The sequence below is a fragment of the Mustela nivalis genome (assembly GCF_964662115.1).
Source record: "Mustela nivalis genome assembly, chromosome: 10".
In the NCBI taxonomy this organism is placed as follows: Eukaryota; Metazoa; Chordata; class Mammalia; order Carnivora; family Mustelidae; genus Mustela; species Mustela nivalis.
Window position 1 is genome coordinate 12,227,200 of NC_139029.1, and position 271,741 is coordinate 12,498,940.

Here is a 271,741-nt window from a genome sequence, read left to right on the forward strand (position 1 = left end):
CGCGGGGTGACAGACGGTATTGATCAGCTCCGCCGCAGAGTGTCAGGCCGGAGAGAGGAGTCATTTAGGCGGTGTTCTCCTTTTCCCGAGCGCGGAGGGTACTCTGGGAGCCGAAAGTGAGTTGTATTTACTATGACGGCAAATGAAAGGCAGCCGCAGCCACCCCGCATTGTCCTGGCCGATACCTAATTGCTGGACCAAAAACTGCTGGAGAGCTGGGGCTGGGGCTGGGGGGAGCGGGGGGAAAAGTTAATCTAGCCCAGAATCAATAGTGAAAGCTTTCACAGTGTCAGGCACAATAAATGGAGCTGAACTGGAAGCTACAGAAAATTAGCCTCCAGGCTGACTTTGGTTTGCAAGCTGAAATCTGGTAACTACAGAAACAGAAGGCGGTTCTCACCCCTCCCCCGGGCCCCCGCCCCTCCCCACCCTCCCCGCTGCTTCTCTCCACATGTTTGCTAATGGCAAGCAGAGCCCCGGTACCAGCTCAGAGTCCACGGGCTTGACTCAGCGTGAATCAGACAGGCCCTAAATGTGGCCCCCTTGGGAAGTGCTCGAGGCATGGGAAGCCCGTGATGGCCCAGGACCTCGACCAGTCTCGCCAGCTCACGGAGCTTCTGGTCCCTCATCTGCGGATCCTTCGGATGGAGCACCTGCTCCGTGGTGGGGGGCGGGGAGGGGTAGACGTGAAGACCAGGGTTTGAATCCCAGGTAGGCCATGTCCTGGCTGTGGGACATTCAACAAGTGAGTTACCTTCCTCTAGAAAAGAGGGATTCTGGTCCCCAGCTATGGTAGGCTGAGAAATGAACCCTTAAAGGATTTCCACATCCCAACCCCCAGAAGCTGCGAATGCCATCTTATGTGGTCAAACAGAAAAGGGTCTTTGCCAGTGGGATTGAGCGAAGGATTTTGAGATGGGCTGTGGGTGGGTGGCCCCAAATGCCATCACATGTATCCTCCTAAGAGCAAGCCGGAGGGAGGTCTGACACACAGGCGGAAGAGCTGGCCTGGGAGCCATGTGGCCACAAGCCAAGGAATGCCAACCAGCCCTGGAGCTGGGAGATTCTCCCCTGGAGCCTCTGGAGGCAGCACACCCCTGCTGACCCCCAGGATTTGGGGCTAAGGATACAGATTTTGCACCTCAGCCTCCACAACCGTGCGTGATTCGTTGCTGCGGTTTAAGCCACCCAACTGTGGTGACTCCACCACGGGAAACTAATGCATTGGCTTTGCCAAGTTGGAAAAGTGAGAAATATTTATTAAAACACCTGCCATATAACAGACTTCAGAGTGCCAGCGCCACAAGCCTCCAACACCCAGCAGCAGCCGTGTTAGAGCTAGGAGCCCCATGTGAAAGGAAGGTCTTGCATTTGTTTCTTTTTTTTTTTTTTTAAGATTTTATTTATTTATTTGACAGAGACAGAAACCACAAGTAGGCAGTGAGGCAAGCAGAGTGGGGGAGAAGCAGTCTCCCTGCTGAGCAGAGAGCCCGATGCGGGGCTGAATCCCAGGACCCTGAGATCATGACCCGAGTTCAAGGCAGTGGCTTAACCTACTGAGCCACCCAGGTGCCCAGGTCTTGCATTTCTATGCAAAGCATGTGGAATTTCTCCAACAGATTAATGGGGCAAATTATGCATTTCTGTTTCCTTTGGGGGTAAGTCCCGTGGGGGCTGGTTTCCTTATTTTGTTCCCTGAGGCATGCAGGTGCCTAGGATGGTGCCTAGCACATAGTAAGTGCTCAGTAAACAATTGTGGAGTGACAATCAGATAAGAACAACAGACCCACCTCAGAAGGTGTTCGAAAGACAGCAGTGGTGGTACTATTATTAACAGAAGACTCTTGAGCGGTATCCCCGCTCTCCGGACCTCTGATTCCTAGTCCGGGAATTAGGACAATCAGGCTGTCAGGCTAGCGACGCTCCCGGGGAATGGCTGTACCATAAACATCCAGTGAAGGTGGGGAGTGACCTCACATGAGACTCACCCCTCATCCCCTCGCCTCCCAGCCCCCAAGACCCTGAGAATGTCCTTCGGTTGCTTTCAGCGTCCGAGAAACCCCTTAGGTGCTTGTGGCCTGGTCAATTTCCCTGGTTAAAAGTTCAATCATTTTTGGATTCTCGAAGCACGTCTATAACCTTAAAAAAAAAAAAAATGTATCATCTTTGGGACAATCCACCTCCCACATGTCCAGTTGTGGCCAGCCCCAGAGGCCAACACAGGCAGTGCCCCAAGACCAGACGCTCTGGGAGATGTGGTACAAATACTGGCTTTCCTGAGCCAGGAGTGTGGGGTCGGACACAGGAGAAGGGGAAGGGAGGGTGGGGTGGGGTGCTGGCTCGGAGCACCAGAGGGCCGGGGAGAAGCGTTGGGGTGTGCAGGAGATGGCCCACACCTGCTCCCAAGAGTTGCTGATGTACATCTCCCGGGGTTCTGTAGTAGCTTGAGGCCAGCCCTGACAGATGTTAATGCAATGCAAATCAGCAAATGCTACAAATCGGTTTGTCTTTGGTTCTTTCCTGAAAAGCTGGTCATTAAACATCTTCCCAGCACTCTACTAGAAGAGCCCCACCTCGGAGAGAAGCTATGCCTTCCAGATCTTTGCAAGGGAGCCCCCACAGGTGTCCCCATGCAGGAGGCCTGGCTCCGACATTCAATCTGTGAATATTTACCAGGACTCTGCTCAGGCAGCTCTGACACCTGCTGGGCCCAGAATGGAGAGGATGTCCCCCCACACCCCGTCATCTTTCCTGAGGGGCCTTGGTCACTGCACTACCTCTGCAGAGGGTCCGTGGGACCCCCCCCCAGGGACCAGGGGGACTCAGGCGGGCAGAACCCCCCAGCACACAGAGATGCTGCCTCTAGTACATCTGGATCCGCCTCGTTCCATGTGCCCATGGGGCCAGATTTCACTTCCCTCGACTCCTCTGAGTGTGTGCATCCTAGCCCCCAAAGTCAGAGGTCAGATGGGAGGGGGGTACAAGAAGTCCTTGCCTTGCCAGTCACCTCCCCTCCATCTCCCCTTACTTTATCCTGGCATTGGAGGTGGCACCTGTGCGAATTCAATAAGATAATGTCAAGTTCGTTGAGCGTCTTCTACACACCAGGAACTTGACAGGTGGCACTGCAATTCTCCCTCCTGACAACAACTCAGGAGGCGGGCACTAGCCCCACCGACCCCTTTTCCGGATGAGGAGACTGAGGCATGCATCAGGCAAATGTCATGTTCAGAGCCACACCGCGCGGAGCTCTGCCTGGTTCCAGGGCCTCTGCCATCACCTGACTCCCAACACAGAGGTTGGCCTGGCAGCTGTGGTTTCCAGCACCCACACCTGACCCCCAAACACCCATAAACTCTCGCTGTAGAAACCATCCGCCTGATACCAGTATACCAGCGGTCTCTCTTCTTTCCCTGGGAAATTCACTGGCCCCAGGTCATTTGCTGGCCGAAGAACAGGGGGGAAGGCCTGGGGTAGATGTTCGGGCCCAGCCTCAGCCAATATGCACAACAGCGTGGCCTCCCCGGGTGGAGGTGGGGAGAGCGGGCCACTGCCTCTCTGTGGGCTGGCTGGCAGCAGGTCCCACATCTGCCCTCCAACTCGCTAATTGGCACTCCCTCATTAAAGCCATTCCAGGAGATGAAAAATATATGTGTGTATGTATGTGGTAGGGACCGGCCAGGAAGGCTGAAATACCAAATTAATGGTGCCAGCTCCTGCAAAGAGCTCCAAAGACGGAAAACCGTGAGCGGGGAGGAGGCAAGAAGGGAAGATGCTGAGGTCTCGGCCGTGTTGGTCTGGTCAAGCGCATGCCCTCCAGCTGCAGATGGGTCTCAATGAGAAATTCACAAAGGATTAACAAACAGAGATTTTTGCTAAAGCAGGTGCCTATAGCATCCACAGAGCCTTGATTGCAGGAGATGCAGGCCAGTGTCTTCTTGGGGTACCGGCAGCCTACATCACACAAGTTGTCTTCCAGGAGCCAGAGGAAGCTCCTGACTTCTCCTGGCTATAAATAGGCAGTAGCAGGTTCCAGCATCTTCTCTGAGAGAAGACTGTCATCTTGGAAGGTGGGGACCCCTGGCTTTGGCCACCTAAGCAATTCAGCATCAGACACCAAGAGGGAGAAGAGAGAGTGGATACCAACCATCCATCCATCCATCCAGTAAGCACTGGGTTCTAATCTCTTCAGGGCCCTTGCAATAATGTTCCCACTGGCTGGAACACTTCCCTCCACATGCCCACATGAAGGGCTCCCCTCATTACTCAGGTTCCCCCTCAGATGCTACCCTTCTGTACCTGCAGGTTTAATGGTGCTTGCTTTCTGCCCAAAATCATCTTGTGAATTTGTTTTATGGCTTGTTTATTGCAGACACCTCCTTTTGCCAGTAGAAAGCAGGCATCATAGTTATGGCTGCATTCCCAAAGCCTCAAACACTGTGGGCTGCAAGAGAAGGTCTGAGGGCCGGTGGGCGAGTGAGAGAACCACTGGCTGAACCCCGAGGGCCAGACCCTGGGCCAAGAATCCCTAGAGAAAACCAGAATAACTTAGTCCCTGTGTCCTCTAGCTCACAGGCCAGTAGTACTGGTCTGCTGGGCCCCTAGTTTTAAGTGCTATAACAGAGGTGTGAACATAGCTCTCAGAGGGCCCACGGACATCAAAGGAGGCTGTCCATAGGGAGGGGCATCTGAGCTGCGTTTTGAGCAGGGAATAAGAATTTCCCAGGCAGGCATGGGATAAACCCCATGCGATTTTATCCCAGCCATGGGATTCGGGGAGAGGCACTAGCTGATTCGGAGTGTTTGGAGAACAAGTTGCTTGGTGAGTTTTGAGGGCAGAAGGGAGTGATGACCTTCCAGAAAGACCTCCCTGCAGAGCCAGCGGGGGCCCGTGTGGATGGGAGGGGGTCCACTGGTGGAGAGAACAGTCAGGTTGCAGCTGTGGCGGGAGGCAGGGAGAGAGGAAGGATGGACATGAGAGTTATTAGGGGTAGAAGCGAAAGGCTTGGGGGTGGGGAAAAGAAGAGCCCAGGATGAGAGCCAGCGGTTCTCTTCTGGGCACCTGGATGGGTCCTTGGCCCCACTGAGTGAGGGAAGCCTGAGGCAGGGGCCCGTGGGAGGAGGAATTCTGTTCTGGGCCTGCTGAGCTTGAAATGGCTGTGGAACCACCCCAGTCCGCTCCTCTGAGCACTACCACACTACAGAAAGGACGTTGGCTTGGAGGGCGTGGAGATTCCAAAATGAAGCAGGGTCCCCAGGGTTGGTGAGAACAACACCCCCCCCCTCGTTCTCTTTGGGATGGAGGGACCCTGGAGGAGATCGACCTTGCAGATGAGGAAACTGAGGTCCTGAGCCAGGAAGCAATTCTCTGCATCAGGCAGGAGAAGCTCTGTTCGCTGCATTAACAGACAATCCCCAAATGTCGGGATTCAGGCCACGACACTCAGTTCTCATTTCTTACCTATTTAATTTGTTTATGGCGGGTCCTCTGGGGGTCTGCCCTTTGTCCTCCTTCTTTTCTAAATCCCAGGCTGCTTGAGTCATCCTAGCAAAGGGCGAAAAGTCCTGGGAAACTCACAGGGACAGTCATGATACCCAGGTCCCTCCCCAACTCCCTGGCTGGACGCAGTCCAGGACTACACCCAACCATGATGGGTTGGACACGCAGTCCTACACGTGCCCAGAAGGGGGCGCTGGGAGTGTTTCCGGATGGCATGGATGCGCTTCCAGCCCAGGCTGCTCCTTACAGAACCGACTTGGTGCTGGGTAGCAGGCGACTTCCTGCGCACCACCCACGGATCCTCATGCCCTCCAAAAAAAGCCCCACATTGGACCCAACAGACAGACAAGGGCACCATGGCTCAGAGAGGCAATGTGTCTTGGCAGAGACCACACACCGGTAAGAGGTGGAGCTGGGGTTTGAACCCAGGGTTTCCCCCTTGGGGGACCAGCAAAGAGGCTGGGGTCCCCAGAGGAGGAATTCAGGGAACAGCAACCCCAAGCACACTCTTGCTGGTCTTCTCTGTCTTCTCTGTCTGTCTTCCTGGATGCAGCAGCCACTTCCATCCTCAGCTCCCAGGGGAGTCAATGGTGAAATCTGATCTTAAAAACTGTCAAATCATGTGCGCAGTGAGAAGAAAAGTGTCATACACTTTCCAGGTGTTTTTATTGGAAGAGAAATGTGCAAAGTCCAGAGTCACGCTGTCCTCGTAAGTGGGACGAGGCCAGCCAGCTGGAAAAGTGACAGCTCTAACCCAGCTCTCGGTGTTAATTGCATCACAGCCGATACCCCCGGCTGGAGAAACACAGATGCAATTAACATGGAGCCCTGACCCCCAAGTGCCTGATCTGTCATCACATTTGTCCACGGAATTAACACGACCCCACGGCCACCATTCCTCCCCGGATGGACTCCCATCCTCTGAAGAAGATGCTGTGCTGAGCTCTGCCTGTGTCGTCCTGGTTACCTTCCTGGATACCTGCCACGTCTGTTTTGCTCACCTTGTTCTCCGGTGCACCTGGCCGCACACGAGACCTGTACTAGGCGTGCAATAGATGTCCGGGAAGGAATGAATGGTGCTGCCAAGCCTTCCAGCTTTATGGATTTGCCTGTCCTTTCGTATTCAAATCAAGGGACTCCAGCCACAGGCGAACACTTCCTCTCGCTCTGAGTCCCCAAGATGGGAAAATCTCCGTCTTGCCCAAGTGTCCTCTCACGTGGTCCTTCCCTCGTGTGCCAGCCCAAGGTGGGGGGGGACATGGTGCCTCCCTTGCCTTGGCTCCTCCTCAGCTCTTCTGGGACAAGACACCTGTGGGTACCGATGGGCTGAAAGCTTGGGGAGTGGTAATGGGGGACCACTGCACTGCCCTAAAATGAAAAATAAGGCAGCTCTGTTGTGAAGTCCTTCTGGAGTGCCAATTGTCCCCGACAACCCTCCCACCAGCTTCTCTGCCTCTCCCCCTTCTCCCCCCTCTTATTCACTGGCCTCCATGTCCCTGGAGTCACCTGCCTGAGTCTCTTTCCAGCCTTTCCCAGAATTCCCTCAGGCCTGCCTTACATACCCCAGATCTCACTCAAGCACACTGCTCAGCACCCGCCCTCTCACACCTACCTCCACCACCACCTCCACCACCAGTTTTCACCCTCAGCAGCCCAGAGCCCCAGGAGAAATGGTTGTTTCTCCTTGGACTTGGAATTCTTGGCTTGGCTCCTGGCCTGCTGGTTCCATAAAGGGAAAGCTTCAAAAAAAAAAAAAAAAAAAAAAAAGATTTATTCTCCCCAGACATGAACTGTGCCCCGTCCTTCCCTAGAGAAAGCAAAAGTAGCTACAGCTGGCTTCAGGGGTGTAAGAGGCAACCTTAGTTTTCCCTCCCTGCTTCGAATCCCTACAAGAATCACCTGAGCTGGTGAGACAGCCGGAAACGGAAAGGCTCTGTACAAACCTGCTTTTTGCTCCTTTTCCTGCTTCTCTGCACACTACAACCTTCACCTGCAGTGGACATGTGCCTCAGAACATAAATAGTGTGTGTCCTCTTTGCGAGGGACAAGGAGTTTATAATTTCTCTAGAACAGGTAACACCTAAAGGAGGGACCAGTGAAAACAACGGGACAAAGCCATCACACTGCGGGTCGCCAGGACTGCACATCTCGACCTCAAGGCTCCAAGCAATGACACCTGAGCCCTCATCTTTGTTCTAACCGGTTCCTGGATGCCTGTGAGGTCATGGACACCAGACCACCGTCTTCAGTAGACACCCCCTGACCCTGAGCGAAGAGGAGGCTTTCTCCTTTCCTTTCTGGGTCTCCTGGACACGCTGCACCTGCTCCCTCTGCACACCTTCAGTAAAGTCTGCTCTCACCTCCTGCTGGCTCACATTTGATTTCCATCCTGTGTGCAGCCAGGGACCCTCTTGACTGGTCATGCGGGAACCCTCTGGGTCCTCGGACCCGGCCAGCTGGCATCAGTACTGTGATTCTTGTCCTTTTACAGACAGGCACTGAGGTCCATAGAAGCTCACACAGCTTGTAAGCAATCAAGCTGAGAACCAAAGTCTGTTGGGCTCCAAAGCCCACGCTGCATGTGTCCATCACGGCATGGTCGCCAAGAGGCACCCATCTCAGAGCAAGGTGTGGAGAGAGGCAGTCGCATCCTTATCACGGCTAATTCAGCCGATGGACTCTCCTCCTAGCCCTGTTCCCGTACTACGCTCTGTGGAGGGAGTCTGGAGGACAGAAAATGCCAGGCAACTGGTCTACCCACTCTGTCTCCACTTCTGTGGGCAGCCAACGTGAGGCTGTTGTCCACCTGCACAGTCCACCCTTGGTGTCCTCTCCCGGCCATCTGTCCCAACAGACTGCTCTAGCACGAGCTCCGTGCCCCGCTGTGCTGGGATAGAAGTGAAAACTTGGTCTCATCTACCTGGCACAGGCTTTTGAGTCAGTCCAGGCTTCAGTCCAGATTCTGAGGAACAACTTAAGATAGCAAATGTGTGACTCCCAAGTAGAGAACCAAAACACAATGTTGTGGTGGAAGCTTCCACACACACACACACAATCATATGGTCCAGGCTTCTATCTCTGCTTTCATAATATGGTCCCCATTTCACAGACAAGGAAATCAAGGTCCAGAGCTCTGCCCCAGCACATGGTCCGCACCTCCACCAGAGGGCTTCGTGCCAGGTCCAAGGGAGCCCCAGACCTCCCAGGGGTGTGCAAGGGTCACCCCGAGGAAGGGGCCAAGTCTGGCTGGCAGCTTCCACCACCAGAACGCCCTACTTCTATCAGCCCCTCTGTTGAGGCTCCAAGTCAGGTTTATTTAAAGACGCTTAAATGCAAGGTTTGCTGCTTAGGGAAAAAATCTGAAAGCCAAGGCGTGGCTGCTCCAGGCACAGGTCAAGTTGGTCTTTGCGGGATGAGAGGGTCAGCATGGTAGTGGCACGCCCCAGGAAATCAAGTACCCCCAAAACGCGCACCTTATTTCAACTATGGGATGCCTCCTCCTCCCCAAAGACCTTTCCTATTTTCTGTTCTCCATCTTCTGCTCAGCTTGCTCTCCCTGCCCGCTGCCAGCTGGTGGCCTTGCCCCTTATGCCAGAAAAATAGAAGCATCGGATCCAAACTCCGCATCTTTTCTCCACCAGTCCTTCTCTGGCCAGGGCATTTCCCCTGCTCCAAACCCTCCTGCGAATGAGAAAGCACCCCCACACCTACACACCTACACACCTACACACACACACACACACACACACTCACACTCACACTCTGCAGGCCATTATCTCATTGGGACCCTGTGTCCCTCAGGGACCCCCTCTGTGCCGCACCCCATGACTCTCCCACATCTCAAGTCTCTGACTTTCCCAGATCTCTCCTGTTTGCGTTCAGGAATATTCTACTCTCTCTCTCTCTGTCCACAGAACACCTGCCCGGGGCCGCTGCAGCCCTTCCCCCAGCCCCTCCTGTAATCAGCTCTTGCCTTCTGCCCCCAAAATCCCAACAAGCAACTCCTGCCATGTCTGAGTGCCCCCCACATTGCCAAGTCCAGTAGGCTCCCTGGTGCGTCCATCGTCCCCAGCAGAGTCCAGAGCTCCCTTCCCTGAGACACTCTTCTCTGAGCTTCCATGCCAGGAGGGTCCTTTGCCTTCAGGACCAAGTCAGGAATGTCTTCTGAGCTACATTTTCTCCTTAGGTGATTTCACCCCCACACATGGCTTTATGCCACCTGCTTACTGATGACTCCAGGCTTCTGTCCCTGCCTGCTGCCTCTTCTGAACCACATGCTCTATGCCCACAACCTTCTTCGTTGGCTTGGATGCCATGGAGATCTGGACTGGTGCACAGTCTTCTCCTCCCCCACCTTCAGCTTCTCCGCCCTGAGGATGACTTCTGCCACTCAGCACTCTGTCCAGAGACCTGGGATTGTGCTCAATGTCCCTGTGTCCTTTGCATGTGCTGCCCAAGCTCCCAATTGGCCCTGCCACCTCCACCTCAGAAGGTTCTAGAACCACCTGTCTGCCCAAGCCACCATCAGCAGTCGCTCAGACACTGCAAAGACTCCTCCACCCCAACTCCTCACCCTGCTTCCCCTCCTGTCCCCATCCCAACACATTCTCCGTGAGCAGTCAAAGGAGTGTGATGGAAACAAAATCTATTCATGCTCCTTCCCAGGTCAAGAGGTCCCTGAATCCCCTAATATGGTTTCCGAGACCCCATGGAGAAGGTCAGCATCCCTTTCCCAAGCTCATCCGGAGTCACTCCCCCACTTGCTGTCTATACATGGAACTCCCTTCAGCCAGGCTTTCTCTTGCCTCAGGACCTTTGCACATGCTAATCCCCCAGCTCTTCTCACTGGCTCACTGCCTTTGATCCTTGGTGGGGAGTGGGAGTAGGGATGCATCACAGCCAAGACTAAGTTAAATGGGTCTGTCTTGCAGCTGCTCCCAAGCCTCCTCCCCCTGGAACTAATCCAAGTTACGCCTGCCCTCCTCCCTGGACTGAGAACTCCATGAGGTCAAAAACTCCATCTGTCTTCTCAACACAGTACCCAGGAGCCAGCACTGCACCTAGCACCAAGCACACAATGGGCCCACAATAAATCCTTGTTGGGTGAACGATTGAGCTAGATCAACCCTCAGAGCTCTCTAGGGGATGCCCAGGAGTAACCTACACAGCCACGTGAAGAAGCTCAGTCAGAATGATCTGGGGGAAACTGAGGCCCAAAGAGGTGTAGTGACTTGCCCTTGGGGACTCAACTAGGACGAAACAGGCCCAGAGCCCCGGGTGCTGCACCAGGCTGCCCAGAGTGGACAATAGCCTAGTGACACACCTCCTCCCTGACTTCGGTAATGGGCTCCAACGACAGTGGCAACATCAGCAGCGATAGATCCACAATTGGTTATAGATTTAATTACACAAACCATGTCCTAAACCATCTCTGGTGTAATTGGCCGCATAAGACACATCTTCCTTTTCGTTCAGCTACAACTTAATTTGCCAGGTCAGCTATTCTGCCTAAAGTCACAGCAGGCAGCCCGGCTCTGAATACCAACCGATTCTCCCAGCACCCCTTGGTGGATGGAGCCCGTCAGCCCTTCCCAGGGCAGGGAGCTTGGCAGAGAAGGAAACTGAGGACCAAGAGGAGCTGGCACCTGCTCCAAGCCACAGGGCCAATGGGCGCTGAGCTGGAACTCGAACCCAGTGTGCGCCCCCTCTGACCTCACACCCCATGCCTTTCCTCCTGCCCCACGCTCTCTGGGACTCGTGGTTTCGTTGGTGTTTTCTTTTTCTTTCTTTCTTTTTTTTTTTTTAAAGATCTATTTATTTACTGTAGAGAGCGAGCGTGCACATACGCAAGAGAGGCAGAGGGAGAGGGACAGAGAGACTCCCAAGCAGACTCCACACTGGGCACGAAGCCCAATGCGGGGCTCGATTCCATGACCCTGAGACCGTGACCTGAGCCAAAACCTAAAGTCGGATGCTCAGTCCAAAATACCACCCAGGCGGCCCTGGGGTTTTGTTTTTCTTAACAAACATGTAAAGCTTCTCTGAAACCTACCACCTCCCCCCACCCCAGTTCCAGAATATGAGCTTCTCTTTGTCCAAAAGGAGGTCGAATTTCTTGCTCATGGGCTGTTCAGAGTTGTTGGCATCTGTTCCCCGCTCCTGTGCACCCTGCCTCCCAGCATGGGTTCCAGGGGATCCGGGGCAGCGTCTACACTGATATCGGAGGTTCCCTGTATGAGCCTGGACCAGAAGAAGCCAGTCATCCAAGAGCACTACCCGGATGGAGTTCATCACTTTATGAGCATAGCCTTATGCATTATTAACAAGGAGAGTGCTGAAATATTTATGAATGAATAAAGGGATGCTTGAGATTTGGTTTAAATGAATAAGGGACAGGAGTGGATGGGGTGTGGGTGGAGCAGGACAGGTTAGGGGTTGGTGGTGCGTGGGGACTGGGGGCTGGGGGCTAGGGGCTGGGTCCCCAGAGGGTCCTTGGACAGCCTGTCCATTTCCATGAAATTGCAAAATTCTCCCTAATCAAAAAACAATGTTAGGGACGCCTGGGTGGCTCAGTGGGATAAAGCCTCTGCTTTCGACTCAGGTCACGATCTCAGGGTCCTGGGATCGAGCCCCGTGTGGGGCTCTCTGCTCAGCGGCGAGCCTGCTTCCCCCTCTCTCTCTGCCTGCCTCTCTGTGTACTTGTGATCTCTCTCTCTCTGTGTCAAATAAATAAAATCTTTAAAAAAAACAATTTTAAAGTAAATCTCCTTCTGCAAATGCTGATGTAGGTAACAGTGGCAGCTGAGAGTGAAGGTAAAAATGATCTTTTATTGATCACTTATTATGTACCGGCATGTGCCAAGTAGTTCTCGCATCACTTCATTGGGTCTTCATGCTATGCCAATGAAACAGCGTGTGTACTTATACCCGGGAAGCAGGGGTTCAGAGATGGACCTAGAAACGTGGACCCAGGCCTGTCGGGGACCGCCACGTCACGCGTCCCAGTGATGTTGGCAGAGCCTAGGACACGCCAGTCTGTATTTTAGGGGCAGCCCAAGGGACTAGCACCTTGTTCCTTCACGGTCCCATATCCCCATTCTCCAGGAAGTGTGACGCCGATTTTCAGAGCCATCCGAGAGTCATTTGGAGCTAAAAATCTCCTGGCCCGGGAGGGCTGGCAAGTTGGGAAAAGCCACCTTGGGTCAGAATGAGCTGCAGCTGTGGAAAACGTGCCCCTGGTCCTCCCGGGTGCCCAGGGTTCCCACCAACGTCCTTCTTCCTAGTTTTGAAGTTTGTCCCATTACCCTGCTCACCTGCCTCCCACCTGTCCCCAGTCTCATTTGACCTCTCCACAGTCACCAGCTTAGACGCCAGGCCTGAGGGACCCTCTCCCTTTCCACAGGCTTCTCCCTTAGCATGGACTTCAAGGTAGTGGGTGACCTACCGGCTCCCCACCCTGTCACTCCTAATGCCCCAGCCTCATGGATCTCACTCTCCCCCACCCCCACTCGCTGCCTTTCCCTCCCCACCCTGGCCAGATGGACCCATTCTCAGGCAATAAAGGCAAACGAAAGCCCCACATTCTTGTTTCTGGATGACTTTGCCCTTTCTGTTGCTCCGTGTAGCTTGGAGACTACCTCACTCTTCAGCCACTACCTCCTCAACATGGCAAATTCCTACGCATCACTGAAGACTCTGCTCAGGTGTCACCTCCTCCGGGAAGCCCTCGCTGATGCCCCAGACTGGGCTGTGTGTCCCCGTGGGGGCACTATGCATGTCTCCAGCTTAGCACACAGCCCATGGGGTTATTCGTGTCTAGTGATCTGTGTTCCCCACAGCCAGGAAAGTTCTCCAAGGCAGGGGGCCTTCCTTCTCTGTGCCCTGACTTGAATACATGGCAGGTACTAAATAGACCCTGGGTGTTTGCTCATGGGCTGGTCCTCTAGTTTCCTCATCTGTAAAGTGGGGTTAATTGTCCAACCACGTAAAGACACTCACTCATTCAACAAATATTTATTGAGCCTCGATTGTGCAGTAGACCCAAGTCAACTCTAGCCCTGGGTTTAGAGCTGAGAACAAAGTCAGCTAAACTCTCATGGAGCTCACTTTCCAGCAGGAAAAGACGGACAAGACATAAAATAAATAAGCTTGATGTAGAGGATGTGACGTGGTAATGATGAATGAAAACAGGGGCGATCGGGGCGCCTGGGTGGCTCTGTCGGTTAAGGGTCTGCCTTCGGCTCAGGTCTTGATCTCAGAGTCCTGGGATCGAGCCCCACATTGGGTTCTCTGCTCAGCAGAGAGTCTGCTTCTCCCTCTCTCTCTGACCCTCCTCCCCACTTGTTCATTCTCTCTGTCTCTCAAAAAAAATTTTTTTTGAAAAAAAAAAAAAGGAAAGGAAACAGGGATGATCACTACAGATTGTGGGCTGGGAGGAGAGGCCAAGCAGCAATTTTATCGAGTTTGGTCAGAAAAGTCTTCACTGCAAAGGTGATAACCTCCTGATGGAGGGGAGGAAGTAAACCATGGGGGTGTCTTGGAGAACTGCAGTCTGGGCAGCAGGAAGAGCATAAGCAAAGGCCCTGAGGTGGGAACACGAGAGGATAGAGGGAACACATGGAAGCACAATGCTGAGTCTTTTACCCAGAGATCAGTGGGAAACCATTCTAAATAGTCCAGCAGCGTGACCCGAATGCCAAGCACAGTGCCTGGCTTCCAGAAATCACTTCAGAAACGTCGGCTGTGGCTCCCATCATGGTAAGCACCATGATCGCCATCGTCCTGATTGCTAAGGCCTGAATGTTGTCTGCTTCTGATAGCAGTTTCCAGAAATGCTCTGCACACAGGAGGCTTCTCTTGAAAGAACACTGAGGCCCTCAGAGGGCCCTTCTTTGAAGGACAACCGTGTTTCCTGAGCCAGGAGCCGTGCAGCACCTCCTTAAAATGACACAAAAGTCTCTTTACCTTGCACAAAGGCTCTGTGGGATGACTGGGGAGCCGTGCCCAGGAGGTATTTACCTGCTGGCTGGGGACAAGGCAGTTTGTGGGGGAGGGGGAGCAGGGCAGGGAGTCTCAAGGGGTCGTAGCTACTGGGGCTGATTTCACCCAGGGCGAACCAGGCTCCACCAGCGCCTAGAAGGGCTGGGCGGGGTGGAGGGTGGGGGAGGCACGGACAAGGACAGCCAGGCCCCCCCCACACCTGGCCTTCCTGTGCAGACAGGCTGCAGAGGTTCATGCCAAGCAGACAGCTGGACCCTCATGTGCCCAGGACTGGCCTTCACTCAGGACAGCAGGGAATGGCTCCCAGAAGGAAGGACAGAGAAAAGGAGAAGAAAAAAGAAGGGGAGGAAAAGAAGGAAGGAATAGCTTCTACTGCAGCCCCGGCAGTGGGGAGCCCCCAGTCTGATGGGGGAGGCACAGCCTGCCCTGAAGTGTTCCTAGTCTGATGGGGGAGGCACACCACCACCACCCCCACCCCCACCACCACCACCACCACCCCCCACCTCTCTGCCTCTGCCCGCCTTCCGGAGAGAATCCCAGGAAACTTCCAGAGTGGGGAGAACCTCCCACAAGGAACAGCCAAGATGACAGATCTTTCAGAAATCGAGGCCAAGGGGCGCCTGAGTGGCTCAGTGGGTTAAGCCACTGCCTTCGGCTCAGGTCATGATCTCAGGGTCCTGGGATCAAGTCCCGCATCGGGCTTTCTGCTCGGCGGGGAGCCTGCTTCCCTCTCTCTCTGCCTGCCTCTCCATCTACTTGTGATTTCTCTCTGTCAAATAAATACATAAAATCTTTAAAAAAAAAAAAAAAAGAAATCGAGGCCAAGAAGGGAAGCCAAAGCGGAAGGTAGCTGCTGGTTGCTGACTTCTGTGGAAATTTCTCCTAAGGGGGTGATCAGGGTTTGTTTTAAAATTTTGAGCAGAAGCATGCATGGGAGCAGAACTAAACGAGCCTCAGCCAAAGCCGGAGTGAGGTTGGTCAGACTTACAGCCGAGCTGTGTCTGCGTCGGCCTCGGCCTTCTTTCTAATCACGAAACTCAGACACACGCCTTCCGAAGTCCAGAAACGAGATAACGAAGAAAGGGGGTGAACCCTGGAACCTTCCGGACCTTTCCTCCCTGTCTTCACTCCCTGCGTTTTTCCTGCCTGAGTCCCAGTGTGCAATCTTCTACCACCTCATTTGTTAGCGGCCTATGAAGGTTGTCTGAGCCAGGCTCCGTTCTGGGGACAGGGGTGTCACAGCGACCAGAACAATGGACCCCTTGCCTCCGGGGAGCCGAGGGTCTGTCGAAGAAGACGAGCCGGATATAAGTGATTACAGATATAAAACATTCCCAACAGGGCGGAGGGGGGCAGTGCTCCAAAAAAAATAAAGTAGGGGGGTGGCAGAGGGATTGAGGGGCATGGGGCCATCGTGACGAGGTGACCAGCGACAGCCCGGTTGGGGGATAGTGGGGGGGAGCTTGGCCACAAAAAGGGCCAACCCAAGACCTAGCAGGGAGAGAGCACAGCGCTGACCCACACTTGGCCCCTTCAAAGAACGGAGCATGTGCCAAAGAAGGAGGCAGGTCCCTGTGTCATCCAAATCCCCCAAACTTCTCAGACATCGAAGCCAGGATTCAGGGGGAGGGGGCTGGGGGTTTTGTCTTTGAGGAGAGAGAGCTTGGAAACTCTTGGCTCAAGAGTTTGATTCCCAAGGCGAAGGTACCCAACCGTGTCATAGCAGCTGCTGAAAGCCGACTCAACCTCAGGCACTGGTTCAGCGCCTTGAAGACCGGAACCCGTTTCATCCACACCGCAGCCCCCTGATGGGGGCACTGCTCTTCTCCCATTTCCTGGTCAAGGACACTGAGGCTCCGAGCAGAGAACTGCCTTGTCTAGGAAGAGCCAGCCGTGGAGTAGCAGGCTGTGTGGTCCCCGAGTCCTCTCATAACTAGTGACCGCTGACAGAGCCAGAGGATAAAGAATGACACTTCTTCCCGGAGCTTCCATTTTGCTTGATGATTTGGGGGAATAGATGCTAAGTCGTTTAGCTGATAAGTTCTCGGGCACATTATTACATGGACACAAACATGGATTGATGACAGAGCGCAAGGCAGGACTTTTTGAGAGAAAATGCAAGACTTTAAGAAAAATGGGGGGCTTTTCTGATTGTCTGACAGCAATAGACTTTTATAGATGAGCACACTGAGGCCTGCAGAGTAGAGAAGACTTGTCCCCAGGGCTCTATCCCCAGGCGGGAGGCTGGTCCCTGAGACCCCGAGACCCAATGACCCAGTGACCCACGGACCCGAAGAGTTTACGGGAAGTCTGAAGGTCACTGGCAGATGCACCAGCCAAGTGCACATGACCTGCGGGTTGACTCCCAGAGCACACCTGGGACGGGCCCAGAGAGGAGAGAACTCTGCCGCCTGCTCAGCCAGAACCAGGGGCTCCGAACCTAGCATTGTAAGGTCGGTGCGGGGTCCCTCCCAGAGGGCAGAAGAGGCAAGCCCTGAGCCCAGTGTCCCCAGCCCACCCTACACCGGGGGAAAGGGTGCAGTACAGCTGTGAGAAGAAGTAGACATGATGGACCTAGGTTTGGGGAGACAAGCAGGATAGACAGACAGACAGACAGAGGCCAAACGGGTAGACTTCAAACTGGGAGCTGAGCATTATAATAGACACTCTATCAGAGAGCCGTCGGAGCTCCAGCGGAGAGAGAGAATAAATTATATACCTTTATAAATGGACCTGTTTGTATTTCACACACATCAGTGTGTTTTCGAGCTACACAGAGTACAGCCTTCGGGTAGGCGGCTAAGCATCGTGGGAACTCGGAGCCAGCTCATACCAGCTGGAAGGAGCCAATTATACACATTTCTCCCGAATTCTGTGTTCGGTGACACGTCAGTTACTTGAAATCAGAGTTAGCGGGAATATTTACGCCATGTAAATACACACTAGATATCAGATCTCATTTTTTTTTCCAGAGAGCCAGTTTACCAGCACACTACTTGTAATGCAGGGTTTATAGCAAGCTGACTAGCTGGCTATAACCTCAGATAGATTTTATATCCATATTTTATATTATATATATATTTGCACATATAAAATGCATGTATACACACATACACGCATAAGGGAGATTCCATGTGCAAGGTAGATGGCATATGTTTATTTAATAAGTAGACAAACATATATATATCTATATACATCTCTAATTTATGTTTGGCTAAGCCTTACAAAATTGCTGTTATTCAGTTGTTTTTGGTCTACCAAGAAAAGGCAGTTTCATATGGTTAATCCAATAGACAAGTGATACAAGCATGTGGGGGGTTGGGTGTGGGTGTATATGTGTGTGTGTGATCACTAGAAAGCACACAGATGAAGAGTCAAAAAGGAGACAGAGAGACCCAGGCTCCAGGAGCAACCCCCTCACGTATTAGCTGTGTGACCCCAGGCAAACGGCTTGCCATCTCTGAGCCTCTGTTTCTTGCTGCAAATGTGAGGGCACTGAGACATGCCTGCAGGGCTGCTGAAGGGACTGCTAGAGGGGACAGCCCAGAGCCAAGCCCAGCGGAGGCCTCCGAAGAACCTTTCAGACCTGTGCCGGCCCCACCAGCACGTCTCCGCTTCCGGGCAACCCCGCTGGGTCTCCAGAGGACTTCGCCGGCAGAAACAGACACTTGGTGTGGGGGAGGCACCACCTTTCCTGATCGTCACCCCTTTCCCACGCTTCCCAGTTCCAAGAGTGACTTGGCACCAGCTGACAGATGTCCCAGGCCCGGCGCCGCAGAATGACTGCCCTCAGCCATCAATCAACAGGGCAGTGACCAGCGCTCGTCCCCAAGAGAATCCATCATGGGTTCCCTCCTCACCCACCTGCTCCAGCAAACTCTCCCCGGAGGAAGGGAGCCCTTCTGTACGACGGAGGAAGCTTTTGGCACAGAGAAGCTCTGGGTCCCAGCACCGCCAGGGTCCTAGGGCAGGCCCACTCCTCCTCTGGGCTCCTTGGCTGGTCTTTACATTTTGCCTCGAGGTGTTAAAAACCAACCCCCCCCCAAAAAAAAAAAAAAGAAAAAGAAAAGAAAAGAAAACCTGCCAGCCAAAGACAGCGGCCTCTGGGTGCATCCGGCCCCGGCAGGACAGCGTGCACTCTGCCCTGCTCAGAACTCAGCTGGGGGCATTCTTACCTTCGGTGCTGGTGTCAAGGAACAAACACAGATTCGGACCCCAGGCCTGTGACTCCCCAGCTGTGCAACTCTACACAAGCTACCGACCCGCTCTTAACCTATTTCCTCATCCATAAAATGAGAGGAATAACGCCTGCCCCACGGGGCTCTCGGGAGATTTCTAAAACCCTATGAAAATGACACCTGCCATCTCTGTCGTGGAGTTTCTATGTTATCCCTCTTCTATCTTCAATAATGCTGTGAAGCAGGTACCATTATTCTGCCCACTTTCCAGAGGAGGAGATTGAGGCCTTAGGAGGTAAAGTGATTTGCCCAAGGCACATGGCTAGCCAGCAGCAAAGTCAGGATTTGAACCCAAGATTCAGAGGCTACGGGCTCCCCCGTGGTGCCACCCGACGGTGTGTGTAAGACCCCGGACATGTAGCAGGTGTTCCGTCCACATCTGTTATCAGGGTTATCATCGTTAAGTTTTAATTCTTCCCTTCCTTGGCTAAAGGACCTTCTGAACGGGGACATTTCCTCCAGGGCTACGCCTTGGGGCTTTGGATCAAAACCGTGAAGGGAAAGCAGCTCAGCTACCTCTGTTGAAGCACATCAAAGCCTAGATCAGAGACAGTCTTGCTGTCCTTCTGACCCGCTTGTCCTGAGCCAAGTATAGCTTACCCGCCCTCACTGTGCTGGGGATGTTTCAGGCTGTGCAGAGACACAGGGAAGGAAGCAGGTGGGGGGGAGGGCAACAGGTAAACCCAGTGTGCAGCGCCTCCCTCTGGTGTCCTGCCCCCTCCCAGAGGGGAGAACAGGGGCAAGCTGAGCAGGCAGCCATCCGAGAGAATGGGGATCCAATCGGGGCTCTCCATTCGGCCAGCTGTGTGACCTTGGACTGTTGAGCTGACCTCTCTGGGCTTCTGCTTCATCCCTAGTAAAATGGGGATATTGATGCCCACCTTGCAAGGTTGCAATGCACAAAAGGGCCTGGTACATAATAAATGCTCAGTAAACAGTAGCCGTCATAATTTATTACTTAATTCAGGCAAGCTGCTGTTTCCGAGCCGGTTACCATCAGCCTGCTTCAGACCCAGCCGCTGGTGGCCAAAATCTGGCTGGCTGGTTTCAACACACCCAGAAGTTTGAATTCAAAGTCTTTGTTGGGGGGGTTGGTTAAGCTTCACTGTGAGTTATTTGCAAAGTGTCCAGAGGCTCTGACCCAGCCCTAGCGGCTGGTTCTTCCAGGGACCAGTGTCTGGACTGAAGAATGCAGGCTGTGTGCTGGAGAGCTCGCTGCTCCTGGATTATTGACGAACAGCCAGGGAGGGAATGGGATTCTAGCCCTTCTTTTTTAAAACAAAGGTCTGTGGCTGCAGTGGAAAACCAAGCCTGACTTGGCCACCTAGGCAGCTCAAATGGCACTTCAGCCTGCAATGCAGAAAGGCCAGGTTTGGGCAGCCCAGGACTCTGTTCCAAGCCTGTCACTATAAAGGAGCCCTCAGCTACCTGAGCTGCCCCCTTGCTGTAGAATGTTCCAGTTGGGGTGATTGCATGTGGGATGCGGCTGGACTCTGTAATTGGTGTCAGAATCGTCCTCGGGAGGTAGGCAGGGCATCGTGGGACATGGCCAGAGAAGGGTCACATCTCTGCTCCGAGCAGACCCCCACCCCACCTGGATGAGCCCCAAATTCTGGCCATCAATTGAAAGCGAGAACGGAGCCAGAGACCTTGGAGAGGAGACAGAGAGGAGGAGGAGGAGGCCAGTGTGTTTAGGGCTTTATCGGGGGGCCTGGGAGTGACCTGTGCTACTGACAGAGGGACAGAGCTATATGGTTTTTCTTTCCACCTTTGCTGTGTAACCTTGGGTACGCAGTTTGCCCTCTCTGGGCCTTTTCTGCCTACTCAGGGAAAGTGAGAGAGTTAGCTTGACGATGAGCTGTGTACGATGACAAGTGGGTTTTTCCACGGCTATCCCCACAGCACCCGGCTCAGTGACTGGCACGGTAGACACCCCTGTAAATAATTACTGAATGATGATGCCCCCCTCATCCCTTCTCCATGCAATTTTCCCAAAGGCAAGCTTTTGATTAGAGAATCATTCTATGTCGGTACAACCTGTTCCTGACGCAAGAAACAGTCAGTATGTATCTGATTTTAAAAAGCATTGATCTGGCCTGTTTGGATCCTAATGAGGCAGAGACAGGGAGAGGCGCCTTCATTCCTCCATCTCTCTCTGAAACTGCTTTTCCGCCATAGTGAAACTGACGGCTACAGCAACCCGTGCCGCCACCTCAGGCCCCAAAGCCAGGACTGCAAGCACCTCCAGGACGGGGCAGGTAACAGGAGCGAGTGGGGCCGGGGGAGGTCACGGTGAACTGGACAGTGACTTTCCCACCCACAGGGCAGTGCCCACCAGCACCCGCCCATCCCTGCCGAACTAAGTACAGCCTGGTCCAGCCAGCTCACAACATTTTTTTTTAGAGATGAAAATCTAGATTTTTTTAAATGTGAAATCACCTGATTTTAAAGGGTTGACAACTAACTCAACAATTAAAAGGGGAAAACGACTGGCTGAGGGAGAGCTTTCTGCAGGCTGGATTCGATCTGTCCCCTGAGGTCTAGGGGGTCTTGGATGGGAAGATAGTCCAAGGGAGAAACTCAGCCCCTCCCCAGGGGACCCATCAGTCAGATGGTAGAGACACAGCTCTGCCTTTGGAAATCCCCCAGTTCTAGGGGGGAGACTCAAAAAGAGACAAGATACTTCTAGATACTTCTAGAGCAGATGGATTTCTGTTGACTTAAGACAGCAGTCCCTAGGAAGCCACTGGATGGAGGGTCCACCCGGACAAACTGAAGGTGAGCTAGGGCAATAGCTCGCCTACCTTCCTGCAAACGCTTGCAGAAAAGGCCGGATGTGGGTTGATAGGGGAGGTGGTCCCTGGCCAGGGAGTGCAGCCAATGCAGAAACCCAGAGACAGGGCAGAGCAAGGCCCTGGGGTGGAAGGCAGGAACACCTACCTGGCAGTTGAACCCGGCGGAAAGGCATCTTGGAGAAGTCTGAGCCCAAAAGCCTCCCAGGGATCACTCCGCCCCATGGTTCCAATACACAGAGGGGAAAATAGAAGTTGAAATAAGGGAGAAACCTGCCCAAGGCCATGCAGTGAGCTGGTGACGCAGACAGGACAGGAATGAAATTGCAGGAGACCAGGCTGGGGATGGGAAGGGGGCCACGGATCACACCGAAGGGGACAGCTGCTCAGCAGTTTACACGGACAAGGAGCCTGCGGCTGATGACCTCACCCCTACTCCCTTCCTGATCTGTGAGCTGGAGCCAAGTAGAGGGCACCATCTCCAGCCACGGCTGCCCTTTGAATTAACCTTTAGACTGCGCAGATTAAGAGTTCTATCCATCTCCTACACAACAGGCTCCAGAAGTCTGGACCCGGTGAGGAGTGGGGGAGTGACTGTGGTCCAGAAGGGCTGGAGACTCCCTGAGAACTGGGAAGTTGGCCTGCCAGAGCTCAGGGCCCTGGGCTGGAGGGCAGGAGGGAAGCTGCACTGGGGCCACAGGTTTCATAGACATCATGTCCTGGATCCTCCTCAGCAAGCCTGGGAGGCCAGAACTCTTGAGATCCATTTCACAGATGAGGGAACAGGGACTTGCCCCAGGCCCGTCCCAGACGTGGGAACCAGAAGAGGCTACTCTGTGATTCTGCTCTTTCAGAAAGGGAAGCCCAGTGGGGTCACACCCCTGCTTGGAGCCTTTCCGTGAGCCCTGGGTTCGTGAAGTCAGATCCCACATCACGTCATTCAAAAAAGTTCTCAACTGAAGTATAAAACGCATCCAGGTGTGGAACTTAAGTAAACAGCTGCATCAACGTCTCACTGAGCTGTAGCCACGAAAGGTCCACTCACACCCAGGCACAGGCCGTTTCCAGCACCCAGAAGCTTCCCCGTGTGTCTGTTCCCAGCCAACACTACCTCCCCAAGGAGGTAACACGACTCTGACTTCTGTCACTATCCACCCATTTTGCCTTTTCTGGACTTTCCTAGAAATGGGATCCCCAAGGATGGGGCCAGGGGCAGAGAGCATTTTCCAGAGATGGAAAAATCTCTCCCGTTCCTCATGCTCTTCTGGCCAGGGGAGGTCAACTCTCCTCCAGCAGAGCAGTGCGGTCTGTGTTCCCTCCCCTGGAATCTGAATGGACCTTTATGACGGCCTCAGTGAACAGGGCACACTGTAAGGGATGCTGAGTGATTTGTGAGACGATCACGACAATGGCACACACTCACCAGGCTTTCTCGGGGCACCTGCTCTCGGATCCCAGCCAGGAGTGGCCGGGGGACGACTCCAGAGCCTGCTGGTCATGTGAAAGATGATGAAAGCAGATACTCCATCCTTAGCTGAGCCACCTGCTGATGTCCTGCTGAGCAGAGACAGGCCAACCCGCCCCCCCCCCCCGCACGTCCTGCCTAAATAGCATCTTACAAGCAAAATAAGTGATTGTGTTGTTTTATGCCACTCAGCGTGTTGTGTATTTACACAGCAACTGATACCTGAAGCGTGGTCCCTAAAAAGATTTTCAGCAGAACAGCGGTGTTGATGTGAAGTCTTTTACCCTTGTCTATAATGAAAGGCTGAACTCGAACTGGCTTAAGGGGGAAAAAAGGAAGAAGGATATATTGGTTCTCATAAGTAATCTGCTCAAAGGGGGTCTTGCATTCCTTTGCTCCGGCTGCTCTAACAAAGTACTGCCTGTTCCTTGGGGCTGAAACAATAGGGCTGTATTTTCTGACAGTTCTGGGGGCCTGAGGTCCAAGTTCAAAGTGCTAGTGGGGTTGGTCCCCCTGAGGCCTGGTCTGGACCTCTCTCCTTGGCTTATAGAGGAACTTCTTCAACCTGTGTCTTCATGGGTCTTTCTTCTGTGTGTGCCCATCTCCCAACGTCTCTCTCTCTCTCTCGTTTTTGAGTTGTTTTTATTTTTAAGTAACCTCGACACCCAACATGGGGCTGGAACTCACAAAGCCGAGATCAAGAGTCCTGCGATTGACCAACAGAGACAGCCAGGCACCCCCTTAATGTCCCTCTTTAATAAGGACCCCAGTCACGTTGGATGGATTAAGTATGACCTCAACTAATTGTATCTGCAACCACCCCACCTCCAAAATAGGGTCCCATTCTGAGGCTCTGGGGCTTAGAATTTCAACGTATGAATGGGGGGAGGGGCACATTCCAACCTATGACAGGGCTGACTTCAGGTCCAGGCTCTTCACCTCTCCGCTTTGCTTTCCCATGTTTGGGTCATTCTCTGGTCCCCTGTGGTGGCCCAAAGCTCCAGGCTCTCAGCTCTGGGTCTCGGGGACCAGCAGAAAAGAGAACGAACTCTCTGCACAGCCTAGTCCCCTCCTGTCTCATAGCCTCTGATCAAGGGATTGGGCCATGGAACCACACTGAGACCCGTCACTGCAGGCAAGGAAAGCCATGCTTTCAGTGGTCAGCCTGATTTTCCCTGCAGACTCCTGGAGCCCAGGGAGGGGTGAGCATCACAAGTGCAATCCCCAGGAGAAAAGAGCCACACAAGAGGCGTCCGGCACGGAGAGAGGTCTGCTTGGACACGTGGCCCTGGCCAGGAAACAGAAAAGAGCAGGGGAGTGTGGAAGGCTCTGTGCCAATGTTCCCACAGCCAGGAGCCAGTCCTGCAATCCCCGGCCCCCTGGGTCACATTCCCGTCCAGAGAGCAGCAAGCTCCAAACCCAGCCCTGAAATTATGAGAAAAAATAATATTTAAAGGCACTTATTAAAGATACTCAGAAGGCCCTTCGAATGTCAAACAGCTGTGAGCAAACCCTAATTTGATGATCTACGTGTTAATGAATCCCAGACATGCAGATTAAATTCTCTTTAAATCGCACGTGGTTTTAAAAATGTATTTCTCTCCGGCGTGTCTGGTTCGAAACAAGGTTAGCCAAACACCTGTAAGGCAGGTTGGCTGAGCGGGGGATGGATCTAGCAGGAGCTGAGGACAGGCCTGGCTCCGGGCCTCCGGGAGCTGGCGAGGCAGAGGAAGGCAGAGATCCACAGAGAGACACATTAGCGCCAACCTGGGCCTGCACAAGCCGGGGCCTGCTCTGAGGGTAGCTGGCTGTGCACGCTTCTCCCACTTCGCAAATATTTACTGAGCCCTGATGGTGCACCAGGCCCCACCCAGAGGGCTGGGGAGCCGGGGGCGAAGAGGAAGCCACAGACCCCACCTCCCAAAAACATCCAGGTAAAGGGGACAGACTATGAAGAGGGAAGGAGGTGACATCAAGCTGGTTTCCTACTACGACAGAGCTATTAAGGGAAGGCACGCAGCAGTGTGATGGGAGAAGCAGGTGGGGAGCAGAGAGATGGGGGACAGGAGGTTGTCCAAGGAAAGGAGTGAGACACAGAAAGGCTGAGAAACCAGGGGCAAAGGGACCAGTGTCGGAACCGGACAGATCCATTCAGGAATGGAAGCAGGCGGAGACCTGCAGGAAAGGAGCCCATAGCAGGTGCACACAGCGGAGGCGTGGTGGCCGAACAGCCGCACACTGCCCCTGACGCCCTCGGTGCCAGGAGACCCAGGCGAGAGTCAGAAAAAGAGATCTGTCAAACATACACGCGCACCCTGGGAGAGGGCAAGGCGGGGGTCCCCTTCTGGAAAAGTCCTCAAGCCGTACGCCCAGGGTCCCTGCCCCTTCCTGTAGGTACGTTATTCCTCAACAGGATGCCTACCCAAATTAGAAACTTACCCGCCCAGGAAGCAGCCGTGCATCCGTGGCAAAAAGGCGGACCAACCAACACACAGAACGCCATCCGTCGCCGTGGCCGGGCGGGAGGGATGAGGACGAGCCCCTCGGTAACAAATCTTCCGGAAGTGGCCACGATGGCCAGTGACTTAGGTGTATTAAGTCCCGTATCTGACATTCCCAGCAACCCCGCAATCTCGGTAAAACACGCAAGCGCGGGAGACGGGCCCTGTTGTCCCTCCGATAAGGAGTAAGCAGACGTGCGAGCGCGTGAGCGAGTGCCCCGGTGCCTCGGAGTGGTGGCAGCTGAGCAGGGACAACGTCGCCAATAGAAGCTTCAAAGGCCCGGCCAGTGTGTTTTCTAGACCCGCAGGTAGGACTCTGCGCCCTCCCGGACGCCCCACCCCCTTCTGGTCAAGGTGAGAGCTGGCCCCCATCACTTCCACAAGCTGCGCGTGGCCAGGAACAGGTGCCCACACCCTGGTGACCGCAGGACAGATCAGGAGCTCCGCGGAGCCAGCCGTGGGAATGACAGAGGAAGGTGACTATGACTCTCCCGGTCTCCCATCTGTTTTTATTTCTCTCTGAACCTTGAAAGACAAGGGTTCCAGCAAGTGGCTCCTGCTTGCTGGTGGTGACTTGAAGGGACCCCAGTTGCTTCTGAATGCCCTGGTCCTGAGTTGCTGGCAGCTGGACTGCGCTGGGAGAGGCTTGAGTGGGGAGGAGCTCTTGCAGGGGTACAGGGGAGGCTGGGGAGGGGAGGTTCCCAGGCTTTCTCACATGCGGGCACTGATGTCACTGGCTAGCCCTGAGACCCCAGCAGGCCCTGGGCCCTCAGTTCCCCTACCTCTTGTTTCCCTTATCCCCTATTCCCTTGAGACCCTAATAGATGGGGTCTCCCAGCCCCCATCACTGGGATTCGGGGAGAACTGGCTGCAGATAATGTCTGGCCCACCTCCCAATCTGATACCCTGAGACGGAGGTGCTCTAGGCGTCCTCATGCCATTCCAGCGCTGTCACTCTCTGGCCTCTTGCAGTCACAGGGTCCCCGCTGTGTCGAGGGCATACTCTCCACCTTTGGGATAAGGCCAGGCCGGAGCTAAATCCCAGCACCTCCATTCTCCAGCTGCCTGACTGGGACAGGTCGTTTCTCCCTTCTGGGCCTCAGTTTCTTCATCTGCGCAACGGGGACAGGAGAGCCCCACTGCTGGCCTCTCTAGGGAGAGGCTGAGAGCACCCCCTGGCATCTGAGTTTACCTTACTGAGACATCAGGTGAATAGTTAATTGTCTGTAGCACCCCCTCCCTAGCATGTAAGTTCTGTGACAGCAGGGCCGAGGGCCCACCAAGGGCCTAGACCTGCACCTGCCTTCGGGTAAACACTGAAATAAACATTTGCCGAACGAGAGTGTCCCTCCCGTGAAGGAGGTAGATGTTCTTTCCATATGCTGACAAGGCATCCGGAGCTCAGAGGAAGAGCATTGGAACTGGGGTTGGGAACTGCAAACCCTGTGCTGTTCTGCCTCCATTCCAGGCTCGCCCTCGGGCGGAGGAGATTGCACCTGAGAAAGGACAGTGCACGGTGAACCGTGCACGCACGTTACAATCCAGTATCACTGGGGATGGCTTCCACACTGTCCCAGAGGCTCTGAGGGATCTCTGGGACATGGCTGTTGGAAGCTCTGCTGCATGCTGGTCCCTGGGGAGGAAGCTGGAGGGCAGGCGGGGAGACCCCCGGAGGAGGCAAGGGCAGGCCAGGTTATGACCTTGGCTGGGGAAGCCTTCAGCACGGCAGGGGCAGGGCTCCCGGGGACATAAGGGAGCTTGTTTGGGAGTTCCACACACCCCAAAAGTGGGGGTCACCACCCTGCCTTGTGTCAACAGCCTCTGAGACTAACACAGGAGTTAACACATGGTCCTGGGAGGTGAACCTATCACCTCCCAGGACCATGGGGAAACTGAGCTCCAGGAGGCCTGGGGAGGGATGATGTACCCAAGGTCACACAGAGGCAGGACTAGCACTCTCTTGACCCACCTTCAGGGACACCGACGGCACCCCATAATAGGGGGAAGCAACATCAGGCTCTGCAGGAATGGCTGGGAACATGCACCCTGCAAACCCAGGGCCAGCCCTGCGAGTCAGGTGCCCTGGACCTGGAGACCCAGCTGTGCCCAGGCCTTTGGCTCTGCTGCCCCCTGGTGGTCACTGGCTTGCATCTCCCTCTCGCATCCCTGGCGTGGATCTGGGCTGTTCCTGGGCCAAGGGAACAGACGGGATATAGGGAAAGGGGGGGCCAGGGAGGGAGACACTGGTAAGAGGGAGGTGAGAGAGTGACAGGGAGAGATAGAGGCTTGGCCTTCTCCCTTTATCCCACCCATCTCCAGACGGAAAGAGATCCTGGCAGGGAGAAGGGACACCAGTCAGCGTAGGGGACAGGAGACCATAGGACTCCAGTCCCAGATGGGTTTTTTGTTGTGTTTTGTTTTGTTTAAAGATTTATTTACTTATTTGAGAAAGAGAGAGAGAGAGAGAGAGAGAGGCAAAGGCAGAGGGAGAGGGGAAAGCAGGCTCCGGACAGAGCAGAGAGCCCGACACAGGGCTAGATCGCAGGACCCTGGGATCATGACCTGAGCCGAAGGCAGACACTTAACCAAAAGAGCCACCCAGGTGTCCCCTTCTGGGGTGGATTGTAAATGACAGCAAATCCCCGGCATTCCTGCTACCGACGAAGAGTCTGGTTCTCTCCCCTCAACTAGGCGTCCTGGACTCATTTTGACCAGTAGACAGCAGCAGAAGTATGTCTCCAGGGTGAGTACTGAAAGGTCTGCAGCTTCGCCTTTACACTCCTTGGATCCCAGCCACCTTGTGACCTGGCAAAGAGGTGTTCCTACAGACAGCCTAGCTAGTCCTCAGCCAAAATTGGCATAGATGGCTGCCATGCAAGTGGGCCACCTGGGACACTCCCACCCCAGCAGGATCATGGCTGCAGTGAGGGCCAGACCCCTGAGTGGAGTGGAACCCCACCAAGCCCAGTCAACCCACAATCACAAGAGATAACAAATGACATAGTTATTTTAAGCCACTACATTCTGTTGTCTTATTATACAGATAGAGACAACCAAACAGCTTCACCCCTAGCAATTGTGTGACCTTGGGCTTGTCACTTGGCTTCACATAGTTTCAGACCCTTCATGCAGTAACAATGCCTAAGAATAGGTATGGGATTAAATGGGATGGTGTGTGCAGAGCACTGAGTACCCAGAACCTAGTAATATCTGACAGGGACTGAACATTTCCCAAGAGCCTGGCCAGGTGCTCAGCTCTTGGTGCTCACCATCTGATTAAACCCTGCGGCAGCCGTCTGAGGTGCTCACTTTCACAGAGGGGGAAGCAGGTTTCCCTGGTAAAGACTCCCAATTCACAATAAGGAAAACAAAGTGTGGAGAGATAAGTAACTTGCCCAAAGTCCTCATTTGGTAAAGAGAGCCAGAATTCAAATTCACATAACTGGCACAAAATACAAAAGCCATCATCATCTCCATCATCTTCATCATCTCCATCATCATCATCTCCATCATCTTCATCATCTCCATCATCTTCATCATCTCCTTCACCATCATCTCCATCATCTCCCTCACCCTCACCATCAGCTCCATCATCATCTCCATCATCTTCATCATCTCCATCACGATCATCTCCATCATCTTTCTCACCCTCACCATCAGCTCCATCACTATCATCTCCATCATCCCTCACCCTCACCATAAGCTCCATCATCTTCATCATCTCCTTCACCATCATCTCCATCATCTCCCTCATCCTCACCATCAGCTCCATCATCATCTCCATCATCTTCATCATCTCCATCACCATCATCCCCATCATCTTTCTCACCCTCACCATCATCTCCATCACCATCATCTCCATCATCCCTCATCCTCACCATCAGCTCCATCGTCATCTCCATCATCATCATCTCCATCACCATCATCTCCATTATCTCCTCCACCCTCACCATCAGCTCCATCATCATCTCCATCATCAGCTCCATCACCATCATCTCCCTCACCCTCACCATAAGTTCCATCATCATCTCCATCATCTCCATCATCTCCATCTTCTTTCTCACCCTCACCATCATCTCCATCATCCCTCATCCTCACCATCAGCTCCATCATCATCTCCATCACCATCATCTCCATTATCTCCTCCACCATCACCATCAGCTCCATCAACATCTCCACCATTTCCATCACCTCCATCATATCATCATCTCCATTATCATCACCATCATCTCCAACATCATCAGCATCTTCACTATTATCTCCATCACTATCATTGTCAGCATCACTATCATCATCACCATCACCATCAATGTAGTTACTACTCACAGCAGCATACTGCTGTGTGTCTCCAGGAAACTGGTGGGACCTCTCACAGCCAGGAAAAGCTGCACCTTCTGAAGTGGGCTGTGCACTCAGTGGAGGGGATGAGGGATGCAGAGCTGTATCCTTGCTCTCTCTAGCTCCCTTCACAAGGACCAGCAAATATGTGTGAGTCTTCACCCAACACATACCTCACTTCTGGGCAAAGCTTCCTGAACAGATGGGGACAGAAGCCAGGCTCCCCTCTCCTGGGCTTCCCTTCCCCCTTCTCAGCTAACCAGAGCCCGTGGGCCTCCAAAAGGTGTCTATGGCCCCTTGACCCCACCTGTCTCCCTGACAGGCCCTGGACAAAAGGGAAGCCACATGTGACCAGCCCATATTCTCCAGTTCTTGGTCCTTCACACATATTTCAGGAATGCCCCAGGGGCCATGTACTGGGCTGATTCTCACACTTATATGAACAAGTAGGTAAGAACAACCTTAAGAATCAGACAAGCCTGGAAGAAAGTAGCACCCTCTAATTCCCAGGCATGTGCCTACGGGCAAGTCACCTAGCCACTCTGTGACCCATATAATGGCTATATCCCCAAGTGTACATAGCCCCTTCTGAGGATCCTCCTCCACACCCCTGTACACCAGCATCCAAGAATGAGTCTAGTGTGGACTGAACAGTGGGGCTGGTCCCAGGACTCCGTGAACTCAGGCAGCCTGTCCTCCAGCTCCAAGGCTTATAGGCTGGGTCTGATGCCCTCAGCCACGCATGAGCCTCTCAAATTCTCTGGACCCTGCTTTCCCCGCTCTGTTCCCAACTCTGAGCTCCTTCCAGGCTACGGAGAAGGGGTGGTCAGTCATTCAGGGACCACTGGGAAATGGACCTCTCTTCTGATCACTGGGAAGTGGGTTTTGATCTTCACTGCCCCCCTCGCCTGATGGCCCCCTGCACAGGTACCTGTCATCGTGGGCACACGACCTCAGAGAATCGGGCTCCACAGCTTCACTCAAAATCATTTCATCTCCTGGGACTTAAAATGACAACTGCCACCACTCGTGTCTCGGACACAGTGCTAGGGACTTGCCGTGTGTGTTCACCAAGTGTTTCTCAAGCACCTACTATGTGTTGAGCACTTCGCTGAGCACTAGGGAGAGAGGGGTGACAAAAACAAAGATCCTTGGCCTTGTGGAGCTAATTTTCAAAGAAGGAAATTGAGATAATAATAATAGAACAAATAATAATAACAATATAGTTATAGTAAGAAATAAATACTATATACAATAGGTGGTAAGTCCTATGGAAAAAATGAAAACCAAGTGGGGAAAGATGATGGATATTGTTAGGAGAATTTCCATTTTTTTTTTTTAAAGATTTTTATTTGACAGAGAGAGGTTACAAGTAGGCAGAGAGGCAGGCAGAGAGAGAGAGGAGGAAGCAGGCTCCCTGCTGAGCAGAGATCCCGATGCGGGACTCGATCCCAGGACCCTGAGATCATGACCTGAGCCGAAGGCAGCGGCTTAACCCACCGAGCCACCCAGGTGCCTGAGAATTTCCATTTTTAATAAAGCAGTCAGGGTGGGCCTTATGGAAAGGTGACACTTAGCAAAGACTTAGAGGCAGTCAGGGGATGAACGAAGCAGATATATGGAGAAGGTGTGACCCATGCAAAGGTCCTGAGGCAGGAAGGAGCTGCCACGTTTCAGAAGAGCGAAAAAGCCAGAATGCCTGGGACAGGGAGAAAGCAACAGGAAACAGGGCCTTGTAAGGGCTTTGGCTTCAGGCTGGGGCCACTGCAGGGTGCTGAGCAGAGTTGTACCAGGATGTGACTCACTTTTCAAAAAGGTCCTTCTGGCTGCTGCGTGGAGAGTAGACTTGGAGGGTGGAAGCGGGGAGAGCAATGTGAGGAGGCTGCCCAGCAATGCAGGCAGCGAGACGATGGCAGCAGAGACCAGGTGGGGAGAGGCGTTGGGAAGGTAGGGCACTGACCCGACTCCCCGGCAGATGGAGCACTGCTTGATTCCAGCTCCATTGCTCCTCTGAAGGGGGGCACGATTATTCCCATTTTAGAGTTGACTCAACTGAGACTGAAAACTCAGAGACCTGGCAGCCCCACGTCGCTTCACAGCAAGTGGCGCTGCTGGTGTCCGGACACCACGAGAGATGAGCACGGGGCCTTGGGTGCAGGGTGGTTAAGGGGGCCGACACCTGGCTGCCCAGCACCCCATAAAGCGAGCTGGAGCATGAATTGATGGCCCATTAATGGCCCAGAGCTCAGAGCAGCCATGTCCTCCGCAGTTTATAAACTCATAAAAACGCCGTGGTCACGGCCACACGTCCCTGCCTCCTTTAGCTCAGAATGAATGGGTTTTCCTGGGGGAAGAGGCAACAGGCTGTGGGGGGGGGGGGGGTGCGCCTGATCTGGGTCAGGACCGGACTCCTGTCTCCTGTGCCTCTTCCCTCTTTGTCGCCTGCCCCGCCCCCACTTCCCCTCCCTGCCTCCCTGCCCCAGGAAGCCTCTAGCTGGGGAGGACCAGGGAAGGAAATCTATGCCTGGCGACACCCACAAGGGGCCCAGAGCGACCTGGGAGCATCACGGCATCCCCAGAAGGTTAGAATCACAGCCCCCGTGTGATGCCGCTGAATGGACAAACTAACGGTCAGACACTGAAGGGCCTCACCCTACGAACCCAAGCTGGCGTCCCCACCTCTGCCCTCAGAGCCACACGCAGTCCCCAACCCTGGCTGCACCGATGAAAAGGGAGAAACATGCAGCACGATGTGTGTGTGCCAAGGCAGGCCCCCCAGATGCAACCCCACCCTGACAACACCCCGTCACACATTCATTCGGCAAATGCTCCCCGTGCACCCAGACGTGGCTGAGGGCTTTCTGCACGTCAGGCATGGTGCCAAGCCCCCGTCAGGTCACTTAATCTGCCCGGCGATTTTATGAGCGGTACACTGTATTCTTTTCCCTGACTTACAGGTGAGGAAAGCAAAGCACAGAAAGGTTAAGTAACTTGCCCAAGGTCACACAGCTGATAAGTGGCAGAGCCGGACTTCAGCCTCCCACATTTCCAACCACACCCCACTACATCCCACTGCAGGCTTCCCTTCTTACCCTGTCTGGGCTGCTCATCCCCGCAAGGCTCCCACTCCCTCCCAAGCACGGGACTCTCCGTCTAGGCCCCAATGGAGGAAAACAGGGGGATGCCTGCCATGCTGGAGACCAGGTGGCTGGGGCCATCCCCACCCATACCCCCCAGGGTCTGGTAAGGCTCTGCTCCCACCCCAGGTAGCCCCAGGGGGGGCAGTGGAACCCCCTCCCCTAGAGGGACTTCCTCAGGGACACACATATCGAGGGCCTAAGAAGACAAGAGTCAGCCCACACCTGCGACAGGTGGGGTCTTGGCGCCCCCTTGTGTCCTTTCGCAGCCCTGTCGCTGGCCACACAAGCAGGATAGGACATGGCTGGGCTTCTAAACCCAGACTCAGATGTTTCCACGCTGCCTTCAGTCTTTGCTACATGTGCCTGCCACCCAAACTCTTACTAACTCCGTACATTTTTCCTTAAATCAACGCACTGTTTTACTTGGTTTCATCCTAGGCAAAAATTCCTAGGAAATCCCGAGTCTGACGTGATATTGTATTTTTGCATAATACAATTTATCTTTTTTTTTTTTTTAAGATTTATTTATTTATTTGAGAGACAGAGAGAGTGAGCTGGGAGAAGGGGCAGAGAGAGAGAGGCTGAGCAGGAAGCCCAAGACCCCGACATCATGACCTGAGCTGAAATCAACAGTCAGACGCTTTCCCGACCGAGCCACCCGGGCACCCCTCTTAATGCAGGAATACACAAAATTTCCAAACTTATTTGCATGCCTTGTAAAATTGCCCCCCCCAACTTGAATTTTAGGCAGCCACTGCTCGTTCAAGAGCCGATCGCCTCCTTTAGTGGGTTAGGCAGTGAGGGTGGTGTGGCTCCCGTAAGCCGAGGAAGTCGGACATTGCCCCTGTCCTCACCAAACTCACGGCCAAGTGACAGAGCCAAACATCAATGGAAGAAATGCAAAAATAGTTTAAAAATTATAACAACAATGTTATTAAATTACAAAACTGGCTTGCTGGAAGGAAGTAGGACACACTAGAAATACTAGAAAGCCCACAATAAGAGGATTTGGCCTGGGAGGAGAAGTCAGAGAGGGCTTCCTGGAGGAGGTGGTGATTGAGCTGAGATCTGAAGGAAGAACAAAAGTCAACTAGGGGAAGAGGGAAGAAAGGAGTGTCCTGAGCAGAATGACCAGCATTGACAAGACCCCTGAGCCTCTCCCATGAGTTCCTAGACCCCACCTTGGAACCTGGCTCACTGCTCATAGGCGTGGCGGGATTTCTGCCTGTGTAGACTCCCTTCCTTTGTCGTCCTTGCCTCCAGCTCCAGCCTCTCTTCCGCCCACATCCCCAGCACTGTCCAGACATTTGGTCTCTTTCCTTTTCATCCCTGTACTCTGAAGTCTGGTTCTCAGGACCTCTTCCCCATTTCCAAATCAGAGAAATAATTTCATAGATGTCAAGTTATTTTTTCCAAAGTCGCACAGCTTGGCAAAGTCAGGATTTGCACCTGGACTCCGAGGCTGTGCGCTCTTACTACATCAGGCTGCCCTTCAACAGTCTCCCAACCCTCACTCCTGTGGAGCTCCCATCGGGATACCTGCAAGCAACGCTTGACTTGCTGAGCCGATGTGGGCAGGTTACTGCCCCTCTCTGAGCCCCAGTCTCTCCATGTACAATAATACTGCTAACATGTATTATTCCCCACATTGACTCTTCGAAGTCCCCACTAGCGTTACTCCCATCCTATAGAGGAGGAAACAAGCTCAGAGATATTTACTGACTTGTCCAAAGTCACACAACTGGCAAGTAGCAGAACATCATAGAACTTTCGCAGAGGTCCTTTCCCATAATAATGTTCTCAGTCTGACTCTCCCAGGGAATCCCAGCTTGTCCCTGGAATGTCAACCCACATCTGGACCCCCAAAACTGCCCAAACATGCTGCCCACACTAGTCTACACCCTGCTGTCTGTGACCATGATGTTTTTCTCTCCAAAGAGGCAGAGGCCCAGGATGCTGCCTACCCCCCAACTGCCAAGTCCATGGTGAGCTGAGCAGGGGCCCTGGGGTCTTGGAAGCCCACCGCTGCTCCCCAGGCCACCAGTGCAGCTTCCCCACAGCCCTGCCTCCCAGAGATATACTGACCCATTTAGAGACCCTGGGGAGAGCATTTTCTCTTCCTGAGCGGTCTCATTCTCCTGGCCTTCAGTCAATACAGGGTTTGTTTCTGGCATTGGAAAACATTTAATTGCTGTCTCCATGGCCTTCTGTCAAATCTGCCTTCACTCCCAGGCTCTGCCGGGGTCCCTTTGGGAGCCCTGAGGCAGCTGGGCTGAGCTGCTTTGGCCGAAGGCGGAGCCAAGACATGAGTGCAGTTCCAGTCAGGGTCTCCTCTGCAGCCCCAGGACATTGATGCAGGAAGAGAATATGCAAACCCTCTGACCAACACCAGGAACGGGCCTGGGCCAAGTATGCTGGCATGGCCCCTTTTCAGCGAGAGCCCCCAGTCCGATGGGAAGGACCGAGCCTCTGCCTTCAGGGAGCCCCAGTTAGATGCAAGAAACAAAGCTTCTGCATTTACCAGACTCAGCCTCGAAGGAAACGGGACACCAAGATGAAAATCGCATTAAAAACAAAGCTACAGGGTGCCTGGGTGGCTCAGTGGGTTAAAGCCTCTGCCTTCAGCTCAGGTCACGATCCCAGGGTCCTGGGATCGAACCCCACATCAGGCTCTCTGCTCAGCAGGGAGCCTGCTTCCTTCTCTCTCTGCCTGCCTCTCTGCCTAGTTGTGATTTCTCTCTGTCAAATAAATAAAATATTTAAAAAAAAATGCTACAGAGAGAGAAACCAAATAAAGGTCCAGGAAACAGAATCTGGGCCATGAGAGGTCAGGTTTAGACAAGAGTTTGGGATGAATCACAGTTGGCTGCGTGTAGGACGTGAACATTGTGGCTGTATTTTGAGCAAGGGATTGGCCAAGAGTAGAGGGGAGCTTCTGGAAGGGGACTACCCTGCCCAAAAGCCCAAGCTTGGGATGAACTGGGTAGCTGGGCCGTTGGGGCTCAATCTTAGACTGTTGAGGAAGAGCTAGGTTTTACTGAGCACTTACTATGTGCCGGCTCTGTTCTAAGGGCTCCACGGGCATCATTTCTCATGGTTCTCATGGCAACCCTGCGAGCCAGGTGCGACCATATCGTCACCGCCACGTTCAGGCGGAAAACGAAGGCAAGAGAGGTCAAGTGACTTGCCCAAGGTCACAGCTGGTAAGTGGCAAAGTAAGGAAGTTTCCAAGGAATGACCCAACATAATCTGTCTGTGTCCCAAGTGGCCCCTAAAGCCCAGAGAGGGACGGCAACTTGTTTGGTGTCACATAGATACCTAGTGTCTGAGAGGTAGAGCCAGAATGTGAGCCAAGGTCGGAGCATCCTGGAGTGCAAGGCTGGGAAGGAAGATCCGGAGCGTGGAGACCAACCCTCTCTGTCCCTCATGGATCCACAGAGCGGGTCGAGGCGGGGTGGGTAGGCAAAAGCAATGCAGAAGCCTCGTGGCCAGCAGGGAGCGAAGTGGCCACATTGTTGGTGAAGTCTCCGTTCTCCCGGCAGCCATCTGCCTAGGGTCAAAAATAGCATAGAATTAAATTTTCAGCACAGGCAAAAGATGAAAACAAGACACTTTGCCAAAGAAGATATTCCAATGGCAAACTAGCACAAGGCAAGAGGTTCAACATCCTGTGTCGTTAGAAGGACACCGGTGAAAACCACAGAGAGATGTCCCCGGGTGCCTGTCTGAATGAGCCCGACTTTAAAAAGCTGAGCAGATCTGGTGCTGGGGAGGAGGTGGAGGACCCCGCACCCTCGTGCCCTGCCGCTGGGAGGGCAAAATGGAACAGCCACTTTGTAAAGGTCTGGCAGTTTCTTTAAAGTTAAATTTACACCTACGATATGACCCAGCCATTCCGTTCTTGCGTATTTACCCAAGAGAAATGAAAGCCAATGTCCACACACACACACTTGTGCGGGCATGCACGTCCAAGCTTTATTTAACCAGCCCCAAACTGGAAGGAGCCCCCACACCCATCCGCAGGTGAATGGAAGAGAGGAACTGCGGCGCACCCAGCAGATGGCCACAGAGGGTCGTCAGCGACAAAAAGGAACAAACTATTCATAGACCGTGGATGAATTTCCAAACGATTATGCTACCAAGGGAAGCGAGACAAAATGAGCACAAACCGTACCATCCCCTTTATATAAAACATAGAAAATGCAAGCTCATCTCTAGTGACGGAAACCGAGCCGCGGTGGCCAGGAGACCGCTGGAGGGGCACAGGAAAACTTTTACGGCCGATGAGTGTGATTTTGGTGATGATTCTGACAATGTCATATTTATCAGAATTTATCAAATGGTACGCTTTAAATATGTGCAGTTTACTGTGTATCAATTATATCCCAATAAAGCTGTTGAAAAGAACACACCAGGAGACGCCTGGGTGGTGGAGCATCTGCCTTCAGCTCCGGTCCTGGGATTGAACCCCGCATCGGGCTCCCTGCTCCAGAGGGAAGCCTGCTTCTCCCTCTGCCTGCTGCTCCCCCAGCTTGTGCTCCTTCTCTTCTCGGTCAAATAAATAAATAAAATAAATAAAGTTATAAATTAATCAAATAAATAAATAAAATTCTCTTCTCGGTCAAATAAATAAATAAAATCTTTTTTAAATTTTTAAAAATAAAAAACAAATAAATTTTAAAACCCAGCCCCGAGCTACAGAGAGATGACCCTCAATTAGAGAGGACTGAAGAGAGGGCACCCTCTTCAGATCCTCACGGACTCCCCAGGTCCCACATGACCCCAACCTCCACCACAGAGCCCAGGATTTCCGAGGGGGGCTTACAGGTTAATCAGTGCAACCCCTTTGGGCAGAAATCCACTGCACCATCACGGTTCCCAGACTCAGCCCATGGGGAAGTGGCAGCCCACAGGGCATCCCTGCCCGGCCGGGCCAGAACTATGGTCGTTGTTGCTAAAGCACTCCATGGCCCAGAGCTGGATGTCCACCTGGTCCAGGCCCGCTCAGGTGACCAACAGGCCTGGGTTGTTCTGTCTTCCATTCTCTGGCTGTAAATGAGTGATAATGTCAGATGTTTTCTGAAAATGCTTTCGAGAAACTCAGCTCAATCGGATTTCAAACCACAAAGGGAATTCATTGGCTCACATAGCTGTGAAGCCTGGTATTAGGTCGGGTCAGGCCAGGTTTGATCCAGCAGCAACTCAGGGGTATGATCAAGACACTAGTTTCTTTCCACCTTTGCTCTCTGCCTTTTGAAGTAAGGCCTTCTCCCTAAAGTTGGCAACCCCCGTGATCCCCGATGGAGGCCAGCCGTGGGTCAGCTGTTATAGATGTCCTTGCTCATTCCTTGCGTGAACCAGAGGGCGTCTCCGCCCCGCCCCCACCCCCACCATATCCCCAGCCAAGCGAGTGTGTAAGCATCCGCCAGGGGGGCAGCATCATTGCCTAGACAGGTGCAGGTATGAAACGTCCACATCCCACAGGAACTAAAACAAAGGGCATATTCTGGGGATCCCGGCAGAGGAAGGAGATGGGGGGGGGTCTGAGGGATCGTGGGAGGGAGGCAGAAGCAGCGGCCAGAACTGACCACAGCCAAGTCTCTGGCCAATCCAACAAGGATCCTGGGAGCATATGGAGCTTTCCAATGTGTGGGAAGACGGTAGCTGAGTTAGACAGGAACTACGCTCAGGACTTGGATTTTTAAACGTGTCGGGAAGGGTGTCTCTGAGAACAGAGACGCGTATCTGAAGCATCACGTGCGTCCCTGGGCAGTTTTATGGTAAATTTCATTTCATCTTAATTTTTGAATCACTAATACATTCGCAGGCTTCAAAAACCAAAAGGCAATAAAAACGCATATAGTATACAGTTCTCCCTACACCCCCGTCCCTCAACAGCCCGTCCCCAGCACCCCTCCCCTGCAGGGGACCTCTGTTCACTGTCTCTCGTGTGGCTCTCCCCAGCATTTCTTCTGCATACCCATGCCAATGAGAACATAGCTTGTTGGCCGTGCCCCTTTTGGCACAAAATGTAAAATATTGAAAATGCTGTCTTTCCTCTTAATTTTTTTTTTTTCTCTTGACGGTGGCATTCCATTGTATGCATGGGCCATAGTTTAACGAGTCTGTCTCTTGTACCTGGGCATGACTGTTTCCAGTTTGCTGTTATAAACAAAGCAGTGGTTTGATGATAGAACAACCATGTCATGTGTGTGCAGGTTAATTCTTCAAAGGTGGAGGTCAAAGAGGGAGAGGAAGAGAGAGAGAGAGAGAATCTTAAGCAGGCTCCATGCCCAGCACATGAGCTCGAGGCAGGGCTCGATCTCATGACCCTGAACTCACGACCTGAGCCAAAATCAAGAGTCCAACGCTGAGCTGACTGAGCCATCATCCAGGCGCCCCCCCCCACCTTTTTTTTTAAGATTGTATTGGTTTATTGGACAGGGAGAGAGAGCACAAGCAGGGGGAGCAGAAGAGGAAGAGGGAGAAGCAGGCTCCCCACTGAGCTGGGATCCTGACGTGGGGCTCCATCCCAGGACCCCGGGATCATGACCTGAGCTGAAGGCAGACTCTTCATCGACCAAGCCACCCAGGTGCCCCTGAGTCAATCTTTTAATAGCTTCTAGACTTTTGAGTTCTAATTAGAAAGTCCCCGCACTTGGAAGTCATAAAGGAATCCTTCCATGTTTGTTTCTAAGACATGCATGGCTTCATTTTCACATTCCTGTGTAATTTGTTTTACTATAAAATAGGAATCCAGAATTTTTTTTTTCTAGTTGTCCCACACCATTTGTTGAATAACTTGGCTTTTCTTCCCTGGTTCAGGGTTCTGACTCTATCAAATACTAAACACCCATCTGAATCTAGGTCGTTTTCTGGCTTTTCAGTTTTCTTTCATTGGCCCATTTGAGAATTCATGAGTCAAAACCACATTGTTTTGATGATTGTTTGATGTCCTTTCCATACATCCTCTCTTTTTTCTGGAGTTTTTCTTGCTGTGCTTACTGGTTAATGTTTTATAGAAACATCAAGATAGACATACCTAGTTCAGCAAAAATTGTCGATATGTTTCCCAGGATCAAAGTAGGTTTATCAATGAGCTGAGAGAGAATTAACCTTTCATGAGGTCGCTTTCCCTACCTGAGACATGATGTATCTTTCCACTTGTACACATCTTTTTGTCTTCTAGTAATTTTGTTCATTAAAGGGCTTACTGAAATAGAACACGTATTCAGAAAAGTCACCAATCATTAAGGGTACAGCTCGATGACTTTTCTCGAAGCAAACAGCCCCGTGAAGTTTCCTCCCAGACTGAGAAGGAAAAAACACCCTGTGCCCCAGAAGCCCCCACCCCGCTCCTTCCTCCACACCCACCCTCCCCTAAGGAGCTACTTTCCTCACTTTGGCCATCATGAGCATTTCCAGGCTTCAAGTGTCATCATTTAAATCACACCGTACCAGGCACCTGGGTGGCTCAGTGGGTTAAGCCTCTGCCTTTGGCTCAGGTCATGATCTCAGGGTCCTGGGATCGAGCCCCGCATTGGGCTCTCTGCTCAACAGGGAGCCTGCTTCTCCCCGTCTCTCTCTGCCTGTCTCTCTGCCTACATGTGATCTCTGTCTGTCAAATAAATAAATTAAATGGTTAAAGAATAAATAAATAAATAAATCGCGCTGTGCTACTCTTTGGTGTCTGGCTTCCTTCCACACCGTGCTGGTGGGCTCTGTTCACGCTGTCACTTGGTTCATGTTCCTGACCATATAGTTTGTCATCACATGAGTATGTGATAAGGTGCACAAGCTTCCTGCGTCTGATGGCTCTCTGGGTTGTTTCCAGTTTAAGACCAGCAGAGACAGTGCTGCTATGAACCTTCTAGCCCACGTCTCTTGGTGCAAACATGAGTTCATTTCCGTTGGGCTCTCCTGGGGGTAGCATGGCTGGGTCATGGAGTAAGTATGTATGAGCTTGCCAGCATACCACCAAATAGTTTCCAAGGCGCTGGTGCCCATGTCCACTCCACCAGCTGTCTGCTCCAATCCGTTCTTGCCTTCCTCCTGGGCACACGGCAAGATGACTTCCCCCAGCATCCCTTGCGACTGGATTAGGTCACGTGATGCCATGTGCTCACCTATGGCTTTTTTTTTTTTTAATGTGATGTTAGTCACTATACAATATATCATTAGTTTTTTATGTCGTGTTCCATGTTTCATTGCATATAACACCCAGTGCTCCATGCATACGTGTCCTTCTTGATAACCACCACCAGGCTCACCCATATCCCAAGCCGCTCCCCTCTAAAATCTTCAGTTTGATTCCTGGAGTCCATGGTCTCTCATGGTTCATCTGTCCCTCCGATTTCCCCCCAATTCACTTTTCCTTTCCTTCTCCTAATGTCCTCCATGCTACTCCTCATGCTCCACAAGTGAAACCATATGATACTTGACTCTCTCTGCTTGACTTATTTCACTCAGCGTAATCTCCTCTAGTCCCGCCCATGTTGATACAAAAGTTGGGTATTCGTCCTTTCTGATGGAGGCATCATACTCCATTGTATCCATGGACCACATCTTCCTTAGCCATTCGTCTGTTGAAGGGCTTCTGGGCTCTTTACACAGTTTGGCGATTGTGGCCATGGCTGCTATGAACATCGGGGTGCATATGGCCCTACTTCTCACCAAAGGCCCTTGTTGGGGGCCCATGTGTCCTTCCATGTTCACAGAGGGAGGCTTCTTCCACTCCCTTCCCCTCCCCTCTCTTTAGAACCCACAGCGACCCAGGTCACCCATTCAAACAATGACAGTGCTCTACGAGGCATAATCATACTAGCAGGGATCTATCTTCTAGAAACCCCCACCAACGAAGCAGTTCACCTCACAGTGCCTACAGGTGAGGCAGGTAGACTCCTACCCTCCAAGTCAGCTTACGGGGGGGTCTTCTTGTTATGAGTTGGATGTATTATTCTGTAACCTCAACAATACAGGAATTGCCACCAGAAGAGGCGTACCAGTACGGGACACTGTCATTACCATCAAGCAGTAGATGAGTGATTCACGGGCCTGCAAAGATTCTCTGTACCTTTTACCTGCCGTAATCAGGAAAGAGAACAGAGGTGTGTTCCTCCGTGAATTTCATGAAAATTCCCTACCGCAGACACACCCACCAAGCTACCCAGAGCCTCGCTGTCCCTCCCTCCTTTCCCCTCCACTGTGGCTCACACACTCGTTTATTCCAAAGTGCCCTGCTTTGTCTCCTTAAGTACTTTTCTGGGCTGGACCCCACACTGTCTACCACGATGGAGAGAGATGCTTATCTGCATTTGCCTGGGACACCTCTGTTCGGCTTCACTTTCATTTGGCTCGGGAATCCAATCTGATGGCATTTCTTCATCTTTTTTTTTTTTAAAGATTTTATTTATTTATTTGACACTCAGAGATCACAAGTAGGCAGAGAGGCAGGCAGAGAGAGAGGAGGAAGCAGGCTCCCTGTGGGACTCGATTCCACGACCCTGAGATCATGACCTGAGCCGAAGGCAGCGGCTTAACCCACTAAGCCACCCAGGCGCCCTGGCATTTCTTCATCTTGGCAAAGAAACCCACATATGCATATTGACGGATGTAGCAGTCTTTTCTGTTCTTAGGGAGTTTTTAAAATCTCTGGTAGGGGCGCCTGGGTGGCTTAGTGGGTTAAGCCTCTCCTTCGGCTCAGGTCATGGTCTCGGGGTCCTGGGATGGAGTCCCGCATCGGGCTCTCTGCTCAGCGGGGAGCCTGCTTCCCCCTCTCCCTCTGCCTGCCTCTCTGCCTACTTGTGATCTCTCTGTCATATAAATAAATAAAATCTTTTTAAAAAAGTAAAATAAAATAAAATCTCTGGTAACGCAGTTTGTTCTCTTTGCTTTTCTACGCCATTCCTCCTCCACAAGGAGTTTTGCACTTTCATTTGTCTGTAACTTTGTATAATATTCTTGGTCCACCGTGTCTTAGGAGATGAGAAGATAATCGTGCTTCCTCTTGTTTCTTCCCCCACTGTCCTACTTTTGGGCACTAATGTTTCCTTTCTCGGTGATTTCCTGGGTTCTGTTCCATGGTTTTAGACTTCCGTTTTGATTTGTCAAATTTGAATGGCATTCCTGGGTCCCCAGCCAGGACGGATGAGGTGCTCAGCAAACACACTCTTCTCTGTCTCATCCTGACACGTCTTCTTGGATGCATCAGTTTTGCTTTGTCTCTTTTTTATGGTAAACTCTACACCCAACACGGGGCTCAAACTCATGACCCCAAGGTCCAGAGTCTCGTGCCTCACCAACCAAACCAGCCAGGCACCCCGATGCGTCGACTCCAACATCACCAAGACAACTGTCATTGACATTGTCGAAACACCTCTCTCTGTCCCTCCAACCCCCACTCTCGTGTCAGCCTCTGTTCCAAACTTAACAGCAGTCAGGACACCCCAGTCCTCTGCCAGTCGTGCATGAGCGGCTGAAGCTCATCTTCAGTATGAGTTTCCTACAGACGAACTCCGTGGGGACCCACAACACTCGCTGAACTCCGCGACGGTCCAAATGGCCCCTGGGGTGCCGTGATACCTGAAGGAGCATCCAGCTGCATGTAAATCCGGCGTCCCACTGTCTTGCCTCTGTTAGATCTCATAGGCAGACTCTCCTGTCTTATGATACCTTAACATTGCTGCTGTCCTGGTCCCTTTAGACTACAGACCGGGCAAGAGTCAGGTGCTGGAGTCTGGATATTTGTACACGACTCCTTCTGCCCTCGTAGGATCTGAGACATAGAGATGTTATCACATTCAAGGTAAGCCCCTTGCTGACAGGAATTATGAGACCTCTAGTGGTTGAACAATCTTGCTGTCGATAGCCTCTTGCATTATTTCTGTGACCCCTCTCCCCATATGGCTTTTATACCAATTGTAGCTACTTTGGACAAACATTGTACATTATTTTTGAGTCTGTGTTTTCTGAATTCTAGTTTGGCCAAGCATGGTGTTTGTGGGGACCTTTTCTTTTTAAGATTTTATTTATTTATTTGACACACAGAGAGAGAGCACAAGTAGACAGAGAGGCAGGCAGAGGGGGGGGGGAAGCAGGCTCCCTGCTGAGCAGAGAACCCGATGCGGGACTCGATCCCAGGACCCCGAGACCATGACCTGAGCCAAAGGAGAAGCTTAACCCACTGAGCCACCCAGGCGCCCCTGTGGGGACCTTTAAATCACCTCTCCTAGGAGATCAGTAAGGAGAGCACGAATATTGCTGTCTCATGCTGACAAGCTCATGGCAACATTCTGTTGAGTCATCCCAGCAGCTGCCGCTGCTTCCTGAGACCTACACTCCAGGTGCCATGTACAGGGGTTACCCCTCCCACCAACAAGGTAGCCCCAGAGATACCGGTCTGAGTAAGAGACCTCCTAAGGCAGAAGGTGCATCCTCCGTCTTAGAGGACCTGAGTGATGTCTCCCCCTTCAGACCTAAAAACTTCTGAAGGTAGAAGCTACGTCTTCTCCCACTGTCCTATATACACATACAAATTTATAATATATTCTGAGTCCTGGGAAGAAAGTAAGGTAGGAAAGAGGAAAGAAAAGTCTTGGAGGCTACTAGTTTCCTTAGGGCAGACTTCTCTGTGCAAGCGATATTTAAGCAGAGAACTCAATAATAAAAGAAATGTGAGGGGCAGGTCATGTGGGGAAGAGCATGCTGTGCAGAGGGAACAGCATGTGCAAAGGCCCTGGGACAGAGGCATGACTGTTTAATGAATGGCAAGGGGGCCCATCAGTTTGGCTGGAGTGGAATGGGCAAGGGGCAGATGAGGTCTGAGAGGTGAGTCATCATGGCCCATGACACTGGTTTTGGCTTTACTATAAGTGGAGTGGGAGCCACTGTAGGATTTTGAGCGGAACAGAGACCTAATCTGACTTACTTTTGAAAGCATCACTCTGAAGCTCGGTAAAGAATGGACTGTAGGAAGACAGGAAGCAGAAAAAGGGTCAGACTCACACGAACGAGTTTCTTGCCTTTGACAGTGACAGGCATTCAGCAGCTGAGGCTCAGAGGATGCCTAAGAGCCTCCAACAGCAACTTTGCAGGTGACTTTGGAAGACACATTCTGGCTCAGCTCTGCTTCCCGCAGAGAAGGGAATGGAATAACCACTAGGTGGCAGCATTGCTCCGTTGAGAAATCAGCACGGGACTAAGAGGCGGGACCTCTCTGCCCTAAAGAGAAGGGAGCCCACCTGCCCTCTGCAACTGGGCTCCTTGGAGCCCTTCCCTGATGGGGATGACGGCAGTCAGTGCGGTGACGGTTCCAGGGGCTTCTGGAACAAGAAACACCGTTCATATCGGTTGACTCCTATGACGGTCACCGCAGATACTGTGAGAGCATCCTACTGGAACCTAGTAGCCCATTTTACAGGTGGGAACAGGGACCAAGGAGGGGACTGAGGCTCTGGCCCCAAATCCTTCAATGGCAGAGCCCAGGACCTCCTCTCTTATCTTTCCGCTCCTCCTGAACCTGGAACAGTGGTGGGAAGAGCAGCAAAGTAGGAAGGGGAGGTGGAGGTTGCCTTTGCCTGTGCCGGTGCAGGGGTCCAAGAGGATGAGGAGCGGAGCATGCGTGGAATGTGCATACAGCCTGGAGAGTTGACAGGAACATACATCCTTGGGGACTCTTTCTGGTGGCTACCAAAACCCCATTGTATCAGCTGGTAGAGGGGTATCTAAAGTCAATTCAAATAAAATAAAAACCAGATCCAAAGTGATGGCAGGGGGCGTCTGGTGGCTCAGTCATTAAGCTTCTGCCTTCAGCTCAGGTCATAATCCCAAGGTCCTGGGATCGAGCCCTGCATTGGGCTCCCTGCTTGGCAGAAAGCCTGCTCCTCCCTCTCCCTCTGCCCCTGCTTGTGTTCCCGTGCTCTCTGTGTCTTTCTCTGTCAAATAAAAATATATATATACTTTTTTAAAAAGGGAGAGGGAAAGGGGCTGTCTTCATAAGCACTCAGTGAATGGCATTATTCTTAATCATTATCACTCAAAAAAAGAGAGAGTGACTCCCCATATGTGTCTCCCCACAGACCAAGTCAAGCCCCTGTATAGAACACACCAAGTATCTCTCCTTTAGCCCAGATCTTAAGATCTAAAAGATCTATTTTTTTTTAATTCCATTTATTTGTTTTTAAGGAAACTCTACACCCAATGCGGGGCTTGAACTCACAACCCCAAGATCAAGTCACATGCTCCACCGACTGAGTCATCAAGACACCCCTAAAAGAAGACCTTAAGTAACTATTAGATTATTCTCTCTGTCCCCCACCAGACTGTTAGTGCCAAGAACAGGAACTGGCTTCTTTGGGTTGCAAATGGTATCTTCAGCTCCCAGCAGTGGAGCGAGACACACAGAAGGTGCTCCGGAAACATGAAACATGAATGAACGGACGCGTGCAGGAATGAATCAGCACACGCATGAATGTCTTGCCCTAATCCCGTGGCCTCCACAGGGTCCGTCCTGCCCCGGAGCTCTGCGCAGCCCACAGAGGGAAGCGGTCTTTTGCTGTTTCAGGGGCAACTGCATCCCAGGGACCCGTAACTGAAGTAGATGGGCAGACAGAATAGAATGGGAGGTGACCCGGGGAAGCCGGTTGCAGCCCCACTCCGGTTCCCCCCAGCTCCTTCCCGGGCTGCAGGATGGAGAAGCCAGGAGAGCCCCGCTCATAAATTACATTTCAGGCAGTCTGCTGGGAAGATTAGCATCACACTGGTCTGGAGCCAGAGTTTTCCAGCATCTCCCTACAGGAAAATCAGTTCGGGATAAACAGACTCAGCAGTGAAAGGGAAGGAAGGAAGGAGCATATAGGAAGAGGGAGGGATGGGAGGGGGCAGGGAGAGAAGGGAGAGAGAAGAAGGCAGAGAGAGAAAAGACAACCAGAGAGACGAAGACCAGGAATCAGAGAGAAGGACCAGGAGACAGAGATGTAGACAGACAGACAGCTGAGAGCTACCTATAAGAGGCACATCATGGAACACAGCCCCGACTGCCTCTCCCATCTAAGTTCTGGATCCTAGGTGTGAGGCACACGCAAAAAAGCTTTCTCTAGAGGATGAGACTGATGGCCTTGATGGTCCCGAGTCCCAAGGAGGGGAAGATCCCTGTTTGTATTCGTTGCTCCATGCATCCCGTGTCTCACCTTCGAGACCCCTCACCGTTTCCCCTCCGTACGGGAGTGCCTCGTACAGAATGAACTCGTGCCTCCAGAAAGATATGCTTAAATTCAATTCCAAGCCGTTACATCGTGGAGGGGAAAAGTCTGTAGGACTGGGGATTCGGGACACCTGGCTTTTGACCCCTGTCCGCTAGGAACTCACTGTGTGGCCTTGAGGAAGCCATATGGCACCTCCGGGCCTTGTTTTCCAGGCAAAAGAGGGCACTGGAATGGTGGGTCCCAAAAGAGTCTTCCTAAGACTCCGTAACAGCCTGCACACTACTTTGCGAGCGAGCACTGGACCAGGAGTCCGGCATGCCCCGCCCCCGGCAGACTGAGCTCACACCTCACCTGGTAGGTTCCTTCGGTGCCAGCAGCTCTGGTTAAAATACAAGCCTGTCTTCCACCTGCGACGGCATCTGAGCCACCCTGTGGGTCAGGCTTTGTGAGGGGGCCCATTACACAGAGACAAACTGAGGCCAGACCCAAGATGACTCAGCTCAGAAGCAGCAGAGCCGGAGTCACAGGGATGTGAGTGCACCCAACTCCGCAGCCGGGCTCACACGCACCGTGGAGGGCCTGAACCCAGAGATGAAAACCTCCGAGGAGGCACGGGGAAGAAAACGGTCACGCGTGCCCCGAGGCCTCACCGGCTCATCCATTTTTAGGTACGGGAGATCCCAGGGCCCGTTTCCTTCCTAACCTCTATTATGAAGAAAGATTTCTTGGACAGACAGGGAAACCAAGGCTCGGAGGGGCTTCCACAGCAAGGCAGGCCTGATAGGATACAGGATACAGGACACAGGACAATATCTGGGACACCTTCGTGCTAAAAATTAAAAAAAATACTATGTATTGTTAATCTGAAATTCAAACTTGACTGGTGGTCCTGCATTTCAATTAGCTGAACCTGGCTACCCTACATGGGACACGCCCCTCTCCCCACTCCGCAACACCCCTTAGGGCTAGAATGACTGGGGGAACCCACTCTCCCTTTCCAGCACGAGCCACGCTCACCCACAGTCCTGGGTCCTGCCATGAGCAAACACTGAACAAACACGGGGGAAACAATTCTGTTCCACGAAGTGGTGCGGCCCTGCTGTCGCTAACCGCCCCCAGCAATCTGGGGTTGCCCAGGGAGGGAGGCTTTAAAAGTGCCCCCCCACCCACCCAAGACTCTGCACACTGTTGGCCTCTTCAGAATCTGTCAATTCCCAAATCGCTCTCTGGGCCTCAGTTTCCACATCTGTGAAATGGGAGCCTGTTCCTCTTTCCCAGAGGCCCTGGCCCACAGGACTGCTGCTACAGAAGTCTCATCCCTCCCCCTCACTGTGTGCCTCCAGGGGCCCAGGCTCTGGTAAAGGCTTTGGGTCCCTCCTTCCAGGGTACGGGCTGCTTCTGCCCCACATGCTGTGGGGCAGCACAGAGCAGGTGGGCTCTACTGGCCCCCTGTCCCAGCCCCATGCATGCCCAGCTGTGCATGTCCTATGGCCCCAGCCCCAGGATAGTACGCAGCACACCGGAGTCCCCTCTCATGCTAGGTAAACAGAGTCCCGCCCCGAGACCCACGGGAAGCCGACTGTGTGGATCGTCTGGTCTAATCCCCGCTACCACCGTACACACCCCTGAGTGTGCTCTTCACCCAGTGGCCCTAGATTTACCTGCCGTGTGTTATCTGCCTGGCCGGCCCCATCACATGAGCTCTGCCCATCCCGTCTGCTGCATTCGCTGCTGGATCCCAGGCTGGCCAGCCGGGCCAGGCTCGGAGGAGCTGGGCCGGATGAATGAGCAACACTATATGTGGTGAGCGTTCCCGGCCCGTTACAGAGGAGGACACCTGTGGCTCGGAGAGAGGAGGGAAGTGGCCCAAGACACAGATGAAGTGTGTTTTGAGCCCAGGCAGCCTGCCTCCGGAGCCTGCCCTATTACCTTCCATCCTACTGAGTGAGCACAGAAAAAACAACCACAGGTAAGAATGAATAAACACACAAACGCGTTTGCCGCCCTCCTCCCCTTACCCCGTTCCCACAGGGCCCGGTGGCTCCCTAACAGTGGGCGGCAAAGCAACCCCTTCGAATGTGGAATCAATCACTCAACCTAAGATCTTGACACTTGACCCTGAAGCATCATCTCATGGGATCTTGCTCAGAGACGAGGAGCCGCAGCCCTGAGTCACACAGCACCTTGGGAGGAGACAGGTGCACAACCCCCTAGGCCCAGGCCCTTGACCCCACCCCCTGCTCCCCACTGAGCCCGCCCTGTCCTGATAGCAGAGCCACAGCTGTCCAGTCCAGCCCTGCTCCTGCCTCGCTGTGTGACCTTCCGGGAGTCTCTGAGTCTCTCCTGCTCTCAAGGGAACCCACAGGGCTGTCGTGAACATCAGGAAGTGAAAGCTGGACCAACAGCTCAGCTGGAGAGAGCAGAGCTCCAAAGACCCCACCAGCCCCCTCCTGGCCAGAGGCCTCCACTCTGCAAGCACTGACTGGGGCCCGACAAACCCCAGAGCCGACCTGACAACTCTGTGAAGTCTGAATCAAGGAAATAATTGAGGTTAATTCCTCAGCATCTCCACCCTACCACCCACCTCTCCTCCCAGCAGGCCGGGGAGGATTTATGAGTTAATGGCGGCATTGTCATGTAAAGGGCTTTGAGATCCTCCGAGAGAGCCCTGGGGACTGGGAAGTATGAAATGGGAGGCATAATAGTATTAGCACCCAATTACTCCGGGATGATCACTCAGACTCCCCCAAGCCATAACCGGAGAGCCATCCTATCCCTGCCACCCCCTCCACACGCCCCTGCGAGGACCAGGCTGGGCCAGGCAGGGGCCACTTCCAGCTTGCTGTGTGGTCTTAGGAAGTGCACACACCCTCTCTGGGTATCTTGCTTCACTGGTGTCCCGAGGGTCCCTACGAACAGATCGATAATGCGCCGTGCCGACCCCTCCAGCCCCGTGTGTGGCCCTACAGCTCTGCATCAAGGGACACGGGGACCAGAAAGCCAGGGATCTAGCTCCCAGCCCAAGCTCCTTCCTGAACACTGAGCCCACCTACCCCAACGCAGGGCACAGAGTCCAGTGGGAATCAGGCCCTTTGATAAGAGTGGCTGTCACTTCACACACTGGGGTGGGTCAGCTTCCATACAGCACACCCAGCCCTCACCAGAGCTCCATCACGAAGCTACTGTAATTGTCCCCAGTCTACAGATGGGGAAACTGAGGCCAGGCGGCAGGTCCTTGCCCAAGGTCCCCCGGCCGGGAAGCAGCGAGCCAGGCTTCAAATCCAGGGGGCTCCAACTCCACTCGTTCTTCCTATGTGCTCAATAGAAGCTTGAAGGAGCCGCCCCAACTTTCTCCATGTTCCCAGTGGGGACCTCTGCCACCTTTCCGCTGCCCACTCCCCTCCGCCCCCGCCCCCGGCAGGTAGCAGAGCCTGATCAAAGCTTTATTGAGCCTTTACTGCACGCCAGGCTCTATGCTGAGCGCTAGGCCTTCATATCTAACCCACCTCCTGGGAAAGGCGGTGTTTCCATCCCGTTTAACAGCGGAAGAACTCGGCCTCGTGCGCCACCTGATTTCATATTCTTTACAACGCTTTTTGCTTGCCTAGCTGTTCTTCTCAAGCGTCTGTGTCCAGGAAGGTGCCTCTCCAGCTCGCCTTGACTTTGCAGGCTCGTCGGGCCCTCCTATGCCGGACTGGGGACCCCGCGCTTGGAAGGGTGCCAGGCACGGAGAATCATAAATACGGGCTGGAAGACAGCGTCTTGTAGGCCCCGGAGCCCTCTGCACAGGGGTGCGAGGCTCGCACGTAAAGGCAGCCTGAGAGAGGCCCGGATGGGGTGGAGGCCACTCACAGGAGGATCCGCTGAGGCGTCAGGCCAAAGCTCCGTCCGGCCCAAAGCCGCGTGATTTCTGGGACCGACACGCAGCCCAGCCCGTCTGGCACAGTCGGCACCCGCGGAGAGAGAACTCAGATCCCCTCTCTGGGGCAACAAGGGGTCTCTGGGGTCCCAAAGCAGCTCGGGGTTCCATAGGTGCTGGTGACCCACCCGTTTTTCCCATGCACAGGGGCCCATCGTTTCTGGATAAACCCAAGGCAGCCCCCTCCCTCCTCAGAGGCTACCTGCAATCTCCTTGTCTTTGCCGGGCTCCTCCTCGTCTTCCTCCCGAACCCCCACCCCTCCACGGTCTCCCCCACCCACCCGAAGTTAATTCCTCGGAAACTTTCCTTGGGAGCAATTTCCACTTCTTATTATGCCCGCTGCGCCGGCCTAGCTTCGTGCTATCAGGCTCCCTACAGCAGGGAAGACAGCTGACACTTGCCTGGAATAGCAGAGGTGAAGCGTGGAGGGGGCGACTCCCGGGATTATGATAAGGGCTCACAGGCCGTTTGGTATGCCGGCCCAGGCCACACGCTTTACCTTCCATATTGGGGTGATAAAGATGATTTTCCATGCTGGTCCCTATCTCCTATCAAGACCAAACATTCAAATGCGGCCCTTCATTCTCAACCCCCTCCCCCTGCAAGAGGCTCCCTCCTCCAAAGGAAATTGAACCTCACGATTTGAACGCGGGAAAAAAAATTAATTGAAGTAGCCAGGTCATTCCCTCCCTAGGACTCTCGGATTTAATGAAAAAAATGGAGGTGATTTTGAAGCCAGGCGTGTTCGTGGGGTGCAGAGAAAGAAGGGACTAGAAGGTTTTTCTCGGGGGAGGGCACTCCAAGGAGGCCCCCACTCCATCAGGAGGGCTCAGGACCAGGGCACCAAGTCCCACCCCACTCGCGCGGGCTGGGCTGACCGCAAAATTGTCACATCGGAGAGGAGCCTACAAGCAGGAGGGAAATACTGACCCAAAAGAGAGGTACTGGGGGGGGGGGGCAGCCGGGGCGGGAGCGTGACTTCACTCCTCATCTCAATAAAATTTTACCAAAGGAGAAAGAGGCTTCAGGAAGGTGTGGGTTCCTTTTCTTGATTATTATTTTTTTTTTAGGGTTTTGGAATTGTTTCCTGGGTTTGGAGTCTGTCAGCAGAATATTTATTGTACTTTATGGTACATTAGTAACGAGATTGTCTTCCCTCTCCACAGCCGACTTCAAACTCCCCCCCACCCCCAATCTGGAAGGAGAGTGTATTAAGTAGGAGGATTTCTTTTTTGCCAAAGTCAGCAGCTGTGGCAGAGACGCCCCAAGTCCCGGAACTCCGGCTTCGGTGGCATCGCCCACGGGGCCTCGGGGAGGGGGGAGGCGCCTCGGCTGGGCCCGGCACCCATTGCAGTCCTCATTCCTCATTCCTCCAGCCCTGCCCACACCGACCCCCCCACAGCACCCCCACCGAGCACCTCCCAGGTTCTTCCCAGGTTCTTCAGAGAGCCACTGGGAACCCCAGCACCCCTGGGCAGGGCACCGCAGCCCATGATGGTCTCAGCACCCGTCACAAGTTACAGCCCAGACAAGAAGATGACCAGCCGGTAGGAAAGGGCCCAGAGGTGGGGAGGGCTGGGGTGGGGAGGCAGCCCATCCAACCCCCTCCCGCAGGAGCAGAGGGACAAAGGGGCTCGAACAGAGAGGCTGGCCGCCCAGCCAGCTGCCCGGCCCTCAGAGGCTTCCCATACAGGTTTTACAGGTCTGCCTCGGAGGCGGGGAGCAACTGGCCACAAGCCATTAATTACAAATTGGTTCGGGGAGGGGAAGACCGGAGGAGACATTTCCACATCCCGGCTCCGATCTCTGGTGGAAATTCCTGCTCCGTCCAGGATGGGCCCCAGAACAAGCCCGGGGCCTGGAGAGAACCCGGCACCTGCCCGCGTCTGCTGGGGAGGCCACTCAGAGGGCTGCCTCTTGAGGCCTCACTTTCCCCATCTGTCAGCCCAGGGGTTGGATCAGGTCATCTTGAGGGACATTCCTGATTCCGATCGTCACAATCATGATGGCAACAAGGACTAATGCACCAGGTGCCACGCTTGCAATGTCACTGAGCCCTCCCAGCAACAACGCAGCTGGCACTGTGACCCTCAGGGGGCAGCGTGGGGCCGGAGAAAGAGCAGCGAGTGCCATGGCTCCCGGGGGCCGTGGAAGCCTCATCATGGGCAGGGAGGCACAGGGCCCAGACCCCGTCCTGCTGGGCTCCCCCTACCCCGTAACTCCACACCGCTACTTTGGACAGTTCCATAGGCCTCGGATTACCCATTTATCTTCCAACTTTTCCTCATCGACTAAAAAGAAAGAAAGAAATGTGTCTGGAATCTTAAAGACTCCTGGAAGAGCTCCCATGCTGCGGTAGCTCTCTCCCGGGCCCGTGCAGATGCCGGCTAAAACGGGGGAAATCCAAGTCTGGGTCTTTATTCCAGGGGGTGGACAGGGCCACCAAGCCCGGATCGTAGAAGCACCACCTGCCGCAGACCCTGGGCTGGCACTCAGCATCTCTCCTCTTTGACCAGAACCCCTAGGCCTCTGGGCTCCTCTCCTCCAGCAGAACCCCCCACCCACCCCTGCAGGCCCCAGTGCAGGGCTTCTCAGGCTCACCACTGACGTAGGGCTCCCATAACTGTGGGGTGGGGCCCTCCTGTGCACTGTGGGCTGTTGACCAGGCTCCTTGGCCTCTGTCCTCTGTAGATGCCAGCAGCTCCCCGCCCAGCTGCTGTAACCACCACAAATATTTCCAGGTGGTGCCTAGGATTCTCAGGGGGACAAAATTATCCCCCAGTGCAGATCCCCTGCTCTAGCAGTGAAAGGTACAGGGACGAGGCTACCTTGGGACAAACGCCCCTTTCGGTCCCTTAGTTGTGCCTTCAGCATGCCGCTCGACTTCCCACGGCTCAGTCTCCACACCTGAAAAACGCAGGTGATAATGATATGCAAAGATATGACCTAGAGGTTCCATGAGGCACGTGTGAGGGGGCTCAGTCCAGTATCTGACAAGTGTGTGCAACCAAAGGAAATGATTGTGAGTGGGGGGAACAGATAGTGTCACCCAGACAAGACAAACACCGAGGATGGCAGTCACTGGGGCTGGGGCCGATGTCTTCGTGAGCTGAGCATGTCACAGGTTAAAATTTATCTTTGGGGTTTGAGACCTGATCCTGAAAGCCCTGGTGGTCCCATTGTCCAGTCCTTGATCTGAAGACTCCACTTCAAGGTTTGTGTCCTTTTATTAGGTCACCAGTCCTCAACCCTGGGATAGTTTTCACCGCTAGAGGACATTTGCAATGTCCAGACACATTTTATAATTATTATTATTATTATTATTACTACTACTACTATTATTATTCAGATAAAGAGAGAGTGCGGGGAGAAGAAGAGGAAGAGAGAGCGAGAGAATCTCAAGCAGACTCTGTGCTGAGCCTGGAGCCCGATGTGGGGCTTGATCTCACGACCCTGAGATCATGACCTGAGCTGAAATCAACATTTGGATGCTTAACTGATGAGCCACCCAGGCATTCCTGGAGATATCTTTGTCATAGCTGGGTGGAGGGCAGGTGCTTTGGGGCAGGTTAAACATCTTACATTGTATGGGACAATGCTCTGTGACAAAGAATTATGCAACCAAACATATCAGTGGTACCTAGCCTGAGACACCCTGCACCAGACAGATCAAACCCACTTGCTTTCCCTTTTTGCCTTGGCCACTGGGAAGCTCAGAGCAAAATTTTATATTCAACTGCCATAGCTTCTCTTGGCCAAGGTTTCTGACTCAACTCTTAGCCCCCCTCCCATTTTTAATTAAATCTTTTTTTTAACCTTCCCCAAATAGGCCTATAGAATGTTTATCTCATTTTGATCATGTTTTATTGTTATTGGAAATGGGCAAATAAACCAAACCAAAGCTAATTCCTGTTGGGGTTTCTTAAAGGGATTTTTTTTTTTTAAAGATTTTTATGGCTCGCAGTTTCTCTCCTAAGTTATACCATCCTCTCGACAGCCATGAAAGGCGAGTGGGAGAGGAAGCAGGTTCAGGCAAGTGTCTCTGTGAGTAAGTGAAACTGGAACTTCCCCATGAATTCAAAGAAATGTCAGCAACTGAATGAATCCTATCGATGTGCTTGGAGAGGGAAGAGCAATAACTATAAATACATTGACCAATTAATCCCCATGGCAACTCTTTCAAAAATGACACTATTTCCTTTTAAAGAAGAGAAATCTAACATTCCCGACCAGTGTGGATGACTCACTTTGTATCCACATCCAGAAGCCAATTCGGTTAATTCTGTGTCTACACAGACTATGTTCCCCAGACGGCTGGCACATTTGGGGCTAACTACCCACTCGCAGCCGGCCTCATCACCCCAGCGCCCCCTGCCCTCTGCTGCCCCAGACTGCCTGATGGAACGCTCAGCTCAAAACAGCAAAAGTGGTACAACCCAACAGTGGAATGCTAGTCCACCATAAAAAAGAGCGAAATCCTGAGTCACGGTACAACATGGAGGAACCAAGAAAATGTCATGCAGAGTCAAAGAAGCCAAACACCAACGGACACCTATTGTAGGAGTCCATTTATAGGATCTAAATACTCAAGAGAGGCAGATCTAAAGAGACAGGAGGTAAATTCGTAGTTGCTTAGGACAGGAGTCAAGGGCAGGAATGGGGGGTGGTCGCCGACGGGGGCTGCTCTCCTTCTGGATGGGCAAGAATGTGCTAGAAGTGGATAGTGGTGACGGGTGCACATTGCGAGACTATCAGATGTCACTATGTTGTACACATAAGATGGTAAAACAGGGTCTATTTCATGCATGTGATTTCTGCCACCGTTTTTTAAAAAGTATAAAGATTAATGAGAGAAAATAAGAAAAGGGGGAGGGAGGAAGGGAAAGAGGAAGGGGGGTAGGGGGGAGAAGCGCATAACCAGCCTGACTCCCTTGGGCTAAGAGTGTGTGCCCATCTTTTCATCTCTAATATTGGAATATTGTTTGCACAACAAGCCAGCCAAAAAGAAAACAAAAAGAAGAAGAAATACACAAAACCCAGACCGCTGGGACAGCTGAGTCTTGCTACCGTTGTGGAGAATCAGCAGGTCAAAAAGGTGATCTGATCGGTGTGTCAAAGGGTTATTTTGTCTACACAACACGGCACAGCTGGTTCGAAGTTTGGGGTTTTGTTTTCTTTTCCCTCGCTTTGACTGGCTGCCTTCACTTGGCGAATAAGCAATTTGAGAATGACTGGGGAAAAATAATATTTTTACTCAAGCCTGGGTTTCCAAATTGTCCAATTAATCGAAGGGGGAAAGTCCTTTCTTTGAAGGGTCTGGCCTCGGGCACTTGGAGCCCAAGTGAGGTTTGGTCAGTCTCCAAGCCATGGGGAAATGGCTCAGGGAGCCTACTGGGCTGAGAGGGGAGGCTTTTCTTCCACAGGTGGCTGGAGTCTCATCCCAGCACTATTTACCCCAGAAAAGCAACCTCACCCCAGGCTCAATTGAGAGTCCGAAGGAGGTGCCAATAGCACCTTCCAAGCAGCTATTACATATGCTTGTCTTCAAGCAAACAAACAAAAAACTAAGGACACGAAGACACATTTTCACACAAATTTGAGTAAAACAGCCCTTGAACCCATGGCATTATTGCAAATGGGAAATATTGGCAGCAAACACTTGAAAACGCAAGGAAAATTTTGTGATGAGCAGTTTTGATTTTGTTCTGATACTTTGCAAAGAACGAGTGTTGCTTTTATCATATAAAACTTTTTTTCTTTTTTTCAAATGTTTGCAGGGAATATCAAGGACCAGCGTTCCCTTTGAAATGGCTTCCAGCTTGCAAATGGTCTGCACTCCTCTTTGCTCTCTGGCTGTCACGGCAGCTGCGGTGGGAGAAATTCAGATCACAGGCAAAAAAGCTTCTGGAGGCTGCTCCTGGCTGCGTCCCAAAGATGCAGCCTCGGCACAGAGCGATAGAGAAACCTAGCCTGAGCGAGGCAATGGGGCTTCGGGGGACACACAGCCTCCCCCGCCCCCAGGAATGTTTCTCTCCACCCCCACCCCCCCCACCCCCGTTCCTTCTGGGATAGACTTCTTTCTCAGAGAAGGTGGTGTGTGTCCTCTTAGATCCAAGTGAAGGGGCTTCCCTCTACTCCTACCTCTCCACTTAACTGGTTGTGTGTCCTTGGGCAAGTCATTGGAATCTCTCACCAGGAAAAATAAATGCTTGTTCCCATGAGGTTCAAATGAACAAGCCCAACTTTAACCCTGTGTTCAGGCCCCTCAGATCTGTGCATGACCCTCTGAATCCGTGTCAACTCTACCAATGAGGAAACAGAAGCCCAGAGTCACACAGCTGGAAAATGGAAAGCCAGGATTCGAACCCAGATCCCTGGCTGCTGGGCCCAAGCTCTTTTGAATGGTTTCTCTCTCTCTCTCTCTCTTTTTTTTTTTAAGATCTATTTATTTATCTGAGAGAAAGAGAGAGAGCACAAGCACAGGGAGGGTCAGCAGGAGGGGGCTGAGGGTCAGAGGGGGAAGGAGAAGCAGACGCCCTGCTGAGCAGGGAGCCCGATGCGGGACTGGCTGTGGGGCTCGATCCCAGGACCCTGAGATCATGAACTGAGCCAAAGGCAGAGGCTTAACCCACTGAGCCACCCAGGCAGCCCACTGGTTTCTCATTCTTGTGTCCGTGTTATCCCTCAGACTACAGCTTGAGGACGGACACTGTATCTGGTTCAGCAAACATTTGTGAAGAATTTAAATAATACTTCATTGTGCGACTCCCAACTCTGAGCTGCTGTGCTACGTGCTGTCCACGCATTAGCTCCTTTCATCCGTCAACAGTCCCTGAGAGGGAAGCCTTGTTCGTCTCCCCATTACACAGATGAAGAGATGAAGGCACACAGACGTAAACGGACTCACCCAGTATCTCTGAGCTGGGAAATCAGGGAATCTAAACCCAAGAACGTCTGCAGGGCTGAAGATTAAAATTATTGGCTCTGTGGCGTGGGTACTACAACAGGTATCTCTATAGGACCTGGGGTAATGGATTCCAAATGGAAGGTTTGCCGAGAGCGGGCTCAGCCTACAAGGCTGCTGGAAATCTTGACCTTGGCTCCGACTTACAGCTGGGCAGCGACGCTCCGGACCTGGAGCTGGTACATGGAGACTCCCAGGATGAGGCAAAGACGGTGGGAGCGTGAACCAGCTGTGGACATTACCCAGCTGCTGGAGACAAGCTAAGATGTTCTTTTCCTTCTGGACCTTGGATGTGACTCGCTGAGAAAATAGAGGTGATTCCTTTCCAACCTCTTACACATATAACACGCACAGAAACGGATCCTAGTAGGGATAAATAGATGAGACCAAAAACGTGCAGCCAGGGACAGCTGGCTCAGGCCCTCACACCCCTGCACTCCCACCCCAGGTTTGGGCGGGGAGGGTGCAAAGCTCGGGACACCAAGTGGGAGGCATGGTTCGGGAGTATTCCTCACTACCTTCTCCTCCAGGAGAGGAGAAATAAAGAAAAGGAAGGGAAAATAAAGAAAATTCTTCTAAAGGATTTTGAAAGGACCCCCATAGGCACCTGGGTGATTCAGTGGGTTAAGCCTCTGCCTTCGGCTCAGGTCATGATCCCAGGGTCCTGGGATCGAGCCCCGTATCGGGCTCTCTGCTCAACTGTGAGCCTGCTTCTCTCTCTCTCTCTGCCTGCCTCGCTGCCTACTTGTGATCTCTCTCTCTGTCAAATAAATAAATAAAAATCCTTAAGAAATAATAATAATAAAAATTTTTAAAAATTGAAAGGACCCCCAGCTCATTCCAAGGAAGCTCGGCTTTATGCAAATTCCCATATTTAACGTAAAACCACTTGTGTTCATGAGTACTTGAAAATATGTTTGACCTGATGGCACATTTGAATGGTCTATATTTTGCAATCACAGCAACCCAGTATTAGTCAACACTTCTTGAACATGTCTTTCAGGGAATAAAGAAAACTGAAACCTGCGCTTTTTATCTGTGTCCATAGGTATATTCCTTCCTGTGGACTTCAGCCCACATCAGTGTTTTGAGCACGGATACACACACGTACACACACTCTTTACAACCCCATGGGTTTCTTTCCTAAAATTAATCAATATGTGAGACATACTTCCATGAAACTTCTCGATAATGCCCAGCTCTGGACATTCAGGACAGAAGAAAATTTCTAGGTTTAAACCATGAATGCAAGCATAGGGACCCTCTGACCCCATAATTAAACGGAGAAGCACATTGAGACCCAGAGGGTAAGTGACTTGCCCAAGGTCATACAGTAAATCTGTGCTGGAGCCCAAGTGGGTACCCAGGCCCCCTGGCTCCTAGTCCAGCACTGCCCAGAGAGGAACAAGAATAGAAGTCATTGTCTAAATTCAAAGGACACAAATACCACTTCTCCATCCCTGAGGAGAGCCAATGGAGGGAGTCTTTGCAGACACAATTGCCACAAAAAGTTTTCAAAGCCTTTCCTAACCTAATATATGTAAAGAAATCTTTGGAGAGTCATTCCCCATTAATCAGCTGTCAGCAGCATTCTGAGGGAGGGGAGGGCAGTGGAGAATGGAGAAGACGAACTCATTTTCCAGAGCCTGTCTCCAGGATTTCAAAAACGAGTTTAGCAGAACCAGTCACTTTGGGGGCATCTGAGAAAATGAGAAACGGCTCTCACACCCTCGTGTGCTCTAAACCTGCACCATGATCCTTCTGATTTAGTGACTCACACTTTAGCATACCTCAGAACCTTCTGGAAGGCTTGAGAAAGCACAGATGGCTGTCCTCACCCCACCCCCCACCCCCTACACCTGCCACCCCAAATACCGCAGGTCTGATGTGGGGTCTGAGAAGTCGCATTTCTAACCAGCTTCCCCGTGATGCCCATGCTGCTGGTCCGGGGACCACACTGAGAATCAGTGCTCTGGGGGCCACTGAAGCTCTTCGTATGACCCAGACAAAAGGGTGGGGAAAAAAAATAAAACAACTTTATTCACCTGGGGGCAGAATAGTGCGGCAATCAGGCAGGAGACTCAGAGCTGGGCAGAGGGGACTGGCGGCAAGCTCTGCACAGACTCCAGGGGCACAGGACCATCTCGGCTGTTCATCAGAGCCTGGTCCCAGGGCCGGCACATCAGGATGCCAGAGGGACACGTGCTTCCGGACGCTCTCTTTGTTGTTGGGTGGAGGCAAATCACACCGGTCCCTGCCCACTCCCCAAGCCGAAAGGAAGGGAGAGATGGCCAGGGTCTGGGGGAACATGGAGAGTGACCCATGAGACTCGTTTCTTTGCCTTGATACTAGGTTGGGGGTAATTGGGTGCTGAGGCATGAACATGACCCCCAAATCTGTTTCTTTTCATTGTAATAACTTCCATGCGGATGACTTCATTATTTAAAGCTATAATCCTCATTACAGAAAATTTAGAAAATGCCTGGAGGCAAAGAGAAGAGAATCAGTATCTCCCAGAATCATACCCCATGGTAGCACTCAGCATTTGGCTATACCCCTTTCTGGGATTTTTTCTCTGCATATACATATCTTTTTTTTTTTTTTCTTTTTAAGTAAGATCATGCTGGGACCCCTGGGTGGCTCAGTCGGTTAAGTGTCTGCTTTCAGGTCAGGGCATGATCTCAGGGTCCTGGGATTGAGTCCCACATCGTGCTCCCTGCTCAGAGGGGAACCTGCATCTCTCTCTCTCTCCCTCTGCCCCTCTCCTTGCTTGTACGCTCTCTCTCTCTGTGTCAAATAAATAAATAAAAATCTTTTTAAGAAAATAAAGTAGGACCCTGATGATTTGGAAGCTTCTTCTTTTTTTTTTTTTTTTCCCCACTCCATTTTCATGAACATTTTGCTGGATGATTAAAAATTCTGAGAGGTAGTACACGTCACCCCAACTCCTACCCAGCACAGCGTTCTGCAGAGACAAAAAACGGGGCCATTCAAGATGCACCTGCACCTTTCCAAAATCATCTATTCACTCAGTTAAGAACAATAGACCTTAAAGGTGCCTGGCTGGCTCAGTCGGTTAAGCGTCCAACTCTTGATTTTGGCTCAGGTCATCATCTCAGGATTGTGAGATCAAGCCCCCTATCAGGCTCTGTGCTGAGCATGGAACCTGCTTAATATTCTCTCTCTCCCTCCCTCTCTTTTTCTCTCTCTCTCCCTCTCCCCTTTCCCCTGCTCCTAATCTCTTTCTTAAAAAAAAAAAAAAAAAAAAAAACTTAAAAATAAAATAATTTTTTTCTTTTTTTTTCATATTTTATTTATTTATTTGACAGAACGAGATCACAAGTAGGCAGAGCAGCAGGTAGAGAGAGAGGAGGAAGCAGGTTCCTCGCCAAGCAGTGAACCCGGAGACAGGGCTCGATCCAGGACCCTGGGATCATGACCTGAGCCGAAGGCAAAGGCTTTAACCCACTGAGCCACTCAGGTGCCCCCGAAAAATAAAAAATAAAAATAAAATTAAAAAAAACCCACACAGACCCTACAACTAGATTGTCTGAGTTCACACTGTATGTACCACTGACCAGGTAGGGGACCAAGGACAAGCCTCCTGACCTATCACTGGCTCACTTTCTTAGCCAATACAATAGAGGTGGTAATCTTAGTACAGATCTCAAACAGTAGTGAGGACTGAATGAGCTAAGATGGTTGCTAGCACGAAGTTAAAGAAACATTACACAAGTGCCAGCTTTTACGATGTGTCCTTACGATGGCTCTGGAGGATTCCTTTATATGCGTGTTTCATGATCTATTTGTCAATGTTATACTGTTTGAGATTTCTCCCCCATTTTCCCTATTATAAAAAAAATTATGACAAATATACTTATATCTTTGCACATGTGCGTGATAAGTTCCTAGAAGTACAAAGTGATATCCCAAGGATGGTTCTAAGTATTTCTAGAGCTTTTAAAACACTCTGCAAGTTGCCCTTCAGAAAGCTGGTACTAATTTACTCTGTCACAAATAGTATAGGAGAACCCCAGCTTCCAGAACTCTCAGCAACCCTGGGTAGGATAGCTTTTCCCCCTCACAACTGCCACTTTAATGGGTGAACATGGCATCTCATTGTCTTCATTTGTTTTGCTTAGGTATCTCGTAAAATGGATAGTTTTTCATATGCTTCTAGCCCTTGTGTATTAAAGATGTAGGTCTTTAATCAATTGCCTGCCTGTGTGTTTCTGCCTAAAGATGGTGTGTCATCCTTATTGATTTGTGAGAGCTCTTTATATAGCAAAGACACTGAAGTACTGAAAGTATTTTCTCTGATCTGTCATTTTCATGATTTTATTTTCGGTGGGTTTTTTCCCTTGCGTGTTACTTTGTTCCCCTCAGATCCACTTGTTAACTAACCAGAGGTGCCCTCACTCTCCCCCTCATCAGTATCCTTCCAGCCGGGTTCCATCAGCCTGGGGCCCTTTTAAGTTTGTAGCCTGGGGCCATCCCTTTGATTTACTGCCCCCTACATAATGAAAAACCCAATTGGAAAGTGGTCTATCAGGTCTGTCCAGAAGTCCTAGATGACCCCAAGTCTGCTTGGCTCCTACCCCTGCTGGCAGCCCAGGTCATAGGTCATCACGCCCCAATGACCCCCCAAAAGGAATAAATCAAACCCCCTGGTGATAACAGTTGATGCCAGCCAACTGGTTTGGCTGCTTGCTTTTCTAAATTTCCCTGATAATTTCTGGTAGAATGTAAGATACAGCCCAGGGCCTCAAGAGGAAAAATAATACTCAACAGCAGATAAACCCTAAAAACCGCCCCTTCGTGAGCCCTGCTAAGTGCCAGCGCTGTGCGCACATCTCTCCAGCAATCCTCCACAAGCTGAGTGTTACTGCGCCCATTTCCTAAATGAGGAAACGGAAGTTCAGAGAGGTGAAGTCACTTGCCCTAGGAAACCCAGCTGGTGAGGACAGAAACCAAGATTAAAACGGAGCTCATCGGGTTTCAAAGCCTGTGCCGGGTTACAGAGCCCCACTCGCTGGACCCACCTGGGTTAACCCCCACTGTGCCCCCTGCTCACTCCAGAACACCAGGAAAACCACTTTACCACCCTAATCCCTTTTTCCTTCATCTGGGGATGACCACACCCTTCCCCTGTACCACACAATATGGAAGCCAGAATCGAGTTTTTAAAAAATGGACATGAAGGGGCACCTGGGTGGCTCAGTCGGTTAAGCATCAGACTTCAGCTCAGGTCATGATCTTGGGGTCCTGGGATTGAGGTCCACGTCGGGCTCCCCGCTCGGTCCTCTGCCTCTGTCCCTCCACTGCTCTCACACACACACACTCTCTCTCTCTTTCAAATAAATAAATAAAATCTTTTTTTTTTTAGATTTTATTTATTTATTCGACGGAGAGAGATCACAAGTAGGCAGAGAGGCAGGCAGAGAGAGGAGGAAGCAGGCTTCCCACCAAGGAGAGAACCTGATGCGGGGCTCGATCCCAGGACCCCGGGATCATGACTTGAGCCGAAGGCAGAGGCTTTAACCCTCTGAGCCACCCAGGCGCCCCAATAAAATCTTTTAAAAACTAAACGAATAAGCCAAAAATACTGATGGCATTAAGGATAAATCTCAAAAACACTGTGTGAAGCTTCAGAATGGTACACAGGGCGTACATTAAATAAACTGTAAAAAGTACAGATTTTCAGATAAATATGGAGTAAACTCATAAAAGCGTGTGTATGAATTTCCTAGGGCCCCTGTAACAAACAACTTCAAACTTGGTGACTTAAAACTACAGAAACTTACTCTCTCATGGTCCCAGAGGCCAGAAGATGCCCTGTCACTCTAACGCGTGGCCAAAACCAAGGTGTCCCAGGACTCACTTTTGCCAGAGGCTCTGTGGTCAATCCCTTCCTTCTTGCTTCTGCTGGCCGCCAGCATGCCTGGGCTTATAGCCACATCCCTCTAATCTCTGTCTCTTCGACCACAGCACCTTCTTCTCCTCTGTGTCAACTCTCCCCTTTCCTCCTCTCTTATAGTGACACGTGTCATGGCATTTCAGGCCCCCTGGATCACCGAGAATCATCTCTCCATCTCAGGGTCCTCAGTCTGGTCCTATTTGCAAGGACCAGACTGAGGTCTGGTCCTTTACACTGTAAGGTAACATTTACAGGCTCCAGGAACTAGGACGCAATATCTTTGGGAGGCGTGATTCAGCCTATGACAGCATGCATAGAAATGCAATGTGCCATATTCGTGCCTGTGCTTGCTTCCGGAAGAAAAGAAAGGGAATGGGGGAGGGGACAGGTGCATTAAGGGGCCAACTGCATCTGGAAGGACCCATCCTATAATACTGTCTGTGTGAAATATTTAATAAGTTATTTAAAAAACAAAAACGCAAAAACAAAAACCTTAAGCCCTACCAGCTCCTAACTGTGTGACCCTCCACACACAATTTATTGCACATTTATGGACTTTTGGTTTCTTGTCTGTCTTAATGGAGTTACTGATACCTACCTCACTCAGTCAGAGACTATGTCCGACGTGAAGTGCCTATTAACAGCTCATGGTTACGGGTCACCAATAACATCATTATTGTCGCTGTCCTCCTGAAACCAAGGAACATTTCCTATGGCACGCACACGCACGCACACACGCGCGTGCACACGCCCACCCTCCTGAGCGAGAGAAAGTTTTTCTGCTCCCAGCCCTGGTTTCTGAAACTCAGCACTGGGAGGGGGTGGGGAGAAGAGAGGAGCTGAAAACTACAATGGCAGGAGCGGGGAGGGGGGAAGCCCCTTTGCAAAGGTACTTTTTCATCTCCTCTCACTGCCACTATAGAGAATTAGATGGAATTCATTTTTGTGATGAAGGAATTAATGGTTATGGAGAGAATCAGGTTCAGGTGGAAGACTTGAATCCAAAGAAGGGAATAAAGCCTTGAAATTCAAATGAAAAATTATTATATAAGCATAAAGGAAACCTATTTTACACCTGTAAGACTAAATGTATAAATATGAACCAACTGCTCCCTCTGGGAAATGGGGATTGTGCTTCTAATTCACCTAGACAAATATGCAGTGCGCCCTCCCTTCTGCCCATACATTTCAATGAAGACCTAGCACCCGACAGGTGCTCCTGGGTATCCCCCAGACTGGCCACCTCCTCCCTCAGGGTCGGCACTTTCTAGCCAGGCAAAAGCCCCTCTGGCCTCCCCAGAGCGCCCAGGAGGGAAGTAGGCTCCGGAAGCAGAAAAGTCCTTGGACAAGGTCATCGCAAAGCCTCCCTCACCGCGCCACCATTCTCTGGTCCTGCATCCCCCATCCCCACCCCCATGGACTCCCGAGGCAGGACGTCGATGCTACGGTTATTAGAATGTTTTAACTTCATTCATTCATTCATTCATTTATTATTCAGTAGCACCTCTGAGCACCTGCCATGGGCCAGTCTCTGTGCTCAGTGCTGGGCATCATCTGGTTTATCAAAAGGGAAACCGAGGTGGCAAGAGACTGCACGGGAGCAAGCAAGAAAGAAAGCAGACTTCAGCATCAAAGAAGTCTTCGTTAAAATCCCTTCCCTACCACCTACTATCTTTGACCTTGGGCCAGTCTTAGTTTGACCTTGGATGTCCCAGGGTCTCAGTTTCCCTCATCTGTAAAACAGAGATGCTGAGAGCCACCATACTTTGAGATTAAACAGCCTTGCTGTTCAATGCCTGGCACAGGGCAGGGATTCAAAAATACTAGTTATTGGGGTGCCTGGGTGGTTCAGCGAGTTAAGCCTCTGCCTTCGGCTCAGGTCATGGTCTCGGGGTCCTGAGATGAAGCCCCACATCGGGCTCTCTGCTCAGCGGAGAGCCTGCTTCCCCTCTCTCTCTGCCTGCCTCTCTGCCTACTTGTGATCTCTGCCTGTCAAATAAATAAAATCTTTTTTTTTAAATGCTAGTTATTAATATTGGTGCCCAAAAGCAAAAAGTAATATGATCATTCAACTCAGCTCTCTATTGAGCACCCTCTGTGTTCTTCTAGACACTGAGCTCGGCCCTAGAATGCTTGCAGAGGCGAATACAGGAAGGTCCCCGTGGCCGACGGCTGAAGAAATGGGAATCGAGGAAGCCATCGTGCACTGAGTACCGTCTTCGGACCGAGGCTCCCCCAGTTCTCATCACTGCCACTGACCACACTGCAGAACAGCCACATTGGAGTTCCATCGGAGCATCTTTCATGACGCGGGTATGGCTGGTCACCCTCCCCATGCTCCATGGGCTCTAGGAGATCTTAGCACACAGAAGGCACACACCAAAGGTTCGAAATCACTGAGAATCACTGGTGGCACAAGATTCAAGCCCAGGTCTACCCCTGCCTTTTCCCATGTCCAGATATCTTGCAGGTGCTAGAATCATTCATTCATTCATTCATTAGGCCAATGAAGATTCACAGAGCATCTCCTGTGGAACTTGGGCTACAACTATAAATACACTGAACAAGGGCTCCTGTACCCAGGAGAGGAAAGACCCCTCCCTACGGAGGAGACCATGGTGGAGGAGGGGCTTCCCCAGGAGACCTGGAAGGAGGAGCACTGGGGACCAAAGGGGCCCAATCCATCAGCCTCCCCTTAGCTATCTGCAGCGGGGACCAGGCATTCTTTGATGCTTTTGTCCTCATTCCCATCTCACCCCTCCCCCCAAACGCCTGGGAACCTGGAGGGAAAGTTAGTCTGGGCTCCTGGGCTTCCCAGGAACCTGTGCACAGTCAGGAGCTCCAGGCCAGCCAGAGCTGGGCACCAACACCTCCCCCCTTAGATTTGTTCAGTGAAAATGCTTTGCCGACTCCATAGATGCTCAGCTGTGATAAGGTAATTGGGCAAACGCGCAGTCTACAGCCCATGAACACCAGACTCGGCACCTGGGAGTCGTAATCTAAAGGGGCCAGAGAAGACCTCTGGCCCATCGCCCTCCCTGGGACCCTCGGTCTTTTGTTAAAGCAGCAGGAGCTTGGGAGGAGCCTTCCCTCCTCAGGTTCCCCAAAGGTTCCAGGAAACCGAGATTCCCCCTCCCAGCACACACACACACACACACACACACACACACACACACACACAAGTCCAGCTCCTCCTACCTGCACTCCTGGGTGCGCACCTGCAAACACACACACACACACACACACACACACGTTCAGGTACGGGCACACGTACGTGCTCTCCGACACTCTGACACGTGTACACATGTGCTCTCGGCCTCACATAGGGCTCCTTGCACCCTGGCGCTGGGTCACCTCTGCCCCCATTCCACTCCCTTTAGCCCCCCATCCCCCACCCCCCCATGGAAGAATCCTCCTCTCTTTCCCACACCAGGAGTGCAGAGGACATAGGGACTGCCAGGGAGAGGGGAAGGTTTCTACAGATATTAGGGAACACACTGCAAAGATAACCTTGACTGCATTTCTGGAAGCCAGTGGAATGCCGTTAGCAGGAGCCCAGAGGAGAAAGAGGGGGAGAGGGGAGGAGGGGAGCAGGAAGAGGCTCACCCAGATCCTGTGAGGAGGTGGGCTGGGCAGAAGCTGATTACTATTACTGTTGTTATTAACCTTGGGAATTGGACTCTGAGACGTACTATTTTAGTACTGTTTTATTTTTCTGGGGCAAAGGAAAATGTCAAGCCAGAAAACGTCCCAGTTCCCCTCCCCTTCCTATTCTGGTTTGGACAGATATTTCAAGATCGCTCTTCCAAGAGTGGGACTTCTTACGAGAGAATTCTTAATAGAAGATTGCGGGCGTGGAGGCAAGGTGTTCTTTCTCAAGAGTTCCCCTTCCTAAGCAGCACTGAGGAGTGCCAGCGTCCGGAACCCGAGGGAGCCTCCAGAAGGTCCTTTGTTCATGGATATTCCATTTCTCTCCCTGTCCCCACGCCCACCCCCTCCTCTCTCATTATCAAACATTTCAAGACTGAATAATTCCGTTTGTTGATGTCTTTGGCCAGAGCCTCTGAAAACGCAGAAGGCCTGCTGAAATCAAAACCCCTGGTTTTCAAGGTGGATTTATCACCCTTTAAAGGAAGATTCATTGGGTAATCGCTTTCAGAAAGTGCTCATTGCACAGGGATCTAAAATAAAGAGCGCCCTCCCCCTTGGGCGAGGGGAGCAGACCGCTGGCCACTGGGACCGGGAACAAGGAAGGTTCAGTGTGGCCCTCGTGTCCCACCTGCTGGACCCATCAATTCACAGTCTGGGAGCAGCCAGAGAAAGGCCAGTTTCCCCAGTTGATATCAACCTGGCTGCTGGGCATAGGTCTCTCTTGGGAGAGACCGTTGGGAGGGTTCATTTGGGGAACTTGGGAGGAGGAATTCCTAGGAGCATTGTTGTTGCCCTTAAAAGGAGGTGTGTGTGGTGGGGCAGAAGGTCGGGGACAGACAAGGAACTCAGACTGGACAGGGAGGGGAGGAGTTAGGGATCGGTTAGCCAAGCCAGAGAGCAAGAGTACAGGAGAACTTTCTAGAGGGAGGGAGTGCTAGAATCAGGCTGCGCTGGGCCTGGAGATGCGCCTTCAGAGATAGCCCCAAGTAGATGCAAAGCAGAGGAGGGGCCCTTCTGGAAGGCTTTTGCCCAAACCCATCTGGACAAAAGAAAGGGCTTTTCCAGGAAACAGGTCTGAGGTAGAGCCTGGTGCAGGATGGAGGGCCCCAGGACACCATAGAGGGGGTAGGCAGTGGCCAGAATGAGCAGGCTGAGACAGGAAAGCGGCTGGGGAGGAGTCAGAAAGGCAAGGAGTAAAAGGGGGTAGAGACAAAAAAGAGATGGAGGGGCCCATGAGACAGAAAAGTGTGTGTGTGTGTGTGTGTGTGCACGTGCGTGAGCATGAGACAGAGACAGAGAGAGACAGGCAGATCAAGACAGAGAGAGAAGAGGGAGGGAGGAAGAAGCAGAGAGAGAGAGAGAGATTAGAGCGAGGGGCTGAAGGGAAACTTTCCAGGCCAAGTTCAGCCCAACACAGACAATGCAGACCTGAGCCCCTCGGAGCTTACAGCAGCGGCTGGAGGTCTTAGGAGTTGATGAATGTCTGTGTGGGGAGTGAATTTGGGCAAGAGGGTTATCCGTGGGGAGCTGAGAGGAGAGGAAAAGATCCCCCCCCACCTCCAGCTGCAGCCGCCCCAGTTCCGAGGTGAACCCCCCTTTCCCCCGCTGGATGTGAAATCGCCATTTCACCCCGCCACACTTCTTAATTGTTGCAAAAATCATTTGTGAAATTGGTCTCCAACAGGCGAGAACCGCCACGCTCATTCCGACAGACACCCCCCTCCCTCCCCCTCCGCCTGCCCCGCGGGAGCCCACGGAATCCCCAAGCTGGGAAAAGTCAGGGTTGGTGCCTCCAGCAGAGGGTTTAGGGGAGCCTGTGAGGGGCCTCCCTGGTTACGGCAGGAACCAGGCGACGGGTTCGGTGCCCCCCCCCTGCAACCCATGCCAGATGCCTGGGGCTCAGTGTGCCCAGTCGCAGTGGGCCCTGAGCCGAGGGGTTAGGAAGGCTGTGTGCTCTCCCCGCTCAGCTCAGAAGCCACGCGGACACTGGCCACAAAGTCAGTGAGGAGGGACTGAAGGTTCCAGGGTCCACGCCCCAGAAGACTTTCCTGCGTCTGGGAACTGACCGAAAAGCACATTTACACCTTCCAGACTGCACTGAGAGCTAGCCATGGCAGCATGGAAGAGACCCCAAAACAGAAACACAGACACAGACCCTCCCTTAGAAACACAGAGCTAATCAGACTGGCCTACAGGAGACCTACACACAAACCCACCTTCACGCGGACACAGGCAAAGACGCCTTGAATTCAGTGCCTTGAATTCCTCCACGCCAGGACAGAAATTACTGATGAATGAATGAGTGAGTGTACAACATTTTTGGAATATATACGTGTATATGTGTGTGTGTTGTATGTGTTGTACGTGTATGTGTGTGTGTGTTGTATACCTATCTGTATGTGTATCTCAGAATATACATACATATATTAAATACATAGCCACCTCCAGGAGTCAAAGCAAACCAGACCCTCCAGCAAGACAAGAAGGAAAATGTCCCAAATCTAAGTCATTTTCCCCCAGACATACACATTGTGGCTTCAGACTTCGTCTCCCTGTCCCTCTCTTGGTAGGGGCTCTGGGTCCAGTGGGGTCCACCTCCAATGCAGAAAGGGGCCCAGAAAACCTTGTAAGTTCCCTAAGACTCAGGCAGCCTGGCACCTTGGCCTGGGCAAGGCACCCTGGTGTCCCCCTTTCCAATTCCAAAGCGACTTGCCCGCCCCCCCAGTTCAGCCACCGGAGGGTATGGGTTTAACTGCTTTTCCGTAGGCCTCCGTTCCCAGAAAGCCTCCCCGCCAAGAGCCTGATGAGCCCCTTGTGCTGGGGGAGTGGGGAGTGGAGGGCGTCTGTCACACGCTGAGAGGGGCAAAGGTCACAGGTGAGGAAAAGGGGAGGGGAGGGGGCGCACTAGGGCCAGCCCGAGGAGAGCCCCCCAGGCCAAGACAGGGCTGACCCCAGGACCGGGAGAGGGCGGGCAGGGGCGGGTTGCGGGGTGGGGGCCGAGCTGGAGGGCTGGGTTTATTTTATTGTATCTTGCCTCCAGTGCTGGGCCGGAGACACTCTTTCCCGGGGGAGACAAAAGGCCTGCTGTCCTGGCGTCCTGCCCCGCTGGGAGGGCGTTTCGCCCCCGGGACTCGTGTCCCCGGGCAGGGGCGTCTGGTCACTCGGGCAGGGGAGAGCACAGAATTTCAGGACCTCTGATGACCACCCCCACTCCTGACCCTTTAATTGGGACATGTCCCCCTCTAAATTCTGAGTGGAGCTGGGCCCAGCGCTCAAGGTGGAACCAAGTCCTAACCCACCTCCCTCCCAGATCCTGGGGACCCACTCGCTGTCAGGCTCAGGGTGCGATGGACTGCCTGCTGGAAAGGGGTACCGGGTTGTAGCCAGGAGGCCTGAAGAGGAAGAGAAGTTTAAGCCCCGCTGCAGAATGGTGAGGAGAAAGGGAAGAGGAGAGGGGGAGAGATTGTCCCCAACATTTGGCACAGCCAGTTTTCTAAGCACTCTGCTCTTCCCAGAGCTGCTGGAAGCAGAGCAAGAACCGGACACCGGGGCTGAGACATTATTTCACAGAGAAAGTCATAAACCCTTCCCTTGAAGTCACCCCAGGCCGGTCTCCCGTGTGCCTAGTGGCGGAAATTTCAGAGTGTGTGAGTTAGATGAAGGAGAGAGGCCATCAGCGGACTCTGACCCTGGGAGGCCAGAGAAAAGGCGAGAATCCAGAGGAGCCACCAACCCGAGGCAGACATTCCCAAGCAGCCGGGACGCTGAGAGCGCCGGCGGCGGGCGACCAGGGGGCCGGGCGCTGCGCCGATTTGGCCCATTCGTCAAAAGAAGACACTTGCACAAAGTTGGCCCCCTCCCCTTCTGTGCCCTCCCCCAGCCCCGGGGCCTCAGCTCCCTATGTGTTAACGGGCGGTTCAAATTCTCCCCCCCACCCCCGCAAAAAAAAAAAAAAAAAAAAAAAAAAACGAGGTCGAACCGGGGATTAGAAAAGAGAGGGAAAAAAAAAAAATATTCGTTGGCGATTTCTTTTCGTTACTGGTCCTCCGCTCCCTTCCGCCCTGGCCCCCTTCCCTCCTCATGAATAAAAGAAAAGTCCGAACCTATCAGATCTCGTCCGCCGCCTCCCCCCCGCGCCCCCCCCCCCATTGCCGACCCTCTCCGTACTCCAGTGGAGCACTTCTGCACAACTTACCCAGCGGATCACTCGCCCCCTCGCTTCCCCTCTTCGCTTCCCAACCCCGTCACCCCCTGTCGCCTCCCCTCAAGCCCCGAAACTCGAGAGCCACCGCCTTCCCTCCCCGAGCCTTGTGGGGGGCGGGGTGCGAGCGCGGGTGTGAGAGGGAGTCGTGAGTGTGGTCCGGAGAAAGGCGTGGAGAGCAGTGCGGGGAGGGAGCGCGCGGGCGCGAGGAAAAATATATAAATAAATACGGAGGAGAATCCACTCGGCAGCCTCTGGGCGCAGAAACTTTGGCCCGGAGCGCGAGAGCGCGCCGCTGTCAGTGCGAGGCCGGGGCCCTGCCCTGCGGCCGCGTCCCCCCGAGTCCCGCTCGGCCGCCCGGCCTCCCCTCCCGGTTCCGCCCGGCGCGTCCGCCCGCACAACTTCTGGCCGCGCGGAGCGGGCAGAGGCGGACTTGGGGTTGCTGTGTTTGTTTGTTTGAACTTCCTTGTCACCACCTTCCCTCCCCCCCCCCAACCTCCGCCCCCACCTCGCCCCCCTCCCCTGCTTCTGGACGCGTTCGACTGCAGCCCGGGGTGGGGGGTGGGGGTAGGCAGCGTGTGTGCAGGGGAGGAGGGGGAAGAGGTTAAAAAAAGAGAAGTGGAAGAAGAAGGAAAGAAAGAGATCGCAGCGGGGGTAAAGGCAGCGGACGGGAAGCGATTTTGGCCGACGCTGGACTCGTCCGCGGCGTGCGCAGGCATGGCGGCCCTTCCCGGCACCGTCCCGAGGATGATGCGGCCGGCTCCGGGGCAGAACTATCCCCGCACCGGATTCCCTCTGGAAGGTAAGAGCGCCTGGGCTCGCCGCGCCTCCGCTCCTCCGCCGGGAACCCGAGGTCCTTGCAGAGGCAGCGATGTCCCGGGGTGGTGGCGGCGCCCGCGGCAGCGGGAAGGGAAGGGGGTCCCCTTCTCTTCTGGGGACCGAGTCCGGGGCGCTGGACCCCCGGAAGTTTCGGGGGCCGACACTTGTCCGTTTTTGCGCGGCTTTCGGTGACCGGCGGCCTTCCCCCGCAGGGCGGAACTCCCGGCAGATCTCGGCCCCGAGTAAATTTCAAGTCCTAGCGAATTTCAGGTCGTGGCCACTATTTTCAGACACTTTCCCCGCGGTTACTTTCTCAGCTCTCTGCGCTCGCCGGCTACAGCGCTTTCTACTCTCGGTTTTGAACTGTTCCTTTTTTCAGTCCTGGTATGGTCCTCCAATCCCTTTTATTTCGAAATACCAGCCATGTGCGGACAGCGTCTAGAAAGGCTATCCGCTTCTTCCAAAGCACCAGACAGAAATTCCTGCCTTTGGGTTACAAAACAAACTAATTTGAAATAATAAATAGTAACGATTTTTCCCCCAAAAAAACTTTTCGCTTGGGCTTCGGAACTCCGCAACTCTCCTAGGAGAGACCCTCAGGACGGTGAGCGGGCACCGCAGTGTCCGGACAAGGGGAAAAGGTGAATTCTGTGATGTGTCCTCCGTCAGTACCCAGCACCGGGGGTGAGCAGAGAGGACTGGCAGTGCTCGGTTCCAGGCTGGAGGAAAGAGGGGGATCGCGCTGCCAAGACCCTTCCCTGCGTTTTGGTTTTGTTTTCTTCTTAAACTAACGGAAGGCCATCGACCTGTCAACAAACCCAGGGATCCCTGGGTTTCTGGGGGTGGGTAGCCCAGGGTGTCCTACAGAAGTGGTGAGAGATAGGTGCCACTTTCATTTTTTAATTACTCTTCTTGTAATTGTACGAGCCCCTTGTGCGTGAGGAAGGGTAAAGGAGGCGGGGAGGGGGTGGGCGGGCAGGCAGCCTGCAATCTGGGGAGGGAGGGGTCCCTCTGGCAGCGAGATGGTGCGGGTCCCTGAATTAGACTGAGGCGAAGAGAGTGGCTCCGTGATCAAGTGCGCGCCTGCAGCCACGCAGGCGGGAGAGCGCACAAGCCCGGGGATTTGCCGTAGCACTCTCCTGTAGCGAATGCAAGTAAAACAGGCGGCCGAGGACGCACAGCGGATTAGAACAATATTTGCCCAACATGACGGAGAATACTGAGGAGAGCCGAGCGCCGGTCGCTAAAGAGGCTCTTGAATATAAAGTTGGGCGCTGGAGAGCTCTCCAGCGCTAATGGCATATCCCGCCGCGGAGACCGAGTGACTCTGACTTGGCGACGCACGATTTCTGATTAAATCCGAGGGTGGCTTCAGACACCTACTTTTACAAAGAGAGGTGGGGGGACCAGGCGCGCGAGGGAGGAGGCGGTAGGAACGGCTGGGCAGCCGAGCCCCTTCTCGCCTCCTCCCTTCCAATTACACTGGCAGCTCCCTCCACTCCGGCGTCTGTGAAATCGTTCTAATCTGCCAGATCTCCGCAGCCGCCTGGTCCCCAAATTGGGGGAATGGAGGCCGGATTAGTGCACCGGGTGCCCCCCAACCTTATGTGAGGAAATTGTGTAGACTTTGCATTAAGGCTTCTGAGGAGCTCTCCCCTCCCAGGCACACTACAGCAGGGGTGCCTGTCTCCCCGGTTCCCAAAGTCCCCCACACTGGGAGACGCTGGCCCATCCTGTACCACCCTCACAGAGCCTACAGGGACCGAGTCTGGATTTCTGAACCCAAATAAGTATTTGATATGGGAGCTTGCTGACAGCGGAGCATTGCCCCCAAATTGCCCCCAAACGAAATTAGAACTTTGAGAGGCGTTGGAACCATGGGGAGTCCCTCGGGGGACAGCCAGGTGACCCCAGAGGCAGTGACCAACAGCATCGTGTCACCAGTTCCTCGCTGTTCAATTATAAGTAGGAAGACCTGCTGTCCAGGCTAGGACTGTAAATTCTGGTAATTAACCAGCCTCTTCTGGCTCCCCCCAAAATGGATCAATCTTGACCACTTAAGGCATGGAAATGACCAGTGAGAGGGGGCCACCTCTCACTAGCCATTGGCCTCCCTAAGAGGCAGGCAGACCTGTGTCCCAAACTGCATCCTGGGGGATGGAGCCACTGGACCCCCAGACTCCCAAGACTCCACCAGCCTCTTGGCTCTGCTCTCTCCCTCCCATTCACAGAAGCTTCAGATCCCTCATTCCCCGTACTGTGCCCGGAGTGGGGGCACACAGCATCTGGGGGACTGAAGCCGCCAGCTATGACTCTCTCCATCCTCCCAGGACCCTCTCTCAGCTTTCTGACAGTTTTTTCCTGACCTCTGAACAGCCACACCTCCAAATGGGGGGGAACCCGCACACCCTCTGTCAGGGGTCTTGGGGCTCACAAAACTGGAGTCAAGGGGCGCTCTCACTGTCTCATCCGCATTCACACCCCGTGCCTCTCTCCTTCCTCATTTCCCCTCACTCCTCCAGTGTCCACACCACTTGGCCAAGGCCGGGTCAATCAGCTTGGTGGGGTCTTCATCAACGGACGACCCCTGCCTAACCACATCCGCCACAAGATCGTGGAGATGGCCCACCACGGCATCCGGCCCTGTGTCATCTCCCGCCAGCTGCGTGTCTCCCATGGCTGCGTCTCCAAGATTCTCTGCCGCTACCAGGAGACTGGGTCCATCCGTCCTGGGGCCATCGGCGGCAGCAAGCCCAGAGTGAGTGTCTCTGCTGCAGAACTGGCAGTCGGCCTTCCCATAGTTGGGGGATCCTGGCTGTGGCCCCTTTCACTTCCTTCTGTCATCCAGTGCCACTGGGGTGTCCATATGCTTCTTAAGAAAAGTACAGGAAGAGAGTATCCTCACCCCCAGATATCCCCCTCATTATTTGGATTTCTAGGGGATAAGATAACTGAGGTTCCATGTTGTCCAGGACTTTGAGGCCAATGAGCCATCCCCTGGGCTGCTCCTACATCGGCCCAGACCACCAGCATCATCCCAGACCAGGGGAACTGTCCCCTCGGTCTTGCCTGAAGTAGTGAGTGAGGTGGGGGGAGGGGGGGATCCACCAATAAGGACTTTCAGGAGTCCTTATTAGGTCCTATCTTATTACCTGTCACTACCCTATGCACCGGGCTGCCTTCCTTGAAGGCAGGCACAGGTTTTGTGGAAGGGTAAAGCCAATCTCAGAAGGGGGGTCGGGGGGAGGGACATGGGATCCAGAGCCACCAGCCTGGCCCGGGGCTCTTGGGAGTTTGGTATTAAAAGTGCCTCCCTCTCCCCACCTCGTCTCTCTCCACTCCTGCTCCCCCACCTCCACCTCTGAAGCAGGTGGCGACTCCGGATGTGGAGAAAAAGATCGAGGAATACAAGAGGGAAAACCCAGGCATGTTCAGCTGGGAGATCCGAGACAGGCTACTGAAGGACGGACACTGTGACCGCAGCACGGTGCCCTCAGGTGAGAAGGCAGCTAGCTAAGCCGGGCACAGCACGGTCTGGCTCAGCTCGGGCTGTGCAGGGCTGGAGGTCGGACAGGACGGAAGGCGATGAATGATGGGGAGCGCCAAGGAAAGTTGTGAGGAAAGAGAGCAGGAGGGCAGAGTTAGAGCAAAGGAGGGAATCAAAACCGAAAGGAAAATGGAGGGAGGAGAGAAGGAAAGAAAGAAAAAATTAGGAAAGACAGAGAAAGGAGAAGGAAGAAAGACAGGGAGAAGGAGAGAAGGGAAGGGTTGTCCTAGGTTGTCCTAGGAGGGTTGATCTCCTTGGGCTCCCTGGACCCCTTTCCCCAAGTCACTCTTTCCGCTCTGTTAATGCCACCAGCTGGCAGTGGGTCCCAAATAGGGAGGCTCTCCACCACACTGCCCGTGAGGCAGCAAGTGGCCTGGGGTGGACATTCATGTGTGCACGTGTGCCAGGGGGGAGGAGGGCATCCAGGCATGCGAGATGGGGACACACACCTGCTGTAGGGGTGGCAGTCACAGGGGCTGGAGGGCCTCTGGCAAGGTCCTGGGGAAGTGGGCGTGGGTGTGAGTGCATCTAGGGGTTGTGACCTGTTAGGGACAAGTGTGTGCAAGGGGGAGCATAGGAATGCCACTGTGAGTGTGTCCCAGGTGAGTCCCCTTCCCTAGCCAGCGACTGCACTTGGCTGTAAATGCTTAAATGGCGGGGGTGGGGGGGGTTGGGTGGTGGTTGTCAGTGGGTGTGAGTCCCCTTGCCGTGCGTGGCTCTCTCCCAGGGACCCAGGTCGCCTGGGTCCGCTGCCCCAACAACTTATACTTGCTCTTTTGCCTTTGAATTTCTGAGGTTTAGTGAGTTCGATTAGCCGCGTGCTCAGAATCAAGTTCGGGAAGAAAGAGGAGGAGGAGGAAGCGGACAAGAAGGAGGACGACGGTGAGAAGAAAGCCAAGCACAGCATCGATGGCATCCTGGGCGACAAAGGTAGGGACTCTCCGGGGGGGTCTCCACCGCCGAACCCCGCGTCCCCGCGCGAGATCGTGCGGACCAGTGAGTAGTTCGCTTCCGCCGCTCAGGGCTAGCGACCGCACTTTAGCGGGAGGACTCGCAGCCCCCGAGGCAGCCGGGACCCTCCGGGTTTGCGGAGAGCGCCCCCTCGGTGCGCCCCGGACCAGGGCAGAAGGCGGAGCCGGGGCGCAGACGGGCCTCGGCGTCCCCGCGGAGCCGGCTGCAGGTTGGTGCACTGCGCGCCTCCGAGTGCGCAAGCCCCGCGCGCAGGGCCTGGCTGAGCGCTCCCGGGCGTGTGCCCTGCGGGGCCGGCGTTTTGGCGGCGAGTCCCTGTGTGGATCTATTATTTATAGGACGCTTGGACAAGGGGGCGGGGGGCGAGGAAGGAGGAGCCGGCCTACGGCTCCCTAAATGAATTTGTTAACCAGACCCGCACACGCTCTCTAAACGGTCCCTTGAAACCCTGCCTGACAGTTGACTGACCGCTGCAATCAATAAAAATTAGCGAGGGCCGCCGCCTAAGCCTCAGCCCGGCGTTGCCAGGGGCCCGAACCGAGACAGTGCCGGCTGGGTGCAGACGGGCGCACCGGTCAGCGCTTGCCTCTGGCGGGGCCAGGCGTGGAGGCCAAGTTCCCCCAAGGCCCAGGATCGGAGGATCTCTCAGGCGGGGAGAAAGCTTCCGCCGGCACCCACCCTCTCCCCTCGTGCAGCTCCGCCGCCCCGCCGGCTGGGGTCGGGGCCTTGCGTCCTGCTTTTTCTCCTGGTCGGCTAGGGAAGGCGTTTATCTTTCAAGCGCCTGCACGCCCGGGAAAGGGGCGTGTGCTTTTGTTTCTTGAGGGGTGTGGTGGGGGGAGTGTTCCACATTACCGGCCCCCCTGAACTTCTCTTTGAGACTTGGTCAGTGTGCCTTAAATGGGGGAAAGGGTTGAGAAACAGAAGTAGAAGGCCCAGAGTCACAAAGACTGGCTGGGGAAAAGAGGAAGCCCACAAACGGGCATGCCGGGAGGCAGCAGGCAGACGGGAAAGATAGTGGTCCGGCAAGCCTGCAAAGCGGTAGCTTTGGAAAAAGTGGGGGAGTGCCCCAAACTTGGAAACTTGCAAGGAGCACATTTGGCTTGAATTCCTTTCCAGAGGTGTCTGGAGATACCCCTCTTCTCGCTTCCCGTGAACTCCTAGCCCAGGTCTCTCTCTCTCTCTGCAGTTGTCAGTAGTGTCTCCCAACCTTGAAGATGAACTTCACAGACAAAGCCCGCTTCCAAAGACAACACCCAGGGAGGCCCAGCCCCCACAGGCCTGGTGGAGGGGGAAGGTGGGAGGAGGGGCAGGAGCAGCCCCTTTGAGAGAGGAGCCGAGAGCTGGGGAAGGGGCGGGCTATTGACATTCAGGGCCCCAAGTGGAGCCCAGTCCCGCCAGGGACAAAAGGGCGAGGGAAGAAAGGGAGCGAGCTGTGCCTGGCACCCCGCTGTGCCCGGCCCGCCTCGGAGCCCCGGGTCTTCAGTGGGAAGCCGCCTGGTGCAGCTCAGGAGCCCCTGGCTTGGACAAGGCAGCCCAGAGCCCTGGGACCCCTGCAAGGGCGGGGGAACCCATTCCTGACTTCAGTTTGTATCAGAAAGGGACTTGGTTGGGCTTCTTTTTTGTGGGGTGGGACACGTTGAACTTGAAATGATCTTTCCTGGTGAAATACCACACAGCAGACACCGTTTCTGAGAAGTACCGGGCAGAAGCAGAAGGAAGTTTGGTTTTATTTGCCGAGATTTTAGGGTGTGTGTGTGTGTGTGTGTGTGTGTGTGTGTGGCGGGGGTGGGGGTGCCCAGCTCAGTCTGTGAGGAAGCAAAATAGGTAAGTGTCTTCTGAGAAAGAAGGAAAGAAGAGGCAGGGGTAGAAAGCCTGAGCTTTGGGGATCCCTCTGGCTCCAGGGAGTTCGGGCGCTTCTGGCGTTGGCCAGGGTTTATAAAACCGGCTCACAGACAGCTTCGCTGGAGAGAGGATTTCCCTGCAGCAGAACCAGGAAGCTCCAAATCTCCAAGGGTTTAGAAGGAGCCTGCTGGTTCCAACGGGAAGGCAGAGGGCACAGGAGCTGCAGAAATGAAACGGAATCCTTGGGTCCGGTATCCAGAGAGCCTGGCAGGTTTTGAGTGACAGTGGGCACATCCAACGCGGGGGCCATGAGCTCCATGGCTGTGTAAAAATGCATGTGACTCTCCGTGTGGCTGTTTGCCCGTGGGCCTTTGGATCATTGTGCCGTGGGTAGTATTCTGTGCAGGTGGGGGTGGGGTTCTGCGTGGATGCGCAGGGTGATTGGACACGGGTGTGAATGAGCAGAATGACAGTGGGGATGAGGGATGGTCGTCTGTCCACCCCCCCAACAGAACATATCAACCCCCTGAGTACCTGGGGGCAGTAGGCAAGCATCCCAGTGAACCACCCAGCTGGAACCTCTCCTCTCTCTCCCAGGCCCCAGCCATCAGTTTCATGGCCAAGTTAAAGAGGAGAAGACCTCCTAACCTCCACCCAAGTCGACCAGGTGGGGAGAGGCAGAGAAGCCTTAAAGGGCAGAGCAGGGGGAGGGGTGCACACCCACAAACTTTGTTTTGGTTTCTTGCTTGTGACAAACGCTTTCTCCGGAGGGGTTGCCCCTCTCATGGCGGGGAGCCTTCCAAGAAGGGGTTTAAGAGCTCTCCTCTTTAAGCGCTAAAGAGAGATCCCTCCCTGAGTCCGTTTTTCCCTATCGTCCGCTTGGCATTTAATAATGTTAAGACTTATTAGAGCTGGTAATGAAAACTGGGGCTGCTGAATAGGAAACTGTGTTGCAGAAGGGTGTTATAGCTCCCAGGCATGGTAAGAAACTATTTATCCGCAATCAGTCCTCACTCTCGGAGTTTGAAGCACAAACGTTAAGTTGAAGGGTTTTAAAGCAGATTAAATTGAGCCTTTATTTCTGTGCACTTTCATCTCTGAACAGCTCACTCCTGCTCCCCTTGGGCTGATATTCATGAGGCTGTTCATATTTTTTTTTTTTTTTTTTTTTGCTCTTATCCTTGTTAAGACTGAGTTATTAGGATTGTTGGTTGTGAGAATTTCAGACTGCAGCGGATAGGGGCTCCAGCCGTGCTCTGCTCACCTGGAGAGGGAAATGGACAGTTCCTTGCCCTCATCCACTTGGACTCTCTTCTCCTCACCCCTTCTCCGGGGACCAGGGGAGAGACACAGGACAGAGACCCCAACCGGGAAAGGATTTAAGACGAATGGGAAAGGAAAAGCTTTTCCTAGTTTGAGCCCAGGGAGAGTCTGGTGGGAAATTTGAAAAGGGGTTGCAAAAAGTCAAACCGTTTCTCTGAGGGAAGAAATAGCAAAATAAAATAAAATTAAATTAAATTAAATTAAAATGCAGTAACAACAGCAATAAACAGTAAGAACACCAAAGCCTCGTGCATCTGACAATGTACAAACTTGGGCTGAAACTGACCAGATCAGACATGGGGCTCCACCTGGGTCTCTAGGGTACAATACCCAGAGAGGTCACAATTAATAGGAAATAATGGAGGGGGTCGCAGTATTTAAAAGAAGAAGAGCGAGTGTGCATTTCCTCTATGGGGAGAAGTGCCATGGCCAAAGTCCATCCAAGATTCGCCGACCTCCCGGGTTTGAAAGACCATCCCAGGTGGGGGCCGAAGGTGGTGTGTGTGAGGCAGATCTGGGTTTCTGTGCATTTTTCCTTCATTTATTTTTAAAGCAGCAAACGTACAGGTGTGGAGTGGGAGATGACGGAGAAGGCTCGGAAAGGGAGGGAGAGCCCGAAGTGTCGGTTTTAGACACTTGTAAAAGGAGGTGGGAAACAATTTAATTTGGCAGCGCCGCTAGCTGCTAATGCGGTTTTCGGTCGTTTGCTACCCTGGAGGAAGCTGTTTTGATTGTGTGTACAAGGACCTGCCAAATTTAATTAGGCTCCGGGGGAGCACATGAATAGGGGAAGGGGGCAAGGCTCCCCTCAGCACACACCGTTTATTTTTTTTTTCCCCCAGCTTCACACCTGGAAGGGGCATTGTTTACCGGATAGGCAAGAGCGCCCGGCCGAGGGAAGGGGAGGAGGTGCAGAGAGAGGGGCCTGGGAAGAGGGAGCGAGGGAGGGGACGAAGATAGTCCATTTATCAAGAAACAATCTGCATTGATTTAAACCAACAAGTTCCCTCCTCTGTAAATGTGTGTTTAGAGAAAGGTAATTGACACTCCACCATATCAAAGGATTACCCCGGGTTGGCAATCTAATCAAACAGAGTCCAGGCGGGATTTGAGGCTGTTCAGAGTGGGATCAGCTTCGCATAATGGGGGCTCGGAGGAAGATGGGAGGGTGTCAGGCAATTCCCCGGCTTTAGGCTGCACTCCGCGGTGGATAGGCAGTGAGACCAGAGGGAGAGAGGGGAGGGGGCGTGGGGGATGGGGGGAGCAGAGAGGGGGCGAGCCCACACTGGGCTGACAAGACTCCCCCCTTTCTTCCCTCCATCCCCCCGACCGAAGAAGAGAGCGGGGAAGGAGGGAGCTGAGACTCACGGAGAACAACAATGAGATAAGTATTACAAAGGCAAACACTGGCGCTCGCTCGCTCGCTCGCAGCCCCGGAACCCGCGGTACATAAACAAAGTCGGCAAACTGTTTGCCAGATAAACTCGTGCCTAAATCGAGTGTGACGGGCAAGGAGAGTAGAGACAGAAGGAGATAAGGTTGGAGGGGGAATGAACGAACGTAATCTAATAGAAGACATTTAGCAAACAAAGTTGAAACAAGGGAGAACAGGCGATCGGAAGGTAATTATCCGCCCCAGAGATGGAGGGAAGACTTTGGAGGGCTGGGGGTGCGGTGGCGGGGGGGGGGGGGGGGGGGAGGGGAGCCAGGAGCCGTGCAAGAGCTGCGTGTTTGAGGGGGGTGTCTTTGGGACTCCAAGGGGGACCGGGAGAGGGTCCCCAGGGCCTGCAGAGGAAGGGCTGGGCTCCCAGATTGAGGATCCCGTGCAGCTCCAGTCTCCCCAACGCGTTTCTAAACGGGGTGGGGGTCCCCCGCCGCGAAGGTGTGCGGGTTTTATGTTCACCTCCGGGCACGCACCGCCACATACCGGCTGTTTCGAGGCGTTTGTACCTAAAAGACTCATGTGCGCGGCACAGCCGTGAAAGGAATTAGATATTTACCAGTTTGAAATAAGCCTGGCTAAGAAGAAGAGAGAGAAAGAGAGAGAGAGAGAGAGAGAGGGACATTGAAAAGACGAGGCTGGGGGAAGACTTCAAACGAATTCATCATTTGGAATGGTGGAGGGGAGATTTACCAGACAGTATTGGGAAGTTATTTAGATATTAATAACACATTTTCCTGAGGCGCGACCACGGCAGCCATCTGCGCTGCTCTCCGAGCTATTTGGCTGGGTGAAATATGGGCGTCTCAAATGTTGGGAAGAGATAAGGCAATCAGGCTAACCCTGGTCCTAAGACGCCATCACGGCATTAAACCCGGATTAACCTCCCCCCACCCCCGCCGCCCCCTCCCCTTTCACAGCTTTCCAAATTTTTCAGTGGAATTTACATGGAAGGATTTAAAAGCACATATAACAGTAGCCTTAAAGCAATAAGGTGATTATTTGGGCTTTAAAAAAAAAAAAAAAAAGAATGTCTTTCTGAAAATGATAGTTGTCACACACTACGTTTTATGTAAATAATATTATCTAAAAACATATATATTTTTATATACGGAGGCTGAGCAAATGGGATTTCCTACCAGGCTGCCTCTTTGGAGTTCCCGTCTGCCATCATCGGCCAAGTTGATGAGGGCTTGGTTCCTAATGGGCACCTATAGAAACTTGAAGTGGACCAGGCCCCTGGTTCTGGCCCCAGAGTTCGCCTAAAGCCAGACAGAATTCATACCCACAGAAGAGACCCAGAAGTGCCTGGTGAGGGGAAGCCTTCCTACTGCTATGAGCATCGAAGAGAAGCCCCAAAGGGGAGATGCTCCAGGGACTTAGGGGCCTTGAAGGCCGTGACTACGATGGGGGGGCACATTCCAGGAATTCCAGAAAAATAGCTCTTCTGCCTCTTCTACCCCAGACTAATGAGGTAATTAGGAAACCCAGTTGGGGATGGGGATAAGAGGGGATTGGAAGGTTCGGTTGCCCCCTTCGGTTTTTTGCTGTCCTACGCCTTCCTTCTTTCCCCCCCTCCCCCCAACTCTGGCTGAAAGAGGAAAAGGTGGAAGTGGGGTCAGCGCTTTCTGACCTGCTCCAGAGCGATTGGCCCCCGGCTGGGGTCGGGCAGGGGGGAGGGAGGGAACTTGCCTTCCCAAATCGAATCAAGGCAGAACGGTGACCTAAGGGGGAAACTTCGCCATTAGTAGATAGATCTCTCCAAAACTTCAAACAAAGTGGGGTGGGGGGTGGGGGTGGGGGGGAAGGAGTGGTGAAGCAGGGGAGGCAGAGGCCAGGCGGGGAAGGAGTCCGGAGAGTCAGCCCAGAGGGGACCCGGAGACTGCGAAGGGGAGGAGCCTAGAGGAGGAAGAGAAAGGGTCGAGGGCAAAGGGGAGGTGGGGGCCAAAGGAAGGGGTGTAGGGAAGAGGAGGCCGAAGGAGGGTCGGCTGCACTTGGAACTTCAGCCTTCGGGGAAGAAGAAAGGTTTCCCCTCACTGCAGCTTCGGGAGGGATGAGGGGAAGGGTGTGTTCCCCAGATCATGTCGCCAGGAGGCCCCAAGGCATTCCAGGGCACCTGGGGTGCTCCTGCCTGGCTCTCTCTTGGGCACCTGAGGGAGGGCGGGTTTCAGGGACCCCCGGAGCTCTGCAAGCTTGCTGAGGAAGGCTCCCTCCGGTTTCCCGAGACTGCGGGGCAGCTAATGGTCCAAGTTTTGGTCGCGGGGGCCCTGGCTGGGCGCTGGGTCTGAGCCCAGGTGGAGACCCAGGGAGGGATGGCAGAGACCGGGGAGACGCAGAGCCATGGAGGTGGCACAAGGAAGAGTCAGAAAGGAGGAGACTAGCGAAAGAGGGGAGAGCGAGGGAGAACGCTGCGCGCTCCAAGAATCCACGGGAAGCAGGCCTAGGAGAACCTGCCCAGAGCGTTTGAGGACGCTGAGAAATGCGGAGGGACCGAGAGGGGCGCGGAGCAGCAGGAAGAAAGACAAAAGGACGCAGAGTCACCGAAAGACTGGCCCGGGACAGGCAGATCAGGAGAAACCGCGGGACCTGGAGACAGCCCGCGGGAGAGCGCGGGCGGAGAGGGCGAGCGCGCAAAGCCGGGCGGCGGCGGGAGGCGGGCGAGCCGCTGTCGTCCTTTTGATCCTCGGCGGCTTCCCCTTATCAGAAGCGCTTTCGGTGACACTGGCACAAAGGCGGTTCATCATATTACAGCGCGGCCCGGCGGCTCGCTGCGATCCCGCCGCTTAATTAGAGGCGAGCGAGTCGGGCCAGCGGAGCGGGAGGGAGGCCGACCCCGAGGCGGGGGCCTGAGCTCTGCGCTCCGACTCGGGGCGCTGGGAAGGGGCCGGCCGAGAGCCTGACCCAGTCGGGACTAAGAACGAGGAGGGGGGAGAGCGGGAAACCCTTATTCAGAGCGCTGCTAAATAAACAGGCCTGTCGGGGCCGGGGAGGGGGGGTTCACTGTCGGGAGAGGGAGACTCGCTGCCTTCCGAGTTTTCGCAGCAGCCCCTCTAAGTTCTCAGGTCTGGGGAAGGGATGGCGTGCCAGCCAGCGTCCGCACTCCCGGGCTTCCCACGCTGCCGAGTGGGAGCTGAGTGGAGGCAAGGTTGCAACCCTGGAGAGCTGAAAGTTTCGTGCTGCTCTGGGCCCAGTTCACACCCGCAGGTTCCCAGCGACCGAGAGTCCCCGTTCCCTCCTCGGAGGGCATGCCCTGTCTCCGTCTGAAGCCAACTGAGCTAGGCGGGAGGAATCGGGAGGTCAGAGTGCATTGCGGTGGGCCCAGAAAGGAAGGGTTCTGGAGTCTATCCTGCCCCTAGCTCATAGGCAATGTCATCTTGGACAACTTGCTCAGTTTCTCTGGGTCTCTGTTTTCTCCCATGAAAGCCAGAGAACTGGACTGAGTCAAAGATTCTTGTCCTTTGGGGGAACCCTAGGCCCCTTGGAGAATTGGATAAAATTCGGAAAAACTGGCCAATCACACAAAGCCATTCAGATAGAATTTTGCCAACAGTATAAAGGGGTCTCTGGGTCTCTAGAGGCCACACCCCTTAGGAACCTTGCCTATGCAAGTTTCCCGGTGATTCCAGTGTGTGTCCCCTGGCCCCGCCCCCACTCAGCAGCTCAACCCCAGAGCAGGAGCTCAGGATGAGAGATGATGGAACTGGGGGGGGGGGGGGAGGCGTAGAGTTGAGACTGAAAGCCTGTCCTCCATCTGGTCCTTGCTGCTTCTTTGCCTTTCCAAAACAGAGGCAGCAGAGCCCCCCCCCCCATTCATTTGTTGGAAGCATCCTTTCTGAGGATAAAATGAGCACAAATGCTGTGTTCCCCTTTTTTCTGTTCCAGAAAGAAAGAAAAGAAAGAAAGAAATTAATTTGTTTCAAAGGGTCAATTTCTTCAGTCTATAAAATTTTGTTGAGCACCTACTATGTGCCGGGCATTGTGTTAAGCACCCAGGGGGTACCTTAGAAGTCAGGAAGGTCCCTGCCTTCAGAAAGTTTTGAGCCAGGTGGTTGAGACAGAAAATAAACAAGCTCAGGATGAACAGACCTGACTCAGGGCATGTGTTTCTGTGCATATTTACCTGGGTCTCCGTGTGTACCTGCCCCCTTACCGGCTGGCTGTGTGCTCTGGTGTTTGTGAGTGTTGCCTTTGTGTGTTTGTGCAGATCTGCTGGTGTGTGCAACAATGGGCTATGTCTGGGGCCCGAGCCAGATTTGGCAAGGCAGCCCCCAACGCGGCTATGGGAGCCATAGGCATCCGGCAGGGCTTGGAAGCAACCTGGGTTGGAGCTGAGCAGAGGAGGAAGGAGTAGCCAGGCGGCTGGGCTCCGGAGCCTCTCCCCTTCACTGTGCTCTTTGTTTGCCTCTGAAAAAAGATCAAACAGACCCCAGGCCTGGGCAGAAAAAGGGGTGGGGCGTCGGCCCCAGAAGTAGCTTGGAAAACTCCACCCTGAACTTTACTGGGGTCTTTTCCATGGGACCCAGACCAAGTGGAGCCCCACTTAAGGGGCTACCTGTCTCTCCATAGGAACCCCCCCCTCAGTTGCTAGCCTCTTGGGGGTAACAGGTGGAGAGGGTCCGCTCCTGGTTCGAATTACAGTTGTGGGTCTCTAAGCGACTGGGAAAGGTGAAAAGAAGGCAACACTCAAGGGAATTTCTGTGGAGTGTCCTGTGTTTGGATGGTGTGTTGTCTTCTGCATGGGGATTGTGTATCTGGGATCAAGCCCTTCGGTTCCCTGGAAACCTACCTGTCCTATAGTCTACACCACCGGCTTTATCTGATTTAGAGTTCACCTCTAGAGCAACAACTTTGGGGTTGGTAGAGGTCAGGGGGAGTTCTAAGGAACCGTCTAGAATGATCTCATTCCCGGTGGAAGCCTGCAGAAAAGCTTCTTTCTCCTGCACTCTCTTGTAACCACAGAACCAACTCCCACTGTTGGTCCAGCAGCAGAATGGGGGAACCTGGAACTTTCCAGCCTGACTTTGTATGAACCCCTCCCACCCCCTGTCCACCCCCACCCCACCGTGGTCCTCATCCTTGCCATTTTTTCTCTTTACCTGGAGAGCTTGAGCTTGGATTCACACTCCTCAGAGAACCGAAAGTCCAATAGGAAAAAAGAAATTCCAGTGTGTGTGTGTGTGTGTGTGTGTGTGTGTGTGAGAGAGAGAGAGAAAGGGCTCAGCTAGGAGATGCTCTTCTGCTTTCTTCTACTGATTTTTGCCCCCCTCTGCCCCAGTCTGTACCCCTTCCTCTATTATGTCTCTCCAGCTGCCGTCAAATGCCTGCCCTCTCCCATCTTTGGTGATGGGGAAGACTGAATCATCAGGCTGGTAGTTTCTGGGATTGATTGCAGGTGCTGGGAGTGAACCCTAAGAAAAGAGGTTCTGGAACTTTCTTTAATAAATGGAGGTGGATAACCTTCCTCTCTCGGGAGTCGAATTGTGCTCAGTTTGGGACTTTCCCTTCGATGGCCTATACAAGGGACAGGACCGAGCGTAGCTGGTGCGCTCAGAGCTTTGCGCAGGGGTGGGGGTGGGGGCGGCGATTAGGCTTAGCACTGGTAAACGCGCCTTCCCCTCCCTCCTGCTAAAAGCAAACAAACAAGCAAACAAACAGAAACACCTTTTCCCCCTTTTGGCTGCGTGGCAGATTTGCATGCTGGGAGCTCGTCTTCTGCCTCAGGGACTTCCAGGGCCCGAGCCTCAGTTTCCCCATCTGATTAGTGGGGATAACCGCCCCTCCCCACCTCCTGGGGCAGGAGGAAATAAGGCCCTGGAAGGCTCCTTGGAAACCGGTCAGCGGGTCCCAGGAGGGGGAGAGGGAGGCTGCAGGAGTGTCTCCTCCCCCGGCCCCGTGCACCGCCGCCCCCTCCTTGGGCGCAGTCCCCGCTCGCGCCTCAATGGCCACTTTAGAAATACAAACAACTTTAGAAATAAAGTAACCAAACCCCCGAAAGGGGCTTTGAAGGGGCGAATGCCTGGTGGCGCTTTACTATGGTGTGGGCCGAGGCCCCAGCCTAATCCCGCTTTCATTTTCACCGACGGCCGCGGGGGAAGCGCTCCCGGCCTCCCGGCCCCTCAGGAGGCTGATTAGGCCACAAAGGGCCCCCATTATCCCGAGAAGAAAACCGGGGGCGGCGCGGGGCGGGGGGAGCGGGGGGAGCGGGCCGCCCGCGCCCGGGCTATTGACTTAGTGGATGAAGTCAAGAGCGGGCACGCTGGGAGCCCCGGGGGAGGGGGACGGGGGCGCCGGGCAGGGGGGAGGGGCCGGGCCCGCGCGGGAAGGGGCGGGGAGACCCGAACAAAACAGCACGCACAAAACCCTACAACAAAACCCAAGCTGCGGGCGAGGGAAGCTGGCGGCGGAGGGCTTCGTCCCGGGCTTCTGCTGGGTCAGCTGCCCCAGGCGGGCGGCCCGTGGAGGAGTGGGGTGCGGGATGGAGGAGCTGGGCCCGCCCGGAAAGGGAGTCGGTGGCTTTCTTGGGAGGGGTGCGGGGTTGGGGAGGGAGAAAGTCACGGGGCCGGTGAGACTGGTGTGTCTGTCGCTGAGCAAAGTGGCGGTGGCTTGGGCACGAGGCTCTGGCTCTCAGCCGCTCCCTTCCTCCTCGGTGAACCTGGGGAGCTGGGTCCAGTGATGGGGACATCTGGTGGGCAGAGGCCACTCCTCTGAGATGCTCTCGAAAAGGTGCTTGAGTTAGGGCTGCTGGGGAGGAGGGGGTTGAAGGACAAAGACGAGCCCCCTCCCCAACCTGAAAGATCTGGGCAAGTTTGAAGGAGGGACCCCCTCCCCCCAAGCCTCAATGCTCCTGCAACACCGTCCCACGCATTCTGAGCCTTTGGCTCAGGTCATGATCCCGGGGTTCTAGGATCAAGCCCCACATCTGGCTTTCTGCTCAGCAGGAAGCCTGCTTCTCCCTCTCCCTACACACCTCCTCCAGCTTGCACTCTCTCTCTCTCTCTCTCTCACTCACTCTCTCTCTCCCAAATAAATAAATAAAATCTAAAAAAAAAAAAAAAAAGAAAGAAGAAAAGAAAAAGAAAGAAAGAGGAAGGAAGAAAAGAAAAGAAAAGAAGTAAGTGGGCCCTGCAGGCAGCTTTTCAGTCAACCGAGGGCCAGGGGAAGAAGGCAGAAACAGCCAGCTCCTGGGACCCAGTAGACCCTGCTAGATGTGCGGAGGGTCGTTCCTTCCTGGGTGAGCTCTTTCCCCTCCCAGCTTTGGTGGGCAGGGTGGGGACGGTCCGGGTGAGCCCTATTCGGTGATTGAAGGAGATGGCAGAAACCTCCTGCAGGTGTCGAAGAGGCTGAGGAGGGTATGAGACACAGTCCCCCATTCACATCCCCTCCGCAAGGATAGCTGCCCCCATTCGCTTGAAATAGGTCTAGGCACTGGCTAGAAGGACTTGGAAGATGCTTTGAAGGCATCTCGGCTCTTCATCCATTCATCCCTCAATGGTCTCTGAAGTCCTGCTTCCTGCAGGCTGCTGTCCTGGGGTGGGGGTGGGGGTTATACCCTTAGAGCCCAGGCTGTGGGCCCCTCCAGGCTGAATTAAGAAGTTAGGACTTGTTCTAAGTGCGGTGGGGAGCCCGGGAAGATACCACAGCTGGAGAGGGATGGACCGCAGAGAAGGGACTGGAGGGTGTGTGGGGGGGCAGCTAGGATCTTAGGGTTTCGAAGGGAGCAGGGGAAAGGTGCAGAGAAGGTGGAGAGCAGAGCATGGGGAGAGAGATGTCAAGGAGAGGTTGCCCCAGCCTGAGAAGGAGGGAAGGCGGAGAGGAGGCATTGTTCAAAGTACCTCCCCCTTTACCGGATGCCTTGGAGTGCTGAACCTGTGGCCCCGGAATTAGGGGACTCCAGGGTGAGATCCCCAAGGGTGAGTCAGAGTTGACCAGGCCTTAGAGCTCATCTGGCCATTTTACAGATGGAAAGGCTGAGGTCCAGAGAGTGTGGCATGAGTGAGCCTGGAGGAGGGAACGGTAGCTCTGATTCGCTGGCAGTTGCCTTCATAGAGGAGCAAAAAGTGCTGGTTGAAGTCTTGCTTCCAGGAGCTCAGGCGGCCCAGGGTGAGGACATGGGAAGTCTGGCGTCTGTCCATCCCTGCTGCCTGTCACCCTTTGTGCTTAATGTGATGCCTGCTTTTTGTTGTTGTTGTTGTTCCATTTCACAGAGGGGGAAACTGAGGCTTGGAGAGATTTGCTCAAAGAAGTAGGGAAAGGAGGGTTTTCTCCTAGTAGGACCCCAAGACCTTTACCCTCAGAAGCCTGAAGGGCACAAGTCCGGCCACTCTTCCTGTCCCATCGGCAGAGCTGCAGCCGCCAGCCCCTGCCCCCATTCTTCAGGAACCCTAGATCCAGGCCCAGGGGAGACTGTGGCTCCAACCAGCATCCCCCCACAACTGCCCACACTCCCAGCACCCATAGCACCTGCTAGTATTTTGAGACCAGACAGATGTCACAGACTTGGCCACCTTCCTGGGAAGAGTTCTTGTAGCAGCAAGGACAAATAAAACCCAGAGGGAAAGGAATGGTGGTACCCAGTTTGGGGGCTAGGGATGGAGTTCAGACCCAGTGTGAATGGGTCTCCCTGCGGAGAGGCCCAGGCTGTGATGCTAACTGCTGTGTAACCCTCTACAAGCCACTTAATTTCTCTGGTCCTTGCCCTTGTGTCTGAACAATGGCAAGGCACAATCAGTCTAGTGGTTTTCAAAGTGAGTTCCGTGGAGCCTTGGCTCTTTTGAGCAGGTAGCAGGCGAGGACCCTTGGAGCTCTGAGCCTCTAGGCATGTTTGCACTGAAGGGAGGAAGTCAAAACCCAGCTGTGTTCCCCTTTGACAGAAGGAGCTCTGGTGAGGCAGGGCTTTGTCCCAGGGCGGAGCAGGGACTACTTCCAGTGGAGGAGGGGGAGGGCAGGAGGAGCTCTCTGTTTGCGCCAGGAATCAGAGCCCGGGGCTGTGGTTATTGGTCTTCAGAGATAAGCTGATACTGCTTATCTAGTGACAAATGATTCTGCTCCTCTTCTAGTCCCTGCATTAGGGAACTTTCTCTCCTGGCTAGGAGGTCTCTTCGGAAGAACAGGCAGGGCTGGTCCCCAGACACTGGGTACCTTTTGAGTCCTGGCTCAGCTTGCTGTGTGAATAAGGGGCCATTACCCTCTCTGTGCTTCACTGGCAGCTACTGGTGGTGTGACTGGATTTCAGTGCCATCCCAGGGTGGTGCGGGAAGGAGGATTCAATGCAGAACAATTCAATGCAGAGTGTGGGAGATGGAAAGATCCAGGAGCCAGGACGGCCAAAGGGGGTGTCCCAGAGTCATCCTTGTACTTTGGCAAAGGGTGCACACAAGAGCACTTTCTTGATTTGGAACATGAGAGAGGAGTGACTTTTGGGTTGAGCTGCCCTGGTCCTTCTGATGGACACCCCACTTGGCAGCCACTGGCCCACCGCAACACCCCTACTTACAGATGGAGAAACTGAGGCCCAGAGAGGGGAAGAAACTTGTTCCTCATTGCACAGCAGATAGGGAACAGAGTCAGAGCAGGGACCTGGTCTCCAGACTGCTCAACCAGGTGCCGTGAATGAACCGTTCTTCCAAAGTCACTGGGTCCCTCACCTTTTATTACTGTCACCTGCCCCAACGGAGGGTCTGACCGGCAAGGCATCATCCCAGGAACAAGGGGACTGTAAGGATAAGACCCCTGCCTTACTAGGCACTGGCTAGAAGGACTAGCCATTCAATGGGGGCCATTCACACTGGGTCTGAACTCCATCCCTAGCCCCATCCCTGCCATGCCAGACTCCTGCCCACACTATGGGCACGGCCACCCAAACACTCCCTCTCATTTCAGCTCTGGGCCCAGCTCTTGCATCCAAAGGGAGCGGTGGGCAACAGCAGTAGCCCTGAACTCCTAATCAGCAGGACCCCACAGTGGGTCCCCTGGCCTGCTTGCTCTCTGAGCCTTGGTGTTTCCACCCATCCCTTGGAGATACAAACTCCAAAAGGAGACAGGAGCAGAGACACAGAAGAGGGGGCTGGCACCCAGGATGTGTGTGATCAAAATGAGGTAAAAGGACTGAAAGCAGTGGGTAGGGAGCAGAGGACCCATAGAGGCTCCTAAGATAAGAATTTCCCAAATCAAATGCAGATGGTGTTATCAGGGCCTCGAAGATACATATGCATAGTTTTCCATAAAGATTTACTACCGAAGTCATAGGTACCTGTAAAATTTCAAGTTGTTTTTTTTTTTTTTTAAGCAGACAAAATAAAAATGGAAAATCTTTCTACTCCCCCCGAGATGATCTTGTTGAGTTTGGCGGTATCGCTGTCTGGATTCATGGGTCCTTATCTGTATCTGTATCTAAGCATCCAGCCGCGAGTCTAGATAGAGACCTGGGTAGTTAAAGTGGCAGGGTAGCAACTGAAACTGGGGACACTAGAGACCCCGGGGGTGAGCGCGAGACCCTAGAATTGAATTCAGGTATAGGTATGTGTATGTACACATGCATTTCCCTGGGATCTTTAGTTTTCCTGGGTCTCTAGGGCTCGGGTCCCTAAAAGGTTAAGCACCTTACGGTAGGAGATTTGCAGCTGTTTGTCCTCTCTAAGGAGGGGCAACAGAAGCTCCCAGTCCGCCCCCAACTCCTCCCCACTCCTCCCCAGGGCCCCTCACCACCTCTCCCCTTTCTGTTGTGCACCTGCCTGGGCTTCCGGTCTCCTCTGCTTCAAAGCGGCAAGCTAGGCTTTACCTGCCTGAGCCTCCAAAGGGGAAGTGGCATTTCAGGCACTTAATTAGACCCAGGACAAGAATAGAGGCTGAAGGTCTGGTCAGGCCAGGCGGGATTGTTGGGGGGATTAACACCCAGGTAAACCCATCAAGGCTCACCCGCCTCTTGGCCGGGGCACCAAGAGAATCCCAGGCCGGGTGTGGACAGGCTGGGCCAGCAGCTGGAAATCGCATTCCCCAGGTGGGGGGCGGGTCGACATGTGTGCAGGGAGGCCAAGGCCTGGGAGGAGAAGGGAGGCCCCCTCCAGCTGCTGCCTCCACCATCTTTCTTCCCCTCCCGGCTCCCTAGTGCCCAGGAAGGCGGAGCTAGAACTACCCTTTTATGCCCACAGCGATGATGTGCGGAGCATCTCCTGTGTGCCAGACACATAGTTCTAGGGGCTGGAAGCACAGCCTCGAAATGCACAAAGCGCCTCGGCCCCGGGGATGCTGATGCCTGGGGGGAGGGAGGCAGTGAGCAGGTTCACAAACCAGGGAACACGTTCAGAAGCTGCACAGGGATTGGGAGAACAGAACGCAGAGTCACCATAGAAAGTGGCCGCCTGGGGAGGTGATGGGTTAGCATGGAGTCCTCCCAGAGGAGGTGATATTTGCTCTGAGAGCAGGGTAGTAGGAAAGCAGCCGCCGTCCACTTAACATCTAATACTCAGAAGCCTAGCCCCGCGGCAGGTGACCTATGCCAAGCATTGAGTTAAGCACTTCTATGAACCCACGCAGTCCTCCCCAGGATGCCTTATGTTAAAATACCCATTCATAGATACAGAAACTGAGGCATGGGGAGACGCCTAGACCCCTGGACACAGACAGGCAGGTACGTCTCATTGGAAGCCTGTATGATATTCTCAAGGTGCCCACTTCCTGCAACATACAGGTCCAGAGCAAGTGTTCTATTTGCTTCCTGTCTCCTGAATCCCCCCTCACCGTCCCAGCCCTACCCCACGGGGATCTAGTATCCCGATTTTGCAGATGAGAGCAGAATTCAGAGATGTTTGCTCCGGCCCGTAGAGTCACACAGCCAAGTAGCAGAACCAGGCCTGGCCTGCAGGTCCCGCAAACTCTTCCTGCCGTGATGCACCAGCTCTGTGGTGGGCACCTGACTCTGGGGTGTCCTCCTGGCAGACTCCCTGTGTTCCTGGGAAGTGGCTTCCCTCTCTCCGGAGCCAAGGGCTTGTCATTAACCCAAAGATTCTGCAGGAAGGCTTACAGGCGTGTCTTCTCGCAGGAGTGTCTGGCCCGTGTGCATGACTTGCATTTGGGATTATGAATGGAGAAATCCCAGTTGGCCTTAGGAGTGTGTTGAAAGGGAGACATTGGGACTCTGTTGAGGGAGTGTTCATTCTTGTGTGTATTTTGCTGTTGGAACTGTCCTGTGTACTCACAGCTGCTGACGGACCATCTTTTGGAAGCCAGGAAAGGAGAGCGCGGGTCCTGGTTAGATTGAGTAGGCTGGGGCTGGGGGTGGGAGTGGGCGGCTCTGTCTTCTTCTGTTGGTACGTGTGGGTAACTCTTTCCCCAACTCCCCAGAAAGGTTTAAGTGACAACAAAAGGTTTAAGTGCCAGGGAGAGCCTGGGGGATGTATATACATGCGGTCACATGCATGTCCCCCTTCTCCTTGTGGTGTCTCAGCCTCTGCCTCTTCCCCAGGCCCCCAGCCCAGCCCTGTTGCACGCGGGCCTTTCATTCTCGGGACTGCAAATATGTCAAAGATTAACACTGCAGCCGGCCACGGCCCTGAACAATGGTGAGACCTAGGAAGTGCAGAAGTAGCTGGAGAGACAGGACAGCCCCGTCCAGAGATGTGGTTCACAGGGTCTGCCCACTTGACTCAGTGTGACCCCCGCTCCCAGCCCTACCCCAGCTCCATGCTCCCAGCTGGAAAGGGAAAACAGTCTGTAATGAAATTCTCTCTGGAAAGAACCCTTCCCACAAAGTGCCCCACACTGGACCAGAGGTTAGGGGAAGCTTAAAGGAGGGGGTGCCCCCTCCCAGGGAGAAATAGCCAATAAAGTAGCACATGAGAAAAGGGGCGGAAGCAGGGAGGGAAGCAGCTGGCATCCCACCCAGACCCTGCGACCCAGCCCGAGAGGCGTCCTCTCCAGCTCTGTTCTCCTGAACTCAGACGACAAAACACGACAAAATAAATAAAACCAAAGCACAGGGATGTAATGCCTTTTTCCTTCCTGAATCTCCGCTCACCCACTTCCTCCTGGGGAGCTGCAAGGGAAACAGATGGCACCTGAGAACGTCATGGGCTGCCCGGGCTAGCAGAGGGGAAAAATACCAAACAATGCCGGTTGGGCTCCTTGCAAGGCTGCAAGAATTAGACATGAAGAGGTCATGCTCACCCTCTGCGGGGTGCAGCTCTGGGAGGCGAGCCCGGGACGGAGGAGGACAGGAGGACATGCCAAGTGAGGGGCGCATCTCCCGGAAGCCCCACAGTCGCGCCAGTAGCACAGGTCTCGCTAATCCCATTTTACAGATCAGGCAGCTGGGGCTCAGAGTTCCTAAGATCAGGACTCGAGAAAGAGGCAGAAGGAGTTAGAACCTGGCCTCTTCTTCCTGCTTGGGGTCCAGGACTCATGTCAGCCCCTGGGTGGCTCAGGAGGGGCCGCTCCAGGCGAGAGCTAATCTTGGTTTGAACCTGCCTGTCCTGCCACAGTGACATCTGCTCCGACGCCAGAATCGCATATGCACCCCTTTATTTTCGGCATAAATTTTAGGATTTCATTTTGACTGTTATTTTGTCAGGAGCTGGTCACGTTTCTGCAAGCTCCTTCCCAGTTCATCTCTCCGTAAAAAATAAATACCATTTTAAACAAAGACGACATACTCCCTTCCCGCGGCCAGAAGCTGGTCTCCCTGGATTCCAGTTTCCACGGTCAGAAACAAGGGCTGCGGGCCTGTCCCAGCCCGGGCCTGGGGAAGCTTAGAAATGCAGGTGGCGAGTCCCCTCCGCAGATGAAGCCACTTAATTACCACACAATCAATATGCAAACAAGTGCCAAACTGGGTTTGAATCAAATTTCTCATTGGGGACCCAGTGGGAGAGGAGAGCCCAGAAGAAGGGGGGCCCATCAGGGGTGGGCTGGCAGGGAAGGGGACCGCAGGGTAAGGAGATGGGCTTCGGCGGGGACCCGGGTGCCTGGGGGCCACTCAGAGGTCCCCCGGAGCCCTCCCGGTGTCTGGCGTGGGGCCCGGCTCCCACTGAGGGGAGCCAGGGTCCATGGCCCAAGGCTGCCGTTGGCGGGAGGTTTTCCAGACCTGTCAGCTGAAGTCTGGCGGTCTCCACTAATTCATTTGACTCGGAAATCTCAAATTGACCAGGTTCCCCCTCCCCTCTTTAAAACAAACTCATTAAACTTGTCAACACTCATTAGGCCTGTAAAACATTGAACTAGAGCCACTGGGGAGACTCGCAGAGGGTGTGTGTGTGTGTGTGTGTGTGTGTGTGTGTGTGTCTGGGAGCATGCACAGCAAAGCTGAACCAGGCCCTGGGAGACCCACCTCCGAGGCTTGGCCAGGGCAGAAGTCCCGATTCCTTCCTCCTGCCTGTGCCTTTCATCGAAGGTGGAACAGTGTGGGGGTTGAGGCACGGTTCCAGAATCAGACTCCAGTTGGAATCCGCCTTTGCCTTCCCGCTTGTCTGACGTGGCCCAGGCTCACATCCTCTGGCCTCAGTCTCCCCATCTGGAATACGGGGCTTTTATTTTTTGTTTATTTATTTTTTAAAAATGATTTTATTTATTTATTTGACGCAGAGAGAGAGATCACAAGTAGGCAGAGAGGCAGGCACAGAGAGAGGGGGAAGCAGGCTCCCCGCTGAGCAGAGAGCCTGACGCAGGGCTTGATCCCAGGACCCCGAGACCATGACATGAGCTGAGGGCAGAGGCTTTAACCCACTGAGCCACCCAGGCACCTCCATATGGGGCTTTTGATAGGAACTGCCTCACTGGGCCGCTGGGAAAAGTACGTGTGGAAGGCTCTCGCAACAATGCCTGACACATTCTAAGAACACAGCCACTGGTAGCCATTACTGTTAGTGGTAATGGTAATGTTTTTAGCTATTATTACTAATAATAGCTTCAGATGGGGGTTCCTGGGTGGCTCCGTCCCTTGAGTGGCCACCATCCGCTCAGGTCCTGATCCCAGGGTCCCAGCTCAGCGGGGAGCCTGCTTTTTCCTCTGCCTCTCCCCCTGCTCGTGTTCTCTCCATCTCTCTCTCATAAATAAATAAATGAATAAATAATCTTTAAAAAAATGATAGCTTCAGATGTAAAAGACAGCTTAGTTGAGAACTTGGAAATTGGGAGCTGTTAAGATTCAAGTCTGGACCTCAGCTTCCTGCTTCCGGACCCTGGATCAGGGCTCACTTCTCTGAGGCTCAGTTTCCCTGAGGAGGATGAGGAAAATGTGCATTGGGACATTGGCTTGTGCTGAGAAGGGACTTAGGACAGATGGAGCCAGAGTTAGCGTGGTGTCCAGCCCTGCGGGACCGTGAGCGATACCCGTCCCACACCTTACCATGCAAAGCAAAGCCGGGGTGCGGGGGGGGGGCTGATACCAGCTTCCTGGAGAGACCCCACCTGCGGGCAGAGGTCCCCATGGCCTCCGAAGCAGAAGGAAACACTGCACCCTCCCTGCCCTCGGTAAAGAAAAACACCTCTGGTTTTTAAAAAATCGCGCGATGGGGAGGGCAACCAGCAGACCCCAGATCTAAGCGGGACTCCTGCCTGCTGCCCGTTCTAATACACACTCGGTTTCTAAGAAATTCCTTCTCTCTGGGCTCCCTACAGCTGCGAACCGGGCCTTCCCCACTTCTGCCAAGGGGATCAGGCTCCAGCGGGGCTCAGAGACCCTCGGCCCCGAGGCCGGCTCCAGGGCCCCTTGAATAGCGGTTTTGTCTGGGCCCCCATTTAAGGATTTGTGGCTGTAGTTGCGATGTGTTCTCTCTGCCTTTAAAGTGGGGTGTCGCGGCCTTTCTCCCTTTCTCTCCCTCATTCACCTTCTTATTGAGAAGGCCTCCTTAAAAAAAAAAAAAAATAGCACCACGCCGGCCTTCTGCTACTTTTCTTCTCCCTCTGAAAATGAGAACATCAGCTATTGAAGTGGATTGATGAACTCTTCCCAAAAGTTTATTAAGGGAAGGTTAGACAAAAGCCCCCAGGCCCGCAGGCAACTGAGCAGTCAGTATATATACTGGCCCTTTTGTCCCCCCAGGGCCGACGCATGAATACCTCTCAATGGCCCTCTTTAGAGTGACAAGATCAAGCCAGACAAGGGCTTGTTAAAAGGAACTTCGAGCTGTTTCTCTTTCCCCAGCCCGAAGCTCCGTCCCCCACTCCTCCTGCATTAATGTACATCTGCAGCGGGAGGAATAATCAGCTGGAATTCTGTCGGTTTTGTGTGGGTTTTTCTTTTTTCCTAAATACGCCCCTCCTCGCCTCTCCCCTGCCCCCACCCGCCCCTCCTCCCCGGCCCTGCCCGCCCCCTCGCCCAGAGGCCCTCCAGCCATATGTTGCCAGCACAGCCTGCTGTGTCTTTGAGGGACCCCAGGGTGGGTGTTCCTGGAGAAGAGCAGAGAGTGGGGTTCTTGGGACTCTGGCTCTTGCCGTCTGTCCTCCTAGTAACAAGCACCCTCACTGACCCTTCCCTGTGTCCCGGGGCTGGAGGACGACCCCGTGTGCGTGTCATCACTCCTGTGGGCATTTACGGCAAGCTGGGGGTCCCTTCCCGCAAGTATGGATAGAGCAGTGAGGCAGGACGGCTGTGCCTTTCTCAGGAACCGCTGCTGAGTTGGGGGGGGTCACTGTGGGCCCGCCGACTCTGGAGCCTCCTGTAACCCCCCCGCCCCTCCCATTTTTCGTTGGCTGCGTTTGGAGAGGGTTGAGACCCAAAGCCTGTGTCACCCCAGTTATAGGCTGGCTCGCTCACCGGCTGGCTGATGGCTCGGTGGGCTCCGGGAAGGTCCCCACGCTCCAAGAGGGAGGTCGTCTGGGAGAGGGCTGGACTCCGGCATGCCGGGTAGGCGAGGCTGAGAGCCACCTGATGGGAGGCTGGGACATGAAGGGTCCCTGGAGAATCCTGTCCTGTCCGTCATGGCTGAAGGAGAAGACCTTTCTGCTCCAGTAAGGCCTGGTGCCTTCTGACTGGGATGGGGAGTGTGCGTACACGTGTGTGTGTGTGTGTGTGTGTGTGTGTGTGTGTGCCTGTGCACAGTTTCACTGTCCTGGTGAGCTTAGCTCTCTGCTCCTATCCCCGTGCCAGACGGGAATGTCCTTTGAGGGCTTTCTCCCAGGTCCCAGCACAACGCAGTAAGCAGAGTAGGTGCCCAATAAGCACTTTCTAAATCTAGAACTTTCCTTATACACTTGAGCAGTGGAGGGGAGAGGGACCACCAGCCCTTTCCCTGCTTCTCTCCCTTCCCCCTCAACCCCACACCTGTCTTAATTTGGGTTCCAAGGAGGCCTGAAAAGGCAGCACCCTTAAGGATCCTGGATCAGTCACTTACCTTCAGCTTCTGAGCAGCCCACCTCACGGCAGAGCCGGGGAGATTGTTGGTCGCTGTCCTCCCCAGGGAAAGAGATGGAGAGAAAGGGAAGAGGGTTCAGGCAAGTAGCAGGTAGAAGGAAAAATCACTCTTGTCCCAGAGGTGGGAGCCTGGCCTCGGCCCCCGGTCTTCCCTCCCCCGTGGGGCGACTCACTGTCCCAGTCTACCTGGGACTGTCCTGGTTTCAGCACTGAGAGTTCCCACATCCCAGGAAACCCTCAGTCCTGAGCAAACTGGGTGGTGGGTCCTTCTGTTCTCTGGCATGCAGGGATGGTCCTTGTGGCCTGTGAGGCCCAGATCTGTCACCATCCGGTGGGGACATCTCAGCCTCACACCAGCTCTGTGAAAGGACTGGGTGAGCAGGGAGAGGGCCCGCAGAAGGGCTGCGAAAAGCATGGGGGAACCCGGTGCGCGGATGCCTTCCCTTGGAGAAGCCTTTTGGGTGCCTGTACTTTGTGCTAGGTGGCTGGGATGGGGGGTGTCCTCCGTGGCTGGAGCCTGGGGCAGGGGACCTGTCAGGGGAGAGGGGCAGAGGGAGCTCAGCCCTTTGCTTTAGACTAACAGAATTCTGGGCCACGACAGCTGCCGGCAGAGTCACCCCCGGGTCTGGGACACCAAAGATCTGCTCCCAACAAAGTGGGTCTCTAACAGATGCTAAATTCCTCCCTTTTTTTTTTTTTTTTTTTTTTTTCCTACTCTGCTCATCCTCCAGACTCCAGATTTTTTTCTGGCTTAAGGACAGAATTAGAGGAAAGGAAACGGGAAATCCAGATGCGGAATCTATAGAGAGACTGAAGGAGGGTAGGGGGTGGGGGGCGGGTAGTGAGTGGGGCATGGCGGAGCAGGGGTGAGTGGGGAACAGCAGTGTCGGGAGGTTATTGGGGGGCCGGGGGGCGAGTGGGGCACAGTGAGGCAGGGAGGTTGTTTAAGAATCATCCTTATGTAAGAAATCTGCCTGTCCTGCCTCCCCACAGATAAGAGTTGCTATTTCATGGATGATTCAAGTCAAACTTCCCCCAAGGAAGGGCTATGACCCCTGACCCCTGTAACCCGCATTTAGCACGTTCAAAAGCCCCTCCTAGCCCCAGAGAGCTGACCTGATCTGGGACCAAGGCAACCGGGCAGGCAGAGCTATAAACTCGCTGGGCTCCTCAGGCTCAGGAATCCTGAGCGAAAAACCAGAAGGGGGCCCGAGGTGGGGCCTGTGAGCACATGGCCCAGGAGGGGGTGAGTGCGGACAGGAGGGCCATCGGGAGGTGGAAGGGGTTGGGGGGAGAAGTGGGCGCCGACCCCTCGCCTAGAAATGGCTTTCCTCTCTCTGGCCCTAGTTCCCACCTGTGAAATGGAACCAGAACCACTGTCTCCAGAAGGGTTTTGGTGAGGATTTGGTGAGATAACACGGGCGACAGCCACGGCCCTGAGCCTGGGGCATCATAGGGGCTCAGCAGTGCTAGAGGGGAAAAGTGACAGGAACAATGTCATCAGTTGAGGGCACAGACTCGGGGTCCAGTGAGGATTTGGGGAGTTGACCCTGTTGTCAGAGGATCAGTCTGTCCTATTTGGGCACTGAGTAAATGCCAGGCGTGGGGCAGAGGCGGACAGCAGCATGGGAACGTCCTTGTCCTCAGAGCCCTCCCCGTCTCTCCCTGGAGGAGACAGGAAAACATACAGTCCCCCCCATACTCAGTGTGAGAGGTGCTTGACGTGGGACCCAGCCACGGTAGGAGATTTGGGAGATTAGGGTTCGTGAGATGGAAATGCACTTTTCTTTCTTTCTTCAAATTCACATTTCCTGTGCATCTTTCCAGAAACTTTCTGATCCCTGCTCCCCCCGGCCACCCTCACCCATCTCAGACCAGCCTTGGTGTGTCTGCGTCTCCTGTGTTAGCCTATAGATCCCTCGCCCTGCCCCCATCTCCCTGATGGGGACGCAGAGGCCAAAGAAGAGAAAGGGTCTGTCCCTGCTTTCCTTCCAGATCTTCTAGAAGCCCACGTGGGCCTGGGTTCCATGTCAGCTTAGCTCTTGTCTGCTCTGTCATCTCAGACAAGAAACGACCGCTGTAAGCCTCAGTCTTCTCATCAGAAAAACAGGGTGAATGACCCCACGCACAGTATGGGAAAGATCGGAGCACTGGGTGCCGCGCCCACACACAGTAGGTCTTCAGAGCATGGGTGCTGGTGCCGGAGGCGGGCCCGGAGCCCAGACTGGCTTCTGGCTGCAACACAGCAACCCGGGCTCCGGCTCCTGTGGCTTTGAAGCTTTGTGCATCTCCTTATTACCGCAATTAATTACCCAGGACAATGGTGCTCAGCCCTGCCCTCTGCCCGCGCCTTGGAGTGGTAGGGGGTGGGCGGAGGGCACCACCCAGAGGAGGGAGGTTAAGCGGCTGCCTGTTTGTTTATGGGCCCAGAAAGCTTTATTGGTTTTACACTCCAGCCTGTTTTGAAATCAAAGAACGTTTCCAAGGAGGGGGTGGAAGCCAGCCTCCGGAGCCCAGAGAACAGCCTTATTTATTTTTTGGTCCCTGGTTGAGCCCTGCCTGGTCCTCTGAGGTCTGCTCCGGGGCTGGACCGAGGGGCTTGGCGCTTTGCCAGGGACAGGGCGGGCACTCGGGGGCCAGGGGAGCAGCCTCTCTTCCGTGAGCTTCTGGCAGGCTGGGGAGGACCCCGAATTGGGGCGGGGGGCGGGGCAGGGAGAGCTCCGGCTTCCCAAAGCCCACAGCGAGCACTTCTGAAGCATGTGACCGGGGCCCTGGCCAAGTCACGCCTCGCCTCCTCTCTGAGCTTTGGTGATCTTGTCTTCCAGGGGGGCCTAAGGTCTGTGACCCCTGCCCACATCCTGGACGGACGCGCTGAGGGATGCTCAGTGGTGTGACATAACCTTTGTGAAGAAGGCCTGCCGTTGCCCCTTTGTTCCTCCTTTAGCTGGCTCGTCCCTTCATTCATTCCTGCCGTCATTATGCGCTTGTCCCGTGAGACAGGCTGCAGCTTCCGGTCAGGCTTCTGCTTGGAATGAGGGAGAAAAGGAAGCTGGTGTCCAACGTTCGACGACATTTTATTGGTTCTTTATTATATGAGAATGACACGCGTGTGGTGGGGAAAAGAAAGTCACAGGCTAGAAGGGTGTAGAAGGAAAAGGTTTGTCCTTCCCCGGCCCCCCGGCCCCCCAAGCCCCAGTTAAATATTGCAAATAATTTGGGAATCTGATCGTCTAGATATCTCTCCTCCGGGAAAGGTGCGCAGGTACACATATGTTTACTTTGGCAAAAGGGGCTCTGCAGCGCGCCCCGTTCTGGACTTCTGTAGTGAACGGCACGTTGGGGACGTCGTTTTCTGGAGGTTGGTACACGGGGGCTTCCTCTTCTGGCTGTCTCGCCGACAGTGAGTTCTATCAGTGGCTTTAGTCGCTGTCAGTCTGACAGGTGAGGACAGGGGTGCCTGCCCCCGTGCCTGTGACGTTCACCTGTCCATTCTAGAAGCCATTGCTGTCCCCATTTTACAGAAGGTAAGACTGAGGCTCAGAGGCCAGGAATGATCCCCTTGGGCCTCCTGCTGGAAAGTCGCTGAGATGGAATTTGAGTGTGAGTTTTCTGATTCTAAGTCCTCTGGAATATTCTGGGGTGTGTGGAGGGGTTAGCCCCACCCTCAAATGTAACCGCCACGTTCAACAGACAGACTCCAGTTAAGAACAGCAGCCTCTCTCTGAGGCGAAAAATGAGCAGCCCTGATGTTCTCCTGACCGGCCAGGAGCCATTAGGTGGCTTTAACATGAACTAGAAGTAAAGGTCAGCTGCTCCCAGCCTGTCCAGAATAGGTCCCTCCCTCCCCATCAGAAAGACAGGGAGGTTTAGTAAGCACACACCTCCCCCATTGACATTAAGAACATGGGGTGTCTGGGTTCTAGTTTTCTTTCCTGATCTGGGATCTTGAAACTCACAGCTCCTCCAGATCACTGTACAAAGATGAGGATTTGGAGCAAAAAAAAAAAAAAAAAAGTCTCCTCCATCAGCGCCTCCTCCCCTGTCAGCCCTGGAAGCATTCAGTCTGACCCTCTCACTTTCACAGATGGAGGGGCAGAGGCCCCAGAAAGGTTAAGTGACTTGCCCAGGGTCACACAGCTGATGAGCGGCAGGTCCCGCACAGATCCCAGCCTGCTGGAAAGGTGATCTTATCCCTCTGACGCAGCGGTGACCTCTCCACACCGCCTGGAGCCACATCTGGGTTTTTTTTTCCCTCCCCACTGTTGAGAGTCTTCTGAACCCGGAGGACGCCAGGAGGCCTAACAGATGGGGAGCTGGCGACCTGGGAAAAGAAAGACAAAGCTTCCCATGCGGCCGGTGCTCGGCAGTTTCCGGAGCTCTCCCAGGACTGCGACCCTCCCAATCCTCTGTGAAGTGGCCCATCACCCTTGCTGTACACATGGGGAAGCTGAGGCCCATAGCGTGACAGATACCAGTAGCTCTGAGTCACACAGTGAGCGATGGAGTGTCAAACCCGGAGGAGGGGAAGGTTTTGGACCCTCTAGATCGGTGCCCCCACTTTACAAATGAGGAGGATGAGGCTCAGAGGAGGAGGAGCCAGGAAATCCCTACTCTGGGACGTCTTCCCCAGACATAGGCTGATCCCCTGGACACATGACAGGTGACCCCAGATCCTGAGAGGAAACAGCAGAATGCAGTCCCTTTCCCCGAAAACATTTCATGAGGTGCAGTCAGAGATACCACCTCCCGCTCCTAGTGATTCTAACCATGGCGGTGTCGGGTGGTAGCGAGGCTCCGAGGTCCCGGAGTCAGCTAGACCCGAATGCCCTGTGTGTGTCCTTGGGAAAACTACCGCATCTCTCTGGGCCTCAGCTTCCCCAGGGGCGACACGGGGCTTCATATCGATTGGCCGTGTCCCTTAGATGGTATGAGCCACGCACACAGGTTAGCAGACTGCCTGCTTACTATAAGTGCTCCGTGAATGTGGGTGGCTTACTGTTTTTGCAGTCACGGCAGACGGAGAGGGGTTGAAGGTGACCCGGCTCTCCATGGCAGTGGCCTTGACGACACTCTAGAGCGTTCATGGTCCCCGGCCAACACAGAGGGCTGAGGTAGGAGACTGAGCCCATGAAACTCATCCCATTTCAAAATATTTAGTGTGGAGGGGAAAATGCCCAGCTCTGCACTCACCCCAAACCTCAAGCCTCTCCCACCCCCTCCATGCATAGTGGCCCAGTTGTGGTCTAGGGGACACCCTAAGGGCTCTGACCTGTGGACTGGGTCTTGGGGTGCCAGGCTTTCAGCCTCAAGCCCCAGGAGGGCTCGTGGCACAGGTGAACGCACCTGCATGTGCCACATTCTCTCTAATAGCTGCGCAGCAAGAGCTTGGGGAGCCCCGTGGGGCCTGCCTCCCACATCTCCGCCCCCCATGCCAGGCAGTGACTGTGGGACAAGCTTCCGGGTGGGGGAAGGGGTCAGTGGGCCCAGAGGTGACTGTGGAAGGCATCTGGCCAATCATGGAGCCTAGGCACCTCCCCACTCATTCCCTGGCAATGTCCTCGGGGGTTCAGCCCTTCACCCAGGTGCTACATGGCAGCGTTCCACCTGAAGACAGGCTTTGAAAGTCAATTATTTGAAACCAGGGAAGCCAAGGCCTCAAGGGCCTCTCAGAGCAAACAAGCTTTTGGCACGTTTGGAGGAAAGGAAACAGGATTGAATTTCCCCTCCAACTCACCTGGGGAAACATTCAGACTGGTTGGTGGGGGTGGGGGACAGGCATCTGGGAGCTTGACTCCAGTGGTAAGCGGAACGGGGCAGGGGTCCTTTGGGGTCATCAGGAAAGGCCCCTGAGACATTCTATAGCTTCCCCCAAAGCAGCTGGTGGTAGGGCGTAGACTTACTGAGAGCGAGCAATTCTTCCTTTGGTCCTACTCCATTCCCTCCTGCTGCGATCCAGGCGTGACCCCGGTGGGTTATTCCTGGCTCAGCAGCTCAGCTGAGGAACCAGGTTCAAGTCCTGACCCTACTACAGCTTCGCACGCGGGCGCGCGTGCCGCTGGCCAGCCCGCGTTACTGCTCTATGTCTGCTCCCCGTCTGTAAAACGGGGAAGAATAATAACACTGTGAGGTTCTAGGTCAAGCGTGAAGTCTTGCTGAGAGGGAAGGGGCAGGGAGACGTTAGTTCTGGGGCTGGGCTTCCCCTCCATCCTTCAGAGAGCCTCAGGGCAAAGAAGGATGCTTCGGTCTCACAGCTCTGACTTTGCAACAACCCCATAAAGGGAGACCTTTTCCCTAGAAGCCAGATCATCACACGACAAGGGAGCACAAGGCAGCCCAGCTCTAGCAGGTGTACTCTGGAGGCTGTAGTTGGAGGGGTTTGAGTTTAGATGTGAAGAAATGCACACTTATAGTCTTTACAAGTCACGAGGTCCTGGGGTGAGGAGGGAGATGAGAGGGGCCAGTGGCGGGGGGTGGGGGGTATTTGCTCTGGGAATGCGGTAGAGGCAGTGGACCACCCCCACCCCACTTCCCGCCCAGTCCCAGGAGCTGCTGCCCCACTTGTCACCTCTGTCTGGGATCCCTTCCCCTGAGCTGGCCCAAGAAGCACCAAGGTTTAGGGAGGGTCTAGTCTTTTCTCTATCCCCAGCCAAGGCCAATAGGTCTCGTGCCCCCGCCCCAACTCCCAGTTCTCGCCTCCCTCCGAAATCTCCATCATCTTTCCTTCCACAGTCTCTCTGAGCCTTGCTGCCTCGGGAGCTCAATAGGAGACGGGCAAATCCAGAGCAAAACCCAGGGGTCCAGAGGGGAGGCTCTCCGCATCCCAGTGCCCAAGCTGCACCGCCGACCATGATTCTGGGATTCCAGTGAGCAGCCCAGGTTGAGGGACCCCTCACCCAGAGTCAGAGCTGTGGGTGTTGAAACCACACGATGCCTGAGCCTCCCCCTCCCGGTTTCCACGTCCTCACCTGCAAACACCCAGGGCCACCAGTGCCCTCTCACAGACAGAAGGGCCACAGTGTGTGAGACAGCACCTGGTACCTAGTAGGTGCTCATTAAATGCTTGTTAAGGTAATAATGGTTTCCATTCACAGAGCCCTGCTCAGAGCCAGGGATTTTTGCATACATTTACATAAGCTTTTCTCTGGACCTGGATTCCTGGCTTGGCATGTCTTTCCCCAGAAGGAGGGTTGTTTTTGTCCTGGTTTTGGGCAGGCTGGTGTGTCTGGAGGCCCTGCAGGAGGACCCTGGCTGGTTCCTGTCTGGACGCATCCTAGGTAACCTTCGGCAAACAGTGACTCAGCCCCAGCGCAGTCCCTTCCCAGGCCAGGTCCTCAAGTTTCTTCCTGCAACATGTTAGAGCCCACGAAGAGATGGCAAGCGATTGTGTCGGTTTTCTTTGGGGCCCTCAGGAGGGAACAGGGGCCAAAGGACAGGAGTCTCTCTCTCTCTTGCCTCCCCTTCCTCAGACGCTTGCTTTGCCTGAGCACCCCCCTGCCTCCTAGATGCTAGGGCTCAGAGAGGCTAAGTGACCAACTCGAGGTCACCCAGGATTCAGACCCGCAGTGCCTGGTCTCCAGAGTCCCCTCGTGCTGGTAGCCTGCCGTTTCTGCCGCAGGAACCAAGGAATGATGTTTCTGGATCCTAAGCCTGGCTGGACACCACTCGTTTCCTAGCACTTGGCCTTACTCGGCCTTCTCCTTGGTCCTCCCTCCTCCTCCTCCTTGGCACTGCTTCCAGCCTGACAGCAGAGGCCAGGAACCCAGAGCATCTTTAGAGCTCCAGAGCCTGTCGTGACTCGGTGGCCCCAGGACACAGCTAACGTGGAGTTATTGGTAGCATGGTTATACGTCCCTGGCTATGGAGGCCTGCCGTTGGTCACACCCTGAGAGTGTCTGTGGATCTCTGGGACTAGAGAGGGGGCCTGACCCCTGACAGCAGTATGAGCTCTTGCACTGACCTGCTGTGTGTCCTCTGGCAAGTCACATGCTCTCTCTGGGCTCACTGTTCTCATCTGTAAGACGATGAGATGGGACTGAATGATCTCTTAAGTCGCTTCTAGTTTGAACTTCTAGACTCCCCTGATACAGAAAGGAGGTCTCAAACGTTAGAGACCCAGTCCACGTGGAGAAGCCATCCTAAACACGGAGGCCAGTGCCTGCACCAGACCTGAGACTGACCCCAGCCTCTGCCTCTCTGAGCCCCGGTTTCCTTATCTGTAAATGGACTAACAGTGTGACATTGTTGGAACAGTTAGAGCCACTAATCCACACGAAGCCCGTCATGGTGCGTGGCACAGAGGGGCGCTTCCGAGGAGCTGGGGTGGCCCCTGGTGACGGTTTCTCTGCATTCCAGGGCCCTTGTCTACGGAGTGGGGTTGTGAATGCCAGGATTCAATGAGTTCGTAAGTGCCAGGGCCTTGGTGCCTGGCGAACGGTCCCAGTTCCTGTAAGATCAGCTGTTTGCACGGGTGTGGCTGGATCTTTCTCCCCCTTCCAGCTCTCACAATGGGAGCAGGGGCAGTAGAAGCTCGCAAGCGGGCGGAGAGTGACGGGGGAGTGGGTGGCTTTCGGTTGCCCAGCTCAGGGTCCCATTCCGTCCCACACGTCCTGAGTGCCGGGCCTTGGGACCTGCTGCCTTCCTCCCTGGCTCCAGCCCATGGCCGTGGCCGTTCACGCCGCCCCAGCTGCCCAGCCCTGGGCCAGGCCTCGTTCTCCAGCAAGCACCCTCCTCTACCCTCTCGCTTCCCCCTGGGGAGGGGGGCGGGCTCTCAAACCCTAATTCATGAAACCTGCTCACTTATCGCCCAGAGCCGCAGTCCCTCGGGAGTGTCCGTCTCTCTGTCCATCTGTCCGTCTGTCACACGTGACTCACTGGTCTGGCCCCAGGGCCTAGGGAGTGGGTGCCGGCCGGCCAGCTAGGGGCTGCAGACTGTGCAGACCACAACCCACACCTGCGTGCCGCCATCCACCTGGCTCCTCGTCCCATGAGGCACCACTTAGGGGCATGTACCCTTAAATGTGGAGGGCGAAGGCAGGGCGGGAGATGCCTTCAGAAATGGAAATGGGACCCATTTGTTTATAATTTACTCTCTGACACTTAACGGGAACCCGATGGGACCAATAAAGGCCCCTCACTCACCCAGCTCCTACCTCAAAAGTGCTGGAGCCCGTCCAGTTCTCTGGAGGCAAACGCATCCGGCAGCGGAGAGGACCGCCTCACCCCCCCGCCCCCCCCCCCCCCGCCACCGCATGCCTCCCTCCCACCCTCCGGCCCCTCTCTAAACTTTTGAAAGACGCCTCCCTGTTCCCAAGATCAGTGGGGCTGCCAGCCTTTCCAGGCTGTGGGGCAGGAAGGCGGGGTGGGGTGGGGGGGGGCTTGCTTGCAAGGTAGAGAGGGGCCAAGGACTAGAATAGTCTGGGCACAAGATAGGCAAAGCGAGGGGGCTGGTGATGGAGGAGAAATCCAGTTTTCAATTTTCCTTAAGAGAAAAATGAGTGCATGAGAGACAGAATAATTTTCCAGTGTGCAGGCTGTAAGTGAAACCTCCTTGAGACATTGCGAGTTATTAAGAGGAGGAAAGAAAAGAAATTGTGAAATCAGTTTGCCTTTAGCGGGACTGTACAATGAACTCTTATTTCCAGGGGAATCTAATTAGCGGGCAGGCAGCCGAGCCCGAGAGCAATGGGAGCCGAAGGTTGGGCTGGGGGGCCCCCCGTGGCTGCGTGCGAGGGGGCTAGGAGGGGAAACACGGGGCTTGGGGGAGGCTCAGCTGGCTTGAATTCGAATCCTGCGTCTTGGGTCTGCTTTATGTCTTTGGATAGGCTTGGCGCCCACTGGGCACTCCGTCTTGGCTTATTTCCGTCTTTCAGCAGCCACGGAGGTCCCCAGTGTTCACACCTCCAACACAAACCCCTCCCTCGTCGCCAGGCACTCTCGAGAATTCCCCTGACTCAGAATCTCCCCTCTCTCACCACTGACCCTCTGAATCTGGTCCCTGGGCCCCCTCGCCTGGCATCTTACGTCGGTGAGGCCACCAAACCATCCCCCTCCCCCGACCCTTGCCAGATATGTAGGACTCTTTTACTAAAAGATCATATTTTGTCATCGTTCGGAAATATGCAACAGGAAGTGAAATCGTCCCTGACCATAGGCACGTGCACGCACACGCGTGCACAAAGTAGGACTATGGCTAACAGTAGGTGTGTGTGTCCTCCTGCACTGATTCCCCAAAGCCCAGACCCCAGTACCTTCCCATGAGAGCCATCTGTGTCTCAAATGCCCCATCCCCTTCCTCCACATGCAACCCCAGGCCAGAGGAAGCTGGCCTTTCCAGCTGCCCCGATCAGGGCTCTTTGGAACCGGCGCAGTATGGCACTTGGGAAGAAGGGGAGGGCGCAGGGGTGGGTCAGAAAAGACGCGCTGGCGTGGGAATGTTCTCCACCTTCCAAGGCCTTTTCTCCACCCTCACTTAGAGAAATGAAAGCTGGAGTGGCAGGGGTCTGCACGTGGGCTCAGAGTCCCGATGGACTGGAGTCCCGGGCCTCAAGTGGCCATGTGCAGCTGTGTGACCTTGGGTAAAGCGTTGCCTTTCTCTGAATCTTCTCCTTGGAACCGCTCAGACATCAGGGCCCGCCAGGTCTGAGCGTTGGGGGCTGAAGCCAGTTACCAGGGGCACCAGCCAGGCCAGAGTACCTGGTTCCAGGTAAGGGCATCCCTCCCTGTGTTCTCTGTGAGGAGGGCCGCTTGCCCTTCAGAACTGGGAAGCCCCATTCCTCAGCCCCTAGAACCTGACTGTGCCCTCTGAGAACAGCTCCATTTTCAGATTCTACCCCCTCCCTGCTGGTTTAATGCAGCGAACCTGTGGCTGACCACATTTTTGAAAAATAGCATTATGTATTCTATCAAGAATCAGCAAACGGGGCCCGGAGTAGTAATTGCCCCAGGGTGTGAGTAACAGATTTTATTTTTATTGATCAAAAAAAATTTTTTTTATCAAAAGCACATCAAACTAGAAAAGGCGTAAGCAGCAGGATCAAATTGGATTTTAACTCCCTTAAAAACCGGCTCCCTCCAGCAACCCACTTCCAAAGCCGAAGGCTCTTTGCCGGGAGATGCTTACGGTCTGGGGTGGCTGGGCGATCACCCCACGGCAGTGGAGGTGACTTCGAAGACTTCATTAGGACCCCACATTTGCCTTGGGGTCACCTCTGAGTGGACCAAACATCTGGGTGCAGAAGGGGGAAATCAGCGGAGTCCATGTGTGTTGGTTTCTAGAGCATCAGTCCTCTGGATCTCTTGGAGCCATTCAGGTGGCTAGCTTGGGTTCTCAGCTTGGGGCCAGGCGTCTGCTGTTGCATGAACATCTCTAATGAGATGGTTTTGCTGGACGATCCTAACCTGCTCACCAGGAGTCACGCTGGCTCGAGAAACAAACTGTCAAAGGCGTCTGTGGGAATGTTCCAAGTTATTGCATGGCTCTGGGCATGTGGGAAGAGGCCACACAATCATGCATTCACTCGCCCATTCATTCATTTAGCCACTGGACAAACATGTGTTGAGCTCTTCCCATGGGCCCAGCCCTCTTTGGGGCATTGGAAATTCAGCAATGAACAAAACAGATTAAAAAAAAAAAAAAACCAAAAACCATCCTCGTGGAGCAAGAATTGCCTCTTCGAATAATTCAAACTAGGAGACAGGAAGGTGGGTCAGGGAGGAAGCAGGTGTCAGGTCTGGTTCCTGACATCAGCCTTGTCTTTCCCGGGACAGTGTGGGGAAGGGGAAGAGAACCCAGGTAGGGAGCCAAGGCAGAGAGAGAGGGTGGAATGGGTCCTGGTTGGGACTCCAGGCATCCTGGGCTGTGGTCTGTCAAGAATCTGATGACCCAGGGGCACCTGGGGGGCTCAGTCGGTTAAGCGTCTGCCTTCGGTTCAGCTCATGATCTCAGAGTCCTGGGATTGAGCCCTACCACAGCAGATTTGCTCCCTGCTCAGCAGGGACTCCGCTTCTCCCTTCCCCCACCTCCATTTGCATTCCTCTCTCTCCTCTCAAATAAATCAGTAATCTTTAAAAAATATATATATCCAATGCCCCAGACACCATGGCAAGTGGCAGAAGCAGGGACCACAGAGAAGAAAGTTCACCTGCCAAGCTTGGCTCCTTGGCTGGGCCCACCCTGGGCTGAGTCTTCTCCCCGCCAATCCCAGTGTGAAGAACACGTCAGGTTTGGGGTCCGCTGGCGGGGGGGGGGGGGTAGGGGGTGCGGGCTTGGCACTCTCTTGCAGTCCCTCTGTTCTGATAAGAGGGAAGAAGAGTCGTATGCTTCCCCTTCCCCCAGAGCAGTGTGGTTTTTGTGTTGGCTGTTGCTGTGCTGCTTTTCTCTGTTTCTGTAGAACAGTGGCTCCAAACTGGGGTCCCCGCCAGCAGGGTCAGCACCACCCGCAGACCTGTTGTTGGAAATGCTCTTTCTTGGCTCCATCCACCTGGGATGGATTGGGGGGGGCGGCACTCTATGTTTCAGCAATCCCCCCCAGGGGACTCTGATGGCCTAATGCTGGTCTGCAAGGTATGGAGCGGGGTGGGGGGGGGGTGGATCGCTCGATTTACCTGGAATGTATTTGGTGACTTTGGGATCCACCCGAGTTGACGGTTGATGGAGGCTTTACAACTTAGCTTCTGAAAAAGTCTCCATGCCTCTCCAAGGGTTCCCGGAGGAGCACGGAGATGATGGACAGAAAGGTCGTGAGAGGACATGGTGCCTGCTGAGCTCCTGGTACCCAGGACGCCCTCAGTAAACCGGAACCCCCGTCTTCCTTCTGTTCCTTGACAGTGGTGAACCAGTAAGATAAGAGCCTAGTGTTTCATGGGGCCAGGGCTGGTCACCTTTGGAAAAATCAACTTCATCAACTGTGAGAGCAAGAGAATCACAGCATCTGGGAATCAGTCCCCAGATGGGGATGATTTAGTCCCACCCCCCCCCCACTTTTTTTTTTATAGGTGAAGAAACAGAGGCAGGGGACACAGCATGTCCCAGCCTCCCCGCCCCACCCCCCGCCCCCAGCAGCCCTCCTCTGGCCAGTCAGCCCACCTCCTGCCCGTGTCTGTCTAGTCCCGAGTTATCTTGCACAGAGACACACAGTGAGGAGTCCGAAATGAGCCCCAAGGTGCTTCCCACGAAAATCTCGAAGCCAGACATTGCGTCTGTTTCATTCTGTGCTGCACCTGCTGTGGCTGGCTCGAAGCCGGCACGTGCTGGGCCCCTACGCGAGGCGCGGGTGGGTTCCCATCTGAGGACAGGAGCCTGGGGCAGAGAGAGAGGGTGGCGGGCCCCAGGGGCCCCCTGCTCTCAGTGGGCACAGGGGATGGCCCTCCCACCGGCCCGCCAGAACGCTGGGCCCTGGGACCTGACTCTGAGCCGGTGTCTGCTTTCAGGACCAAGTTTTCCAGGGTTGGGGCATCTGCCTGACATAATACGTAACAGTAATTAAGAAATAAGCCGCCTTGCTTAGCTTCACAGCGATCATTTGGCTAAGTAACTACCATGGTCCAGTGCCTCAAAAATCACCATTAGAGTACGCTCCTTATGGCCATAAAATTTCTCGTTTTCTGCCTTTCATCGGCCTCCCCCTGCAATCTTCGCCTTGCTTTATTTATACATTCGTCCGCAAACAATGGCAATAAACTCTTTCCCAGAGTGTTGCAAATCAGAAATTTGTCCACATCTTTCCACCACCTTCCACTGTGGACCTGCTCTGCCTGGGAACAACCCAGTCAGGCCCGCTGGAGAGGCCGGGCTGCGGCAGATTGATGGGAGCGGGACAGGGTGGGGTTGCCCGGGAGAGCGGGCGGGGAGGGGAGGGGAGGGCGAGAATGCACCATGAAAGGCCTCTGGCGGCCCAGCAACTGGCCCAGCCTGAGACACAAGGGGCCCAGGACTGGCCTGGGGAGGGGCGGCGAGGGGAGGAGAGGGAGGGAGAGGGAAGGGGGAGAGAGAAGCCTTCTTCCCTACCCCCTCCCCTAAGAGAAGAAGAAGGGTCTGAGGACGACTGAGAAGCGGAATAGGAGGGTCTTGACGTCTGTCCTTCCCTGTCCCCACAAGAACAGAAAAGTCTCTGCTGTCTCACTGTCCCACACAGTGCACCGACTTAGAATCCCAGTCCCTTCTGGAGCTGCTGCCTCCTCCCATCGATCCGTCATTATTTATCGACCAATAGGCATTTATTGAAAGCCCTATTGTGTGCCAGGAGCAGTATGGAACTCTGGGAGTGTGAAGTATGAATGAATCAGATCTAGCCTTGGCCCCCTTCTCAGGATCGTTCCTAGAGATCCAGGAGGACCTCTGGATTTTAGGGATCGGGAAAATGATGCTCAAGAGGGGTTCAGACTTGCCAAAGGTCACACAGCAAGATGGAGGCAAAGTCAGGAACCAAATTCAGGGCTCTAACCCAGAGCTCCTAGACTTACCCACCAGACTCCCTGGGGTCCTGCCTCTGGGCAAGGTGACGGTTGCCTCATCTGGCCAGGGTGCTGGGTGCCTGTAACCAGGGTGGAGGGTGCTTCTGCCGCCAATATTTGCGTTTTACTCAGAAATCCTGGAGGTAGCAATAGGTGGAGTAGTACCTCTGGTTCTTGGCTTTGGTTTTGGTCTCCAGAGAGGAAGTCTGTTCTAGGAGGTGGCCTTCCCAGGTCAAGCTTGGAGTTTCTAAGGAGGGAGGCGGCCCTCTATTAATGCGTCTCACCCACCCCTAGCAGTGGAAGCCTGGCTTGCTTTTCCGTTCCTACCAACGACTGTCATTAAGAACATTCTAGAGGGTTGCCTGGGTGGCTCAGTGGGTTAAAGCCTCTGCCTTTGGCTCAGGTCATGATCTCAGTGTCCTGGGATCGAGCCCCGCATCCGGCTCTTTGCTCGGCGAGGAGCCTGCTCCCCACCCGCAGCCTGCCTCTCTGCCTACTTGTGATCTCTGTCAAATAAAATAAAATCTTAAAAAAAAACAAAAACAAAAACATCTAGAATGATAGGACCCACAGTGTTGTTACCCAGCACAGGGAAGCACCCAGTTATAATAGAGAAATCAGAGTTTCCACCTTGAAGACACTCCCAGACTGATCGGGAAAGCACAACCTCTGTCCAGGGCCGAGAGTCCTCAGTTCGATGGCAGGGAGACACTGTCCTCAAGTTCAGCTCGCAAGCCGGATGATCCGGTGCATTGGGTAACAGAAGAGATGAGTTAGACGTTCATTGTCCATCTCCAGCAGGAGCCAATGCCAAGTGCTGGGAGGGTGGTGCGGGCGGCAGATGCTTCCCTCGGGGATTCAGGGAGAGCCTCGTAGTCTAGGTGAACTCCAGGTACAGCTTTGCAGGAGGGGGATCTAGGAGGTAGAGTAGAGCATCAGCCCAGGCCCCAGCGCAGTACAAAGGCCTGGAAGGAACCTGCAGGGTAAGGGGCTCCTGGGCCCTTGCAAAGCCATTGGATGCCTGGCTCCAGTGGGCCTCCGGGGCCAGCTGCCCGGCTTTCACTTACCCTTTGAGCCTTCTTTCCCCACCTGTAGAATGCGGCTGATCATACCCGTCCCTCTCAGGGTTTCCCCAGGATACTGCGATTCGTGGCAGTAAAGGCACCGGGCGTGGCCAGAGCACGTCAGCTGCTGCTAGGTTTATTCTCTGGAGGCCTTTATGCCCAGACCTGCCACAGGAGGCTTTGTGCGACCTCAGAGCCCTGTCCTCAGGATCCGAGGGTCCAGAGAGCCCCAGGTGGAAGCCCTTCCTCAGGGCTGAGTCTGGAGGCAGGGGGTTCGATGGACGAAAGGAGGCAGGGGCCAACGGGGTGCTGAGCCCTTTTCCATCTCTGCCTCCTTCGATGACTTTGCAACTGGCTGAACCCCTCTGCCCCCCGGAGTTCTCGCAGCGAGGAGGGGCGAGGGGGTGGCAGGCAGAGCCAGTCGGGCCAGCAGGCTTGACTTCTCAGGCATATGGCCCTTTCACAGTGGCATTGTGGGGCGCCGACGGGTGGCCGGCTTGCCTTTTCCTCGCCCGCCATGCGGGGCAGCTTCATCTGGCCGCTGGGGCCCCAGCTGCTGTTTCCCCTTCGCTGACCTTGAGGCCTTGAGCCAGGCTTCCACCAGGACCTGCTTCCTGAGGGCCAGGCTCCTTCATTGGCCTGTGAGCGCCTGTGCCCGCCACGCCCTCTGCTCAGCGGGCACCTTCTGCGTCAGGGATGGCCCTCCTGGGGGAGGGTGGGCAGGCGTGGTCTGTGGGCCTCCTGGGGTTTGTGCCAAGCACGTGGCTATAGGAGAACAAGGGAGGGATAACAAAGGGGTCGCCGTTCATTCAATCATTCATTCACGTGTGCATTCATTCCTTTGTGTTGTGTGCTCCGAAAACTTGCCTGCCTGTGGGCGGGGTGCAGAGGGAGGTTAAATTCTCAGCATACGCCAACACCAGTAACACCAGCAGTAATGAGGGGTGCCTGGCTGGCTCAGACGGTAGAGCATGAGACTCTTGATCTCGAGGTTGTGAGTTCGAGCCCCGCATCAGGAACAGAGATAGCTTAAAAATAAAGTCTTTTTAAAAAACCCAGAAATTGGGGCGCCTGGATGGCTCAGTGGGTTAAAGCCTCTGCCTTTGGCTCGGGTCATGATTCCAGGGTCCTGGGATCGAACCCAGCATGGGGGGATGGTTTCTGCTCAGCAGGGAGTCTGCTTCCCTCTCTCTCTTTCTCTGCCTGCATCTCTGCCTATTTGTGATCTCAGTCTGTCAAATAAATAGATAAAATCTTTAAAAAAAAAACAAAAATCATCGCCATCATCATCATCATCATTATAATAATAATAATAGTTCGTGTATATTGAGCACTGACTGTATACCCAGTGCTGGTATAAACCTTTGTCTTATAGTAATTCATTTAATCTTTGTGCATGATGACTTAGGATTACTTTCCTCGTTTTACAGATGAATCTGTGACCCAGAGGAGGGGAGTGACTCCCGAGTTAGTGCGGGGAGCAGGCCAGGAGTGCCATGTGAGAGGCACCACTTGGTATTTCTTGAGGTCACTCCCACCCCCACCCCGTGTAGCCACAAGGCACCCCATGGGGTCAGTACGCGGACTCTTATTCCCAGGAATGGGTGGGGAGATGGGGATCCCAGAGGGTGAGTGACATGTTCGGGGTCACACAGCATCTCAGGGTGTGAGCCTGGAGGACCAGCTGTCCCCTGCCAGGCTCTCTGAACCAGAGAGGACTCTGGGTCTGGAGGCACAGCTGCTTAATGGCTCAGTGTGGGAAGGGGGTTCTGGATCCCAGCACCATCCCATTTCAGAAATGAAGAAAGCGAGTTTCAGATGTTCAACAATGCTGCCCAGCATCTATAGCTTGTCAGGGTCGGATCTAGAATTCAAACCCAGGTCCATCTGACCCCACGTTTCTCTCCCCACTGCCTGCCAGCCTGGGCCACAAAGATGGGACCCAGTGACAGGCTTCCTTTAGGTGCTGCCATAGCGGGCTCTGCTGCCTGCCCAGCACCAAGCTTGGCTCTTCCTGTCCTTACTTGAGGTCGATGAGTGAATGGCTGAAATAGCACAAAGAAGAAGTGAAGAAAAACTGGTGATTATTTGTAAGGTTGTCTTAAAGTCAGAGGAAGAGTGTTAAAGGAGATGGTGAGCTGAGATCCTCCTATAGTGGGCTTGCTTGTGCCCCCAAGTCACCTGCCCTCTCCCCTCTCCTAGTCCACAGCTGCTGTGCCCCCTTCCAGAACTCCGCATTTGCAGCATATGATGCCAACAGGTTAAAGAGTCCGAGTTGGAAGGACTCTCTTGAGATCTTTGTTTTAACCTCTTGCTTTAGCAGGGAAACCTTATTTTAAATAGCTACTCCCAGACAATTCCAGCCCTCTACATGCTCTCTCTTCTTTCCCACATGTGACTTGGGCTTGGTTCACAATTCCCTACAGAGACAGCTCTGGTTCCATCGCAAGACAGTGTGGCCCTGAATTCTGGCAGTGCCACAACACAGTACCACTTCAAACAGTACTGCTTCCTTCTTCCTAGAAATGCCCCTTCCTAGCAGGAATGTATAAAGAGTGCCCTCTAGTGCCTAAGAGCAGAACTAAGCTGTTAGCAGAGAAGCCAGGACCCAAGAACACCCCCCCAGGGCTCCACATTTTGTAATGCAAATTCTGTACCTGCAGTTCCAACTTTTAAAAAGGCAGCCTGGTGGGGATGGATAGGGACTTCCCAGAGAAAAAAAAGGTTTGTCGGGTTTAGGTTATAATAAAGTGAGAGTTCCACCTTGCCTCTCCTTTCCTTGAGCTGGGAGAGTGAAGCTGGGCCATTGACTCAGTTGCTGGTGTAGCGTCGGACAGAAATCCCCACCTCGTCAGTGCCTCTCTCAACCCCCAGGAGCCCTCCCAGAGGGCAGGACTGAAGTGAACCAAGTGTGGACAGTTCGAGCCCCAGCAATGACAGCACAGAGGTGGGCGCCTCTGAACCAGGTGTGGGGGTGGGGGTGACCTAGGAAGGCTTCCTGGAAGAGTGATCCCAAGCTAATCGAAAAGGGTGAGGATCAACAGAAGCTCACATTCCCTGAGCATTGCTGTCACTGTTTCATGTGCCTCAATATCCTCTCATTCATTTATTCATTTGTTCATTCATTCAACAGATATTTATCTGGTCATTCACTTTGTGTTAAACATCGGAGACTTAGCAGTGAACAACAAAGATGAAACCACCCATTTTCATGGAGTTCTAGTGATGGCCCAGACCATGGGGGGGAGGGGCAAAAAAAATAGAAGAGTCAGCCCGTGTGATTGTGATATGTGGTGTGGAAAAAGACAAAGCAAACAGGTGGGCATGGGGGGGGGTGGTCTCTAATATTATCCATGATTCACATCCAGGCCGACTGCTCCAGGAGCCTGTGCGCTGAGATGTCCACTCACTTTGGCCCAGACAGTGGCAAACGGCAGGCCTAGGGGGGCTCCAGGCAGAGGGCACAGTCTGTGCAAAGGCCTGTGGTTGCCAGAGCAGGAGATGGTTGCTGGAGTCCAGGGAGAGAGGAGAGGGCATAATGAGCCAAGGCTGTGGGTACGGCCATAAGTGGGAGGTTTGGAGCCCACGGGAATTCTGAGTCCCGTACCCCCCACCCCTGCTTTGGTGCTGGGCTGGCTGCCTGGGAGGCACGAAGTGGGAAGGAGAGGGGTGCTAGGGCTGAGTACCAGGTCTTCGATCTGGACACCAGGGTGGCGGAGCTGAGGTGGGCACCTAAGAGAAGTGCAGGCAGAGGTGGTGGACAGGAGGGCTGGCCTCCAGGGAGCTTCCATGCAGACTCCAAGCCCGGCCTCTCTGTCCCCCCCTCCAAGCTGGGGATCCAGCTCCCTGCCCTTGTGTGGGGCCCGGCTCCCGCAGGCACTGGTTACAGCTGAGTGGTTCTGCGGAGGGGCCGGGAGGGGCTCCCGCCCTGGCCCCAGCTCCCCGGGCCCCCAGCTGAGCTGTAAATGACTTTTCCATTTTCCGAGACCTGCGCCCAGGCCTGTTTGGTATTCAGGGACGCCGGGCCCACACTCGCCAGCTCTCGGCTCTGCCCGAATTACTTGATTAAAACGCATATCAACTATTATGTGATTCGTTTCTCTGCCGCAGCTCGAGCCGGGCCTATGTTAAACTGTAATAAAGACTGGGTTCGGAGGCAGCAGGGAGGGGGAATGCAGGAGCCCGGGTGGGAGGGCGTCGCTGGGTGGGGGTGGGGGCTGCACTCAGAGAAGGACCCCAAACCTCAAGGCCACCGCTGTCTCCCTCAGATCTAGGAGGACTGGGATCCACAGCTTCCTGCCCTCTGAGAAGCTGGTAGAGTTTCATCTCCTTTCAAGTGTCTTCCTCTGGCCAGAGAGAGAAAGCAGGAGAAGTTTGGGCATGGGGATGGAGAATAAGCCACCTGGGTTCCCCCCCACCCCCCCACCCCACCCCACCCCCCACCCCCTGGCTCAGAAATGGAACTTTCCACCACCTGGGAGTACTCCATGGCAAAGGGGACTTCTACTGGGCTGGGACTCCTGAGTCCTGGGTTTTCTTCCCAGCTCCACCACCCCAGGACTACACTGATCATCTGTAAAATGGGACTAATAGTACCTGCTCGGTCCTCTAGGGTTATTGGGAGAGACTGCGGCAGAACAGGGACAGACCTTGTAAACTGTAGGGTGCGGCGTGTACATATTGGGTGACGACTGTTGCTGTGTGTCCGAGTTCAGAAGGCACTTTGTATTTGTTCTGCCAAGCCCTATTCATCTAAGAAGGCTTTTACTGAGCACCCTCTGTATGCTAGGCACAATGTCTGCTCCATTTGGGGATGTCCCAGTCCGATGGGACCGAGAGACCCAGAAACAGGCAGGTTCGGGGTCTCCTGATGAGCCTTGAGAGCCCATGAAGGGCCCCAGAGACCAACGTGGACGTGCTCAGGAAGCCTTGCTGGGGGAGGCCCCCCATGAGCTGAGTTCTGCTGCATGAGCCAGAGGAAGCCCCGTGGAGGGGGTGAGACGTTTCAAGCAGAGGGAGCTCACGATTAAAGGCAGGAGGTCTGGCTTGGTCCTTTAAGGATGCCGAGAGCTGGCCAGGGAAGCGGGTGGAGTGATGGGCTCATCTGCGCACGTGGTGGGACCTCCCTGGTATCGCAGAAGCTTCTAGAATCAGTGGCTTTGAGCAGGCTCGGGCGGAGGGACAGTGGCTGAGGTAGACGCTGGAAGGGATGGTCCCTGGTGATTTTCTCTCCACTTCCAGCAGCCTAGCCTTGGGCTGGGCTCGGCCCTGAGCAGACCTCATTCTTGCCCACTTTTAAGCTTTGACAAACCCAACAGCTCCCGTCACCCTTCCTGACCCTCATCCGTTTCATTCTCAGAGACTCTCCAAAGTCCGGCAGCGGTCTTGTGTTCTGTGCCTGTCCTGGCCCCAATTCTTACGGGAGCCATGTTTCCTCTAAGAGACTGGGAAATTCCCAAAATGGGGTCGGGGGGTCTGATACCTCGTCCATCGGACTGGGAACTTCCTAAGACACAGGCTCTCCCATAAGGTTGGGAGGTGGGGCTGTTTCATCCTTGCGCTGGGTTAGACTCCCCACATCCCTGAGCAGAGACAGGATCCAGGAACCCAGAGAGCAGGCCCCTTGTCATCTCCCTCTGTCTTGGGGGCTCTCCCCACACCTGCATGAGCTCTGTCCCTCTGGGAGCTTTCCATCTCACAGCTGTTTGGGGCGGAGGGCAGGAACTGCTGCCGGCCAGGAGGCTGCTCCCCCACGGCCCACCCCCAAATCCTCTGTTCAGTGTATGTGTTTTGTGTCCATGCTGCCCACGGGACCCCTTCCCCATGCCCCTCCGGGTGATGCAGTGAATTTCAGGATCGAATCCTTGGGAAACGTTGTCTTTGGCTCTGAGCCCCAGATGTGCTGGGGAAGGTGGCCCAGGATGCCAGCTGTGCCGGCTTGGCCTCCTCTCAATGATGGGAAGCTGGAGAGCCGGGAATGGCGAGAGGAGGGGGTTGGATCTGACCCCAGGTCTCTGCCTTTGGGGACGGTGTAGGCAATGATGAAGGGAGAGCTCCTTGCTTTTGTCTCCTTTGTCCTGTGGCATCACAAGCAGGGACAGCCTGGCAGTGGCCAAGAAAAAGCAGGGATGACTGTCCAATGACCAAGACAGGAGGAAGGAAGGAAGGAGACATGGGGCAGAGGGGCATTACTCAAGCCCGGATGACATCCGAGCTCTGGATGCAGCCCTATGACAACGTTGCCCATCGTGCCATTGGCCAGGCCAGGCCTTGGCAAATACTCTTACCGTGACCTAGAATGCCTGTCCCATCACCTAACATCTAAGAAGCTGTATTAGGTGTTCAGGGGAGGGAGGAAGAGGTTGTCCCTTGTGGGAGAGGTCTAGACCTATCTGTAAAACGGACAATTAAAGGAGTTGAACAAGAACAGGAGTGGAAACAGGCGTGGACACTTCCTGAGAGATTTTGTGACTCAGTTTCTCCCATCTGTACAGTGTGATCACATGATTGACTCAGACTAAGCGCTATAAGCATAGTGTACCCAGCCCGGGGTGGGGGGCACCACCTAGCAGGTGCTCTGTTGATGCCCTGGTGAACGAATGAATGACAGAACACAGAAGTACTTCCAGGAATTCCAGAGATGGAGATAGGAGGGGAAGAGGAGAGACACTGAAGGCAAAGAGGAAAGAGAGAGAAAGCAAGAGTGGGAGGAAGATAATCTCTGACAGCCTGCTTCCTCTTTCCCTCTCCCTTCCTTGGTCTTCTCCTGGCCCTACTATGTGCTCCCCACATTGCCCTGGAGGCCACAGAGGGTACAGCTCCAGAGCCCCGGCTAGGCTATTCCTTGCTAGCATTCCCTCTGCTGGACTGAGATGGATAAGAGGCACAGGATCAGTGGGGTCGGGAAGCCAGTTCAGTCCCCAGGGTGTCTTCAGCTCTGATGCCAAGGAGCTTGATCAAGCCATTCCTGCAACCTCATTGGTCTGGATCTGGTCTGATAGCCCCATCTAGGACTAAGAAGTAAGCTGACTCCAGACTCCTGGGCTCTCTCTACACAGGAAGCAATGACCTTCACCCACACCCAAACTCCAGGGGCGGGTGGAGGGGGCTATCAGGTAGGGGCCATGACCACAACCAAGGTTGTCAGGTAAGGTCTCCTTTTCCAGCCTGGAAGCACAGATCCTGAAACACCCCAGGAAGGGCTTTTGTGTAGAAGTCAAAGTCCAAACCCTTCATATTATAAGCAGGGAAACTGAGGCCCAAGGAGGGAAGGTAACCCTCCTGGAGTCATGGTTCTGGGGATTTAGGGGTGGAATCGGGTCTGGAATCTAAGCTTCTGGGCTGCCAGCCCTGAGCACATGCATGTGCTTTCTGTCTCCTCTCTCCCCTTCTTCTGGCCTTCCTCTTAGCCCTAGGGGTTTTTTGTTTTGTTTTGTTTCTTAAGATTTTATTTATTTATTTGACAGAGAGAAATCATAAGTAGTCAGAGAGGCAGGCAGAGAGAGAGGGAGAAGCAGGCTTCCCGCTGAGCAGAGAGGCCAAAACGGGGCTCCATCCCAGGACCCTGAGATCATGACCTGAGCCAAAAGCAGAGGCTTAACCAATTGAGCCACCCAGGTGCCCCTACCCTGCCTTTTTCTTCAAGTTAGGTATATGGAGATACAGTTCATGCACAGCAAAATTCTCTCTTCTTGAAGAATATAGTTGTAGGAAATTTCAGCAAATGTATTTCATCATGGAACTACTCTGAGTCCTATGTCGTGGTCATCCTTCCGTGTCAGTGGAACTAACCAAAGTACCCAACTATAGGGGATTCAAAAGCAAGATCAGTCATGCCACAAAGTATGTAGCCAGTCCCCTGAGGCTGGGCATGGAGTTTGCGTCCCCCCATCGCTCTGGTGAGCAGTGCTGTGGGAAACATGCTTCCTGAGCTCAGGAGCGATCTGGCGGTCAGCGCGGCAGTGGGTGGGAAGGCAGGCACAAAGCGCCCCTCCGCCTCACTCGGTCCGCTCCTTCTGCTGCAGGGAACCGGCTGGACGAGGGCTCGGACGTGGAGTCAGAACCCGACCTCCCTCTGAAACGCAAGCAGCGCCGCAGTCGGACCACGTTCACGGCTGAGCAGCTGGAGGAGCTGGAGAAGGCCTTCGAGAGGACCCACTACCCGGACATCTACACCCGCGAGGAGCTGGCGCAGAGGACCAAGCTGACGGAGGCACGTGTGCAGGTGAGACGGGGCCGTGGGTGTTTGCCCTGCGGGCATACTGAAGCTGGCGGAACGGAGAAGGTGGAGGTGGCCGGCGTCCCAGGGTTGAGTGGACCCCCAGAGGGCTCTCCAGCGGGTGGTCCAGGGACTGTGTAGACGAGGCACGTGATGCGGAGTAAACAGGCAGTAAGTGCTGCTTGACTCACTGAGCACAGGGTGGGCAGCCCTGGGGGAGCCAGGACGTGCAGCGAGGCCTGCTGGATTGTGTTCAGGCCTCCAGGGAAGGGCCAGAAGAGAGGGCTCAGGATGCATAAACGGCTCCAGGTCTCTGATAAGGGGAGGAAGTGACTAGAAGGGAAATTGCTGAGCGGCCTAGCTTCTTAAGACAGGTGAAGAGCTTCCCGTTACAGGCAGCATGGAAGCACACGGAGCAGACCCGTTCCTGGTGGGTTAGAAGCATCAGAGGGAGGATGGGCAGACCTTGAACACTCCTTCCATGCCCATGAGTGTGGTTCCTCATGAGGGGGGCTGGGGGCGGGGGAGGTGGAGAAGGAGCCGAGCCTGCCTGGGCTCAGCCTGGCCCTCACCTGCCACCTGGCCAGCAGTGGGGGAGGGAGCAGTCTCCTGTCCCCAGGTCAGGGAGGAAGACAGAGGGTTCCATTGAGCATCTCCTGAGGGGACCCATTCCTGGCCCGTCTTCTCAGCGAGCGAGGGAGACGGGTCTGTAGGAGGGCCCCCCAAACTGTTCACTAGGGACTCCCAGCCGAGCGCAAGCAGCCTTTGCTGGGCACCCACTTTGAGCCTTCTCACACATGACCTGGTGGAACCTAAGACCACCTTGTCAGGCTTGGCACCTCCGGGCAAGCCACAGGGGCGGAAAGAGGCTTGGAGAAGAGGCATGCCCAGGGGCACAGAGCTGGGCCCCCGGAACTCAGTCCTGAAGGAATCCAGAGCCCAAGTTTTTTCCATGGGGAAGGAAGAGGTTGACTCAGAGCCTAGGATTTGAAAGCAGTAGGGAAAGTTCTAGAAGCAAGCTGGTATGTAGGCTCTCCAGGAGCCAGTGTACTTCTCTCCACCCTCCCTGCCCCCACTCCTGGAGTGGGGGGTCTGTGGCTGCCTTTGAGGAAGACCCCCAGGGGAAGGGAGCAGGCGGCAGCAGCCAGCTCGTCTCATTCCCGCCCCTGCTCTGCAGGCTGATATCTGAGCCTGCCCTGGGCTCCGGGCCTCCCTCCCCCCGGCTCTGATCCTCCTGCAGCTGTTCTCCTGGGCACATTCCTGGGTGCTTTCTCATTCCCACGTCTGGCGGCTGCGGCTGCTTCCCACCACCTTGAAGCCTGACTGTGCCTTGTAAAATTTCCTGGCTGTCAGGGCCGTACTTTTATTGGCCCAGGGGACCCAGAAACAGGTGTCACTCAAGGTCCAAGGACGGAGGAGGGCTGGGAATAGGGGGAGCAGGCAGAGCCCAGGCAAATGCGTAACGAGGGAGCCAAGGCAGACTTCTTGCTCATGCTGACCCCTCTGCCATTCTTTGGGCTCCCCCAAGGCAGTGAGTCTTCCCAATTTTAGCCTGAGAACTTAGCTTAATCCCAGCAGGGCAGAGGTCCATATATGTTGGGTTTTAAAAGGACAAACAAAGGTTGACTCCCGAAAAACCAGGACAGGAATATTGATAGAACATTTGGCCTGGAGGAGAGATTTGGAAGAGGCAGCTAAGAGGCCCCTGACGGTGGGACTGGGAGCCACAGGCCTGGGTTTGCATTGGTCTCTGACTCTAATCAGCTGAATCACCTTCAACCGATCAGTTTCCCTTCCTGAGACTTCATTTCCCATCTGTAAATAAAGGCAAGGAACTGAATGATCACCAACGCTCCTTAAAGTTCTAGGATCCTTATTTACTGACAATCAGAGCTGCCTGGTGAGGTGATGAGATCTCCATTACTAGAAGCATTCAAGCCAAAGTACAATGTCCAGTGGATCAGAAAAGCTGGTGAGAGTGCTCCTGCTGTGGGTAGTCGGGCAGGGAGCTCAAAGCCTCCTGAGCACTGCGCCGAGCCTATGGTGTTGGGGTCTCGGGTCTCTGTTTCTAAGAGTCTGTGGTTCTGGGATTTTGCAGTCCTGAGACATGTCATCTCAGTGGCCCCAGTGAGGTGGTGGGAGGGTAGAGCCGGTCAGAGCAGGCTCAGAGCCAGATGCCGAGGTGTGAGGTCCAGCTCCACCTGGACATCCCTTTGGCCTTAGTTTCCACATCTGCGAAGTGGAGGTGACATTCATAGCTCCCCTATTCTAAGGGTTCAGTGTTTCCACATGAGAAAAACACACACTCAAAGTTAAGAAGTGGCTGGCACACAGAAGCGCCGCAGGCGGGGTACAGTCTCATTAAGCTGCACCTGTTCTTGATGGCTCCGATCCTGGCCACCATGGGAACTCCCGGTGCCTTCCTCTGGTGCTCACTTAACGGAGCACCTTTCCCATGCAGGTTGCTGGTCTAGGCGCCAGGGACCCAGCAGACAGAAATCTCTGCTGTCACGGAGCTGTAGCCCAGGAAACAAGGAAGCAGGAACACATGTCAGGCGGGGTTCTAGTAACCCAGATACGTTCCCTCCCTTGGGCTCTGCTCCAGCGGGCTTTTGAAGCCTGCAGGTGTCACTTGGCATCTGTGATGTCTGGGGGAGACACCCCTGTCTCGCCGGCAGGCAGCAAGCCACCAGGAAGTGTGGGGAAGGGGGTCAGGCAGGAGGACACATGCCTGGGGACCAGTAACTTCCTCTGGAAGAATCTTCATTTTTAAACAGCTGGGGGCCAACCGCGCATCTTCCTTGGAGGTAAACAAATCCACTTTGTCCCAAGTGCAGGGATCTCTGAGCCTGCGTATTTCCTCCAGAAACAGAGCCACCCTGAATGGAATCCCATTTTAGAAGCACTAGAAGAACTCGCTGATGAACTACGGTGACTGCATCTTTCCCTAAGAGTAGATCGTGTTTATCGCGCCCTTCTTCTGTGCTAGGGACGATGTGTTCCACCTATGTTATCCTTAGCATCCTCCCTGTAATCCTAGAAGGTCGGTACGGTCAGTCACTCCCTTTCCAGGTGAGAAACCTGAGCTTTAGTGGAGGACAGAAATGTCCTAAAGACACAGTTACGAAGCACCAGTGCTGGGACTTGAACCCAAGTCCGCCTGTCCCGTTCTTTTCTTCTGTGCTCCATCCGGAGAAGGACCAGATGGAATATTCAGCTCCGTAAAAGCTGCTTCCCGCAGTGTCCTGCTCCCAGGGCAAGGTATTGATAGAAGGACCAAAAATGGTTACCAAAACTCAGCCTCTGCTCTCAAAGAATGCAGCGCTGATCGGGGATTGTGGGTAGGTGCTGGGGCTACCCCTGTCCCTCCCGAAGCCTCCGCTCCCCTCCTGTGAATGGGCCACTTGCCGCGGTTGCTGGCTAAGAGCTCCCCCAGCTTAGCCATCAGAGGCTTTTCTAGAAGGATGATAGTTGCGCATGTTGTTCTAAGCACTTGGCCAGTGTGAACTCATTGGAGGTCCAGAAGCACCGGAGGGGATTGCCAGTGTCAGGTACAAAGAAGCAAAAGCACAGAGGGTTAAGGGAATTTGCTCATCTTAGCTAGGAGTTAGAGGTAGGAATCTAGAGTCCCTGCTCTTAATCATCCTGTTATACTTTGTGAGGAGGGAGGTGCCTGCCAGGAAGGAGGCATTCCAGGGAAAACAGAACAATAGAGGAAGAAGAGGTGAGAGAATTGACAGCAAAGGGCGTGTCATCTCCTCCGGGAAGTCCTCCCAGATTCTGAGAGGTGAAGTCAGAAGCGCATCCTCACACCTCCTCCCAGCACCTGTATGTCCCCTGAGCTTACTGCCCTGGAAATAGGCATTCTTTGCCTTGTCTGTCACGTGCCCAGGCAGAGGGCAGCTTGAAGGAAAGCTAGGACTGTCCTGTTCTGCTCTCCATCTTTGGCATCTGGCTTGGCACGGAGCGGAGTCCCAGCGAAGGTTTGAGATGAGAAGGAAGGAGCGAGAAGGAAAAGACCAGGAAGGATGGCGGGGGAGGACGTTTCCAACCTCCTTCAGTATTCTTCCTTCGAGGAAGGGGTGACCCCCAGCTAAGGGACAGCGGCAGCGTGCCACACGGGCGCAGCAGGTCCCACAGCTAAGTCATTCTCGGACCAGCTTCGAGACTGCTGCCACATAATACAGGTTACGCGGATTGTAATTCAGTTCTAAAATAAAATCGATATATTTTCAAGTGAAAGCATCTACCACTGTTACATAAGGAAGGCCTCTGGAAACACGAGGGAAGGCCGAAAAACATGGCAGATGTCCCGCAGAAGAACAGCACAGGCTGGGGCTCCTCTCTGTGTGCTAAAAAGGAAGCTCAGCAGGTGTTAGCCAGGCACTGAGGCTCCATCAGCACCAAGCCCAAACCTTGTCTCCGCCTCACCTGGAAGGCCTAGAGGACAAGCAGAGCGGTTCAGGGCTCTTTAAGGTCTGCTGTCTGGGATATTCCTCCCGCATGGGGTGCTAGGAGGCACACCCTTTGGGAAACACAGAATGAAAACAACATGAGCCCCTCCCCCTCTCCCAGAAGCAGGGAGCGAGGAGACACTGCCCCCTTTTCACGGGTTCAGAAGCTCCTCGGTCCAACAGTTGGCATCCATCCCACCAGGAGCCCCCTGGGGAGTGGGAAGAAGCCGGGACCTTAATTTTGACCCAAAGCCCATTTTTCACTTCTGATCTGACCACCTCCTCTCCTTTCTCTGCGCGTCTTCAACGGGTCAGAGGCAGCTTTTCTGTTCATCTGTCTCGGAAAGTTAAGCAGAGCTCCTCTCCTCCAGAAGGATCCAGAAAACGAAAGACACCAGGGGCACAGAAGCACTCTGCTCCCCACCATCCAACGAGACTGCCTCCCCCACCTTGTCTATGGACATGGTCTACCGGTTGGGGGAGGGGATCTTAAGTGATCCTATGCCAGGACAGGTCAAGGTCTTCATTGGGTGGAGCGGTTGGCTCCCAACTGAGACTTACGGCACCAGCGCTGGCAAAGACACACCAGAGCATGTCTCTATAGCCTTGTTCGTTCCTTTGTTCGTTCGTTCATTCAACAAGTATTCCGTGAGCACCTATGGAGCCCTAATCCTTGAGCAAGGAGGGTGTGGCCTCTGCCCATGGGGCTAGAACCGGAGAGGGAGACAAAGAGAAGCATAGCCCAGAAACAAATACGTAGACTAAGTGCGTGTGTGGTGGGGAGCTCACGAGGAAGCTGGGGGCCTCTGGCGAGGAGGCAGGACCTGCCTGAACTTGCCTCAGATGCGGTGATTAGGGAATCAGAGAGGAGGAGGCATTGCCACCGAGCCTGCTGGTGGATGAGTTGCCAGCGGGAAGAGGGTCTCGATTAGAGGGAACAGCATGTGAAAAGCCCATGGGTGGAAAAGAACCTCCCACCCCCCGAAGCAGCCCTTGGGTCCCACACTCATTCCCCTTTTTGGACCCAGAACTCATTGCAAATCCAGATAGGGGAGTTTAGAAAGTCAGACTGATTTAAGTTTGAACCTCAGCTTCGTTACAGCCAACTGTGTGGCCTTGGGCAAAGTATTTGACCTCTGTGAGCCTCAGTTTCCCCTTCCATGAAATGGGACTAAAGGGATGTATCTCATGGGTCTCTGTATGGACAGATGTGAAGCATCAGCCCAGGGCTTGGAGCAGAGGAAGCCTCAAATGTGTTAGGTTATTTTTCCACGGATGCCTAATGAATGCCTGTGTCTGTGTGAGGTGGGTTTTGCAGATCGAGGGGGCCTGTGCTGGGTAAACAGAATTTAGCAAAGCCAAGCCACTTGGCTCTGAACAAAGGACTGGTTCTTGCATCTGTCTCTGGCCAGTGGCTCTGGCCAGGTGGGGGGCAGCATGTGTTAGAATGAGGGTGGTCCCCCACGGATGTCCTTTAAGACAGGAGCCGCTACAGTGGAAGGAACACTGCACCCAGAGTCCTCCCGGACCTGGCTGCGCATCCTGCTCACCCTATCACGTGGACGAGTCCCCTGCTGTCTCTGCATCGCTGTTTGCTCATCTGTAAAATGGGGATAACAATGATGGTGAGGACAGGCTGGGATCACACCCGCAGGAGGCCTCTGCCCGCTATCCCGAGCTGCAGGAAGCTGGGGACCTCCACAGAGGAGGGGATCCTCCACAGAGGAGGATCCTGGTTGGCTCGGCGACCGGTTCTAGCTGTGGCTCAGCTCTCCACTCGGAGGCGGGCTGAGGGCTCTCCACTCTCCGCTCTCCACCCCCCCCCCAGGTCTGGTTCAGTAACCGCCGCGCCCGCTGGCGTAAGCAGGCAGGAGCCAACCAGCTGGCAGCGTTCAACCACCTTCTGCCCGGGGGCTTCCCGCCCACCGGCATGCCCACGCTGCCCCCCTACCAGCTGCCGGACTCCACCTACCCCACTACCACCATCTCTCAAGGTGAGTGTGCAAGCTTGTCGGGGTACCCCAACCACACCTTTTCACCCCCACCCCCACGTTCCTCTTTTCCTTAACCAAGAAGGAATCATAAGGGCTAAGTTTTAAAGGTTTTATTTATTTACATGAGAGAGAGAGAGGGAGCGAGTGAGCATGAGTGGAGGACCCTACGATCATGACCTGAACCCAACTCAGATGCTCAAACAACTGAGCCCCCCCAGCTGCCCCAGGGCTATTTTTTTTTAAATGACCATTTGTCTATTTGCATATGGATAGACTATTATCACACACACACACACACACACACACACACACACACACACAAAGGTCTTGGCCTTAAACTTCTTGGTTCTGCCCACAGACCACAGAGCATTCAGGTGAGGGCACAACATAGCCTTCCCATACACTTTTAGCACCGAGCTTCTCACACTGTAAAGTCATGTGCCTCTCCTGCAGTCATATTAAAACGTAGAAGTGACATACAAGGCTACCCTCCCTCCCGAGACCTTCCTTCCATTCTGCGCCAGCCCACCAACTCTCTTCCCCTCCCAGCACACATTAGCAGTCCTACTACTTGATGTCCCTATGGCTCCCTCTTAAAGGGCTAGCAGGCTGGAATTCTGGAAGCCCAGGAGGCAGGGGACCTTCCCTATGATTCTTGATGAAAAATGGGGGATTGTCCCGTCCTCTGGAAGGCTGCGTGGAGGAACCCTGGCAAAGCAAAACAGCAACCCTACAGCCAGGAACGGAAACAGCAGCTCAAACCCTGGGCCCACCACTCACTAGCCTTATCACCTTGCACAAGTGCCCCGACCCTCCCAAGCCTTGGTTTCTTCATCTGTAAAATGGGAACAGTATTCTTGCTTCATACCCTTAGCCAGTGCTTGTAAAGGCGCCAGGCAAGTGGTTGGTCCCCACAAATGCTATCGGGACAGGTCTGGGTAGATTAACAGAATTCCCAACAAGGCATGACTCTGAGTCCAGAGGACACTTATTGAGCACCTACTGTGTGCCAAACACTGGGCAACATGGCTGGCTCACAGTTGCCTTGGAGTTTACGTGGAACGTTGCTTAGCTGTCTGTCCAGACTCGGCTAGTCCCTCGTGCCCAGCCCAGAAGCCAGCTTGCCCCATCCTGAGTAGTGAGAGTAGGTGGTCCCCTCCCTCTGCTGGGTGGACACTGGGAGGAGGAGGCTTCTGGCTTGTTTTCCAAGCAGGTGCTTCTTTCCCTGTGCTGGGACTCCCACCATCCCTGGGCTGGGGCCCCTCGCTCAGGCCATCTTCTGGGTCTCTCTGCAGATGGGGGCAGCACCGTGCACCGGCCGCAGCCGCTCCCTCCATCCACCATGCACCAGGGGGGGCTGGCCGCGGCCGCCGCAGCCGCCGACACCAGCTCTGCCTACGGAGCCCGCCACAGCTTCTCCAGCTACTCGGACAGCTTCATGAACCCGGCGGCGTCCTCCAACCACATGAACCCCGTCAGCAACGGCCTGTCTCCCCAGGTAGGTGGCCTCACCAGACTGGTGCCCGGGAAATGGCAGACTCTTGGGTACCTTGGAGAGAGCTACAGTGGGAAGTGGAGATGCTCCTTCCACCTTCACGGGGCAGTGTTCCGGGATCCTTCGCCCTGGGTTCATGTTCTTCAAGCCGCAGGTCCGGGTGACCCAGCAGGCGGCTGCGGAGAAAGGGCTCTGGCCACCAGCAGCACACAGCGACCACATTATAGATGTGCTCCTGGCTTGACAGTCCCCCAGAGCTTTTGAAACTGGCCCTCCACCCACCTCATGGCTGCTCGGTCCATAAAAGTCGGGTATTTTCACACAGTGTGTGGGTTGTACCGTTTCCTATAGGATGCTGACCGTGCTTCGTGCTTTGTTCTAGAACCAGGTTCTGGATGCCGTCCTGGGCTCCATCTCTTGCCTTTCCCCAGGAGTGACCTGTGAGTGAGAGGCAGCATCCGATCGGTAGTGAGAAACACAGCTAAGGTTCTAGAGTTCTCGACTGGGAACCTCATGGGGTCTCCCATGGGGTCCCTATGGGGTCTTGGAGCTCATTCTCTCAAGTCGAATGGGTTGCTGGCGAAGTCCTTCAGTGCCTACTCCTGCTGTCAGAAGTCATGGGACTGCCCTTAGATCAAGTCAGAAAGACAGGGCTGAGGCTGATGGCAGTGACCGGTGGGTCTGGGGAGCAGGATGTGGTGATACACGTGACCTTGAGAGTTCTTTTCTGGGGCTACAGCAAGCTCTCAAATACCCACAGAGGAAAGAATTAAATCCAAGGTTGGTTTCACCCTTCCTCCTGCCTTCTGAGTTGCCTCCCTCGTGTCTATGGGGACACACGTGGCGTGAGCTTTTCTGAACTGTTGTGCTTCGGGTAGGAAAGCTGGAGTCTTGCAGGGGGTTAAATCCCATCTCCACTGCTCAGGGCATTGGGAAGTTAGCATTGCTGAGCCTCGGTTGGTCCCCCATAGAACTAAAGAGTGATCAAACCAGGTGTTGCTGACCTCCTAAGAAGGGTGTTTTCTGAACTTAGCGTCTAACTGGCCAAAGCCTTAGCACCCAGCCTGGCACCAAATAGGGACCAAAAAACATTAGTCCTCTTGCCAACCCCCCATCGCCAAGATGATTCAATTAGCGTGAGAAATCTGTTACGTGAAGAAAAAAGGGGGCCAAAGGGAAGGTCAGCTCCAGCCCCCTGGTCATATCCATCTAGTTTCTTGTTTTTGTCAATAAAGTTTTATTGGCACATAGCCATGTCCATTTATTTACGTATTTATGGCTGCTTTGGGGCTATAACACCACAGCTGAGAAATTTCGAAACAGACCACCCGGCCCACAAAGCAAAGAGTGTTCGCTCTCTGGCCCTTAGAGAAAACCCATTGCCAACCCTTGGTCTAAGACCTTTGCAAGAATGTTCACTTTCTGCCTGGTTTGGGTTCATCCCTGTTTGCCTCTGTTAGCGAGTGTGGTTGACAGCTGACTGCATTTTCGTGTCATCGTTTATTTGTGGGTGAGATTCCTTCACCTCTCTCTGTCTTGATTTTTCCCATCCATGATATGGGGATGACACTAGCATCCATCTCATAGGGCTGTTGAGGAAGCTGTGAGCGGACAGGCATGAAGCACGTCGCCCAGGTCCAGGGCAGAGCTGAGCCCTGGGGGACTTGACCAGCTCCTTGCAGAGCTCCTAACAGTGATGCACCACGTCCTGTTGGAGCACACATTATGGGGCGGGGATGATGCAGCCGGCAAACCAGAATGTTTACCTGCTGGAATGTAGCTGGCGTCTTTGAGGCTCAAGGCCATGGCTTCAGTACTGAGCACACACTGGCTGAGCTAACCTTCCAGAGAGTCAAGAGACGGACAGGACAGGACCCAAGAGCTGGCTTGGTGACTATGGCCATGGAGACCCGAGGTCTCCACACCTGAGGATGCAGTCCAGGCCTGGGCTCACGGTATGAGAGAGGTCACAGGAGCATCACTCGGAAGTCCGAAGAAGGACGATCAGATTATATGGACCAGCCTTCTCACTTCATGAATGGGGACCAGGGACCCGTTGGCCGGGCAGAGCCCAGAGTCTAGGGCACCGTCTTGCCGACTCGCAACCCACTGTCTCGGCTTGGGCTGAGGTTTCTCCCCAAAGCCCAGTATTGTCACAGGGCAGAGAAGGGACAAGCAAATAAAAGGCCTCTGGCTTCTGGAGCTTGGCTCAGGGATGCGGTAAAGAGTAAGGATGTCCCAGGACCTGTGTGAGCCCAGAAACAAGCCTCAGGGAAGGAGGATAAAAAGAGAAAAAGGAGGGAAAAAAAACAGTCATTACTGTAAGCAGCCAGTAGCCTGACCTTCTCCCTGCCTGAGCTGGACCCTCGCCTCTCCTCCCAGAGACCCTTGCTTGGGAGGCTCCCCCCTTCCCCACTTCAGGCAGAGAGGCTCTGAGGACATGATGGATTGGGCCAACTCTGGAGACTTGCCCAGAGGTTCCCACCAAAGGTGTGAAGACAGATGGAGGGTCTGACGGGGGCAGAGGGGACCAGGAGGTGAACAGCTGCCGGCAGGGAGAGGGGGCTGCACGGAGTGGGGACAGGAGGGCAGGCTGTGTGTGCTTCTGCCCGTGTGAATGGCCGGGGTTAAGCTTCGATCGCTTCCGGAGGAAGGGGGCAGCCGGGGATGTTTCTGGGTCTTTACAAGAGTTCCTGATATTTGTGAGTCCCGGGAAGGCCCCTCCTCCCTCTGAGCGGGCCAACTGCACGGATCGGGCACATGGGCGCCATCTTGGGAGGGGTGCGGGCTGGCGCTCTCCACCAGGACAGATCTACTTCCTTGGGTCTCATCCTCCGCCCCCCAGTAGCAGGGTGGTTGTCCGGAGCTCATGTGGGCAAGAGGGATGGGGTGGGCTCCGTCTGGGATGGGGCTTCTCCTCCTCTCAGACTGCAGGTAGCCTTAGTCCTTGTTCTTACAAAAGCCCAAAGTGATTCTTTTGGGAAATGAACTTGGGGCTCTGCTGAGCATGTGCTCCTCGCACTGGTCTGTGCGCTGCTGCCTGGAGAAGCCCCCCTCCCGGGGCCTGACCTGGGTCTTTGTCTCAGACCCAGCCTGGGAAGTAGGGGCTGTCAGGCCTCAGAGTCTCCATGGAGAGACCTGCCCAGCAGAATCCCATGGAAAAACCACTGATTCAGCTCTGCCTTGGACCCTGCACCCTGGGTGTCAGAGAACAAAGAGTTACGGAGTGCCTGCCATGTGCCGGGCACTCTTCTAGGCCCTGGGGATAAATCAGTGCACATCAGAGATGAAGACCCCCCCCCCCCACCGCCCTCATGCAGCCGGCGGTCTAACAGGACAGACAGACAATACATAATAAAACCGCAAGTTCATGCAATGTATCTAATACCGCTTTGGCAAGGGCAGCTAAACTTGCAAGCCCCTGTGACCCGCACCTTGTTCTGAGTGTTTCCTCTACCCTCACTACTTGGGTAGCAAAACCAGGATTCTGCCCTCCTCTCTGGAGCCTGAGACCAGAACTGACACCACCCTGTGACCTCAGAAATATAAATGCTTACCCTCCTTTATGGAGATTGGCAGAAGAAATCCTCTCCCATTCTGCTCAGTGGAGATGGAGGGGAAACCTCATTCAACCCATGTCCTGGATGAGAAGACTGAGGCCAGGACCTCAGGTTAGGGGCCAAGGGACAGAGTTGACTCACATGGGCAGAGGCTTTCTGAGAACTTCAGACACCAGTGAGGCTTGGTTCCCTCGTAACCCCACCCCAAAGCCCAGCTTTAGAAGATCAGGGACTCGGTGCTCAGCACGCAGACGTCCCCAGTTTTGCGCATGGGGTCTTTCTGAAGATGTACAAGGAAAACCAAAGCAGGTGACCCTTGAACGATGTGGGGATGAGAGGTGCCCACCCCCCACAGATCTGAAAATCCATGTCCAAGTTTTGACTCCCCCAAAACTTTACTAATAGCCTGTCATTGCCCTGAAGCCTTAGTGAGAAGGTAAATAGGGCACGGATACCTGTTTTGTAGGTTCTAATCTTCTTTTATACTGCATTCTTACGAGAAAGTGAGCTAGAGAGGTTGTCATAAGACAACCATAAGAGGGGCACCTGCATGGCTCAGTGGGTTAAGCCTGTGCCTTCTGCTCAGGTCATGATCTCAGGATCATGCCTGGGATCAAGCCCAGCATCTGGCTCTCTGCTCAGCAGGAAACCTGTTTCCCCCTTCCCCTCTGCCTGCCTCTCTGTCTACTTGTGATCTCTCTCTCTGTGTCAAATACATAAATAAAATCTTTAAAGAGAAAGAAAGAAAGAAAGAAAATCATAAGAAGAAAAGCATAAGGAAGAGAAAATACATGTGCAGCGGGGCTGTGCCGTAGTCATTGAAACAGAGTCTAGAACAGCGCCTGGCACAGACGAGGCACCCCGTAACTATTTGTTATGTGAGAGGCGGGGTCCAGGGCAGAGCGTATGAAGTGTCCCCACACATTAAAACCCATGTTGTTCGAGGGTCAGTGTACTGCCCACGAGATGTAGGGAACTAGGATTCGCAGATCCCCTAGGCTGAGGTCCTTGGAAATGGCTCTTAGATAAAAAAAAAAAAACAGCCTGGGACAGCTTAGGGCAAGAGTGCAGTTCTGTCGTTTTGCTGAAGGCTACGGGCAGGGTGGGGGCTTGTGCTTGTGCTGGGGGCTTCTTCGGGATCCCCTCAAATTGGGAGCTCTCTGGGAGAGCCCTGGCTTCTACCGCTGCCCTAGGGCATCTACGGGTAGAGTTTTATCTATGGATGGCGCATCCTTGGCTTGAGCTCCCCCCACCCTCCGGCTTTTTAGATGCAGATTCTGTCAGAGTTGGAAGTGGAAACTGAGGCCCAGACAGGGAGTGAGAATTGCTCCAGGCCCCCCAGAACCCCAACCCCCCAGCCAAGGGCTCCTGCCGCTGCCTCCCAGAACGGGGGTGTTTCTTCCTGGCCACCTCCACTCATCTCGCTCCACATTCATCGTGTCCTTTGCTCCTCTCTGGAGCTTAAGGGGAAGGAACCTGTACAAGGGATTTACATATTTACCTTTTCCTACACTGAACTCCCGAAACGTACTCTAAGTGTACGGTTCTCACATGGCCACGATCCCCGAACAGCAAGTCTTTTTGTCCTTTTCGGTTCCTTGATGTTCCCGTCTCCTTCCCCTCTTTTGCACAGAATAACTACGGCGACAGCTAACGTGAAGTAGACGCTCCTGATGGGCCGGCTGGGATGGAGATAAACTCTATAACCACTTTCCCTAACAGAGTCTTGGCCACATCTTGTGACTTTCAGATTATAGATGAGAAAACCAACTTGTCTGGGGCCATCCATCCATCCAAATCCATCCATGCACCTACCTTGTGCCAGGCTCTGTGGAGGGTTCTGGAAAGTGGCAGAGCTGGGATGGGAAGGGTCTGCTTCCAGAGCCCACCGGGCTAGCTGTTCTATCTGCTGCCCCCCCCCAGGTGCATCCTGCACCCCATCTGGTGAAGCTGACGTTGGCACCCACGGGGCATGGTCAGGTTCAGAGTCCGAATCCACAAATGCTAAGCTTTCCCTTCCTCCTAAAACAGATAGGAATAAAGCTCAAGGCTTTATTTTAATTTCTTTATGAAAGGGGTATCCAAATGCCTCACCATAACAGATGCCCCTTCTGGCATTCTGCGAGGGCCCCAGGGGAGCCGTATACCTCTAGAGAGCCAGATCCCACAGAAGCACTCTGGCTCTAGGAAGTCACTGAAACTCTGCAGAAACCCTCCGCCTGGAGAAACAGGTTCAGAGAGGTTCAGCAACTTGCTGAAGGCCACAGAGCCTCTGAGTGGCAGAGCCAGGACCACGCACTGTGCCTTGCGGTGACCCTCAGCGGAATATGACCGCTGGCTCTGGGGAACTGAGCTGTGCCCCTCATGCGGTGGGCTCTGGAAACTCCCTGTGCCTCTTTCTCCTATCACTTCCTCCTTGTGTTTTTTTTTTTTTTCTTCTTCTCTTTATTGGCGACACTACGTTTATAATAAGCATTTAAAATGAGTCTTGCTGGACCAGGGACGAGGAAGGAGGAGGGAGTGGGAGATTTGTAGGCAGGAAGACGGGAGGGGGATAGTGGGGTGTTAAATAGCCCAGAATTTTTAAAAAACTGATGCAAATCACTGGTAGGAGAGAAAATTATGTGCAATTACGTCCCGATATTGGAAGGTTTTGCCTAGCCCAGGCAACAAGATCTCATTAACAAGCAGAAAATAAGATTGAAATGGTGTGTAAAAGAGCTGAAAAATGAATTTGAATGCTGCGTTTGTCCACAATTACCCCCTCCTTCACACGTATTTTATTGCAATTTTTTTATTATTCTTAATCTCTCCATTCCTCAAAGCAGATTGGGGACATCCTGGCATTACCAGGGCATCGGGAGGAGGGGTGGAGGATTTCCTGTTCCCCTGAAAGGAGACCCTTCTTTCGCACATTTTCCAAGGTTGGGTTTTGGAGGGATCAGAATTCATTTCTCCAGCTTAGTGGGTTGTAGGAACATGGGGCTTTAACCCCAGCCCCCAGCCGAGTGAGGCGCCCAGCCCTTCCTTCTCCTCCCTTCTGGGCGCCTCTTCTGCCTCCAGCTTCCTTCCCCATGTCTTCTCAAGATCTCTCCCAGGTTTGCCTTCTCCCCGGGAATCTCTCCCACAGGCCCTCCCCCCACCACCCAGTAGGAGGAAGAGAGGGACAAGACACCGCTCGGCCCATTGCCATCAAGCAGCTCTGGGGTGGAGTTCTGATTCAGCCATTTAGTGAGTTGCTGTGTGGCCCTAAGGCAACTTGCTTAACCTCTCTGGGCTTCATTTTTTTCCGCCTGAGAATGGGAGTGATAATCCCTACCTTTCAGGGGGTGCCATGGGGATAAAGGGAGAATGTGAGTAAAATGCCTGGTACATAGCAGGTGCTTACTAAATTCTAAATCCTCTCTCGTTCCCTGCATCCCCACCCCCGCCTCCGCATCTGTATCTTGGCCTCCAACTCTGCCTACTCCTTCTGTCTCTTTCCTCCTTCCCTTTCCCCCTCGCTCTCCTACCCTCCCTTCCATTAGTTGGAAAATGCCTGATTCGCTTTCCAGTCCAGGACAGGGTAGTATGTCCCCCTGACCCCAGTCCTGGGAAGAGAGGGTGCTGGGCACGGGAAGCGCCCTCTTCTGCAGAAAACACGGGGAAAGGCTCTCTCTGCTGGCCCGCCTCAGGTCCCTGGAAAGGATGAGCAAGGACGGAAAGAGTGACTGGCTCACGCTGGAAGGACATGGCTCTGACGCTGAGTGGTTTTCCCTGGGATTACAGAGGAGCTGAGTCACCCCACCCAGCCCACATACCCATTTCTCATGGTGACCAACAGTAACGGGGTCAGGGGTCAGCTGGTGGGAAGGGCTACAGTCTGTGGCCAGAGTTTCCTAGCCTTAAAGCCAAATGCCATTGAGCAGCATTGGCCCTCTCCTGCTGGCTTTCTTCGTACCCGGGGCTAGTCCAGCTCCCAGACACCCCTCTGCCACCTCCACATCTGCCAGCCTCTCTTCCGAGCCCTGATCGAGGCACCAGGAGGGGGCGGTGGGTAGTATCGGCTCAGCTCATCAGGTGACCCCGCACCCCAAGTGTCCTTTCCCCTTGACTCCTAGCTAGGCCAGCCCTAGGGCAGGGGTGAGTCCCGGGGCTCATAGAATCAGCCGTGGGGCCCGGGGCATCCTTGAGCCCAGCCAGTCCCTAGAGGGACAAACCCTGCCAAGATCCTGCTCTCACAACCAGCTTTGCCTTTGTCCACAGTTAACCCACCTCAGTGGGAAAAGCTGAGTTATCCCCCACCGCCGCCGCCCCTGACCGGCAGCTCCTCGCCAAACAAAACCACCTGCTCCCGTCAATCAAAGGCTCAGCTCCAGCCCACAGGGAGAGGCCGGGACAGAGCCTCATCTCCTGTGAAAACAGAGCCCTGTTTATTTCTCTGCCTTTCTCACCCCTTTTTCCTGGGTGGAGGGGGGCTGGGGAGGCGAGACTGGCTGGGATCAGGAACTTCCCAGACTGCGGTTGAGGAAGTCAGGTTATGCCTATGTGCAGGAAATGCCAGGAACTGGGGGGGGGGGGGGCTGGTTTATTGCTTCTGGGTGACTTTAGGGTCTTTTTATCATTGAGGGAGAAGTAGGAGGGTCACCCCTGGCCCTTTCTCCTTCCTTAGAGGACTGGGTGGGATTCTGGAAAGATAGCATCTGGAGTCCACGTCTCTGAGTCTGGAAAAGAGATGTAGGTCAAGGGCTGCCCTCCGTTGGGCCTGCTCTGGGCCGTTTTTTTCGCCTACCACCAAAACAGGTGCAGCAATCTGGACCGTGCACCTTGAGAAGCTAGGGGTGTGAGCTTACGACAGGCAGAGTGAGACTGGGTGCTCAAGCAAGGGGAGAAGGGGAGCCTGGATGGCAGGGACATGCTCTTTAGTGAGGGAGGCCTTAGCACCCAGTGGCTGATAATTCATTTTGGCACTGCACAGACCCCAGCGTCTGGTACATAGTAGGTCTCCAACCACCACTGGTGAGCCCCTAAGCCTCTGAAACCTGATCACATGCTCTGCTCTGTTCCCAAAAGGTTTTTGAGGCCGCTGATCATTTAGTTTGTACTTGAATGTCATTACCTATGATTCCCTTCAAGTTCATTTCCCTAGCTCCTGTTACTAACACAGCTTCTAGGGAGGCTCAAAAAAGAAACGACACGGCTGTCTCTCTCTAACCAAGTGTATTTCAGGGGAGACAATATTTAGGGAAGGGGTAGGAGGCTGGTGCTGGCAAGACAACAGCAAATCACAGGGCAAGTACGAAACCTGAGTCTAGTGCAGATGCGTCATGGGCAGGTGGAATGATCGTACAGCCCAGGGTTCTGACACCAGCTTCCTGCTTCCTTGCTTTGTGACCACAGGCAAGTTACATGAGCTCTCCAAGCCTCGGTTTCCTCCGCTATCAGATGAGGCCGATACTGCTCACCCTGCAGGATTATGAGCAATAATAAGGCCTTGGGAATGTTCATGAGAAACACCTAGTACCATCCTGGGCATATAGTAAGAGATTAATAAGTGACAGTTTCCTCCTCTCTGCTTCTCCCTGCTCTGATTAGAAACCGAATGAGCCTTATTCCTCCTTCTCTTGGGCCATTTCTTTTCTGGGACCAGAGGTCTGGCGTGGCCAGTTTTCAACTGGAAATTCAGGAGATCTGAGCTCCCTGCCAGCTCTGCTTCTCGCCCACTATGCAACCTTTGGTAGATGCTTCCCCTCTGGGCCTCCGTTTCCCCATCTGTGCAATGCAAGAGATGGTCCGGCTGCTAATAAGGAACCTTCCCGCTCAGAGTCTGTGATTTCTGTGGGTTCTTTGTACGAGCCCGTGAGTCACAGCCCCTAGATCAGTGGGCAGGGGCTGGCCCTCCTCTGTGTCCTGGACCCCCTCCTCACCCCCGTGGGGCCCCAGCCTGGGCCTTCCGGGCTTCCCAGCAGGCCTTCGCTTTAGCCTCCCAGAGCTGCCGGGTTGGGTGGGAAAGAATGCAGATAGAGGATTTGTCCTTCTTTGTGATTAGCACGGGGGCTTGGAATGAGACAGTCCCAGCAGATAGAGGGGAAGAAAATGAGGGAGATTAGCAATTAATACAGCAGGCAGATGCGCCGAGTGGCTCCAGGCCAGTCCCTGGGGTCCCCAGCGGGAACGAGGCCGCCAGGATGGCCAGTGACTGGACCTGGGAGGCGGGGCAGTTCCCCAGCTAGAACACGCAGCGGGTCCTGGGAGGGAGGGTCTCCAAAGAGTCACACCGTCCCCTGCCCCTAGGATGTTGTGCCCGCCGGGACTCCTCCTGCGGCGTCTCTCTGCTGTGTCTCTCTCTACTGGGACTCCTCCTCCCCTACCCTGTCATCTCGAAACTGCTCCCGCTTATTCCTTAAGGCTTGGCCAACTTCCAGGACCTTTGCTCACCCCCTCATGGTGGGTTAGTTGTGCTTTCCCTGTGCATTTGTCACATTTTACCGCTGTATTGAAAGTGCTTGTATTACTAGACAATAGTAGGTAAAAAGAACTGTTCCTTTTCCAGAGTACTTACATAGGCCAGACGCTGTGCGAAGCCCCTCATGTGGGATCAGCTCATTTAATCTTTTTGCACCATCTCCTTTGGAGGGGGAGGGCCTCCTAAATGGGGGGGGGGGTACAGAGAAACCAAGCAGTTTAAATCATTTACCTGAGCCAAATCACTAACAAGTGGCAAGCCGGGGACTTGAACCCTGCCCGTCCGGCCCCAGAGACCATGCTCTCACCTGGCACATGTCATGAGAACGGTCTGTTTCCCACTTGCTGGTGAGTTTTCATTGTCGTTATTCCCAGTGCCCTAAGAGGCAAGAGAGCAGGGGTATCAAAACGTGGGCTCTGGGGTCCCTGCACCTGGTCCCAGTCTCTAGCACTGTCACTTCCTACCTGCGTGATTCCAAGGAGAGTTTGCTCTGCCTCAGTTTCCCCTGCCGTCAGTTGGGGCTAGCGGATGTTCCCATCTAATAGAGTGGTCCGAGGAATGAGCACATTGAGATCTGCAAAGTGTGTTGGCATCTGGCACACTTCGGGGTAGCTATTTGCAGATGGGGCTCCAAGGCCACACAGTGAGTTGGGGCAGGGCCAGGCCCCAGACATCCTGTTGCAGAAATAATGTTCCCCCGGTGCCCTGAAGTTCCCCTGCTCCTTCCTGCCTCCTTGTCTAGGCATCTGCCCTGCCCCAACCTCAGCCCCAGGGTCCCCCTCCCTGTGGACCCTCCCCAGCAGCCCCTCCTCTCTCCTGGCCCTCTCCCCAGCTGTGAACTTTCCTCCAACACTTTTGGGAGTGGGGACAGGTGTTTTGAGCCATCCCGGGGAGTTCGGCTGTAGGATAACGGCTGATGGAGAGGAAACAGGCAGAGAACATCCTCCCCTGGGGCTCCTGGGAGCATCTGAGATCCAGACCCGTGTCTCCCAGGCACCGCTGGCGACTTTGGGAGGTCAAGCCTGAGCGCCATCCCCATTCCTGTGCGGCCTCGCTCAGTCACTTGCACTCAGCACCTGTTTCCTTGTGAGTGATGAAGGACAGCACTTTCTTTAGGATGATAGACCCCCCCCCCCGCCCCCACAGCCCCAGCCCAGACAGTCATGCCCCCCCCCTTTCGGTCTCCAGCCAGTCTTGCCTCCACGTCCCAACCCCAATCTTCAGCCCAGAACTTTCTCTTGGTCCCAGCTGATGGGAAACGAACCTGGGTCTCTCCTGGACACTTCCCTCTGTTTCTCCGCCTCCCCCACGCCTTGCTCCAGCTCCCCAGCCCTCCCTGCCCCCTGTCCCTCACCGGACCTCCATCCAGACTGCTCTTAGACCCCTTTCTTCCCTCCTCCCTTCTCTCCACAAACCCAGTCCCGCTCTCCCTTCTCTTTCCCCTAATCTCTCGTTCTCCTCCACTCCCTCTCTCATTCCGCTGTGTCTCCAGCCCCCGCTCCCCCCACCCCCCATTTCTCCTTTCCCAACCTCCCCTCTCCGACGGACCTCGCAGGCTCATGACCCTGGGTGGGAAGGGGTGAGGCTCCGGGCGGGGGCTGGGCGCGGTTCCTGGCTGGGAGAGGGGGTGCTGAGTCTGGGCGGGGACGGGGGGGGGGGGGGGGCGGTCGGCGAGGGATCGGCCGGATCCGCGCGCCTGCCCTCCCCTCCCTGCGCTCTGCCGCCGCTGCCGCCGCCGCGCCTTTGATCCATGGCCCGAGGCCGCCTGACAGTGGAAAATGCGGGGAGACAAAACCACTCAGTCAAAGTGATTCCCAACAACTGTCTCCCCGAGATAAGGACGCGCTCGGGCTCGGCGGCCTGCTTAATTCCTGCTGCCCGGGCCCGGGACCGGGGAGCAGCGCGAGCCCGGCCGCCCCCGGAACGCGCGCAGTCCGTCGGGCCCGCGGTCCGGCCAGGTGCGCACGGTGGTGGCCCAGGGGCCGGGTGGCGACAGTGGGCGAGCCGGGGGCCAGGCTGGCGCTCCGGAGAGACGGAGAGAAGCAGGCAGAAACGCAGTTCCTCAGCGGGGCCAGGGCTCCTCCCCCAGTCCCGTGCATTCATTCGGCCCCCTTGCGCCAGTGCGCTTGCCCTTCCCTCCCCAGGAACATGCTCAGCCTCCCCCCTTCTCTTAGCCAACCCCCCACTCATCTGTCTCGTCTCAGCCCAGAGGCCACTTCCTCTGAGAAACCTTCCGGACCCTCCAGTCTGGGTGGCCACACCCCCTTCCACAGTTTTGGCTCTGAATTCTAACTTTCTGGTTACTGCCATCTCCCCCTAAAGCCAGGACCAGGTTATCCTGGTGGCCCATGTCTCCACCACAAAACCTAGCACACAATAGGGATCCAGCAAACAGCTGTGGGCATGGCTGGACACCCTGACCATTTGTTCTTTGCCCAGCTCCGTGGCCTCTGCATTCAAGGACCTTCCTTCCAGCTAGTTCTGCAAGAGACAAGCAAACAAGCCAGAAGCCTAAAGCCTCTGGCGAGAAGGGGATGCCCCAGACAAGACGAGGAATGGGGGCAGAGGGGTATCTGTGACAGCCCCCCCCCCCAATTCCCCTACGAGGGAAATCTCTTCCTCTGAGCTGGCTGAGCCGGACAGACTACCTGGAGGGTTTCAGCTGTGATTCCAGCCACCTTCCTTGGCAAGCTGCGGTCCCACTTGGAGGTCCGGGAGGTCAGATTTTGTAAAGTAAACCAGAAGGGAACCTCCACCATTCTACCAGAAACCTCCACAAAGCTGTCTTTTGCGGGGCAAGAGAACCAGCATCCCATTGGTGGCAGGGCATGGAGGTCACGGGGAGGCAGAATTCAGCCCAGGACGTCCACATCCAAGCTGGCGTGGAAGGGGTGATGTCGTAAAGCCCTGAGCGCCCTGTTTCTGGGGGGGTTCAGCTGGAGAATCTGGTGTCGGGGATTCAGTAGAGACTGTTGTTCCCCAAGCCTGTGCATCAGAATGATCTGGAATGCCTGTAAAAATCTAAATCCAGGCTCCACCCCGTTTGGTTGATGCCCTAGGTCTGCATGGGGAACAGGAGAATCCGTATTTTCAAAGACACCATCAAAGGCGGCCTGGATTATCAAAGCACTGGATTAGCAAGCTTTGGCCCCCCTGTCAGCTTCAGGAGCGCCTTGACCTCCCCTTTCTTTAGGAAGTGACCTCAGGGTAGGGTCTGTCTGAACTGAACTGTTCAGATCCTTTCCAGCAGTGTCCCTTTCCAGCAGGGTCCGAGGCAGAAAGCATCCTAGAAAGAGTGAACTCAACCCAGTGCCTCCTCTTACGAGGACAGACACCCACGGTGGCCCTGCACCCTTTTCACTGCCTAGAAGGGCTCAGGGATTAACAAGGCTTTTCAGAGGGCACGAGTCGGTGTGCCAGTGGCTGGACGGACAGCCTTGCCTTCAGCTCTGCCTCTGCTCCCGATGCCATGGGCTATCCCCACTTTGACACAAAGCCCTGGGAAATCTGGAGTGTGGAGCACCAGAAGAGGAAAGCTGGGTGGGATGTGTGAGGAAGACCCACCCCTGCCCAGCTCCTGTCCCTCCATCCTGATGGTCTCTTGGGGACCAGCAAGAGTATGAGGGCTCAGCATGCACTCCTCTCTCCAGACAGTGGGTCTGATGTTCGAGGTTGGAGGGTAGAGGTCCTACAAGGGCCGCTGTCAAGTGTCTTATACCAAGGGGGCACATCCAGGCTGCAATTGAGACATGATGCCCAAGGCAGAAGTTCCTGAGCCTCCCACAGGGCCTGCCTTCCCTTCCCCACCACAGATAATGCTCCCACCCCAGCTCCCACTCCCCTAACTCCCCATGTCCTCCCCCAGGTCCCCTGGATGCTGACCTCAAACCCAGCTGATTCCATGCTCCCTCTCTAGGGAGGAAGCAGCTGTCCCAAATGGGGTCCCTCCCTGCTTTGGCTCCCGAAGGAGCAGGAACAGGGTGGCTCTTTCAGCTCTGATATTGTCCATAGTGACGGCAATGACATCATCGATTTGTTTAGAACCTGGATATCCATGAGTACCTCTGCCCTGTTCCATGATTTGATCTTCACTGAATCCTGAGGGTCTGGAATCGGCAGGCCCATTTTGCATACTCAGAGAGCCAAAGGTCAAGGTCAAGAACAAGGGATAACGTTGGCATCCAAAGCCCAGATCTGCCAGATGGCAGAGAGGAAACTCCCCTCTGTGCTGGGCTGCCAGGACAGGCAGAGGCTGGACTAGACCCTGGCTGCTCTGGGTCTGGTCTGGATTTCAAGGTCCCAGGGGATTCAGGAGAGTTTGAGAAGCGCCGGCTGAAGTGGCCTGTGCAACTGCCCAGCCCTCAGAATCCCCGTGAGCTCCCTGCGGTGACTCAGTGGACCGCCCTGGACAGCAGAGGCAAGAGAAGGGAGGGGCCTTGCAGGGAAGGCCTAGAGGAGAAGCAGGGGAGCGGGGGAGGTGGCCTGAGTGTTCCCCTGGCCCCGACAGTCCTATGCTATGGTGACAGCCAGCTGGGCCAGGGTGTGAGCCTGGCCCCCAGGGCGGGGCGGGGTGGGCTCAGGTCTGGCGGAGGAAGCTCCAGGTGGATGCGGGAGGCGCCTCCTGCTGGAGGTATGCAGGAGTGAAAGGCAGAGAGACACCAGCAGACCCACAGAGAGAGACAGGGTCTAAGCTGCTTCAGGGAAACGGAGCAGCAGCGGGGGGAGGGGGGGGGCATGGGGAGAGAGGGAGAGAGGTAGGGGGAGATAAAGAGAGTCTGGGGGAGAAGCCCATGGAGGCATAGAAACAGGAAGAGAGAGACACCCAGAGACTGTGAGAGACAGAAACAGGGAGGAGAGAAGGAAAAAAGGAGAGACAGAGACAGAGCTATGTGGGGAGGGGCGCGCAGACAGGGGCAGGGACAGGGGCAGGAAGACGAAGAGCACACAGGCCGGCAAGCAGGGCCCGATGGCTCCTCGGGGGCCCAACTGGAGGGACACGTACTTACAGAAGTGGGGTGGGGACCGGGAGCTGAGACAGGAGGGGGCCCCCGAAGCTGGAGAGAGAGAGGGTTTGAGGGAGATACAGCGGGCTCTCTCTGCAGCAGGAGCCGCAGCAGCAGGAGCCGCAGCCTCACCACCTCCCAGCTGTGTGCCCTTGGCTCCCTCCTCCTGCAGGAAGGCAGCAGCAGCAGAAAGGTGTCTTCATGCCCTGACCGTAGCCTGCTGCTCTGTGCTCCCTCCTCCCCTCGGCCGGCCGGGTGTCCATGGCAGCACCTTTTCCCAAGCAAAGGGGGCTGCCCGGGCCTGACCCCCAGATGCCCTGCTCCTGGCCCTGGCCTCCTGGCGGGGCAGTGGTTGGTCTCAGAGCCCCCAGAGCCTTGGGTTAAGAAGTCCTGCCCTTCTGACAAGTGTTTCCTTTTAGTTCCAGATGCCCCCCACCACAGGTGCTCCCTGTGATTAATGTCCCCACACCCCCCAGGCCAGAGACCAGCCCCTCCTCCCCAAGCCAGCGGCTGTGTGGGCAGCACAGGGACTGAGCCTTCCAGAAGCCTCTCCTTGTGCCTTCCTCTTCCTGCACCTTCTCCAGCCACCAAGAGCAGAGAAAAGATCCCTTCCTCGAAGCCACGCTCAGACGGGTCGGTTGGCTCAGGCTGAGGTTTTATTCATGTCTCTGTTTTCCCATCTGTGTGATGGCGTTAACAACCCAGCTGCTGTGGTCGAGAGGAGGTAGTGTCCTCGAAGGGCTTGGAGCCCCTTGGGGCGACACGGGGAGACTTCTGGGCTCTGCTAGATGCCACAGTCGCTAATGGTGGACGTGGGGCAAAGAATAACGTTGACTCGGACAGAGGCACAGAGAGTTGAATTTGGCATTGTCAGATTTTGGAGGGGGCATCCAGGCTTCAGCAACTTGAAGGCTCTTTGCTGTGGCAGGGGAAGGGGCCATGAATCATGGGGCGGGTACAGCCAGGTGGTCGGACTGCTGTCAGGGTTGAGGACCATAGTCAGAGATGGAGACTAAGTTTGAATTGGCCAGGGTTGAGTGGAAGAGTTTTCGATAATAACTCTCCAGCTGGAGGCAGTAGCTAGCAGCTGTGTGTTCTTGAGCAAGTGACTTGACCTCTCTGTGCCTTGGTTTCCTGCTCTATAAAACGTGGGTACCGATCTCCCAGGGGTATAGTGAGGAGCAGAGGAGTTAGTTAACACATGCCAGGCTTGGAATGCTGTCCAGATAGAGTGAAAGCCATGAAGGGCCATCAGCTAGGATGCTGAGCAGTGGTATTTGGACGTGTGATGGGCACAGGGTCATGGAGTTGGGCCGTACTGGGAGCTGGGGCCCCGGCCTGGCACCGGGGTGCACGCAGTGTCGGAGGGAGCCGGGACCCCATTCCAGCTCCTTTCCCCACTTGCCCAGCCCCCTTCCCAAATAACCCGTGGCATCGCCTTCCCAGCCTGCAGCGCCCCGTGAGAAAGCTGCTATCTCTTCCCGCATCTCTGCGGGGGCCCGGGGACCAGAGAGAGACAACATCTCTCCGCAGCCGTCCCCAGCCTCTTGTTTGTTTGGTACGTCGGAGCCGTGGGCACGTTTTTGCTAATTTTGTGACTGCCTTTATCAAATGGGGATTCACAGGCGCTTTATCCTCGATAAGTGGATTAGTCGGTGAACTAAATAAGACAGTGTGGGACGCGGGGCTGCTCTGGAGAAGATATTTGTTTCGTGAAGAATGGAGCCTGCGTTCCCTGCCCTGCGCAGGCGAGGCAGGCCGGGCAGGGACGGCGCTGGAGGGCCCTCCGCGCTCCTTCTCCTGGGGCAGCGGAGCTCAGACAGGGGAACTCTCTCCAGTGCAGACAGGAAGTGGGAGGGAGCCTGGGTCCCTGGAGGACAGGCCCGTGGGTCTCTCTGGGGAGAGGAGCGATGGAACCCTGGATTCAGGCCAGCCACTGCAGTACACCTGGGCTCATCTGCAGAGTGTCAGGTGCCTGGGCAGCCGCTTCCTCCCTTCTCCCCCCTTCCCACTTTCCTAGCCTCTTCCTTCCTTCCTCTCCTGTCTCAGCCCTTCCACTTCCTTTTGGTTTCTTTTCCTGGTCCCCCAAACACCTCCGGGGAGCCTTTTGCTAAGGACTGTGAACCCAGACGTGGGTAAGACTGGTCCTTGCTTTTGCAGACAGAAGCACAGAAGCCAACCAGTGGGATAGCAAGAGGCGACTCTGGTCGCACACTGGGCTTCTCAGCTCCTTTCAAAGTCCCCCTGCTACGGGTTGAGTGTGTACTCTCGGGGCCCTGGGGACACAGACCTGCGACACAGACACGCACGCGCCTTTTGGGTTCTTGGCCACGGCACCGTCATATTTGTTGGTCACAATGGGGCCATAAAGTAGGGTCGTGTCAGGACGCTGCACCACGTTCGGCTGGTGACTTTCGTGTGATGTGTGTTGTTGCTCAGCAGCAGGGCTGTCGGGCTGGCCGGGGAGGCGAAGAGGATGGGGAACGTGTGGGGTCTGGGTGACCGAGAAAGTGATTGGATCGGAGAAGCAGAGAGTGCAGAAGGAGGACCTGGGTCGGGGCAGCTGTGCGGAGGTCAAGGCCAGGAGACGGCCAGCACGGTGCCCGGGACAGGGGTCAGGGCAGGGATGTGGGTTTCCAAGGCGAGTCTCTCTAAGAGACCCGCAGGTGGAGAGGAAGAAGCGGGGAGGATGCTTGTTCCAGCTGTCCCCCCACAGCTGGATGAGAACAGGGTGAGTCATGGGGGGGGGGGGGATCCAAACGTGTACTTTTTTCCCTCCCATTTTTAATACAAGCGGCCAGGAACTTGAGGTCTCTGTTCCGTGCTGCAGCAAGGATCTGGTTGCGGGCGAGGGGGGGAGCAGAGACTCGAAGGAGGGAAGAAAGGGTTGGAGCAATGCATTCGGGTCCCCAGCTGGTCCTTAGCCGCGTCTGTCCTCCCCAAGCTGCCTCCAGCTGACTGTGATTTTGCTATTTATTTACATGTAATTATTGCTATGAGGTGCAGATATTAACGCTGTCAAGAACAATTTGCTCTGACATTTTTCACTCGCTCCGTGCCCCCGCCACCGTCGATGGAGCCCAGGGCTCTCCCTGCTCGGGCCGCTGCGCGCTCGGTGGCCCGGCCGGGAACCACCCAGCCGGCAAAGAGTAGCGTCAACGAGCTCACCCGGCTCCTCTGCAAACTCATTAAGCTTTGAAATTGAATTTGGTCCAGGAGAGGGCTGGCTGGGCCCTGTTCCACCCGGCCTAGGCTGGCTTGGGGCCTCCCCGCACCCCGAGAAAACCAGGCAGGGGCTGGTGGCCGAACCTGGCAGAGGCCGGCGGGTGAAGACGGTGGAGGGGCCTTGTCGGAGAGGTGGGTGTGCACACAGCCCCGAGACGGTCACAGCGCGAGGGTAAGGGGCAGACCAGCAGGAACCCTCTCCGTTCTGTTACCTGGTCATCCTCCAGGAAAACCAGGCTGTTCTGAATCTGAAGAACGTCACCACGACTGATCCCTGTCCGCACCTAACAAAGAGGCTTTCCTATGGAGTCAGCCAAGCATCTTTGCCAGCCCGCCGGGAATGGCATCACGGGGGAAGGAAGGATTCCGAGCCCGCCCTGCAGTGGGTTTTTTAGGTAGATGCTAGAGGGAAAATCATCTTCAGCATTATACCTTCTGATTTCAGATCCCAGTCCGGCACTCACTCATTGTGTAGACTGCAGAGAAGTAATTCTCTTCCCCAAGACTCAGTTTCCTGACCTAGAACCTGGAACAGCTGATACCCTTATTTCCTTGAACCTAAGACAATTCGATGTTGGCCCATCCTTGATCTTATCAGAAGGCATCGTGAAAACCTTGGCACGCAGCTCCATGGTCACTGCTGCGGGACACGGATGCTACCTGGCTGCTGGGACAGCCCCAGCAAGACAGGTGGTAAAATGCATTCCAATTTCAGGAAGATGAAAATACCCATCCTTCCCGCTGTAGGTTTAAGGAGTGAACGGCAGAGCTGCCTGCCCATAGTAGGTGCTTGGCACACAGTAGGTGCTTCATAAAGGAAGCTAATGATTAGTTTTCCTTTTGAGCCTCTCAATAACGGGGTTGGGTGGGGGTGGGGAGGCATTTGGTCATTCTGCTCCAGGGACTTGGCTCCTTGGAGAGGGGACGCCGGGCCTGAGCTATCACGGCTGGGAGTCCTTAACGCATTGTGATATGTGCCAGCTTGTCTGCCCAGGTACTAACGAGGCCTCCCTGCCAGCACTCACTCCCTGCCACGGCCAATCTGTGTCCTCGTCGCCGGCAATTACCAAGGGGGAGCATCCCCCACGCCAGGGGGGGCCAGAGCCTAGGCCTCCTCCTTCCCCTCCTTTCCCAACCTGGACCCAGAGTCCAGGAGGCCCCCTTCGCGCCCCCCCCCCAGCCTTCCCACCCCCCCCTCCCCTCGGCTCAGCCAATTACGCCCCTGACACCTGGAGCTGCGGAACCACTGACGGACGAACTGTTTCTGTCACTTGCTCTCTGTCTTTCATTAGGGCTGCAGAGGAGGGGGAGCGGGAGGGGAGGGGGAGGAGATGGGATCTTTCATGCTTAGTAAGGCCAGATACATTAATTACAAAACGGCCATTTGCCGCGTGAAACTGTGCTAATTAAATTTATGCAATCATTATCTTTAAATAGTCATATCTTTCCCGGCGATCGGCCCCTTCCTATTCCAGCCCCGCCACCGCTCAGAGCGGTTGCTCTAATCCCCCTCCGCCATTATCGCCCCATCAGAGATGGTCCCCGGATCCTGCTGCACCCCACCCCACTAGCTCCCACCCCCGCCGGCAGCCAGGAGTCCCCGGCCATGCTGGCTTGGATACCTTACTCAGGAACCATCCAGGGAGGGGATGCCAAAGCCAGCCCCTCTCCAGGGCTTCCAGATATTTCTAGATGTTTCCAGATTTTGGAGATTAACATCGCGTAGAGCAAACATTGGAGATGTCCGGGCGCGTGTGCGCGCGCGTGTGTGTGTATGTGTTACAAAAAGAGTATCTTTAACTTCTTAGACAATGCATGGGAGTCATTCAGTCCATCCCCCCTGCTTTTAGTCTTTCGCTGGGCCCGAAGGACCCCCAGGGTGGGGAGGGGGCTCTGAAATCCATGGAGGGGAGGAGCCGGGTGTGAATGTGCCACAAGACCCCTCCATTTCTTCTTTTCATTCGTGGAACTCCATGCCAGGCCCTGTGCTGGGGAAGACAGATAAATTCATTCATTCATTCATTCATTCATTCATTCACTCAGTCAATATTAGCTGGACATCTACTACATGCCAGGCACTGGGACTAGGACAGCAAGTCTGCCCCCAGCCTCTCCTGGCTAAATCCAGGTCAGGGTTAGGATCAGGGTCAGTGCCACCGCAAGGCTGGCAGCATCCCTCTGGATGAGGCCCAAGCCTAAGACTTTCCAGCTTAGCCTTCCTTCATCTTCCTCCGTACTCTGGGACTTCTTACCCAAGCGTAGGCTGAAGACTTTCTCTGCGGAGTTTACTCTCCCTGCCTCTCTCTGCAAACAGACAGACCCTCTCTCCTGGTCTTTTCAGGTCAGCTGTGTTGGGCTTTTACGTGGGAGGGAGAGAGAACCCAGAGGAGTGTGGGGCTGGGGAGTTCCCCTCCGGTCAGAGACAGCAGTCAGTGACCCGCTGAATCCCCAGCCCTGGGGTATACCCTCCCTTGGGGAGACCAGATAGAGGGGGCACCCAGGACACATATTTGAACACACACACACACACACACACACACGTGCAATACTGACCCACATGTAGACTCACACACACACAAAGTTCATATATTCATACACAGTCCTCTCATGCACACGCATGTGTGCACACACATCATATTCTGACACACATGCAATATTCCCACATGTGATATCCCCATGTACACCCACACTGTACACATACATACACACAGGCACAGGCACACATGCGCACATGCACACACACGGACCCAAGAATGACCTAGAGCTGTCTATGGTAAAAGAAGACCTGAGTTGGGGGCAGGACCAGAGTATCGGACTAGAAGTCAGGCGTTGAGGGTTCTTGCCACACTGACGCCACTCCCCCAGGTGACTCTCAGTGAGCCCCTAAGCCTGTCCCTCGTCTGGAAAGGTTGGAGGCTTGAAGGGAAATGCTTCGGAAACTGTAAGGTGCTGTGCTGGGCCAGAAAATGGCGGTAGCCAGGCTTAGAAAAGCATTCGCGGAAGGCTGGTGGTGGTGCAGGAGAGAGGCTGGGGTCAGGGGGTGCGTGGCGGGGGCAGGGGAGCGGGCCAGGCAGGCGGGGCACCAGCTCTCCTGGTTGAGATGCGCACAGTGAAGGGAGGGTGAGGGGGGCGGGGATGGGGAGGCCGGCAGGAAATCTTGTTTGGAAGCTCAAAGTCAGCACCCGAAGCCCATTACCGCTGTCCACAGGGGGCAGGGAGAGGGGAGGGGGCCGATCCTCTTAGCAAGACGGGAGCAGGAGAGAGGGGGAGCAGGGGGGTGCTTGGCTGCCTGGGTGGGTGATTTCTCGCTTGCACTAATCCCAGTGAGGAGCTGGGGCCCGGCGGTGGGACAGGCTGGGGGGTGTGTTTGTGTGATGTGTGCCTGGGGGGTCCACTGGGGGCTGCGGTAAGGTGAACATAGGCTCGTAGGCTTGCCTCTGTGAGCTGGCGATTGTGTTGTGAGGTTGCAGTGTGTGTGAACGTGTGTGTGTGTTTGCGTGTGGGTCTGTGACACATGTGACAGGCTGTGACCCAGCTGTGTGCGTATGCACACTTTTTCATGTGTATCATTCTTTGTGTGTTCGTGTTGGTGTGTCTGCCTAAGGCTGTGTGCAGTCGGCACGCGTGTCAGTGTGTTTGGTGTGCGCGCCCATGTCTTCTCCACGTGGGTGAGGACTTGCCGTCATTACTATGTGTGTGTAGCGGTAATAACAATGATTTGAAAGCAGTGGCTCGCAAACTTGGCTTCGCATTAGAATCACCAGGGGCAGCAGGGGCAGCAGGCTTTAAACGCTCCTGATGTCCAGACCCTCAGACCAACTAATCAGCATCTCCAGGGTAAGAGATCCTGGCAGCGGCATTATGTGTGTATATATATATATATATATATATTTTTTTTTAAGATTTTATTTATTTGAGAGAGGAGAGAGAGGGAGAGAGGCAGCACGAGGTGGGGAAGGGGCAGAGGGAGAGAGAAAAGCAGGCTCCCCGCTGAGCAGGGGGCCCTGATGCAGGGCTCCATCCCAGGACCCCAAGAGCATGACCTGAGCCAATGGCGGACACCCAACCATCTGAGCCATCCAGGCACCCCTGGCATTGGCATTTTATTTATTTATTTTTTAAGATTTTATGTATTTGTCAGAGAGAGAGAGAGAGAACAAGCAGGGAGAGCAGCAGGCAGAGGGAGAGGCAAGTAGAGGGAGAAGCAGGCTCCCTGCTGAGCAGAGAGCCGGATGCGGGACTCCATCCCAGGACCCCGGGATCATGACCTGAGTTGAAGGCAGAGGCTTAACCTACTGAACCATCCAGGCCTCCCGTCCCCACTGTGTCGGCATTTTGAAAGACTTCCCCACTGATTCCAGCAGGCCGCCAAGGTGGGGAGGCAGCAACTGGGCAGACAGAGCCCAATGGGGCAGCCGTGTCCCGCCTCCCCTGCCCTCAGTCAACCCCAGTGAGCTCCATCTGCACCCAGGGAGGGACTCCAGGCCCCAGGCCCTTGGGGACCAGGGTGCGTTGTGAGCTAGGCTGCCCCTGGTCATCCCTCAGCTCACAGAGACATAGACCATGAAGTTCAAGCGTTGCATTCCATTCCTGGCCATCTGTGCCCTTGCCTTCTCCCCTGATGGTGGGAACAGGCTGCCTTCCAAACATGCCCTCCCTCACCTCTTGTAGAATCAGAAGTGATCCAGAGATCTGAGTTGGAATGGAGATGAAAGTGCTCAGGGAGCCCCTCCCCAGGCTGAGGGCAGGAGGAGTGGCAGTAAGCCCGGGGGATGGTGTGCCATTGGTCTGTGGTGACACTCTCCTGGAGTGGAAGTCACCACCCCCTTCAGGCCTCAGCTTCTGCTGGAGACTTCACAGACTGGCCGTCAGGGCCCATGCCCTTCTGTGTGGGGGCAGGGCTTCTCCACCCAGAAAGCTCCCACTGTGTGCTAGGCCCCTGGGGAAGAAGGGATGAGAAGGACACAGTCAGGGCAGGGAGGAGTTCCGGGAATCTGCCCTCCAGTTGATGTCAAGCTCAGGCCACCTGCCTTCTCCAAGTGAAAGCCGAGGGGGAGTGCGAGCCTGTGCTGAGAACAGGCCCCAGTGCCCGGCACTGCCTGAAACGTTCCAGGTGCATTTCCTCAGTTACAATGCCCCTATAGGTAGCTACAATTCTTGCCATGCCCATCGTACAGATGAGAAAACTGAGGCACAGAAGGTTCAAGAAATCACCGAGGGTCCCAGCTCACCCGCGGAGGAGCCTGGATGCTGGTGCTGGTATTCTGGCCGGCGGCAAATAGCTGAGTCCCTCTGGGTCCTCGGGGTCCCCTCTGGCCCTGCGGAGGTGGGGGGCGCCCTGACCTGCTCACACAGGTCCCGGTGGTCCTTGGCCACCTCCCAGCCGTGGTCCCATCTCCAGGTCCCACTGTCCTGACCTCTGCAGGCGTGATTCCTGCCCCTGCTTGTCTCCTCTGTGTCCCTCCGCGGTCCCCAGGCGCCCACCCCGCACCCTGCCACGGAGCCCCCGTGATGGCGATCCCCTAATTGCAGCCTCGCTCCCGAAGCGCGCTTGGTTATCACAGAGGGTGCAGATCCCACCGCTCAGCCTCCTCGGTCCCAGGCCCTGGGGCCAGCTCAGGAGCGGAGGGACTTAATTACATTTTTCCCATCCCCTTCTTTTAAAGGAGGGGAGAGCGCCACCGCGTCCCGGGGAGGGGGTGGCGAGCGGAGGATGTGGAAGGAGGGGCTGGCACGGGGCTCCTACAGCCCGCACCCCCCAAACCTGCAAGCCTCTCCCCAGCGGCGGAAGGGGGATGAGGCCGCCCCTTATTGATTTAGTCTGGTAGAGGCTGGGACTGATTTAGAGCAGAGAGAGAGGAAGGGGCTGGGGGCGGGCGGGGGCTGCGGCGGGTGGGGGCCCGTGGAAGGGACGGCTGTCACTCAGCCTGACAGACAGCCCGGAGATTTGCCTTCAGATAAAACCTTACAGATGTGGAGGTCGGTATTGATTTTGAGTTAGTAACGGTAACGTACCAAGAAGTAATACATTAGCGAAAGCAAGGTCACCGGGAAAAAAGTAAAACCCACCGGGGGAGAGGCCTTAGCATTCTTGAGGGGGGTGGATTACCGCATCAGACTGGGACTTCCTCAAGTTCAAAAGTTTGCAGGCCCCAGACTTTGGCTGGGCCGCTAACCCTGGCCCAAGCTTCCTGCTTCTGCCGGCGAAGAGGGGCTTCCAGGGGTCCAGGGGCCAGCCTGGGGCCACAGAGGGCCACTTGGGTCCTCAGCACCCCCCACTGCCAGGTTGTCAAGGGCCTCTCTCCCCACTGTCTCTGGCACAGCCTAGTAGGAAGCAGCACAGCTCTGGGTCAGGAAGACCCGGGTTCAAATCCCAACCCTGCCGCTTCCTGGCTTTGTGCTCCGGGGTGTGCCTTTCCTCTTCCCTGTGCCTTAATTTCCCTGTCTGCATAATAGGGGGAATAATAGCTCGGTTGCTCGAGGAGTCAATGCTACCACCTCTCTTCAGCTGGGTCCTGTCCCACTTGCTTGGAAACTGCCATGCCTGGAGACCAGGCACGGGATGAAATGGCAGCCCTTTGATCCAGAGGCCGCCAGGAACTGTGGGAGAGAGTGTGCAGCCTCCTTGCATCCTCATTCACACCTCTCCCAGATGTGGATTTGATGTGATGTTCCGGGGCAAATCCCATTGAACAAATCCCATTACGGGAAAAATCTCCCCTGGCCTGAAGCTGGTGCTGAGCGTCCCCCAGCCCCAGCCCCTGAGCACCACACAAGCCCCTTCTGACAAACTCCAAGAGGCCTTGGAGCTCTCAGGATTTTCACTCTCAGCATTGACCTTCTTCCTATTTCTTAAACCTGCTGGGTATGCTCCCACCCCAGGGCCTTTGCACTTGCTGGCTCCGCTGCCTGCAAAGCTTTTCTGCTACATCCTCCTTTGGTTGGCTTTTTCTGGTCTTGCTGGATAGCACTTCTTGGGGAGCTCTTGCCTGACTACTGTACTTATCCCCTTTGTCTCTCCTCTATAAACACTTCTCAGCATCAGAAATTATATTCTGTATTTACTGGTTTGTTGTCAGCCTCCTTCAGGAGAGGCTGGCTCCACGAGGGCATGGAGTAGCTGGTGCTCACTGCTGCATCCTCCATGCCCAGCTCAACGTCTGGCACATAATAGAGGCTCACTACAGACTTGTTAAGTGATATCCATGAATTCAGCTGGTTTTTCTGGGTTCCTAGTATGTAGCAGGCACAGTGTCTGTGCTGGTGGGGCAAGGTGGGTCCAGCCCTCTCTGCAGCCTGGCACATGGTAGCCTTCTATGAAATGTTTGTTGAATGAATAAATGAATGAATGACAGATGTCTTCGGGAAACCCCATATCACTTGGTAGCCAGGACACAATGTGTAAGGCAGGAAGAGAGGGAGGAGTTAGAACAGGTAGGTAGCGGTCTGATCACAAAAAGACTTGGTCCTGTTTATCTGGGAGGTAATGAGGAGCCACTGATCTTTTTTTTTTTTTTAAGATTTTATTTATTTATTTGAGAGCAAGAGAGAGAGAGGAGAGAGCGGAAGCTGGGGGAGCAACTGAGAGAGGAGGAAGCAGACTCCCCGCTAGGCAGGGAGCCCAATGTGGGGCTCAATCCCAGGACTCTGGGATCACGACCTGAGCCAAAGGCAGACACCTAACCGACTGAGCCACCCAGGTGCCGAGCCACTGATCATTCTTGAATGCTGTGGTCAGATCTGTGGCAGTTCTCTGTGGGTCTCTGTCTGCCAGGATGAGCACCGTCTGTGCATAGCTCCCAGCCCATCCCAAAACATGCTTCTCCCCTTGCATTCCATCGTCTCTTGTGGGCTTGGTGTGTTGGCGGTGCACAGGACGGAGGATTAAACCGGGGTCTCACCAGAGCTGCAAGACCCTCCCGAGAGTCTCCCCGTGCCCACAGTTATCCTCCTAAAGGATGGGAAATGGGGTCTGTGTGTTTTTCCTGAGCCTCTGAGTCTAATTTTGGAGTCCAGGCCTCCTTCCAGGGGAGAGAAGGGTTAACGCTTATATTGGGGCGGTGGTGGTGGGGGGTGGACATGGAGTGGGCGGTGATTTTCTTAAATCAGATGGAAAGTGGAGTCTAGATTGGGCACCTGACGGGTAACATGGAAGGGAATCAAGTCCCCTAGCCCCCTGGCAAATGCTAGATTCCTGAGTTCACCCTCAGATCCCGCCCAGACACACAGCAAATCTCCTAGGCCCCAGAGAACCCGTCTGCACAGTCGGAAAGCAACAAACACAGCCCACACTGTCAGGCCTCCTTCCCCACCAACCCCTTCGGGGGGTCCTTCCTGCCACCTTCCCTGTACCCCTCCCACTGAAGAGTGTGAGTTCAGGAAATTCCATGGGTCAGGCCATGGCTCAGAGTAGCTAGACACCTGCCCGGACCCTCCCCTTCTCGCACCCCCATCCCTGCGTGTCTGCCTTGTTGATGGGGCTGATACACCGTCAAGATCCCCCCCAGAGCTGTAGGGGAGGCAAAGACCAGCCCTCCCCAGGCCCAGTGCCCTTGACTCTGGCTCGGGGGGAAGGGGAGCGAAAGGACCCAGGACAGTGAGCCCAGGGTGAGGGGATTGTGCCGGGAGCATCCAGGGAAGGGTCAGGGAGAGGCTGTGCTCCTGCCCTAGCCACGAGGGGCCCCTGAGCAGCGGCTGCCCGGGGCACGAGCTGCTGCCGGCCCCTGGAGTGTGGACCTCTGAAGGGGTCAGACGTCAGACCCACCCCTGGAGAGTCAGTTGTGACCCTGTCAGGCGAAGGGGCTCAGGCCTCTGTGGGGAGCTGCTCCCCACAGGCTTGCGGTGAGGTCTGGGGAGGCCTTAGCCTTTTGAAGGTCTCTGTTACTTCGTCTGAGGAAGAGGCCTCACGGTGCAGCCTCGCACACCTCGGTAGGCCTCTGGACCGGGAGAGCCGTGTGAGCTCATGTCAAGACGAAGGAAAGGAAGGAGAAAGGGAGGACAAGGCCAGGGGACGCTGGGGACCTGTCTCCAGGAGCGCTGGCCTGGCGCAAAGCCCTCGGCACACAGACACCAACTCGTGCCCCCCAGCCACCCTCTGAACTAGGGACAGTCGTCATGTTCTTTTCCTCAGGACTGCGGGCAGTCACATTGCTAAGGGACACCTTAGGCTGTCAGTGGAGGAGACCAGGGGCAGTCCCTGGCCTGAGGACTCCACATCCATGCCCTCGACGCCCGCCCTGCCTCAGTGTTTCTGGTAGGGGCAAGTCACAGGGGAGAAGGTAGAAGTTTCCAGAAGGCATCCAGTCAGCAACAAGATCATTGCTCTGATGCCTCTAGGCTGTCTTCTCTGGAGAAGCAACCAGAGAACACAGCCTGCCGCTACAGCTCCCTGCGGGGCGGGTTAGCAGCTCGGCTTCCCACCTGACTCTGAAGCCTCCCTCCCACAAGACATGTGGCTTCCCCAGGAGGCCAGCAGGGTCCTGGGCCCTGTGGGTCGGCAGCACAAGGGCCTGCCTCTCCATCATCTCCCGCGATGGCACGGGACCCCCGTGCTTCCACACAGAGGGGCGCCTAGCGGCCTGCATCGCCTTTCCCCACTCTCTCCTGGAGAGCTGGACAGCAGCTGTCACCTCCTCCAGAAGCCTTCCTGGACCACCAGACTGGCCCTTCCCTGGGTTCCCACAGCCCCCGCTGAACGGACTCTGTCGTGCTCCTCACCACTTCATATCCTGATGGTCTGCTCCCTGCTGCCTCCTCCACCAGATGTAGAACATCCCCCCTGCCGACGGCAGGGACCGTGGTTCTTCCTCCTCTGAAGACCCAGGGCCCTGCCCGAGGCCTTGGGCTGCAGTCACCATCAGTGCATGTTTGTTGAAGGAATAAGTAGAACACATCTGTGAACCGACGCCAGGTTCTTTAAGCTGAGTATGGAGAGGTGAGCCTCTCCCAGCTAGGCTGGGATCACCAGTCCTATTTGCTGTCCTGTCCAAGCAGGGACGCGGTGACGATCACAGACATCTGAGAGTTACCAGATTCAGAGAAAGATACCCGCGACGCTCTTCAAAAGGATGGACCATGGATGTTGGCATTGTAGGGGCAGGATCTCCAAGTCAAGAGCAGAGCAGGCCTGCGTCAGGACCAGGGGTGAAGCTGGGCTGGATCCAGGGTCCTGTTCTAACCTCTGTGTTGGAAGATGAGAGCCTCTGAGTCTGATAGGGGAGACACGGTTTCCTGTCTCGGAGGAGCCCCTGTCTGATGGGCGAGACATCAGCTAGTTTGTAGGTTCATTCATTCATGTGACAGACACCCGATGTCTCTTAGAGATACCCAGGAGGGGAACGCGGCCCTCCCCTGCCCCCCTGGAGCTCTGGATGAGGGGGTCATTCCATGGGTCAGGATCTGACCAGGAGAAACCACCAAATGTCTGACCCACAGGGGCTAGCAAAGCTGGTGAACTGAGGCTCTCGGTGCTGCACAGGGATGTCGAGGGAGCAACCCCAGCCAAGGGCCGGTCCTCCGAGCCCCCCACTCCGAGCCTGCCGCTCTGGCCACGCTGATCGTCTCTCCCCCACAGGTAATGAGCATCCTGAGCAACCCCAGCGCAGTGCCGCCGCAGCCACAGGCCGACTTCTCCATCTCCCCGTTGCATGGTGGGCTGGACTCGGCCACTTCCATCTCGGCCAGCTGCAGCCAGCGGGCCGACTCCATCAAGCCAGGAGACAGCCTGCCCACCTCCCAGTCCTACTGCCCGCCTACCTACAGCACCACTGGCTACAGCGTGGACCCCGTGGCTGGCTACCAGTACGGCCAGTACGGCCAAAGTGAGTGCCTGGCGCCCCAGGCGTCCTCCTCCCCCTCCCCGTCCCACTCCGAGGATGGTCTGTTGATTTGTAGAGAGCGGCAAGGCAGTGTTGGGGTGGGAGTGCCCACCTCGAGAAAATCGAGGCCCAGAAAGAATGGGCTGTTGTCTTAAGCTGATACTGAGCCCGGGCCCTGCACTCCTGCTACCGTGGCTCTAGAGCAGTGCCGTCCCATAGAACCGTACTAGGAGCCACGAAGGGCATTTACAATTTCCTGGTAGCCACAGCTGAAAACGTAAGGAGAAGCAAGTGGAATGATTTTTCGCCAACATTTTTTGTTTGACCTGGTATATTGGAAACGATCATTTTGACACGTAATCCATACCGAGTTATGAGTGAGATGTTTTCACGTTTCTTTTCTCATGCAGCATCTTAGAAATCCGGCCCTTTTTAATTCAGTCACTTAAGTTTTCATAGAACTACTCAGTCCGTATTTAAATTTCATAAAATTACAACGGAGTAGTGGGTTTACACACCCAAGTTGTTCCAGATATACTGTAAAGTTTCCCAATCATTAAGCTAAATCGAATTTCAGTTTTTCACATTTAAATTAGATAAAATTAAATTAAAATGTAAAATCCGGTTCCTCACTGGCACAGCCACATTTCAGGGGCTCAAGGGCCACGTGTGGCTGGTGGCTGCCATGATGGATGGTGTGGTTCTAGGGACCCTGACCATTTCTGCCCCGGGGTGCGGGGGAGGGGGGACAGCTGGATTTTCCTCTCTGTCCCGTACCCAACCCCCCACCGTCCTCAGCCCTGTTTGCTCCAAACTTTGAGCTGGTCTTACGTACCCTCCCTGGCCACCATCGCCCTGGTACCTTGCCTAGATGCGGACTGGGGAAGGGGGGCGGGTGACCCTCGGACCAGAGGCTACAAGAGGCAGAGTGACCCAGCCACAGCCTCCAGCTGCCAGACAGGGCAGTGTGAGGGCAGGCGGGAGGCACTGGGAGCCGGGGTCACCGGGAGGAGTCTCCCCTCCTCTCCCCACCCCTAGCAAAGGCCTCACCTGCTGGTGTCAAACTAATCAGAAGGGCATTGGGTGAGAGGCTGAGGTCCCAGCCCGAGGGCGTCCGCTGCCTCCCTCTGCAGCCGCCCCGCCGGCCTCCCTGACCTCTGCTTCCTGCCCCCCACACCAGCCACTCCTCCTCACTCGGCCTTGGCCTCCACAGCTAAATGAGGGCCAGCTGTGCCGGCCTCCACCTCCAAGCTGTGCTCATGGCCCCTGCCCCGTATGTGTGTGTGTGTGTGTGTGTTTGTGTCTGTTCAGTGCGTGTGTGTGCACCTATGTGTATGAGAACACACATGGCATAGATAGGTATGATTCGTGTTTCTGTGTGTGTCCTGTCGTTCAGCATACACGTGTTTGCCCACACATCTCTGTGTGTGGGTGTGTGCTGTATGTGTGAGTGTGTGAGGGGCACACGTGAGTGTGTGTACACCTGGCTGTTCACGTATCTGAATTTAAATGAGCCTGTTGCGTCCAGGTGATAGGCGTGTGAGTCTGTGTGAACACGCAAGTGCTCACATCTGGTCCTGTGAGTGTGTCTGTCTTGCATACACACGTGTGTTTCAGTGTACATTCAGGTGTGCACAGGTGGTGTGCCTGTATGTGTGATGTCTGTGATGGGCATATGTCATTCTGGGGATGTGTGTAACAAGCAGGTGCGCATGTGTGCAGACGTGTGTAAGGGTGTGCGGATACGTACATGTGGCTCCATATCTGAGGGTACGCTTGTGCGTTCTGGTATGCACAGATGCTTGCCTGTGTCCGCGGATCCGTAAATGTCCTGGAGTACACGTGTATGGGCACGCACACTACATGGGCGGTGTGTAAATCTGGGTGCGTGTGTGCTACGGTGTGTACCTAGGTGAGGCCACGTGTCCCTGTGTAGAGCTGTGTCTCAGGGCACAGACACGTGGTGTTGCCCGTGTGTGTAGCCGTGCCTGTGTGGAGTGGTGCGCGTGAGGGACAAGTGTGTGCAGGGGGTAGAGCAAGTGTGTGCAGGGGGTAGATCACGTGTGTGCAGGTAGGGTGGAGGGCAGGGCTCGCACGTGTGCACGCGAGTGTTTCCAGAGGGGCCCGGGGCGATCCCTGGCCCCAGCCCCCGTGCCCGGGCAGGGCGAACGGGACACACATGCTCTTGATAAAGAGTTGAGAGCGGCTCCGCGGAGGCAGCGGCGGCCGGCCCCGGGCGGGCGTTAGTCACACCCGGAGCCCCGCGCCCTGCTCCAGGGGTGCCTGCCCAAGTCGGAAATAAAATTAACCCCAAAGTCAGCATGGGGGCTGCAAGGAGGGGGGATCAAAAGGGAAAGGGCCCAGGAGGCGAGAAAGGAGTGTTTGTTCCCCCTCTGCTAGGGGAGAAGCTGGCCGGAGCCATTCCCCTCCCCCTCCCCCCTCCCTCCTTTCCGTTCTCCTCACTCTCCCCTTCTAGCTCCAGCCCTGCCTCCCTGGCTCCTCCAGGGGGTGGCTTAGAGCTCCTCCTGAGCCATATTCTCCAACCCTATCCAGAAGGCATCCCTGGGGCAGACCCCACCCCTCCCCACAAAGGTCCCAGGGTTGGACTGGGAGGGGCTCAAGGGAGAGTTGGCCCCACTATCATTGATTCTGCCCCCAGATCCCCCTGCCCCTGAACCTCAGTTTTGCCATCTGGGAAATGGGAATCCAGGGACGAGACACCCCCCCCCCCCCGAGATTTTCCATTGCACCTTCTTCCTCGCATTTGACATTCTGGGACAGCCAGGGACAGGGACGCATCAAGTTGCCATGGACCACCTGCCCCATGTTCATGGGAGACCAAATACACCTATGACTGGATTCCCAGCCCAAGTGCAAGAGTGCACATCCCGGACAGCCTCTGTGCCCTGGTCCGCCCATCCCCTGCTCCCATCTGTCCCAAATGTGAGTCCCACCCACGCATGGGGCTGATGGCATGGTCCTCATTTCATGCCATCCTCAAAACCCCACCCCAAGTAGATTTTATTTGTCCTCAGCTTACAGATGCAAGAGCTAATGCTCTGAGGGCCAAGGTCACACAGGAGATGAATGGTGGGCCCTGGGTCCCCTAACTTCCAACCCATTTCTCTTTTGGCCAAACCACCGACTTGAGTCAGACACCCAGTAATGATACACATCTCGGCCCACGTTTGTATAACAGATTCACGTCCATGACCCCACAGGCACCAGTGCACAGAGAGCTGCACACACACACATTGATTCCTGAGTGTGCACTGACGTGTGTCTAGACACGTGGCTTCAAGGTTTATTGAGCACCTGCTGTGGGTCTCACTCTCATGGATGTCCTGTGTGGTGCACGTGGTTTATTCCTGGGGGACAGAGGAGGAAGGGGATCCCAGAGAGGCTATTTGCCTGAGATCCCGCCTCTGTGTGAATGAAGCCACGCCCACAGCCCCGCCCTCAGAGAGCCTTGCTGGTGGGCGGGGCACGTGCACGTGGCCAGACTCCTGCGCAGGAGAGTCCATTCCTCTTCCTGGGCCTCTTGTCTTCCCAGGGACACCTCCACACCCTCTTTGCTTGTCCCCGGCCATCATCTGTCCATCTGTCTGTCTCTCCTGTCCCTGGAGGGGGTGGGGGCAGGGGGCAGGGACGGGGCACACAGCAGATTAGTATGGCCCTGGCGTTCCCAGAGGCCAGGGCCGTACTAATGATGGGGCTGATAGAACGCAGAAGTGTGAAAAGAATTTTAATAGATCTGACAAGTCTAATAAGAATTTGTGTCTAGAAGGGTCCTCCTCTGGGGCCGCGGGCTGACGAGGCGGTGATGGCTGAGATTTGTTTACTGGTTGGCATCTCCTGCCAACTCCCGATTAATCTAATTTGAGACATTTAGAGCCCAGGCGCGGGCACAAGGCAGAGGAGAAGGGACGCGGAGAGACAGAGGGACAGGGAGGGCCATTGACAGAGGCCGTAATGAGAAATGTCACAGCCCCACCCTCACCGGCCTCCAGCTCGACCCCAGGGAGAGGCAGCCTGTGCGGCAGGAGGGTTGCCCTTGAAGTTGGCTGCTCATCAGCAAAGTTGAGTTTCTTGGTGTCTCCTTGCCCATCTTGACAGGACGTGAGTCCTACTGTCCGCTGAGCCCTGTCTGGCAGCCGCGAGAGGCTAAAAAGGATGACCCAGAGTGACCACAGGCACAAGCAGGACAAATTTGGTCTCCTCCAGCTCACAGGCTATGTCTGACTGTGGGTCAGCAACCTTTCTGTGCCTCAGTTTCCACCTCTGGAAAATGGGAACAGCTGTACCATTGTTGAGATTATTGGGATCGGTGAGAGGTGAAATGAGATTGCGTCCACCCAGCCTCTAGTGAGTGCGCAATGCAGGAGGGATCGGGCTTTGTCCTTCTGATTTTTCCTCCCAGCCAGACCTTTCCATTCCACACCCCGGAAGAGCTGGAGAGCCCAGCATAGAGTCGGGTGTGAGGCACAATCAGGGGGAGCCTTCAGCTAGTCAGGAAAGGTCACCTGGCTTGACCACATGCCCTGGGACCCCTCACATGTCCTAGAGTAGAGAATGGGGCCAGTGCAGGATTTGGGGTGTAGAGTGCTTCGTAGCCCCTTAAGTGTTGTGCACACATCAGGGGTTTCTCTGTAGGACGCTGCCAGTAAAGGTGTGGGGGTGGTTAGGAGCTGGCACCAGAACACCTGGCCTTGAAATCTGGCTCCACAGCCTAAGAGCCATACGACCTTTCAAGTTACACAGTGTCTTAGGGTTGGGCCTCAGCAGCATCATCTGTAAAATGGGATCATGGAAGTGAGCACACAGGAAGCACTTAGACCAGGATGGGCGGAGCACCAGCTCAGTAGGCAGCAGCAGCTCCTTCCTCTCTTCCTGCTGCTGCTCTGCTGTTCGGCTTCCTCCAGGTCCCCCAGGACCCAGATAAGACCTGCTCCAAGGAGCAGAGATGAGATACTTGAGGCCAGAGATCAGAGCTTCTCATGCTTCCCCCCAGAGTGAGGGGCAGACCCAAGGCAGGACAAGGCTGGCCACCACCACCTCTGTGCTACCAGCTGGGAGTCTGGAGGCTGGGTGACCTCAGGGACACCACTCAGGGTCTCAGCTCCAGCTCAAGAACCTGGGAAGCTGAGGACCACAGGGCCCATCCAGGCACTCCAAAAACCCCAGGACATTTGCATATCTTTGGGAAACTAGGTGCAATCCCTGAGCCCTCTATGCCCAGCATCTTAAAGTGCATCATCTCATTTAATCCTCATAAAAGCCCTTGATGAGGCTGGGATTTACTGTGCCCATTTTATAGACAAAGAAACCAGCCTGGAGAAGCAAAGTGACTTGCCCAAAGCTGCATGAACCAGAGATAGTTGGGACTCTGAGTTGTTTCATTCGCACCTCATTTCCTTCCTACCTTCATCAGGTAGGAATCCCACTGAATCTCAATCCTACAAAAGCCCAAAGCCATTGAGCTCACTGAGCACTGAATCCCTTCATATACATTTTCTCACCTCATGCCCCACAATTCTTTGACCTAGGTGCTAATATCATTCTCATTCTATAGACAGGGAAACTGAGGCTTGTATAGGTGAGCTGGTGTGCCCCAGATCACAGAGTAGAAGTTGGTGGGTGCAGGATTTGAACCTCTAGGGAATATGGCCTCAATTACTGATAACTGCCCTCTCACTTCCCTGGGCCTTGCCCACTGGCGGTGCCCACACCTCCTGGCCCTACCCTCACGGTCCCTCAGTGGGCAGGTGACAGGGAGAGTATCGGGCCAGCCCTTGTGATTCCAAGGCAGCACTCATTCGATTACTTCTCACCTCTGGATCCAAGAGATCCCAGGATTTGGATTGGCCACAGCTACGGATTCCGGCTTGGGAGGAGGCATCTCTGTGCCTCAAGAGACCTTGGTCACATACCAGCCAAGTCACCTGGCCAGCGCTGACTTCTGCAGTAGCCCCATGCAGGCACAGTTCATACAATCAAGACAGAACACGTGCACGCTTGACCCAGCAGTCACACCTGCACACACACACATACACGGACACGTGTGCCCGGCTTAGGTGCCACCCACCTGTATGCACCTACCTGTGTGTGCACAGGCATCCCCATTGTTCTACTCACACAGGTACACACGGCTTGCCCGCATGAACACGTGTGAGCCTTGTTCATATGTGAGCGTTCACGTTTGTGCCCATGACTACACAGAGGTTTTCATTTCCACTGCTCATGCATACTCAGACTCTCCTCTCCCCATCTGGATGGCCAGAACTTCAAAGCTAAAGGCCTCAGCTCTCTTCGTATCAGGGTCCTGGCTTCTCCTTCTGCATTTACCCCTCAGCTCAATTGCAAATTCTACTTTGCTTTCTTTTTTAAAATTTTTTATTAACATATAATGTATTATTTGTTTCAGGGGCACAGGTCTATGAGTCATCAGTCTTATACAATTCACAGAACTCACCATAGCACACGCCCTCCCCAATGTCCATCACCCAGCCACCCCATCCCTCCCACCCACCCCCCAAACCATAAGAGGCTCTTAATCTCTGCTTTGCTTTTGAGTAAGGGATGTTGCTTTGCCTCATCCATGAGCTGGGCTCAGGGTCCAGAGAAGACAGAAGGACCTTGCCCTCATTACTACCTGGGCTCTGTGAGATTCACTGGACTTTCCCCATAGCAGACATACATACAGGTGTGTTATAACTAATTCTTCAGTCAGCAATGTAGATATCCTCTGTACCTTCTTACAGAACCCATGAGAGAGCTGAGCAAATAGTAAGTGTTAAGTAAATTATTTGTTGCATGGTCAGAGAGGAGGTAAGAGCAAGAGTTTCGTGACAAGATGGATGGATGGATGGATGGATGGATGGATGGATGGATGGTTGGATGGATGGATGGAAGAACAAGTAGACAGAAGGGTGGATGGATGAATCAATGAATGAATAAATGGATGGATGGATGGATGGATGAATGTGGGGCAGATGGAAGAATCGGCAAAAAGAACCTCAATGTCTAGGATTTTCTCTTTCTTTTTTTTTTTTTTTCCTCCAGCTGCTGTTGATTACCTGGCCAAAAACGTGAGCCTCTCCACACAGCGTCGTATGAAGCTTGGGGAGCATTCTGCTGTGCTGGGACTCCTGCCTGTGGAAACTGGCCAGGCCTACTAGGGCCCCTGGGACAACCTGCCCCAGACCAAGTCCCAGTCCAGCCCTTACTGATCCCTGAGCCTCCCAGCCTCCGTCCTTTCATTGCCCTGGGGTCCCAGGAGGCCAGGAAAGGAGCCCATTCCCTTCTCATAGCCAGTGCTCTGGAGATGTGCAGCCAGTCTACCATTCACTTATGTTCAGGAGCCCAGAGTGACCCCCTTGGAGTCTGCCCCTCCACTGTCTTCCCCGGAGGGTTTCTGGTTAAGCCTGCAGTCCTCCCCCTAGTCAAATCCTGTCCTGGTCTCTGTGCTATCTCAGGCACAGAAATGGAAGCTCACCCTGAAAAGAGTACCTTGGGCACCCAAAGGAGGATGGTGACTGGGATGAGGTGCTAGAGCCCTTTGGACCAGACTCCAGTGAGTGCCCTGGCCAGAGGTGGGGGTGGAGTTCAGAGGGTCACTCTTAGCTGGAAGCGCTGGGAACTAGCCCTGGCAGGTGGATCTCTGGCCCAGAACCAGAGCCCATTCCTCCTTTGGATGCTGGGATGTCAGGAGAGAGAGGACCCTAGCCCTGTGGTTTTCCCAGGGGAATCACCCAGGAATTCTGAGGACTCCAGGACCCTCCCCACACACCTCTGCTGGGTGTAGGAGAGGAGTCTAGCCCAGGCAGGGGGACCAGAAAGGGCAGATAGAGGCCTCCCAGGAAGCAGGGCTCACCAGCAGTGGGCTGCCGGGTACAAGGACCCAACCTAGGCACCCAGAGACTGCAGGCGTCTAGATTGAAGCCCAAATGCCAATCTTGCCCACCCCACGTGGGGTCTGGGGATCCCACGAGCCCTTCAGTTTTCTCATTCTCTGAATCAGATGGGAGGGGGAGGGAGCAAGTTTTGTGTGAAGAGGCAGAGGGTAGGCTCAGAAGGCGGCTTCATAGCTGGGGTCCCTCTGCTTGTGGACATCAGACCTGTATCACCAAAGTCTTCAGGGTTATGCCTTTGAGTCCACAACCCATGGAGCTGCAATCTCTCCCAGAGCCTCCCTCGGAGACCTAAACCTCTGGGAAGCGGTCCTCCATCTGCCCTTTAAGCTGCTGGGGTGCACAGAGCTTCCCTTGGAGCTCTGGAGGAGGTTTCTTGGACCAGCAAGGACTGCTTACGCACAGACAAGACCACCAATTCCCCTTAACATTTGGGGTGAGAGGGGGAGTGTCCCTGTCCCACTGACAGTGGCACCTTTCAGTGTTGATCCACTCTAGGCTGAGAGGGCCTTGTCTGGTCATCCAGCACAGCTGGGGTGTGGGGGGGGTGACATATGTGGCCAGTCTTCAGGCCACCACTCCTGTACAGGTGGGGGGATGCCAAATGTTCCAGAGAGTAGGGGAAAGGCGCCTTCCTTGGCCACACCCATGGCTTGCTCATATCTCTTCTCTTTAAAAGTCGAGACATTTGGGGAACGGTTCAAGCCCCTGGCTATGCCTCCCTTGGGACTTTCCACCACCTTCACCTACTTTCAAAACTATATTCATCTTCACCATGAACATGATTATAATCTACACTTGGATCACCTTTATCAAGTGCTGCTAGGCTAAAGGCACTTGTGACGGGAGACACAGCACTGAATCTGCAGAGACTGGGCCAGATTGCTTGTCCCCACCTGGGCATGTGAGGCCACCTCTGTGCTCCACCCGTGCCCCTTGCTCTCAGCCAACATGACATTCCTGGAGGGAAGGGCTGCTGCCTTGGGAGTCAACCTGAGTTCCTCCCTACTGGGGAACTGGACTGGCAAGATGCTAGGATGCTTTCCTGCATGGACGCCTCCTCTGTGACAGATGTTCACCTGCTTCTCATCTTCAGACTTGGTAATATCAAGCCTGTCCTGGACTGTGGCCAGGGGGGCTTGTATTTCTGGTTTAGAGGAACCTATTCATACATGGGGACAGATAAACTTTCTGGTAGCAGCAGATACCTGGACACGTGTAGCCCATGGAGTTCAGCCAAGATTTCGAATGAAACATCTACTGCAGGAGACTTTTGATCCTTCAAGTTCTGGACAGAAAGGAAGACTGTGTCATCCCCTGGTGACCCGGTTCCCGTGTTTGAAACCAACACAACCAGGAAGCAGCTTTTAAGATCAACCACGGTCTTCACTGACATTCCTTGAGTGGTCAGTCCTCCCCGCTGGAGGACTGACTCAGAAATCATCTGAGCCCCCTTACATACCCAGGAGCAGGGCTCTCAGGCAGGTGACATTAAAACTGCCCAAGCCTCACCCCCAGGAGGTGACATTCCTATGCTAGGACCAATCCCAAACATCTGTCCTCTGTGATGAAATGGGAATAAACCAAGCGACTTATTATGTCCGACTTCTCTGGAGTTCTCCCAAGCCGCCATCTTGGTAGTAAATGGGATTTATTCCGCCTGGAGCCCCGCCCCCTCAGAGAGAGACCCTGACCTTGATGGGTTTTCCCTAAAACCTTGTGTATTAATGTGTCTGGCCAACTTAGTTCATAAAACTCTGTCTTGTGTTGGCAGCTCACCCCTTCACTGGAGAGATAACGTGGGACAAGAGGTATAAGGCTTCAAACTCTAGGATTGACCACAGCCTACAAAGAAGGCCTGAAACTCAGTGGCCATGCCAGCCCAGAAACAATCCCCATCCATTCCTGTAAATAGAATCCATAGCAAAATAAGAGATGTTTCCTCCAACTTATCACAAGTAGCTGTTGGTTCTACCTATTGGGGGGGTCCCTCTTCTTAACTCATTGTATATTAGTTGGAAATGTGGTGATGTGCTGTTCGTTTATAGGAAGTTGACTTTTATATAAATATATATATATATACATATATATATATACTAAAAAAGGAAAGAAAACCCCCACAGTGTGTGTCGTGCTAGTGCCAGGGACCATCTGTAGGGATATATCTACATATTGTGTGTTTCAGATTATACATTCCAGGCTCTGTTGGGTTCTTTCATTTTTATTGCTTTGTTTTCCCATTTGGTATTTCTCTCTTGCTATGAAAAAAGTGATGTGTAAGAACCAAGCTATGCTTTATACTCTTATTTTTTACTTGATTTACCTTTCCCATTCTTTTGCCAGAAGAATATGAAGAAGAGAGATAGAGAAATGAGGGAGAAAGACAGAAGGATGAAGAGGGAGGTTTGCCCAGAAGGAAAATGAGAAGGTCAGATTTCCAATCTGACTATGGCTTGAGAGCAGAACAGGGCCCAGACTTTGCCCAGACTCCACCAAGATCCAACATTTTAGATGGAGCTGGCAAAGCATTCTGAGATTTGGATCCTGGAACTTGGTGAAATTCCATGATTGCCCAAAAAAGACATTCTCTGCTGCCTCTCTCAGGTTGATATTCTCGCCAAGCTCCCGATGTGCCCTTCACTGCTGGATGCTTTTTGAAGTTGACAGCTCTGTCCTGCAAAGACACCTAACCCAGACCAAATGGGGGGCGGGGGAGGGGTATTCCGGCCGCCATCTTGACATGCTCAGCAACAACTGTGTATTGAATGCTTTTTCTGTCAACTCTAACATCGCCAATCCCCCACCTGGGAAATATCTACATAGCACTCTAGATCATTCCTTCTTCCTAATAATTGCAACTTGGTTGCTTCTGTGTTTGACTCACAGCCATATTCCTCCATGTGTAAGTGAGTGTGTGTGTATGAGAGTGTGAGTGGGGTGTGAGTGTGGGCCTGTGGGCACAAGGGTGTGTGTTTAAATATAATCGCACCATAATTTATTCAGCTATATGGAATAGTAGATTAGAAAGAGAAATTGGCATTTGCTTTAACTACCTGCTTGTAAGTGCTTCCTCTGTAACTCAGGCGTAACTGTTATACATTAAAAGAAATTAAAGCATTTCCGAGATTCTGTGTCCTCAATTGATTGTCATTAGGCAGCTTTCCTAAAAGGACCCAAGGGGTGGTTGAGAAGCTGTTTGGCCTAATTTAGGGGGTCAGGGTAAGACCTCTTGGTCCTCCATACCAAGCAGGTGTTAGGCATATAGTGGATGCCTAATCAATATTTGATCAATGAATGGTGTTGCTTAAGCATCTCGCTGTTGAAATTTCAGTTCTGTTCACTAGGCTAGATTTCTTGCTGCGAAATTTAGAGCCCTCTGTGGTCCTCTCCCAATACATCGAATTTGGAAGGTAGGAGAGTACTCAGAAACTTTCATGTTTTCAAAAAAAGGAGGAGAAGGAGGAGGAGGAGGTGAATGAAGAAGAAGAAGAAAAAAAAGAAGGAGGAGGAGGAGGAGTGGGGGGAAGAGGGGAAGGAAGCTTCCATGTGGTCTTTAAGACGCAGAACCTGATGTTCTTAAGGACAGGTGATTTTATGGAGGGAGAGCTCTCAAGGGAAGGGCATAAGGGAGTGAAGGAAATAACATAGGACAGGGGAAGGAGCTAAACAAAGAGGGAGCTTTAACTAGAGTCTAGTTTCAACCTGATAGTGCAGGGAGCTCTGGAGGATGAGTAGCACAGAGTTAGTCTCACCTTGAGTGTGGAGGACTGGCCTTTTGTTCCAAAGGGTCAGTCACTCACTGGCTGCTGGCTGTCCCTCGGAATGTGGGTAGGTGAGTAAAGGCTAATGTGCCCAAGCGACTCTGGTCCAAGTGGCTCCTGTGGCCTGAGGGCAGTTCTCCAGAGGAAGGTGCAGCAAGGCACCCAAATCACATTGCACTGTGATGCAATGCAATATCACATCCACCGGGGACAGGTACGCTGGCCCTGTAAAGGGGATCTGGGCAAGGAACAGCAGCATCCCCTCCACGTATGTTCCCCTGGCTCTAAATCAGGATACCCACGTCATTTCAGGGTACTGGTATACTCAGATAATCTGAACAGGAAAGGGGCAATGTGGGGGAATTGCTGGGAGAAATTGTACGTGAAGGACTGTAAGGTGTTTCTATGGACCTGAGTCCATCTAACCCAGCCAGGTGCTCCACAGCAGGACTGAGGGAGGTTGGGTCTTCCCTCCCTCACTTAGTATCCCTGCAGGGTGATGAGCTTTCCACCAGCTGTCTAGGAACCCAGGAAGCTTATGTCAGAACCAGGGCTGCCTCCCACGTTCCCCACCCTCCCACCCCCAACTGTGTAGTTATTCAGTCAGTCAGGAAGATATGGGGAAGAGTCAAGAACTGGTCAAGTAGTACTCTTAGTTCTGCATGTGACTTGAGGTGGGTCCTGAGAAAATTTTCTCCCTGTCTCAGACCCTATTTCTCTCTATATTTTTTTAAAAACCGGCTAGATAATCCCTAAGGATCTTTCAGGTTACCCTGGTAGTAAACTGAGCTGAAAGCTGGTGTGGAATGTGGCCCAGAGAGTGCCCCAATGGCTCAGAGCTGTCCACTGACAATGCTCAGTGCTGGGTGCTGAATGATGCCGAGTTGCTCCCAGACACAAACTTGCCCTTAGAGGCCCTGAGAGAGCTCTCTGACCCTCCTCTAGGGGACCTTTTCTAAGAATCTCATCCCACAGACCAAGCAAAGCTGAAAAATGTAATCTTCTGCCCAGGCATATTACTGTCCGGAATAAGACCAGGTTTCTGTGTCTAAAGGAAAAAGAAAGAACAACCATTGGATAGACAAGTGTATCAGTCAGCTATTGCCACAGTACTGCAGTAATGCTGTGTAACATAGCAGCCTCTGTTCCTAGTCTCATTGCTCATGCACATCTTATAGGAGTGAGTTTCACAATCTTTCCTGGAGTAAAATTGACTAGGTAAGGAAAGAAATTCCTGAGACAGGAGATACATGGGCCCTGAATGAGGAGAGACACACAGGAGAGAGAGATGAGGTTTCCATCTGCTGTGGTGTTGAGTCTGAACACCTGAAAGCACAGCTTCCAGAACCCCACCTCCTCCATTCCCCAGGCTGCCACTGACTTTCTCTGAACACAGAATCAATCTCCTAGCCCTGGTGATGTAAACACCTGTTGCAGGGAGTGGGGACTCACTTCCCAGAAGCACCCGGGAGAGTATGTTCAGGGTTCCAGTCACCTCTGCTCTCTCGTCCCCCACTGGAAAGAATAAAAATGCTCCCTCAGATAAAGCCTTGTCCTTGGTCCAGGTACCCTCTGTGTGACGGCAGACAAGCCACTTCCTCTGATCTTTGAAATGGGAATAACATTTGTCCCATTGTATCAGGCTAGAATGTGGTAACCAACAACCCCAAACCTCCGTGGCTTTTAACACCAAAAAGGCTTAATTTTGTTCTCATTCCTAGTTGTGACCACCACTCATCATAGTCAACCTGATCAAGAACAGGCATTGTCTTGATTATTGCTGGCTGCTGGCACCAGAATGAAAGAGAGATGTGGTAATTTGTGTGCTGGCTCTTAAAGTGTCCACCTGAAGTGGCTGGTGTACACAAGTGCTCACCCTCCATTGGCCAAAGCAAGTCACATGGCTACACTGACCTTGAAAGGAGGAAGGAAGTGTAATGCACCCTGTGCCTGGGAGATGGGAGAGGGAACTATCAGGAACAGCACTTGGGACCCATGCCCACCTATGCAGGGGGTTTTCTTGAGGATCAAGTGAGTCTAATGATGTGAAAACATACATTTCTATAAGGGCCCGCTCTGTGCCCCTTGCCAGAGTGGACCCTGGAGATAGGATGGGGCAAAGAGTGGCACTAAATGAACCACAAAGATGGTCTCTTCTCAGAGGGAAAGGGAACACTGAGTAAAAATCTCCTGCGGTGTGCCATGCATGCCCTTTCTGTCCTATCATTGGCATGACAACATTGCTTGGGGGGCAGAATTCACCATTAATGTATGGGGAAGGAAGCCAAGGGTCAGAAAGTTGCACGAGCTCGCACAGCTTGTTACTGGTAGGGACTGAACTCTCCAAAAGAAGGCTTCCATGTCACATCCTAATATTGAAGTGCTGGAGATGTGGAACAGGGGGCTTGTCTGATGGTGGATGCTGATGGTCTGTACCCCATGGAAACCAAGCAGGCTTGTCTTCCACAATCTGGCTCAGGGTTAGAGAGCCCTGTAGGTCTCCCCTGTCATCTGATGAGGAGAGACCATCCAGATAACCCACAGGTAGGAACATTGCAGTGACACTAAATTTTTACCACACTCATTCTTGGAATACAAGGGCATGTTGGCTAGAAATATGAGCTTTAGATAGAAAAGACACTAATATTTATGGCGCCTACTGTGTACCAGGTGATCCTCAGCCATTGTTTTAGGTGACAGTCCCACTGTCTGCAATGTGGTAAGTATTGTGGACCCTACTGTACAGAAGAGAAAAGGGCCCCAGAGAAGTGAGGCAATTGGCTCCACATCCCCAACTAGGAGGTGGAGTAGAGATTCAAACCCATGACTCATCCCCATGTCCTGTCCATCATAGCAGGCTGCCTCCCCAAAATGCAGATAGGACACTGTGTGAACCGGGAGGACAATACTTCTTGAAGTGTATCAATCAGCCATTGCCACTGTAGTGCTGCATAATATGCCACTCAGAACTCTGGCTTACAACGAACATTAATTCTCACTTCCACAGTTTTGTAGGTCAACCATGGTTTTGTTAATCTAGGCTTGGGTGTTATGGTAGGCAGATCACCTGTAGGATGTCCACCAAGACTCCTGTTCCCTGGTATATGTGCTCTTGAGAGTGGGTGGGATTTGATGGGATGGTCACTACCTTGACATGGTTACACTGTCTGGCAAAGATGATAGTATAGTCACTCTTGTGATTACCTTACATTACTCAAGACTCCATCACAGCAGACTGGAATGAGATTCTCCTGCGGCTTTAAGAAGTAAGCTTCTTTATCATGACAGCTATGACATGACATCAGGGTACCTCCCAGGAGCTGAGAGTGACCCATGCAGTAGTCAGAAAAAAAGTGGGGACTTCAGTCTTACCCAAGGAACTGAATCCTACCAATACCCTGAATGGGTTTGGAAATAGATTCTTCCACCATTGAGCCTTCGAATGAGATCACAGCCCCTGGTAACACTTTGATTCCAGCCTGGTGAGATCCTGAGTAGAGGGCCCAGTTATTATGTGTCCAGAATTCTGACCTACAGAAACTGCAAGATAATAAAGGTGGGGGGGTGTTGTGTTAAGCCACTAAGTTTGTGCTCATTGGTTATGCAGCAATAAAAAACTAATACAGATAGGCAACAAGACTTGAGGCTCTAGGTCTGATGATATTTGTTCAGGTTGCTACTGGGCCATAAGTACAGATCACCAGAGTTCAAAGGGCATCGTCAGGTTCCCATTTCAAACTTTTCAAACCCCACTTCAAATTTCTTCTCTTGTCGGATCCACGAACATCCCATTGGCCAAGGCAAAGCTCATGGTCAAGCTCAAGATCAAGGGACAAGGGAGTCCATTTCACCGACGCTGAGGCATGGAAAGAGTTTGGATATCTATTACAGAGAATTGGATATCTATTACAGAGAATTAGGAATTAGGACCCATTACTTGGGAAATTTAGCACACACACCAAAAATCCCTCTGTCTGGTTCTACCTCCCCCATGTCCATCAGTACACAGCTGACCATAAGCAGTTACCTCCATCATATATTTGAAGCCCATAGAGCCCCCTTTCCCAGCCCTGTCAAATTGGTCTGCAGAGAGCAGATTTCCAAGAAAGCAAAGTAGGGACTGGGAGAAGTCAAGGTGAGGAACAGGTACCAGTATGAAGTTTGTGGTTTATCAGGAACAGTTTTGGGTAAAACTGACAGTAACTGGAGCATTCCCAGGCAGAAGGACTTGGGTAAGTGTAGGGGGAAGGGTGGCTGGATTTCTAGATTCTTTGGGCTGGGCCACATCCTCCAGACCCTAAAGAACACCTTCCTTTTGTGAAGTTAGCCCTTAAGGCCGGCTCTTTTGATGCCTATGTCATGTGGATAAACTTTTTCTTTTGCCAGGTATTTTATATACACGATTTGCCTGTGGTTTTTTTTTTTTTTTTTAAGATTTATTTATTTATTTGACAGAGAGAGATCACAAGTAGGCAGAGAGGCAGGCAGAGAGAGAGAGAGAGGAGGAAGCAGGCTCCCTGCTGAGCAGAGAGCCCGATGCGGGACTCCATCCCAGGACCCTGAGATCATGACCCGAGCCGAAGGCAGCGGCTTAACCCACTGAGCCACCCAGGCGCCCCTTGCCTGTGGTTTTAAGAGAGCAGATTGAAATCAAACAGCAGGCTCCAATCCTAATGCCACTACTAGCTAATCCTGGGCAAGTAGTCTCTCTGAGGACTTGGCTTTCTCATCATCTGCAAAAATGGCATAACCATGGTACCAACCTCCAAGGCACTTGTGAAGATTACGTGAGATCACAGAATGAATGAAACCAATTTCACTTTCTTTAGCCCTTTTTCACAAACTTATGTGACCCTTAGATCTTTTATTATAGGAATGCTTGTTAACATTATAGAAAGATGCCAGGAGTTTCCTAACAACCAATGGAAAGTAGGAAAACCGATGAGTTACGATGAGGTACTGATGTCAATGAGAAAATAAGAAACTCGCTAAAGGGGCGCCTGGGTGGCTTAGTGGGTTAAAGCCTCTGCCTTCGGCTCAGGTCCTGATTCCAGGGTCCTGGGATTGAGCCCCGCATCAGGCTCTCTGCTCAGCAGGGAGCCTGCTTCCGTTCCTCTCTCTCTGCCTGCCTCTCTGCCTACTTGTGATCTCTGTCTGTCAAAAAAAAAAAAAAAGAAAAGAAAAAGAAAATCGCTAAAGGACATTCTCCCTAGTGTCTTTCTAAATAAGACAGTGTGATGACAAAAATAAGAACTCAAGAATAAACTCCTGAAATATAAAAGATGTGCTTTGGGGCACCTGGGTGGCTCAGTCGATTAAGTGTCCGCCTTTCGCTCAGGTCATAATCCCAGGGTCCTCGGATCGAGCCCCGCATTGGGCTCCCTGCTCAGCAGAGAGCCTGCTTCTCCCTCTTTCTCTGCCTGCCGCTCTGCTTACTTGTGTTCTCTGTGTCAAATAAATAAATAAAATCTTTAAAAAAAAATAAAAGATGTGCTTTGAGGGACTGTCTCTTTTTTTTTCTTTTCTTAAAATCTTATTTTCTTTTATTTAAATTCAATTAATTAACATATAGTGTGTTATTAATTTCAGAGGTAGAGTTCAGTGATTCATCAGTTATATATAACACTCAGTGCTCATTCTATCACATGTTCTCTTTATTTTTTTTTTAAAGATTTTATTTATTTATTTGACAGAGAGAAATCACAAGTAGATGGAGAGGCAGGCAGAGAGAGAGAGAGGGAAGCAGGCTCTCCGCTGAGCAGAGAGCCCGATGCGGGACTCGATCCCAGGACTCTGAGATCATGACCTGAGCCGAAGGCAGCGGCTTAACCCACTGAGCCACCCAGGTGCCCCTCACATGTTCTCTTTAATGCCCATCACCCAGCTACCCCGTCCCCCAACCCATCTCTCTTCCAGCCACCCTTGGTTTGTTTTCTACAGTTAAAAGTTTCTTATGGTTTGTCTCTCTTTCTGATTTCATCTTGTTTTATTTTTCCCTCCCTTCCCCTATGCTCCTCTGTTTTGTTTCTTAAATTCCACATATGAGTGAAATCATGATAATTGTCTTTCTTTGATTGACTTATTTCACTTAGCATAATACCCTCTAGGTCATCATCATTGCAAATAACACACTTTCATTTTTGATGGCTAAGTAGTATTCCATTATATATATAAAAATCTTATATATATACATCTTATCTGTTATATGTATAGGTCATATATATGTATATATACATATATATCATATATGTATATTTCATATATATATATGTATATATATATACATTCAGCAGACATTCTCTAAAGAGAGAGAGACATTCTCTAAAAGAAAGAGTTCTGGCCATATTTTAATGTTCCATTTTAATTTATCTGTTGGTCTTTTGAAACATATTTTAATATTTTTTTAGAGATTGGTCTAGCAATTATTATATACCTACCCTTTGCAGTCTAATTAGAGTTAATATTTTACAATTTCAAATAAAATGTAGAAGTTTGCAACCTTGATGTTATAGCTGACATATGTATACATGTACATACACCAAACACCCCAAACAATATTATACTTTTCCCTTGAACAATCATATATTTTAAAGAACTTAAGAGGAGAAAAGTAGTCTATTTTTTCCCAGATAGCTCCCATTTCTCTTGCCTTTTCTCTATTCCTGAACTTCCAAGTTACCCTCTGGTACCAGTTCTCTTCAGCCAGAACTTCCTTTACTCTTTCTTTTAGAGAATGTCTGCTGGTTAAGAATTCTCTTAGTTTTCCCTCATTCAAAAGTATAGACATTTCCATCTTGACTTCTAGGAGATTTTTTTGTTGTTGTTAGGTATAGAATTCTGGGTCGACAGTTTATTTTCTTTCAGAAAAGATGTTCCAGTGTCTTCAGGCCACTGTGGTTCCTGATGAAATATCTACAGGTACCTGAACTGTTGTTTCCTTTTGCGTAAATGTAGTTTTTCTCTGAATGCTTTAAAGCCTTTCTTTATCTTTTATTTGCAGAAGTTTGATTAGATTGTGTTTAGGCATGGTTTTCTTTGAGCTTATTCCCTTGGGGATTCACTGACCTTTTGAATCTGTAAATTTAAGTTTTTTCACTTGCATTTGGAAAAACTTTAGCCATTATTTTTTTTATTTAATATTTTTCCTGTATCTATCTCTTATTCCCCTATTTGGAGATTTTGATGATAGAAATACTAGGTCTTTCATTATTGTCCCGCAGATCTCTGAAGCTCTGTCCATTTTTTTTTCAATCTTTTTTTCTCTGTTCTTCAGATTAAATCATTTCTCAAATGCAGTGACTATCTTCTGTTATCTTCATCCTGCTATTCAATGTGCCCAGTGATTTTTATTATTATTCCGATATCATATGTTCTGGTTACAAAATTTTTATTTACTTCTTTTTTGTAGTGTCTATTTCATTGCCATGAATTTCTGTATCATCACCCCTTTCTAGAATGTTCCCCTTACCTCATGGAGTGCAGTTATAAAAGCCGTATTAAAATCCTTAATAATTCTAATTTCTGTCATTTCAGGGTTAGCATCTATTGATTGTCCTTTCCCTTGAAAATTGGTTGTGGTTGCTGGTTCTTAATACATCAAGTAATTTTGGATTTTTGAAACATTATGTGATGAGATTCTGGAGCCTGTTAAAATCCTTTGGAGAATGGGGATTTTGTTTATTTTGTTTCTGTTTTAATTTAGCAGACAATCAACCCACTTAAGTTCAGATCTCAAGATCTGTCTTGCCATCAGGGAAGAGTAGTTTCAACTTGAGCCCAATGTGCAAAGCCTTTGCTGTGCTGTTTCAGTCTATCCCACTCATGTGCCAGTCAGGGGTTGGTCTGGGACTTGGGTAGTGGTTTATAGACTCTTTCAGTATTCAAAGCCGTTGCTTTGTTTTATTTTGCGTTTTAATGTGTGTTCTGTGCACTCACAGCTAGAGGGTGAGGTATTTGTGTCATTTTATATACAGAATTAGGATTTCCTCTTCTCCATCTCTTTCCTCTTGGAGATTCTCCTTATATCCCCTGGCTCCCAGGGGCCATCTTTTCTGATCCTTCTGGCCAAAAAGATGGGGTTCTGTTAGCATTTAACTTCCCACACTGTCACGGTTGATGTGACTGGACCCGCCTTCAGGGAGAAGACACAGGAGAGCAACAGATATATTTTTTAAACCCTGCGACTCCTTCCACACTCCTCATAACATGGGACCCCTTTGCCTGGTTCCTCCATCCAGATGGACAAGTTTTCTCTCTGGCTTTTAAAGGCCCAGTTGCCACCACTTCCATAACCTCAAAGCTGATCCACCATAGGGGTTGGTCTCGGGGCCGGGCAGAGGTTGAAAAATCAATTTTTTAAAACCCTGGAGATTTCTCACACTCTCTGGCTCACAGGAGATTTTTCTCATAGTCCTCTGGCCAGAAAGACAAGGTTATTAGCTCTGTCCCAACTGCAGGTAAGTGGGCTCTGTAAGACCACTGGTTCTGAAGTTCTCCATAAACTCTCTGCTACTGGCCCCATGCTTCTGTGCCCTCTTGGGCCCCTGGTTCTACAGGCAAGGAGGTATCTTAATGCTGGGAGGTATCTAAAATCACCAAAAGAAGCTGTTAATCCTTTTTTATTCATGATACATTTTATATGTGCTGGGTAGAGCACTAAGCAGTCTGCATATACAATCTCTCTCCATTCTCAAGTCAGCCCATTTTATGATGAGCCATTGGTATCCTACTCTGGATCTCATGCCTGGGGAGCATCAAGCCCAGACCCAAATGACCCCAGAGCCTGCCCTTCCCCACTTACTACCTCAAACCCATGGACTCCCAATAAAGCAGTGGGGCTCACAAGCAAGGAGGTGGATCCCAGCTGTTCAAAACTTGAAAAATAAAAAAGACAAAGATTTTGCCCTCTGTAAGTAAGAGTTCTGAGATCCAGTGGGAATTAGGAGCTGAACCTGGGATCAGCCGGAAAAAGAATTATATATGATTGCAGCACCAAGCTGAACTGCACAGGACATGTGTGACTCATCTATTTGAACAGTTTTAAAACAGTTCATCTCAAAGAAATATTCCCCTGAGAAGTCAGTCTATGCCAGGTCCCGTTCAAGGTGTTTTAGAAAGAGCCGAGCCAGGGAGGGATACATGGGTGATGTCAGTGGCAGGAGAGCAGGCTCTGAGTGAGGGAAGCCTGGATGAGGAGCCTCCATGGTTCCCATCCATGGGTTCAACCTGGGGCCATTTAGAGGTCAATGTCAGACTCCACCCCAGGCAACAGAATCAGCAGTGTGGCACAGGAGGGAGCAGGTAATTGGTAAGCACCCCAAGTGATTCTAAGTTGCAATCAGGACTGAGACCCCTTGACTAGCTGGGAGGAGGCATCAAGATCTACCCATCTTTCTGGGTTCATGCGGTGCTGAAGGCGTGTTGGAGACATGAGGCACCACAAAAAGCAGAAGGAACTGTATCAAAATTGATGCTAGCCGGTGCACTTGCTTGAGGTGAAGACCAGAAAAGGGGACAACCCAAGGCGAAGACTTTCCAAAAGAGCCAAGACAAGTGAGCCCAGTTCTGCTAGTAACTTTATAATTTAGGGTGCCCTCCCATAGCTCTGTAAATTCTAATCAAACTCAGTTGTCATGGTCTTATTTTGTTGATCATTTTCTTCACCCATTAGCATCTCTCATGTTGAAAGTACATCCTTAGATTCCTGAAAAATACCTGTGTGTGTGTGTGTGTGTGTGCGTGTGTGTGTGTGTGTGTGAAGAATTGCATGAATATCTTTGTGCTATAGACTTCCCTCTGTTCCTTCTCATGTTCGGTGACACTGAACTTCCTCCATGGGACTATATTTGAGCGTCACCTCTGTGTGCTAGGTAACAGCCCATCCGATTTCGCCTCTGTCTCTACTTCCATAAACGGTCCTGGTGGCACACCTGCGCCAGCCCCCTTACGGGATGGCCTAAACACCTGAGACTGGGATGGGGGTGGTCATCAAGTCCTGCTAGACAACACCTTGCTCTCAAGGGGTGACCTTCTTCACCACTTTCCTCATCTGTGATTGTGTCCCCAGAAGACAGGTTGGCCCATGAATCCCACCCCTGGGATATATGGGTCCATTCGCCTGGTACTACATTTGGGTATAATTTTTCCAGGACAGAAGAAGTCAAAGACAGTGTCCCCAAAACCACCCTCACTTCTGACACTCATTTCTTTCAGTGTTTGGGGGTTCCCAAGACTACCATCAGGTTTGATAATCTCCTAGAAAAACTCAGAGGGCTCATCGAAAGCTGTTACACCCATGGTTGTGGTTTACGACAGCACAGGGATGCAGGGACAAATCAGCCTGGAGAAGAGATGCATGCTGGAATCTGAGGTCAGGTGGTGGGGGTGGGTGGCTCCAAACACAGAGCTTCGTGCCCTGTGGAGTCAAAGCCAGTGATAACTCCTTGCAGCAACAGGGTATAACAATATACACAGACTATGACCAACCAGGAAAGTTCATCTAAGCTTTGGCCTGCAGAGATTTCATTGGTAAGACATGTCCAGTTGCCCATGTAGCTCATCTTTAGTCTCCAGACCCTCTGGAGGTGGATCTGACCCCTTTGAAGGCATTATTATTATTATTATTATTATTTGGATTAAAGATTTTAAAAATTTTTTATATATTTTTTATTTTTTTATAAACATATAATGTATTATTAGCTCCAGGGGTACAGGTCTGTGAATTGCCAGGTTTACACATTTCACAGCACTCACCATAGCACATACCCACCCCCTCGCCAATGTCCATAACCCCACCACCCTCTCCCTGCCCTCCTCCCTTCGGCAACCCTCAGTTTGTTTTGTGAGATTAAGAGTCTCTTATGGTTTGTCTCCCTCCCGATCCCATCTTGTTTTATTTATTCTTTTCTTACCCCCCAAACCCCGACATTGTATCTCTACTTCCTCATATCAGGGAGATCCTATGATAGTTGTCTTTCTCCAATTGACTTATTTCGCTAAACATATTACCCTCTAGTTCCATCCACGTTGTTGCAAATGGCAAGATTTCATTTCTTTTGATGGCTGCATAGTATTCCGTTGCATATATATACACCACAGCTTCTTTATCCATTCATCTGTTGATAGACATCTAGGTTCTTTCCATAGTTTGGCTATTGTGGACATTGCTGCTATAAATATTCGGGTGCATGCGCCCCTTCAGACCACTATGTTTGTGTCTTTAGGGTAAATAACCAGTAGTGCAATTGCTAGGCTGTAGGGCAGCTCTATTTTCAACTCTCTGAGGAACCTCCATGCTATTTTCCAGAGTGGTTGCACCAGCTTGCATTCCCACCAACAGTGTAGGAGGGTTCTCCTTTCTCCGCATCCTCGCCAGCATCTGTCATTTCCTGACTTGTTAATTTTAGCCATTCTGACTGGTGTGAGGTGATATCTCATTGTGGTTTTGATTTGTATTTTCCTGATGCCGAGTGATGTGGAGCACATTTTCATGTGTCTGGCCATCTGGATGTCTTCATTGCAGAAATGTCTGTTCATGTCCTCCGCCCATTTCTTGATTGGATTATTTGTTCTTTGAGTGTTGAGTTTGATAAGCTCTTTATAGATTTTGGATACTAGCCCTTTACCTGATAACGTCATTTGCAAATATCTTCTCCCATTCTGTCAGTTGTCTTTTGGCTTTGTTAACTGTTTCTGAAGGCCCTATTATATTAGTCAGGTGAGGATTGGCTCTGCTGCCGAGACAGATAAACCCCAAGTCTCAGTGCGTCTACAAAGGAAAATTTTGTTTTCTCCTCCAAGTGTCTGTGCCTTTTGGAATGTGTGGGCTCCCCGGTGTCCATAGTCAGGGAGAAGGGTGGCCAGGAACGCAGGCTCTTAGCTGCCTTGGCTCAGAAGTCACACCATTATTTCTCATGGAACTGGCCATGTGGCTCCAACTTGCAAGGCTTTCTGGGAAATGTAAGACAATTCATGGAATACTTGCTGGCTGGAGGCCCATTCCCCAAGCAGCAACCCTGAGAACAGGAGTCCGCCCCCAGGGGAGGCAGACGGACTCGGAAGGGAGCAGTTCACATGGCACGCCCACCCGTGCCCCAGTCCCAGCCAGAATTCCTGGAGGAATCCGAGTGCTTCACGCCAACTCTGGAGAGTCTGGGAACATGGGAATAATTCAAGCGACCCAGAGAGCTGATGAGGGAAAGAGGCCAACCCGGAGGGAGCACGGAGAAAGCGAAGGCCGAGGGCTGGATGGGTGGGAAGGTGGCACTTCGGTCACCAGGAATTCCAGACGAGGCCTCATCATGCTGGAGTCAAAGGGGATGGACTTGCATAGAGTCAGCATTCTCCATGGGGATTAGGAGCTCTGTGTGCTCCTCGCTCAGTGGGTAACTCAGGATTATATAATATATATTATATATATATAATATATATATATATATATATATATATATATATATATATTATTGTTAATATTATATATAACTCAGGCCCCTCCAGGGCCATCAAGAGCTCAGAGCCTCCTTGGTGACCCTGACTGGAGGAGGACACGGACACCACTAGGATCAGCCCTGTGATGAGACTGGCTCCCCACATCTCCATGTAGACGGTGAATAAGGACCTGCTGTGACCCCCCCGGGACTCCCGCTGTTGAGCAGGTCCCCGCCCTGTGAGGGAACAGGCCTGCGCACTCTGCGTTTCCTCATTTAATCCCCACAGAAACCCTACGAGCTACCAATCACTGTCCCCCAACTTCACAAATGAGAAAACCAAGGTCTAGAGGGTCAAAGAAAATGACTCAAGTTTACACCTTAGGTAGTGAAGCTGGGATTTGAACCCAAACCAGGAATCAGCGTCCACACTGCTAAATGCATTGTACGATGGAAATGTTCATGAAAGTAGAACACAAGATGTAGCCATCCGCTGGCCTTGGTAATTATCAACTCCCTGCCAAGTTCATCTCATCTGCACCACCCCCCACCCCTCCACATCACAGGCCACTTCGGAGCAAATTCCATGTCCCCATCATTTCATCCTTAGATACATCAGCCCCTGTCTCTAAAAGATAAGGAAGAACCCACTCCTTTTTTTTTTTTTAAGATTTTATTTATTTGTCAGAGAGAGAGCACAAGCATGGGAGCAGTAGGCAGAGGGAGAGGGAGAAGCAAGCTCCCCGCTGAACAAGGAGCCTGATGCGGGGTTTGATCCCAGGACCCCGGAATCATGACCTTAGCTGAAGGCAGATGCTTAACTGACTGAGCCACCCAGGCCTCCCAGAAGAGCCCACATTCTTAACCACAGGTTCTGTTGTAGACATCAATAAATAGCTCCTGAATCAGTTAACCATCTCCAAGTGTCTGTCAAGTTGGAAGCGTATTGATGAGTCTAAAAGGCAGCCGGGAGTGGTGGGAAGATAATGAGCTTTACTGTAAGGTTGGGGTCCAAACTCTGACTCTGCCAACTGCCGTGACTGGGGGCACTAGGGGAGCTCGTGGAAGCCACACGAACTGCAGGTTCCTCCTCTGGAAGTTGAGCACCATGATGCCATGACACAGCACGGCACCAGGACTGAGTGAGAACGTGGCTGGGGGCACCTGCCATCTACAGGGATAGAGCCCTGCTGGGGACTCACCCGATATCCCTGGGCCTGTGTCTCTTCGTCTGTAAAATGGGATAATAATCATACTTACCCCAGAGGACTGCTGTAAGGAGTGAATGAGGTCATCCCTGTTAGATGTTTAACACCTGGCACTTAGCAAGTCACTAACCTTAGATGCCTGAAACGTGGCAGGGTACGATCTGGGAGAACGGTGACTATCCTGTAAGCTAGGGCAGGTAAGGACCAAGCTACGCCCACGATGAGAGCTGTGCTTCTCCCTGGTGTCCCAGAACATTTGGCAGTCTGGAGGTCATTTCGGTGGTCACACCTGGGTGAATGGAATGCTTCTGGCATCTAGTGAGCAGAGACCAGGGGCGCTGCTAGACCCCTTACAGTACACAGCACAGCCCCCCACAAAAAGTTATCTGACCCTACATGTCAACAGTGCCGAGGCTGAGAAACTCGGGATTGGAGGGGGATCAGGAGGGGGTTAGCTCTGTCGCCCCGAGGCTGAGAGATAGAGGCCTCGGCTGTCCTGCACTGTGCCCACACCCACTAAGTAAATGGAATTTTTCCATCCCTACAAGAGCAAACGTTGAGCTGGTCTTTCTGGAAGACAGCTGGATGTGGCCGTCTGGTACCTTGTGGTTTAGGAAGTGTCCTCTCCAAGCCCATGCAGCAGGTCTGGAAGTGGCCAGGTCCTGGCAGATGGAGGATTCTGCAGAGGGAGGGCTCCCCCTCCCACTCAGAGTCAGAGAAGAGGGGGTGTGGTTCCAGCAGCTGGATGTGCCTCTGGCCCAACCTGGAGACAGGGTTGCGGAGGGTCTCAGGTGGGAGGCGGAGTCAGAGCAGCAGCACAGTGGAAGGTGTGTGGCCTTTGGAACCACATAGGCCTGTGTTCAAATCCTAACCCTCTTAGTTACTGGGATGAGGGTGCCCTTGGCTTGGGACAGAGTTCCTTCAAGACTCCACTTTTCCATCTGTAGAATGGGTGTAACAGACCCTACTTCACAGGAGATTTCATTGCAACAAATATGGAGAACAAGGGGAATTGTCCAAAGTTCCAGAATAACCGGGGCTTGCATCCCTGCCTCTCAGTGCCCAGCCCCCGCCCTTCCCAAGATATTCATTCGTCTGCTCATTTAGGCAAGTCAATGGATTATTCATCTGGGGTAGGAGATGGGAAAGCTGAAACAGGCAGGGGCCTTGTAGACCCTGCCAGAGGCTGGGTTTTATTTCCTGAATGAATGACAGCCATGGGGGCATCTTGAATGACATGATCTGATTTATGTCAAGAAAAGGTTGTCTGGGCACCTGGGTGGCTCAGTTGTTGAAGCATCTGCTTTTGGCTTGGGTCATGATCCCAGAATCCTGGGATCAAGTCCCATGGCAGGCTCCCCGCTCAGAGGGGTGTCTGTTTCTCCCTGTCTCTCGGCTGCTCATTCCCTCTCTCTCTGCTAAATAGATGAATAAAGATGCGGTGGTAGAGAGGAGAAGACAAATGCAGGACCCGTTTTGGCCTGCTCGTGGCCTGGGGTGTCGAAGGGGACAAGAAAGGAGGCAACTGTCCAGGACTTTGGCTTAAGAAGTAGGTGGCAGAGAGGCCATTTACAGAGCTGGGAAGACTGGGGAGGAGCCAGTGGAGGGTGGGGCAGGGGTTCCGCAGGTGGGAGCAGAGAACCACCTGGGGGCTCCACATGAAGAGGCAGCACCTGCCCCTTGTGGCGCGTGCAGGAGAGGAGGGGGCGCAGCGGCTGATGGCGCGGGGGTGCAATCTGTGCAGTATTTAAGTTTGGCTGAGGTCACTTAGGGAATGAGTGAGGTAGAGACAGAAGAAGAACAGCGAGCCAAGGACCGGGCTCTAGGCACTCCAGCCATCCGAGGTCGAAGGGAGAGGAGTCCAGTGCAGGAAGGTGCAAAGGGACAGAGGGGGCGAGGGAGCAGGGAGAACGGCGCCCGAAGCCCGGACGGGAGAGCAACTGGTGAGGTCCTCCTCAAGGCAGGTGGTCAGCGGGGCACCGAGAACTTGGTAGGCCCCTAGGAAATGGTAAATGTCCCTGTGAACACTGAACCGTGCTTGGAAGATGGCCAGGATAGCGCCCCCCGCGTAGACTGCTTTCAAACGGAGCAGGAGCTCCTGGGGAAGAGGCATGATCTCGGGGCTCTGGGTTCCAGCTCCCCAGCCCCAGGATCCATCCCAGTTGAATTATTCCCGTGTTCCCAGACTCCCCGGAGTTGGCAGGGAGCACTGGGAACCCTCCAGGAATTCTGGCCGGGGCTGGGCTACGGGAGGACATGCTTTGTGCGCTGCTGCCCTCAGTGCCCCTCCGCTACCCCTGGGCTCCCGGGAAGGGTTGAAATGGTCCCAGACTCAGGGGACCGGTGCTTGGGATGGACCTCCACCCAACAAATACTCTGTGTGGAATCAAAGAGAGGCGGGGGAGGGGCACTAAACACGCTGGGTCCAGGCTCTTCCCAGTACCTCTGGGACTGACGCTCGGGCATGTTTATTGTTATTGTTATTGTTATTGCTGTTGCTGCTGTTGTTGTTATTTTAGCTTCCCTGTTGATTCTGTCATACGGCTGGTATGGACAAACAATGGGAAAACTGAGGCCCCAGAGCCCCACCCCTGACCCTTGAACCCCGGATCCTGCCAGGCTACACAACAAGGCTAGTGTTCTCTTCTCTTCATGAAATACATCCAGGGAGGAAGTGGGGTGGGGGGAGTGCTGAGAACCTGGGTGTCTCACTTCTGCTTGGACTCCATAAAAAGTTACCTTAACAATAAATGATTATTTTCTCACAGTCCCAGAGGCCAGAGGTCTGAGGTCAGGGTATCAGTGTGGTTGGGTTCCGGTGCAAACTCTCTGCCTGGTTTGCAGACTGTTTCCAGCTGTGTGCCCACGTGGCCTTTCCTCGGTGCGAGCACCTGGAGAGAGAGGACGCCAGCGTCTTTCCTCTTCTTACAAAGGGACTAATTCCGTCGTGGGGGACACACCCTATGACATCATCTAACGGCAATTACCTCCCAAAGGCTGCATTTCCAACTACCATCACGGTAGGGTTAGCGCTTCAACATAGGAACTGGGGGGTTGGGAGTAGACATAAACATGCAGTCCATAACACCAAGCAATTGGCCTTAAACTCAGTTGCATTCCTTTCTCCCAGGTGTGGTCTTGGGCAAGTCATGCCCGTCCTGACTCCTGGGGAAGGTATTGCTCTCTAGAGTTTCTGAGGCACTTTGACACCCACCATCTCTAGCACTCCCCCGTAACCCTGGGAGGGAGAGGGCCACGATTTTGGGGTTGGGGAAATGACACTCAGAGAGGAAGTCACTCACCAAAGGACACCCAGCTTGTGCTGGAGGGCAGATTTCTATCTCCTTTGCCCAAGGTTGCCTGGAATTGAGAGACACCACAAAGGACCCTCCTCCAAGACAGTGCCTGGGACAGAGATGCTTGGAAATTGTCGGATGGAGGGCAGGAGGGAGGAAAGGAGGGATGGATGGATGGACGGACTAAAAGATGGGTGGTCAGTGCTCCTGAACAGGGTCCTACAGGGACCACCAAACCTACACTTACGAGAGGCGAGGAAGAAATGAACCATCTGGACAGCTGCCATATGCCAGGAACATGTGACCCTTCACACGTGTCATAAGGCACTTGCAGCTGGACCTTTTGCTGGAAAGGACTCATTTTTTAAAAGATTTTATTTATGTATTTTGAGAGAGAGAGAGAGAGCGCACGCACGCATGCGAGCAGGGGTGGAAGGAGAGAACATCTCAAGCAGACTCCGTGCGGCGGAGTCTTGATCCCATGACAGTGCAATCACGACCTGAGCCAAAATCAAGAGTCAGATGCTTAACTGACTGAGCTACCCAAGTGCCCCTGGAAGGGACCCATTTTATAGGTGAGAAACTAAACCCCAGAGTAATGGATGGAGAGAGTATCTAACTCTCGGTCCAGAACCCCTTCTAACATCCCAGGGATTAAAAAAAAAGTCATAGAATTGTCAAGAAAACCCTGGATGAAATTCTTCTGGGATAACAAGGTCCCCATTTCCAGGTTTTGCCCCAGAGAGAAACTCTGTCTCTTTGGCCAGTACCTACCACATATGTAAGCTGGGCAGATGGTAACCGTTGCCACAGAAATACTGGTCGGCTGATTTTCTTCTGGGCACTCAAACTTCCTTAAGCCTCCAGCCTGTCCTCACCGCTAATGGGGCTGGATGCCTAGACATGACAGACGCTGAGCTAAGCGCTTCACTTATGTTATTTCAGGACTGGGCACACTTTGTCCATAAAGACGTAGTTTCTGCTTTGTGGGCTGCGGTCTCTGTTACAACTACTCAGCTCTGATGTGGCGGGCCGGGGGCCAATTTTAAACGAGTATGTCCGTGATCCAATAATACTTTATTTATAAACCCTTGAATTTGAATTTCAGGTAATTTCCTATCATTTCTTTTGACTTCTTTCTCCTCCCACAAAAAAAAAAAAAAAATGTAAAAGCCGCTCTCAGCAGGCTTTAGACAGGTGGCAGGTGGATTTGCTCCCCTCCCTGCCGGGTCATGGCTTGCTGGCGGCAACCAGACAAAGTAGATTTTGTTGTTATCCCATTTTAAAGGCGAAGAAACTGAGTCCCAGAGTGCAGCTCGCTAGGGTCAGAACCAGGACTCAGAGTCGGGCAGTCAGGCCCAGAGTGGGGCTCGAGGCAGCAAGCTGCCCAGGGAGGACGCACAACAAGGGGGACACCCAGCCCTGCCTCGGCCCCCCAGACTCGGACCGGACCTTGCCCTTCCGCACGGTGCATTTATTCCTCATTTATTCCAACGAACGCTCGTTTGTTAAGGAGATCTGGAAACGCTGACATGAGAGTCAGAGGTGGGGGGAGTGGACAGGGGACGAGAAGGCGGGAGTGAGAGCCGGGCAAGAGGGCTCACCGCGTCCACACGCAGCCACACGCAGCCACACGCACGCACACACAACGGCTTCCATTTCCTGAGATGTCCACCTGCTTTTATGAATATAAGTGGATTTGTAACAAGCATTGCAGCTGCATATAAGGCATTCAGACATGGAGACAATTTTACTAGATAATAGACTATCATGCAGGATACAATTTAAATTAAAAAATGCAATTTTCACCTTGAAATGAACAAATGATTACAATTTCTATACAAATTAAGGCATTCAGCCTCTCTTTCAGTAGTGGCACCAGCCCATGAAATATGACATAATTACCATGAAATACATTTTCAAATATTTTGATTTTTGTCCGCCGCTTTTTAAAAAACATAGGCCGCCTTCTAGGTCTCCGAGTGTGTGTTGGCATTTTCCCACCTTCTGGGAAAAACACATTAAAAAGAAAAGCCAAAGTCCCCGAAGATGAAGTTGGCCCCCCTCCCTGCCCTCCTCTCCTCCCATTTCTTCACCCCTCCGAGTTCCCTGCCCTCCCCCTCCCCCTCCCTTGGCTCAGAGATAAAATTGAAAAAAGGCAGACGGAGGAGAGGGACGCAGGCGACCAGCTCCAAAGCCGGAGATTTATCTAAATTGCTACGCTTATCTGAAGAATCGCATCTGTTGGTTATCTCCACGCCAGCCACTCCAACCCTCTACCCGTCTCTCCTCTGGAAATCGCTTCCCCAGCCCCCAGCTTTCCCCCTTACCAACGCACCCCGCCCCCAACCTCCACTCTTATTTTTTAATTATTTTTCCATTCTGTTGTCTCTTTATGGCTGGAGACGGAAGGACGAGCAGGCGCTGCCTGGGGCTTGCTCCAGCCCCATGGGCTAGACAAGGAAATTTGGGGTTCAGCAAAAGTGGACAGGGGAGGCGCCCAGTGGGTCTCAGCTCCCGGGGCAGGGGGTCTCTGTCCCCAGGTCCAAGTTGGGTGACTTTGATGAAGGTTATTGCTAGACTCATCTTCTGTAAGCCTATCACCATGAACGACCCACCGCTGTGGTCGGAGCTTTGGGTGGACTTCTTGAGCCATTAGATCTGCCTCCAGATGACCTAGAAACAGACCTCAACCTCCCCCCGACCCCGGTTCTTGGTCTTGGTTTTGAGCCTCCTGCCCCGACCCATGGCCTCCTGGGTGGGCTTCCCCACTCTTCTCCCCCGCCGCCCTTGGGACTTGGTTCCACTCTGTTGTGTGGTCCCACTTCTCTCTCTCAGGCCAGCTGTATGGGGCCTTTCCTTCCTCCAGGGGAATGCCATCTCTTCCCCAGTCCAGCCTGGGTTACTTGAGAGTCTGGCCCCTCTTCCGGCTCCGCAGTGTTGTCCTCCCACCTGCTCTCTGAGGTGTACACGGAGCCTAAGGGAAACATCTAGGATAAGAGGCAGAGCGTAGAGCCCTTTGCTTTACACTTTGCACATTTGCTTTTGTTCTGTAGCACTTGTACCTGCTTTGATAAGGTCCCGTCTTGCAACTGCCCTGAGTGCAGGACCTCGCTGACAAGGAACAAACTCAACGTTCTCCAGAGAAACTGACCAGGCATCCCAGGCCAGCGCAGCGAATTACCAAAGCAATTCCAGACCCAGGGCCGTGTCTCCCAGCTGTTTGTCTGGAAGCTACTTCATGGGACTTTTGAACTTGGACCACATCCTACCATACCCTCCACCCTCCCTCCCCCTTCCTGACCCCAGAACCAGATAAAGGCCGGGTCGCTCCCCTGCTCAGAAAGCAAAATGGGATATCTGGGTGGAAAGAGAATGGGTTTTAGGATCAAGAACAGGTTTTAGGATCAAGAATTCGGGGTTATAGAGACTTGTCTCCACCTCTTTTTTGCCCTCCGACCTTGGCCAATTTGGTCTCTGCTCAGTTTTCTCATCCGTAAGTTGGAGATAATGATACTTAAGTGTGGGAGCTGTGAGAATTACCTCTCACAGAACATGGCAGCCCTTCATGAAGCAGCCCCTCTCAGGCCGTGGCTCCGCATGCTAAGGGATTTTGAGATATTTAAAAAAAAAAAAAAGTCTTCCTAGTCCATCAAGCAAACCCGAGCTCCAAAATGTCATTGGTATTTGGGGGTGAGCCATGTTTTCTATGCCCAGAAGAGACCCCAGGGCATCGAAACATATGTGTGTGAGTATCCAGGGACAGTGTTGGGAGTGGAGTAGAAGCAGGAGGCAGAGATTGTTAGGACAGAGTATTATTGTAAACATAATGTTTATTAAGCACCTGCGCTGTCACAGGCGTCCTGCTGAGGCTCTTCCTCTCATTTAATGTTCATGACACTACTGTGAGGTCACTATTAACCCCATTTAACAGATGGAAAAACTGAGTCAATGAGAGATTTGCCCAAGACCCCCCAGCTAGGAAATGGAAGAGCTGGGATTTGAACCCAGGCTTCTTAGTTCTCTAAAACTGCAAAGCTCAAGGCAGACCCGATGACCCCCTTTACCCAATCTTTTATTTTCTCAGTGCAAAGACATACATAAGATCTGACCTTGAAACCAGAGGCAAGTTAACAGCTAATGGGGTGAGTATGACGTGTATACCATTAGCTTTACTCCAAACCAGAATTCATGGATACCAAGCGCAAGGAGGAGGGTTACCTCCGTGCCGCTCCTGTGAGACCAAGACTTGGGGGGCCAGCTGAGGCAGGAGGGGTGGGGGGGGGACAGGGAATGCAGTCAGGACATCAGATTCCTCTTAGGATTCTGCAAAGCCCCCACACACCTGGCCAGCTCATTTGCTGTCCCTGGACCTCTGCATCTCCACCTGTAGAATGAAGGGGCTGATCTAAACTTAGCCATCTGCACACATTTCCACGAGCCTCCCAAGGAAGGGGAAAGGAACTGTGAGTGCCCATGCCGGGGCAAATAACCCCAAAGAGCCCACCTCAAAACCAACATGCATTTAAATGGTTAAGCTTTTTCATCTTATCTCCAAAACACATTCTAAATTCGCCTTCTCTTCCCAAGTGCATGCTATAATATAAAAACTGTAATTCACATATAAATAGATACGGTGATATATAATGATATCTCTTTATATATTTATAATATGTGTTATATATTTGTAATTATAATTTGTAATTATAAAACACAGAATATAAAAATGGTACCAGCTCAGTTCTTCCCTCTCACAATTCTATCAAAAGCCCCAACCAGGCCCTAGGAGGAAAAAAAGCCCCCACCAGCCCCTAGGAAAGTCATATTATGTTTTTTCCCTGCGGCTTTACATGCCTGCACTTCCAGCAAAAGACCACATCCTCTTTAATTGCCCTCCCAAAGCCAAAGTTCTTCTAGTATAACATTCTATTATTGTAATAGCCACACAGTCTAACATTGAATCATTTTAACATCCTACATTATAACATCGTCACCCTTGATTATGACATTATTCTAACGCTCGGGCACTGCCTTGCTCCATCGTTCAGTCCGTCTGGTCTCCAATGAGGTCCTTGAATCTGGTTCTCCTGTTCCCAGTGTCTCTTTCTGAGTCACAGGCAGGAAGCGCTCCACCCCCAGTGGCCTCCTTGCCCCTGGGAGCATAAACCAGCCCCCTTGAATGAGCCCTGGGGAACCTTCTTGGGAGCATGCAGATCACTCTGTGCCCCCACCTCCACACAACATGCAAACATAGTGAAGGCATTTGATCATCCTGGTCCTTGGGCAAAATGACCCCCTTAGAAGTTGTCTGAGACCTTATGTAACATAATAGCATCTAATTATTATTATAGCTAAACTCTGCTGGTTGCTTACTGAGTGTTCTATATACATTGTATGTTTAATCCGCAAGATCAACTCACCGGTTACATTACTGTTCCTAATCTCCAGAAGAGAACACAGAGGCTCAGAGAGAGTCACTGATGCACCCAAGTCCCCCTGCTAACTACCGAGAGAGGCAGGACTCTAGCCCGTGACTGTCTGAACCCAGCTCACTGCTCTGTTGAACTGGCGAAGAGACATGGACCCGTGGAGAATGATGAATCAAACTCAGAGGCAGACGCTGCATTAATTAAATGATTATCTTAAGTGAATGAGTGAATGCTTAGAATTGCATGGGCCTTCAGAAACCACCAGCCAACATTCAGATGAGTGGAAGTTTAGTCCTATTTTTAAAGATCACGGATGCTCAGAGTGGCTAAGATATTCTAAGAGATCACACAGCTACAAAGTGGTGGGGACGGGGCGGTGGATGGGAACGGCTGGGGCGCAGGCAGCTGCACGTGGCAGGGTGGGCTGTCCTCCACGTGCTGCTTCAACAGCAGTTGGTACCCAGCCTCCCAGGACCATCCTGGGCACGTTGGGAAGTGACTTGTGCCAGGTTCTGATGGCCTTGGATTCAGGAACCACAGGGATGCTTCAGGGAAAACCAATGTGAAATTGGTGTCAGAATCTTGTTAGAAAGGCAGTATTTGCAAATCCATGTATTAAGACAAAGCTGAGGGGCACCTGGGTGGCTCAGTTGGTTAAGCATCTGACTCTTGGTGTCTTCTCAGAATGTGATCTCAGGGTCCTGGGATGGAGCCCCATCTCAGACTCCGCGCTCAGTGGGGAGTCGGCTTAAGATTCTCTCTCTCTCTCTCCCCCTCTGCCCCTCTCCTCTCTCCCCAAAGGTCACTCTAAAGTAAATAAATAAATCTTAAAAAAAAAATAACAAAGCCCAGTGGAGGTGATGGGTTTTGGGTAGGGGATAAAGATCTTTAAACATCAGAATTGTCGCCCAAGGTGCTCCACTCCTAGGAATCCCAGCCTCAAGGGGAAAAGCCTCTGATGGGGGCAAAGCTATCTCTGTGGAGAGGCCGGGAGAGTGAAATAAAATGAGAAGAGCCCAAAGATCCAACAACAGAGGGATGGTGAAGGATAACATGGTATTTCCACTCAAAGAGCTGCTTTGCAGACATTTTAATGGACCTTTACAACATCTTCAACAACACAGAAAAAGGTTGATAATCCAAGGATGACCCCAATGACTTAGGACAGAAAACTGACTTTGTGGTATGATCTTCAACATATCAGCGCTCCTAGAAGGGAGATTGGAAGGGGCGGGGTGAAAGCTCACCCCTGCCGTTGAGAATGGCATTGTGCAGCCTGGTTCACGGCCCCAGGCCAGAGAGAGGTAAATGGAGACAAGTAACTTCAATAAACTCCCCAAATCGTCAAGCCTGAGTGTGTCCAGTGACTAAGAACGAACGAAACACGGCAGAAGTAAGCTCTCGCCACGTCTGTCCCCAAGGTGCACGGGGAGGGTTTGGGGACTCATCTGGTGACCCCCACTTCCCCCATCCCCACACCTTGATGGGATGGGATGGGATGTCCCCTTCCCAGGGCCCTTCCTGTGCAATGAGCCATTGGTAAGGCTCCTTCTAAGCAGAGGACCTTTTCAACAAGACACTAGCCTCACAGCCTCCAGCAGTCCTCTCTGTAACAGACTGAGCAGAAATGCCTCTTTTTATCATTACTAACACCTGTCATGGCAGCCACCATTTATTAGACCCCGTTTATGGTAGAACTAAGATCCCAACACGCATAACGCAGCTTCATTCGGGTGACAGCTCACAAGGCAGGGAAGGGGGTAGGACGGTCCCCCTTTGGAGACATGCATTCTCAGTTTTTTCCATTCCCAGTTTCTTCCACATAAGGGGCTCCCACAGGGGCTGGTGCAGAACTGGGATCCAAGCCCCAGTCTCTCTGGCCTTCACCACCACCAAGCAGAGCTCACCAGGCAGGAGACCGTAAACAGCACCTGGACCACGGCTCCCAAGAACATACTCGTCCTTTCCCTGCTGCGGGAAAGAAGTATGTGGATGTTCTGTAGTTACTAAACATGGAAAAGAGCTCCAAGAGATCCAGCGAGGTGAAAAATAATCATAATAAAAGTGCAGAACTGGGGGGGGGGGTGCGGAATACCAGCATCTGTGTACTAAAGAGGGAAAAACAGACGTGGTGTGTTTGCTTGTACGGGTGTGAGATGTCTCTTGAAGCTGCCTGAGAAGCTGGCTTACAGGGATTGCCTCTGGGGAGGGGGACAGGGAGAGACGCCTTTGTCCTTAGAATTCTGAATCACATGAATGCATGATACTAAATAAATAGAACTGGGAATTTTTTGAAATGTAAGGAAAACAAAGAGCACGCTGGTCTTAAAAGCAGGCATTGGGATGCCTGGGTGGCTCAGTGGGTTAAGCCTCTGCCTTTGGCTCAGGTCAGGATCTCAGCATCCTGGGATCGAGAGTCCAGGCATTGGGCTCTCTGCTCAGCAGGGAGCCTGCTTCCCCCTCTCTCTCTTTCTGCATCTCTGCCTATTTTTGATCTATCTCTCTGTCAAATAAATAAATAAAATCTTAAAAAAAAAACAAAAAAAACAGCCAGTTCAGGGATTCCCGGCAGCCCAGACTGGCTGGTGCACAGGGTCCACGGAGGACAGGAAGAACAGGGAAGGCTGAGAGCGTGGGTGGACCGGGCCCAGAGAACCATCATTTCTAATGTGCGTATGGGGCGTGCAACACGCCCGGTGTTCTCAGCCGTAACCCACATTATCATCTTTAATTCCCGCAACCCTCCTAGAAATGAGTATTAGTATCTCTGCGTTAAAGACGAAAAGAAACAGACACAGAGAAGTTAAGAAACGTATCTGAGGACACACAGCTGGTAAGTGGAAGACTGAGGACTCAAACCCAGCCTATCAGTGCTTTAAATCACTTCATTTTGCCGCCTCACAAAGCAGAGGGTCCTGTTGATGGCTGCAGGGCACGCCTCCACTTACAGAGGAGGTGGGCTGGTACCTGGCCCGTCACAGAGACCGGGGTACCTGTGGGCTGGTGATGCCCTAGGGGGCGGGCAGTCACCTCACAGGGATTTGGCAAAAAGCTGTGCTTCCAGACCAGGGGAGGGCATAGCCCTTAGCACTGGAGACACTGGGAAGTGCTGGGGAGCCCCTTGTGGCCTGTGGGGGACGGGAAGGACTCTCTCAGGACGGTCTCAGAGGTCCTGGGGTGCAGACAGGAGGATGACGGAGGTCTGTGGCTCTTGCGCTTGAGTTCCCAGCAAGCATCACAGGGAGGGCTTGCCACACAGACCGGGGACTGCCAGCTCCAGGGTTTCAGACTCAGCAGGTGGAGATAGAGCAGGATAATTTGCGTCTCTAACCAGCTGCCCCCCTGGGGACCACTCGGCAGCTCCCTGTGCTGCAGGAGGAAGAGAGCGGGTTCAGGAGGAGTTGAACACAGGACCCGCCCTCCAGGAAGCTTCAGCACTTAGTAGCGACTCCTAGCCTACTTCCAGGGAGGAACTGAAGATGCGGAGAGAGGCTGAGTGACTTTTTGGGACCCCCCCCCACCACCACACCAAAGCTCATAAGCTCCCACTCTGTCCCCCAGCTTCTTCTGCAGGGGGCCCGGGTGGCCTTGTGGCTCTCCGGGGCCAGCCTTCCTACCCATCACCCGGTCCTCAGTCCCTCCTTTCCTGAGTGTCAACACTGAAAGGGGTCCCTGTGAGAGCAGAGGGTTGGGAGGGAAAGGGGTCAGGCCAAGGGGTCCTCAGCCCTCTGGAGGGCAGCAGGGGAGGGGTGAGGGGAAGAAGGAGGAGGAGGAAGAGGGTGGCGGGCATCCTAGTTATCTTCTAGCAGGCATGTACTAAGCACCACTGTGTCTTGGGGATGGGAGAGATCTTCGGTTTCAAATGGGACAGGGGTTGCCAGGCGGAGGAAGAGACGGCCTAGAGGTACACCTGGTCTCTGTTCCGAGCCCCCCCAGTCCGGACCTTCAGAGGCAGTCTCCAGGAAGTGCGCCACGCCCCTCCCCTTCGGCCACATAGTGCTAGCCAGCGACACCGGAAGGCAAGAGAGAAGCACCTGCCAGTGGCTGAGCACCTACTGTGTGCCCATTCTCCCTGAAACCCTGAAAGGTAGGCGCTACTATCCCCATTTTATAGATGACCCAAGGGAAGGGGCGACTCATCCAAGACCGCTTGGTGAATTCCTACTGTGTGCCAGGCTCCCGTGCCAAATCAGCCCCTCACCTACGAGGTCCTGGAGCCATGCTGGGAGGTCAGAGCTCAACCAGTGAGGGAGGAAGATGAGCTCAGGGGGCCCACAACCCACCCAGGGTCACACAGCCAGCAAGCACGGGAACTCCCACCTCACCTGGGGAGACGAGGATGCTTTCTGGGGGAGGGTGGAGGGACCGGGACAGAGATGCTCGCCCCAGGGCGTGTTTGGTTATCCCTCCCCTGGCCCTGGACACCGGGCCTCCCGCCCCATTTCCATTCTCTACCCCAGCAGTGCCTGCAGCTCTGCCTGCTCCCTCTGGCTCCCCAACTGTCACGGATTATTCTAGGGACCCTGGGGACAGAAGAAGGAACATCTGGATCCTGTTAGGGGCCCTGGCTGGGGGTCCGGGGGGCGGGGATGCCAAGGCAGCAGAGCCCGGAACCTAAATGAGTTTCAGAACCTCAGAAGCCCTGGTGTGGGCGGGAGAGGGGCCGAGGGGCTATGGGGTCCGGGCTGAGCAGGAAGGTGGGATCAGAGCAGGCCAGAGAGCCCTTCCTGAGCCGCTGGGGCCAGGCGGGAGGCAGGATTATGGAATTAGTTCAGGAGGCAGTGCCGGGCAGGAGTTGGCGAATGTGGCCCCAGGCGGTGGCCCAGCCAGGCTCCGTCCCCTCCTCTCAGGGGGACACTGGGCACTGAAGCCTCAGCGGGAATATGGTTTGGTTTAGGGGCCAGCCCCGTGGAACAGGTCAAATCAAATTCAGCTTGAAATTCCAGGCCGGTCACGGCAGGCCAGGTGAGGGCAGAGTGCCAAAGTCAACAGTGAGGCCGGTGGGGTTGTGCAGGGCACGGGTGGGGGGTCCTCACTGTGGGGGGAGGGTGTCCCTGCACTGAGGGAGGGCTGGACCAAGAGAAGAAATCCCAGAGTGACCACCATTCTTAAAGCACGGGAAGGAGCATTATGATGCTCTTTTTTTTAATGGGGAAACTGAGTCACAGAGGAACTCTTTGCCCAAAGGTCACAGATCTGATAAGTTGGCAAGCTAGGGTTGGGACTGAGGCCTTTTTGCTCCCCTAAGGGTGACCAGTGCAAATGGCAAAGCCAGGCGTGGTGAAGGTCGAGGCCAAGGGTGCTGGTACCCCAAGGGGCAAGGCTAGGCACGGAAGCATTAACACTCCGCTCCCACCTGCCCTCCAGACACTCAGCTCTGAGGTAAGCCCCTGAGAGGGGGTTGGTCCTGGTGCAAGATTTGCACAAAATCTACGTAAGACACGCCTCAGACCATGAACGACTGGGTACAGATGATGGCAAGGGAATAAGGGACATTTATCCCGCCTCTGTCCTTTAATCTAGGAAGGCTTCTTAGCTGGGGTGGAATTTCAGAGACACGAGGCAGAGATGCGTGGGCGGAGGAAAGGCAGTGGCTAAGATGATGGGCTTCGGGATCAGACAGACCCAGGTATGAGTCCAGGCTCTTCCTTACACGTGCTGTGTGACCTTGGGCCAATTACTTGACTTCTCTGAGCCCAGTTTCTTCATCTATACAATAGGACTAATGATGCCTTCCCCTCAGAAAATTTGCAAGCATTATGTGAGGTAATAAATGCAAAGCACTGAGGACCAGGACTTGGCACGTAGCAGGCTCCAGCCTGGGGACCGCGCGTGTGACACCGTGGGTGCTCCCGGTCAGACCCGAGCCCTGAGCAGGTTCTGCATTCCTGGAGGCATGGCGTGGCGTCCGCGCATCCAAGGCAGGTGCGGGCATGGCCCTCGGCCAGATGGGGCCACGGGCATTCCAGGCAACCTGCCTCTGATCCCAGATCAGTGCGTGTCGGGGACCACGGTGGGAATACAATGACAGTGGGGTGTGGGAGTGAGCATGAGGATGGTGGAGGTGAGGACAGCAGAGGGGGTGAGAGGTGAGGACAGGGGACACCTGGGAGGCTCAGTCAAGTCAGCATCGGACTCTTGGTTTCAGCTCAGGTTGTGATCTCAGGGTCATGGGACCGAGCCCCGTATCAGACTCCCTGCTCAGCATAGAGTCTGCTTGACATTATCTCCCCCTTCTGCCCCTCCCCCCTAAAATCAATAAATAAATCTTAAAAAAAAAAAAAGAGGTGCTGACAGGTGAGCACGGTGATGAGGTCATGCTGGAGCCCTAACCCGGGTCCCACCCCTCCCCTCGTGCTTTTGTGTTTAACCTAACACTCACCGAGCATCGTGGGCCCTGCCTCACCAGCGTCCCACTGCTCTCTCCAGCCTCCCTCTCATGTGGGACTGTATCATTCCCATTTTACAGACGAGGAAACTGAGGCAGAGGGGCTTAAAATCACATAGCCATGAGTAGCAGATCCAAGCGGATCTAGAACCCACGTCTGGCCTGTCAGGGCCCCCATGGCTAATGTCCAGATGCTGCTGCCCAGTGAGGTCCGTTCAAGACCTCACACCAACCCCACTCGGACTTGGGAGTGAAACTGTAGAGAGCTTCTCCGTGTACAGTGGATCCAGAAAGACGGGCTGGATGGCTGTGGGGAGACGGTGCTTGTAACACCGCTTCTTAGGGAGCCACATCAGAAAAGTAGGACAGTCTCTGGTCATCGCAAACCTGCACGCTGTAGCCAAATCTGGGTTCAAATCTGACCTCTACCACTCGATGCTGTGCATCCCTGGGCAAGTTGCCTGAGTTCTCTGTCTCTGTGCCAAAATGGGGCTCATGATAATACCTGCCACTCAGAGGAACTGAGTTCTTCATCATTTTAACGTGCTCTCAGTGTCACCAGCCAGATGGCAGGCCCTCAGCAGGGATGTCCCGGGCTTGGTCCCAGCATCAGAGTGGCCTTCAAACACCAGCGCTGGGGCTCTGGTGGGCAGGTGCCCCCTGGCTGAAGCAGAACCGTGGAAGAGCCAAGACCCAGGCCGTCAACAGACGGGCTGTCATCTCAGTGTCTAAACTCATCCCAGCCTGGAAGCCACACTGGCCTGCTCCTCTCTCGTCGCCCACCCCACCACATCCATCCCAAGTAGGCAGAGAGGCAGGCAGAGAGAGGGAGGGAAGCAGGCTCCCTGCCGAGCAGAGAGCCCGAAGTGGGGCTCGATCCCAGGATCCCCCGAGATCATGACCTGAGCCGAAGGCAGAGGCTTAACCCACTGAGCCACCCAGGTGCCCCAAGTCTGGGGGTTTTTCCCGGGCCTGTCACCGGTCTGTCCTCTGAGGGCTGGCGGAGTCCAGCGGCCCAGGCTCTCAGTGACCGTGGCAGAAGCTGCTTCGTCCTTTCGCACGTGTTTGCTGACCACCTGCCTCATCCCTGGCATTGATGACCCGGCAGAGAACAGCGGCTTTGTGCTCACAGAGCTCCGGTCCCAGTAGGACAGCAAGCAAGGGAAACAAGACGGGAGATACGATCGAGGCTGTGCAGACCCGACTGGACCATGAAGAGAAATAGAGGCGGTCAAAAGGGGGAGGAGAAAGGAGGGATTTATTTTCTTTTTAAAGATTTTATTTATTTACTTGACAGAGAGAGAGCGATCCCAAGTAGGCAGAGAGGCAGGCAGAGAGAGAGAGGGGGAAACAGGCTCCCCGCTGAGCAGAGAGCCTGATGCAGCTCTCGATCCCAGGACCCTGAGATCAGGACCTGAGCTGAAGGCAGAGGCTTAACCCACTGAGCCACCCAGGCGCCCCAGGAGGGACGTTTTTGAGGATGAAGCTTGCAGACATCTGGGAAAGCGATTGTAAAAAACTCAGCTTCCTTTCCTCCACGAAGCATTTGCTCAATGAAATAATAGAGCCAAGCAGATTCACGAGGAAAGTAGAAATACAATTCTTAGTAGCAAACATATTGTAAAGCCTGGAACCCCTTGAGGACATGCCCTTCCCTGGGGCCCTCCCTAGGTGACGGCCGGCTGGGGAGGAGCTGGGCCCTGCCTCAGCCCCACATGAAGCCCCCACGCTTCTAGGCTTCCTTGTAAAAGGGGGTCACAAACTCCCAGTCCAACCTGGTAGAGGGTCTGGCCAGCCTCAACCAGACAGCCCTAGAAAGCTTTCACACCGTTCTGCTCCAGCCAAGCAGTCACCATTCACCAAGCAGCATTGCTGAGTGCCTACTGGATGCATTCCACGGTGCTCTCGACGGAGTCAGAACCTGGGGACCCCTTCACGTCCCGGGTCTCCGTGGTGCCCAGCCCTCGGCCAGCAGCCAGGGCCAGCCCAGGCTCGGCCCCTCGGCCGGCCCGCGTCCCCAGGCAGGAAAGGGCATGCGTCCCCTTTAAGGCCCCAGCTGGGTCGCCTGGATATTGGAGCACAAGGAGATTAGGTGGTGGGAGGCTGGGGGCCCAGGCCAGATGCGCCTGAGCGGGGCCTTGTTATGTATTCATGAGCTGTGAGGAAAAGAAATAAAAGGATTCATTATCGCCCAAACTGTTACTAATGACATGTACCTGGAGCCCGAGCACCTCTGGAAATCTAATGCGACACACTCCGAGAGAAAATGCATTCCCGGGCTCTGCTGCGCGGCCGATGGAAAATGTCCCCTCCCTGCCCTTCCTCATTGCCATTCACTCAGGGCGACATTTACAATTCTTCTGCCATTATGTCCGACCAGGGCCTCTGAGCCTCTGTCACGACCTGCACATTAGCTGAAAATTGGAAATTCCACAGCGTGGCCGTGGCCATGGCCGTGGCCGTGGTGGGCTGGGACGCAGCAGGGTGCGGGAAGCAGAGGCACACGGGACCGGGTGAGAGGGGTGCCCAGGGGCACGGGCGTAGGGACAGGAGAAGGGACAGTGCTGCTGGCCTTTAGGGACTTGCCCTTCCTAAACTGTCCCCAAGCTGGTCACCTAGTCACCCACCACACCAAGCGCAACCCTGGGGTGCCAGTCCCCTTGGCTGGCCAGGCTGATGACCAGCCCCTCTCACACCTTCACCTTGCCTCTCCCTCCGGTCCCCCTTCCTGCCTCCTGCATACCAAAATCCCCATCCTTTGTTCCCTTCAAAGTCTCCATAAAAACAGTGAGGACAACTCTGTAAAAGACACAGTCCGAAGCTGATTTACAAGATAAACACGGGCCAGGAGCACTGTAAAAAACTCAGCTTCCTTTCCTCCACGAAGCATTTGCTCAATGAAGTAATAGAGCCAAGCAGATTCACGAGGAAAGTAGAAATACAATTCTTAGTAGCAAATATATTGTAAAGCCGGGAACCCCTTGGACGGGAGCCCATGTCTGCCGGCCCGTCTTCACCACCACTCTGTGAAGTGGGTTCTATCTGGATCCCCATTTCACAGATAAGAAACCCCAGGTTTGGAGAGGTGAGGGGATTTGCCCAGGATACCCCAGCTAGGAAGGAGCAGACTTGGGGTTTGAACGAGGGTTAGGGTGATTCCCAGACTTGGGCCCTGCTCTGGCGCAGGAGGGAAACTCCAAGTTCAAGGCTCAGCTCCTCTAAGAAGCCTTCTGAGGCGGGTGTTGGCGCACTGTGACCGGACCCCAGGAATGGGCACCTCTAGGCTGTCCTAGGGCCAGCTGTCCCACGGGGCCAACCGTGAGCAACTGTTTAATACACCTTCAGGGCCAAGAGGCAGCTGTCTGTCCCAACGGCCGTGCCCCAGGGAAGCAAGCACCCTGTCCCCTGCCTCCTTCTGCAACGATGAGTGCCAGCCCCTCCCCCCACCAGCGCACAGTGAAGTCTGGTGGCCCACTGTCCCGCGTGGCTTTGGAGTAGCGGGAGGAAGCAGTAGGAAGACTAACCTAAGCCCCACCCAAGGAAGTTTGGAATGGGAATGACGAATAAAATACAGTATTTCAAATAAACCATAAATAACTTTTTAGTAAAAACGTGCCCTAAATATTGTTTACCCGAAATTCTTTTTTTTTTTTTAAGATTTTATTTATTTATTTGACAGAGAGAAATTACAAGTACACTGAGAGGCAGGCAGAGAGAGAGAGAGAAGGAAGCAGGCTCCCTGCTGAGCAGAGAGCCCGATGCGGGACTCGATCCCAGGACCCTGAGATCATGACCTGAGCCGAAGGCAGCGGCCCAACCCACTGAGCCAGCCAGGCGCCCCTCGAAATTCTTTTTTTTTAAAAGGTTTTATTTATTTATTTGACAGAGAGAGAGATCACAAGTAGGCAGAGAGGCAGGCAGAGAGAGGAGGAAGTAGGCTCCCTGCTGAGCAGAGAGCCCGATGTGGGGCTCAATCCCAGGACCCTGGGATTATGACCTGAGTTGAAGGCAGAGGCTTTAACCCACCGAGCCACCCAGGTGCCCCTACCCGAAATTCTAATTGACAGGAGGCCCTGTATCTCCATTTGTTGAATCTGGCAGTCTTAGCTCTGAGGTACCCCAAGCTACCCGACGAGGGCTTGACTCACGTAGGGGCTGTCAAGTCATTGCCCCAAACCACTTGTTCCCAAGCTCTTAAAAAACTTCTGCTACAGGGGAGCCTGGGTGGCTCAGTCCGTTAAGCATCTGACCCTTGCTTTCGGCTCAGGTCATGATCTCAGGGTTGTGAGATAGAGCCCTGCCTTGGGCTCCAAGCTCACAGAGTCTGCTTAAGATTCTCTCGCTCTCCCTCTGCCCCTCCTCACTGCTCTTGCTCTCTCTCTCTCAAAACAAAACAAAAACAAAAAGCAAACTTCAGCTAGAGATTCTATTTCCAGAACTTCTTGTGACTAGGTGTGGTCACGTAAGTTCTGGTCAGTGAGATCTAAGTAATAGTGGTATTGGACCCTTTTGGGCCATGCCTTAAAAGAAAAGGACAGGGAGCCTAGTGGTTCAGTCAGTTAAGTATCTGCCTTTGGTTCAAGTCATGATCCCAGGGTCCTGGGGTCGAGTCCTACAGGGAGCTTGCTTCTCCCTCTGCCTCTGCTCCTCTCTCTGTCTCTCATGAATAAATAAATAAAATCTTAAAAAAAAAAAAAAAGGAAAAGGACAGAAAATTCTCTTACCCTTTCCCACTCCCTGCTTGCTGGGTTACAGATGAGATGGCAGGAGGTGCTGCAGTCATTTTGAACCCAGAAGTAGAAGCCACATTGAAAATGGCAGAGTTGCCCTAGGAGGGCTGACCCACTTTCTTCTGGAATGTTACAAGGTAAACAAACAAACAAACTCTTTAATTTGTTTAAGACACTGTATTGTTGGGTTTACTTATTCTTTATTTATTTATTCATTTATTTTTGAGAGTGAGAGAGCAGGGGGAGGGGCAGAGAGAGAAAGAGAATCTCAAGAAGACTCCAGGGACACCTGGTGGTGGCCCCTGGGTGGCTCAGTCATTAAGCGTCTGCTTTCACCTCAGGTCATGATCTCAGGGTCCTGGGATCGAGCCCCACATCAGGCTCTCTGCTCAGCGGGAAGCCTGCTTCTCCCTCTCCAGCTCCCCCTGCTTGTGTTCCCTACTTGCTGTGTCTCTCTGTCAAATAAATAAGTAAAAATCTTTAAAGAAAAAGAAAGAAAGAAGGAAGAAGACTTTCATGGTATGTGTGAAGCCTGATGTGGGGCTCGATCTTACAAGCCCGAAGTCATGAACGGAGCCGAAAGTGAAAGTCGTGTGCTTAACTGACCGCGCCACCCAGGTGCCCCTTGTGTTTACTTACGCTAGTCGCTTAGCCTGGGCCCCAACCAATACACTCTTTCATCAAAATGCCAGCCCCTGGGAAGAAGGGATGTGGTCTCATTCGCTATTATAGCCCCAGTGTGTGTCACCACATAGATTCTGAATAAATATTTGTAAAACAAATGAATGGCTGATTTAGATGATTTCTAAGGACATAGTAGCAGTTCATTAATCACTTAATTATGACCATTAGCATTTCCTTAAAGCTTAATAAAGTGCTTTATGTCTGTTAACTCCTTTGATCCCAGCCTCTGAGGTGAGAACCACTCACACCCCCATTGCACAAAAGAAAAAACGAAGGCTGCTCGTCCTGGTTCAGAGCACAGCTAGGTGGGGGAACCAGGATGCAGGGTGGCTTTGGAACTGTCCCTCTGCTTCCATCCTGACCCTTATTACAGGGACATGAAGGGAAGGGAAATGCCATAGCTTTACCCATACGATTATTCATCAAATCTGCTGCAACTACGTGCCAGGCTCTGTTCTAGAAGCTAGGAATTCAGCAGCGAGCAAGACAAACAGAAACCTATGCCCACAGTGCTTATATTCTAGTCGAGGAGACAGATTATAAAGATAAAGGAGTGAAATATACAGTGTTACGGTAGGATTCCATTCATATGAAGCCCAAGAACTCGCCTAGCGTATGAAGATAGAACTCAGAACAGTGGCCGCCTTTGGAGAGGGTTTGCTGGAAGAGGCATGAGGGAGGCTTTCTTGGGGGTAATGGAAATGCATTTTTTAAAGATTTTACTTATTTGTTTGACACAGAGAGAGAGAGGGCACAAGCAGGGGGAGCAGTAAAAGGAGCGGGAGAAACAGACTCCCCACCGAATAGGCACCCCAACACGGGGCTCAGTCCCAGGACCCCAGGATCGTGACCTGAGCCAAAGGCAGACGCTTAACATGCTGAGCCACCCAGGTGCCCCCCCAAATGCATATCTTAACTGGGGAGGTGGTAACATGGGTATATACATCTGTCAAAACTCATCAAACTCTACATGTAAGGTCGGTACATTGTATTGTATATGAACTAAGACCTGGAAAAAATAAATAAAATGTATATGTATGAAAGGGATATATAGTATCCGAATGTTCTCAGTGCTGAGGATGAAGTGAAGAGGGAAATCAGGGGTGGGAGACTGGGATTTTAATAGTATGTCCACGGAAGGATGGAAGGGAGGAAGAAAGGAAAGAAGGAAGGAAGGGGAAGTAAGTGAACGAGTAGTAAGATCCATATTTTGTCCAGAAAGGGGCATTCACGTACAGATTTATTCACCCAGAGCTTCAGAGTCTCAGGCAATCAGGCTTCCCCAGCGTGGGAGGGGCAGCGGCAGTTTCTACTTGAGAACAGCCCCTTGCACAGGCTTCTGACAAGGACTACTTTGAAGACAAACCCTACATCCCAGGGTTTAGAGACAAATCATGCCCCAGAAAGACCAAGGTGATGGCTCTGCTCACTGGGGAGGAGAAGCTCCCCCCACCCCCCTCCTCCTGCTCCCCCAACCCTTATGTCTCTGCAAACACATCACCACCCCCCCAACACACACACCCCATCCTCCCCAGCTAGAATGAACGGTACTAGGACAACTGAAAATCCATATGGGCAAAAATGGATCTTAAGCCCTTTCTCACACCATACCCAGGCAATTCCAGATGAACTGCAGGTCTAAACGTGGAAGGTAAAATAATAAAATGTTCACAAGAAAAGGAGAATTATCTTTGGGACCCTGAGGTAGGCTAAAATCTCGTCAAGTCACAGACCACTGAGAGGATGAAAATGCAGCCCTCAGAGAGAGAGAGGAGACATTTGCATGGAGCTGACAAAGGACTCATATCCAGAACATCACAAAGTCTTTTTTCTTACAAATAAATGAGAAATAGAGAAAGTCGTGGCAAAATGATCAAGGGACTTGAACAGGTATGTCACAAAAGAAAATACCCAAATGGCCAATAAACAAGAAAAGGGGCTTGAGTTCATTCCTCATTGGGGAAACCTAAATCAGAACTATATTCCGGAATGAGCATGGGGGGGACATGATGGTTCTTTAGGGTGTAGCCCCACTGAGACCCTCACACTCTGCTGTTAGGGGTGTAAACTGGTGTAACCCCTTTGGGAAAGAGGCCACATCTAGAAAGCTGATCATGCACCTGTGCCAGGATCCCACAATCCCACTCCTACTCACGTGTCCAAGAGCGCTGACATCCACCGAAAGCCATTTACTGGCACGCCCATGACCGTGCTCTTCACAGTAGCCTGAAACTGGAAACTATCCAGATGTCCACGGACAATAGAACAAGTAAATAAATTGAGATACATTCTTGCAACAATAGAATGCCACATGGCCATGAGAAGGGAAGAATGAGGTTCAACTACACACAATCCAGTCCACACACTAAGTGCTGGAAGGCTTTGCTAATAGGAAGGTGGTTATCTTTGGAGGAGGGGGTGTAAGGGGGCTCCCCAGGAACTGGCTGGCCATGCTCTGCTTCTTCTGCTGCTTCTTCTTCTCCTTCTCCTTTTTCTTCTTTTTTAAAGATTTTATTTATTTGAGAGAGAGAAATAAAGCACGAGCAGTGGGGGGAGAGAGGGAGAAACAGACTCCCCTCTGAGCAAGGACCCCACGTGAGGCATGATCTCAGGACCCCAAGATCACGACCTGAGCTGCAGGCAGAGGCTTAACCAACTGAGCCACTCAGGGCACCCCCCCCCATGTTCTTTTTCTTGACTGGGGTACCAGCTACACAGGTGTGCTTACCCAGTGGAAAGTTTTCCAGCTCTATGCTTGCAATTTGTGCTCTCTTGTATTTATGTCACACTTCAATTTAAAAAAATTGGAGGGGCGCCTGGGTGGCTCAATGGGTTAAGCTTCTGCCTTCAGCTCAGGTCATGATCTCTGGGTCCTGGGATCGAGTCACGCATCAGGCTCTCTGTTCAGGGGAGAACCTGCTTCTCCCTCTCTCCCTGCCTGCCTCTCTGCCTACTTGTGATCTCTGCCTGTCAAATAAATAAATAAATAAAATCTTTTAAAAAAATTATTTTTTAACTTTAAGGTCAGAATCTGCCCACCTACAGCTGGGGTTCAGCTCGTGAGCTTGTTGGCATCTTGAAGTGATTTCTACTTATTCAAACATGTGGTAGCTAAGCTTCTAGTGAGAAGTGGCTTTCTTTGCTGGTAAGGGTAAGTTTTTGCAAGAGCGCCTCTCTTTTCTTCTGGCATTTGTGAGAGGGATGGGCTGAGAGGGAGAGATGGAGGGCTCCGTCAGAAATAACTTGTGAAACTAAGCAATAACTTCTGTAATAGCCCCAAAAGTCCAGGAGGCTATGGACGCTTCTGGCCAAGGAGGGGTAAGAGGGGTTCTCAGTACCCTGCTCTTTGGGAACCACTGATCTGATGAAGTTTTCCACCCAGTGTGGCTCACCCTCCATCCTTAAAACCCATCTCAGTACCCAGCATGTAGAGGTGTTCAGTAGGTGAATGAGTGCATTTTTTTTTTTAAAGGTGAATGACTGGGGCGCCTGGGTGGCTCAGTGGGTTAAGCTGCTGCCTTCAGCTCAGGTCATGATCTCAGGGTCCTGGGATCGAGTCCCGCATCGGGCTCTCTGCTCAGCAGGGAGCCTGCTTCCTCCTCTCTCTCTCTCTGCCTGCCTCTCTGCCTACTTGTGATCTCTCTCTGTCAAATAAATAAATAAAATCTTAAAAAAAAAAAAAAAGGTGAATGACTAAAACAAAAGCACCACACACAGCAGCTCTAATGCTGGTTACACACCCCCAGTGACCAGGAACTCATCCCTTCTGCAGGGACCCCCACCCTGGAGAGCTCCAGTTGTCAGAAGGTTGCCCTTGGATGGAGCGCCCCAACCTCATCCTCCTCCTCTATCCTCAACCCCTTTCCAGAAAAAACCAACCATGGGCTGGGGTCCCAGCCACTCCCCCCGCCCACACACAAACACACCAGCTGTCAGAACCAGGAAAGAGGAGGCTTGCTCAGGCCTGTGGGTGGGAGAAGGAGAGCAGAAGCTGTTCTAGCACGGCAGCGGCACCGGCCCGGCCCCTCGTGCACTCACTCGTGCACTCCTTCATTCAGCAAACTTCCTCGGGGCTCCCACTCCTGTGCAGACTCTGAGCGATGCATGAAGAACGGAGATGAATACGCAACTGCTTTTGCTCCCTGTTCAGTAGGGATGAGGCTGGCGGGTCGGGACTGCCTGTTGTACTGACTGGGCTGCCCTGGGAGCCAGCGGCGGCTGAAGGGGACGGGGTGGGACCTGCACGTGACCGTCTAAAGGGGAAAGAGATTCGTAAACAAAGGATCCCCATCCGCTCTGATGCTCACTGGGGTGCTGGTAATAATAATGCTAATAAGGCTAAGAAGCAGCCGTTGGAAGCCCTCTGGGTCAGCTCCTCTTCACGATAGTACTATCATTACCTTCCGTTTTCTACATGAGGACGCTGAGAGATGAAATCGTTTTGCTCAGAGGATACGCTGCTAAGGTGTGGGGAAAATGGGATTCAAACCCCGAAGAGTCTGAACTAAGAGCCACAAGACCTCCATGAGAGTGGAGGAATAGGGGAGCATGGAAGAAGGATGCTGTGCTGATCTTGGCGGAATCTAGGAAGGCTTCCTGGAGGAGGTGGCCCTGGCTCTTGTTCTTAAAGGATGTTGAGAGGCTGAGCATACCCATGGACCTTATGTACAAGTTGACCAACCAGAATGTTGACCAAGTTAGAACGTTGGCAGCAACCTGCCCAGGAAATCAATCCCGTATCTGCAAACCAGCCAGCCAGTCTGCCTGCTACCAGTCAGACGTGCTGGAAGCCAGGATGCCGTCCCTAGTGATGCACCAGGAAGCTAAACGATGACTTTGTAAGATCCAGCCTCAGATGGCTGGGACCTGATTCACAACTGACAGCTTTCCTTACTTGTTGTCCCCACTTCCAACTTAGGACCCACCAGAGAGAGCTAGCTCTGTACCCTAACCAGTCACATAGGATGCTCTGCCTCCGGTTAGCCCTGCACGTCTGTATGCCAACAGCCTCCCATTAGGGCACCCCCGAAGCACTCCCTTTCTCCCCACTCCAGAGCTTTCCCACTCCTCTGTCTGCCTTTGAGTCTCTGCCGGAACACAGGGGATGGTGGCTGATTCCTGTGCTACGGGTGAGCGCAGAATGAAAAGCCTTTGCTTCTCTCATTTGGCGGCTCTTGCATATTTCCACAGTGGGTCGGAGTTTACCAGGTGCCACAGCTGGGGAAGAGGAAGGTGGAGAGAACAGTATGTAAGAAGGCATGGAGGGCGCCAGTCCGTTAAGCATCTGTCTTCAGCTCAGGTCATGATCCCAGCGTCCTGGGATGGAGCCCCTCACCCCTCCCACATCAGGCTCCCCGCTGGGCAGGGAGTCTGCTTCTCTTTCTCCCTCTGCCTGCTACTCTCCCTGCTTGTGTGCTCTCACTGTCTCCTTCTTCCAAATAAATAAATAAAATCTTAAAAGGGGGGAGGGGGCATGGAGGTCTAAGTTAGCCACCATGGGGAGAGGGGAGATAAGGAGAGGTGAGGGCCATGGGCGGGGGGAGTCTAGATAACTCCTCTTCTGCTTACGACACCCAGTTCAGGAGGCGTCCTCGGCACCCACGCAGTACTGACTATTTCTGGGGTCTGCAGAGACCAAGCGAACCTGCTCAGCCAGCACCCAGCGGGGAGCCCCAGGAGCAGCTTGCATCACCAGGAGAGGAGGGCTGGGGTGAGCAGCACCACTGTCCAGATGGGGAACCCAAGACCAAAGAGACCCCTCCGCTCCTGCCCTCTCTGGGCTGCTCAGACCCCTCTGCCTGGACCCTGGCTTCCCTTTCCCCCAGCGTGTCAACCGCATCTCCGCCACTTGAGCCGCCCTCCTTGGCTGTCCTGACAGGCACGGCCCGGCAGAACGCTTTGATTTAATCAGGGCTGCAGACGGGGTCCCCCCCGCTGCCACGGCGTGTACTGCCCGAGGGCCAGGATGCTCAGATTAATTCGCAAGATGTCATAGACGCTGTTCTGCCGTGTTTGTCATCTTCCCCAGCCAGGTGTGAGGTTTCCCATGGCCCTAGACACGAGGCCTCGCCGTCCGCACCCAGAGTGTCCACCCCCACCTCCCCACGGCCTTCACACAAATTGCCCCCAGGTCAGAAGAGGGGCCTGGGGTCAGACCCTACTTCAAATATCTGGATTTGCAATGGGAGAGAGAAAAGTGAGAGAGAGAGAGAGGCTGGCCTGGGGGGCAGAAGATTGAGATCAGAGGTAGAGTCTCCAGAGTCTGGGCTCCAGCCCAGGGGAACATTAAATTGCCCTAAGTCTCAGCCACATCCCCAGTCTTTTCCCTCCTCTTTCTACCTTCAGTTCTCAAAGTGGTCTCTGATCGCCTACTGTATGCCAAGGTCTAGGGACACGCAGGGAGTGAGGTGCGGTCCTACGTTCAGGCAAGGTTCTCTGGGACTCAGTCTCCTCATCTGCAGAATGGGGCACCTGTGTCTCCCTGGATGGCTTCACGGGGCAGTTCTGAGGGTGCTGGGATGTTGTTAATGTGGCCATAATGGGGAATCAGTGGAAAGAAGACCCAAAACAGTCAGGGGGTCTGGATTCAAGTCCCAGGCAGGCACCGCCCCTCCCAGAGCCTGTCTGCCCAGCTGAAAGATGGGGAAAGTATAGAGACTCCAATGATGTGCTCTTGTCAAGTTCAGCTACAAGCCAGGCAGGTACTGTGCTAAGCACTCTGCTTTACAGATATGGATTAAGTTGTGTCCCATCACCTCCCGTTTCCCAGACGAAAGAAGCGAAAACACTAAAGGTCAAATATCATGTTCAAGGTCACCCAGTGAGGGTCCTGGAGCCAGGTATGAAGCCAGGTCGTCTAACTCTCTTAAGCCTTCATGTCCCACTGCCTCTCACCACGGCTCAAACCCAGCCCAAAGGAGCACCTGCCGCATTCGTGGAAAACAAACATCTCCAGTGCTCCCTTGGAGTCCTCCGCAACCAGGTCCGATTTCTTCCATAAATTTCTTGGTATGTGTTTTTATGTTTGTTGGTTTAAAATCAGACCGAGAACTGTCCCAGGGTAAATGCCTTACCTGCCTGGTCACGGTCCGCTATGTCTCTCTTGTCAGACAAGGGAGTTCCCCAAAGACAGGGTGTGTCTCTCCCCATCATTCTTGGAGTTCCTGGGGTGAGGACAGGAGGGGAGAACTGATTTCCCCCTCAGGTTTGTACCTGCCTGTCCTTTGAGGACCAACCATTCCTAGAGACATCTGATCTACCTCCCAAGGGGCCCCCACCCACTCATTGACCTTCTCCATCGCCCTGGGAGAAATGAAATGCCCTTTCCTAAATTGCTGCCAGGGTTGGCTGAATGTGAGAAACCTAGAGCTGGGGACCTGGGCTGCTAAAGTGCTAAGAGTTAATTCAATTAGTCAGGACGTGTGAAACCCAGACATCAGGCTTACCTGTAGCCAGAGCCCAGCAGGCTTCCGGCTGGACTTCCCACACCTTGGCCCGGGCTGCCCAGCACCTGGCTACCCCTCCTACCACCCCACTTTGTGGCCTTCACAGTTTTCACTTACACGAAGGTAAGTCTCGGAAGATAAGTCCAACCCCATCAGGATGGCGACGGCCTTATCCAAAGCCACTCAGCAAATCGCGCAGAGTCTGGCTTCAAACCCAGGATTTCCAACTCCAGCTCCAAGTTCTGCTTTTGCACGGGCCCTTGCCTCTGCCTGGAATGCTCTTCCCTTAGCTCTTTGCTTGGTTCCCTCTTTTCCATCCTTAAAGTCTCAGCTCAGGTCCTCAAGTCATCTTTCCTCAAGCCTAGTCCCAGCCTCTCTCCAGAAATTTCCACCTGCTTCCCTGCTTCACTGGCCAGGGGCACTTCTCACCAGTGGACATTGCCTTGGCTACCAGTTACCATCCGACTCTGCTTCTGGACTCTCGGCCCCGTGAAGGCAGGACATAGCTATCGGCTGCCCCATGTCCTCACCCAGCGTGCAGCTGCCCCTGTGTATCTTTGTGGAATGAGTAAATGAAGGTCTGTGAAGACCCTAGTACCCTGCTACCTGGGACTCAGACCCTCGTCCGCGGCGGTGGCAGGAGAGATACCGGGGGGACCGGCTGCAGACTGCTGCCTTCCCACAGCCCAGCTGTGGTTTCAGCCACCTCCGATTAGGCCCCAATTAATAGGGAGGCCTTTCAGCCATCAGCTTCCATTAGTCACTCAGCGTTCAGCTGTGAAGTCTGGCTAATGGCCAGTAGAGAAGGAAATCTGGGAGGTCTCAGCGGTGTGACTGAGCTCTGGCAGAAAGGCTGGGGGTGACGTGGGGAAGGGGTAGAGGAACAAAAGTCTAGATGGGGTCAACAACCTGGAGTGTTGTTTCAGTCTTCTCTCCCAGGGCTGGAAGCTCACTCAGGAAGGTTCTTTAATTTAGGAGCACATAGGGGGCAAGTGGGGATCAGAGAGGTTAAGGAACTTACCCAAGGTCACACAGCAAGTGGATGGCAGAGGCAGGATTTAACCTCCAAAAGCCTGGCCCCAGGGTATGATCTTTTGAGAATGTTCTGTGCTCCCCTGTGCTCCAAAGCAGTCGTCGCAAGAGGTTATGGGGAAATTGTCCTCCCACAGGAACGTTAGGTGGTGTGTTGCAAAGCCTAGAAAATGATCTGTATTCTTTTATTCAATCTTTGGATCTTTGATTCATTCTCTGATTCTCCTTCAGGAAATCTGCTCTAGGGGAGTGACGTGGTATGTGGACCATGATTTATGCACAGTGATGCTCATCACAGAATTATTTACAATAGGGAGAATAAGAGAATGGTGGAATTAAATCTGAGGAACCGTTACGCAGTCACCACGAATGATGTTTTGGAGAGTTTGCAAGAACACAGGCAGCAAAAGCTAACGTTGGGTAAAATACCAGGATTTGGGATGGCAAGTATGCCCACGAAGGGCTGTTCAACATCCCCAGTCCCTGGGGAAATGCAAGCAAAGACCATGATGCGTTATCACTCCGTGCCTATTAAAACTGCTAAAATAAACAACAGGGACAATACCAAATGCTGGTGAAGATGATGAGAAACTGGATCTCTTGTACACAGATGCTGGGAATGTAAAGTGGTACAGCCACTCCAGAAAATAGTTTGGCCGTCTCTTTAAAAACTAAATATACGCTTACCATACAACCCAGCAATTACCGTCCTGGGCATGTATCCCAGAGACATGAAAATTGACGCCCACACAAAAACCTGCACACAAACGTTCATAGCAGCTTTATTCACAAATAGCCAAAGGTTTAAAACAGCCAAACCATCTTTCTGTAGGTGAATGGTTAAACAAAGAAGAGTACATCATGCTCCCCGGGGATAGAAAGGAATGAAGTATTGACAGAGGCAGCAACACGGATGAATCTCTAGAGAACTATACTGAATTTAAAAAAAAAAAAAAAAAAGTCAAGCTCAAAAGGCCACATACTGCTTGATTCCATTTATATAACATTTTCAAAAAAACCCCAAATTATAGAGATGGAGAACAGAGGAGTGTTCGCGAGGGGGTTAGGGCTAGTGGGTGCGAGAGAGGTGGGTGTAACACAAGGGAAATCTTTGTGTTCTGTACCTTGATTGCTGCGTTGGTTACGAGAACCGTACAATGGCTGAGAATCGTACAGCACAGTGCGCCCATGTCCGTTTCCTGGCTTCGCTCTTCCGCCAGAGTTTACAGGTATAAGATATAACCAGTGCGGGGTATAGGGCAAAGGGTACACAGAACCTCTCTGTCCTATCTTTGCAATTTCCTATGGATCTATAATTATTTCCAGATAAATTTATTTTTTAATTTTTCAGAATAATCCCTACACCCAGGGTGGGGCTTAGACTTACAACCCCTCAGTCTAGAGGCGCATGCTCTACCAACTGAGCCAGCCAGGTGCTCTAAGAAGTTTTTTTTCAAAGCAAGATTCAAAAGCACATACGGCATGATCTTCGTGTTGGAATGGTGGTTGTGGGGAACAGGGAGCCCCCCTTCTATAGTGACACCCCAGGAAACTTGGAGCTCGGACCACGCATCCTGTGGAAAGTGTTTTTCTTTCTTTTTTAATTTTTTTTAATTTTTTAAAAAGATTTTATTTATTTATTTGACAGACAGCGATCACAAGTAGGCAGAGAGAGAGGAAGGGAAGCAGGCTCCCCACCGAGCAGAGCCCATATGGGGCTCGATCCCAGGACCCTGAGATCATGACCTGAGCCGAAAGCAGAGGCTTTAACCCACTGAGCCATCCAGGTGCCCTCTTTCTTTCTTTCAAATCTTTTTAAAAAAGATTTTATTTATTTATTTGACAGAGAGAGAGCGAGGTCACAAGGAGGCAGAGGGGCAGGCAGGGAGAGACGGAGGACCAGGCTCCCCGCTGAGCAGAGAGCCTGATGCGGGGCTTGATCCCAGGACCCTGGGACCATGACCTGAGCTGAAGGCAGATGCTTAACCCACTGAGCCACCCCGGCCCCCCATGAAAAGTGCTTTTCAATCATCACCTCTTCCCCACAATCTTCCCATGATATTGAAAGGAATTATTATGGCCATCTCACAGAAGAGGAAACTGAGTCACAGAGAATTTGCTTGCCTGTCCCAGGGACAGAACAAAGACATGGACTCAGAATATCTGTCTCTCAACAGCTTCCCACTGCCTTCCCTTTGGCCCGTGTGTGCCATTGGGTGGTGGTGTTTGTTTTCCTCTTTGTATGTCTCTATATTTTCTCTAATAAGCATGGCTTACTGTAATAATCAGAAGAAAAAATAAGCAAACACTAGAAAGTGTTCCTTGGTGGGTTGCCTGTTTGTTCTGGAGCCCGTGGCCCACGTCTACAGTTTCGGTCTCAAAGACACTCTATCCTGGCTGCTGGCACGATGAGACCCCCACGTCCCCCTTGCAGACAGTGGGCTCTGCAGTGAGAGACCCAAGTCTGCTCCACACCATCTCGGAGCCCTCCGGCAAGAGCTCGGTTTCCTCACCTACAAAATAGGAATTAGTAACACTTGCCACTTTTCAGGGCTGTTATAAAGACGGAGTATGACGCTGTATCCTACCAAAGCTTATCGCAGACCTACTACGTGAGGACACTCCATCATTCGCAAACTGAACCCAAATTTCAGGAGCCGGCTCACGTCCCTCCTGGAACACAGCGGGGCAGAAGTAGCTAAGCAAACAACATCGCGATTGCTACTGTGTTGTTGTCTCTGGCTGCCTGGCTGCAGCCGAGTCCATGCAGACGGGCGCGGTGCCTTGGGAACTGGGCGGCCCCGGGCGGCGGGGTGGGGGGTGTGTGTGTGGAAATGGAGCCTCCCTGGGAATGGCAGCCCCAAAGGACGGAGGGGAACGCGCTACAGCCGCAAGCCCCAAGGAGCCCAAAAGACCCCACTTCACCCGTCGCTTTGCCACACTAAGAATCGATTTTGAAGGGTGTTTCCCAGCAGCGGTCTGGCCTCCTGGTGTCCTTATTCATCTTACCCTGGCCGCCAGCCGCCTCCCGGCCAAACCCTCTCCACCCTCACCGCCTCCTGCATCTGGGAGCCCCATCAGGACTGAGATGGGAAGGCAGCTGGGCCAGGAAGCGGGTTCCCGTAAGCACCCCGACCCCCTCCACATCCCAGCATGGGTCTGGATGCCAGCACCCCACCCAGCCTCCACCAGCTGAGCCCCTTGGCAAGGCTGGGTCAGGAATGTCGCACCGAGGCCAGGGGACTCTTTCCCAGGCTGAGGCTTAGATGAGAGGGGTCCAGGCCAAGTGGCCAGAACTGGGGCTTCAGGGGGAGGAGAACTTCCTGCCCCCAAGGGGGAGACGAGACCACTGCCAGCTTCCCATAGCCGTCTCAGCTTTCACATGTTCTGAGGGAGTGTTCGGGAAGTGCAGGGATTAAGGCAGGGAATAGGGAGCTATGCCCAGGGAAGATGGGAGAGGTCCCAGGGGGCAGGGGGAAGGTATGGGACTGAGGACACAGGCCACCTCTATCACTGACATGCTGTGCAACAGGCCATGTCCCTCTCAGGGCCTCACTCTTCTGTCCACCTCCCAAGAGGGCTGGCCGAGCTGGTGTTACCCCACAGTGTTCACCGAGCACCCTCCCCGACCCGGGAGCTAAGGGTCTGTGGGGAGGGCAGGCATCAAAGAATTCCAGTAAGAGCAGTGGGACCAGGGAGGGAACAGACCTGAGGGGAAGGTCCAGGTACTGTGGCTGGGAATGGCAGGGGGCAGGGCCCCCCTGGGGAACCGGGGTAGGCTTCCCTAAATGAGCTGGGACTGGCCTGGTGGCCCAAAGGAGGGAGCGGTGCGGTGGGACAGAGCATGACTCCTTCGAGGACGCTGTGAGGGAGGGACAGCTGCTCTGTGGTGAGGATCAAAGGCTCCTGGGGCTGCCATGGGGCTGGTCCATCCCTGTAGGCGGTAACAGGGATTTTGATCATTATCTTTAAACCAACCAGCAGCCATTGATGGTAAAGACAGGATAAGGTCTGCATTTTTGAAAAGTTCCCACCCAGAACCCACATGGATAAAGCAGACAAAAGAGGTGCTGCTGTGCCCGAGCCTGGTACCCCTCTCCTTCCCAGAAATGCCACTAGAGAACCCCAAGGCTCTGAGGAACCCAGTTTGGGAACCACCAGGCTGGACAACCTCTCGGTGCCCTTTCAGCACTACCATTCTAGGCTCTGTGAGGATTTTAAGACACCCCTAAGCAGCAACCTGCTCACAGGCAAGGCTTTGGCCAAACCCCCACCCCACCCCACTCTCCCAGGAAGGCAGCTCACGAGCCCTCCAGCCCACGACTTCCAGCAACAGTCTCAGGAAGAGGTGGGAGAAGTGAGGGTGGGCGGTACCAAGTCAGGGTTGCTCCTTCAACTATGGGGTGGTCCTTTACCAGTGCTCCCGTTAGCGATGTTTCCACCAACACCAACACCAGGGACAATGTTAGGACCAACACCAGTACTCCCATTAGCAATGTCTTCACCAACACCGCCACCGGCAGTCGTTGTTTCAGCCATTCTATTGTCCAGACCAACAGCACCAAAGCCAGTAACAATGTTAACATCACCATCATCAACATCCACACCAACACCACAAGTACCAATGTTAATACCAACACTGATACCAGTAATCATGTTAACACCATCAGCATCAACACCATCAGTAACAATGTTAATACGAACACCAACACAGATACAAAGTCCAACACTATCACCAGTAATCACGTTAGCACCGCCATCTTCAACCTCAATACCACCACCACCCGTAACCATGTTAACACTAACACCGACATAATGGCAACACCACCACCACTACCAGTAATCACGTTAGCACTGCCGTCATCAGCCTCAATACCAACACGATCAGGAACAACGTTAACGCCAACACCGACAACAATATTGGTAATCATTTTAGCACCAGTGTCAACACCAGCCTCACCAGCAACAATGTTCACACCACCAATAACACCAATACCACTAACAATATTGTCAGCATCGACACCACTAACTCCACCAGCAATATTATTAGCATCACCGCTCACACCACCACCACCACCAGAAGTAATATTAGCACCAACAACACCAACATTAACGTCATGACCCCTGGTAATGACCCAAAGCACAATCTCATCACCAGCACCAGTCACTTTCACACCACCAATACTAACAATACGATCCCTAACAACAACACTAATCACAGTGTTAACAGCAACACCATCCCGTGTACACCATCAGTATCAACACCACCCATTCCGACACCAGTAACAAGAGCCTCGTCACTATCGACACTGCCCCTGTCACACCAGTAACACCATCTCCAACGCCCTATCACCATCACCAACAACAGCAAAAACTACTCCAACTACAGCCACTCCGACTACATCTGCCCATCACCACCATCTTCTACGCTAATAGAAAACCCAACAGTACCATTAACATCGACAGCACAAACCCCCACCAACACTCCCCAACCAGCGGCACTCCAGCTTTGTGCCAGATACGGTGCCAGGCGCTCTGCTCCCATGATTTCAGTGAAGGCTCATCCCAGCTCCATACAGAACCCATAGTAACACCTCTGCTTTAACAAAGAAGACGGAGGCTCCAAAAGCTTATCCTCAGTGTGTTAGAGCAAGGATGCCGGCTCCCAACTCCCAGTCCAGTGCTCTCCCCACTGTATCCTTGTCCATCTCCTTGACCCAGAAAGGGCCCCTGAGCCTGCTCTTGGCGTTCTGTGAGGTTGGCTGGAAATCTCTCCTCCCTGGCACTTATTGGCTGCAAGGACTTAGGTGAGTTTCTATGTATCTCAGAGACTTTCCTTCCTCACCTGTCAAAAGGGGACAGGAAATCACTATGTTTCAGATTGGTAGACAGACTCCCAAGATAGAGCAAGCCATCAGGCAGGGCACCCAGCACTCCGAAGTCACGGCAGGGGTAGCAGCTGTTACTGTTATTAGGGTTGGCAAGGAAAAAACGGATGTTCTCATTCTGCAGATCGGGGCCCAAAGTTGTCCTGTGCTGTTGGTAGCAACAATTGTAATAATAACCCCTGGTGCTCAGCGCATTGCCAGGCTGTGTCCTAAGTGTGGTGCATCAGGAAATCAGGGTTCAGGAATGTTCGTGAATTAACGAGGAGGAAGTGGCAGAGGTGGGATTTGAACCCAGGCCGTCAGTCTGGGATCTGTGCTCCTGATCACTATCTATATCCCCTCCAGAAATGTAAGGACCAGCTAAAGTACCTACTGTGTGCTGGTGCTTCCCACAGCATCCCCGATCTTCACAACCCTGCAGAGCAGATAATACTGACCCTGAGATGAACTTGAACTTGGGCTCCCCACTTTGGCTGAAACCAAAGTGAGGCTCTCGTGGAGCCTCAGGCTCCCTGCCACCCTGTCTCCCAGGCTGTGATACCCCAGCTAACCAGGAAGGGGTGGCAGATTCCAAGCCTGCCCTCTCGGCTTCCAGGGCTCCAAGAGGCTCCCCCCCATAAGACTGATGGCCCCCCGGGAACCCGGGAGGGGGCCAGGCCTGTTGGGTTCTTGGCATCCCCACGAGCAGCTGCCCGGGCAGAAAGGTTTCATCTTTCCAGACTGAATGGGGGACTCCTGCCCCCCTCCCAAGTTCTCGTTCCCAGCGAAAGACCTTGGCAAGACCCCTGATCCTCTCTCCTTCCCTGGGACGGATGGCTTCCAGCTGCCTGCCGCCCTGGCCTGGGAAAATTCCTAGGAGCTCTGCAGGTCCCAGGACCTCTGAAACCTGAGTGGTCCCTGCAGAGCCCCAGGCCTCCCACCCGCCCCCCCCAGGGCTCCCTCAGGCACCAGTGTCCTTCAGTGCCCACCCCACCCCCCGGTTTTCCCACCAAGTCCCCAGGAAGAGCAATCACAAAAAGGGGAACCTTACAACCTGGGAGGGGCGTAAGCAGAGGCAAATTTCCATCATCGATCACCCGGTGAACGCCAGCTAGTGTGGGTCCTCTTACACGTGGGGAGTCACGGCCCCCCCACACCCTTGGAAGCTGGCATCTTACAAACAGGGAAGCAGGCCCGGGGGCATCAGATGCTCGTTCCCAACGCTGATGAACAGCACAGCTGTGGAGTCGCCTGGGTCGCTCTGAGGTCCTCTCTGCCTTGCCTGTCCATCGACCTCACTGCAACGGTGGGGAAACTGAGGCCAGAGCAGAGGCGGCTTGCTAGAGGGACCCTGCCAGGAACAGCAAGGTTGGGCGTGCACCCAGGTGTGTCTGCCCCTGGAGATGGCTCTCAGTCTGCTCCCCCTCCCTGCCTTCAAGTCAGGATGCATTTCTGGCTTCACCTACGCTGTGGAAGGCTCTGGCCCACTGGTCAACCTCAACCCCTCCCCCGTGCGGATGGCAGAGAGGTCCCTCGTGGAATGCAGGTCTGGTTCAGGACCCGCAGTGACTCCCAGCGCCTTCAAGACTAGTCTGAGTGCACGGGCCTGCCTCTGTGATCGCAGCCGCGTCCCCATCCCCTGCGAGATGCTCCCTCCCAGCATCACACCCTGCGCAACGTTCCCCGGACATGACCCCCGTCCCCCACGCTGTGCTTTGGGACACCGCTCCTTCAGCCTGGCTCTCTCTTGCCCTCACTGCCTGGGCTCAACACAGCACTGTGACTGCCGCCCCCCCCCAACTCCGCCTTGCCTGCCTCCCCTACCAGGCCCAGGCTGGCTCTGTCCCTCTCTGGGGACACTCTGTGGGACCTGCCACCTCTCCTGCGAGCAAGGCACAGCAGCCAGAAAGCCTGGGCCTCAGATAAACCCTCACTCTTATCGTAGCCTCGTCACCCCCCGGGCGGCATCGGTGGTTCTCCAGGTCTGCAGTGATGCCAGGGGTCCCCCCAGCTCCTTCCCCCATCACCGCCGCCACGAGGGACTAGAACGACCAGCTTAGGAAGAGTGAGAGCAACAGGTGCTGCCCCCCCTCGGCGGGGGCCTTTCCCACACACGGCCTCCAGCTGGGGAAGATGGATGGGGCCCTCCCCGGCCAGGGCCTAGGAACAGAGGGCTCATGTCACGGGAGGCTTCACGTCCTCGGCTGGAAAGGGCCATAAAACGTTCCAGAGCCAGACACGGGATTCAAGCCATTTTTCCAAGTCGTGGGAGATGGGTTGGTTGTTGGAGATTTTTTTTTTTTTTTCTTTTGAAGGAAAAGAAGAAAAAGAGAATAGGAGGGAAGATTTTCCGTAGCACTGTCCTCAACTCCAGCTGCCTGTCGCAGGCACGGCCAGGAGACACGAGCCAGCTCCGCGGTGGCTTCCCGCTCTGGCTTCGTCGGCAACCTGCCCTCCGTGTCCCCCCGGCCCGTCGAGCTCGGGCCGGGCTGCGGCTCTCCCCGTGCTCGCTCTGCCAGGTGAATGGATGGGCCGCAGACCTTTCAGAGAGGCCCCTCCAGCTCTCCTTCCTGCCAGCCTGGGGTTCTCACAAGCAGAGGCGGGGGTCCCCCGGGGTTTCTGAGCACCCTGGTCAAGAGCAGAGAAATGGGACAGAGTGGGCTTCTTCCCTGACACCCCCCTCCCCACCCCTGTGTGTGACTTAATGGGACACTCAATTCAATATTAAGTAAAGGCAGGACCTCTCTCTGGGACTCTGGGACTCCTCTGGGACTCACTGTTCCCTGCTGAGACATGGGTATGCATGTTCTTTCCATCGCGGAGACAAGGACTGCGGTGTGCTGACTACATGGCAGACACAAGCTCCCCCCCGGAGCTGACCTTCCAGTGGGAGGGACCAGCACAGATAGAGTCACCAGAGATCACGGCACTGAGGGCCAGGAAGGCTGGCAGCTGGCCGTGACGAGGGAGTCAGGGAACTCGGGCGCTGCGGTGGTTGGAGGGGAGGGGCCTCTCTCTCGTGTTTAAACTGAGACCCAAAGCGTGAGGAGGAGCCAGCCCGGGAAATGAGGGAGATGTAGCCCAATTTCCTCTGCTTACAGATCGGGAAACTGAGGCCCAGAGAGCTCACCCAGCCAATTAGCAGCCGAGTTGGGACGAGGCACCAGATGGCTTGACGCCTGTCGAGGGCTTGGGCGCTCGTCCTGCCCAGGAGTCCAGGACAGAGACAGAGGCGGTGTCTCCAAGCTGGAGGCACAGCCCGGGGAAGGGGCAGGGGAGGTGACGGGGATCTGGAACTGCAGAGGGGTGGGGGCTGGGCTCCACCTGCTGGGCACAGAGCCCCTCCCCGAGCCAGCCCGAGCCTCCCCAAGGCCCGCCTGCCCGCCCCACTGACTGGGCTTCAGAAAATTGATTTTCTAACAGCCATCCATCAACCCAGCACACCCAGCTGTTGCTGTGACACCCGCGTCCCCAGAGCCTCGGCCACCTGAGGAAACCGTTCCTGGAGCTGCCGTCTCCTCAGAATGACCTCTCTGATTCCAAGAGCTGGTAACTGGACACCAGAAAACGCCTCCCTTGCCACCCTTCCCCCACCCCCCCAGCACCCCTGAGAGGGACCTTAGGGTCGTCTAGCTTCCCCTCTCCCAAGACGCTTCTCTCATCTGACAACCATGGGTCTGCTTGAATGCCCCTGAGCAACGGGGTGCTCAGCCCCTCCTGGGGTGGCCCTGGTGATGACCCGGGCTCCATGAGACAATGAGGCAAGTTGATATCATCCTTCTTGTTCCAGAAATGACAATATTGGGCTCCGAGGGGACCTGGCCAAGTTTCCGCTCAAGGACCGGCTTGCCCCAAAGCTGGGGGTGTCAGTCTTGCTGCACCAGACCCTCCTTGTAGTGTCAACAAGCTCCTTCACCCACCAAAGTTTCTCCCACTAGCCGTGGCCATCCCGACCACACCTGGCAGCTTCCCCCTGAACTTGAGACTGTTCTCTTTGGCACTGACAGCAATCCAGTCCCCAGGACGGCCCGTTTCCAACAAGAGGAGAAAGGGAGAGGGTAAGAGAGGTCAGTCCAAGGGTCTGCAGCACAGAACTAGAGCTCCAACTTGATTCTACAGCCATTTGCTGAGTGACTGGGGTCATGGAAACATCTGTCTGGGCTTCAGTTTCCCTGTCTGTAAAATGCAAACACCAATTCCTAGGAGAGGTAAGTCTCTTATTGTGGATCAACTATTTCCAGCGGAGAGGACCCAGTGACAAAGACAGAGGGACCCAAGGCCAGGAATCACATTTCACCCATGTTGAAGGCTCTAGGACGACCCCTAGGAAGATAAGCAGGGTGCTGTTAGGATTCCAGGGTTGGAGCCGAGGAGTCAAGCCCAGAGAGGGGAGGCAACCTACCTGAGGTCACACAGCCACAATGGGTAGACCGTGAGCCAGAGCCTACGTTTCCCAAGTATTAGGCCAGAAGCATACTCTGAACCCTCCTGCAGGTCCCTGCGAGCAGAGAAGACGCCAGAACACATATCCTCCTCCCCTCTGTCACCCCCTGAGGGGCTCAGTTTGGCAGGGCCTTGTGGGACAGATGAGCTGGGCCCACAGCTGGTAGGAACAGGGTCACAAGGAGTTAAGGCCCTGCCGGGTCTGCCTTGATCCTCCTAAGCAGGCAGGAGGAATGGGGGCTTGGGTTTCATGCCACCCCCCACCCCTGCCTGGCTATAAAATACGATCGTGTCTCACTGCTGATTGATGGTCTGGGGAGAACTTTGGGGAGGTGCGCTGGGGTGAGATCAGATTTTCAAGGGCTCAGCCACTGATATTCTATCCAAGGCCTCTGGATCCCACCACGGGTCCATCTCCATGGACCCTGTGAGCCCCGGAGGAGGCTGGGTGGTGGAAAGGCCAGACAGATTGCCTCAAAGCAGAGGGTTCCTGGGCCTGGCACGTGCCCTGAGAACGGCCCTCAGGGTCCCCTCCAGTACTCCCGGGAGCCTTGGCCTGGGCGGCCGCTCGCCCATTCATTCATTCATCTCCTGACTATCTATCTACTAGATGCCGCAGAAGTGAACAGAATGAGACACAGTCCCCGGCCCCATGGATCTTTCAATCCAGCAGGCCCACGAAAGAACAAGTCTAGAATTTCGTTCCCACCCATGGTGTCCAGGACTCACGACCAGGTCGAGGGTTAAGTGCTGCCTGGGGCTGGGGCTGTCCCTCCAGGCTGACCTGGGCTTGAACCCCAGCTCTGCCACATATGACCCACCCTTCCGTGCCTCATCTGTCCAGCAGCCTGAGAACAGTGTTTCCCGTGTGGAGGTCCAGTGTGGAGCAACAGAGGTCGTGAACATAGAGCTCTCAGCATGGGGCATGGCATTGAGGAAGCCCGTTATGATCTCAGATCCTGGAAGAAGGCCTGGCATTCTGTGTGAGTGAGGGAAGCAGGTGTGCTACCCTCCCTTTTCCACGGGATAGTTCATCCAACTCCCACTGTGATGCTATGATGTGGGGAAACTGAGGCTCAGGCAGCAGCATTCCTGCCCTCCGGCGAGCCTCCCCTGGAGACTTACCACTTTTATCATCACTGACCTCCCAGCCTGACAAAGAGGGTCGGCGAGGGTCAGCAGCCACAGGACCTTTGCTGGAGGTGCAGCTCAGGGAGAAACAGTCTTCACAGACCAGTGCGGTTCCTCTTTTCACTCCCCGCCCCCCGCCGTCAGCCACGGACGTGCGGAATCCCGCCTGGGGACACCTGGGAGCTGGCCCCGCTCAGCAGAGAGGCCGGGTCAGGTCAGCCTCCAAGGAACCGAGCTGGGAGAGAGCTCTTTAGACACAAACCAGACTCCACTGAAGGCCCTTCAGGGCCCACCACTGCTCCCCAAAGCTCCCAAGGGCCCCAATGGGTGCCAGCTCCCATGGGAAGACACCCTGCCAGGCCCTTCTGACCAGAGCCCAGGCCACGCCCCCTTCGGTGTCCATCACTCTCAGGTTCTGCCCCCAATAATGGTCATGTGACTGCACTGGTGTTAAAAATGCAGGCTTGAGTGCCAGGCTACCCAGATTCAAATCCCACCATCCTCTAACAGCCACATGTGCCTTCTCTAAGGCTCAGTTTCCCCCTCTGTTAAGTGGGGATGACAGCGGTGAGAGAGTGCAGACTATTGATTTCCCGTCTATCGTGGCACATAGTAGGTGCTCAGTTAACATCTGAGCAGTGCTGACTTCCAAGGCCCCATCTGATCCCACAAACAGACTCTGAATGGACAAGAACCCCCAGCTGGCAGCTGGCCCTCAACCCTGCCCCAATCTCCCCGCTTCTCATCACCCCCAAACCCCTGGCCCAGGGAACCCTAATCCACCCAGCAGCAAGTGCCCCAACCCAGCGCCCGCCTGGCACAAGGGGCTGGGGTCCTGTGGGCCGGGAGAAACCCATGCGCCGAGGCCCAGAGGAACGTCAACAGCAGATGAGACCTCATGCTATTCCCAGGACCAGTGCTCTCCCTCACCTTCTGCTCCAGGCCCCACCTCCAAAGCCAGGAAAGCCAGGACTGTTGATAGAGCCCATTCCGTCCTGTCCCAGAGGCTCAGAGAGGGCAAGGGGCTGGCCCAGGGTCGCACAGCAGCCCAGGCCAGATCCCTGGCTGTCATCTCCCAGGCCTCGCTGCGTCCGGAAACTTGTGCTGCCTGTGAGCTTGACCAGGTCAACAAAGCTGTTGTCCCTCCTTCACGTGTCAGTTAACACTCACCGCCTCCGACACCCAGGACTGACCCATCCCCCAACCCTCCCCACTCCACTCCCCGAAGCTCCCAACCCAACTCCCAGCAGGTCCTCCCAAATCGCTTCAGCCTGAGGCTCTACAGAGGGTTTGCAAACTGGTGGGCTTGGGCCTACGGCGATTTTATTCGGAGAGGAGGGGGCTGTTCACCCCATCGCTGTGGAAGATTTCACGTTAAAACCCGTATTTCTAGGGGCGCCTGGGTGGCTCAGTGGCTTAAGCCTTTGCCTTCGGCTCAGGTCATGATCTCAGGGTCCTGGATAGAGTCCCACATCAGGCTCTCTGCTCAGCAGGGAGCGCACTCCCCACCCCCTGCCTGCCTCTCTGCCTACTTGTGATCCCTTTCTGTCAAATAAATAAATAAAATCTTAAAAAAAAAAAAAAACAAAAAACACGTATTTTTAGGCTCTTTTGAGAACAGTGTTGCAGCAGCCTCCTTCCCCACGGCCCCCTAACAGGCTCAGTCCAGCCTCCCTGGGTAATTCAGTTTGCAAACCCTGAAGGTGGGGTTTCCCCTAGGGTGGGGAAGGGTTTGGGGGAACACAGGGACGAGTGTTTACTGAGTGTTCCCGCTGTGCTGACGGGGCCCCGTTCTGGATGCGTCACAGACATGAACACTCCGGTCCGCTCCACACGACGGGAGCTCCCGCGAGCCTGCCCGGGAAGAATCCACACTCAGCCGGACGTCAGGCTTACGGAAGGTCGCAGTCCCGATCATGGACTTGGACCTCAAGCCCAGGTCCGGCAACCCCCCAAAACCCAGAGCTCCTGCCACTTTGCCTTCAAAGCAGACGGGCCCCGGCTTCCTGGACCTGCGAACTCGAGTCTCAAAATGCAAAACCCTCCAACTCACACCATTTTCATATTGGATTCTCCTGTCCTCCCTAGTCCCCCCAAGCCGCTCAGGGAGACTCCCTCCCCACCCCGGGCATCCGGTCCTCTGGACCCATGGGCTGGAAAGTTTCTGAGGTTTGACTTCAACCCCCCACTTCCCTTTGTCGCCCCATACTGCCATCATGATGCTAAAATAAATAACGAGGGGCTGGTCCAGGCCACTCTCCTTCCTCATCTCCCTCCCTCCTTCTTCCCACTGCCCTGCGTGCCCCAGGAAAACCAAGCCACTTTTTTTTTTTTAAGAATTTTTATTTATTCATCAGACATAGAGAGAGAGCACAAGCGGGGTGGGGGGTGGCAGGGAGAGGGAGAGGGACAAGCAGGCTCCCTGCTGAGCAAGGATCCCGACGTGGGGCTCCATCCCGGGACCCTGGGATCATGACCTGAGCCAAAAGCAGATGCTTAGCCAACTGAGCCACCCAGGCGCCCCCAACCCACTCTCTGATCCCATGACCAGCCCTCCTCCCTGCCTCCCGGCCTGAGCTCCCTGGACCCCCGCCAAGAAGTCCCCATCCCCAGGGCCACATCTGAACTGACTTTTAGACTCAGCTCCATTGTGTCCCCCCAACACCAGGCACACTTGACCTCTGCGCTCTCACAGGCAAAGCATTCAGAGTCAGGCAGACCTGGGTTGGAACCCAGCTCTACCGCTCACCTGCAGGGCACAGTTGGGAGAGTCATTCTCCTCTGCACACTTTACCTTCCCCATCTATAGCACAGAAGCCAAGAGCCCTGCCTTGCTGGGACTGGGGGAGGATTTATCTCACCCTCCACCTAACAGCTACTGATTCCCTGAGGATTCCAGATACAAACGTCTGCAGAGCACCCACCACACAGTAGGAGGTCAACGACACTGCCTCGCCTGCATTTTTCTACCTCTCTTATCAGGCTCTACATTTCCAGCACCTGGATCTTACTTTTGCTCAATTTTTTTTTTCCACTTCTGGGCCCAGAGGGTCACCTGCAACATCACAGGGAGTCCACGATTTGAATATTAAGTGAAGAAGCTTGAGTCCCAGTGTGCTAGGGTTTGGGCCCGAGTCTCCTTTGCCCTCTGGCTGCAGCAGTGACATGGGGAGAGGGGTCCCAGTTTGGGAGCCAGTGTCAGACAGCAGGTGCACTGATTGGGAGGAAACATACTCCGTCTGAACTCACAACAGCCTGAGTCATGGCACGTAGTAGGTTGGCGCTTACATAGTGAGCACCTACTATGCGCTGGGTTTGTCCTAGGAAGTGGGGTCACAGCAGTAAACAAAACAGATGAAGTCCCCACTCTCAGAACATCTCCATTTTAGCACGGAGAGACAGATCTCAAAGTCAGGAACAAAAGAAATAAGCGAGATGATTTCAGATGCTGGAAAGTGCTAGGGAGAAGGTCAAGCCCAGTGATGCCACCGCCAACCAGCTTTAGCCAGAGTAGTGAGCAAGTCAGTGAAACTGGCAAGAAGACAGCCATGCGTAGATGTGGGGGGAAGTGCACCAAGCAGAAGCGGGAGGCGCATGTGCAAAGGCCCTGCGGTGGCAAAAGGCTAGTGGGTTCAAGCAAGAGGAAGGATGATTGTAGGGTCTCGAGCAACAAGGCAGTGAGCAAAGTAGAGGGAGAGCCCTGGGAGATGAGATCAGGGCAGGGCTGGTGGGGCCTTTGACCTTTCTGGGAAACCGGGAGTTTCTTCTAGGAAGAAGCACTTCAGCTCCTTCACTGCTCTGGGCATGACTAATTAAGTCTCTTCAGCTCTCTGAGCCTCAGTGTCCACATCTGTGGAATGGGAGCCCACACACCTTACGTGCAGTACGGTGAGGACCTGATGACATAAAGGATACAGATGGCTCTGGAGGTGGAATAAATGATAAAATCAAAAGCTACAATGTACTGCCAGTGCCATCACCCCCATACTTAGGGGCGTGGGCACGGGGCCCCGTGCGGGGACACCCACTGCCCAGTAGAACTTCTGCCGTGAGTCAGGATGGAGGGATGGATGGGGCACAACCCAGGCTGTCCACTCCTGGCTCAGCCACTGACTTCTGTGTGAGCACAAGCTGGTGGCCACCTCCTCCAGGCCTCAGTTTCCCCTTCTGTAAAGCAAGGGGACTGAGCTTGCTGACCTTTGAGGACCCTTTCAGCTGTGACCCTGTTAAAGACCTGTTCTTCCTCCTTTGTGAGGCTCGGGAGTGGAGGCTCTCGAGCCTCCCTGGGCGGGCCAGCTGGCCACACCTGGGGAAGGGCTCCCTGGGGCAGGCTCCCCCGCAGGCCAGTTTCACCCCCAGCCTTCCTCTCCCACCTCCTGGCTCTGGCCCTGCCAGGGTTAATCAGCCAGCAGCATCTCCCTCCACCCCCCTTGCAGGAGAAACAGAGAAGGGGGGGTCCAGGTTCCCGGGGCCTCCTTCTACCCTGCCCCCAGCACACCCTGCACAGCTGTCTCCCCGCCCCAGGATTCCCAGGCCCCCCGGGGGCCCAGGAGGAAGTGGATTGCATTCTTGAGGGCCTGTGTCAGGCTCTCGGCTTCCCACTCCCTGCCCAGAGCCCCCACCCCGGCCAGTTCGCCAGACCCCCTCCTGCGTGTCCCCCTGCCAAGGCGACTTGGTGGGCATGGGGCCAGCCAGGGCTGGGCACAACCCCTGAGCCTCAGTTTCCTCCCCTGCAACAAGGACAATCCCTCCCTCAAGAAGAACATTCAAGAGGCAAGTCCGTAGACAGGAAGTGCGGGGTACCTGGGATTAGCCACCGATACCCCTGGCAGCCTTATCCCCGGGGTGAGATACAAACCGACTTAATCCTCACAAGAACCCTGAGGGAGGGTTTCCTCCATTGTAGAGACAAGAAAACCAAAGCACAGAGAGCGTGAGTGGATTGCCTGAGGTCACACAGCTAGCACATGGGATTCAAAGCTGGGTTTCAAACCCAGGCCTTTCTGGCCCCAAAGTCCATAGGCTTAATTATCCCTAAAGCGTCTGCTAGGTAAGGGTCAGCTCGTTTGTCCCTCATGCTCTAGCCTTCACCTGCTGTCCACCTTTGCAGTCTCTTCAGTGTGAGGAGCCCTGAGTAAGGTGGGAGTCACAGCCCGGCTCGCCCCTGCACTCCTGGGGCTGCCACTCTGCCTCGCCTTGCTGTGCGTTGCTGGGCAAGGCACTGCCCTCTCTGGTCATGACTCACATCTTGGACCCTAACACCAGAAGTGGGTGCTGGGATGGAGGGGCAGGCAGATGGGCTTTTCTGAGCTCCCGTACATGCGGGGGTCCCAGAGACATGGACAGAGCAAGGAAGAAGGCCGCTCCCCCAAGACACACCCGCAGGCACGTTTTAGACCCACAGGTAGAACAAAGCAGGAGAATGGAGTCCAGAGAAATTCTTCCTCACAAACTGACCCAACCCTGCGGGGGCACATACCAGCCCGACACCCCCTAGGCTGCCTTCTCCAAGGTCGCCCCTGCTCTGTCAAGTGAGAGTCCAAACCTACTCCGTGTGCCCATTGCACAGCTGGAGCTAAGTCAAGACCCTCGGAGTCACGGGGAACCCGGGGCCTATTTCAAGGGAAAGCGCGACCCCCAAGGTCACTCAGGGGAGCCGGGCAGTGTGGCAGAGCTGGGACCAGAGCCAGGACCCCAGACTGGAGGTCAGAGTTCCTCATGGGGCACCGGGGACCTCATAGGGACACAGGGCACTATCACCCTTCACACCTGCCATGGCTCCTGTCTCTCTTGATGCTCTGCCTCTTCCTCTCCAGAACCTCTGCTCCCTGCCTCTCCGCTCCCCAGGCCCTTGGAGCAGATCTTTGCTTTCCTGGAATGCCCAGCCCCGAACCACCTCCCCTGACATCCGGTCACCTACCATCTTGTTTTCTACCATGTGTGTGTGTGTGTGTGTGTGTGTGTGTGTGGTGTGAAATTGCTCTTTTACCGGTGATTCCCGAAGATGAAAAACTGTATTTATTTTTGCACAAAACTTTGCTGACACAAAACCCACGCTGGTTGTTTAACGGACAGATTCGCTCTCCCCTGCCACCCCTGCCCCTGCTTCACCACCGCCAGTCAGCCGCCGGCGGCAGGAAAGGCACCAGCCCCGCCCCTCCATCACCTTCACCAGAGATACTTACCCATCATCATCCCAAGCCACGGCAACCTTCCTCTTGTCCTCCTTCCAGACCTGTCTCCTCAGCACCTCAGCCGGACCGGACACTGTGCCGGGAGCTTTCCGCACACCCTCTCATCATTTACCCCTCCTAGCGAGACGGCCTGCCCTGTGGAGGGAGCGTGCTTACCTGCTGTCCCCATTCGACAGATAAAGAAACTGAGACACTGAAGGGTTTCTTTCTTTACTTTTTTTTTTTTTTTTGCTTTTTGTTTGTTTATTCATTTGCTTTTTTTTTTTTTAGAGTTCACATAGGAGTGAAACCAGACTTGTCTTTCTCAGGCTGACTGGCCTCACTTGGCACCCTGCCCGCTCCGTCCCTCTGTGTTGTCCCTAACGGCAGGCTCTCCTCCTTTGCACGGCTGCATTGTATTCCACCATCCACGTATATGTACGGATATGTGTACATATACGTATACACAGCCCTTCTTCTTACCCACCCGTCTGCTGAGGGACACCCAGCTTGCTTCCCTGATGGGTTTCTTGAATTCCTAAAGTGATGGAGTCAGGAGAGGAGCCCAGGCCTGTCTGACTCACTTTCTGAAATGCTTTACATCATCTCCCCAAAACCCAGCAAAACGGTCATCACTCTGCATCATCATTCTTCAAAGCCGTCCCAGAGATGTTAGCCCCAGACGGAGGAGCGGGCCTGGGCGCTGGCCTCGGGCTCCCAGCCCCGCCTGCCACCACGGCCCCTCCTTCCTCTCTCCAGGTTACCCCCTTGTCCAAAGGCTGCCCAGGAAGGAAATCTTCCACCCCAAAGGTCAGGCCTCCGTGTGAGCGACTGCCTTCAATAAGCATTCATTCAATTCAATCTGCATTTATTGAGCACCACTGGCTGAGCCAAAGGGACACAGAAGGAAACAAAAGGGGAACAGAGGCTACTCAAATGGAATGTGGGGGACAGACTTCAAATCAATCATTCCAGGAGGGACAGAGCAACAAAGAGAGGGGCTGGTTATAAAAGGAGAGTGGAACGGAACAACCTAACCTAGCCTGGGAAATCCAAGGGAACTTCCTGGAGGAAGACCCAAATGGCAAGTGGGAGTGAGCTTAGGCAAAAAGGAGAGTGAGTATGTTGGGGCTACCAGGCAGGAGTTCTGTTGGAGGACACAGGATTTGCAAAGGCCCTGAGGTAGGAAAGACACCTCCTCTTCGAGGAACCAAAGGGAACATCAGGTGATGGTGCAAGTGGACATGGGAAGGTGGGAACAACCAGGAAATTGAGGAAGTCCTACCAGCCTCATGGAGAGCGGAGGACAGGTGGTGGTGGGGACAGGGGGCAGCTCTCTCTGGCGCTGGGAAAGGGAGTGCCCAGTCCAAGAAGATAGGGTCCAGGCAAGACAGCGTGAGGCCCAGTGCAAGCAGCCGGAAGGGCCGATGGGGCGGAGGAAACGTTATGGATGGCCCTTGACGATTATGCAGGGTGAATCAATTGCACAGGCTGTTGCCTGCCTGGCACAGGGACACGAACACCGAAATGTCAGGCCTGTGATCTGAGAGCATCGCCCAGCAGCCGGCGAGGGAGTGCACGGCCCCACGGGTGCAGGCAAAGATGGGGAAATGAAAAGAAACCCCAACACCCCCTCATAGAAACGGGGCATCCCAGATGGCGCTGGCGTGGAAGGGCCAGGAGCGTGTGCTTTCCCGAGCTCTTGGGCACGCACTTAGCTCTGTTCCTGGAGACGCAGGCAGGGAGAGAGGGAGGCTGGGCCAGGGACGCAGCGTGAGTCTGCAGATATATTTTAAACACGCAAATCAGGAGCAGGGAAGAGAGCGGAGAAACTGCCAGTCGTCGACTCCCTGGGGGCACACTGCAGGGAGAGGGAGGCCGCTGGAGGGAGGGCCCGACGGGCCTGCCGCACCCCTGTCTCTGCTGCGCTGACCCGGTGCCTGCCTCCTCTCCCTTCCCGAAACGGGTGTGATGTGCAGGGGGAGACGCTGCAGTTGGGAGAGGGAAGCAGCCCACGTAGGCCATCCTGGTGTCGCAGGAATCACCACCATAGCCCACGGCGAGGGCTTCAGAGCCCCGACGCCAGGCCTGGCACCATCAGGAGCCCTCTCCGGGAGCCAGCACATCTCATCCTCACACCGTCTGGCGCTCCGAAAGGCATCAACATCCCCACTGCACAGACAGGGAAACTGAGGTTTGCAGGAAAGCAACGTGGCCAGGCCGAGGGTGCAAGTCTATGCCCCCGGATCCACAGCGGCCAAGGAAACACACCAGGCCTAGGAGAACCGGCTCCAGGAAAGAGCTGGAAGCCCCGGACACACAGTCCTGAGAGGAAGAAAGAGGCCAAGGGGAAGGCTTGCCCAGGATCCAGATTTCCGAGCCCAGCGGCCCTCGTCTCCTATATCCAAGACCCAGCGGGTTTTCAGGGAGCTCCTGCCTTCGGGGAGACTCTCCTTTTAGGTTTGTTGTCAGGGCTCTGCCTGCTTAGACCTTCCTGTGGGTTTCCCTGTGACCTGGGGATAAAATCCCCAGAGCTCGGTGTGGCCTGGGAGGCCCTGCCCCTCGGCCCTCCTGGGGCACTGGCTGCTCCCACTGCCCCGTTCCCAGCCCCTGGCCGCCTCCTGAGACCCCACCCTGACCCCACCACTGTCATATCCCAGTGCTCACCTCTGCCTGACGTGTCTCGTTCAGCTTTCTCGCTTCTCTTTGCAGTCTCTCCTGCATCCTGGAATGTCGGCTCCCGCGTGCAGGGAACACGTGTGTCCTGCTCCCTTCTGTGTCTCCAGCATTCAGAATCGTGCCTGGCACATAGTAGGTGCTCAATAAACACCTGTTAAAGAACGGGGGTGGGCCGGGCCCAACCAAGTTTCCCGCATGAGGTCAGGGCTCAGCACACAGGGAAACTGAGGTTCCTGGAGGCTGCCCCACGGTGGAGGACAGGGGCTTGGGGGCAGGCTTGCCACAGAGCTGGGATCCTTCCGTGCCCCACATGCCTCCTTTCCATGCCACGTGTCACAGCCTCCTCTCCCTCATCCCCTCATCCCCCTTTGCCCTGACACCTGCCCTCCTCGGCCACCCCTGCCTCGGCCCGGACACTCCGGGGCATCACAGCCTGCCGGCCACGCTTGCTTGGGCGGAAGTGATCTCATGATGAGGTTCAGTGCCGGACCTTTGTTCCAGACCCAGCTGCACCCCTTCCTTGCCGTCTGCTTCCAGGAAGTGCCTCGACCGCCCTGAGCCTCCATGTCCTCCCCTGGAAGAGGCGGGCTCTGGGAGGTGGGCAGGTGAGAGCAGGAGTCCAGGGCCCGGCTCGGACAGAGCGCACTTCCCCTCAACTCAGAAGGACAATATGCCAGCTCTGCCCCTGCATCCCGGCTCTACATGACTCTTCCGTCCCGCCGGGTCTGGGCCAGCGTCTCGGGGCTCTGGGTCTGCCTGCCTCAGCCCCTCTCTCCCAACAAGAGGCTCATTTGTCCTTCCAGCCTGTCCGTCCACACCCTCAGCGTGGCTAAGACCCCAGGTCATTCCTTCCGGGCTCCTTGTCCCTCAGCCCAGCCTGGGGCTTGTGGCCCCCACACTTGCACACGTGCACACAAGTGCATGCATGGGCAGCCACGGACACACACGTGCACACACACAGCTGCAAGAGCTGTGCCCGGGGAGACGCAACGCTGGAATGCTCACACACACACAACACCCACTCACACGTGTGCACACGCAGACACACCCGTGTGCCCACGCCCGCACACCACACCTCTCACAGGTGCATGCACACATGGACCACAGGCGTGAACGTCCACACACGCAAGCTCATCCACAGGAATGCACACACTGGGGCCCTCCTCTGAGGCCTCCTCTCCCCCACACACCACCAGCCCAGCAGACCCTCGTGCACGTCGGTTACAGGGAAGCACACGCGTGATTCGTGAACGCATTCGGCACCCCGCAGGTAGAGGTGAGCAGACGTGTGCCCTCCATGTACCCCTGCGGACGCGTGCCCACGTGTGCATCTGCACAACCATGTTCCCCACTCAGCTGTGTGTCCCACAAGGGCCTTCCCCAGCGTGGTGATGGGCCACAGAGGGTGTGCCCAGAGTCTGGGCTGGACTCTGACGAGAGGAGACCCCAACCCCTGCCAGGCCAGACAGCCAGACTGCCTGGAGCCAGGAGCCTCAGAGACCAGCAGCTGCTGGGAGGCCTTCCTTTGCCCAGGACTGGGGTCAACAGCACCATCTGCTGTCGGTTTCCGGAACTGTCCTTCAGGGGGCCTCAGGGGGGCCGGCCCTCAGCTGGCTTTCCGGAAGGACCTGGGTTAGGGTCACGATCCTGAGAACAAGCTGGGGTTGAGGGGACATCCCGATACCAAGGTCTAGAATAAGGCTCATCATCAGAACCTTCCGGGAAGGTTCGTACCCAAACTGGGCACCCCTCCACTTTTATGAATGAGGAAACTGGGGCCCTAAGTCAGGGAGTCACGAGATCACGGGTTATCCTGGGAAGAAAGGCACGGCACTGTCTTTCTTTCTTTTCTTTTTTTTTATTTTACAGAGAGAGAGAGAGAGAGGGACCACAAGAGGTAGAGGGAGAAGCAGGCTTCCTGACGAGTAGGGACCCAATGTGGGGCTCGATCCCATGACCCTGGGATCATGACCTGAGCTGAAGGCAGACGTTTAATGCCTGAGCCACCCAGGCGCCCCTAGACAATTTCACCAATGGAGTGCTTTCTCAAATTCCTCATTTTGTCTCCCATCTTAAGACTGGGTTCAACCGACTCCTTTGGGGAAGCCATGTGATGAAGCCAGCAGGCTGCGGTGAGGCAGCGGGGGACACACTGGGCCCTGCCCTCGCCAGGAAGGCCGACGGTGGTCTCACCCAAATGGTGCACACACACTTGACCCCTGTGAAAGGAGCCGCTGAGGTGGGGGGCCCGGGCAGGAAACCGCGGAGGGACGAGAGATGTGAAGAAGACCAGGCCACGGTCCCATGGCCCAGGACCCTGGCCCAGTGCAGGAGGCAATGTGGTCCCCCACTTGGCGGATGGGGAGCCTGAGACTCATACGGTGGAGTCGTTCCCAAGGTCACGGCAACCAATGGCCAGCTGGGAATTGGTCCAGTTCCTCTGACTCCCGGCCTAGAGCTCTTGCTTTCCACATGACTGGTCCCCTCCTTCCTTTGGGCTCAGAATCATCCATTCCAGGGATGGGCAGCTCTTTCCGCATCCCTGGCAGCCATGGCTGCATGAGGCCCTGGGAGGGTCTGGCCAGCCTCCCTCCTAGACCAGAGGGCTTTAATGAGCCTCACGGTACAGAGGGCCTGGAGACACGGTGGCCTTGAGTAGGTTTCTAAGCCAAGCCCTAGGCCAGCCCATATCCCTGTCCCTGGTGGCCTCCTATGAAGTGGTCAATGTCACAGACTCTCAGGGGCTCAGGGATTCTGAATATCGGTGGTTAGATCACGGTAGCTACTGGTTATCAGGGAGTGTGGGGTCATCTTCCCACATGTGCACCCTTCTATCCCACTTACTGACCAGGAAAGCAAGCCATGGGAGCTGCAGGAGCCCCCCACCTGCACCAGGACTCAGGGCTGGGACCCTCGCCCCAAGTCCAAGCCCCCCTCCCCGGCCCCCTGTGCCAGACCTAGGCCAGGGCCGTGCTTGCTTCTTTGAATCCATTCAGTGGTGTGGATGCCCCACTGCCACATGGGTATGCAAACACAGAGAAGTTCATTAGCAAGTAGTTATTAAGCACCTGCTGTATACCCGGCACAGTCCCACATGTTACGGATACAGCAGAGAAGTAAACCAATGAAATTCTCTTCTACTGGGAGAAAGACATGCAAGATGAATCAGTGAAAGACATGCCCCATGGTGATACAGACCGTAGAGCGAAGCAGAGCATGGAGGCAGGATAGGGAGCACGTATATGGGGTATGGCTGTGACCTACACAGGAGGAGGCTCAGGGTGGTGCAACTGAGAAGGGACTGTTGGAGCAGGGACCCGAGGGAGGTGAAGGAACCAGCCAAGCAGACGTGACTTCCAGGCTGAGGACCTAGCATGTGTAAAGGCCCTGAGGTGGGGGAGCATGTGTGGTTAATGTGCTCAAGAAACATCAAGGGGGCCAATGTGGCCAGAGCAGAGTGAACAGAGGGGAGAACAGGATGGAGTGAGAGCACGGGGAGCAGGTAGAGTCTTGTGGGCCCTCATCAGGACTCTGGCTTCCACCCTGAGGGGATGGGGAGCCATTTTGAGCAGGGCAAGGGCAAGATCTAACTTGGGTTTCAAAGGGCACTTTGATATTGTGTGCTTAACAGACTGTAGAGGGAACACAGGTAGAAACACAGGTAGAAGGAGACCAGTGAGGGGCCGCCCAGAAATCCAGGGGAGAGACAAGATCATATTCTGAAGGTAGACACACACACACACACACACACACACACACACACACACACTCATAGGGGAAGGCATGAATGAAATCACCCTCAGCCCTAAAGGAACCAGCTATACCAAACCAGTCACTCTATCTCACATGGTCCTCATGTGATCAAACTGCACCAGGACAGAGACCCAGCCAGGCAAGCTGATGGCGAGGCCAGACGGGGTTACCAAGGGACCCCAATGTGGACTTCCCGGATCACTGTTGCCCCAGAGGCAACAGAAACAACTTAAACCTTCAGCTCTTGTCCCATCCCCTCATTACCTAAGTGGGGAAATAGTCACAGAACGGCAAAGGGATCTGTCAGTCATTCAGGGAATCAGAACCAGGATACAGTCTCCTGGCTCCTCGTCCAGTCTCTCTCTCTCTCTCTCTCTGTGCTGTGAGCCCAAGGTCTGCCCCAAGGACTATGGTGACAGAGGTCAGGGTCTTGTTCAGGCCTGCCCATCCTTTTCCACAGAAGAAGATTGAGGTGAGGAGTGAAAAGGAACATAGCTTTGTCCACCAGAGTTCACCCCCATTCTATATCATCCATGGTTTTCGGCCCAGCCAGAATCTGGATGGATCTTCTAATGACCTAGATCTGACAAAGAGCGAAGTCTACTCCCTGCTGGTATAAGCAAAAACAAAGAAGTGACCTTGGACTTTGGCCCCTAAATCAAAGGCTTAATGAAGGCATTCAGCCAGAAAGAAAAGGATCAGCATTAACATGGTCTTCACTGTCACCACCACCACCACCACTGCCACCATCACCAACATCACCAGGTTAATCACTGACATCACCAATTCAACTAACCCATCACCACCACCACCACCATCACCAACATCACCAACACACCCAGCTGATCACCGTCACCAAGACCAACACAACCACCACCACCATCACCAATACAACCAGCCCATCATCATCATCACCAATACCAATAAAATCACCACCACTACTATCACTGATATCAACATCACCAACAACCATCACCATCATCACCAACACCAATACAATCACCACCACCATTACCAACATCACCAAAACAACCAACCCATCACCATTACCATCACCACCACCAACATCAATACAACCAATACCAACACCACCAATACAACCAACCCATCACCATCCCCCAACACCAACCCCAATTACAACCACCACCACAACCACCACCACAACCATCACCAATATCACCAGAACAATCACTGACGTCACCAATACAGCTAACCATCACCACCACTACCATCATCATCACCATCACCAATACAACCATGACCACCATCACCAACACAACCAGCTCCTCACCATCACCACACCAATACAACCACCACCACCACCAACATCACCAATACAACTAACCCATCACCATCACCACCACCATCACCAACATCACCAACACAACCAGCCCATCACCATCACTACCAATAGCACGACCACCAGCATAAACACTGTCAACACAGCCATCACTGCTACCACCACCTTCACCCCCAGCATAAACACCATCATGATAGTCATCTTCATCCTCATCACTATCCATACCTTCCCACCATCATTACTGAGTAGACCCGAGTTGGGTTGCACCATGGAGCTGAGGGAGCCCCCTGCAGGTGACATTGAACCCAGAAATCTAGCTGGAGAAGTGAGAGGGCTGAGATCCTGCCCCCGACCCCCAACCAGGGAGGGCCAGGTGGCCTGATTAGTGGGAAAGAAAATGGAGCTGGGAAAACTGGAAAAGCTTAGTGCTGGAACTGAAGAGTAGAAGAAGACAGAACCTCTCCAGTGCAGGTGTCAGGCTGACCACAAGGAGGAAGAACTAGGAGCCTGAGGTACTAGAAAGCAGGTGACAGTGGTTCAGATGGAGAGAGGAGACCAGCCCCCCCCCCCCAGAGCCTGCTCACGAGGCAGGGACTCAGAGTGAATGGCTACTCAGTTAGGGTTCAGTGGGCAGGTAAGCCTATGCCAGGGGAGCGAATACCAATCTTGAATGATCGTGGCTTTCTACTCCTATCATGGCCATAACCAGCACCATCACAATAAGTGGCCTTGTGACAGCACGGCATATCTCATTACCCTGCTGTGAAGCCCTAAGCTGGTTGCTACTGCCTATCTGTGGCCGTTCTCCCTTCTTCCCTTAATGTACTGGATGGATGCCTTTCCAGATTCTTCTCCCCAGAAGCAGAGCCTGAGATGCACATAAAAGGGCAGGTTTATTGGGCAAAGGAGTGGGGTTGTGCCCAAGGAGAGACCAGGCTACAATGCTGGCTCAACAAAGGTCTTGGCAGACCCCCACAAGGACCTCTTCACAGCAGTCCTGCATTGTACCTAGGAGACTTGGCCTTGATGTTCCTTGGTATTCCCACAGCATCTAGTCCCAGCATGCAAGCTGCTCTGTGGGGAGGCAGCTCTCCAGCCCAGAACCATTCTGGAGAGGGCTGACTATCGGCCAGCAGCCCTCCCAGCAGCTGCAGAAAGAAGTTCTTCAGTCCTTAAGGGGAATCTGGATGACGCATTATAATGTCCACCACAGATGCCCACTAAATATTACATTCCCACCTTCCCTCGCAGCTGGGTGTACTTAGGTGAATAAACTCTAGTCAATGGCATGTGAGAGAAAATTCTGTGTGTCCCTTCTAGGTTGTGCTTGAAAGGGAATTGTCATGTACTGCCCTTCCTCCTCTCCTGCTCCCTGGCTGGGATGCAACTGTGAGGGTGGGAGCTAGAGCAGCCACTTTGGGCCCAGACAGTTGCTACATGTAGAGGGTGGCAGACCTCCACATTGTTACCTATAAGAGAAATAACTTCTGTTGTGTTTAAGCATTTGGGGGGGGGTGTCTCTTTGTTGTAGTCTGTTGTAGTAGCCTCCCTTATCCTGTTTAAGCAGCCACCACGTACATCATGATAGTATGATGTGTGTTACAATGTGGCCATAAGGATGAAACAAAATCGTAAACAGATGACAGGATCAGAAAGTGTTGCCCTCCCTCATTCCTCCCCACCCTGGGGTCCGCTGTCTCCTCCGTGGTGGCTGTTGCTGTGGGGACTTTACCACGTTGCGTGTTGCCACTGCATCACTAGGAGGGCCACTCCATGGGTATCCCCACCCTGGTAACTAGAAGGATCACTGCTCCTTTCATGTAGTCACACCTAGATCCATCACCCCACAGGGACCCGGGACATCCCTGAGCCTCAGTCGTCTCATCCGCAAAGGGGGGATAAGAACCCCCAAGTGGGAGGCTATGAGATTAAACGGGATGGTGTGGGCGAGATGCTAGACGCAGCCCCGGCTCTCGGGACACACTCATGAATGGCACCCACCACTATTGTCGTGGCTCCTTCCCGCCCCAGAACACTTGCATCGATCAACATGGGAAAGCCGTCCCTCAGCATCTCACTGGGCCTTGGAAATGTGCCTGGGGAGGCGGAGCGGGGGCCCGAAGTCCCACAGCTGGAGCCCATGCCTTTGTGTCGTGTGACACCCCCCCGGGGGTCCCCCAGGGAGTGAGAACGGAGGTCCCCCCTCCACCACACCGAGAATCTCTCTGACTCTTGGATGTCCCAGCCACGGCCACGGCCACCAGGAAGCCGCCCGCCCGAGCACTCCTCCTTCCTTCCAAGTCGGAGCTCGTGTGGGGAGCGCCGGGCCCCCCTTGTTGGTGCAGGGGGCAGAGGCAGAGCTGCATCTGCCGGAGCTTCAAAGGTCTTTGACACTTGTTAATGTCTTCCCGCTTCCGTGCAAGAGGGTCTGGTTCGCATTAGCACCCCGGGCCCCGCGGTGGTCGGACGCAGGGCTTGGGCTCCGTCCAGAGAGTGTCAGACTCTGCGGGGGCTCCTCTGACTACTTATCTAACACGGAACATCGAATGGTTTGATCTGCCAATTAGGCTCACCCAGAGCTGCTAACTAGAAGCAGATGGGTCTATACGTTACTGTATGGAAGCCTCGCATCTCCCTCTCCCCTGCAGTAGCCCTTCTCCGCCCGCCCACCCTGCACACACCCCTGGACAGCAGCAGGTCTGAGGGCCTCCTGGGAGGGGGGGTGGTTTCTGGGGTGGGACATCTGACCGGGGAGGGTCGGCCTCGTCAGCTGGTCCCAGAGCTGGAGGATGCTGTGGTTGCTGGACGGGGAGTGAGCCGGGATGAGAACCCACCCACGTGGCCCCCAATTCCCAGAAAGGCTACAAGCAGCTGCCGGTTCCCTCCTCCTAGGGCTTTAGGGAGCAGATCAGCCCTGACCACGGGGTTGGGCACTGACTGCAAAGAGGCAGCGGTGGTATGAATGAAGGGGCCTCCCCCGTGGTCCAAACCCACCCCCCAGACCACTTCTCCGGCTGCTCCTACCCACTCCAGGATCCCTCGAGGGCCCGCCTGTCACCAAGGAGCACTGACACCCCAAGTCCATGGCACCATGGGTCCAGGCCACCATCCTTGCTCAGCTGGACCTGGTGGCTGAGCCCCAAAGGGCCTCCTGCCTCCTGCCTCAGACCCATGCTCTTCAGTCGTTTCTCGTAGGATAAAGTCCAAGTTCCTGACAATGATTGGAGCTAACACGTGACGCTCGCTCTGGGCCAGGCATCTTGTGTTTCCGTGGGTCGCTTGTGTGCGACTTGGGGGGTGGGCACCGTGAGCATCACCCCATTCCACAGAGGAGAAAACTACAAGCCAGGGCGAGGAGGGGTGTCCCGTGAACTCCAGAGTCACGCAGCCGGACGCCCCTCCCTCCCCTTCTGTCTCTGTCTCTCTCTGCCCCCTCTGTCTCCTTCCCTCCCCCCCCCCTTTCTCTCTTTCCCCCTCATATCCCTCCACCTCTTCCAATCTCTCCCTTCATCTCCCTCCTTTTGGTGTCCCAAGTCCTCCACTGGCCACAGGGACCATCCTCTTGGGCGACACTGTATGCTCCACGCTGCAGGAACCTAGTAGGGCTCATGACCCTAGTAGGGCTCATGAACCGCTAGTTGAGTGAATGAACTAATGAGTGAGGGAATGAATGCACGAGGGAATGCCCCTTCCAGCACTCTTCCCTTGCTTGCAGACCTGGGCCACTCACCTTGACCGTGACCTCCCTCCCCTCCCGACCTATGTATGCCTGGTTCTCCTGGCTTCTGTCCACACAATCTGTTAACAGTTCTGGCCCATTTGTTGATTCCTGTACTCAACCAGCATTTGCAGAGAGCCTTCTCGGTGCCGGGCACTTTTCTATGTGCTCGGACTGCATCGGTGAACAAAACAGACAAAATTCCTCGCCCTCAAGGAGCTTATGGTCTACTAGGCAAGGAAAACAGCACACAAGCCAAAGAAGTAAAATGTATAGCGTATTAGTGGTGAGAGTTAAGGGAAAAGGCTAAGCAGGAGGAACCAGCCCCGTGACAATCTGAGGAAGAGCATTTCAAGAAGAGGGAACAGCCAGTACAAAGGTCCTGGGGCATATACGTGGCACATTTGGGGATGGTGAGGAAGCCACCATGGCTGCAGAGGTGTGTGTGTGGGTGTGTCCATAGCAAAGTGGGAGAGGTGGCAGGGAGCCCCGTGGGTCTGATGCCAGCACAAGGACCACAGATCTTCATCTGAGACAGATGGGGAGCCTGGGCACTGGGCAAAGGAGGGATAAGAAGTGACTTAGGTTGTCAAAGGAACAGCCTGCATATTGTGGGGGCCAGGACAGAAGGGAGAGCAGCTAGGAGGCTGTTGCTGGAAGGCAGGCTTACCCTGGGATAGGGGTCTCCTCTGAAGGAAGTGCCAGCCATGTTGCTGACAGGCAGGACACAGGATGAGCGAGAGGAGTCAGGTGTGACTGAAGTTTCTGGTCGGAGCAGTGGAGAGGCTATCAAGTCTGCTCCAAACCTGACTTTGCCTGGGAGGCCTAGCTCCAGCTTTCTGCCTTCCCTTGGTCACCCTCTCCATTCCCCCAGCCACCAGGGAAAGCACATGTAGCCTGGCCCGGGAGCTGGGCCCCAGACCGTAGCCAGCTGCCATCAGCTCCTACCAGCTCCCACCAGCTTCCTCCAGCTTGGTGCCTGCAAACGGCCAGGCCACCAAGTACCCAGCACCTCAAGCAGCAAATACATTGGAGGAGACATGACTGGTGAAACAAAGGCCACACAGAGCACAGCCTGCCCCTGACTCAGGTGGCCCCAGACCAGAAAGGCACATCAGCAGGACGAACGGGAGTTAAATTCAAGCAGTTCCTGGAGTACCAAGGATTTCCTCTGCCCCAAGACAGGCAACCCTTCCTCGGGGAGGAAGCACTGAAACTGGGCGTTGAGGGACCCGTGTGAGGCCAGCAGAGAGAAGCGAGAAGGGACAGCTTGAGCACAGGGGTGAAGCCAGGCAGGAGCCACCGGGAGGAAGAGACAGGCGCCCACCTGAGCCCCGGGCAGTGAGGCTGGAGAGGCCTGCATGAGCCGGGTTTCGAACCACCTAAGCGGCATGCGAAGGAGGCCCCGGGGAGTTGTGTAGGCAATGGGAAGCCACGGAAGGGGTCAGAGCTGGGAGAGCCTGTGGCTGGGCGGGGTTCAGGGGACATTGCTCTGCTGGCCTGGTGTGGGGAGAGGGTCAGGGGCCCAGGAAGGGGAAGCTCAGGAGAGGTTTACAGGTCAGAGTGTGCCCCAAAGAGAGGACTAGGACGGCACCCAAAATCGGGTTCTAAGAGCAAGTGATGACCTTCAGACCGAAAAGAGATGATCTGAGAACACAAAACCATACCCCCCCATTCTCCAATTCCCAGCTCCTGACTTACAAGCTGGGTGACCCTGAGCAAGGGCATCAGCCTCTCTGAGCTTCCGTTTCCTCCTCAGCGGGGTAAAGATGTGTTGGGCTGCCAGGGACAGAAGACCCAACTCCAACTACCAGAAGCAGTCACACACGGGAAGGGACCCAGGAAGACTTCAGCGGGGTTGCTGGCTTCAGGCAGGATCCGTCAGCTCCAGAGCTTCCAAGGACCCAGCTTCTCCACCGTCCCACGTTACCTTCTGCAGAGTCTAGCTCCTCTCCACGGCTGACTTGCCCTGTGGCCCCACAGGAGCTGCTGTGTCTCAGCCTCACTAGTTCCTACAGAAAGATTCCCCGTCCCAGAAGTCCTGAGACTCCCTCTGCTTAAAGCCAACCCCTGCCTGGGTCGTCCGCTGTACCCCCAGGAGCCAGGACAGAGTCAGCTTCCCCAGAACAATATAGATCTCTTTCGGGAGGACAGGGGGAGATGGGATGGGAGGGAGGAGGGTGCATCAGCATGTGGCCACGGATGGGCCCAGGTACCCATCAGGCAGGGGCATCTCGGGGAATAGAGCTTGCGGTGCGAGGCACCTGTCACAGGGTCGGCAACCCTGGAGAGGCAATCATTCTTGTTGCCACTACGTACAAAAGACCATCATGGGAAAGAGGAATGAGATTGAATTTGTGGTCCCCAAAGATGAAACTAAGGTCCATAAATAGAAATCCCAAAGAGACGGGTTTGATTCCATCTAACAAAAATGTCGAGCAGCTGTCATTGTCCTCTGTGAGCCTCCCGTCACTGGAGGGGAACAAGGCGGATGAGGAGCTCAGCTCAGGGCAGCGGTAGAACGAGGCGTGGAGCCGTTCTCTGAGGTCGGCAGGATTCCGGGATTCTCGCTCTAAGGGCGGTCCGCAAGGCAGAACCAGGAAAAGGAGGTCATTATCTCTTAAAAAAAAAAAAATTTTAACCAAGGCCTCAGAAGCATGTAAGAAAAGAGAATTAAGAGCTTACAAGTCCCTGAGCCTGACAATCTGGTCCCGAGGGCGAGGGGGACGAGACACAGACACATCCAGGAGCAGACGGCAGAGCGGCTCTCTGCAAGCTCGGGGCTGGGTGAGGTCTCCTCCTGGGACCCAGGAGCAGGGGACGGAGGAGGGATGGGCACACACCGCGGCCCATCCTGGGGGGGCTTCCCCTGCAGTCTCTAGCCGGGAAGCCAGGCCAGAGCTCAGGACTGTGGGAAGAGGACAGAGGTGAGGGACAGCCAGGAACAGCCTCTCGGGGGACCCAGGACATCGTCCTGTGGGCACAGACGCTGGCGGTGGGCACCAGGAAGACAAGGTCAGATACCCATTCAGGGTCCCCAACATCTAGCCACAGTTAGCTTTCCAAGCCTGGTTCTCACACCGGCCACCCTCGGCCCCCAGGTCCTGGCACCCCTCCTTTGCCTCACTGTCTCCACGAGCTTTCCCCACACTCCGACTCCCTGCCTTCCGGCCACTTCTCTGCCCTTCATTGCTTTTTCCAGATGCCAGCTTCCCCCAGGGTCTTCCCCGGGCACCGCATCCACCAGCCGTCTCCCTAAAATCGGAGGCTCCCCAGCACACCATAACGCCTGGTGGAGAGACTGCGTCCCCCCCCAAATGTGATTACGGCCCCCCGCCCCTGCACCCAACTCGCCAAGCGGGGTGTCTGGGTCATACTCCACAGCAGGTCATGGCTCCGGGAAGGGGCTGGGAAGGGCTGGGGAAGTTACGTGACCTCCTAGAGGGCCCTTCTCTCCCCATCTACAAAACAAGGACTCTAATGGTACGGGATGGATGGAGTTTGGTGAGGAAAGAGAATGATGTAGCAAAGCCCGCAGGGAGGGTGATTCACGCTCACTGCTGTCCTCAGTGATGAGCACGAGTGTTTGTTCTGCATTTCTCAGAGCCGCTCCGGCACCCAAGGCCACGAGAGATGCATGGAATTTACGATGCCGTGGCTGGGGGGAGCGGTGGAGGAGAAGGGCAGGGAGACGAGTGATTTAGCTGCTCCGTCAATACTCACGGAGCCCCTGCTACGGGCCAGCTCTGGTAAGAGAAGTGGGGACTGTCCCCACCGTGATGGAGAAGCAGCCCCATAACGTGAAGGCGGTTCCCCCAAACTCCAAGGAGTTCAAACCAGGATCACACCACCCACCTCCTTGAAGCATGAGAGAGGTAAATTCAGGACAAGAAGAAGATAGTCCTGCCCTCCCAGCTGCAAATGAGCTTCCAGAAGTTGCTCCTGCCAGGGATGGTGTAGGGTCAGTCCAGAAACTGCACCCGGGGGAGTTCTGAGATAGTCTCAAGGTCACCCCAGTCACCGAGTCTTCAGGAAGCCTGGGGCTCTGACACTCCGGCTCCCACCTTCTGGCTGGCCGCCCCTGAGCCGGTCACTCAGCCTCTCTGGGCAGCAGCTTAGAAGCCTCAGCCCTGACATTCTGGCTCCCTGGGGAGCCTGGGAGGCAGAAAATTTGGGGCTCCTCCTGCCGTTGCGGGTAATGGGCATAGGCACAGCCACACCCAGAACGGCACCTTCTCCAAGCTTCGGCAGTGCCGAGATGCCACTGCCATGGCCCACCCTGGCTCCGGAGCACACGTGAGACCCAAGCACCCGCTAAACACCCAGAATTCGCTGGGGGCCAAGCTAGTTTCCAACAGAGGCTGGTACCATAGACTAGAGTGTGTTCCATGGACATCTGTGTGTAAAAAGGAAACACAGCCTTCTTTTGACCCTGATCGTTCAAGGGACATGTGGATTTGCAGTGGTTGGCATTTATTGAGTACCTACTGTATGCACCCCATGCCCATTCTCTCTGTTCCTGCAATGCCTCCAAGAAGCCGCTATTGTCCCTATGATAGAGACGGGGAAGTGGAGGAAAGAATAAATAATGGGCCCAAAGGACACAGCTCAGAAGTGGCAATGCTGGGATAGAAACTGAAGGAAATCTTCTTTCTTGGAGGACCTCTGGAAACGAAAGGGAAACTCATTCACTTCACCCAAGTGCGTTTTATTCCCACACATTTATGAAGCAGCCCCAGTGTCCAGCCGTTACTCAGAGAAGCTGGGTCCCGAGCTCTGAGGGAGTCTGGGCGGTGAGGCACAGACCTGTGGGCAGACCTGACTGCCCTCCCCCTCATATCGGGGAAGACATCCCTCCACACCAGCCTCAGCCCAGCCCTCTCCAGGGTGTCCTTCCCTCACTATGCAAACAGGACTGAAGGGGTAGGAGCCTGAACCCTCAGACACCAACTGTGACCACCAGATGGCGACTGTCAGCTGCCTAAATCCATCTCTGCCTTGGAGACCAACAGGTCACCCTGGGTGGTTTTCCTAGAATGGGGAAGAGCTATAGGGAAAGCGGGTAAACGTGGCCAGGATGCAGAGAACCTGGGGGGAGGAGGTCAAATCAAAGCAGGGTGAAGAGGTGACTGTTAGAGACGGTGTCCCTGTGCCCAGCTGGGGTTGAATAAGCAAGCCCCCAAACCACAGGCTCCATCACCCGAAGCTAAAGCCTCCGGCCTCCTGGGCAGCTCCACAGTTGGAGCTAGTCCTTCCCCATGGTGTAGCCCTGAATCATGTTGCTGAAATAGACTTGTGTGTTGCGCTCCGGGTAGAAGAGGACCATGTAGCATTTGGGACCAAAGTAGCCCAAACTGATGCCCAGAAGGTTGAGCACAGTGAACAAGAGGTCCAGGATGGTGACCAAGACCCCCTCGTAGACAGACATGAAGGTGCAGAGGGAGATGGAGGAGGTGAAGTAGAAGGTCATGCAGAAAGTGATGAACTTGGCCTCGTTGTAGTTGGTGGGCAGCTCCTTGCCCATGTAGGCGAAGCTGAAGCCAGCCACGGACAGGAGCAGGTCCAGGCTGGTGTTGAACAGCAGCGCCTTGCGGTAGTTGCAGGACAGAACCATGATCTTGGGGTCATCGGGGTCGGGGCGGGCGGTAGGGTTGGCGCTCATGACCAACACGTTGCCCACCATGATGACCACCTTGAGCGCCGTGAAGGACGCCACGAAGACATAGGGCCCGTGGTAGCGCACCCAGTAGCCGTAGGCGCGCGGGAGGCGCCGGGCCATCTTGAAAATGCAGACAATCTGGAATGAGCGCACGGTGATGCAGGAGATGCAGATGGTGAAGCAGAGGGTGAAGAAGGTCTGGCGGCAGAGGCACGTGAAGAACGTGGGCCGCCCTACGTACGTGGGGACCATGGCGTAGGCCAGCAGCAGCGGCACCAACATCAGGAAGCACATGGGACCCCCGGCGGAGCGAACCATGGGCGTGTGCAGGTGTCTCCAGAAGACCACCATGATGGCCAGCGTGCTGAGGAAGCCCAGGAAGGACAGCATGGCCACGATGATGGTGGAGGCCTCATGCCATTCGAGGAAGGCCAGCCGCCGCTTGAAGCAGGACGTGTCATTCCTATGGGACCACTCGTGACTTGGGCAGGACTGGCAGTCATATTCATCTGCAAAAGCCCACCTTGCTGACAGCCACGTCCTCTGCACCTCCACCAGGTCAGGCCTCAGGGATGGGGGCTCGGGGGTGAGCAAGCAAAAGGCAATGCCTATAGTCCTAGCCACCCCTCTCTGCGTCCCTTACATCCACTAGCCCATCCACTCCTCACTGCAAGCCCATTCCACAGATGAGGAACCTGAGGCTCATCCAGGCAGCCACAAAAGCTGTAAGTTATAGCCGGTAAGTTACAGAGGCAAGATTTGAACTGAGGTTCCCTTGACTCTGATCCTAAAAAATGCAATTCCTTCCTTCCAGGACCGTACCCTATGGTGGGATAGACATTTGCATTTGGGCAAAGAATTCATTCAACCAATGCTTTCCCGAGCACGCTCCACGGTGATGAGCGCCTGAGGTAGGAGGCCACAGACGTGGGTAAAACCTAGCCTCCTGTCTTCAGGCTACTGGTCAACCAGGAGAGGAAAAGCCTGTGAAATCATCCAGCAAACTTTGGTTGAGCACCTACTCTGTGCCCTGGGTTCACTAGGTACATGATAAATCCTCTGGTCGATGTCTATATCCACTCAATTTACTAATCAGGGAAGTCATGAACAAAGTAATTGGAGCCCCAACTGTGAACCGTGCTCAACACTAATACGGACAGAGAGAAGACATTGTCCCCACCTTCCTGGACTTTATGGTCTATAGGGGGAACTATTAATTTGTCTAATCAAGGATGTAACTTAATAAATATTCACTGAGCCCACATTATATGCTCTGAACTATGCTAGGCACAGGGAGGTCAGAGAGATAAATCAGATCCTATCCCCACCTGCCGGAAACATTTCTTCTATGGACAGAGACATTCATTCATTCACTCATTCATCCATCCAGTGGACATTCTCTGGTCTGACTCCCCTGGGTCCTTGGTTGGCTACATGTGTGTGGAGTGGGGATCAGTGGAAGCCTTGCCTGGTTGAGGACTGTTCCTTCTCCCACACTCCCTAACAGTGTGCACTGAGGGTTTTTCTCTACACCAGCACGTAAGGAGATACCCTGGAATTAGACACGGTCCCTGGGTGAGACTCCAGAAACCCTGCCAAAGATGAAAGGCCCTGAAAGCCCAGGAGAGGGAGGGATGGGGTGGGGCAGGGGTGCAGGTCTGCAAGTCCTACCTGCAGTTCGGTTGAGGAAGGTGCCAGGAAGGCAGTCAAGACACTCGAAGCAGCAGGGATGGATGCCTATGGGTTTCTTCCTTTGCCCAGGTTGGCAGTCTTTGGAACACATGGACACTGGGATCTAGAAGCAGGAGGACAAGAGATCCTGAGCCCAACTAGTGGGATGTTCAGGGGAGGGAAGCCTGGCCCCTGTCTGGGATACGGAAGGAGGAGGAACTGCCATTAGAACTGGACCTTTGCAGGGACCCTCTTAGTTTGGCCTGCCTGACACCTAAGCTACCTTCTAACAGCAAGCACCCCACTGTTGAGATGGAGACTTCCTGAGGTTGCCAGGAAGATAGGATGTGACTCTGGGGTTGCTGACAGTCACCTGTCTCCACGGAGGGAGAGCACTCTCAAGGAAGGAAATGAGATCTGGAGAGAGACCCTGAATCCAGTCATGCCTGAAGTCCGCACGGTCTACCCCTGGAGTTTTCAATGATGGGACGCAACAGCTTCACACTCTGTTTCCATCAGCTTCTGCCATGTGCGTCCAAGAGTAGCGTGAACATGGCCTTTGTGGAGGGGCAGGGTTTTCAGATGAACAGAGAACAGAAATGTTCCCTACCTCTAGAGAACAGAGGAGCCCCCACTGATGGCTTGTGGAACACAGGAATGAATTACAAGCAGACGGGACAGTACGGGCAGGGGAATAGAAGGGAGTCAGGAGGTCCCAGGAGAAGGGTGGAGGATGGGAGAGCCACATCTTGAAGTCTCGTGTGGGACACACTAAGAATGAAGGGGAGGTGGGAAGCAACGGTGGCTCCTGGAGGGGGGCAGCCTGTTTAGATCCAGGTGGGACAAAAATCATTCTGATGCACAAATAAGAGGGTGTTACATGAACATGCATGTGAAGGGCCAGAGCCCAGACAAGGGGAGCCACAGTAGGGCCACTTGGCCCCAGAGTCCCTCCCTTCTTGCCTCTGACAGGTCACCTGCCTTCCTGCTCCTCCCTTGTTGTCCCTCCTGCTCATGGCCATCAGATGACACCTCCAGACGTCTTGTTCTCCTGCCTGAAGCTCCTTCCTGGAAGAACCTCAGGGGCTCTCCATCAGCCAAAAATGAAACATCTGATTCCCTGCCAGCCTCTCCAGGCGGTCGGCAGTCTTCTCTGTCACCCGTGGGACCACACACGCATGCACCCCAACACACATGCGTGCCTTATCCAGAACTACGGCTTACCACCCCCCTCACCATTATTGGTCCCCACCACCACCTTCCAAACCCATCTCTTCACTATTCCCTAAGTGAAGAGTCCACTTGTGGACTCTCAACCTGCCATTCACTCATTCATTCATTCATTCAAAAAGGTACCGAGCTCATACCAATGCCAGGTGTTGGGAATACAGCAGTGAACCCGGTGAGGCCAAGTCTCTGTTCTTAAGGAATGAATACTTTCATGCAGAAAAGACACTATATACATAGAAATGCTTAACTTGACAGGTGGTGATCAATACCGGGCGGGTAAGTAGAGCCATGCAGTGGGGATGGAAAGTGATAGAGGGGCTGAGTGCACATTTGAAGGGTGAGGGCAGGGCTGGCCTCTCTGAGAAGCTGACCCTGGAGCAGAAACCCAAAGGCTGTGAGGGACCAACCCACGAAGAGGTCTGTGCAGGCTGAGGGAACAGCATATGCAAAGGCCCTGTGGCAGGGGGCACGTGGCATGGTCGCTGAGCAGGAAGCCCCACAGAAGTTGAGTACAATGAACACGAAGGACAGGACAGATTGATTTAAAGAGGTGGCATCCATACTCAGGCTTTTACTCCAAATGAAGTGAGAAACTATGATAGGATTCCACGCAGAGGAGCGGCAGGACCCGACTTCCTTTCCACAGGACTGTCCTGGATTTCTTGTTGACCTTAAACTATGAGGGACGAGAGTGGAAGTGAGAGCACAGGTAGGATACCTTCCCAAGAGCCTGGGAGAGAAACGTTAGTGGTTCTAGATAAACAGGCAGCCACAGAACAGAGAAGGGGACAAAACACTTGCGAAAGAGATGAAGACCTGAGTCAATGGGAAGACATTCCACGTTCATGCCTTGGAAGACTTAACACATGTCAATACATGTCAATACCACCCAAAGCAACCTGCAGATTGAGTGCACTCCCTATTAGAACCCCAGTGACTCTATGTATGTATGTATGTATGTATGTATGTATGTATGTATTTATCTATTTATTTTTGCAGGAATAGAAAAGCCCATCCTGAAATTCAGGTGGAATCTCAAGGGACCCTGAAGACCCAAAACACTTCCTGAGAAAGAACAAAGCTAGAGGACTCACATTTCCTGATTTCAACACCTACTACGATACTATAGTAAAATAATAAATATAAATAAATAAAAATATAGTATCAAAGCACTGGGGGGTATGGACATAAGGACAAACATACAGACCGATAAAATAGAACAGAGTCCTGACACGAACCCTCACCCATACGGTCAAGCGATTTCTGACAGGAGTTCTAAGACCATTCGTGGGGGAAAGATCATTTTTCCAATGAACGGTGCTGGGAAAACTGGATATCCACGTACAAAAGAATAAAGTTGGACTGAACGCTGTATACGATTACCTCAAAATGGATCCGTGACTTCAGTGGTAGACGTAAAACCACAGAAACAGTGAGAAGAAAACATAGGGAACACGTTTCATGAAGCTAGATCTGGCAATGATGTCCTGGATAGGATTTTGTGAAAATTTAAAAACTTCTGTCCATCAAATGACACTACCGAGAGAGTAAAAAGGCAACCCACAGAATGGGAGACAACACTTGTAAATCATATGTTTGACAAGGGATTAATATCCAGAATATAAAGACAACTCCTAGAATGTAGTAACGCAATTCAAAATGGACAAAGCACTTGAATAGGAATCCCGCCAAAGAAGAGATAGAAATGACGAATGAGCACTTGAAAAGATGCTCAGTCATTAACCAGTAGAGAAATGCAAATCAAAACCACAGCGAGAGATGCCTCTCACCCATTAGGATGGCTACTTTGGAAAAAAGCAAAAACCCAAAAGAAAACAAAACAAAACAAAACAAACAAACAAAAAACAGAACACAAGAGGTCTTGGCAAGGACGTGGAGGAACCAGAACCTCTTGTCCACAGCTGGGAATGTGAAATGGTGCAGCCATTGTGGAAAGCAATATGGCGGCCCCTCAAAAATTAAGAAGAGAATTAACACATGATCCACTTTCCACTTCCGGGTCATGCTCAAAAGAATTGAAAGCAGGGTCTCAAAGAGATATTTGCGCACCCAGGCTGACAGCGGCATTATTCACAATAGCTTAAAGGTAGGCGCGCCCCAAGTGTGCCCATTGATGGATGAACGGAGAAGCAAAATGTGGTATTTTTTATTGGATTATGATTATTCATAATCATATAATCATAATCCATTGATTGAATGGATTATTTGGTCTAAAAAGGAAGGGAATTCTGACACACACTACAAAATGGATGAACCTCGAGGACATGATACTGAGGGACATAAGCAGGTCACAAAAAGACAAATACCATGTGATTCCATTTACAGGAGGTTCTTAGTCACATTCACAGAAACACAAAGCAGACAGGTGGTTTCCAGGGCTGGGGAGAGGCGGGAATGGGGGCTTGGTGTTTAACAGGTATAAAGTGTCCATTCTGTAAATGACGAGGTCCGGATGTAAAGGCTGGTGGTCCTAGCACAACAATGTGAATGTACCCAAGACCACCGAACTGTGCCCTTCAAGATGGTGAAGATGTAAACTATTTATGTATATCTTGCTGCAATAAAAAAATTTTTTTAAAACTTTGGAAAAAACTGGACAAGAAGGTGAATGTTATGTTCTAGGGTTTTTTTTTTTTAACCATAATTTAAATTCGTTTAAATTAATATATACCAAAGCGAAGGGGCGCCGGGGTGGCTCAGTGGGTTCAAGCCTCTGCTTCGGCTCAGGTCATGATCCTAGGGTCCTGGGATTGAGCCCCACATGGGGCTCTCTGCTCAGCAGAGAGCCTGCTTCCCCGCTCCCCCGCATTGCCTGCCTCTCTCCCTACTTGTGATCTCTGTCTGTCAAATAAATAAAATCTTTAAAATATATATACACCAAAGTTTATAGAACGCAGTGAACATAGCACTTAGAGGGATAGATAGAGCTCTAAATGCCTACTGAAAGCAGAAGAAAAGTCTCAGATCAGAGGGAGACACGAGAAGTAGGGGCTCCACCTGGGACCCCGCTGCAGCAAGCAGGGGCTGTGGGGGGTCCGCTCAGTTCCCACTGGAGGGACTGGGCTGGCTGCTGCCCTTCCACTGGGCTGGAGGAAGGACAGCTTCACGGTGAGCACAGCAAGGTGCAGATATCCCTGTGGGCTCCCTCACGTCTTCTCAAACCTCCTTTTAGTCCTGCCACAGCAACAGCGACAGCATCGTGTGGGAGCTGCCTATCGGCATCTCACCTAAGCAGCACTCAGTCTCTTTCGCTCTCTGCCCTGGGGCCAGGGTATGAGATGCTCGTGGGAAACTGCTGGGCACTCATGCATGTGTGACTCGGAAGCACAAGGGAGTTAATGCTCCATGGGGTGACCCTTGACCACAGCAGATGGGGGTGGGGTGGTACAGACCCATGGATCCATCCCATCCTCTTCCCTCTCTTGGGGACAATTCTAAAGTGGCAGTTCAGAAGGTTCTGGTAAGACTCAGCTCACAGCACAGCCAGAGAACTGTGTTCTCTTCTACTGATGTTCCCTGTGTCCCTAATGAACTCCCCCCCATCACCTACTCCTGGTCCCTCATATCTTGGAACAAAATGTCTGTGCATAAACCCTTGCCTCAGGCTCTGCTTTCCAGGAGAAACCCAGGCGAAGACACTGTTATTTGTTGAATTGCCTCCCCTCAAAATTCAAATGTGACCTTATTTGGAAATAAGATCATTGCAGATATAATTAGTCAGGATGAGGTCCTAGCAGAGTCAGGTGGGCCCCTACTCCAAAGCGACCAAAGTCTTTATAAAAAGGGACATTGGGAGACAGACACACCCACAAGGAGAAGGCCATATGGAGGTGATGGCAGAGGTCGGGGGAGTCAACCCCAGCCAAGGAAAGCTGGCAATGGCCAACCAACCACTAGGAGGTGGGAGAGAGAGGCCCAGAACATTCTTCCTCACGCCCTAGAAAACCAACTCTCCTGACATCTTGAGCTGAACTGCCAGCCCCCAGAACTGGGAGAGAGTACATCTTCATTGTTTCAGCCCTGCCCCCCGCCCCCCAACTGTGGTCTCTTGGGACCACAGACTCATAAATTAAGGGAGACACCAACCCAACTGATGGCATCAAAATCCACACGAAGTGCAGGAACCAGCAGCACCCAGCATCGCAGAAACAGGGTGGAGAGTGTGGGGGGGTAGGGAGGATGCCAATGAAGGTCCCTCAAGCTTTTATATCCCCACCCCCCCACACACACCAGACTGGGTCTCCGACCCTCCCCACACCCCCGCCATCGCCATCCTGACAGCTTGTCTAAGAGGGTAAAACAAAGGAGCTTTCAAATCACAGATGGCAGGCACAGCGGAGGGTCCGGGGACCGCACCAAAAGCGTGAGCATTGGTTGATACGAGAAATGACATCCTTAGCACACGCGTGGCCAGCAAACGTTCACTTGGCACAGCTCCTGAGCCCCTGGGTCCAGAGAAGCCAGAAAGCCCTAGATGTTCCCAGCGCTTGGTCACTGGGAGGGGCGAGGCCCAGACACTCCTCACACATATAGAGCCCCCACTGGCTATTGATAAGAGATCTCCGGTCCAAAGGGCCCCAGCCACCCCAGCCGGAGCTGGCGCCCAGCCCCAGGCCTCGGCACCCCCGCAGCCATCCGAGAGCTGACCGTGTTGTTGGCGGTGTGCCAGGAGACGTTGTGGCCCATCTTCAGCTGCCGCAGCGCGGGGTAGTAGGAGGCAATGCTCAGGAACGGGTTCTGGCTCAGGTCCCATTGCCATTGGATGACCTCCAGGCTCATGAGCAGGTCCCCTTGCTTGTCAAAAAAGATTTTGTGGCCCAGGAGGGTGAAGTTGACCTTCCAGATTTCCTGAAGTAGCTAAAGGGGCCAAAGGGAAATGAAGGGAGCATGGCATCAGAGCCCGGGCCAGACCTGGGGGAAGTTCTCCCACCCCTCTAGCCTTGATTTCCACAGCTGCACATAGGACTGTGCAGGCGGCCTTCGAGGGCAGTGGCTGAGAGTGCCGGCTCTGGTCTCAGATACCTCTGGGTTTAGACACCAGCATTGCCACCTGCTTGAGGCCTTGGACCTGCCGCTTGACCTTCATGAGCCCCGGTTTCCTCTTCAGCACAGTAGGACAACACAAACCATGTCTCCTGGGCTCTGAAGCCATCAGTGAGTTAACCTGTGTTGGGAACTTAGCACAGTGCCTGAAAACTAGTAAGTTCTAGTGGCTCAGTGTGTTAAGCCTCTGCCTTCAGCTCAGGTCATGGTCTCAGGGTCCTGGGATTGAGCCCCGCATCAGGCTCTCTGCTCAGCAGGGAGCCTACTTCCCCCTTTCTCTCTGCCTGCCTCTCTGCCTACTTGTGATCTCTGTCTATCAAATAAATAAATAAAATCTTAAAAACAAACAAACAAAAAAACTAGTGAGTACTCACCTCCCGCCCAGGTGTTGATAATATCCCTTCTCCCTGGAAGTCACCTCGGCCAACCCTCGGGGACCCAATATCTGGATCCCAGAGCCTGCTGCTTCTCTTATGCCCAAGGGTCAGCAGCACCTGTCCCTGTCCCCTGGGTGCTTCCTGCCTCCCCACCATTTGAGGCCACTCTCCAATCTCTCTGCATACCGTCCCCCATCACACTGAGTAGGCAAAAGCTGGTACAAACTGAAACATGCTTTGAATTGGGCATCCTGGGGCCTGAATTCCAATGTGAGCTCTTTGCTCAATTTGCTGTGCGACTTTGGGCAAGTCACTGAACCTCTCTGGGCTGACCCCAAAAGAACTTCCAGCTTAGATACTCCATCAGTCTGGCTCCTAGATTTTCCCTCCATAAATTAGAGAGTCTATTGAGCTATATCTCAGGAGTCCGGACCTCCCCTCCCCTCTAGGACCGACAGACAGATAGCCAAGGACTTCGGGGCCCTAGCCTTCTCCCCACCCTGCGCAGGGAGTGAGGTCCTGGCTCTGGAAGCTTCTCTGGAATTTGCTCGTGTTGCTAGGACTGAGGGCAATGGTTTTGGGAGTTGAGAGGAGGGAGACTCCTCCCAAGTGGTCCTGCCTCTTTGGACCGGAGTCAGAATGATGGAGGCCCAAGGTTCTGGTGTCCAGGTCCTATCCCCACACGGACCTGGCCAGGCTGGGCTGAGCAACCTGGGATTCCAGGGCTCCAAGGTAAGGGGTCGCAAAGGATCATCGCTGGGATGTCTGGGTGGCTCAGTTGGTTAAGCATCTGCCTTGGGCTCAGCTCATGACCCCAGGGTCCTGGGACGGAGTCTTGAATCAGGCTCCTGATGCTTCTCCTTTTGCCTGCCTCTCCCCCTGCTTCTGCTCTCTCTCTCCCCAACAAATAAATAAGTAAATCTTTTAAAAAGGAAGGAAGGGGGCGCCTGGGTGGCTCAGTGGTTAAGCCGCTGCCTTCGGCTCAGGTCATGATCTCAGGGTCCTGGGATCGAGTCCCGCATCGGGCTCTCTGCTCAGCGGGGAGCCTGATTCCTCCTCTCTCTCTCTCTGCCTGCCTCTCTGCCTATTTGTGATTTCTCTCTGTCAAATAAATAAATAAATAAATCTTAAAAAAAAAAAAAAAAAGGAAGAAAGGCAGGCAGACGGGCTTTTTATAAAACAAAATGATTAGACCTGAAGAGTCTGAGAAGTACGTGCAAGTCCTAAGCGAGGTGATCATCACTTCTTTGAACCTATCTGTGGGAGAGCCATCATCGACTCACTGTGTCTACTCACAGCATGTCTGGGGATCCAAGGCAACTGACATAAAGGGGTTAGTTAGCACACAGTAAGTGCTCATTCACTCGTTCCTCAGTAAATATTCACTGAGAGTCAGCTGGGAGCCAGACCCAGTTCCAACAGCTGCCGAGACCGAGACCGCACTGAGCAGGACTGAAAGGTCCCTGCTCTCTCGGGACTACATGTGAGGGGAGGAAGGAGGCAGGGTAGAGAGTAGCCAATAAACACGAAAACAAGTAAATAAACACAACAGAAACAATGTAGGGTACGTGTTATGACAAAAATCAATCGGGTGGCTCTCCCAGCCATAGTGGAGGGTCTGGCACAAGAGGGTCCATTAAGGCAAAGCGGAGGGAAAGCTGGAGCCCAGCTCACACTCTTACCGAGCCACAGCCCCTGTACGGCATCCAGGTCTAACGTGTCCGCACAAAGTGCATCATTTCCTAATTCCCACAGTGACACTGTCCATGCCCGTGAAAGGCCTGGGTGACATTCACACGGGCTGCGCTGGGCTCCCTACTCCACCGGTAGGGGAGGAAAGACGTCGGCTGGTTCTTCATCACGGCTCTTGGCACTCACGGCTGGGAGAGCTGAAGAGTGTGGTGGGCAAACCATGGGGGGCGGGGGCCAAAGGGCCGACCAGCGTTCAAAGCCGTGGTCTGCCCCTTACCACTGAAACCATCCCTCAATGGGTCACCTTGACTCCCTGCCTCAGCCTTCCTCTCTGTAGATTACCAACCTCCTGGGACGGCCACGAGTTAGGGCGATGTATACCAGGCCCTCGGCGCCTACTGAGGCTCAAAAAACGGTAAAGCACAAGACACGTGATAATTACGTATATTATTAACATAGCAGCGCATATAATAAAATATAGTATTTCTCTGGCTGGCACTAGAATTTCTTTTTTTTCTTTTAAGATTTTATTTATTCATTTGACAGAGAGAGACACAGCAAAAGAGGGAACCTAAGCATGGGGAGTGGGAGAGGGAGAAGCAGGTTCCCGCTGAGCAGGGAGCCGGAAGCGGGGCTCAGTCCCAGGATACTGAGGTCACGACCTGAGCTGAAGGCAGACACCTAACCCACTGAGCCATCCAGGCCCCCCCTAGAACTCCTTTTAAAGAATAATTGCATTTTTTCAAAAAAAATCAAGCACTTGGGGTTGCAAGGTTGGGCTCTGAGATTATGGGGTAGAAGGCTACAAATAAAGACGTGAAGAGAAGGGGGAATATTTACAGAATTAACTAAGTTGCTCTGTGAAGGAAGTGAACAGATATTTGGGATCGGGGGATCCAGGAAAAGGGAGGAAGGGGAGAATACAGACAGAATATACGCAAAGTTTGGGGGAGCCTGAACGCCAAACTATGAAAAAGCCAAGGGACCCTTCAAGCAGAGAGATGCTGGGGAGCAAGGTCCGAAGTGAGTATCTCTGATGTAAAGCCCCCCCACTCCGACAGAGCCTCAGGAAAACCTTCTAGCCCCACGAAGAGCTCCTGGTTTAGAGTGTGTGTGTGTGTGTGTGTGTGTGTGTGTGTGTGCACGTGCACACGCACACGCGCGCACATCAGAAAAACACAAATTGAAACTGCAAGTCTGAATCCAGACAACACGAACCTAGAACAAGAGAAGATACATAACCCTGACCGAGAGAATACACCAGTCGGCCCCCAGGGTCTCCAGCCCGGCGGGAGGGAGAGAGAGACGCCGGCAGGGGACCTGGGACGCCTGTGGCCTCCCAGACTTCCTTCCAGGGAATCTCACCCAACTCTCCTCCCAGCACAAGCCGTCTTGGATGGCAATGATTACATAAATTGAAAAAAAGGAGTTTTGTTACCATCAAGGACTTCTGTCCGGTTCTGTGCGTCTGGACGCAGGGCGTGGTCCTATGGCCTCTCCCACCAATTTGCCCAGAACGCAGCAAGAGACGGGAAGGCTAGCGCGGAGCACGGGCACCAGCGGTTTCCGTGGCAACCACTCCATACCTGCCCCAGGGTGGGGGGCCCTGACTACCCACGGGCGGGGCCTCACCTCCCAGGGGTAGACCACCCTCTTGGAGCAGGTGGTCCGGGTGCAGCGGAGGAGACTGTGTAGAGCATGGGCCACGGCGTAGACAGCCGAGTACACGCTGTAGGCCACGCGCTCGCCGGAGAGCGTGAGGATGGTGCTGAAGGACGCGGTGGTGTCCTGGCAGCTGTCGCACTCCTGGTTGCAGGTGGCCCCCAGGCTGGTCCGGGTGGGTGCAGGTGGCCCAGCCTGGGGGGGGCGCGTGCGGAACTCGCTGAAGCCCGGGATGGGCACGCTCTGGGCGGTGACGCCCAGGAAGGTGCCCGTGTTGCGCAGCTCAGTCAGGTTGTGCAGGACCGGGTCGATGGCCCAGGACTCGGAAGCGATCCACACAGCGCCCGTGAAGTTCTGGCGGAGCACCTCGCGGAAGAAGTTGTGCAGGGCCAGGTCGGGCGAGAACAGGACCACGATGCGCGCCGAGCTCTGCTGTATCTTGTCCACGATGGCCTCCAGGCGCTGGCGCTCCCACGGCGTCACCTCCTGGTTGGGCTGCGGCATGGGCAGCGTCTCCTGGAAGGCGATGCAGATGTCGCGGGTGGCCAGGCGCGTGTTGAGCAGCTGGCCGTTGTAGCGGCCGTAGTCATCGCTGCTCACCAGCAGGATGATCCAGTTCCAGCGGAAGTAAAGCATGAGCTGCACCATGGCCTCGACCTGGTGGTCCGCGCCCGGCACCGTGCGCAGCAAGGAGGGGAAGCGGTTCTTGTCGCGCAGCTCGTCACTGATGGCGCTGTAGGTGATCTGCCCGACGGGACGGCCGCCAGTGTGAGTGAGGGGCTCCCCAGGCCACTGTCGCCCCACCTGGGTCCCCACAGCATCGCCCCATCCTTCCCGCCGTGGTCTCTGCTGACCGTGGCAGCCAGGGGACCCAGCGCACAGGGGTCAGTCCCCTCACCTCTACGCTCAAAACCCTTCAACAGCTCCAAAAGTCACTCGGGGACAGCCAGAGTCCTCACGGGCCCCCAAGGGGCTCCATCACGGACCCCAGCCCTCACCTCTCTGACCTCATCTCCTCCTACTCTCCCCGGGGTCCCAGTTCTGCTCACGGGTCCTGTGAATGCACCAGGCACCAACCGTCCTCTCCATTCTCTGTCTCCTCGTCCCGGAGGGCTCTTCCTGACACCCACATAGCTTGCTCCCCCCTTCACCTCCCTTGGGTCTTTGTCCAACGGTCACTGAGACCCGCCTGACCACCCTGCTGGAAACTGCAGTGCCCCCTAACCTTTCTACCTGCTCACGGACCTGTCCAGCCTTCCTCACCCTGCTTGCCTTTTGCTTCTGTGCACTGCCCTCCCCACTTCCCAGCAGCCTTATCATGTGGTTACTGACATGGCCTGTCTCCCCCAGGAGATGGGCTCCTATGTTTCGTCCCTTGCTGTATCCCCAGCCCCACAACAGTACCTACACAGGAGGTGCTCAGGAAATATTGGTCAAATGAATGAAAGAATGAGTTACATCCTGAACTAGATGCCTCACGTAAGTATACTAACATTTACTAAGCACCCACCATGGGTCAGACCCTTGGAGTTTACATAATAAAAATGACAGCAAAAATGATAGTATTTGTAACTATCTACCTTCTGTGAGCTATCTTCTTATGCTAGCTGTTCCTTAATGCATGAAAATCTCAGGCCAATGCTGGTCGCAGCATTTTCAATCATGAGGACAAAGACACCGTAACAATACCAATACGAATGGCCCTTTTTTGAGGACCTACTGTGTGGCAGACCCTATGCTAGGCAACCATAGGGGATAATAGAACTTTCTGAGTCTTCGTTTTTGCGCAAGGTTCTTTACATAATGACCATTGCATCATCGACAAGCCACTGTACCCCACAGACTCCAGAGAGGTTAGACACTTGAACCTTCAGATAATCCTGGGATGGAACTCTTAACTCTTATCATCCTATTGTACAATTGGGGAAGCTGAGACTCAGAAGGGTTAAGAGATTTGCTCAAGGCCTCACAATGGCCAAGACTCAGAGCCAAGGTGCACAACCTGAGCTCTTAACCAATCAGCCAGGCTGCATTCCCAGGGCTGGGGCTGACATCCCAACCCTGCTTCCCGCCTCCTCCTACCCCCATTACTATGGGGGGAAGTGAGCCCTCTGGACAACTACTCTTCTGCGCCCTCCCCACCTCCTTCCCCCAGGAGCCAGGGGCCTCACCTGCGGAAGGAGGAAGAGGGATAGGAAGTGGGCCACGATTGTGGTGGACTCGGAATTGTCGGGGCCAATGACGGCCACCACGCGGGGCACATAGTGGCTATAGTCCTCCTGGATGGGCAGGGAATAGTCTTCCCGAGCCAAAAAGTAGAGCACGGGCTGGATGTTGTTGGAGATGTAGCAGACGTCCACCATCTCGTAGCCCAGCAGCACACCCGGCAGCAGGCTGCTCTGATTGTTGATCTCCTCCACCGCAAAGCGCATGGCCTGCAGTAGGTTGTAGCCCAGCACCTTCATTTCATACCTGGGGGGGAGGGGCCACATGGGGTGGGGTGGGAAGCACGTGCAGAGTGAGAAGGGAAAGGGACGCGAGAGCCAGCTTGTTCCCTCTGCCTCCCATAGGAAAACCCAGGAGCTGTCCCAGAAGGAGCCGCTCCAGAAGATTCTGGCATTTTTATCACATCACGGTCCCCATACCATACCAAATCTCTAGAATCACCGTCATCCCTATGACCACCTCTGACACTGTGATCTTTGTGGCTACCATCAGTCACTACCATTGTCACCACTATGGCCTTCCCCATGATCTCTACCACCACTCAACCAATACCCACCAATGTGATCACCATTACCCACTACAATCTCTGTCATCACTAGAGTCGCCGTCATACCTACTATTCCTAGGAAAATATCATCACCTCTGCCATCACTAAAACCACGTGTCTGTGACCACCACTACGAATGCCACCATCACTGCCAGCACCATCATCTTCATCATATCATCGCCATCATCATCTTCACCAACATCATTGTCATCAAGGGTATCACCGCCATCACCACCACCACCGTTACCATCATCTGCATCACCTCCATCACCACCACCATCATTGTTATCATCTTCATCACCATCCCCCCCACTGTTACCACCATCATCATCTTCGTCACCATCATTACCACCATCTTCCCCACCATCACCACCACCACCATACTCACCACCATCACTGTCACCACCATCCCACCACCACCATCATCACCATACTCTTCACCATTTGCATCATCACCAATATTATTGCTATCAACATCATCAACGTCACCACCCTTACCACCGTCACTTCATTGGACTCCCCACCATTATCACAGGCATCAGAACGTTCAAGAATGTGCCCAGTACCATCCCTGGCACCATCACCCTCCCATTCTCAAACCAGCACATCACCTCCCCCACCATCACGTACAGGGTGCATTTCTTAGAGTCAGCCCTTTATCATCTCCTTTGCACACTCTTTCCTTCATCCCTCTCTCTCAGATTATCTTCGCCTTCTCTGCACCAGGTCACTAATTCAAATCTCATGCTTGCATGAAGGCGGCTCACCTAATCTGGAGCGGTGCCGCCACCCCCATGGGGCTCACAGGGGAAGGGCGAGCAAGGGAAATCCCTTGCAGTCCTGGAAACACCCCCCACCCACCACCACCACTGCCTAACCGCAGTCCTAGGGAAATGCAAACCTTCCCCTCCAGCCTGAGAACCTGCTACAGAAAAACCACATTCCTGCCTTCCAAAGGCATACCTGTTGGTTTCTAGACCGGACCTTGACACAGACTCCCTTGCCAAAGTGAGTGGGGGTGGTTTGGATTGTCTCTACAACCCCCCGCCCCCAGGCTCAAGTATCCTATAAGTCTTTACTAAGAGATGTGACACGGGACACCCAGGCCCCCGTGTTTCAGGACTCCATTGCCGACGATCTTGGTAAGGTGAACTGTGCGGGTTCCCCCTGCAGGCCAGTAGGGGATTGGCAATGAATGAGGAGGAGCATTCTGAGCCCTGGGTCACGGCCTGGTCCCCCAAGGACCACGGAACCAGCTCAGGCTTCCCACCCCATCCCCATCACCACGTCCAGCCTCACATGGGAGACTCACTCCTTGCACTGGGGCACCTGCAGGAAGTTGAGGTGGACGATGCCCTTCACGTTGGCATGGAGGGAGAAGAGACCACCCAGGAGGTAATCCCCAGCCAGGTAGAAGTCTGAGTTCTCAGCCGGCGCAGCCAGGACCCACAGCAGGATGAACAGGGAGCAGACCGCCCTGGCCCGGGGTCCCATGGCTGGGAAGTGGGGGTCCCCGGAGGTGGCCCTGCCTCATCAGAGAGCTGGCAGCTTGACACCAGGGGATTTGCACAGACATTTACATAGTGACCGCCCTGCCTTGGCCCTTGGGGCAGGGAAAGCACCTGGGACAAGTAGAGAGGTCTAAGAACTCAGGCAGGAAAAGGAGGAGGCTGGAACTAGAAGGACCGCCTCCCAGGACATGGTGGGACCTGGGTGGTCTGGGAGAACCCCATCTGGAAGTAGAGAAAGCACGTCCTGCTAACTTGGACACTCCCTAGCCTGCCACTTGTTGAAGACCGGTCTCGCGCCCCTAACGTTTCCAACATTTGGGAGTCAGGGACACAAATACTCACCCAGGAGACAGAGCAGGCTGACAAAAGGATCCCAAGCTTCAGACCCTGATCAAGTGGAGGCTGGCATGTGGTAATTCACATATGGCATCTGACCCACAGCAGGTGTTCCGGAAGTAACAGCCGTTGTCAATAAACCAGGCGTCGCGCTGCGTGGTTACCGTTCACCGTCTCGTTCAATGCTCATGATAACCAGGACCATTACCGGTCCCATTTCACAGATGAGGAAACTGAGGCACAGAGACGTTAAGAAACCCACCCTGGGTGGCACAGCCAGCAAAGCCGGGATTCAAATCCCACAGTCAGATTCTAGGGCCTGGCTCTTCATCTCCATCTTCACATCGTGAAGTTACTTCCTTTGAGAAAAAAACAGCAGCAGCAGCAAAGAGAATGGGGGGTGGGCAGCTTCCCTCTGCCAGCCCAACAATCAGTCAGTCAGCTCTGCTGAGTGAGCCCCCTCGGGGCACCCCCTTTGCACCCAGCTCCAAGAGGCAGGGTACGGTCCAAAAGGAAAGCTGAACATTTCCAAAGTCCAAGGTGACTACCCCGGTGGGATGGAAGGGGGATGGTCCCAGCAAACCAGGCACCCGTTTGAATCAGAGACCCTGTCCATGTAATGCCGTGTTGGTTCTGGCCAGCCCAGACGATGCGTGGCCCGGCAGGAGCCTGGGGGCACCCGGAGGCTCAAAGCAGACAGGTCCCATCAGAGCCCCTGGGGTCCAGGGCTATGAGGAGAGGAGGCTTCAAGACACCAAAAGCTGACCCCAAACCCCACCGTCCTGCCCTGTCCCACTCCAGCCAAGCCCGGCTTCTCCTTCAAGGGCTTCATCATGGGGCAGGGGTCCCAGTCGTCACGGGCACAGCTCACAGCCTTATGTGGCTGACAGGTTCCCACCGACGGCTATGTCCACACTCGAGGCAGCTGGAGACGACATGACTCCAGCCAGCCTGGACTGAACTTCAGCTGTTTGCTGTGCGCTCCCAGGTGGTACTAACCTCTCTGAGCCTCTGTTCTCTCCCCTCCTGAAATGGGGATAATAATTCTAGCCTCGTGGGATGGGTGTGGGGGTTACGTAAAATGGCGCGTGGGAACCGCGCGTGCAGAGCAGACCCTAGAGAAAGGTAAATCGACCAAAGAGCAACATTTTCCTTTCCCGTAAAGGAAGAAAATGCCATGGGGTTGGCGCGGGGGCGGGCGCCACGGACGCCGTACCTTGCCGGAAGAGCCCAAAGCTTCACGAAGCTTCCCCGTAAGGTGCTGCGTATCTTTGGCAACTTCGGGGGGGGCACCCCTCCCCACCCGGGCCCCTCCTGGGGTGGAGTCACCCCACAGACATTTAGAATGGTTTGAAAAGCCTCCTGGTGCTGTGGAAACGTGCAGATTTGCTCTGTGATCTTGGGCCTGTCCCTGCCCCTCTCTGGGCCGATGTCAACCAGCACTCAGGAGGGGAGACCCAGCCCATAACACAAAAGGAAGAGCCATGCCTGGCTCTCTGGAGGGGTGGGTTCTGGGCCTGGCTCCCAACTCTCCCGTCCTCGGTTTCCTCGTCTGTACAAGGGGAAGCCCTCTTTGGATTGTCCTTATCCTCCATACCCCCCCCAACCCCGCCGTCAGCAAGTCAAAAGTCCCAGCCTGATTTCATCCTCGGTGCCCCCCGACCCACGGGGTTCTCTCCGGACCCCTCCCCCTCTTGCCACACCCAAGTTCAGACCCACCTCACCTCCTTTCTAGACCTCTGTCACCCGACCCTGACAGTTCGGAACACAGCTCTACCCCAACTCACTCTACCACCTCCTGGATTCCCCATTGCCTGCACGATCACGGCTGGACTCCTAGCCTTGGCATTGGAGGCCTCCCCAGCCTGGCCCCAGCCCAGCCATCCTCTGTGACCCTGCGTGTGCAGCCTGCCCCAAACCACAGCAGCCTCCTAGGAATGGGGTCCCCAGAGGCTGTTCCCAGGATGGCCTGCCGGAGCCTCCGAGACCAGTCACCTGCCGGCCGGACACTTGGGCAGTGGGGAGGGTAACAAAAGAGCACATTTCCAGGGTGTGGTATAGGCCAGGCATCGTGTCAGTCAAGCACTTTATGTACATTATATCATTTAATTCTCTCAAATACTCTGTGAAGCAAGCATTATTTTTTTTTAAAGATTTTATTTATTTATTTGACAGACAAAGATCACAAGTAGGCAGAAGGCAGGCAGAGAGAGAGAGGAAGGGAAGCAGGCTCCCTGCTGAGCAGAAAGCCCGAGGCGGGGCTCGATCCCAGGACCCTGAGATCATGAACCGAGCTGAAGGCAGCGGCTTAACCCACCGAGCTACCCAGGCACCCCAAAGCAGCCATTATTAAATCCCACTTTAAAAACAAGGAAACTGGGGCACCTGGGTGGCTCAGTTGGTTAAGTGACTGCCTTCAGCTCGGGTCATGATCCTGGGGTCCTGGGATCGGGTCCTGCATCGGGCTCCCTGCTTCCCCCGCTGACCTCTCTCCTCTCATGCTCTCTCTTTCTCTCTCTCTCTCAAACAAATAAATAAAATCTTTAAAAAATAAAATAAAATAAACATAAAAACAAGGAAACTGAGGGGCACTTGGATGGCTCAGTGGGTTCTGCCTCTGCCTTTGGCTCAGGTCACAATCCCAGGGTCCCGGGCTGGAGCCTCACGTCAGGTTCCCTGCTCAGTGGGGAGTCGGCTTCTCTCTCTCCCTCTGCCCCTCTCCCTGCGCATGCTCTCTTTCTCTCTCAAATAAATAAATAAATAAAATCTTAAAACAAACAAACAAGGAAACTGAGGCTGAAAGGTTAACCAACTTGCCAAGAGTCACACAGCTAGTAGGATTTAGAGCCAGGCTGGCGCTGGAGAAGGATCAGTCAGTCATTCCAGGGCACAATGACGACACACGGCAGTTCTGAGGAGGGACAACCAAGATGCCGGTTGCTGAAAGACTCTGGAACATTCTGGAGACTTCCAGCAAAATCAGCCAGGCTGGGGGTAGGTTGGTGGGTGGGTAAGGAGATGGTAGAGAAAGAAAGCATCCCTGGGTGCAGGCCATTCACCCGGCCGGCACTGGCGAGCCCGCCATGTGGCAGGGCTGGGTGGGACCCAAGGGACACAGCAAGGACACACAGGGATATGGCTTCTGCAGGGGAGGCAGGGTCTGTACCACATGGCCTGGGAGGACAGTGGTGGCCATGCGCACGGTCACCTCCTTTACTAACACGTTCTGCGGTCTCAAGGCGTGCCGAGCACTGAGTGGAGCCCTCCCCATCTCCGTCATGCTTCCGATGTGCTACTGTTATGTCTCCACTTGGCAGATAAGGAGGATGAGGTTCAGAGAGGGACAGTAACTTATCCAAAGCCACACAGCGAATATGTGGCCTGGAGAAATCCAAGATCCTGGAGGGGCTCCAATGAGAAAGGAATAAGGGGCCCCCTTGACAGGGATGATCTCTCTGAAGGCCGAAGTCTGAGGAAGGAGCACTGGACTGAGAGTCAGGAGTCTTGGCTTCCGGGCCCGCTCTGCCCAACTACCCCTAGGCAAGTCACCGCCACTCTTTGGGCTGCAGTCTCCCTCCCCGTAAAACGGATTCAGGGCTTCTTAGCATTTCAGGGGCAAGAATCCCTCTGAGATTCTGATGAAAGCCCCGGACACGGATGCATACAGAGGGGCAAGTGGGTGAGGCTGGGGTGCTGGCCGCCCTGAGGACAGGTGCCCGGGGACCCTGCACCACTGGCACTCTCATTCGGGGTGCACACACTCCGAGGTGGCCAGGGCCCAGCGTCCAGGTCCAGGTCCAGGTCCCCACGTTCACACCTGCGTGGCCATCGGTGGCCAGGGTGGCAGAGACCATGACCGGTTTATGCAAAGGATGTGGAGGAGAGGGGACAAGGACACAGGCGTCAGGAAAAGCTGCCCATTTGCTTTGCATCTGCTTCCCCCAGGGCTCGCAGAAAGAAACTGGCCATATTTGCTTTGGGTTGGAAAGAGCTCCCTGAACCTCCCTCCTCCCCCCACCGTGGTGTCTGGAGGGGGGGGTGGGGCACAGGGGCCTCCCCGAAGAGAGGCCTGACCCCCATGACTGGGGCGCTGCCTCAGCTCCTCTCCTCCACCTGACCCTCCAACCTCTCTACAGATTTGCACGCGGTTCCCCTTGCTGCTCTGCACCCAACCCCCTCCCAACCCCTCTCCCAGCATTTTCCTTCTCTTTCTTTCCTGCCTATGCCGCCTCCTCCAGGACAAAATTGGGCAGCTGGAAACCTAGCTCAGCAGGGGACACAGGCGGCAGGACCTCTGCCCCTGGGAAGGTCGTGCGGCCCCAGCCAGCCTGGTTCAGAGACAACCCGGGAGAGGGTCCCTGGGCACGGGAGCTTTGGAGCCAGTTCCCAGGGACCCCAGCCTTAATCAGTCACGCCTCTGAGAGACGTTCCAAAGGCAAAAGTAGAGCGAGCAGATGGTGTGGCCCCTGGAGAGGCCCCTGGGTGGAGGAAGCAGCAGAAACCGTGTCCCGTGGGAGCAGATGAAGGAATGAGGACGTTGAGCCCAGGGAGGAAGCCTCAGGGAGCTCTGGCCAGGAGTGGAAAGGGCCGGATGGGGAAGGGGGCGGTCCTATTCCTGCACCTGTAGGGGCCCAGCCTAGCCCTGAGGGCCAGGGGTCAGGCGGCAGCGACGAGCTCTGCCTCCTCTCCGCTTCCCTGCCTCTGAAGCGGCCACAGCCACCCTCGGTGAGGGAGAGTAAATAAGATGAACATGTCAGAAATCTGCCTGGTGCACGAGAGCAAACACCAGAACCACAGTGTCAGTGGCGTTCTTGATTTTAACCCGGACAGAAGGTTGGGCTCTAGGACTCTGTACGACCCTCCTAGGGCTCGGATCTGCCCAGCCTGGCTGCCGACCCTGGCTCTGCCTCTTACTGGCTGTGTGAACATCCCAGGCACGTCCCTCTCTGAGCCCCACTCTGTTCCCGATGCCTGCCTCGATGCGCACCATGGAGCGGGCACCCGACAGGTCCTCAGCTCCCTCGCCCTGCCCCGGCCCCTTGTGCCGAGTGCTCCGGGGGTTGGAGTGTGACTGCCTGGGCACATGGGGCCTGGAGGGAGGATACGCCAGAGCCCTTGGGCAGAATTCCGATGTATGCTGGACACCTAGGGGTCATGTGGCTCCTGTTCCACCATCCAGGGAGGCTGCCGACACCCCGAGAGTGGAGGTGGGCCGCCTGGGCCTCATCCGTCCCTGCCCTGGATGGTTCCCACCTGGAAGCTGCTGGGTTCCTGCAAGGGACCAGGCCAAAGGGACCACGGGGTGCTGGTATGGTCACCAGGAAGAGTTCTGTCCCTGCCCCGAGTGGGTCTCCCTCCCCGGGGCAGTTTCCTCATTTGGGAAATGGCTAGAAGAACACTGCCTCCCTCACAGGCCCGTCTGGCTCCAGGTAACCGGTGGGAGCTGCTGACCCGGTGACAGGTGCTCGGTGGCGCGAGGGCACAGGAAACCAGGACAGAGGTGGGAGGCAGGAGTGGATAACGGGTACTTATTCACCCAGCGCCTCAGTCTGTAGGGAATGGGTCACGTGATCCTCAGCTCCCCGAGAAGTGCCAAGCCTCAGGGTGGGCGTGGGAGCCAAGGCTCGGGGAAGGGGCACTAAGACCTGACCCCAGGGCTGTGTGCGCTCCCAGGCGCCGCTGCGACACTTAAGAGCAAAGCCCTGGCAGGCGGACACAGGGACCATGTCCTGCTGGTGTGTAGTTACTTCACCCACCCATGCCTTGGTCTCCCCGTCTGCAAAAGGGGAGTAGCACATAGACCTTCGGGGGCTGCAGTGAGGCTCTTTAGATGTGGCACAAGGCCCGGTGCACGGGCTGCAGCCACGTGATGTGGTTCTGGCTCTTTCCCAAGTGGGCTTGATAGACCACGTGCAGGGACCACACCTGCGGCGGCTCCATGGAAACCAAGACACCAGCTGGTGAAGACGGTGGGTCTCCATCCTGCCTCTTCCTGGAGTGCCCCCACCGCCAGCCCAGGAGCTCGGGGTCAGCCTGGCAGCTGAGAGCCAGCACAGGTGGCTCATTTCCCTAGAGCACACGGCCGGCTCGCAGCCCTCGTGACAGCAGTGGCAGGGATATCCGGCCTCAGTCAAATGGTTCACGCTCCGAGCCCGCACTGGTGGCGGCCCCCTACCACCGCAGGGAAATGAAGAGGCTCCTCGGGTCTCTGTGGACATGGGCACTGGCTGGGGTGGCCATGCCAGGAGGGTGGGCACCAGGCATCAGGCCCCCGTCCCCATTAAAAGGAGGCAAAGGCACCCGGTAAGGGGGTGGGCAGTGGAAGGGGCCGCAGGCAGGGAGCAGGGCCTGTGGGCACCCACCCACGGGCTCAAACCCCAGTCCCCTACGAACCAGACATGTGACCCCTACTAGTCCTTCCACAGAAGGCAGGTAACGGCCAGTAAGGTCAATGTCAGGCTAGATGAGACAGGCAGAGAATGCCAACTCGGCCGTGTCCGTGTGACCTTGAGCAAGTCAGTCCATTTGCTAGAAAACATTAACAGCTCTACCCTT

At 54.0% G+C, this 271,741-nt stretch overlaps 2 protein-coding genes and 2 long non-coding RNA genes across 5 annotated transcripts; 2 read left to right on the top strand and 2 right to left on the bottom strand.

Moving 5' to 3' along the window:
- Positions 1–1,588: 1,588 nt before the first annotated feature.
- LOC309842802 lies at positions 1,589–6,864 on the bottom strand. Its single transcript, XR_014299780.1, has 3 exons — positions 6,502–6,864; positions 5,462–5,545; positions 1,589–2,139 (listed from the first exon to the last, which is right to left on the bottom strand). It is a non-coding gene; the product is annotated as an uncharacterized lncRNA (long non-coding RNA).
- A 45,547-nt stretch (positions 6,865–52,411) lies between these two features.
- LOC309843195 lies at positions 52,412–57,316 on the top strand. The gene is made up of 2 exons (XR_014300002.1): positions 52,412–52,642; positions 56,873–57,316. It is a non-coding gene; the product is annotated as an uncharacterized lncRNA (long non-coding RNA).
- A 15,073-nt stretch (positions 57,317–72,389) lies between these two features.
- PAX7 (paired box 7) lies at positions 72,390–170,866 on the top strand. Of its 2 annotated transcripts, none has more exons than XM_082687602.1 (9): positions 72,390–72,630; positions 75,170–75,405; positions 76,015–76,144; positions 76,996–77,124; positions 122,653–122,852; positions 129,129–129,294; positions 130,590–130,792; positions 159,596–159,842; positions 166,902–170,866. In XM_082687602.1, the coding sequence occupies exons 1-9, from the start codon at positions 72,546–72,548 to the stop codon at positions 167,015–167,017; spliced, it is 1,512 nt and encodes a 503-aa protein (XP_082543728.1). In that variant the 5' UTR covers positions 72,390–72,545; the 3' UTR covers positions 167,018–170,866. The 2 variants fall into 2 exon arrangements, with proteins under 2 accessions (XP_082543728.1, XP_082543727.1); XM_082687601.1 differs by having other exon boundaries at positions 72,467–72,630; positions 76,990–77,124.
- A 77,037-nt stretch (positions 170,867–247,903) lies between these two features.
- On the bottom strand, positions 247,904–263,032 carry TAS1R2 (taste 1 receptor member 2). Its single transcript, XM_082686187.1, has 5 exons — positions 262,738–263,032; positions 260,537–261,310; positions 256,440–256,649; positions 250,542–250,665; positions 247,904–249,379 (listed from the first exon to the last, which is right to left on the bottom strand). The coding sequence occupies exons 1-5, from the start codon at positions 263,029–263,031 to the stop codon at positions 248,457–248,459; spliced, it is 2,325 nt and encodes a 774-aa protein (XP_082542313.1). The 5' UTR covers position 263,032; the 3' UTR covers positions 247,904–248,456.
- Between the last annotated feature and the right edge of the window lie 8,709 nt (positions 263,033–271,741).

Coding starts and splice junctions, on each gene's coding strand:
- TAS1R2 (XM_082686187.1), bottom strand. CDS start 263,031: ATGAAGGTGCTGGGCTACAACCTACTGCAGGCCATGCGCTTTGCGGTG. Junction 261,311..262,737: donor CCCTCTTCCTCCTTCCGCAG/GTGAGGCCCCTG, acceptor CCCGTCGGGCAG/ATCACCTACAGCGCCATCAG. Junction 249,380..250,541: donor CTTCCTCAACCGAACTGCAG/GTAGGACTTGCA, acceptor GGGCTTTTGCAG/ATGAATATGACTGCCAGTCC.
- PAX7 (XM_082687601.1), top strand. CDS start 72,546: ATGGCGGCCCTTCCCGGCACCGTCCCGAGGATGATGCGGCCGGCTCCG. Junction 77,125..122,652: donor TGGCATCCTGGGCGACAAAG/GTAGGGACTCTC, acceptor CTTCTGCTGCAG/GGAACCGGCTGGACGAGGGC. Junction 130,793..159,595: donor GCAACGGCCTGTCTCCCCAG/GTAGGTGGCCTC, acceptor TCTCCCCCACAG/GTAATGAGCATCCTGAGCAA.